Here is a 287345-nt window from a genome sequence, read left to right on the forward strand (position 1 = left end):
AGCATAAAATAAACACATAATTAGCTTGTATATGCAGTAATTAAAAGACACATTTATGTGAGTTTTAGTCGGTAATATATCTTCTCGAGAGGAGAGTTATGTGTAGTATTAGTTGGATAATATAAGATTATTGAATACGCTAGCCAATTGAGCGAGTTGACTTTCAGAGAGAGACTTAATTTCTTAGAATAAAATTAATTCAGATGGATATACTAAATTACATAATATTTGTACATTAAAGATTAAATTATAGCTAATTTTACGACTATATAAATTTCTTTCGGTAAAACTACTCTTATTCTATAAAAACTTGAAAACATAGACTCTATGTCATATTATATTTAAATTCTGCGATGCAAGGGCCATCCTGGACCCGCTTATTAGACTTTATGTGCTCGGAAACGCTACATACTTATTTCCTAATATTTGAACGCGCAGATAAGAGAGTTAACCACACTTCGAGTAGGATTACCACAAAGATTATGATATTCTTGCTTTATCTACTTGTCTTTTATACAATCCATGATTAGCAGTTCTTTTCCACAAAGAACGTCGGATAACAGGACGTGTAGTAAAACAGTACAACTGTATAAATCCAGCTATATTTTCTGAACTTACTTATAAGTAGCTATTATAGCACTATAATATCAACTGGCGCGACGTGCGCAAACAAGTGTATTCTTAATACTAAAAATGAGGGTTATATGAGGAGAAAACTCCTATGTCTTGTCTTTCGGACTCTAAATCTTCTGTAATAGAGCGGTTTTCAGACTATCAAGCTTAAGAGACATACACATCCACCTGACGCTAATTTCTCAGGAAACGGACACAAAAAAATGGAGAGAAGATTTTTAGTGCAACAAAAGTCACAGGACACGAGCCGATACTATTACCAGCCCTTGCACAGAAGACAGATTCGCTCAGTTATCTCCGTTGCCAAAACAAGTTAAATCTTGGGAAACATAGCCGGTAAGTTGATCTACTATCTCGCACTTCATATGTTGTCACAGATTCTTAGACACTTTTAGATACGAAGCACAATCACGCCAAACCGATTTACAAGTATAGAGTGTTACGGCCGCGAAACTTCTACTCAAGACGACGAAGTGCTTATCACATCTAATGCAACATTAACGCAGATCGTATGGCGCTGAGGACTTATGGCACTTTTCAAGTTACTGCACCGGCGCGCCACTGTGTCCGTTCGCCTTTTTCAATATCCGCTCAAATGCATAAGACCATCTTTCAAAATCACTCTCACGCTTAGTGATCTTCCGTAGCATTAACTGCACTCCAATCTCAGATTTGGTTTTTTATCTATTAGCAGAGGCCCACAACGAATGGACCAGCATTTCCTGCAACAGGCTCTCGGATGTATATATCTCGCAATTCAAACGAGACACCTAGTATAGGCGTCATGATCACTTGGACACAGACTAGTAGATACAAATTATGTGGAAGTCGGTGCATGTCTCAACTCACAAGCATAATTGTGTAGTAGGAGACAGAGTATGTTTCTAAAGCACGCCAGCAACTCACATTTATTGCCTCAAAGATGTTTTATTAAATGCTGGATAACAACTAATAAATTATAATAGAAAATCGCGTACAAATGGCTAAGTTGGGTCCATAGATGATAGTTGAATGCTGATTACATCTATTAATATCTGGAGATACTATTAACAGCATCTCCTTTATATTTAGCAACACACGCATAGCTGGGTCGCTAAGACACAATAAAGTATTCCTAGTCACGGAAATTCACAATACACCAGGGAAATCAAATGGGTATGTAAGAGTCAAGCAAGGACAAATGAGTTCAATATGGACGGCACCAGTACCAGTATAATGGACCAGATTCTTCGATGATTTAAACTTAATAATGCCTAGGCACGTAGAGAGAATCTTTCCTTAAAAGTACGTTGACGTCACTAGATTGGTATAATGAAATGAAATTGGCACACAAATCCTCGATGGTTAGTTTGTGCGGCGCCAGAAATGCTTCCTAACTCATTACGTGACAGAACTATTTAAGCTACGATGCGAATAGGAATACGCGCAACTAAGGTATCACTTGGTAATCTTCATACTTAAACGAGTTAGTAGAGCTACGTGGCAAAGGCGATAACGCGGATTATATACCGAGGAACTTTAGGACGCATGATTCGCGACTTGAGGATCGGTGTTATACTACCTTAGATCTTGATGCTGAGCAAAGCAGATTTAGACGGCTAGAGATCGATTAAAAGATAAAAGTATAAAATAAACATTTAAGACCAGCTACGAGACTGAAAAATTTCAGTTCATCTCGAGCAGGGTAGTACACATATTGACTTGTTTTTATTACATTCGCTAGTTCGAGAGAAGCCCTAACATAACAATGTGGGGACATTTATCGAGGAATTGTCGACTTAAGAGAAGAGGACATATGCGAGCAACAATAAGAAGATCTAGCAACACTAATGTCACAAGGTCCTACGCCCGAGATTTAAATTGTACTACGCGAAACACACAAAAAACTTAATCTGCAAATGGAATTAAGAGAAGCGTGGTTAAAAATTGGAGAAAGGACAACTATATAACGGGAGGAAATCGAGTAGAACGAGACTGAGGGCAGAGGGATAATACTGTCTCACAATTCAATGTGACTCATCAACCCCTTGGGGTGCCCACCATGGAGAGGAACAATAATATCCGTCAACGTAGAGAGTGACATAGCCATGATCAAGTTGCCCAATGAGGGTAAATCACTTATTCATCAATATATATGAACTCTGGAATTCCAGCGGTCATTTCTACACCTTCCGTCAGGCCTCCGCGACTGTGGATTCCGCGATTCCATGAACTTTTGACTTTAATTCACTCTACATCGCAATTTGTGTGGAGCCGCAAATTACTCAATTAAACTCTAAAGATTAAATTGTCTTTCAGACGAGTTGAGACAAAAATATTCTCGCCCCCTTAACTACTATATTCCATGAGGCCTCAGCGACGACATTATTAAGTTAGCCATTTAGAAGAGGATACACAATAAAACCTTCATTTTGAGTTAAAATCATCGGCATAACAAATCCCAGTAATATTGCACAAGTTAACACCATATCGAATAATAACAAAGACCGTGCGAATAGTAGTAACAGAGAACTCGTAATAATACAAAGACAATGGACTATACCTAACACGATCAATTTCAACCAACGTTATAGCGTGATTCGCTCAACGCGATGCTCATTAGAATCAAAAATCGCGAACTTTAAAATCTGTGACAAATTCCTAATTTATATGTGGAGCTGTAAGTATCCATCAACCGGCGAGAGAGAGGACAGTCCATCCTAAAAGCTCGGAAGGCTTCGCAAGAAGACGAAAATCACAAACCACCTTATTAAAAAGTTAAGGGTAGAGAAGGTAATAGTACTTTGGACAAAAATGTAGTAATTCAACACGCACGTGACTCGCACACCTTAGTTTACAGATAAGCCGCGCGACATGACAGAAGAAGAATGATAATCAGAAAATGAATACTCAACGCCACTCAAGGACAAAAATGCGATTCAACACAAAGAATGATCGCAAGCTCACGTCGGATCAACTCAAGACATTCGAAAGAATAAAAATTCACGGCAACCACTCTGAAGACGTAACAATGTTGATTAAGGAATCCATGAAAAGAGGCCCGAGCCACAGACATATGAGCGCAATATGTGTAAGAGAATCGTGTTATCCACATTACCAAATTCTATAACGAGACATATCTCGTGCGGGCATCCCCCTGGTACCAGTCTGAAAACATGGGTACATAGACCAAAAAAACGGGCGATTGGAGATTAATGTTATTGACTCACTCACGACCAAGCATAACGAATCAAGAGGTCACAGCATGAGTGAGCTGAGAACTCAAAATATCCTTTACCGATTATTTCAGAAATTACTACGATTTAGAGAGCGACGGGTTACGCTCTGAAGAAGACATATCTGTGTGACATTTAACTCTCCTATACTCTCAAGGAACATTATTACACGTTATGGTTACTAGTCAATTAGATCAGATAGGAAGCGGAACAAGACTTAAAAAAAACAACAATAAAAAAAAAATAATAAAAACGAACGCGATAGAAAAGAAACAGCTATAATTAATTAACGATAGTGGGCTTATGTATGATATCCGGTCATACAATTTATTCGTAACGTTTTTAGAAATACTAAAAAGACCACGACAGCCAACAGTGTCATAACTAAAATAAGGACACACAGCTCCAAAAGGAAGAAACAGGAGAAGTATTACCCAAAGACTCTCCAGGACACTTAACTTCTACTTAGCTCGACATTATCAATTTATATACAACTCATAATCTATCTTATTTACAGAATCACCATCCGGAACATTTGACAGCAAATGTTGCCACATACCGCATTGGCAGGATGCCAGGACTTAAACTCATTCTAAGGAAAGACTAAGAGTAACATCCTTGCCCGCCAATCTAGAAAACGTTCAAGCTATCTTGGATACATAAAGAGTCAGCACACTCAAAGCATGCGATCGGATTAGATCTCAGAAAAGATTAAGCGTGATCGATACTCGATCTAAAAGAGATGTTTCCGAGAGAACGCCTCCCACACAGAATATAACACGAAGGAATATCTTACACTTTTTTATGGAATGTGTCAGAACACTGGTACTGTAAATTCATAAGTTTAACATCATTTAAAAAAGAATTACCTGCATTATTCTTAGGTTGCCGAGCAGAAATGTATACCCATTACGTATCAATCTTACGTGCGAGAATAAGACGAGCGAAACGATGGGCAGTAATGGACCCCGGAAGAATTAGCCGGAAAGCTTTATGCAAAGCCTGAGAAAAAGTAAGAATTAATTAAATAACTGCACGCTATTTTGCAGACCATAAATTCCAATAAGGTCCTGTGATCGCACCCTCAATACAGATCCCCGACAACGTTATCACCGACCGTAAGCTAATACCACAGAATGCTGAGCAACAAGCAGGTAGGACACTGGCAGCGTGCGCGCTTCTCAGACAAGGAGAAAGACTAATAGAGAACAGACGAACCGCTAGCCCGTACGTATTAGAACACGCACACACGCCGAAAGGAACTATATGAAGAACCACCGGATGTCTTGGCAATGTCTAGACCTTGTCAGTGTGGCTAGCAGGAGAAATTATCATCACAATCTATCATAAGACGGAACCCAAATTCACCGTCAGTGAATCGTGATAAATTCCTCGCACTGTACTGATAGACGCTTAATTAGTCTATGAGTGAACATCCCTCATCTAGGATGAGACGATCTAAAATGGAGGATGGATGATACATTCGATCGCGCATCTAAATAAGTGTTTCCACAAGATACCACATAAGAGACGGTGAACAAGGGACAGATCAAAATTGGTAGCAGATCCGCCCGAAGGAAAAACTAATATCAGACGAACCATACCGTAGTGAAGATCCGACAACTAGAGTAACGCACTTCAGACAATACACAGACAAACCAATTGATATAGCCGTGACAAACAAATTTCGCAGCGACGAAGATAAAGACACACATGACATTGAATAAACAGACGACCACTCAATCAGCAACGAACACATGATTCACATTGGAGGAGACGGAATACTCGTAAGCGACAATATATTTATTTCTCTCTTCCCCATTTACTACTACGCGACTCGTGGAAGCCTTGAACAAAACATAATCGCCACCCCCACAGAACCAATCCGTCGAGTCACGCAAATAAGATAGGTTAAGGCCGGAACAACATTTCATGCACCGAATGTACGCGATTCTAGTAAATGATGTTTTATATTATAGCCGGAAAACAGATGACACTGGCGGTTACAGACCAGTAATTCCGTACAACTTACGGGAGGATGTATTACAAGAACTACACAATCATCCCACTGCTGGCCACTTAGGTGTACGAAAGACTACGAAAAAAATACAACAACGTTGCTATTGGCCTGGAATGAGAAAGGACATAAAAGAATATGTACTAGGATGCCATACATGCCAGATAACGAAGTTCGACCAGAAGAAAACGGCCGGACTAATGCAAGTCCCCGAGATAACGGAACCAGGGGAAAAGGTAGGCGTAGACATTATGGGACCCTATCCCAAGTCCAACAAAGGTAATCAGTATCTTCTTGTTATGGTGGATTATTTCAGTAAGTGGGTGGAGATTTTTCCCCTGCGGAAGATTACCGCGGAAAATGTGGTAAATTGTATGTATAAAGAATACTTTTGCAGGTATGGCATGCCAAAAATCTTAGTATCCGATAACGGACCCCAATTCATATCTCACCTCCTAGCGGAAGTTTGTAACCGCACCGGAATTAAGCATATCCTGACGACGCCATATCACCCTCAGTCGAATTTTACGGAAAGAACGAACCGCACCTTGGGTAGGATGATTGCGGCATACATCGAAAGGAACCACAAAGAATGGGACACCCACATATCGGAATTTGCGCTGGCCTTACGAACTTCAGAACAGGATTCGACGAAATATACGCCAGCTAAACTACATCTCGGGAGAGAGATTGCACTCCCGTGGGACCGTCTAACGGCTTATCCAAGTCGCCCTACGACTATTAGAGAAAAATGGGCAGAATTACAACAGATAAGAAAACAAGCCCGAGACAACGTGCGAACTGCACAACAGAAACAGAGAAGGGCTTACAATTCACGAAGACGGCCAGATACATTCAAGGTGGGTTCATTAGTTGTTTTAAAAGCTCACCCTATTTCTTCTTCTAGCCGACACTTCAGCGCTAAATTGGCACCTAAGTGGTCAGGACCTTACGAGATCGCTAAGATTATCTCACCAGTAGTTTACGAGATAAAAGATCCCCACACTGGGGCCAGCCACGGAAGTCAACACATCGCTAATCTGAAGCGATACACCCTTTTTCCAAAGAGGAAAACTACTACACCCCTACTCGCAACCAATAGGGGCAACGTTAGAGGATCACACTCCGTTACGGGATCGTCGATGGATCACGGAACCCGAGCGCCGTCCATCGCCAGAGCTAGACCGTCTGGAGTCATCCAGCGACGATTACGACCGATGCAACGAGTGGATTACAGACAACTCGCCGGTCTCACCAGGAAGCCGAGAGCCCAAAGATAGAGAAGGAAACCAGAGGTATATATTTTTCTTTACAGATGGTCCTTGACCAAATTAATTGTAATCCAAGGGTCCCTAGAAGGGAAAGGATTTTGGCTACGGGGGGGAAGAAAAAAAAAAAAACAAAAAATTTTTTTTTTTTTCTCACGATGACGGACTGGAGTAACTACATACTAAAACCATTAACAATGCTAAATTATAACCCGACAATCAGTCCGTAGCGTAAGAAAGATGATAATAATCGTTAGAACAAAATTTTGGGTTAACGTTTCACCCTGCTCACGCCAAATTAGAGCGTGAAAATGGCAACAAACCTTGGAACACGAAATGAGCACATGTCAACAGTTTCCCCTCTATTGTATCATTACGTTAGAATAAAGTTACTAAGCAACGAGTCACTCTCGCTTATGATAAATCATTGTAAGGGACGGATTCCTTTGTAACCTGGCAGCAATTGTAAATAAGGCGCACTACTTAAAAGAAAAAAAGAGTTGGAGGATTTTGGCAGTAAGTAAAAAGAGAAATAACTTTCTCTTTACTCTAAAGGGGAAGGGGTGTAAGGAACCAAGTCCGAGCGTTATTTTTATTTTACTTTTATTTTGCTTATTATTCTATTTTTGTTTGGGGCTTATGTTTTGTTAGGACGAAGGTTTCCTCACCATTCACCTTAAGTATTTAAAAAGAGAAGAAATAAAACCCAACTCACCGACGAAAGAAAAGCGCCATATGACTCACGCACATTTGCGCTCCCCGAGCGGCAGAAAATAGGTCCGCACCGAGAAGAGGGGGGGGAGAACCCACAAGCACGAAATAAACTCGCTAAACCTTAAGTAATAAAAACGTCCCGGAAAGAATTGTAAAAACTAATAATGTAAAAGGTTAGTGAGTAAACTGTCGGAAAAAGGGCTGCCAGACGATGAAAAACGTTATTGTTAGCATTTAAGTATGTAAATGAGGGGAGTGACCGCATTCAGAATTGTGACGTCACCTCACACTATAAATCCCGAGTCTCAAGTGAAGACGGAGAGGTGAATTCTGATAGCAACGAGCTTGGTGAGCTTCGCAGCAGTAATAGAGAGGTGTCCGATAGGATCTCGAATAGTTCCAAGGTGATTTGAAGTGATTCGAATTTGGATCGACAGTCTGAGAAAGTCTTGAGAGTTTGAGGAAATAGGTTCCGAGTATATTGAGGTGACGATTAGGATCTCTAGTTTATAAGAATTATTGTTATAAGTTAAGCTTTTTGGTTTTGTCGGATTCCCAAGGGGAATAGAGTTAAGTTAGACATAGATTTGAATCGAGAATTGTCGGGTTGACTTTGTTGAATTTCTTAGAATAAATTATTGTTTGATTTTTACTAAATATTGTACATAGTTATTGCTAAACGACTAATTAAATCTTTGGTTTTTTTCTATTGACAAATATTGTCTTTATTTAATTCGGTGCACGCTTAAAGTCCAGGCCTGGCACGCTAACGCGAATCCGAGTAAAGTACCCGGTAGGTTAACGGTTGTTTCCGACACGGTAGAGTCGATAATCGTTGTAAACTAAAATAGTACTTTACAATACAGCATCCTTGACAGCTGGTGTATACACAGAATGTACATTTTCATTGTTGACATTTGGCAGCGGTATGACCCTACCTGTTTCACACATTCAACAGTCAAGACATCAAACAACTTGGAAATCTTGGCAATATCATATCGGGTATTGCTGACTGTATAGCCTTGCACTCCCAATGCTGAGCCATGACTCTTTCCCAACAGGAAATACTGTACATGCTGCATACTCTTGCATCACTTCAGTTATGCCATACAGAGTACAACATAACTGAAAGAGCAAAAAAGAAGTATTGCCTACTACTGAAGTATAATATCATTCAACAAATGCAGTATGAGCTAAGCTGTTGGTTTGTTTCTTCTTTCAACCTTATGTACCGTATATACTATTGGAAATGTGTGTAAACTCAGTTTGATGCACACATTTGGAGTAGCATGTCCATCATATGCTTTCTTTTTGAACGTGTCTTGATTTATTCTGAGGTACTGGCAACCACAGGGATGCCTAAGAAATACTCTGTTTGATATTTTTACAGCTAAAACTCCAAATGGCAGGATATGATGTCATAAACCTTTCAATATGAATATTTCTGGAAGGTCACATCCAATCAAAAAATAGCTACCATTTTTTCAGGTTTTGGACAAGGAATCAGGTGGTATGAAAATTGTGCAGTTGCTGCTTCTGATACCCTGTGTATATATACACACACACATACATACATACACTGATCCCCATTGTTCATGAATAATTGAGACTGAGTAATCCTCCAAACTTTGAGTTTCATTTTCAATTTTAAATTTGTAATTTGTTCCAAGACTTCATGTACTACTACTGTTTTAAAAAAGTTTCTGAAAAATAAGTTGTTTTATTAAATAACTATATCATGCAATGGTTTATAGTGTCAAGTTAGGTCATTTTGTTTACACCAAAAAATAAATAAACAAATAAAACAGTAACAATTTATAATAGACACCATACAAGTGAGTGAAGTGATCTTTTAGCTTTCTAAATTGAAGAAAAGCACTGAGATCGGCGTTATACTTAGTATGTCCTTTTTCTGAAAGAACTTTCAATGCACTTTTGGATGTCCTCATCAGGAGAAAACGAAACTTAGTGAAAAAAACTGAATGGAAAATAATCTGACAAAAAACAGAACGCTTAATAATTTGAATTAAAACTTCTTTCCAAACTGTTAGGAACACACATCAAACCTTCAAAAATGTTTGAACTTGAACGAACTGTAAGCTCTGTGATGGGCAAAGCGGCGCATGCGTGGATCCAAGCTCACGCTACATGTATGCTGTGGGATGTTTATCATTGTTTAATTGCTTGTACAGTGTGACCCATACACTGGGTAGGTCAAGTGTGGGATCTTTTAGCATTGTGCTTGCACAAACATCCAGTTCATTCAGGCACTAACTCCAATTTTTATAGCAGTACATAATCTCCTGTTTTCTGAAAGGTTGAAACCTGTCATGAAGGTTGAAATTTTGATGCATAAATTTCTGATCATGAATGATCAAATTCTTGAACACTAACTTCCACAAACATCGAATGTGTGTATATCGTATATATTATATATGTTACCGGCAAAACCTGATTTTACGCCAAACTAGTTTTGCCTAGGCCAAACTAGTTTAGAATTATTATTCAAGTATCTTAATGGTTAAAATAAAATTAAAAGGCAATCAATTAGATGAACAATATTTATTCAAACATAGTCTACTTAATAATTATGGTAATATATTATAATAGGTTAGTGTGAATGTATGTCTCTTTAATCCGAATAAATAAATATCCGGTAGACTTATGTCCGATAATATCCGTAGACTTCCTCACAGCAATAGCTGTGAGGAAGTCTACCGGATATTTATAGCTACCACATCTGACATTGAGAAGAATGGGTTAGGTTAGGTTAGAACGTGCGTCCCCACTGTTCCCTGTCTTCTGATTGCTGGAATCGGAGACGAGCCCCCGGGGATGCACATTCTAACCTAACCTATTCTAATAATTTGGTTGCTAATAATTATGGTAATTTATTAGAATAGGTTAGGTTAGGTTAGAATGCATGTCCCCACTGTTCCCTGTCTTCTGACTGCTGCTTGGAGACAGCCGCCATCTTCAATACGTAGGGTAACATTAACCCCGTTTTTTATAATTAAGTAGACTATGTTTGAATAAATATTGTTCATCTAATTGATTGCCTTTTAATTTTATTTGAACCATTAATATACTTGAATAATAATTCTAAACTTGTTTGGCCTGACACGTTTATACCAAACTAGTTTGGTGTAAAATTGGGTTTTGCCGATAACATATATACACTGTATAAGCTTTTATGATAATATATTGCATTCGTTTTTTGTTAAAGAACACAGAATTACATTCTCTTTATATTTAACATTTAAGAAATAAATCAACTCTATATAGATATATAACACACATACATGCATGCATGTGTATGTGTACAAACAGACACACACACACACACACACACATTGTATGTATATATATACATACAATGATTTATAATGATAAATTAATAATAATAAATCATCAACTCACAACCAAAGTTCTTCTAACTTTCTTACACAAAATTTAAATTATAAGAAAAAAATTACAAAAGAATTTATTTTACATGCACTACAAATAATTAAACTGATAAATTTATGATAAAGTTCACAAATACTTTTCTCCCCTAAGTTCAAATTTGTAATTTTCAAATGCAAAGCAGTTTTATTCCATTTATTCTATTAGCTGAAGGTGGCCTAAATCAAGGTCAAAAATGTTTACAATTAAATACTTTTGGTAACCTCAACTTTAGCAATTTATCAAATACTATGTACAACATTAATTTAAGACCAGTTAAGAACTTTAATTAAATATGTTCAAGACAAATGTTTTTGATCTTCATCTTAGATCTGCTTCATGTTCATTTTGGTTCTCCATTTTATGACAATCCAGATTCAACACACACACAATAAAAATCTTAAATATTACGTATATTAATATATGATTTGTACCATTTTACATCTGCATCTACAGCTATTGTATAATTTTGCATGAAATGTAAATCTCCCCCAAACAATTTAAATTTCCAAATGTATTCTTAAATTCATAATTTCTCATCATTCACTTGGCTATTCCAATATAGAAAAGAAAACCAAAACAGACCCAAAGCAGATCTTAGGAGGTATAGGTCAAAAATCTTTGTCTTGAACATGTTTAATTAGAGTTCTTAACTGGTCTTAAGGTTATATATAGTGTTTGATTCATTTATAGATCTAGTTTCTGAAGAATTTTTGAACTTTAGCAATTTATTTGTTTTGTTATTATTACAATAACTTTATAAATTTAAATTCAAAACTTTTAATATATAAATTATAAATTACCTCAACAATAACATCAAATAAATATTTTTTTTGTTTAAAAAGCACATTTGTTGCTCCAACTACAAAACTTCTTGTATTAACATCACTTAATAAATCAAGAAATGGCAATGATAGATACGGATGACAAAGAGAACCCTAAAAAAAATTAAACAAACATTAGTTATTTGTAAAACATGGAAGTTAAAAAAATACATTGTACTCTGTAGAAAAATATGTTAAATGTTTTGAATACATAAGTAAATTTAAATTAATTTAAACTGCATTTTTCAGATTGTTCTTTAAAAGGAACCATTTTAAACAGAGTGAAATTACTTAACTCACAGATTCACTTCTATTTTGATGTTGTAATATATATAAACATTCTAAAATACACTCATTGTTACACACCCAGATAAAATTGCTGTATGTCAAGTTTTGCAGTAATCAGACATGTCTCATATGTATGTAAATGATTAGTTTTTGTCCAATTGTACATCAGGTAATGCCACCTTGCTGCTCTTGTGGAGTCTCACTGTGTTCAGAATTTTTAGTGAAATTATTGTTTGGAGGTCTTTGCCAGGCATGCCTGCACGATGCTGTGAATAGTTGATGGAATTTGAGAAAAACCACATCATCTGAGAGAAACAGAATGGTGGTTTTGCCAAATTATCTGCCATCTAGGTGGTTTGTCTGACTGTGAAGTGTTGGGGGCAATAGATACACCAAAGCACATATACACAGTAGTCATCATATCTTTACAGTGTTAAATCCCAGTTCTGTTTGGAAATGAGCAACCATTGTGTTTGAGTGTGAAGATCCACTGATACTAAGAGAGGAAGAACTACTGGTGTTAACACATTAACATCAATAAATATTGGTTCTCAGAAACATAAGGTGTTTGTGTCAAAACATTATCATCATTCAACCCTGCCTTTATTGTTGAGCAGCACACTGCCCCTACAGCCAATTCATATGACAATCAGTCTCCCCTAATAATGTTACAAGAAACATTGATGGGTCAGCAATACTTCAAGAAATTGTGTGTCTTCAAATGTTGCCTTCTACAGCAAAACTGCAAATAATAATTTTCCACAAGATAATGGCTCAGGTACACAGAGGTAAAGGTTTCCAAGAATATCTCCATCATATTACCATACAGAAATTGTCTGCACAATACCACACAAAATGCTAGATAGATTTGCCATCTGTTGAGTGTGTGTGCATGTGTGTATAGGACCAGTTGAGTTACTGGTTTCAGCCATCTACAAGTGTGAGGGATATGGAGTGGCATTTGCAACTTTATAGGGCAAATTTATTGTAGGATAGCAAATAGTGCCTTTATGCCTTCACACCCAACCATACCATCATATGTATTCAGGAAGTCAAGAACATAAGAATTCTTTGATATTGTACCATTGTTCCACATAAAACTGTTCCTTCACTTATTATGATATATCACTTATTACCATAATGATATTGTAATAATAAAGTTTCATTCAATTCCAATGCCTCTTGATGTGCAACTTTTTTGTCAATGAGTGTATAAAGATCTTTAAAATACATTTGTTATCTGATCACAAAATGCATTTTTAATTAACTAAATACATAATTCAACAGATATAATGAAATAAAAGATGCTTTAATAAAAGACTAATATTTTGATAGAGAAAACACTTTTCATTATATTTTCTTTCACAAATTATTTTATAAATCAGTTGTTATATAGTACATAAAGGTTTTATCATCATCTGAGAAAAACTGAATCCAATTGTTTCAATTTGCTAATATTTTCTAATAATAAAGAATAGGACAATGAATATAAATTATTACATTTCAAAAAAATATAAAAATAACTAGCAGATATGTTCAGCATTGCCAAGTGAAAAGTAATGAGGACAGATTAACTAAATAAAAACTATATTGGACGGCAGTTAACATGTTAAAAGTTCGGTTATTTTAGGCTAACTCAAATTAACCATTACAGTCAAACCTGTTTTTATGCGCTCTTTTTATGTGCGATTTTTATTTGTGCGATTTTTTTTAATGCGAATTTTTAATTTGTGCGGTATAGTTGGTGACTAGTCTCGTGCGATTCGTCATGTCTTACGTTGACTTATTATAGCTAAATAAACTTATTATAGCATAAATGCACTTATTATAGTAATATTATTGCATGAATATGCGAAAAATGAAATAATTTACTTTTTAAGTCAACAAAACACCACCTGGACAAAAATATGTAAAACAGACGATAGACCAGACGATGCAGTCAAGTGCTGACATCTGTTGTCAATAAATTCTATTTCGTACGGTTTTGAGTTATTTTCTATGTGAGACTTTTTTTTATGCGGTCCCTGTTGACCGCATAAAAAAAAAATATTTTTTTAATTGTGTCGCGAAAACTATTATTTACAGCCATTCGTGAAGTTTCGTGAGATTTTTTTAATGCGTTTTTTTTAATGCGGTCCCTATCCCCCGCATAAAAACAGGTTTGACTGTATTTCGGTAGCCTCCAAATCTAGATGATGTATGTCTTGAAATATCATCACTAAGAATATAAAGGAATACACACAAATATTTCAAAACCCAGTAAAAGGAATAAAAATATTTACTGATATTAATGTTTTTATCCATTTCTAATAATCATCAAGTATGGCATAACAAGTATGGAACAGAACAACATTATGCAATCAAACATTTAAATATAAAGATCTGAAATAGTTCCTACTTCAAATCTTTATATTTAAATGTGTTTGATTGCTTAATGGTGTTCTGTTCAATGATTTGCACAGTAATGAACTAACTAAGCATCAAGTACACAAATGGAAAGAGAGTACTACATATCCTGTCTGAACAGATCAAGTACAACCAAATTTCCGAGTGTGTTTCACTGTTGAATCACACTTGGAAATTTGCCTCTTCTTTAATCACTTTGTGACCTGTAACAAGAAGTGGATTTACTATGAGAATTGAACTATCCAAGATGTTTATGTGATGTCTGGCAAACATGCATCCACCAAATCTCAATGAGCTTTGAGCAACAAAAATGCTGCTATGTGTTCTGGAATTATTGTGGTATCACATTTACATCATTTACCATCACTGCATGCTGTTGGGCAAAACAATTGACAATGACAGATACTGTAATATACTTGATGACCTGGCTGCAAAGATTGCTATCATTAGCCAACTGAAAGGAAGTTTTGTTCCATCAAGATAACACTAAACCACATACTAATAAGAAGACAATATATCATATGCATCAGCTAAGCAGGAAACTCATTGATCACCTACCATATTTGCCAGACCTTGTCCCTATCTGATTTTTGTACCTGTTTGGTGTATGCAAAATCATCTTGATGGTCACAAGCTGCCAGGAAAAAGGTGGATGACTTCATTTCCAAGTAGCTATCCTTCTTTAAGCTGGCCATTCAAATGTTGATTAAAGGTTGGTTATAGCTAATGATAGAAAATAATATCTCAATTAATTCTTTGTATTATCTTTAAATAAAATCACTTTTTCTGCAACCTAATTTTCAGTAATAACTTTTCAATTTTCTCTGATATAAAGATATTATGTAATCTGAACTAGCTTAATCACCTACTTTAAACAATTAAGAAGACAGCCATGACAAAATTCATTTTCATTGTTAATATGGAAAAAATTGGTATTATGGAATTTTATTAATATAAAAATCCATGGAAATATTAGGAAGTCAACTATATTAAAAAAAAACCATTCAACAAGAGTATTGATTTTCATCTGGACTTGATTTTGAATAAATAGAAATTAGCAATAAAAATAATCTACTATTACTTCATTTTAACTTTATTATAAATTTAAGATTAGAATGATTATTTTAGACTGATTAGCTCTGAAGTAAGTAAGTTTTTTAATTTTTGAATGAAAATGGCACAAACCCTTGTAGTAGAATATATAATAATAACTCTTAAGAATTGTTATTATACATTGTGTAAAGGATGTCTACAAATAATTGTAGCAGTTTCAATAAATCACTGCAGGCTTTGTATTAAACATATGATCACAGTGTGTGTGTGGAAATAGATGGAAAACTCAGCATTTTTAAAAAATAAGTTCTCAATACATGTCCCCTTTGTAATTCTACATATATCATCTCTGTAATCTAGTTCATCTCATACTCCATGCAGCATGTCCCTATCACTTTGAGCAAAGGCATTACCAATACATGTCCATAGTTCTGGTAGAGGAGTCAGTAGTGGAGTACAGAGAATCCTTCATGCACCTCCACAGTTAAATTGGAAATGTGGAGACCACAACAGCAGCTAGTGATGATCATTACTGACACATTATATGACCAATCTACCAGTTTGGTAGTCTGGTATTCAAAAAGTCATTTGCTGAAATGTGGAAGAGTACAATCCTGTTAGTAAATAAAGTCCATCCTATCACTTTTCAGCTGTGGCATGAGCCAATTTTGAAGCATATCTATATAGATGCAGCCTGTCATGGTTTCTTCAATGAAGAAAAAATAAAACTAAACTTGAAAACAAATTTTGAAAATGCATGAAAAAGCCAAGCAATTCAAACAAAATTTTGAGCAATGTTTGTTTTATATTATTTGAATTCAATCACTACATCTGTAATAGTATGTTCACAAAACTGCTAAAATCATTTGTAGATACATTGTAATTTACCCATTAGAGTATTACATATGACATTTAACTGTTACACCTTGCCATTAATAAGTGCAACAAATTATATGAACTTCTGTATTAAAAAAATTATTCTCCAGCTTTAGCCATCATTAGTCAGACTATTTTATAATTCTACATTTAAACTTTCATTGTAATGCTTTAAAATAATGTATTTAATTTCTTTCCTAGATCTGAGAATAATATTTTTTTAATTATAATTCTAGCAAATTATTATTAGTGTGCTAAGAAAGCAAATAAAACAATGATGAAAACTTGGTGAAATACACAACAAATCTTTTCTGCCAATGAAGACTTGCCTCTGGATTGTATATCACTGCAGACTACATAATGATAATTTTATTGTCAATAAAAAGAGTTTTATTCACAAAGCCCAGGATAAGGTGATTGCCATGAGATGGGTTGCCACTACCATCACCATTAATCCAAAGTTCTGCCTGTTCAGTTGGTTGGCCTTAAGAATGGTAAATTGCCACCCTGGAACCAGATTCAAAATTTAAAGAAGCCAGCAAGAAACAGGACCCATGGCAGGAGCCTCTTGGTATGGAGAAAGGTAGATACAAATTACCTGCAGACATCCGGAAAACACTTTGTTTTGATGATTTTTATGAAGAACCCCAAATTTTAAATGAGCTCAAATGTATTTTAATTGAATAAAACCATCAATTTCAACAGATTCCTGTTAGTTTATACATATTTATCATCAATACAGGATTAGCAAGAAATAAGTTTTCCACTTCAGAGAGCTCTGGAATGTGTTCCACTGCTCAAAATAAGATAAAATTTAGACTACAGATAATTCAAATAATGTGCTTGACATTTCTTAAATAAAAAAAAATAGTACAACAATCTGTCGATAGGTGGTGCTGGAGCACACAGAAATATTGAATATGTGTGCGCATATAAATGTTGAATATGTAGCACTTAAACTGCTCAATATATCCTCCTTCATTTTGAACAATATGTTCTAATCGCAAAATCATACTAAGACAGCATTTCACAGATGCACGGGTAATCAGCTGTTATTTTCCTACAGTATGGCCTCCTCGCGCACCAGATATCATCCCTTGAGACTTTTGGTTATAGGGTTTCCTGAAGGACATCATCTACCGTAGAAGACCCGTGTCTGTGCTAGATCTGAAGGACAGCATTCAGCACCATGTTCTGGATATTCCAGTAGACTCACTGCATTCAACTGTGAAAAATATGGTTTTGCAATTAGAGCACATTGTTCAAAATGAAGGACATATTGAGCAGTTTTAGTGCTACATATTCAACATTTATACGTGCATGCATATTCAATATTTCTGTGTGCTCCAGCGCCAGCTATCGACAGATTGGTGTACTATTTTTTTTTATTTAAGAAATGTCAAGCACATAATTTGAATTATCTGTAATCCAAATTTTGTCTCATTTTGAGCAGTAGAATGCACTCGAGCTCTCTGAAGTGAAAAATTTATTTCTCGTTAATCCTGTATATGAAGACACTAAATACACCTTACACACTTTTCCAAAAACTAAATTTAATTGAAACAAATGTTTTCAGCTTGATTGATAAGCCTTTATCAGTACTGATCTGTAACCTGACATACTCAGTACTTGAACCCTGTTTTAAAAAGCAAACCTTTCCAGGCAACTTCTGGAAAGGGGCCGACCATAAATTACATAAGGGCAATTTCAGTCATTCTAGACCCCCACCCACCCGTGTAAGAAACTAATATTTTCTTTGATCCCCTCCCCTTTCCTATCTTACATAATATTTAGGCATGATTTTATAGAAAGATTTTAACAAAAAAAATTTTTTATGAAACCCTAGAAACCTTAGATCCAAAATATATAATTATTAATTAGTTAATTAATATGTACTATTATTTATAAAAGACTTTGTGTGAACAAATTTAAAAATATAAAAATTTAATGAATTCAAATGAACAATAACAATTCATTTTAAGAACTTTTTTAATTTTCACTTGTCCATGGATTTTTCATCCAATTTTCAAGTAATTCAATCACAGGCAAAGAGTCTGATTCAGAAACGTCATCGTTTTTTAATTTGAGATTCTGTACTCTCAACATCATCTTCAGACATCCATTCAGCATCTACTGGCTTTATTTGATCGTTAATTTTCATTATACTGTCAAATTCTTTCAGCTCCAATAAGCACTCAAAATCTGTGGCATGGCTAGCAGCAGTCGTGTTTTCCACTTCTTATGGCAATATAAGTTGGCCTTTAGTAACTCACTGCTTCAGGATCTCCCAGTCCTTGCGGTCTATTAATCACTATACCTGCTTAAACCTATGGGATCAATCTGTGTCTTTCCAATACAATAAAATTGTGATCAGGTAGCTTTACTCTGTACTCATTAGAATAGGTGATTGTTTGTGCCGCTTTTAGACCAATAGGCATCCGTGCCTTATCATCTTGTGAAATAAATGCAACTTGTTTGTTTGGTCCAAGAGCAGAAGCTAGCATTTCTAAAGCACATATCGAGGCTGTACAAAACCGACTATTGAGCTGAGCTTTATGGCTATCATTTTGAGCTTGGCATAATTTCACGGGAGTGGTTGTTACATGTCTTTTTCCTTTGATGGTATTAGAATTTCGCAGAAGATGTCACAAATATGTAGTGCTTCTAGATAAATTGAAACCTTCTTCCAAACACCTTGTATGCACTCGTCGAGAGTTTTACATGCTCTTATTTCATCTGTGCAGCGACAATCATGCATTGCACCTCCGAAATAAGCTATTTCCGTAATAGTTTGTAACAAAACCGGCTACTCCTCTTTGATGCGTGGTCTCCCAGCATTTTTTTTCTTTTTTAATTTTAAACTTGAAGTTGCAGCCACATTAGATTCACATATCAATGTCAGCTTTTTTTTCGAGCAGCTCTGAATTTTTGCTAGTAATTGGCATTTTTTTTGTTTTTTTATCAAATTCTGTTTGGTTATACCTAGTTCATTTTTGTCTCCTAGATCTAGTCTCCTCCTAGATTGGCATCTTGAGCTAAAAGCTGAATGTTCAATTTATTTTTTAAACTTGTAACTTTTTCAGTGGCCTCATCTTGAGGTGGCGCTTTGTATGTTTTTTACAAGCTTTTGGCGAAGATATACTATTTTCAACAGTAGACTCAACATCGATGCTTTTTGCAGTAGGAAGAGGAGTATACAACATCTTGGTTAGGGACCAAATTAGTTATTATTTTTGTAACGATTTCAGACTCTTTCTTTTGATTGACTAGGTTATAATGATTCTGTTTCATAAAAGAAAATAATAATTATATATACATAATTATTATTTTTGTTTATTTATTTTTGTTCATGTTTATAATTATTAACTGAAGTTCATAACACTTTATTGATAAGAAAGCAAAAAAGTATAAAAAGCAACTTAATATACAACACTCGATACGGCACTGATATGAAAGGGTTCACTACTTTACATAAAAATAAAAAAGTTGGCTTGTCGTCGTATTTTAGTAAGTATCTTACTAAAATATGTCAATAAGCCGACTTTTCATATCAGTGCCATATCGAGCTTTTGCTTTGGTCCATACAAGATTTGCATCTTTTTGAATGTTATCACTTCTTGTCGGCATGTGCTATTTTATATGACTTGGAGAATCTTTGATAAACATCATCTAAGCTTATTTTTTGCATTTTTATGTTTATTATTCTATCACATCACATGAGATGGCGTTAGTACAACGAGCGTTCTTAACAAAAACCGCCCAATTAAAACCAAATTCAAAACTCCACTACTCAACGAGATCAAAAAATAAAAATAAGAATATTATGTAAGACGAGATCTATTACCTCCTACCCTTGAGTAAGAAATTGTAAGCAATCCTTGACCTGCACCCACCCCAAAATACCTTACATAATTTATGGAGGGTCCAAAGGTTTAAAGGAAAAATTCTTAATGATTTCTTACATACTGAAATGAAATTTTATTTCTTGTTTATAAATTATTTTAAGACTATTCATACAGATTACAGTAGCTAAGCAAAGTTTGGGCAAACTCTTCACTCTGAATACAATATATAATTATATAATGATGGTGGTTATATGTATAAATATTCTTTTTATGACTTTATAATAAAAAATTTCCATATTAAAATAATGCTTTTTTGTAAAATATAATAAATGAATAATAATTTACAAACTGCTGAATTATGAATCATTATTAAAAATAAATATAGCAAAACATTTTAAATATAAAAAAAAAAAAATATATATATATATATATATATATACTAAAATATTTCAAAGAATGTATGTATTAATCATGTTAATATTACTTTCATCAAATATTAATGAAATGTATATAACTGTTTCAAAATTAATGACTGAATGTAACCATACATACAATAAAACCTGTATTTAGTGGATACCTGTACATGGCAGATAAAATGTCCAGTTTCAGAATAATAATAGGATTATTAATGTAATTTTATTTTAAGCAGATACTGCCTTTTGCAGACAGTAGAAAAAATATCCTATCCTTCCTATTCTTAAAAAAAACTAGATAGCATAATCAGTTAAGTCAATAAACTCACTCAAAAAACCAAGAACGGTGCGTTATCACACATAATTACGATTTTCACAAACGTTTTCGAACATAAAAGTTGTTCATCAGGTGAAAAAACGTTTTTTATAAGTTGTCCGTTTTTTTCACCTGATGAACAACTTTTATGTTCGAAAACGTTTGTGAAAATCGTAATTATATGTGATAACGCACCGTTCTTGGTTTTTTGAGTGAGTTTATTGTTTATTCAGCGCGGTGTGCGATTGATGAGTAAATCAGTTAAGTCACCTGCCTAGTTTGTAGTAGTAGTGTAATAAGAATGGAATTCAGAAATAACCAAAAGGTGCCACTTTAAGCTTTAAGCCAGACTTTTTCTAAATTTTCTTAATTAATTTAATCATTAATTTCTAATTATTAAATTTAGTACAAAATGGTGGTTAGCATTTCTAGTACCAAATTTGCTAGTTATTGCATAAAAATAGCCATATAACTTTGACAATTCTTTGGCTATTTCTGAATTCTATTCTTATTACACATTCTTTTACAAAACAAAACCATGCATGCATCAATTATTTAAAACTGCTGAATGTTATAAAATATATGGCATTTTTTAAAGAAATACCCATCTTCATTGGACAAAGTTTTGTTCCTGATTATATTCTACTGGTATGTATGTATGTATGTATGTATGTATGTATGTATGTATATATATACATATACACACATACCAGTAGAATCTTATCTGTAATATATGTATTAAGTATTATATTATGGTATTATGATAACGAATGTACAGGGTGGGTATAATTACATGACAGTACCTGGAATGTTGTGGAGTACAATCTGATGGATGGATTGCAGCAGGACTTTATGAATGTCTTAACGAGATAATGCTTAAACAAACAAATTCATTTTTTGACTGATATATGACAGCACCACATAAAAAGGCTTGCTGATAGAAAAAATATAAACATACACGTACCCTTGCATTCAAATTATGTTACTGCATGATGTGAGTTAACTGCAAATTTCATAACTGGACCCTTTTTTTATTAGAGGTAATGTTACAAGGCCCCATGAATTGGACACTAAATGGAAAATGCTATGCTATCTTCTTTGCAACAAAATTATCCAAGCTTTGCAAGAGATATTCTCTCTTGCAAAGTTATTTGGACACCAAAACTTTCATGCAAGATGGAACACCATCTCATGTTGCACAGATAATGATACAATTGCTATGCACCACATTTACAGATAATAAAGAGGTTTCACAAAACTTTCTAAATACTTAGAAACCTTGTTCTACAAAACTCAACTCTTATGACTTCTGGCTATGGGGTTATTTAAAACGCCGAGTTTACAAAGGTAGTGTTGCAAATATTACCGAACTGAAAAGAAAGATTAGTTGCATGTTTCAGCTATTTGACTATGTGACATTGTTCACAGGACATGCTTTCAATCTTTCATGGACCTTTCAACAGTGGGATACTCAGGTATGGTGCGATCCCAAAGTAGTGGAGAATAAACGTGGGAAATTTTTAAAGTATTTTTTCACGTGTTTTTTCTCATTACCGTTTCGGAAAAAGATTTTGTAAACAGTTATGTCTAGTAAAGAAAATTCTTTTTTTATTGTTACATAATTCATTTTTTATGTGAATTTTTTTTGCAGTAGTTTTTGGCTAGTTTTTGGCAATACCCCGAAAAAAATTTAATGGATATATCTGTCCCTCACCACTGCCACATGATCGCCTTTGACAGATATATCCGTTGCTCACTGCAGAGTGGTTAATGCAACTGTAAACCATATCATTTCAGCACTAGATACTTTTAGTATCTAGTGCTGAATTTATAAATTTATTGCTCTTCAATATGCATTTTTTTTTTTTTTTTGGTGTATCATCACCATCTGGTGGCACAAAATTTAATTATTTTTTATTTGCATTTCTTATTCCCCCATGATCTAGTTAAGATATTCAATTCATCAAATCCCACTGCAATCCATCCACTACACTGCCCTCCACAACATCCCAAGTACTGTCAGTTTAATTACATGCACTCTGTAGTTATTTACTATGAATATCTCAAAAACTGCATCTGACACATGGAATGACATAACTATATTCATCAAGTAAATCTAGATAATTTTATATATATATTTTATTTGTTTACATAGCATATCCAACATTCATCTATATTCAATAACAAAATTTAATTTAAAAAAAAAATTAGAATAATGTTATTAGATTATGTAAGTTGTTAAGTCAAAATAATTAATTCTTATTGATATTAAATAATACACAAATTAATACTTATTATGATTTATTTTTGAAGGAAAGAACCAATACAGGAAATTCCCTAATTCTGAATAATTTCTATAACGAAATTCTCATATCAAACAAAAGATGATCCCCAGCAAATATAATAAACAAACATACAGAGATTGGGATTATTATTATTGATCAAGTTTTGTTTCTTATTTTTTCAATAGACTTGTCACATAGTACACTAGTATATGACATAAGTTGTTTCCTTCAGCCAAAACTCCATTCACACGAGCCATTCTAAAGGTTAGCTCACACTCACAACAAATAGTAAAAACAAATGAGAAACTAGAAAGCAATTTTTATTCATTTAGTGAAATTGGTTCACACTACAAAATATGGAAAGTGAACATTTTTGTCTTTCAGAGCAATTCACTAAATGGGAAAATTTGTTGGAAATGTCAATATATTTTGTATTATTTACTCTGAATTTTGCACTTGCTGGAGATTCACTCTCAGCATAGACTAAGCTGAAATGAATACATAAATTGCTTTTTCATTTTTTATTTAATAATTACTTTAAATTTTTCCATTTCGAAGTAAATACTGCATAAGTGAGAAAAAAAGTGCTTTAGTATCCAAAAACTGTGATGTATAAGTACAAAATCATATAAATTCAAAATTTATAACTGAAGTATTTTATAATGAAGAAAGTACTGTGCAGAAAACATTTAACATATAATTTCAAATGACTTACAACTGAGAAATGTATATACATGGTTCAATATGGTATTCCAAACTTCAGTTATTCATGTTGTGACAGACAATAATGATAATATCTGGTACAGGATACTAACTTCCAACCATGAACATTACTATCTTCAACAACTATGGATAGTTTCAAATCAGGATTAACTTGCCAGATTCTGTGATTTCTTGCCAATTGGACTATTTTCAAAGAAACTTTACAGCCATTTTTATGTCAGTGCTGCAACTTTTTTGCTTGTTAAAAACATTTATTCCCCACTTTTATCCCATGTACAGATTTCTACTTATTAATTAAAAGCTAAGTTTTAGGCTTAGCTTTGCTTGTTCTACAACTTTTTGATAATCATTTATGTGAGCCTTGGCTAATTTCTGGTAATAGTTCCGTAAGAATGCAGACTGCAGCATCATTATAAAAAATTTACAACAGAAGTGTGAAGAAATTAAACAAGTATCACACCTTTTTAGTTTTGCTCAAACTATTAGCAAATTTATTTCTAAATGTATCTTATACTTGTGGAGTTGTAACTGATTATTTGTTGTCATCCGCTATATAAAAATCCTCCTTATATCAAACATTCAAAATATTGGTCTATTTAAATTCATTAGTTAGAAAATTTCCTGTATTTTACTGTAAATTAAAAAATTTTTTTATTGGTTTAATATGAAAGTTTACTCTTAACAAGTTTTACTTGCAGGATTATTAAATTATGAAGCTTTTAAAATTTTCATTCAATTTTGAATTAAAATTTGATATATAATTCAAAAGTCAAGCAGATATATTCAATTTATAGATACAATTTTATTACAGTATGAAAGTTTAAAGTAGAAATAAAACAGAGTTAACCACTTTGGAAAATACTTTTACCATAAGTTTCTGTGAATAATCTGAAGGTTGTGTGCTTAAAAGTCAATTTAAAAGTAAATGTAAGTTAATGACACAAGAAATAACCTTATCTTCATACCAGCAAATAATTTCTATGAATATACAAACGTTTTCAACCTGTTAATAAGCCTGTGCAAGGTCAACAACATTCATATATTTATTGAAACTATTTGTTGATGTGAAGATAAAATTAATCTTTATGTCATTCATCAAATCTAGCTTTTTTGCATAGTTAAATGTAGGTTATGTGACAATATAAATCTTCTGTCAATTTTAACTTGCAATTACAAATCAAACAACTTTTTTCTCTAAATTCACCAAAACTGTTTTCAGAAAATGTGATAGATCTGTTGTGTCACAGACATTCAACAATTGACATTGACATTGACAATTTTATGACATTGCAATTTTTCCCCAAACCATCAAAGAGACATACACACACAACAATACCTTTAGTTCTCATCTGTTCATTTTGTGTGTCACTTTAATTGATATTATATAGTCCTATTTAAATTTCTATCTTGTAAGTTGATAAGTTTACATAATTTCTATCTCTATAAATAGCACTCCAAGAAAATTATTTTAAAAATTATGTTTAAAAGCTGAGATGACTTTCAAATCTATATAATGGATGTAATTGTCATTAAAATATTTGTCTACATATAATTTTTTCAAATTTATTTTAGCAGTTATTAACTCTCTATGATTTTGGCAGATGTGTATCTTATTTGATTAATACCGGTGTCTAGTGCTATGCCAAACCAAGGTCAACCAACGGATAACTACAAAAAAAACTGCTAATGTGATTATGTGCTGTTTGTCTATGTATCTATAGTAAAACTCATCTATTAGAAAGTCCCATAATACCAAGAATTGCTTAAAAACAAAATACTCTAATACATCCACAAAATCCTATACATTTTATTAATGTAAAATAGTTTGGCAGCAAGTTGCATATTGGCAAGATTTTCGTGCACCACCAATGTAATTAGTTTACCTATTAGCAAGTTTTGTCAATGAATTCTTCCCTACCTGCCTCCCCTCATCTAACAAAATGGGTTATGTCATGCACTTGCTATGCTGTGTAGCAAGGACTAAATTTTTGATCTTTAGCTGAAAAGGTGAAAAATGACAAGCAAAAGGTCAACACATGATTTGAATTTAAAATAAAAATATGAAATTGTGTAGTTACTTAAAAGTGAATGAAAGCAAAAAAAAAAAAAAATATTGCTGAAAATTCAGTACTAATGAGTTGTTAATTTCATGCATAAAAAAAAAAGATAAAATTGCAAGAGAGTTTGAGCTTGGAAAGACAAAGCCAACAGCCATACAGCCCAAACATTTTGGTGTGGAGAAAGTAGGCCAAACCTTGCTTGAATGGTTTCACAACCTAGATGCTGGCCAAGCAGAAATATTGAGACCTTTGCTTCAAGATAAGGCAAAAGAATTTGCATGAAAAATGTAGTATAGTGAAAATAAGTTAAGTAAGATCGACACAAACTAGATTAACTGTTTCAAATCATGACATTCAATCAAGGCGAGGCATGCATCAGTTTTAAGCAATGTTGTTGTTGATTGGGAAACCAATATTCTGTTGGTAATATTGGTTTCCCAATATAATCTAGAAGACATTTTCAACATGGATGAGGTGAGGCTATTTTGGTAGCTGTTACCAAATAAAGCTCACAATTTCAAAGATGCTATGTGTGCTGGAGGCAAGTGGTCCAAAGAACATCAAAAATTCCTTTGTGGTGCCATTGCACTTGGTGAGAAACTGCCTTTGTTTGTAATAGGAAAGAGCAGGATGCTGCATTGTTTTTGTGGTGAGCTTATCAGTCAAATATGAAGCAAACAGACATTACTGGATGACTGAAGAATTTATTCTGAAAAACATTTGTTTATTAGCAAGGGTTTTCCTAAAGAGGGGAACTTTCTGATAGATGAGTTCTACTGTATGTTTAAGAATTTCCTGTGACATGAATTTAGTATAACTGCTTTTTGTAAACATGGTGTATGCACTAATGTTTTTAGACCTTCATACAGTATATGTGCAGAGTATGACTGATGTATTATGCATGTTTTTTCTTCCTCTATGATCCAGCTTGTTTCATTTTTGTGTATAATTGGATTTTACCAAAGTGCAGTTTGAGTTCTTTTTCTGTTGGCATGCCATTGTCTATGATTGTAACCTAGCTCATAGTATAAGCCAGATTACTGCCCACTATATATACCTGAGGACTTGTATGACCCATTCCAGTAGAAAATTGCAGCATTCAGAGCCCAGCATGCAGAGCATACATACATTGTACGAGAATCAAGGACACGAATGATGAACTAATATGCATTACTTCAATTGCTAAGATGCATGGTTTCCACAAAAAAGTCATTGAAGGCTTAGCTAAGAAATCCTTATTCCAACTTAATGAGCCCTCCACTGCTAGTAAGTTAAACACAAATGAAATGGAACAAACATATGTTAACCAAATAGTGGTAAGATATGAGCATCATTTAGATGCAATTTATAGACAAATAGCAACAGACAAGGGTACATGCATTATGTACAAATTGAACCCAACTGTATACACAATACTTAGAAATGGAAAAGATCCCCTAAACATACAGTAAGCCCCAGGGATACATATACCCCTAAGGGATAACAGGATTGGCAGTGACCTAGTATACATTGGATCTACCACTAAATCTTTGAAACAAAGGTTGAAGGAGCATCAATATGGTGTGGATAATGGAAAACTCTACTGACCTAGCCATATACACCTCTGATAAAGATAGAAGCTTTGTTCCATCAACAGACACTGATACACACAGCCCATGAAGATGAAGATATCTGGGAAATAAAGGCCCTTGAAATTTTTAAAGCCAACAGGAGAGGGACAAGCATTAATTATAAAGAAGAAAAACAAATCTCATATGCTTGGCAAGCAATATATGATCTGGAACCATCTATGGAAAGCCATCCAATCAACATAGCCTACTGAATTACGTAATGATGCACATTTTACTGCCTCATATGTCCATTGAACCACATAGTGTTTTAAATTTGAATTATAGCTTTGATTCATGTTCCATTTAAAAGAAAGCAGAAAACTTAAAGCAAACTCAGGAGGAGCCGAAAAAACGTTTGTTTACTTGTAAATTTTGTCACCAGGCACCCAGAGGTTTATGAGGTGTGTTAAAATGCCAAATGACTGTAAAGAATTTTTATCTTTAAAAATTCCTTCATTCTAAAACTATCTATGTATCATTTGTAAATTTCCAGAAAAACAAATGTATATCATTCTTAACTTTATGCAGAATATAAAAGTTTTCTTGATTTTTTTTTACTGTTAGAAAATTCCTAGTAAATTTCCTAACAGTAATATCACAGTTTTCAAATTTTCACAATCAGGACAATCATGTTTTGAATCTGGTTAAATCTATTTTATTTCTATTTTCAGTGCTACTACTGTAATAAAAAAAAAAATCTGAATTTAAGCTGTGTGCAAATTTAAAACTTGTTTCAATTTTTATTAGTAAAATTTGTAGTTTGATTTCATATGATCATTTTTATGATACCAGTAGACAACCAATAAAAATTTTCATTGATTCATTTTTCCATTAGAGACCAATGTAAAAGTATAACTAACAGAACCAATAGAACTAATAAAAGACAAAAATTCATACCTTAGTAAAAATAGATAATGGAAATCCACAGTCATCAGTTTCAATCATTAAAGTATTATCCGACAACTGTAAGTCATTAATTTTAATATCAGTATTATCCTTTTCCATATTTTCATATTTTACTGAAAAGCTAACCTTATCAAAACTTTCATTTTCATGCATTTCTTTAAAATCCTTCATTTTTAAATCATTATGGTTCTGAATTCCACTCAACTCTGGAACTTTATCAGATTCTTTTTTTCCCCTATTTTTAGAACAATTATCTACTTCATTTTCTTCTTTACTACAGTCACATAAAACTTCGTCAATTTCATCAAGCAATTTATCTTCTTCCTCAAATGTTATTTCAGAAACAGATAAATTACAATTTTTCTTTTCTAATTCTGAATTAATTTTAGTAATAGTAGAACTTTCTTTTGATTGGTAAGTATTTTGCACACTTTCAACAATTAAATTCTCATAATTTTCATTCACTTGTTGATTATTATCAATTCTAACCATTTCAGAATTTTCTGCTTCTATTAAATTAGAAGAAATGTTACCTAATTCATTATCATTATTGTTTTCCATAATATGAACTTCTAGATAATCATGTTCATTACTCATTCTTAGTTCAGATGAATAATGTTTATTTGTAATATTAGCTGCTGCTTCAATCAATCCTTTTTCAATCATACCTAAAATTTAAAAAATAAAATAATTTTTTAAATGCACAAGAATTTTAGCATAATTTAATGATAAAATTATCAATAATAAATATGAGGGGTTCTCAAATTATGTGTTTTAAATATCTAATTTTGCATAATCAGTACATACTGTTCAAAATGCATTCTCAATTCAAAATTATACACAAAGTACAGTAACATTCTTTGGCTGTTAATAGTAATATTTGTATCTAAACATCATTCAAACAATACTAACTGTTTGAAAATTTGTTACAATTAACACCTTGAAGAAGAGTTAAATTCATCAACCATTCTCTTGATGTACTAGCTTCAGAGAAAATCCACAGAATTACATAATTTTCTCAAACAAACTCATATATAATTAACAGCAACATTTCTATTTACCAACTATAATTTTTAAATGTAATTTAGCTTTAATTCAACAATTCAAAGTATAATAGTTGTCTTTTCATATGTTCAAATTGGCTTTTTGTTTACATCTACTCATTCTTTCTTCCTTTTTTCCAATTTACATCTTTCTTCATCTCATGTTTTCAAGAACCTTTTAAGAATTGAATTCTTTTTGGAAAAATCTTTGAAAATTTTTCATAACTTCAGCTCATCAGAACTGTTTTTGTTTTATCTATGTTAAACATTATATATTGACAGCATTTATTAACAATATTTATTATTTATATTATTAATTATATGTACTATACTACTTATAAATAGTTTCAATATACAGGGTGAGTCATAAATAACTATCCAATGCTGAGAAGTTAAAGCTGTATTTAAGCAGGAGCTGAGTTTTATTGCATGATAGAGAAAATGTATCAGTTAATTTGTTAATCCTAGAATTTAGTGTTGATGATTGAGAAAGTGAAACCAAGTTAAAGAGTAATTCACTTGGATAACATAAATGACAAAAATTTAATATGTAGAGTTAACCTTTACCATTAGTTTAAATAAAAAAATTTGGCTCAAATTATGATTCATTTGGATTTGTTCAAAGATTAAAAATATGCATAACCTATTTAGAATGTAACACTTGTATAATTTGAGAATCCCATGTAAAATTCACAACATACTGAAGAATTTAACACCAGAAAAATAAAATGCAAATAACTGAATAAACAACAGTGGTAGCTTGTGGAAGTAAAGTAATAGGGCCATATTGAAAAGAAAAGTAACTTAGGTTAATTATAAAATATCAGGATTTTAACAAATAATAAAGTAAGCCTATTTTATTATGATCTATTTATTTGCTTATACAGATTTACAATATTAATTATCAAAGATATGAAGAATGCCATAATGTTAAAATCAAAATACATAAGTGTAGTAAGCATAAGAATTGCTAACTTACTAAATAACAAAAACAGACAAAAATTTCTAAAAAACACTTAAAAATAAATTGACACAATAAATAATTCTGCAATTAAATGAGTAAAAAAAGTATATAAACAAATGGTTTAATATATCAAACTATTTGTATATTCTATAAGTGACTATGTAATATCAACAGTGCGGCTTCTTTATGTTGTTTAAAATTCAATTTCTTTAAAAAAGATCTTTCCTTCTCAAAAATAATTGATGTAACTTCACAGTTAAGAATGATAAGTTCAACCATTATTTTATCTGGACTGCATTACATCAGAGACAAAGACTACTGGGTTTTATCTATGTTATTCTTTATTCTACTATGCATTTCAGGTGCGATCTTTTGGTCTAACTTGCCCCCCTCATCAGGTGTTACATTTCTATAAGTGGTAGAAAACACATTTATTACATTAATTATTGTAGTGGAATTTTTTTTACAAATTACGAAGTTATTAAAATTTTTTTTTTCATGTTACAAGAAGTTATTACAAATTATATTATTATTAACATTATAGTGAACTAACCTTTTTTTACATTTAGACATTCAGTTACGAGGTGTTGGTGTTTTGTCCCCTAAGGCATTTCTAACAGCCTTTCTGTCGGTTTACTTGCTTTTTTTTTTAGTCCCTCCCATTTCCTCCCATACTTCATCAATCTCCATGCCATTGTTTAAGTTTATGGTGTTGCTTTTATTAACTACTGTGAAGTGTTCTTTGAATTTTCGTAAATAACTGTCCTTCTGTTTATGGATTATTTTTACACTTTTGATATTGATTGTACATCCAAATTTACTGCAGTGATTAGTCCATGGTGATTGGTTATATTTGAGTCTGTATTTGTATATTTATAAACCAATTATATATATTTAAGGGTCAAATGGTTATAAAAACAACAAACACTTCTCAAAAATTTATTATTGGTTACAAAACACACATGTAATGCTTTCATTTTTCTATGTAGTCATCAGCACTTTTCATATCGTGAAACAAATTTCTTTATGCCTCTTGCATTACATTCTACAGCCTACAAACAAGTGCAGAACTACTGTTTGAAACTCCTCAGTTTCTTTGAATTGTTGAGATGCAAACCACTGCAGGAAGAGGTGACATCAGCCAGGAATTTCTGTCAGGAAAATGTTATGAACTATTCTTCTGCACAATAATGCATGCTTGCACACTGCTGCCTCCACTGTTCAGCTACTTCAGAAATTTGAATAGGAACTGTTTGAACACTCCCTTACAGTCCCAACCTTACACCCAGTCACTATCACCTCTATCTGCACTTAAAGAAGTGGCTTGCATTTCAACAATTGAAACTGAGGAGTTGCAAACAGCAGTGCTGAACTGGTTGAACTTTCAGGTGACAGAATATTATGCAGAAGACAAAGAAGCTTGTTACACAATACTAAAAGTGCTTGAGAAAAAAATGACAACTACATAGTAAAGGGATTACCTATGCATTTTGTAACCAATAATAATTTTTGAAAAAGTGTGTTTATTTTATAACCATTCAGTCCATTTTTTGGAACATGCCTTGTAGTAATTATAAATTATTGAATCAGTGAAAAATATATAAATTGCAAAAAATTATAAAATGTGTAGTGACATGCACACACCCATACATAATTAAGAGTATATTGGACTTAGGACCTGATGAAGCTGGTCCTATGCCCTGTAAACTTGTGTATATTTCATCTTTGCAGCAACTAGATCATCATCCATTCCTATGTCTAATATCTCTTCATGCTTTTTCATTGATGAATATTGTACTTTTCATCAATATTATTTTTATAAATAAAACTTGTTAATCAAATAATCATACCAGATTTATTATAGCTAATTAAATATAAGAATAGCACATAATTTAAACTAAAAGCTGCCATTTTGGTTTAAATTTTTTATTAAGTATTAAATTAACTTTAGAATACTCTGGAAGAAAATATCACTTCAATGCAAGACTCAAATTAATTTAAATTATTAAATGTAATACAAGATGACAACTTAATTGCCTAACTTTAATCTAAATTATATAATATATATTTATTTAGCCAAATTTATAACATGATGAATCCAGCATTTTCATTTGGTTTTTAATGTATACTATAATTTTCGGTGGATAACCTTCAGAAGAAACATAATTTGAAAGGGGGTAAGGAATACCAAGCTGAAAGAAAGAAAAAAAATGTCAGAGAACAAAAGATGTTCATGTAATGGGCCTGCCTTTAACTAAACTCATCAAACTCCACTTAAAGGAGAAAATGAAAAAAGTACAGGATAGTGCATTAAGGGATTTGACTACTTTTGACAGAATGACAAATGATGAGGAGGACATGATATCAACAGAGTATGGTGTATTCCAGGGGTGGCCAACCCCACACCCGTGGGCACAAGTGTGCCCATAAGCAATTTATTGTGCGCCCATGACACAATTCCCGATGAATTAATTTCTTTATTTTATTTCCAATCAATTTCATGATCCAGCTTTTAAGCAGAATTTTCTTGAAATTACTTATTTATTAATTGAAATTTTCAAGTAATTATTTATTGAGATATTAAATAACTCTATATGAATGAAAATTTGAATGGTAGTTTAAGAGTAGCAGTATCAAATTACTCTGATTTTAAAAAATTGTCACAAAATACAGTCTCAACCTTCTCATTAATTTTTCATGTATTATGTAATAAATGTCATTCAATAAAATTGTTATTACACATTTTTATTATTATTTTAACCTATAAAATAAAATCAAAATTAAAAATGACAAAAATTAAATGAAAAAAAAATTTAAGAAAGTATAATTAAGAATTTAAAAAAATTAAAAATAACTAACAATAAACATATATGATGTTTTGGGTTCTAGATGAAATAAACACAGAATTTAACAGGTAAAACAAATTTATTTGGAGCTCTAGTACAGTGTGTGTCAGCAGTACCATGCACGTGGTCAGAATGGCTGACAAGGAGACATAGGGAAAAATCTTGGGGCACGGTAAGATGTTGCCAGGTTGGCCACAATGTCATTACATATTGTTGCATCCGCAACGTTCATGAAAATTTTTAATTGTGCCCTTGCTTTCAAAAACGTTGGCCACCGCTGGTGTATTCTATCCCTGTAAAATCCAATGAAAAAGATGACAAACTAGAATATGTTGGAGTATCTTAAGAACATTTAAGCAGAGTGTAAAAGAACAGAATAATCATCACTGTGCTGACAATATTTTTGTATATTAATAAAGATGTAGTATAACTGTAGGAGGACAACAGAATTACAATACCAATACATCAATTATTGTTTGATTTGATGTAATAAATGATATTATTTAAATTTATCACTGTTGACTAATAATCAAACAGAAATCCATAAATTAAACAAACTTTTATTTTTTACATGAAAGAAACCTAATTTTAGATACAAATGTAAATGTTGCAGTACACAGCCCCAGTACTTTCATAAATCTTGTCTAAAAATTATGATCAAGTAATTAAGTTAAAATATTAAAATTCATATTAATGAGAAATGTTTTGATTTCTAACCTGGAAACAGAGAACAGATGGATAAAATTACAGCACATAAATCCTTGACTGGAGATTTACTGAATAACACCTAAAAATATAAAAATATTCATATACATTAGTGAATAAAAATTTCAAGATCTTTTTTTATATTACTTGCAATATTGCATTTTTTAAAAATTTCCTTGTCCAATAAATATTTAAATATTTCTATTGCATTATAAATCATATATCTTAGATTCTTTACAACAGCTAAATTCATTTATTATTATTATTATTATTATTATAGTTAGATATACTCGGTTAACACCGGTGGCTGTGTACTATGCCGGACCAAAGTCAAGGCATAGTAACCAAAACAGAAATTAAAGAAGTGTATCAGTGTGTGTGTCTGTATTCAGGAACTTTCTCACAATATGACATGTATTCAATATAGTGGCCTTCTGTAGTGTGATGTATGTGTTTCTATTCAATTGTAATGTGCCCAGGCTTTTGTGTAGTGTGTGTGGTATGACACCTGTAGAGGAGAGAACAACAGGTACAATAAGCACCTTATCCATCCTCCACAGATGCCTTATTTCCTGGGCGAGTTCTGTGTACTTGCTAATTTTTTCAGTGCATGCGTTTTGTATATTGTGAGTGTTTGGAATGGATATGTCTTATTATTATTATTATTATTATTATTATTATGTTGGGTTAAGTGAGATATACTCGGTTAACACCAGTGGCTGTGCACTATGCCGGACCAAAGTCAAGGCATAGTAACCAAAACAGAAATTAAAGAAGTGTATCAGTGTGTGTGTCTGTATTCAGGAATTTTCTCACAATATGACATGTATTCAATATAGTGGCCTTCAGTAGTGTGATGTATGTGTTTCTATTCAATTCTAATGTGCCCAGGCTTTTGTGTAGTGTGTGTGGTATGACACCTGTAGAGGAGAGAACAACAAGTACAATAAGCACCCTATCCATCCTCCACAGATGCCTTATTTCCTGGGCGAGTTCTGTGTACTTGCTAATTTTTTCAGTGCATGCGATTTGTATATTGTGAGTGTTTGGAACGGATATGTCTATAATGTATGTGATTTTATTGTGTTTGTCAATGAGTGTGATGTCTGGTCTGTTGTTTTATCTGTGATTATGGCTCTGTCGTAGTACATTTTGTGCGTGTTGTTTTCCAATACTGTCTGTGGAATGTATTTGTAGTATGGTTCGTGGATGTCTACTAATTTGTGTTTCTTTGCAAGCTCTTGGTGTATTATATTTGCTACTTGATTATGTCTGTGTAAATAATCTGTCTGTGCCAAGAGCTTGCAACCAGAGGTGATGTGTTGTATAGTTTCTGGCATAATGTGACATTTTCTGCATGTGTCATTTGTGAGTGTTGCATCTTTGAGTATGTATTTTCTGTAGTTTTTAGTATTTATGGCCTGATCCTGTATGGCGATCATGAATCCTTCTGTCTCCCCAAAGAGGCATCCCCGAGCTAACCAGCTGTTTGACACAGTTTTGTCAACAAAATCCTGGGCCAGGTCGTAAGGATGCCTGCCATGGAGTGCCTCTGTGTACTATGCCTATGTGATTTTTATATAAAACTACCTCCTTTCCAAATTACTGGAGGTAATCACATGAAACAAAACCTAGGAAATTATAGGTTTTGTTTCATGTGATTTTTATATATAAACTAATTTTGAAATAATAAATTTATATAAAATTTCTGAACTTTAATATTTTGTATTACTATCTTCCTTCCATGATTACATAACCATCATCAGCTGGTAGAGAAATTTTTAGTCACTTTTAGGTGGTTAGATTATTCTTGTGATAATCCTAATAATGATCCTAATTTTTGAAAAAAAAATTGTTCACTTGAAACAGGATTTAAACTCACATCATCCATATACCAGATGCAGATATAGTCTATTGGTCCATAGTTATTTGTACAGTACATACAATGACTGTACAAATTTTTTCGTTCTTTGGATGATTAAATACTCACCGGTAACAGGTTTTTAGAGGTACGTAATTGTAAATATATGTATTTTAAAAATTGATGTGTATTAGTTAATACTGGTTTACTAAATGTCTTAAAGAAAAAGCCAACGGCTTTCGTTGGCTTTTTCTTTAAGGAGTGATGCCCAAAATGCATATCAGTGTGCAAGATATTCCTAAATAAAGAATGATGTTAGAGATACCCAGTGTCTACCTATCCACCCAGTTGTGAAGTAAAGAATATTTAGATAACATTAAATGAGAATACTTTAATTACAATCATCCAATACATTGGAAAATGGAAACACCTTTAGTCTAAATATCACGTAATACATGGCTATACAGGTAATACAAAAAGTCTACACAGAATGACAATATACTCATATCATCTGGTAAAAACAATCAAATAACTTGACTTTGTGAAAGAAAACAAAGCCAAATTTGTGTTGTCTATTTGGCTGTAATAATCACAGCATAAAAGCTTCATATAAAAAAATGAAATATTTGTTTTGTTTGTTTCCACATACAAATTTACCTGCCATGTATCCATTAATTTTAAAAACCATAAAACTTTAGATCTGAATACACGTGAATTTGTTTGGAAGCTACATTTCAAATAAGAGCATTTTAAGTATCAATTTTATGAAAGTTATTGAAGCCTTTTGCAGTTCCAACTAAATTTATATTTAATGAAAAAAAGAACAGTATATAGTTTACTGTAGTCACTGAAGTAACACACCATCATTAGAATAAAAAAATGACAGACAGACATACACACATTATAAGCATGTATGAAACACAAATAAGTAACATTAGACAACAATCAGATGGGTTGACACAATACACTAAAATCAACATAATAAACAGACATACAAGAATTCATTAATGTCCTCAAATAAACACTTGCAACCAAAGTTTAAGTGATATACAAAAGAATTACTTTACATGGAAGACATTGATCCAATTTCCCAATCAGAAACAATAATCATCATGTCTTTTTGAAATAACATTAATACATTTAGGAAATGGATGAGGAAGAACAATATGCTCCTAGTTGTGGCTGATAAGAGACAGTGTTGATGCTCAAGCTATAAAGATGCTATGTGAAACTACAATACAAAAACCAGTATATCATGAAAACAAACTATTCGCAAACAATAAAAACCTTTTCTACAGACAACTATATTCTAAGTCTACATTACAATGACAGGAAAAAACTCCACAATATCTGTCTGTTGGTGAATCCAATCACACATAAAAGATGAATCAAGAAGGTAAAACAACATGTACCACATACCAATGGTGAAAAATTGCATTGACAGATAAATATGCAGTGCATAAAGAATTTTTCAAATGTTTTAAACATGATTAGTTTAGACAAAGGAAAAACTATTGGCTGAATTCATAATTGCAATTTATAATCAAAATATAACCCACAGCAGCACATAATCCACACCAAATTGGTTGCTCAAGATCAATGAAAGTTTTCTTTGCAATCATTGTGTTATTTCTTATTTCCCCTTGAATGGCACAGATAATCTCTGCATTATTCATATTGAAATTATAGTATTTATGCAAGATTATTAAAAGAATTATATTAAAATTTGAATAATTTAAAAATTCTAAATGAATTAAATATCAAATTTTGTCCATTTAGATCTTAAAAAAAATCAAATTTTAGACTGTATTAAATATTAATTTACACTATTATTAAAAATATACTTCAGGTTATAACCTGAAATAATGAACAGTATAGGCTTATGATTATAAATGAGCAAGTTCAAAATTTAAAAATTAGATTTAATAGTAAAGTGAATTTTTTCATTCTTACCTTCCTTTCCAATAAAAATAATTTAAATAATAAGACTGCTTTATGTTTAAAATTCAAAACAACATCACGTATTGAAAGACCTGAAATAATAAATACATTTTAGTACTAGATCTAGTAAGAACTTGATTATAAACTAAAATTTAAAAAATCTCACACATTCAAACAAGTATTTGAAAACATTAATTTTAATTAAATATATTTTATAAGCCATTTGCAGAACAACATTTTGTGGAAAAACAAAGAAAAATACAATCATTTAAATTTTTAAAATGTTATACGAACGAAATAGAACAACAAGAAAAATTTATATTTTGACTATTTATGAGATGAAAAATGATGTTCAAAAATGCTGTAAACAATATATTTATGTGATGGCCATTATGTTCATCATGCATTAAGTTCTCTAAATATAGAGGATTCTCCACTTCTTACAGACCAATTGGCTATGATCTATGAGTCAATGTTTTGTGTTTCAATTCTGTTTTTGATCATATTTATATTGCTGTGTTGCATCATTTATAATGTATAAGTATTTGCTGCTAAATATCATCATGGCAGTTTGCCTTAGTGTGTCAGATATAGTAAATGCACTCCAGGACATCAATGACAAATCTAAACAGAGTGCCAACAAAGATACTGACAAAAATGAAACTTTTCAACTTCCACTGATGCACTCCACTGAGTGACCATAGCATAGAGTCAGTATTAAGCCAATCCCCACCACCCCATGAATCAACTACATATCCTAAGACTATTTCTAACAGTTCTTCTCAAGATAGAAGTGAAAGATGTGGTTGCGGATAATGGATGTGGACATAGTCATTTCACTGATAGTGATGACAGTAATACTACTGGAACAGCCACTCCAAGCAGGACAAATACACTCAAACCTGTTTTTGTGCAGTCTTTTTTTGGGCGATTTTTTATTTGTACGATTTGTTTTGTGCGGTATATGAATTTCAATCAAATTAGTATACTGCACAAAAAAAGACCACACAAAAACAGGTTTGAGTGTATAAGCATCAGAATATGCATGCAATGATACTTTGTGTATACCTGGATCCCACCAATCAGAACCAGGACACTTACTGCAATGGAACATTATTCATGAACCAGCCAGACTGACCACATTGGCCAAGCAGCCCATCATCAAAGGTAATTTTCTAAGTGCCTTCTGACTTTTGACTAATGAACCAATTCTGCAGAACATCCTGAAATGTACCAAAACAAAAGCACATTGCCAACTGGGAGATACATCTTGGAAGACATTGCTGAATGAAATTAGAGCATTTTTAACCATTCAATATGCTCCTACAGTGCTAAAAATGTGCTTCTATCTTCTTTGTGGTATATGATATGTTCTCTGCCTTTTTTTCTCCAATACAATACTAAGGAATAGATTCAAGAAAATATTAAATAGGATAAGATAAATGTTTATTTTCAATATAATAAACACTGAAAATCACATTGTTTTTATACATAGGTCAAAACAAGCCACAACAGTAAATTAATGAAGTAAACATACGAATACAGGTACTCCTCACTTTACGACCTATCTGCTTAATGACCACTCGCACTTACGACCAATCGAGTTTCCACCTGCAATTCGGGGAATCCCCTTTCTCAGCTTGAAAGTCGGTCAGTGGCGAATGGTGACATGCACACTAAACGTACTATAATAGTCTTATAGTACTATAATAGCCAAATAGCATAATAGTCTTTTTATGAATAAATTTGAAGTTTGTTGCATAATTTATATAATTTTACAACGATCCTATATTCCCGGTGCAAGTTCCTCGTTTATTGACCAATTCGCTTAACAACGTAGTCGTCAGAATAGAACTCAGTCGTAAAGTGAGGAGTACCTGTAATTGTAACGTAAAAAAAGATTTCCATATTAGAATAAGATTGTACAATATCTTCTACTTTTGTAGATCTCATACAGCTCAGCTAACTGAGCATAACTAAAACATTTAATGTTATGACCAAGTTCATATTTTCGAATCCAGCAGTATACTTTAAAAATTGACTAAAGTAGCTAGTGTTACATTGCTACAATGTTTGTAATATGCATGTAATCTTTAACTATTCAGATATTCATAAAACACCTCAGATGTACAGTATATTATATGCAGAATTATAATAATTAAGAAATAAAAATACAAAATGATTAAGACAATTAAAAAAATAGGATTTTAATGTAAAATTATTACTCATACACACTAATATACTTTAATAATATGGACCCATTAAAAATGTTAAAAGTCTAATAAGTAATGATATTGAAAATTTCCCAGCCCTTAAACATACCAACCCATCACTAGATGTCAGTGCTCACATGCTTCATAAATCATTATGCCAAGCAGTCTATAATGTGACCCAAGGTATATGCATTTTTGTGGCCATGTATTCCTGCTGTTCTACAATCCCATAATGGGAAAAAAAATTGCATCAAGTTTTGAATAAAATTCAAAAACCTAACAACCTATTGTGACTTAGCAATAACACAAAGGGTTGAGACTATAAACAATACTCTTTATTGTTCGTTCGGGATTGGATACACAGTTAAAAAAGGCAGGACAATGGTCCAACAACTCTCTAGTCGCATGATTGGCCACCAATTCCCCTTATTCCCTCGAGGGGTGTCCTAGTTGTCGCATCCCTCACATCCTCCCCAACTTGGTTCTCTGCTTCTAGTGGGAGGACCAATTGGATAGAGCTGCTGATGCGCTTCTGATCCAGGAGCCTCAGACGGCGTATCCAAATGCAACCATAGCGGCCAGCAATCAGCTCTTTGATTACAGCTATCATCCACATCTGTCTAGGTCAGTGATTCTCAATCACTGTGCTAAGTCACTTTAGTGTGCCACAAGATTTCTGAAGTGTGCCACCATTGCAAATACCCATACATACAGAAAGTGACATCAGACAAGTAGTTCAATCGGTTCTACCTTCCTAGGGCACGAGGCCCTGACGGTGGCCCGCATCGGAACGTTGGCCAGACAGCCGATATACCGAATGCGGGGTAACCCCATCAAACGGGTGAGCAAGCTAAAGTACCTCAGTGTCTTCATCGACCAGACTCTCACTTGGACGCCCCATCTGAGGTATGTTCGAGACAGAACGAACCTCGCGATAGCGGGACTATCGAGGCTGGCCAGAGAGGACTACGGGCTGCACGGTGAGGCAATCCGGACCATCTATAAAATGGCCCTGGAGCGCATGATCTGCTACGCCTGTGGTATCTGGTGGAAGGACTCAGCAAACGTAAAGCAAAGTAGGACCCTACTCAGCATTCAAAGACCCGCCGCCCTACAGGTCACACGTGCCTACAGAACTGTGTCCACGGATGCAGCCCTGGTCCTTGCAAGGCTGCTCCCCCTGCCTCTGGTGGTCAGCCAAGAGGCGGCTTTCTACCGGACCTCAGTAGAAGGAATGGAGGCGAAGCACTGCTCTCAGATGTTCCCAGCCACTAAACTCTCATGTCGATCAGACATCTGGAGAACCCATCCGAGCCTTAGGATTGGGATTGACTGGGATGTCGGTGAACCGACATTGAACGGTATTGAAATCTATACCGACGGTTCGAAAGACGGTAGTCAAGTAGGCGCCGCATATTGCGTGTATAATGACGGAGTCTTAGTGTACAGTTCGTCGGTCAGACTGAACGAGGAAGCGTCCGTGTTCCAGGCCGAACTGGTGGCTCTCTTGGGAGCATCCCAGTGGATCCTACAACACCCGGGTCCAGAGCCGGTCACGGTTTACTCAGATAGCCAGTCGTCGCTTCAGGCCCTGAGCGACGGGTACCATAGGGACGAGCTGGTACTGGAGATCAGAGGTAGAGTACTGAGGGCGAGGCACGAACGACACGTTGCCCTGTGTTGGGTCCGAGGCCACATCGGGATCCTGAGCAACGAACGTGCCGACCAACTGGCCAAGGCGGGGGCCAGGGGCCCATTTGTAACGGAGAAGGTAGCTCCTCCAGCAAGTTACTTAAAAAGTGCACTACTTCAGTTATCAATGACACACTGGCAAGAGAGCTGGAACCTCAGTACAGTAGGTAGGTCAACCTACGCCTTCGTGCCTGACTCCGATCAGTTGTAATTGGAAGCTGACCCAAATCCTTACGGGACACAGGAAGTTTCCCCGCTATATGTCCAGATTTGGACGTGGTAGCGGTTGCTGCTCCTGTGGGTGCCCGCGCGGCGACGCGAGGCACTTTGTACTTGAGTGCCCTCACACGGAGGAAGTCCGTCGGAGGGCTAGTCATATTGACTGGACTAAGCCTGCAGACCAAGTACTTAGAACGCTCGCAGGAAGTAAAGGAGACTTTGAAACTTTAAAGGATATGATGGAAGTTGTCTTAGGTCTTTTTGACCTCTAGTCCGGCGTCTCCGCTGGACAAGGGTTCCCCTGGGAAGGAACCCTACCGCCCGTTCTGTGAGTAGCCTTCTTTTTGGTAAGAGCACTCTTTTTGCAACCTAGGTTGCTTTAAAACGAATGTATGTCAGTTTGCCGTACCTGAGAGCGATGACGGCGAGGAAAGCAAAGACGGCCAGTATCTGGAACAATGGACTTAGAGCCATTCGTGCCCGGAGCTCGTGCCAGAGCTGGAGCCAGAGCACTTATTCTCAGGATGGCTGTCAATCGCCTAGGAGCTCGGTATCCACCGGGCGATGGACCGGCCTATGATTAGTACATTGTCTCTTGGTTCTCTGTAGTGCCATTTGGCGGAGCAGAGGTAAACTTCTGACGTGTTGCAATCGGTTCTACCTTCCTAGGGCACATTTGGAAATTGCAACCAGTGTTACCGGTAACTGCCAGTATGTGTCAAGGAGTTTAGAAAATGTGACCTAAATAACTAACCATGTCTAAAAATCACTGTTATGACGTCATCGGTTGTCCTGCAGTACTTACCGCAGTACTAAGGTGACAAAGCGGTTACAGAGGTTATATTAAAGTACAAGATGGTGGACCATTGTATTGTGTCAAATGTGGCCATGATTTTAAAAATTTATAGAAAATAAAACAACATTTTGTTTCCACGACACAAAGCGACCAAGATCAAAAACCATGTCTTCCCAAATTTCAGATGAGGCAAGACAGTATGGAAAATGGCCAGCAAGTGCTACGAAATTTTTGATTTCACAGTATAAACTAAACAAAGATAAATTTTTTCCCCAATACTTGTTAAAAAAATTCTACAAGTTCATTTTCTTCTTTTGATGAACTTGTCAAATCATCATTGTCATATGATTCTGAATGTTACCATGGTGTTACCAGTTAGAATTTCCAAATGCACCTTTAGCAGGGACTGGCTAAACCAATGCACATGACTATTACAGTTCTGGGTTAGGTTACAACTTATATATTCACTTTCACATGTGCAATACCACAATATTGTGTTGTCAAACTAAATGAAAACAGATTCAAAGGTAATATATGATATGTTCTTTTTAATAATTTTTTGACAAAATTATTTTTATTTTAAAAGAACCTCTTAACATGGATTAATGGATGAAAAAAAAAAAAAGTTTAACGACAATAATGATGATGTTAGCGATCAGGCTAACAAGCCCGAGCTCAGTCTAAGTAAAGATGTTTTCTCAACCAAAAAATATAATGTCCATTGTAAGTATAATGACGATTTCTTAAAATTTAGATTTACATCTACAATGGAAAATGGTCAAACTGTTTCCGAGTGTGTAGTATATGGGTGTAAATTGTCAAACAGTGCTATGGTTCTGAGCAAGCTCCAACGTCACTTGCTCACTAATCATCCTTCGCTTGCATCAAAAGACAAAAGCTATTTTCAAAAATCATTACCAGCAAGATCCAAACAAGTAAAGGTTTATGAAAAGCAATTTAGTGCATCTGAAAAAGCTCAGATAGCTTCTTATGAAGTGGCTAAATTAATTGCTTTTAAATTAAAACCTTATAATTTGGCTGAAGAAATTATATTACCTGCTTATTGCAAAATTGTAAAAAGAATGATTGGTGAATAAGCAGAAATTGATATTTGTAAAATACCTCTTTCAAATGACAAAATTTATCATAGAATTATAGACTTGTCCCAAAAAATTGAAGAAAATACTGCTAAAACTCTTGCAAATTCAAAGTCTGCTCTACAAATTGACAAAACAACTGATATTATGAGAAAAGCACACTTAATTGCATTTGTTCGATTCATTCACAAAAATGACATAATTAATCAATTTTTATGTTGTCATGAATTATCTGATTTTACAACAGGAAAACATATTTTCAATGAAATTAATTTGTATTTACAAGAAATTGAAGTTTCGTGGAATTTGAAATTTGTGTATTGGCATTTACACAGATGGTGCTCCAGCTGACTGGATCTATAAAAGGATATGTAGCACATGTAAGGGAACATAATGCAGATATGTTAGTTACCCATTGTTTTTTTGCATCAGGAAACACTCATTACAAAACAATTACCATCAGAATTAAAAATAGTGCTGGAACAATGTGTTAAAATGATTAATTATATAAAATCAAGACCATTAAAAAGTTGCCCATTTAGCCAACTATACTAGGCTATTGAGTCTAAATATGAATTGTTGTTACTAAATGGAAGTTAGATGGTTGTCCAGAGGAAAGGTTTTATCTCACGTGCTTGAATTAAAAGACGAGATAAAGTTATTTTTTGAACAAGATGATAATGATTTTGTTGATTTGTTGGATGACAAAATATGGTATGCTAAGCTAGCTTACTTATCTGATATTTTTGTATTTTTAATAACATAAATATAAGTATGCAAGGGCCAAAAGAAAATATTTTAAACCTCACCGATAAATTGTTGGGATTTCAAAAAAATTCTTTATGGAAGAATAAGGCACAAGAAGGTAGTTTGGAAAAATTTGAGTCAGTTCCAAAAGACTGTTATAAAATAATTCATAAAATAGTTATTGATCATTTGACAATACTAGAGCAAAGAATTGTTCATTACTTTCCAAATTTAAAAATAAAAAAATTTGATTGGATTCGAAATCCATGTGATAAACGGCACATCGATGTATGAGTTAACCTTGTAAGAAGGGAAGACCTGATTTTGGTGTGTAATAACCGAGATTTAATTTCAAAACCTTCAGATGAATCAACTAATTCATTCTGGATTAATCTTAGATACAATTATCCAATAATATCACAAAAAGCTTTAAGTGTGTTATTACAATTTTCCACATCTTATTTGTGCGAATTCAGATTTTCAGCTTTAACCGACACGAAAAAGAGATCCAAACTTAAATCTGGATCACAAAGTGAGAGTAGCATTATCATTTTTATGCCCAAATATAAATGAAGTTATCAAAAAACCACAAGCTCAAATTTTGTATTAAATATAATTTGTAATTTATCATTAAATAAACATTTTGTTTACTTTGTAATGCAATTTCATTTTATATTATATTGAAAATTATTATCGTATGCTATTTTTACCAAATATATATAAGTACAGCACATCCCTCAATTAACCAAGTATAATTTTTTTTAAATTTATCTTATTGTTAATGTGCAGCCAAATTTTTAAATTACTAAAAGTGTGCCATGACAAAAAGAAAATTGAGAATCACTGGTCTAGGTAGTGAGTCCTCCTTAAAAACAGCAAGAGCTCCTTCACGAGGTGGAGCCAGTTTCTTCCTAACCCTGCAAACATGACAAAAGCTTTGTAAGTCAAGAAGATATTCTTTCTGTCATCATCTCCAGAAGCTTTCGGTGATCGATGAAGTGGGGAATGGTTGTTAGGCTCTGGAAGGTCAGTAATTCTTTTCTACCAAGAAGTGAGAGGGTAAGAGGGCCTCTGGCTCTTCCGTGTCATGGTTGTGTACCAGAGGCCTGCTGTTGAGGGCAGCTTCTACCCCGATGAGTATGGTAGACATCTGTTCTGCATTTACTAGGCTTTTCCCCAGTATCTTGCAGAGGCATCTCTACACACTCCCCACCATTCTCTCCCACTGAACCATCTTCTCCACACTGAAGATCCAAATGATACCATGGTGGGTAGAGTAGTGGGTGATCTGTGCATCAGAGTGTGATTGCTATAGATCCTGTAGTTCTTTGTTTGCTGCGTGGAAGGATTTGGCATTGTCTCATTTCTACGACCCTCTCAATTTGTTCAGATTTGGTCATCTTTATGAATGTCAGAGTCAAAGCTCAATTTTCCTGATTGACATTTATTAGAATCCCAACCCATGAGTTTGCCTGAACTCTTGTTCTCATAAAGTCAATCATTTGTTATTTATGTTATACTTTCACAATGGATTTATTTTACACAGTCTTTTCTCATTACTAAAATATTTTTAAGTATGTCTAGTTAGGGATTCACACCTCGTCTGGGACTGTTAATTTTATGCTTAAAATTACATTGAAATGAATAATTTTTATTCAAAATGTTATCCAGAATAAAACAAAAGCTCAAAGTTATGGCAAATTAAAACTTTTTAGATGATTTTTACTAATGATGTATTGAAAGTGTTCAATTGTCAGTTTGGTCAGCTAAGTGCTGACCAAACTGTATATCATCATCTTATGTCTTGATGTAATAACACACTATACAAAATAAAAATACTTTCAAGCTTTCATTAACCAAAAAATACTGTATATCTCGGCAGATAAGACGACCTTCAGATAAGACGATGTATAAATATTTGTCAAAGTTTTATAGTTTTAGCATATATCTGTCCTATAAGACAAACCCCAAACTATCAACGGCCTATGAATTTAGTTTAGATCAGCAATCATTATCTGAATAATAATACCGTATAGCGTGTACGGAATTACGTCCTATTTGTAATTTTTCGAACGAACAAATTTTATTTTTTTGCATCTGGCAATTTTTGCAAACATTTGCACTAATTCGGGCATTTGGGTAATGACCTTGACTATTCACAAAAACATCCTATGGGCTATTCTATTTTGTGCACATATTCTACTCTCTTCTAGTAAATAATTACAGTTTGTCTGTCTTTTTATAATGGTTTTAATTTATATAAATTTCAATCTAAATTTTTGTATCTGTCCTATAAGACGACCCCAGATTTTCGGGGCCATTTTTTATGGTTCAACTATAGTCTTATCCACCGAGATATACAGTAATATCCAAACAAAAACATCCGAGATATAAAATCTTGTTAAAACAGTAGCATGAGTTGTGTTCAAGAATCATAGAAAAGTAAAAAACACGCTTTCAATAAATTGAGAACAAATGTTTTTTCTTTTGTAAAGATAAGCTTGGTGCTTCGAAGCAGTACCCACAAGTTTTTTATTATTGTTTTCCACATTTCACTTTAAAGCACTAAACTCATCTTTATCAAATTCTATTTTTGTTTTTTAAACAGTAAACAACAATTGATTTTACTACTTTTTTTGAATTCAGAAATGACTTATTTTAAATTGTATAAGAATGTTACTTTAACTACTTCAAACACAATTGGCACAATAGTGATGTAAATATTCAATTATTAAGAATGCTTACTTCAGGAAACCAAATAATTAATTGCTGAAAAAACATTTTCATCCTGAACTACGACATCAACTTAGAATTCACAACATATGAATAAAAAGATTATTCCTATTTTAAAACATAACATAAGATTGAACTTATTAGCATTTAATGGCTGACCAAACACATTTTTAAATACAAACAAAAGCAGTACACAACACAAAATGTGTAAAAATTTAAAACACATTAAGCAAAAATGCCATATTTTAAAATTTATGATGTATTATCATTAGCTACTGAAATGTAAAAACATGATGTGAAGAAATGGCTAATGTGATTGCTATTTTTGAAAAGAGTGTTCCAAATCTTCAACCTATTTTAGCAAGCAAGTGCTTAACTTCAACCTCCCAGGTTTTGAGCCAAGGGTGCCCAACTCCTCTGTTGTCTACGTTGATTGAATAATTTGAATTAACAACCTTCAGTTACTTTTCCAAAACATGGATAAAGCATTGTTCATCTATTCTAATTATATTTGTCAAACCAGTTTTTGAGTACTACAAGTTTATTCCATTGTACAGTGACATTCTTCTGTAATGTCCATTCAGTTAACACTATGCTGTGATGTTGACACAAAAGTACTTACAAAGCAAATGATAGTACAGCAGAGAGTCGTTTATCCGAAAACCGGTTATCCGAAAGAGTTCCAGTCGGACTGTGTTGTGCTGAATCAAACGTTTTTGATACTAGATTAACTTCTAAAGTATAATTTTTTTTGTTTTTATATTTTTTAATATATTTATTTTGGTTGTACAAAATAAAGAAATAATTTTTAACGATACAATAGCCTTGATTATTATTATAAAAATTTTCATTAGGCTTAAAATCGACAAAAATTCAACACAAAGCAACACACAACAAAGAAAAATTTCAACATTGGATAGGTTAATATATTTTTTCGTACATAATCGGTTATCCGAACAACCCCAGTCCCCAATTGATTCGGATAAATGATGCTCTACTGTTTTCCATGATGCAAAGGGTTATAAATCTATGGATTCAGAAAAAAAAATTTTCCCCCTCCTTGCTTAACTTGATCACAAATTTATGATTTTAGGCTTTCTTCAGTGAGTTCTTTGTCACCCTTTGGATCCATAATGCTTTGCATCAAAAACTCTATGACTCACTTTAATTACTCAAAAACTCTATGACAGCACTGTTATTATTAGCTAAACTTAGGTAATTTGAATTATTTTAAAAATAACATTAGTCTATTTTTAAGAAATTTATAAAAGTAAATAATCAAAATTAAATATAAATTTTCAATGATAAAAATTTAACTTTTCATAAAATCTTAAAGTTCATCATACCTAAAAATGCTTGTGTTCCACTAAGCATTTCCCTTGACAAAGATGCATTCAGGTTTTTGTATGTTTCTTCCAAAAGAGAAACTTTGCTAAAATCTCTTTCATCAAAGTAAGCATGAGTAATCAATTCTAATTTAGCTTGAATAAGTCCATATAATGGTAGAACACTTAATACACACACACTTTTCTGAACAGATCCTCTAGTAATGTCAGAGCTTTTATTTAGCAATTTCTGTAATATAAAAATTATAAATTAATATACAAATATAAAGAATATATGCATGCTTGTACTTATAAAATACCTCTGCATTCATCTGTCTATAACATGAAATTCCATAAACTGTATGTCTTGGGCAGCTTACAGAAGGTAAATGAAAATAAATTGTATCTGTAAAAGAATAATTAAATTAAAACTATTATAGAAATCTATATAAAATTTATCTTAACAAAAGTATCAAACAAATTTGTAATATGTAATAAGTAGATTTGTAATGTGTTATATCAATTTTGTCAAGAAGAAATTCTCTATTCCAAGCTATAAAACCATACAATAATAATTTAATATTCATAGAAGTGCAAGAAATCCAAAATCCAAAAATCTATATTACACAGTTTCATAACACAAATATAAAGAGGTGTGTTGAAATGCAGTGTAGAATGTAGGGAAAAATCCCTATGGCGGCCATCTTGCCACCAAGGGTAACATTAACCCAAATGTTTATACTGATGCTCAACAGATGGCACTAGCAGCTTGCAGAATTAAAAATGCAAAAATACAGGAAAAAGCACAGTTTAGATTGTGGTTAGTTGAAACAAAATTGCCTCTAACTATCCAAAGAAAACTCCATAGGAAGTATGGAAAGACATCAAGTGTCCCTTCAATTTATGCTTGGATGCAGAAATTTAAAGATACAGACAAGAAGAATTCATCACTCAAAAGATTACAGTCATCCACTGACATCAGATTAATCTGTGGAATGAATTAAGAAGTGTTTTGTAAGAGTCTGAAGAAATCAGAACTGCTATACGAAAACTTAACTTACCAAAGTCTACTATCCACAATGTGCTACATAAACAATTATGGTTGTGAGCCTACAAAGTGCAGTTAATTCAAGCTTTCGAACCTGATGAAGCCACTTCAGTTCTGTCCAAGGTGCACTTGTGTGCACTTTGTTGGACAGAACTGAAGCACACAACAATTAGTTAATTAAGAGGATAAGCAGAAATAAGAGAAACACATCCAAATTTATATATTTAGGAAACATTAAATAAAATGTAACAATAGACATAATCTTTATGGGATAATTAGATTTGGATATTAAAGGAAATGCATTAGTACAGTGATTTACAAGCTCAGATTGCATGTTATAATTTAATTTTAGAAAAAGAAAGGATGACGCATGTATGAAAATTGATGCGCAAACCGCATTATGGCAAGGATTGCGCATCCTGCTCTCTATTGGCCCGCTGTCACTACGCTTCGCCACTTGCGTTAATTCTTGACAGTTGTAGCAGACAGACATGAGCATCATGGCAGTATGTGATAAGTAATGATATCAAATGTGGATAACAATGAAATGACCTACACATGTAAATAACAAAAAAAAGAGCATAGAAAGACCACGAAGTGAAAATGTGAAAATAAATATGAAATTGAGTTGATAACATAATCAAACAAGTCAAGGTAGCTTATTGGCATGAAATTCGCAGCCATCAATGTCAAATAATTGTTCTCATAGGCTTCAGAAAGCTAAATGCTTGTAATGAAAGTCACAGCGTGCATGGGCAAAAGCTTGGGGCCATTCAAGATACCAAGCTGTCTCGAATCTGTGAAATCATAACTGTGACTTATACCGATGTCCTATCTCTCTCTTTTCTCCGTTATCACCAGGCTATGCGTCACATAATTGTACTTTTCCTTTAATCTTTTAGATAAATAAGCAAAAAATTACACTTTCTCAAACTTGAAATGTATGTTCAGCATTAATAAAAGTTACCAAAATTATTAATTTACTGTGTTTTTGTTATTTCTTACTCCTGGTTTTTAGGTATTCAGTATTCGGCTGAATAGCGAAAAATAGGCTGAATACCAAATATTCGTTGCATCACTAATACTAACTATAAAAGTATTTGGGTAAATGCTCCAGGCTCCTTTCAGAGTTCAGAGTAGGGTACCCCCATATGAGAGCTTGTGCCCCCCATAAAATGACTTGGTATTTAATTTTGCCGAAGTCGGAGTCAGCCTACTGAAATTATGAAGAGTTAGAGTCAAGTTTTTTTTACCAATTCTGCAGCCCTGATTAAAAGTATAGCATTTGATTTTATAGAATATCATTCAATCATACGTATGTAATATCTATATATATAATCGAGACGAGTTGATAATAATAATAATAATCAGTGCAGAGATGAAACAGTTAGGAATTGAAAGTTGAAATTTGGTACACTGTTAGGGTACGTCACGAGAACGCACACTAAGAAGGGATTTTTCAAAATTCTTCCCCACAGGGGAGAGGGACAGGATTAAAGCTTCTAAATACATTACGGAGACATGTTGATGATAATAATAATCAGTGCAGAACCGAAACGGTTAGGAGTTGAAAGTTGAAATTTGGTACACAGTTAGGGTACGCCACGAGAACACACACTAAGAAGAGATTTTTCGAAATACCTCCTCATGGGGGAGAGGGACAGGATTAAGGCTTAACACTTCCATCAACAATGGAAGTGTCAAGTAACAATGGAATTGTTAAGAGAAAGCGACTTGCAAGACGCAGATGCAGTTTTTTTCGTTTTGCGGAAAATTGAACATATTTTTAGACCCATCTAAAGATTCTGTAATTAGTCTGGAAACAGGGAGGACCCAATTCTTGCATTCTGCGAAAACGAGTAAGGTTGACTGTAACGTAATAATAATAACATAAAGTGTTAAGTAACAATGGAAGTGTTAAGTAACAATTGAGAACAAGAGAAAGCAACATGCAAGATTTATGAGCTCTGGAAAAAAAGAAAAAGAGTAATATGTTAGAACATATTCGATTTTCAAATTTAAACAGATTAGTTCAGTTTTTCTCGACCTTTCTTCTTTAGAACATGTCGTGAAAATAGAACAATATTAGAACATTCGATTTTCAAAATTCGACCTTTCTTTAGAAATACTTAGTTTGTTGATGAAATTACTCTTTTTCTTTTGTGACTATAACTTAATAATCTTAATTATCGCTATCGTTACTTTTGCCCGAGTAACGCCGGGCCTACCTGCTAGTTACAATACATTTGTGAAAATTTCATTTATGCAATGACTTTTCAGAATGAATCCTTCATATAATAATCAAAATATTACTACATCAGGGTTTAAGCTGTCGCTAGTTTTTTCACTAAAATGCTAAAAGAATTTAGATTTAATGACAACTTTCTTGGCAAATTTTGCTAAAAACTAACATTTTTCAAGTGATTAAAGCATCTTAAAAACATTAATTTTTAATATGCTTTAACTAGTGATAAGATGATACCAAAATTTCTCCCAATTCAGATTTTTTGAATACTTTCTAAAGTTTATTTTAGTTTAGAAAAATTAACAATTTAGTTTGACCATGGCATTTGGAAAGTCAGTGGAATCATGCTCGACATTCCAAACGCCATTGTCAAACTTCTAGGCTTACAGGAAAGTGGCGCCAAATGTCTGACATACGTTTTCGCATTTAAAACTTCAGCCTCAACCTCGCTAATATTGTAATTTAAAAAAATAATTTCTGATGGAGTTGGATTTGTTTAAAAGATTTGTTGCTTTCAGATTTAAGGATATGTCACTGGCTAAAGTTTATTATATGATATGTAAATCACTTTCTGTCAGATTACCGTCATATATCAACAGTTATTGAATTTGGACGGCGGACATGTAGCCTCAAATAAAAGGTCTGCTTCGCCGTGGATTTGTTATTGCCTCTACAAAGTGTGTAAAGGAGTCGGACTCATTTGTATGTATAGTCCAGAAAGAAAAATATATTTTTTCTTAATGTGAATTCGTCCTGGCAATTTTTTAATGTAGTTATTGAATTTGTTCTTTCACACCTAGTGGACACTGTTGAATGCAAAAGGTTTCAGTGACATTAACTCCATTTGGAAACTGTCTTGATGTAAAAAATGTCAGCAATTTGTTAAATATCTCCATAAATGGCCCCGCAAGATGGGAATTTGACTTTCATTTGCCATTTGTTGCCCAGTGTAAATCAAAATCAAAAAGAATTGTTCAATAATGTATGATACTTGTGGGTTGTAACAATAGATTTATGGTTACATTGGTATTGCAGTACACTATAATAATGTACAATATCTATGAGAATAAACAAACATTTAAACAATAATGTATTGTGTATTGTTATGAGAACACACAAATGAGAAATGATAGCTAAAAGTTTTTTAGTAAAATTAGCTAAAATACTACAGAAAATTTTTTCCTAGCTTAAACCCTGCTACATTATATTAAATATTAATATTATGATTATAACGTTATAAACACACTGTTATCAATATTAATTATAAAAACAGTTTTTAAGTAATTAAATAATAAAATTATTTGCCTTCTTCATAATTATGAGATCCATCCGGAAGAGCTAATGATGGCAAATGTTTCCACTGCTCAGGTAATTCAGTGCTATCTAAATTGTCTCCTTTTACTGTAGGAGGATAGGCATATTCCACCTGAAATACATATGTTAAATAAATATTTAAAAGATCATTGCATTTTCAACAAATTATTTACTTAAAAAATTTTCAAGTAAACATACACAAACAAATATTAAGCAATATTAAAAATTTATTCCATGTCGTAATGTGAAAGATTTCTCAAAGATGCTATCCAAGTAATAGTAAGCAGTTTTAAAATGCATTTAAAACTCATAGCACCAAATAAATAACCACAGTACCTTTACTAGTCCAGCAGCTTTACTGTGGGTATTTATTTGTTTCATTGGTCCAGTTTCGTGAAGTATTTGCTTTTAACTCATAGCACCATTTTATGCTTTAAGAAAAACTAAGATAACATTTAAAATTCATATTACTTTTATTTGTGCATGAAACTTTTTAACTATATGCAATTATATTACTTATTTAGAGTTAAAAAATATAGGTTATATTAGTTATCTTTAAAATCACACTTTGATAATATTCTGATAAATGTATCAACTTACCTGACATCCTTTTTTATGATGAAATCCAATAACTAAAACATGAAGAATTGGTTCTTCAACCATTCTAAATTACAATAACTGATTAAACTGAAAGCAAAAAAAAAAATATATAATAAAATAGAAGTTTTTCAAAAAAGCTTTATTCAACCAAAATAACAAATCTTAACTTACTACGACTAGTGAAATAATCATCTACAATCTCAAAATACAAACGGTTTTAATTTGAAAGTGAGTAAAATATTTATATATCAACACAAGTATTATTATTCTTAAATATATTTAAATATCGATATTTATAGAAAACAATCCTCATACCGTTACTCCAATATCCAATATCACTTCCTAAGCCTTTTAAATTTCCGGTACTGCATACGAAAATTAACAACTAACTAACGTTTTCGATCGCCTCCGCGATCTTCGTCAGGTTTTATCGACGGTTTTGAAAAAGAATGCAAAAGGAATTATTTCAAAATTCAAACGATCGAATCTCTCCCGCGTGCAATAATTGCGAATGATCTAACAAGCAATTAATCTCCCTGATACCATCATAAAAATGTCTCTGTCCATCCATACAGGAATACTACACTATCCTGAGATGCTACCATTGCGGGTGCATTTCGGATACATACCGCCACGCATATGATAATACGTTGCCATCCTTGAAATTAATACATTTCCCCGATTTTGACGCCTTGTAAATCTCAAGGGTCTCCAAGGCCCTGATGCGGTCCGTGTCGAATGACGTTTTAACGAGGCTGGTTTTATCAAAATCTGCCTTTATCTCGGGGTCGGTGGCGTACGTCGACAGGGCGGTGGTGTGTCTTTTTTTTGGCAACGTCATATTTGTGTTCCGAGATCCTTCTTTGAACGGACCTTTTCGTATGCAGTACCGGAAATTTAAAAGGCTTAGGAAGTGATATTGGATATCGATATTTAACGAAAGCTTCACTTACCGTGTTATTTTTAATTATAAAAGGAATGACTGGCTAAATATGTCTAAACAATGCAGCTAGAATTAGTGTGAAAAAACAAAACAAGAAAAAAAATTGATACTTTTTACAAGCCAAAACAGAAATATTTCAAATCAGGATAAACATTTTTGAATTTAGCATTTCAGCATTAATTCTCATAGATATAAAAATTCAAACAGATTAAGTGAACCAGACAGTTTTTAAATTTTAACACTTACAATACTGAACTTTTATATATAAAAAAAAATAAAGTAAAAATACTATCTTCTAGTGTTAAAATTTTAATATCAATTACAAATATATAATGAACAGTTATTAAAGTACAGGTATTCTTCATATAACACAGTAGTCACGTTCAAAAGTGTTGTGTTATGCAAAAGGACTAATGCAAAATATAGCTACATTCCAAAGGTTAAAAAATATATACTTTTGTTTTTAATTATTAATAGATATATGTTTATTAAAGAAATCAATAATTTATTTCCAACGAATAATTAACTAACAATCACAATTAAAAGTACTCTATTAGCTTTTAATAATAAATAGACACTCACAACTGCCATAACTAATTGGGCTATAATTTGAAAATAATAATTATGAATTACAAATGAATCTGACACTAGAGGGAGGCATTAGGTGCTATTATGTATTAAAATTAGTAATTATAATATTTAATTAAATAATTTAGATTAAACTGGAAGAAAAGAATCTGCTTGAAGCGGGACACAAATCCGCAACTCCCACTTACTGTGTGCACGATTACTTAATTAAATATTATAATTATTAATTTTAATATGAGATGTAGCTTAAAACCTCCCTCTAGTGTCAAATTCATTTGTAATTCATAATTATTATTTCCAAATTATAGCCTGATTATTTATGGCAGTTGTGGATGTCTATTTGCTATGCATCTGGTTTCGGTTGGTGTTTATATTTTTAATAATAATTTAAGTTAAACAAGGGTGTTTTGTTTTTACAAAGTATAGTCATCTTTTGAGCTTTTTTCATCTTGATCAGAACATCTTCACTTTCTTTATTTTTATCATAAAAAATCTTTACGGATGACAAAATAAAACTATGTTATTAATAAAAATTTGTTCTACTGAGTTGTGTTTGTTCAGTTGAATACTGAGCGATTTTTTCTCTCAGAATTTGTGTTCAAATACCAAACTGTTTGAGTACCAAGATTCAACTATACAGTGGTGCCTTGTATAACATACGCTGAGAACAACGGACTTTCTGTTTGGCAGTTACATGAGGCAAACAACAGACTTTCTGCAAACAAGTGCAAATGATGTTTCCACTCTTTTGCCGTTGACAATGACAATCTGCTATTTTTAGATGTTTTCCCCTTCTTGGCTTTCTAGAATAGCTTCTTGATGTAGGTATTTTGGGAACCTTTGAAAACAGTTGCTCTTTGGCTGCAGAAGAGTAAGCTGTTTTTTTTTTCTTCTTCATGAGCCCCGACAGTTGAGCTCCTTCACCGCCTGAAGTACAGAGCTCCCATTGAGATTCGGCTTGCTCCCTTGTTTATTACATACATCACCTCAGTGCAGGGTATTTACATTTATTCAAGTATTGTGCAAATCATGGCATCTAAAAAAAACAGAAAGGTGATTTCAATTGAAACAAAGCAAGGAATCATCAGGAGTGAAAGTGGGGTAAAACAGTGACCTTGTCAAAGAGTTTGGTCTCAGCAAGACCACCATCAACACCTATTTAAGCCATCCGTACTGTCCGTAAGTTCTGGAAATAGAAGTTTGATGTTCTTGTGGCAATCAGACTCATCCAGAAGGCCTGGGGAGAAGTCACGCAGAAGACCCTCAATTCAGCCTGGAAGAGGCTTGTTCCTGAATGGACCCAGGAAAAACCAGCTGAGGATACAGAAGCGGTGCAGGAGATCATCTCGATGGCCCGAGAGTTAGAATTGGAGGTGGAGGCGGAAGATGTGGAGGAGCTCATTGAAGAACACCAAGAAGAGTTGACAACTGAAGAGCTCCAAGAACTTCTGGCCCAGGAACATAATGAAGCTCAAAGGAAAGCTTCATCTGATGATAAGCAGGAGCAATCCAATCAACCAATTTCAACTGCTGCCATCAAGGACTTCCTTGTCAAATGAGGAGAGGTTCAGGAGCTTACCAACATTCACTATCCAAACACAACTGAGGCCAACAGGATCAATAATCTCTACAATGACATCTTTGCCCATCATTTTCAACAGGTGTTGAAGAAGAAAGAGAAACAGACCACCTTGGACATGTTTTTCAAGAAACCAGCTGCCAAAAAACAAAGGATGAAACAAGAGGAGTTGAATCTCTCCTGAATCTGACTTCAATTAAAAAACAATAAAAAGAGACCTGCTACAACGTGTAAAAAGTGTGTGTTTGTATGAATGTGTGAAGAGTGTTCCTCCACCTCCTCCTCACAACATCTGACTACCCAGCATAATTGATGACTGCTCCATTTTCATTTTTTTTTTATGGTACAGTATGGTTATTTTATGCTGTGGAATGAATTAGATGTTTTAACATGTATTTCTATGGGAAAATGCGTTTCATATAACGGACTTTTCCCTCAACAGACGTGCACCTGACATGGATTAAGTACGTCATATGAGGCACCACTGTATTTCGTTCGCCATTTTTACAAATGATTACTTACTTAGTTGAAAAACTTTCCTATACATGTTGAGATAAACTTTACTAAATATGAAAATTAAAAAAGCCTAGCTACAAATATAACAGGATATCTCCAACACTGCAACAGACTATGATTAAAATGGTAAACAGTATCAAGACTAAAAAAGTTAAATTAGTTAGACATTTAAAAACATTGATTCCCAAAGATGTTAAATTTTTCTATAACTCTTAATGAATGCAAAACTATCCAAAATGCAAGATACAGTCAAACCTGTTTTTATGCGATGGATAGGGACCGCATAAAAAAAAATCGCACGAAACTTCACGTGTTGAAGAAGAGAGAGGCTATAAAAAATAGTTTTTGCAACACAATTAAAAAAATATTTTTTTTTATGCAGTCAATAGGGACCGCATAAAAAAAGTCTCACATAGAAAATAACTCAAAACCGTACGAAATAGAATTTATTGACAACAGATGTCAGCACTTGACTGCATCGTCTTGTCTATCGTCTGTTTTACATATTTTTGTCCAGGTGGTGTTTTGTTGACTTAAAAAATAAATTATTTCATTTTTCGCATATTCATGCAATAATATTACTATAATAAGTTCATTTATGCTATAATAAGTTTATTCAGCTATAATAAGTCAACGTGAGACATGACAAATCGCATGAGACTAGTCACCAACTATACCGCACAAAAAAAAAATCACACAAAAAAAGACCGCATAAAAACAGGTTTGACTGTATATGAATATTAATTTGTACCAAAAAGACAACTATTGGTCCATGGAACTAATTAAAATATTTGGGAGTCTTAACAGTGTCAAAACCACTGAAATTGAAAAAAGAATTGAAGTAGGTAATTTTGGTCTTGATTTTAATAAACAATAGGATTCATAACTAATGGCACTTCAGTCATAATGAAACTTGAAAAAGAAATTTTACCCAAATATCAAAAACACTTAGCTCATGTAATATATCTTAATGTTTCTTCATTTTTATGCAAAACAAAATCACAAAGAAATAATATGTAAAGAATAACAGCAAAGAAACAAAAGAAGATACAAAAGAAAGCAAAGAGAAAAGAGATAAAGATGCTTCTTTATGCAATAAAATTTTGAGTAAGGAAACAGACAAAGCAAATGAAACCCTATAAAACCCTTTCTCTAATATTCTGCAACTAAGACTCAAGAGAAGATATACACAGAAGAGATAATGATAAGGAGATATAACCTCCTCAGAGAATTGATTTGTCTGAAGAATGTTATATGATCAAAATACTAGACTCAATGAAAGTTTCAACATTCCATCTCTACAAGATAATTTATTAAAAAGAAAAAAAAAAAAAATTAGAAAAATGTATTGTTTCATAAATTGCTTTAAAAAATTGAAAGCTCCAAAAATTTGTTAAAGACAAATTTAACAAAAAAAATTTAAAGTTTAACCTGGACTACAAAACTAGATGAAACAATTTCCTAACCATGATTTAAGCTTTCTTGAGTTAAAAATAATGCATCCTCAAAAGGTTTAGAAGTAATTTGTTCTACCAAAATTATCACTGTAAAAAAGTGGAAAATTTTGAAAGGAGTGATTAATATGCTTCATCTCATTGAAATAGCTCTTAAAGACTTGTACTCTATAGAGATGCAACACTTTTGACTGTAGTAATCTCCTCGCATTCACTTTAAAGAAATTTTCAAAGAGCATGACAATAACATATTGTCATGCTACACTGAAAGAAGGTGTTAATAATTATTATTCCTCAAAAAGACAAATGGAGATCTAGGCTTGCTTAAACATCTTCACCAACTTAAATTTTAAAATTTAAAGATGAATTATAATTTTTAGTTTCTCTACAGCAATATTCAAAGTTGCAAAGAAAATTTTTCTTTAAGACTTTTTCTGAAGATAAAGCACAATTGAGTGAAAACCCAAATAAAGATTAATCATCTGATTACTTTGAAAATTCAGCTAAAATCAATAATGAAATGAATAGCAGAGGCAAACAATCCACTGACTGCAGATAATGTATGTAAGAAATAGAACACTTAGAGCAGAATCAGATCCCTGTGAGAAAAAACATCATTCAATCTTTGATGTCAAGATAAAATTTAAGAGCATGAAATCTGTTTTAAAAGAACAAAAACCTTAAATAAACACTGCAATGCATTACTTTCTATTAGGGTTACAAGTTTAGAATCCAAAAGGGGATTCTCAGCTGCAAGGCTGTATTTTACAGCATTAAGACATCTTTCTAAAAATTTTCTGGATAGTCTTTGTTGATGATTTAAATTGGTATATTATTGACAAATATGATTATATTATGTATAAAATTGCTACATAATGATATAATTGTCTGTCTTTCTATGAAATGATAAAGATAATTTTAATTTGTCAAGTGTAAATGTATTATTTTATTGGAATGTCATCACTTGAATTTCAAGAAAATGTTCCTAAACATTAGAGCAAAAGTGCTTGTTTGTGATTAATGTGCTTTAAACGATTCATTGAGTTTAGGTTTGCACAGATATTAGAATTACCAACTGTCTGAAATTTTCCAAAAAAAATAGATAAGAAGTTGATTGTTTAATTGTATCTTTTTCCTCGTGAAAACCTACCATTAATTATAATTTGCATTATTTTCATTCCTATTAGTTTCCATTTTTTTAAATTCTATTTTTCTCTCTTTTTTGCCCTACGATCACTAAGAGGGCTTGTTTTAATCATATTTACTGTTGCCAAGCCCACAACAGCAGTGGCAGGGGTGACGAATAGTGCTAAAATATTCAGAACAGATCGTCAACAAAAATTTCTTAAGTAATAAGGTCACACTTTCCACCCATTTCCAGTAAAACATTTTAATAAAATTTAACAAAACAAGAATGTTTTTGGCTACATTGTGGCCTGCTTCGCTGTTAAAACCCGAAGCAGGCCACAATGTAGCCAAAAACATTCTTGTTTAGTTAAATTTTATTAAAATGTTGGTTAATGTTATCTTAGGTGTCAAGATGGCGGCTCGTCTCTGATTCCAGCAAGGAAACAGTGGGACACACGTTCTAACCTAACCTAACCTATTCTAATAAATTACCAAATTATTAGCAACCAAATTATATAATAGGTTAGGTTAGGTTAGAACGCGCGTCCCACTGTTTCCTTGCTGGAATCGGAGACAAGTCGCCACCTTCACACCTAAGGTAACATTAACCAAAATGTTTTACTGGAAATAGTGCAGAAGACATGACTTCTTATTAGTAGATTCTAGCTCACCACATACAGAATTGGAAAATTCTTGGAGTTTTTCAACCGTATGATAGTTCCCAGATACTGAGAGTGATTGGCCAACACATTAACTGCTTTAGTCATCAGGCCATCTCATCTTTATCATCAAAGGAAAGAGAAAATGTTCCCAAGTCTAGGCTCATTACTTTTTCACAACCAGTTTGAAATTTGTTACTCTGAAAGTTGGCAGTCCTAACAAATACCTAAACCTAATCCCATTCGCACAGCTGTCTCTAGCTCCAGAAACTGTCAAATCACAGGAGATAGCAGATGGGCCACGAACATCACCAGGAAGATACGAGTTTACCGCTGTACCCGACGACAAGGTATTTGCCGATCCGCAACCTGGCAAATTCCTCTTCTTCCATGCCGAACTATTCGCTAGGAAAACATTCACAGACAGCATTCCGAGAAAGAAGAAAAGGCCATCGGTTTTCCGTCTTGCATGGAAGACTCTCGCCGACGTGTTAAAGTGAGCAGAGGGAGAGAAGCTGTCGACCGAAGCATCCGTCCGTTACGGCGATTGCCAGTCATAGCCTCCCCGTAAAAATTGTACGCGGTTAAATCTATAATAAACTCGTAAATACAGAAAGACGATTTCGTTTTGTAGACAGGTACTCACTTTCAAGAATTAGGATCGAGTCGAAAAAGCGTAATGGCTTCGCGTGGAGAAAAGTACGAAAATATTTCATCTTCGGTACTTTCGACACCTTTAACGTCGTTTGTACATCGAACTTCGTTCCTTCGCTCGGTCTTCCGCCGCCATATTCCCCGGTATAGCAGCGCCTCCCCACTTTTTACTCCGTTACAACCATCTTGAAACCTATTCGGTTACTCTAATATTTTTCATTTCTTGATATTTTTTCGACCATATCACGGTACACTCGAATATTTATTTCGGGATTTAATAGTATACGATTCTACTAGACATTCACTCATTTTTTGAATGACGGTATCTATCAATAATATTAATCAATAATATTTTTTAAAATGAAATCATCATAATATATATATATATATACATACAGGGTGTCCCATAAGTTTGTAAATAGTTTAAAAATTCATAAAAGTTGAAAGAATTGGTATATTTGAATGCGGTTTGCGTAAAAGTTATTCTCACGAAGGAGTATTTTTTTGAGTAGAGAAAAAGAAAATAGTTTAAATGTTTGTCAATAGGGTCGCTGAATGCAAGAAAATAGCTGGAATTGTGCAAGTCTGAGTCTTATAAAATGCGGGGTGTACAATTAACATTTTTCTGAATTTTCCTGTTACTGGCACTGACATACGGTTTTCGTTATGATGTTGACATTGTGGATAAAGCACTGTTGGTGAAGTTCTTTTATCTCAGCCCACGAATCGCCGGCTGAAACTTTACAAAGGTTTAGGACACAGAAGAGAATAAAGAAAGGTTCATGTCCAATCACTCCTGTCGGATTAGTTTCCCTAGTACGACGTTTCGAAGAAACGGGAAGTTTGTGTAATCGCCCACGCAGTGGTGCACCACGTTTATCGGAGGTCCGGCAACTCACCAATAGAGAGGTTTCAAGGTCGCATGTCACGTGATAAAACACACGTTTGCTCCGCCCATTCGCCATTTTTGTGGTAGTTTTCGCTCGCTTAGCTTGCACATGGTTTGTTGTTCGACGTCTTTTTTTAGTTTAAACGTACAAAAATATTGCAGTTCTATTATCATGGATTAAGTTAAAAAAGACTTTTTTCTTGCGGGCTATTCTAGCAGTCTAACAGGACGAGATGCAGCTCTATACGAAGAGAAAATTTCGTTATGTCAAGGCAATCCATACGAAGCCAGTTTATCAGACTAAGTCGTAGATCAAGAGTTGTGGCCGAAAGTAGAATTTGGTGATATAAACTATTTGGTTTTGACAACAAATTTCTACATCCTGTCACAAATGAAAGCTTATAAATCTTTAGAGGCCCATAACTATTTAACAAGTGGCTGGGTTTCTCCTGATATAAAAGTAAAAGTAATGAATAACAGCGAAATAATATTGCTTGGAAAGATATGTTTTCTTTTGTTTGTACGTAAAACTCGTGTTTTTACGTATTTCTTAACTAAGAATTTATGTCTGAAAGTAAAAAAGTCTAATTAAAAACAGCTGTGGCAATTTTTTTAATTCAAATTGTTTCTTTATTTTCTAGTTGAAGTTAGCATATAATAAGCCTGCTTGTTTATAGTTTTAACGTGAAATGTTTATAAGTTTGCACTAGCTAAAGCTTGAAATTACATTAGTTATTTATTTATAAATGCACTATACCGAAATAAATTAATATAAGCAAATCAGTAAACTCTTTTAGGTTGTAAAATATAACTTAGTGTTTATTAATGTAAATATTGAAATAAAATGTTTCTGACAAACACTTGTATTGATATTCACTTTATTCGCATCAAAATTTTTCCGGTTAATTCTTGAGAGCCATGCAGTTTGCCTTTGTCCTGAAAGCTTCTCAGATTGGGATCCTTGATGACAAATAATGTCGGGAATTTTAAAAAATGATGTTCCTTTGTTCTTGAGTGAACTAGCATCACATCCAATTACACAACAAATCACCATAGTGATATACGCGACGAAAAAAAAACAACACAAAAACTCCAGTTAAAGCGCACGTGAACACACACAAAACGTAAACAAGTCACAAAGAGTCACAAAGATGGCGCTGGACAATTGCGCATGCTCACGACGTCACTCGTGATGTCGACATGAAACCTCTCTATAAGTGCTTTATCCACCAATGTCAACAGGAAAATTCAGAAATGAGCTGTTGTACGGAGACCGAGGCTAGTTGTCACAAGGGGCATGTTGTCACAGTGCAAATATCGCCTAGATAATCAAAACTGAACGGCCACGTCATCTGGGAGTAGATTCGTTTACCGCTCGCCTACTTCATCACAAAATTCGAATAATATCCGTCGCATTGTTTTCCGTTAATTAGCGCTTAAAAGGTTTACGGCACGTCGCCTAAATTTTGATGTGTCATGTTTCGTGCCGTTTGAAAGCTTGCAATTAGTTAAAAGTGAGTAACAACTATATTTCCTATTAGGTGGATCCTTAATGTATATATACCTAATGTATTCTCCGCGTAACGATCATCATAAACGCACAAAACTATAAGCCAAGACAACACTACTCATAATTACTTATGCCGAAGCTACATAGTCTAATAGCTCAAGCCCGATCGAATTATTACAAACCAACCGTCTACCAGAAACCGGATGGACGAGCAGTCAAGGTGGCAGCCTACCGCACTGGGGGATCCGGGATCGATCCGAACGAGTCGGGAAATCCCCAATAATTTTTCGGGGGTGGTCCGTAAGGATATGTCGTGCCCCGTCCCTCACCACCCAGCCGCCCATTGTCAGCCTGGCCGAACACATTATAGGCTTGCTAAAAGACAAGTTAGTGTCTAGTGTACAATAAGAAACTGTTTATATGGAAGTGTCGCTACTTGTTATACTTTCAAGACCTAGTATAACAAGGTGACGGCCGGATGTTTGAGCGGTTAAGACTTCGGTCTAGCGTTCTGACATCGATTCGGGCTGTTGAAGAACCCAGGGCGATCTGTCAAGTCCCGTTCCATACAGTTCGGCTGCCCACATCGTGGATCTTTTCTTACCACACGTGTTAAATTTAACAGAAAAATTGAATTTACAAGAAAAAATATTTTAGTCGTATTCACTATTACTAACAAAATAAGTTTTGTTTTTTGTTTTGTTTACCAAATTCCTAATTGGTTGTAAGCAATTTCTATATTTTATGTATTTAGTCCAGAATGAGAAATACTTGGAAAGCATTTTAAAATATGTCTTATTGTTTCTCCTCCGCGTTATTTTCTCTCTTCGCGACACATAACTGACAGATTAAAAAAACAACTTTTTCGATGAATTGAAGACTACAGAAAGTGGCATGTTTGTTACGTGATGTAAACTCAATATCGGATGCTGTTGCCAGAAAGTTTAATATAATTTTTTAATTTTTTTTTTCAAGCGTTTCCGCAACTTTCGCTTTGATCATATTGACCATCTCTCGAAAAATATTTCTTTATATTTGCCTTAATTGATCTAAAGCTCCAACTAATTATTAATTTTATTATTTTTTCTTCGTCTTCTGTGAACACGATCATTTTATTTTATTATTCTCTTAAATGAACATTTCTCTTTTATGTTACCTTGTTTTCATATATTTTACTTTGTATTTCATTCACTCTTGTGTCTCCCTTAATCGATGCGAGTTGTGATTACCAAAGCCCTTTCGGCCGCCAATTTAAAAATAAATAAAAAAAATACAGCTTTTTTTGTAGATTTTTGCACTTTTCGATTGCTTATATTTCGGCAACCGCTTTATACAAAATCTTGAAATTTTGCACACTACCTAAGAGAACAATTTTCCTTCGAACGACAAAATTACTATAAGTGTTTGAGGGACGGAGAAATCGACCCCCCGAAAATCGGCAACTCTGATTCCTGTATATGTAGTTTATTTGCCGGATAGTCACTAGTCACTACCATGACTCCTGATATAAGACACTAGATTATTGGATCAAATTTCATCCGTTATTATTAAATACAGAACGTCCTCAATATACGTCATACTTAAGTTCCTAAAACGCGTTGTGAATGAAATGGTGTACATCGAATATCAATTTCTCACCGAAATAATATATTATGGTACATTGCTGACCAACTAAAAGCAATTTATTTGTCTAGTGTACAATAAGAAACTTTTTATATGGATTTGTCGCTACTTGTTATACCTAGTATAATAAGGTGACAGCTGGATGTTTGAGCGGTTAAGACTTCGGTCTAGCGTTCTGACATCGATTCGGGCTGTTGAAGAACCCAGGGCGGTCTGTCAAGTCCCATTCCATACAGTTCGGCTGCCCACATCGTGGATCTTTTCTTACCACACTAAATTTAACAGAAAAATTCATCACAAAACGATTATTGATTGCTAATGTGTAAAATTCTGTTTAATCCATGCAAGATGTGTAATTACCAGAGCCCCTTTGGCCGCCAATGTAAAATCTTTTAATCTTTAAAATTGGCGTTCCCACTTCCCGGGACGAGGACCCAGAGGTTGGATTTGTGGGAAGCGAGTGTTCGGGTTGTTTCATTGTGTGGAATTACACAAAACGAAGCGCTTGGCGTATAAGTGCGTGAGTGCGAGAATTCGAGTAAAGGTTAAACGGTGTATATCTTCATGTACAGTGATGTTATGTCCGTGCGCGCGCGCGTGTGTGTGTGTGTGTAATCGAAGAACATCTTCGGCATGTCTATAAACAGAAAAACAGTAAATTACAATACGAGAATAAGATGTGTTAAAAAATGAAACGAAAGAGTTCTTACCATCGGAGATTTCGGAAAATATTCACTTGTCCACTTGGTCCTCTTCGTGGTAAAGTTGGGGAGGGAGATTCTTCTCCCTCCCAAATGTTCCTAGAAAACACAAAGGCAGTGAGAAAACGAGAAGTTCATTCATTTATTACCTAAGGTTAATATTATTACCTTTATCAGACAGCCTTTCTTCCCGAACAGTGTTATGAGAAGAGCGAAGGACCTGACCTAGCCTAGCCTAGCCTAATCTAACCTACCCTGACCGGAAGCTCAATCCTCATAACAGCTGTTTGGGAAGAAAGGTCGGCCGAATGTCGCGTCCGGTGAGTAGAAGTGTCACGTCCGGGTGGTCACAATCGGGAGTCAAATTCGTTGTCGTCGGACTCGAGTGTCACGTTCGGGAGACAAGTCCGTGGGTCACGATCGAGTAAGAGAAGTCACGTCCGGGAAAAGGTGTCGAGTCCGGGTGAAAAGTGTCGAATCCGGTAAGAAAGTCGCATCCAGGTGAAGAAGAGGAAATCGAAGAGGATCACCGTCTAGGCCAAGGAAACCGCAGCCGTCCGCAGTAACGAAACCACGGACAGCACGGTCCCTCAACTTCGACGGCTCTCTCCTCCGATTCCTCCCCGTTCTGACTTCGGCAAGATGGTGGCGTCGCCGTCGCGGACGAACGGGCAGAACGCGACCAACCAGAAAATGTCAACTCGGACGAGCTGTCATTTTCTACATCCGTCACAGCAAGGTCTGTGGCCGGATGACCCCCGAAGACCTTGGCCAAGTGCACTGGACCCAGGGTGTAACGTCGCATGATCCCGACTCCGGGAGGATGCCACGCCACGCGCACTTGGGGAAGGTCTTCTTCACCCGCTGCCTCTCGCTCGTCGAGCCCCCGCTCCTCCAACGGCACGGAACGACAGACTCGTTCCGCGTCGTCCGAGGAACCCCCTCCCTCCGGCGCCACCGTCTGCCTCCGCCGGAACCGCCTCCAAAGCCGCACCAACGTCGTCATTCTGTAAAAAAAAAAAATTTGCAATTAGTCCGGTGAAAACAAAAGCTTAAATTCTTTCGAAAAAAGCAAAATGCTGACCGCAGCTGCCTTTTTAAATCTAAAAGATTCGAATCCGAAGCGCAAACCGCCGACCATCGAACGATGTGCCGAGATGTCTTCTGGGACCGATTCTCTAAGTAATATTAAATAAATTCTTACGTCTAGGGTCAATATGGACTAAGACTTACCTGAAAAATCTTTAATCTTCTCTGCAAAAGTCTTCAAACAGCAAAAAAAACCAACGCAATCGAAGAGCACAACAAAAGCACGTCCGACCACAACAAGAAACACAATCGAACTGCGAATCGTCATGCGTGACGAATTTCGAACAAACGTTAAAAGACGCGTCAACAATGTTCGAATTACGTAAAAATTCGAATTAAAAAAATCATTTTATTTTTTTTAAATAAATTTATAAGTTTTTTCTTTTTTTAAATTTGCTTTAATCATTTTCTTGTGTTCGCAATTTGATAAATGAATTATTTTCTGCATTTACGTGATGCAGAATGTCCAGCGTGGAGAGATAAAAGACGATCTTTTTAAATTTTACGTCTCGAGGCTCGACCATCTCCGAAAATTGCCCGAAATTCGTTTGAATAAATATCTTTTTCGGCCATCGAATGAAATAAATCAAATTCTTAGGATTTCGATTTATTTCGCTTTTCGGAAAGATTCCTCGGTCGCGGGTTTCGCGTATTAATGCAAAATCAAACTGGATAAAGTTAATGTGAAAAATACCTTTAAGATAAATTCAACAGCTTCTTGTAAGGATACTGGAAATTATATACAAACTAGCTGACCCGGCCACGCGTTGTTGTGGCTCAAAATGTATCTATTATAAATGTATAACACTTCCCCCGTGGGGGGAATTTCAAAAAATCCCTTCTTAGTGTACATTCTCTTGATGTACCCTATTAAAACGCAATCAAAAACGCATCTAAAATAGTATAATAAAAGCCGAGTTCTTCACAGTAAGCCTTAATCCCGTCACTTTTCCCGCTGGGGAATATCGAAAAATCTCTTTTTAGTGTATATTCTGTTGACGTAACCTATTAAAACGCAATTAAAAACGCAAAAAACCGCATGTAAAATAGTATAATAGAAGCCGAGTTCTTCACGGTAAGCCTTTATCCCGTCCATCTCCTCCCACTAGCTGGCACGCACACACTACATACCTAGCTGGACCGTCTCTGATTCCATCCATTAGCTACTCGTATCGAGCTATTTGACGAAGTGGATTGTTTTAAAATTTAAAAAGTAAAGAATATTTTGTTATTTTTATGTACGTTTCTTTACAAAGCTATATTTTAATTATAATTTTCTTTAAAAGTATATTAATACAATTGAACAATATATTGTACCAGGTATGTATATCCATCGCAATTTTATTTCACCGAGTAAGTTTTTATAATTTATCTTTAATTTTAGCCCTTATATCGTGGCTAGCAATTCAGAATGTAATTGTGATATTAAAATACTTTTAGAGAAGTCTACAGTTTTTACTGGCTTATCGAACAAATGAATACGAATGGACCCTAGACCAGTGATTCTCAACAGGGGGCCGCGGCCCCCTGGGGGTCCATAAGAAGTTTGCCGGAGGCCGCCAAATTATGCAAAATTTCCTTCGGAAGATAATAAAAAGAAAATTGATGTATAGCCGAATATCGTATTGAAAAGTGAAATAAGAAAGATAAAGTTTTCCTATTTAATTTTCTGAAGACAAAGTCCTTTCCGGAACATGGGACCACCATTTTTAAGTTCCAAACATTACACTTTTGGCGACTGACCTTTCCTTTTAGGCTACTGGCCGCCATTCCTATTTAGCCCCATTCCTATCGGCATTTTCCTATTTAGTTTATTTTATTTGTTTTTTATTTCTTCCTACATACAACTTTGCTAGTACGGAAGAAATAAATGCAAATATGCTACTTACACTGGAGTATTTGCTTCTTTTATTCCAAAGTAATTCTAAGAAACTATTAATGCTTGGAATTCTAAAAATAATTAAACAAAAATAGTAGGCTTAGTAGTAGGGATAGAAAATTTAAATATTTTTGCAAAAGTTAGGCAAAATCTTTACGACAAGTTGTGGGTGTTTTAGTTTAGTTTTAGCATCGGCTTTGGATCTAATAATAGTGCATTTCTTTCTTATATTGTGTGTTTAGTTTTAATTATTTATAATTAACCCACAAAAATGAGCAAAAAACAGAAAGGAACATTAGAAAATTTTTTTAATGTAAGTAATCACGGACCGGGACCTTCAAAAAGAAAATATACTGAAGAAAATACTAGTGAAAGTTCCGACGATGATACAGTGAAAAACGCAACGGAAAAAAAACCACAAGTCCTAAACTAAAGGTATAAAATTAAGTAACATTAAAATTAGAAAATACGATCGTGATTATATCAAATATGGGTTCGTAAGAATAGAAGTTCAAGGAATTACAAAATCACAAGAAATCTCGTTAAATTATTTTCGAATATTTTTTTGTTTTTTCTATGAATTTTTAATTGTTTATTTTATTTTTTGTTAAAAATAAATGAGTTTTTATGTTTAATTGTGAAGTTTGAATGTTATTTAAATAGAAAATGAAATAATAAAGTTATGATTTACATTTATTTTATAAAAAAATAAAGCAATAATAAAAAAAATCAATTTATTATAGATAAATTATCAAATATAAATTATTATTTAAAAAAATGATGGTCACAAAAAATTATGAAATATTTGGTGGGCTGCGAGTATAAAAAAGGTTAAGAACCTCTGCCCTAGACCATCAGGCCGGATGGCCGAGCGGTAAAGGTGGCAGCCAATCGCTCTGGGGGACCTGGGATCGAATCCGAACGGGTCGAATAATCGTCAGGAATTTTTTCGGGGGGTGGTCCGTTCGGATATGTCGGGCCCCGTCCCTCACCACCCGGTCGCCCCATTGTGGGCCTGGCCCTAGACCATCACTGACGCGCAATTAACTGATTGCCCCTGGAAGTCGGCTTCTTACAGAAACACAGCTTCCCTATCATCAAATGTCATGGCACGCCACTGCTTTCTTGTATTTGCTTGATAACCATGAGTCTCACCTCTCAATTCCCGGATTAAATTTCTCAAAAGACAACGGTGTCGTTATTTTATCTTTTCTCCCACACTGCAGCCTCTAAACCGGAGTGTTTTCACCACGACATCGTTTGACGCAGTATTATGGAGGAATCAGAAACTATTGTCTATCGTACTCACATCTTGTAATCATGTTTAGAATGTATATTATGTATATGAATTCATTTTTGTTTTCTGTTTACATTTTATTCAATTTATTTCATAAATAAATAACAGATATTTTTCAATTGCCAAGTTTACTTTTAAATAAACATATATATAATCAATAAAAATAAAAATATTGGATACAAGTAAACGAAATGTAGTTAGAGAAGTTCTATTCTGAAAATTTTGAACTAAATTATATGTATACAACGGAAGACGACAAAGAAAAATTGTAAGAAGAAATTATTAAAAACTAGCAGGTAGGCCCGGCGTTGCTCGGGCAAAAGTAACGACAGCGAAGATTAAGATCATTGCATTATAGTCACAAAAGAAAAAGAGTAATTTCATCAACAAACTAAGTATTTCTAAAAAAAAGGTCGAATTTGAAAATCGAATGTTCTAATATTGTTCGATTTTCACGACGTGTTCTGATTATATTGTTCGATTTTCATTGAATGTTCTAAAAAGGAAAAATCGAGAAAAACCGAACTAATCTGTTTAAATTTGAAAATCGAATACGTTCTAACATATTACTCTTTTTTTCTTTTTCCTCCAGCGCCCGTAAATCTTGCACGTCGCTTTCTTTTGTTCTCCATTGTTACTTAACACTATCATTGTTACTTAACACTTTGGTATTTCAGGTTTCAACTCCTTGCCGTTTTAGCGAAAATTAAGATTATTACGTTATAATCACCCTTACCCAGCGATCGGATGGCCGAGCGATCAAGGTTAGCAGCCTGCCGCTCTGGGGACCCGGGATCGAATCCGGATGGGTCGAAAAAACCCCAGGAATAATTCGGGGGGTGGTCCGTCCAGATATGTCGGTCCCCGTCCCTCACCACCCGGTTGCTCCATCGTGGGCCTGGCCGAACCCATAATGGGACCTTCTAAAAGAGGCCCTCTTAGTGTCCACAGGGCGGAAAGAGTTTAAAAAAGGAAGACACTTCCATTGTTACCTAACACTCCCATTGTTGATGGAAGTGTTAAGCCTTAATCCTGTCCCTCTCCCCCGTGGGGAAGAATTTCGAAAAATTCTTTCTTAGTGTGCGTTCTCGTGACGTACCCTAACTGTGTACCAAATTTCAACTTTCAACTCCTAACCGTTTGGGCTCTGCGCTGATTATTATTATTATCGACTCGTCTCAATTATGTATATAGATAAACAAAAAAACTCGTCTATTTTTGTACATTATAAAATCAAAATTTTGTCCTTATTACATAATAAAATTCTTGTATATTTGCGTATTCGGACAGTAGATTGTATTTGCGAGTCCGTAAATCGCTACAGGAACGATAACAGTATTTTCGCCGCGATTTTTAATGTATTTTAAATGCATTGTAACCTTTTCTGGCCACCAAGAAATAACGGCCAGATAGCCGATAAGATAAGATAGCGGCCTACCGCTCTGGAAACCAGGATGGAATCCGGGAATCGAAAAAAACCCAGAAATTTTTCGGGGAGGAATTCATCCGAATATATGAGGTCGCCCGTTCCCCAGAACGGTATGTTGGCACCTTAATCGATCGGCCATCAGGAATATCAGTAACTCTCGATAATTACTAAATTGGCAATACGCTTTTCAGCTACTCTCGCTCCGAATCTTTCTTCTTTCTTTCAGGTTTATACTTTGTTAATATTTTATTGGGAATTTTTTTCCTCTCGTTATCATGGGGGTGGAATCCAATCGTCTCGGACGTTTCCAAACGTAGTAAATAAATAAATATTGAGATCCCAGCGGATGCGCTCGCTCCGAATCGACGCTGTTTAGCGAAAATAAGAAAGTGGAAGAAATAACTTCTTACAAATGATATATTTATTTTTGAATTAAATAAATGTAAAAAAAAAAAAAATATGAATAAAACATTAACATTGGAAAATCGATACGTTCATGGACTAATAAATGTAACGGGTTAGGTTCGAACGGAGAAGGGGGCGGGGCATTCGGAGACGAAACGGTGCGAAGTGTACTTAGGATACTTTTATGTAAGGCTAAAGTTTTAGTCGAATATTCTAAATAATGCTCGATAATTGTCCGCTTAAGATAGAGACGTCGGTTCGGGATATCGATTGTAGTTCGATATGGTTAAAGTACACGCCAGTTATCTTCCTTCGTTGTTTATCTTCCTCGTAAACCGACTAAACGGTACTGGTGCAATCGTATAAATGGTCGGAAAACAAATCAAAACTTCCTATTTGACTCTAGGCAATAATTTAGAAAAACGGTTAACATATCTATAGTCTCGTTACGAAGCTGTGATAAGAGAATAAAGATCAAAAAGAAACTGCAAAATCACGTTTTGACTTTTTGCTCACCAAATGTTGAAGTCATTATCAGTCGGAATTTCGAAACTACGCTATCAGAAATTCGATGCTTTTCGCAATCAGATAGTGGGTGTCGGATAAATATGTTTTGAGTCTTTTTCTTTTATATTTTTTTCTTTTGTTTTGCGCCATTTCTATTTGGTTGTAGTTTTATAATTTAATGTTTAGATACGTATTCTGTTGTTTTTCGATTTTGTATGCGCTGGCCGTAAGTTTTAGTTTGGTTGGAATTGTAAAGGCGTCTTCGGGTGATCGCTCCGATATTTATCAAAGTTGTTTGAAATGGTGCACGGCGGAAAACTGTTCGGATGCCGACAACATTGCTCATTTTGCCACACACCAGTCCTGGCATCTGACGGTTCTTGGATGGAACTGCGACGACGAATGCGAGTATCAGTGCATGTGGGATGCGGTATATGATTTTAGGAAAAGAAAACAGCCCATTCCTCAGTTTCACGGAAAGGTAATTTTTAACGTTATGTAAATTTATCATAACTTTTTGCAGTTATTCTGAAGGTATATGTGTGTGTATGTTGTATGAAAATTAAAAATAATGCTTGGAATATTTTTATGTGGAATGTGTGTCGGATACCGCTACCGGATCTGGGTGTCGAATCTGGATCTTGTGGCCGTCGCCTGTGTTTTGAAATGCAAATGAGTACGCGAAGAACAAGACGTAGTGTTTTGACGACCGTGACGTGCGTTCGGAGTCATTGCCCCCGAATAAGATGGATTGTCTGGCAAATTCTTTTTTTTTTTTAAGTAATTTTTGATAAATTCGTGGTGGGCGTTATTGCCATTGATTTTTTTCTATTTAATAAATCGTCACGTAAACTTTTGACCTGTATAAAGGATTTGTTTTTTTTTTAACATTTTATTTTAATTATTTGCTTTTATTTCTAAATGTTAAATTTTGTTTTAAAACGAGAGTGACTAAGGAATACTTCTGTACTTCCCGAAAGCCTACATGTGTTGTTTGGTTATTTTTCTTCACGGAAAGCAAATTCAGAAAAATTTGATATATCTCGAGATTAATTTTTGTTGTACGAGGAAATGCTTTTGGCAGTTTTAGTCTTTTTTCGGTTATAAAACTTGAAGAAAGCAGTTGAAATTGATAATTGATCTTTCATATAACAACAACTTCTTTTAGGCTGGTCGGCTGAATTTATTTTTTTAATTGTTTATTTGTCATGAATTTTTTTTATTAAGTTTAATGTGATAAACACTTTTTTATACATGTTCATTTGTTAAACTAGGTTATTATTATTTATTATTTAAGTGTTCATTTTGATATTTAATTCTTTTTAAAAAGTCTTAAGTTTTGAAATTAAATTTACTTATTTTAGAAATATCATATTAGAATAGACTGTCAAAAATAGAATAATGAAAACTATGAACTTTGCATTAAAAAATGATGTTTAAGCCTGGACTATACTATAGTTAAATTCAGGTTTATGTTGTTCTTATCAATTAAAAAATGATTGATTTTGAAACTTAAATTCAGAATGTTGGAAATCATTACAGAAATTCTTGAGATTTGTGAAATAATTTATACTGACTGTGTTAGAGTTTAATGTATGTTTAATACTTATCTTAATTTTAAACAATACATTCTAGGAAAACATAAAATTCTAAAAATGTAATATTGGTTTTTTGTATTGCTTTTTTCTGGTGACAGATCACTTGAAAAATTTCTGCGGGTTGTTTTGATCCAACTGAATTTGTTCCTGGTTCCCAGAGTGGTGGCTGATGTATTAACTCTTGGCCATTCAGCTCTCCTTTGTATTACTTAACAACATTGTCATGTAACAGTTTCAGACAAGTTTAAAATGTGCTGATAGTAAACAAAAAACATCAAGAACAATGTAAAACAAATCATAGAAATGTAAAAATATTAACTAGCTAGCTACAAGTAAAAAACATGTTAATACATTTAATCAAAAAGACACATAGCTGTCCTTTCAAGTGTCAAAAGTTTCAAAATTTCCATTGATTTAAAACCATTTGAAATTACAAATTTGAATTTCTCAATGGAATTTGAATGGTTTTGAATCAATGAAATTTTGTATTGTTTGATGTTTGAAAGGAGAAGTTTTTTATTTAAATTTTATTTTACTCTGGTTATGAGTCTCAGAAACTCAAAAGTACTTGGGACTGCAATATTATTTTCAGTACTTATTAATTTAAGTTTGAATTTTTGCACACTTCAAATTTTCTTATTTAAATTTATAATTCAACAGTTATGTGTGTTGGTCCATAAGCAACATGGTAGCTTGCAGTCAAACATAGCATGGCACAATGTCAATATGTGATATGCAAAGCAACATCTTGCAATATGTTGCTCTTTAATAAGTATGTTAATTTTCTGCATTAAACTATTAATAGTTTTTAAATGTGTGAATTATTTAGAGAGAGAGTATAATAACAAAGTTCAAAAAGTAAACTGGAATGATAAATCAAAACTTACACTAAACCTTTCAGTTTGGAGCCAAGAATACAGTGGAACCTCGGTATACGACCTTAATCCATTCCTGATGTTTGGACTTATACTGAATAGGACATATACCAAACCAACCTTTCCCATAAGAAGTAATGTAAAAATGATTAATCAGTTTTCATATTAAAAAAAACCCTCTTGATATGATATATTAATGGGGTTGTAAAATAATTTAAATAGTGTTTGAACACATTAATAAAAAAAAAAATTTTTATTATAGATTTTTAAAGTTATTACAGTATATTGTATTATATTATTTAAATGATTAAATCAAAAGCAAATAAAATCAAATCAAATTCTCCTTAATACTAATAATCTGTTTAGAAATTGATTAAACCCCTTTTGCAATGTTAGCAGATTTAATAATGTCTTTATTTTTCACGATTGTGGATATCGTCGTTCTCGGAATACGGTATGCAACAGTTAAATCTCGAACACCCATGCCACCTTCATATTTCTCAACAATCTCTTTTTTCAGTTCCATTGTGATTCTAGTCATTTTTTTAGTTTTCTGTTGCTTTTTATTTGCCTTTTTGCAATTCATGATTAATAAAAATAATAAAATTTTGCTTACAAATTAAAATCAGAAGAAATTTAACAAAGTTATAAACCATGGGACCACGAACGTCTAGTCTGGTCTAGTACACCGATAGTGCTACTTGTTCATAGATGGATAGATGGCGCATATAATTGAATTATGTCGTATACCGAACAAAAGTCGTATACCGAGCAAAATTTGTTTCGTCCAAACAGGATGTATTCCGAATTGGACGTATTCTAAAGCAGATGTATACCGAGGTTCCACTGTATTTTAATTTGAAATTTTAATCTGCTATAATTGAAAAGTTTAGTATGTATTTTGGATAAAATAAATTATTTATTTAGAAAATAAAAGAATTGATGCAAAATTTATAGAAAAATTAAAAACTAATTTGTATAAATGAGACCAGTCTAATATCAATAGAAACTTTAGTAAACTATTCCATAAATTTACTAGATAATTATTGCTGCATTTGATTGGGCCCACATGTTTAAATTACATTACAGGCTCAAATAAACTTGTATATCAGTTGCATTTAAAAAAATAAACCCATGTGTGGGTTTATTCAAATTACATTTTCTAAGCATGGATTATTATAAAAACCTATTCAAAATTGTAATTTTGAAAATTATTGCATTTCTTGTCTGTGTTACTTTTTTAAAATTATTTTGTTTTTGTTTAATGATCCCCTGTAACCACTTGCACCAACACATACAAAAACTAATTTTACAAAATAAACTACAGATTTGAATAGCTCCACAAGTTTGAATAAATCCATACCTCAGATTTAATGCTCTCGAGGCATATAGAATGTATTTGAGAACGGACAGAACATAGTAATACACATATAGAATTTATTTGAGAGTATGGTAGCTTTTATTTTATTTTTTCCACTAATACCTTCAAACTATACCAGCAAATATCAGCTTTGGAAGATTCAGAATGGTAGCTTTTATTCCATCAGACAGGTTTCTAGAAATTTTTAGCTATAACATCTCTATAAAAAATTTGAGATTGGGTATAAATTTATTGACAAAATCAGTAAATTCTTTGTATTTCTCCATTATTACTTAATATAAAGTTCAACTTCCCTAAACAGTTCTTCATAAGATATCACCTGAAGAAGAGCTGTTCAAAAGTTCGAAAGCATTTGTGATAAGTCTGTATTTTCGTGAAGCACACCAATAACAGGGGGTTCCAGAAAAAGTGCTAATAATGGAGAATTTCTATCATTAGCAATGTTCCCTCTAAGCTGCGCAACCGCGCACTGCTCAAATTTTTGCCACACACAAGAATTTGTGCGCCGTGCAGGCGAACATGTACACTGATTTGAATTGTTTACTTATTTCTCACTCTGTCTGCAACATGATTATTGCTACGTATATTTCGATTAAATACATTAAATCATTGACAAAAGATATTTGTATGGAAGTATGTTTTAAAATGAATTTTAATCTCTACTTTATAATTAATTAATTTAATTTTTATAGGAAAAAATAAGATTTTATATATATGTTACTGTGAAAGACTGAAATTAGAGAATGTTGATATTCTCCGGTGATTGTCGACATGTACAAAATACGTCTGTGAATGATCGAATATTTGGTTATATTATTATACATTCGAACAAACGCCGGTGTATGTCGACAAGCACAGATAAGCTTTGGTGAAGGTTGAAACGACCCCCGAGAAGCCAATATCAACAGAAAGGCGACAGTCTGTCGCCAAATCCTTTGTGGGTAGCTGGAGGTAGGACAAGATCGTACCTTTTTTCCCGGCAACGGTTTGGTGAAAACTGTCCACTTTGTCACTGGATGGCGTTTTTATTCTTTTGATCCCGTGAGGTGGGGATCACTTTGTCAGCTTTATACCCGTAATCAGTTCGTAATTTATAAAAAAAAAAATACTTTCCATAGATGATATTTCTTGAAAAGAAATATCGCTGAGAGAAGCAGCTGCAGCTAATCCAAAAAGTGGAGGACAAGGCTATACACACTGTCATTGCAAAAAGGAGTGTTCCAGGAATAAATGCAGTTGTAAAAGCAAGGGACTTTTGTGCAATTCAAAGTCCATAATAGTTTATGTTGTTGCAATAAATAAGATTGTATAATGTTAATCACATAATTTATGTGTAAGTTTATTATTGTATTATTTTCTTTAATAATTTAGAATTTACTGTTTGTTTTAGGTTCAACAGTTTATTCACATGTGCTGTTACTTAAGCTTTCTCCTATTTTGACATATTAAAAAGTTGCATTTTTGTCTTAACGTAATAAAAATATTTTTATTCAACATTTGCCATCAGTGCATGCTGAATGTCGACATTTGCTGGTGTAAGTGAGAAATAATGATATTTAGCAAATATTTCGTACATACACGAAACAACTGTATGAATGCTGACATTCACCAGAGAATGTCAATGTTTGCCAGATATCGGTCATTCACAGTAACATATATATATGCTCGGCAAAAATCTTTTTGCTCAGAGAAGTACATGTTCCACTCAGCTACAAAAAAATTAGAGGGAACATTGATCATTAGCTGATTTGTTTATTTCAGTTTTTTTCAGTTTAATTTCAGTATCTAATAATGACTTGCACTGATTTTGAATAAGAACTGAATTTGTCACAAAATGAGTTTACATTTCTCTAGGTTAAAAAGCATATAATAGTAAAATATTAGATATGCTTTAAAACTGCTATAATCTTCTTGAAATCTCAAATTTGTTACAAAAATGTCGGTATAATTTTCTTTTATTATTTTTTTTTAATACATTATTTGATGATTTGTTTACATTTAAAAAATTTTTATTCTGTTCTATTTTATTTAATTTTGTATATAAGTTTATTGCTTGGTTACAGTGGCAATGATACATATTCAAGATTAATCATATCAGCTTCATTCTTATTCTCAGAAATACTATATATTTAAAATTTTTAGAAAATTATCATCAGTATAGAAAGAATAATTGTTTTATTAAAGTTTCTGTATATTTCTATAACAATTTAAAAAATTATGATCAAACCTTCATTATTATTAAAACATTGTTATTTATTGGATGTTTCAATTTTGAGGATAAAAGTGATGTTAAAGACAATTGAGAAATACAGTAGGAGGAATCCTATTGTATTTCTACTGTAATAGAGGAATGGATAAATTTTCATGCACTCTTTAGCTAACATCAGTTTTAAAATTTTAACCAAACCATTCTGCTAGAACTTTTAAAAGGTTTTGAAATTTTGAACTCTCTAGTATGGATTGATTTGTAAGAAACTAAAAGTTCATATAGACTAAAGTGACCAGATTTTCTGAACTTCAACTCAGGACACACTAAAACAGTGTTTCCCAACGTGGGGCCCACGCCCCACAGGAGGGCAATTCGATTTTTAAGGGGGCAATTTGAAATTGGACTTGTCCAGGGTTTAAGTTAACCGTATAGCCGCTGTACACTATATTTATTGTAAATATTGTTTTAAGTTAGTTTTAGTTTTCTTTGTTCTTTGTTTCCCTTTCCTTCTAAAACTTTCCTTTATAACCCTTCCTTTTGGGTTTTCCTTTGGGGTGGGATTAACAATTCTGGGAACCACTGAGAACAAAGAGATGAACGAAGCCCTGATGCTGGTGAAAGAGGAGAAAGGACATTCTTTGCCCAGACCTTGAGGTGGACAGACGTGAATTGTGGTGTTCCAGGTCGTGTTTGGCAATGACTGGAAAGTGCAAGAGACTTTGATGAAAGGATCAGGTTTTATCGTGGTTACAACAAAACAGTGTGGCAATTAAGTGTATATGTTAGGGGAGCATAAGAATTTTAGAAAGGCTTAGGTGGGGCATAGCACAAAAAAGGTTGGGAAACACTGCACTAAAAATTAAAGATAGGAAATATAAGGTGTGAGGTTGTTTTGAATGATGATGTTGCTTAATAATGTTGTCTATATCAATAACTAATATTGCAGAACATTTTCTTTTTGACAGTGCCACTTCTGTTTTTTTTAATGAAAATTTAATATAAAAAAATGAATTAAAATTTGTTTATTTCACTGGCCTTTAAAATAATACATAAATTCACAAAGGTAAACAAAAATTAATAAAAAAATTAATTTAGGCAAAGTTATTTAGGCAAAATTTTTAAAATTTGGTGAGATATCACAAACTCATCCATGGATGAGTTTGCAATATACAATTTTGTTTATATTATGAAAATGATTTTATAGCATTTAATACATACTAATTTTCATTGTATGATATATGAAAACATGTCAAAAGTGGGTTAATGTTACCTATGGTAGCAAACATGGTGGCTCGTCTCTGAAACAGTGGGGACGCACGTTCTAAGCTAACCTAACCTATTCTAATAAATTGGATGGCAATAATTATGGTAATTTATTAGAATAGGTTAGGTTAGAATGTGCATCCCCACTGTTTCAGAGATGAGCTGCCATGTTCGCTACCATAGGTAACATTAACCCAAAAGTGTTTATACTTATTAGTAGTAAGTCCTAATTCCAGGTCAACCAATATAATAACCTTATTGGTCTGGAATCAGGACAGTTAGTTCTTAGTGTAGGATTTAGGTAATAGCACCATGATGATGATGATAAGCCATAAGTAATGCAATTACCTTATCTAGTAGGGCATTATTTCTTCTAAGACCTACACACATCACTTTTCCATCCTAAATTCTATGAAATTTAAATATATTTAAACTTTTTGGAATTTAGGGTGGCAATGTATTTAAATAGCAATTTAAAATTACTTGCTTAGTTCGCAATGTTTGGAAATTAATATATTTATAATGTATTTACAAGTCTTAATGCTTGAATTATTTTAAATTTCATATTGTTAATAGGCTAAACTGGATCAGAAAGCTTTTATTTGTTGCACCTCTTTTGATTCTTCAAATTTATTGTAATTTGACAACAACAATGATTTCTGATGATTTAATTCTGAATTATCATAAAGAAAAATATAAAACTGTTTTGGAAAATTAGTGAAGGAAAATTGAATTATAAAGAAAATTTTCATTGATTCTGTTTTTGGTTTCAATATAATTTCAATTGCAAATAATTTCACTGAGTCTCTTCTAGGCAATTTTATCTTTAATTTACATCTTTCGTAATAAAAATGTTTTGGATTCTACAAAGATGAACAATTATTTATTTTAATTATTATTCTACAGAAAATAGACTTGTAGATTTAGTGTGTGTATACTTATCATTATATTAAATCTCTTATTCATGACTGACAACTGATGAGACATTTTCATTTTATTACTTCATACCATCACAAAAAATAAAAACTATTAAAGTATCTCAAATTTAATTACATAAAAAATAGCAAATATTTTATATCAAATAAAACCATAATATCAAATATTCTGATGAGCTTATTTTAACATCATATTTGTTGACATTTTATTAGTAAACATATATAACGTGTTTACTACATATATATAATTTCAAAAATTATTAATTTACATGATAATTACAAGATTGACTTTTATTTACTTTTAACATATTTAAACATTTTTTTTTTTTTTTTTTATGCCAGTGGCCCTTTATTAGGATTTTGGGCATTCAGGAACCAGCTTCAGCATTATTTTCAGTTTTAAATGGATATAGTCATTATTACATGTGGCAAAAGTTTACACAGGCTGTTCCAATATCTTCGCCTAATTATGTGATATGGAATATTCAAGCAATAGTGAGTATCTTAAACAGTCTCTATATATGTATTTAAAACTTATAAATTGCAAAAATTATTTTTAAATATTAATAATTTTAAAATAAAATTGACATGATTTAATACAGAAATCATTACCAGAGAGATGTAAACTTTAGTCCAGATTATTGCTTTAATATCATGCTTTTAACTTTTTTGCTATTATAATTAAATTATAAGTAATTTTAAAAACTACAGACAAAATTTTGCTTACTGTTTAGTATTAAATTCAATTATTAATAATAGGGTTTCTCAAACGGGGATCCCATTTGAGAAACCCTACTATTAATAATTGATCTCGGTTGTTTTTTAACCTGGGAAATATCCCAGGAAATCCTACAAATTTCTTAAAAGGTCACTTTTTTTTATTTTGTGTTAAGGTTGTGGAAATTTTGCAAATAGAAAGTATAATTAACTCATAAACTGTCAGAATACATTTTTATTTATTAATTTTAACCTACTTATTAGTTTTTTTAATTTTTTTTTTTTGTTATGACATGTTACAAATAGTCAATAATCAATATGTAGCCTATTTGTGACAGGACTCTGAAATTATTTACTTGTCAGAACCTGTAATATCTGGAATAATTGTGCTTATGCTGTCTTAATTTTTAACCATGCCCAGTTGCTTCAATAACTGCATAACACCAGGTTGTGCAAATTGGGCAAGGATACAAACAAGTATGAAGTCTGCAAGTATGAAGTTTTTTTCATAAACCTGATTATTAAAGCCAAACAAATTGCTGAATTATTGGGCTATAAGCTTGATGCTGCTATTAAAGCAGCAGAAGTAGACAAATCAAGAATACTAGAGAGCAAAAGAAGTACTACAATCTTGAAAATGAACTAGAAATCTGCCAGGCTACAGGCGAAAAAACACATCTGTCTTCTTTTAAATGCATTAAACTCGATTCCACTCACATCAATTGAATCAGAAAGGGCATTCTCGGTAGCAGGACTTTTCATTACTAAAGTAAGAATCAGATTGAGTGATCAAAGAATTGACCATCTTTGCTTTTTAAAATCTTAATACAGAATATTATTGTAAATTTTTATATATTTTTATTTAAAAAACAAAAATTACCTTTTAACTTAGAAGTTTGATCTAAGTTTTTTTTTTTTTAAATTTTCAACTCAATTCAAAGCATGTTTTTTTTTTGTTGTTGTTGTTGTATGCAGTTTCCAGCAAACTAATAAATTTTTTCTATTTGTGAAAATTTCTACAAAATTCAATGGTAATTTTTAATATATATCTTACACAGCATTATTAATATGATTTTGGAGGTTGCAGAACGTATTAAATTACTTTAAAAAATGAAAAATAATTATATTATTTGATTTCAAGATATTATTGCATATCTTAAAAATAATTAATTCTATCCCAGGATCCTGGAAAACAGTTCACTTTTATCCTAGAATCCCGGGATAATCAAAAGACTGGGAAATGAGAAACCCTAATTAATAGTTATGTTTTCTAGAAATGTATCTTAAAATTTTGTTGTTATAAAATGTCTGTTGTTGTTATTATACAGTCATTTACTTAAAGTATTGTAATTAAATATTTTTGTTTTTCTAATAAAAATTAGAAATATGATAAACTAGCAGATGAGCCTGGTGTTGGTCGGGAAAAAAGTGACGATAACGAAAATTAAGATTATTAGATTATAGCCAATCTTATTTCACTGGGTGCAAGAATTAGGTCACCCCCTTCCAAGGCTAAATTAAAGTTTTTAGTGGGGTTTGTTAGATGGGTCTAAAAATATGTTAATTTCCTGCAAAAATGCAAAAAAACCACATCTATATATATATAATTGAGATGAGTTGATAATAATAATAATCAGTGCAGAGCCCAAACGGTTAGGAGTTGATTGTTGAAATTTGGTACACAGTTAGGGTACGTCACGAGAACGCACACTACGAAGGGATTTTTCGAAATTCCTCCCCACGGGGGAGAGGGACAAGATTAAGGCTTAACACTTCTATCAACAATGGAAGTGTCAAGTAACAATGAAAATGTCAACAATGGAAGTGTTACATAACAATGGAATCGTCAAGAGAAAGCGACGTGCAAGACGCAGATGCAGTTTTTTTCATTTTTGCGGGAAATCGAACATATTTTTAGACCCATCTAAAAATTCTCTAATTAGTCCGGAAACAGGGGGATCCAATTCTTGCATTCTGTGAAAATGGGTAAGGTTGACTGTAATGTAATAATCATAATTTTTGCTAAATACTGTTAATACAAGATAATACTGTTTTTTTCACAAGTGCATCAAAGGCTGCATACAATTCTTTGTTCTGAAGAAAGTCTTTATGGTGACATGGCCAAGGGATATTATTTTTGGAGGCTATTAGCTTGATGTTCGAACGTTCAGATTCCAGGCACACACAGCTGAAAATGTGATGATCAGCATCGTCAACTTCATCACAAATGGCACACAGTGGGGTGTCCTTGATGGTAAACCTGTGAAGATAACTGGAGAACTTTCCATGATTTGTTAGAAACTGACATAAGTGGGTATTGAGCTGTATCCAGTCATATTTGAAGTAATCCTTAATGTCCGGAATGTGACTAAAAGTAGTCAGAAAAAACCAAACACCTTATGTTGCTGAGAAAAAATTTAATAAATAACGTTGCAAACGTCTTCAGCCAAACCTGTTGGCCATCATCAGGCTAAACATGTTCGAATTTTTCGCCTTTAATGGCCGTCAATACAAACAAAAAAGAGGAGTCCCAATGGGAAGTCCTATGTCAGGAATGTCCAATGGGAAGTCCTATTGTTGTGTGAACTTGTATTGAGAAGGTTGGAAAAAAGTGTTCTTTGTGGCTTCATGAATGACATTGTATATTTTAAAAGGTACATGGACGATGTTCTGGTAATATGGAAGAATGACCAAAAGGTTGAGGAATTTATTAATAAGATCAACAACAACGATGACGGCCTCAAGCTAAAGATTGAACAGACGTGTTCCTCACGGATACATTTTTTAGACATTGACATTGAATTCAAAGAAGGACATTTCGTCACTAAGTGTACGTAAAACCGACGCATAGCCCTCTGTACATCCGTCACGTTCTAATGATCCTTACCAATACAAAATGGCTGCTTTCCGTGCCCTCATTCACAGGGCTTTTCTCTATTGTAGTAGTGTGGTTGATAGACAAAAAGAAATCTACAGAATATCACATATCGCTAAAACTCTAGGGTACAGGGCGGATATGGTAACAGCACTAATCAAAAACTACAAGATTAACAAAACAAAAGCTCAGAGAGGGGATTTCGGCAAATTCACAAAGTTTACGTATGACAGAAAGAAAGAAGCTATCATGAAGGACATCTCAGCCTGCAAAAATTCAAAATTAATTTTCAAGAGGGCTCCCAACCTGTACAAGTTATTAAGAAACGACAAAGACAACATTGATAAAGAATGGCTGGAGTGTACAAAATTCCTTATGAAAACCAAGAACTAGGCATTTATAAAAATTACATTGGGGTCACTAATAGAAACCTAGGGATTAGATTAAGGGAACACAGGTACAACATCAGCAAAAGATCTAATGCCACAGTTCTATCTCAGATGGCGCAGGTTGAAGGCTCAGATAGTCAAATGGGGTGAAGCAGGCATTATTAAACCTGTACATTCCCCGACTTTAGCGTTTAGCGCCGAGAAAATTGAAATATTTAAGAGCAGATTGCATAATACCTGCATTAATGCCAGGGATGCTGAAGGGTTGCCCTCAGCCTGGAAGTATTTAATTAAAAGATTTGAGAGCTCTTAATTTAATGCCTTGATTTTGTTATCATTGCATATCTTGCATTTATTAGAATTTCATGTAATTTATTATTATGTAATGGCTTAATATTTATTTATTTAACCTATACATATTTTTATATTTCTTTGTTATTTATTATTATTTTTTTATTATATGTATATTTCATCCGTTATTTTATTTGTATTTAAATTTTTGTTCCATTTTGTTTGCATTCGAATATGTTTAGCCTGATGATGGCCAACAGGTTTGGCTGAAAACGTTTGCAACGTTATTTATTAAATTTTTTCTCAGCAACATAAGGTGTTTGGTTTTTTCTGATTTACATATTGCTGAGTGAGTTCATTGTAATACTAAAAAGTAGTGATATTGTGGTTATCTCTCCAGTTGCACTGCCAAGAGTAAAGTAGATCTTCAAAAAGCAAGTTTTTAATGGCAGAGTGACTAATCCTGTCATAGGCTATGTCCAAGGAGTCATTGTCGGCTGCTGCCTTTACCAGTTGGTCGGCCCTCTCATTTCTGGCAGTACCCTGATGTCCACGAGTCCAATTAATGTAGAGGTGGTTTGTTGAGTTGCTGAGGTGCTTTCTGATGTTAGTTGTAATGGGGTGGTTTCTTGCTGTTAATGATAGAAAGAGCAGAAAGACAGTCTGTGAGTATGACTATAGTTGCATGTTTGTAGTGTGCTGAAACCCAGTTGGTGGCCTTGTCAATAGCAGTTAGCTCTGTCTGAAATGCAGTACAGTGGTCTGATACTGTTCACTGTGAATTTCATGGTTGTCCTGGTAAGCCACAAAGGTGCAGCCAACCTTACCATCAAGTTTTGAGCCATCTGTACAGGGTGTGAGATGATTTAATTGTTGCCTTCCTGGATCAAATTGACACGTCCCCGATCATAGATCATGGAAGCTGGGTGAGTGATCGACCGCCGAGGAGAGTTCGGTGGTCATCTTACTAGAGTTCAAAGCAGGAATTTGCACATCCTCTTTTGGAGGAGGAGGTGGTTGGGTATCGATTGGACCCAGCTGCACCTTCTCTGAGTCAGAAAAACACATTAGATCAAAATTTACAGGACTGTCACTTGGGGAAAGGCGCAACTCGACTTCGGAGGGGAGCAGCCCAGATGAGGAGGTTTGACAAACCCCGCAGCCTGAATCGTGTCCCTGGCAACAGACCAGGGACCAATAGAGTTACAGGGAACCACTGTTCAGACCAACCAAAAAGTGGGATTTTGGGTAAAATCATATAAAAGCCTGAGGTTCCAAGGACACGAGGAGGTTGTGAAGTTGTGAACGTGAATGTCAGTCCAGGAGATGCAAACTAGGAATATAAGATAGGACACCAATATCCGAAACCTAAGACGGACTTCCCTGTGACGACTCTCCATCCCTCCAACTTCCCAGGATCACCGGAGACAAACCTTCTTCAGAATCTGGCACCGGATCGACTGAGATGAACTTTCTCCACATGGAACTCTGAATCTTGGAAATGACCTCTCTCCACTTTGTGGATTGTGTAACTCATTTGTAAGCATGTTTTTTACTTAAATAAATGCGTAAATTTTGTCAGTATGGTCTCTGTGAGTCTCTTTGCATCCAGCAAACCACTACCCCCATACATCAAGACTTCTCATGTCATCCTGACAGATCACGAGAAAAGCAAGGGTCACACAACCTTTCACCTAAGATATAGACCTGGGTGAGTAATGTCTGACTAAAATTCCTGAAAACCTTACACTTTTATAGAAAAATCTTGAAATTTTGCACATTACCTAAGAAAACAATTATGTTTTAAATGAGATATTCAGAATTACTTCAGACATTTGAGGGGTGGAGAAAGCAACCTCAAAAATTTCCAATTTTGATTCCTGTATATGTGACATTTTCACTTGGCAAAGAGTCACTGCTGTGACTCTTGATTTCTGGAAGCTGAAAATTTGTTTCAATATTGTATAAGAAATGATGTAAAAAGTGTTGTTCTTTTATATGATTAAATTTGCTAACATAAAGAGAAATTTAAAAGTGCTACTATGTAAATTGTTTTATATTCTTAATTTTAACATGAAATGTCTATGATAATCTGTTTTATTAAAGCCGGGCTGCAATTTTTCATCACAATGTTCTCAAATTTTTTAGTGATGTCTTGCCCCTGTACATTGTACTTTTCCTGTTGGTGTAGTCATGCCAGTCATCTATCTATCTATCTCCATTTGGGAAAATTTTGAAGTAATATGTCTTTTAGCCCAACCCAGAGGTTCGTATATAGCTAATCTGGGCCTCCTACCCTTAAGCTTCCTATATCTGGCCTGGACTTTCATCTATCTAACTCCTTTCTTAAGATTAAGGAAGAGCAGACAAACGGAATTTATAGACTACAATTTTTTTCAAATTGCAACCCAATAATTTTTCTATAAATGCGATATTTATGAGAACATACTTCCCACATAGTTTATTCAATTTGTTGCAAAAAATATAAACACTTTATCATCACATAAAAGCAATTATTCTTGCATTTTTATAAGATTTTTTTTTCTATAAACAAGTTGTATGAAGTCTTTTAGATGTTAAGGTTAGCAACTTTGATCACATGCAGGACCATCACTACCTATCCAACAGGGATCACTTTTTGAAATATTAACAGTAGACCAGTATTAATGAATAGTTGTTGACCATCCTCTCTTCCAGAAGAGGAGGTCAATGACTACTTTTGGTCAAATTACTTCAACCCTCTCTTCAAAAGTTCCTTCTATTGGACTTGGACCAGTGGTATAGTGGCATTTAAATAGGAAAATTACATAATACAAGGTTACCAGTCTGCAAAAATATGTTTGAAATGATTTTTGAGGGTAGAGTTTAAATATTTGGTCTGTTTTTTGCAAAATTTGATTTGTTGATGGATTACTATTTGATATTCAACTGTGAATGGTACAGTTTTAGAGTTAACATTAGGAAAAATAAATCTTTCAGCAAAAATATTTTCAATTCCTATCTACTTGATCAATGAAATTGTGCTATTTCATACCATCTGAGTGTCACAATAAACATGACAATGGTAGACTAAAATGACCAGACTAAAAAAGATGCAGAGGGATATTTTAACTGTTTTACATTTAGAGGCAGACGAGTAGCCTATAAAGAAAGGTTGACTCTGCCATGAAATTGTTAATTCCTTAAAGTACATTTGAAAGGACTGGATTGGAATAAAGACACATTTGTATGTATTGTCTTAGAAGAATCTTTTTAAGGATTTTTGTAATAAAACAACCAGACTCATTATTTGATTTTTGTTTTAATGTTTCTTATATTATGGTATTTGATTTATAACTACAAAGATTATTTTACATAAGGGTTTATCACACTATGTGACCAATCTAACATATTTTAAAAATTCTTTAAATTATTTACAGTAGAGGAATAAAGAATTTTTAAAGTGTGTTAGGTTGGACACGTGGTGTGATAAATCTTTACTGTAAGATAACCTTTGTACTTATATAAATCAATTACTATAATGGAATATAATAGAAAGGTTAGAAGTAAGAAATAATCTAATAGATTATTTCTTATTGATATCCCTTATAGATCCCCTATCCTTCTTACAGATCTAATAGATTATTTTGTACTTCTAATCTTAATATTTGGTGTTATTTTTTGCCCTGGCAACACTGAGCTCATCTGATAGTTATTTTAATAATTATTATGAATTAGAGAAGTGTTAAAAGTAAAAACATTTGAAAAGTATTAAAGTTGAATGTGAAATTTTAATTTTTTAATTATTTTATAACAAAATTTGAATTTTGTTAATTAAGAATGAATATTATTTTCAATTTCAGCTATCTATAAATGCATGGATATGGTCTACAGCCTTCCACACTAGGGATACTCCGGCAACTGAAGTAATTTTGTTTTTAATTATACAAATAATGTATTTAAATACATATTTGCACTTAAATAATATCTGTAATGTAAAATTTAAATATTTAATTTGAAACTAGAATATCAGTGTAATTAATAGTAGTACTATATCCATTAATATATACCTTAAATATATTAAAGGTAATTATTTAAATAGGGAGCTTTTTATAAAATTACCAATTACATTTTGTTTAAAAAAAATGGAAAAAGTTATTATTTGTATTTATAATTAGTTCTATTCAAAGTTTTAATATAATAAAATGCCACAACATTTGAGCATACAGAAGCCCATCATCTGTAGCAGAAAATGAAGCATTCATTGGCACTAGCATAAAGAAAACAATAATCTTTGAAATAATAAATTGTTCTCCAATTTTTGTGGATTCAATAATTTTAAAGATTTCTTATAAATTGTATTATGTATAATAATATCTGCAAGAACTGTTATAATTATTTGCAGATAATTATTGTAGTGTTTTAGAAAAATTTTTCAAGTGGGAATATGTCGATTATTTACATATTTTACAGAAATATAGATGAACTAATTATAAAATTTTGGATTTCTCGGTTTTAAAGATTTTTTTGACAATTTAGCTTGTGAAAAGGTAACTATACTAACTATAGGAACAAGATTTGATGTGTCAACAAAAACTATTAGTCCAATTATTCTTTCTATAACCTTATGTATTGTTTACTGCATACAAGAAGTTAGATTTTGCATTGGGAAAACTGTTGTCATCAAACAAAGTAATAGAATAAACAAATTATAAATCTGTAATTTAATACTAGACAAACAACACTTTTTAATTCTGTAATGACTTTCTAAATACAGTGGTTTTTAACCACGGTGCAAGACATCTTTTCTGAGTGAGCAAGATAGAAGTCTTGCCCACCCAGAAAAAAGTCTTGTGCCTTCTACAAGACGCTTTTATGAGTAAAGGAAGAATTTTGTCTGTACTGAAGAACAATGCCTTCCCTGGCAAGTGAGAATAATACAGACTCTTGACAATTAGCTGGAAAAACCCTTTCAAACAAGAATCCTTTCACATATTTAGTGCATAGCTGAATATTTCAAAATTATACATTTTGAAATAATCAGCTAAGCACCAAATATCTGAAATCAATGAAACAAAGAAATAAATGTAGCTGAAAAACAAAGCTATATTTAAAGATTTCTTTAAATAATGTAATGCCTAAAAGGCATTGTATTGTTTGTTACTAGTTTTAACATTTAAAAAAAATATAATTTATTAATTTTTGGTGTTTATGATCTTGATTATTTTATATCTGATTATTAAATTTATAAAATCTGAAATGCATTCTGTAATATTTGTTGTTTGACAACTATTCAGGATTTACTAAATAGAAAGCTTGAAATGTTTTGGCATTTTTTCTTTTCTCATATATATATATATTATATATATATATATATATACATACAGGGTGTATCAGTACAGCGGTTACAAACTTTCAGGAGAGATAGAGTACACCTAGACGATGGGAAATCACATAGCAATGCATGATCGGAAATGCTTTCCTGGCGCGGTAGCAATGACACAAAACACAAGAAAGGAAGGAGACGAACAGGATGAGAAAACATGTTTATTATTCTTAGTACAGCAAAAATGCTGGGACGTCTTTGGCTGGTATACACGATAGATGTCGCTACACCAGCCAAAGACGTCCAGCATTTTTGCTGTACTAAGAATAATAAACATGTTTTCTCATCCTGTTCGTGTCCTTCTTTTCTTGTGTTTTGTGTCATTGCTACCACACCAGGAAAGCGTTTCCGACCATGCATTGCTATGTGATTTCCCATTGTCTAGGTGTACTCTATCTCTCCTGAAAGTTTGTAACCACTGTACTGATACACCCTGTGTATGTATGTATATATATATTCATTTGTGTGTACTAAAATACTATCTTTTGTGGTTTTGCCATATTAAACTTTTAATATGGCAAAACCACAAAAGGGCTACTTTACTGCTACTATTAATAATTAAATACTGAGTAATTTGGTACTGGGAGGTAGGCATTAGGTGCCATCTTTATTAAATTAATAATTATAATATATATAATTAATAATAAAATTATACATGTTTATATATAATTTTTATATAAACATATATAAATATGCTTTATAATATATTATATATAATTATATATTTTACATAATTAATAATTATATAGATATTTATATATTACATTTTGATTTTCAATTTTAGAATTAAATTTAAAGAAATTTTTAATTAATTAAAAATTATACTAATTTTTACTCAAGTATTAAGAATATTTATTTAAGGCTTTTTTTTTAATTAGAAGTTAGATTATTTTTGTGCTTTCTCAATAGTATTGTATGCATTTTACTGCCTTGTAATTAGGTAAGTCAATTTTTTACATATAAAATATTTAGTTAATTTTATTATTGGAAAGATTTTTATACATAATAAGTAAAACCTCGTTAGATCAAAACTCAAGGGACCAAAAAAACATGAATTTGAATTATCTGGGTTCAAATTATCCAAACTTTTCTGAATAGAATTTTTTTGTAACACTTAAATAAAATTATGACATTATCTTGTATAATTTCATCTGTTCTGTTACAAATGTGTTGATATTATGAGTTATTACTCAGTAATTTAAGTTATTTTGGAAAATCATCACTTGGTGTGTGATGAAAACAATGAAAATGTATATAAATAAACAACAACTAACCCATTATATATAAAGACCAACAACTGCCGAATTATCGGGCTAGCAAATGGCTATAGTAATATTAATAATTTAAGTTAATTTGGTACTAGAGTTAGGCGTTAGGCGCCATCTCTTGCTAAATTTAATAATTAGAATTTTAATTAAATAATTTAAATAAATTTAGGCTTAACTGGAAGAAAAGTAATTGGCCCGAAGCGGGATTCGAACCCGCAACTTCTGCTATCCGTGCAGACACGTTACCAGTTACGCTACCCGGACCTTCGGTCCGATCCTCCCCTTCCAGTTGATATAAGATTACCGTACGACCATCGACGGCTAGATCTTTGCCCACGACCTTTGGGAGGACATGGGCAATTAATGTGTCCCCAGCCGGCATTGTAATAGCCGTCGATGGTCGTACGGTAATCTTATATCAACTGGAAGGGAGGATCGGACCGAAGGTCCGGGTAGCGTAACTGGTAACGTGTCTGCACGGATAGCAGAAGTTGCGGGTTCGAATCCTGCTTCGGGCCGATTCTTTTCTTCCAGTTAAGCCTAAATTTATTTAAATTATTAATTAAAATTCTAATTATTAAATTTAGCAAGAGATGGCGCCTAACCCTAACTCTAGTACCAAATTAACTTAAATTATTAATATTACTATAGCCATTTGCTAGCCCGATAATTCGGCAGTTGTTGGTCTTTAATGAAAATATAACCAAACTACATTCAAACCAAGACCTGAAAATAACATACAAAACAAGTTTAAGTATTTCAATAAAATTAACTAAGAATTACCCATGAATTTTGTCTAAAGGACCAATGGCTAGTTCTATGAAGAATTCATTGTCTTAAGTGTGATTACAAAAATCCTGTGATTGATGAAAACCAACTCTGTTAATGGCTGAAACTATAAGTATGCAGATAATGACTTCAAATTTTATTGTATGTATACTTTGAAATATCTAAACTAAAATATATGCAAAATTCTATTTTTTTTTTTTGGCAGGGACTAGACTTGACTTTGACTTGAATTATGTGCTACTCCGAATTATCCAATATTGAAATAATGAGGTTTTACTGTAATTTGATATAAGAATTGTGTTTTAAATGTTTGTGAGTGGGGTGTGTTTCTTTTTATATTCATTATATTAACATGTTGATAATACTGAAAAAAGTACTACATTATTTTTGCAGTAACTGTTCAGTATAAATTAATATATTCACCTGTAATATTGTTATAACAATATTACATGTGAAAATATTAGATTAACAACAACAAGCAATGTTAGTGTATTATGTTACATTTTTACAGACAAAATAATTTATTTAATACAGAATGCATTTTTCATAAGATCAATAGGATAAGTTTTCTAGTTACTTTATTGATAGCGATGTAAATTTAAGTCTCACTACTTCATGTGAAATGGGTTATTGCTGAATAAATAGGTTTAATTATGACATCAGATGTTAAAGTATCTGATTGTAGTTGATGTAGATATAGCTAAGTTTTGAATACAAATGTAATAGTAATGATCATCTTTTCTTTAATGCAAAAATGTTGTACAGTGATTTGCTGTAATCAAAATATGATAAAAGAATAAAAATGAAAGTTTTCATAATTTTATATGTAATGAAGAAGGGAAAAGTGAATGAATTAATGCCGTGAAAAGGAAGATGATAGTTCAAAGTAGTTGTCTGTAAAATATACAGTAAAGTTCAAATCGGGTCCTCTGAATTCTGGTCCATCAAAAAGAACATCTTACAACTTCTTGAACACAAATTAAGTCTATTTATTTAACACTATTTACAGAGATACACAGCAATATTCTTGATTACTTCTAATTACAAGGTCTTAGTCCAGACTTGTTTCTCCTTACAGTCTTAGGCAAAGCTCCCCGTTCCAATGGTCGTGTCGCCTTATATCTAACTTCTAGATTAGTTGGCCGACCAATCACAAGCTGAGCTTTCTATCAGGTTTGCCCCAGTTGGCATACCTGTCTTGACTTGTTCAGGTGACTTGCTAACCATCTGTTTCCAGAAAATGCATGCACTGAAAAAATTAGCAAGTACACAGAACTTGCCCAGGAAATAAGGCATCTGTGGAGGATGGATAGGGTGCTTATTGTACCTGTTGTTCTCTCCTCTACAGGTGTCATACCACACACACTACACAAAAGCCTGGGCACATTAGAATTAAATAGAAACACATACATCACACTACAGAAGGCCACTATATTGAATACATGTCATATTGTGAGAAAATTCCTGAATACAGGCACACACACTGATACACTTCTTTAACTTCTGTTTTGGTTACTATGCCTTGACTTTGGTCTGGCATAGTACACAGCCACCGGTGTTAACCGAGTATCTCTCACTTAACCCAACATAATAATTGTGTGAGTAAGTCTTGATATGAACCTTTCAAAAGCAAACCAAAAGGATGCTTTTGAAATGTTTTCAAGAAAACCAAGCAATTATTTATTGTGACATGGTCACAATGCCAGGCTGCAATTTTTAATCATATTTTAAATTTATTTAATTTAAAATATATGCTCCTCACTTCAAATTAATAGTGTCTTGCCCCTGTACATCATACTTTTCCTGTTAGCAATATTGTCATGCCAGTCATCTATCTAACTCTTTTCAGAGGAAAATTTTTGAATTGAAATAATTCAACTTCTTGTTTGCATCAGAAATTTTTATATAGTTAATCAGGACTTCCTGCCCCTAATATTTCAATATCTGGTCTCAGCTTACACCTATGTAATTCTGTTCTCAAGATTAAGGAAGGATGGATGGACAACATTGGAAATTTATAGGTCTATGATTTTCTCAAATTGCAGTCCAAATATTCTGTTACTAAATTTTGTAAGAACCTTCCATTGAAGACCTTATACTTAGATGGCAGTGTGCCTTGCAAGATCATTGGTTCACATCTCAATGAGTAGATTTTTTTCAAATTAATGTGATTATTACATAAAATAAATTTTATGAATTTATGCATTTTTCCTATTTATTTTCTGTTAAAAATCAGCATTATCTCTTCCTCAAAATTTTGTTTTCAGAATTGCATGTCAAAAAGTTTTGATTCCTGTCTATTAAATTGAAAATATTAGAATTTTGAATAAAGAATCACCGTTTTGGTGTTGACTATAATGCATTATAAATTTTGTTAAAATATTTATAAAATGTGGTTAAATGTTGAAAATTGCAGAGATATTCACATACTTTTTCCATACGTTATTTGCAAAAAATATTCCTTTCATCAGTCATGAAACATTTGCTATGCAGCTCTTCAAATATTTTTTCTATTCATTTCTTTAAAAATGCTTTTAATGAAGCTTTTTTCTCTTTCCATAGTCTCAATACATGAAACTAGCAATCAAGTGGAATTGCTAGTTCTTTGTGTTTAACAATTATCTGTATAGCTTGTATGAAAATTTTGAGTACATGAGATTGTGATAATAATTAGGGTTGCCTTTTAATTTTTTTCCAGTTAATGTGATACCAGACCTATTGGCAGATATGATTATTTCTGTATTCCAGTATAATTTATATTTTCCATTTTCAATGACATCAGAAATGCCATGCTGGAATAGTAGGAGAATGTTTGTAGTTTTTTTCGTCGAGAAGATTAGTCTGTAAAGTAATACTTTGGTTTATTATTAGTATTTCATAAATAAAATTAAAATAAAAGAAGTAATACAGTAAAAAAAAAATCTATGTTAAGTAGTCATTTGTATCTTTGGCATATGAAGTTTAAGAGGTTTCTTCTGGTTTTTCAAAAATATAAAAACATTAAAAATCTACATACATCAAGGAACACCGGGGATGTAAACAACACTTTCTGGAACCTTTTACCGGTGTTAGACGCAAAACGAAAAATTTCCGTTAACGTTTTCGAACTTTGTAGTTCTTCTTCAGACGGTAAAAAACGAGGAACGCAGATCGAATAAAAGAACGAGTTATTTTTAAACCGAAATCGAATGCTTCATGATGCAGCTGGTCAGACATGCGCATACGGTGCAAGTAGATGGCGATTAATGGTCCGTGTCGATGAGGGTCTGCCAGGCGGTGGACAAATTGAGTTCCTCTGACGTCTGAAGAAGAACTACAAAGTTCGAAAACGTTAACGGAAATTTTTCGTTTTGCGTCTAACACCGGTAAAAGGTTCCAGAAAGTGTTATAAAAACATTGTGAAGTTAGAGATTGATTCTTCTTAAATTGCACATATCCTAATTACCATTTTTTAAAGGATACTTTGGAGAGAGAACAAATACAATGGAGCACATTACACAGAGATTTTACTTTTGTTCTAGCAATTTTTTTGTGGGTTATCTGCATGAAATTATGGTACTATGATTATAGTTGTGTGTGGTTTGTTAACATAAGACACAGAACTGAAGAAGGTAAAATTTAACGAAAAAAGCTATACTAATCTGAATAATAATACAGTATTTCAAAATAATTCTTGATTATTTTCTTTTCTGTATTAAACAAAGGGTGGTTTTTTTTATTAAATAAATGTAAATTATAATTAGCTATATTAAACCAATGCAGACTGTTAACTGGAAAATAATGAAGTATTTCTAAATTAATGTGTGTAATAATGAAGAGGTTGTATTATTACTTCATATGTTACTTTTTCAAAAAATCCTCATGTTAATGAGTTTTTCAGTATTCCTTACAGAATAAATTGAATATTTAAGAAAATAAAATTGCTGTGTACGATTAACAATAAAACTTTGTTTACATGTGATTTGTAATAACGTATCAAGTATCTTTTAATTGTCATATTTTGAAAACATTAAATTTTTTCAGAACATTTAGAAACAACTATGAATGGTTGTCCATCGTGGTCTCGGTGCCATTTCTAGGATACTTTTTCTACCATATCTACTATTTAACTTTCATACATTTTGATTATGGTTATAATATGAAAGCCAACATATTTATTGGTAAGTAATTTTGTAAATAAGAAATATTTTAAAAAAATAATGTACACACACACACAAAACAAACAAACATGCATAGCCAACTCCACACAAACACTTATAAAAATGCACATTCCACTGATAATAACCATGTTTCAAATTTTTTTTAATGAAAATCCATTAATCACATCATTTTTTACTGAATGATGTGATTAATGGGTTGAATTTCAAAGACTGATTTTACTATCAGTCTTTGAAATTCTATATACAGAATGACCCAGCAAAAATATTCAAATACAATAGCATAGTTATTGGACAAAAGTCATGTTTTTTAATGTAGTTTTGGTGAGTGCTAACTCTGATTAGACCAGATAGACTGTGATCCCGTCCACAGGTAAGTATTTCTTATTGTAACCATGAAGTTTCAACAACTTCTCACATCTTGCATTTTAGTCTGTATAGCGGTTTAGACCCATGCTTTAAAACACTTTAGGAAATACTGTATTTACTTGCATATAGAACAAGGTTTTTATTCATTTATCACAGCTTCAAATTCCTAGGTTATCCTATACGCATGAGTGAAAGATTCTTTGCATTTTTGCAATAATTTTTGTGAATCATGTATTTGCATTTTTTACCAGATGCTTAGCCTCTTGTATTTAAAAACATAAGTATTTTATTTGAGTCATTTAAATCCTTCTTGTGTATTGTCAGGAGTAAAGATGAATAGCAATATTCCTATTGCTATTCAAGCAAAGCTTTTGAATTCAATTCCAGATTGAAATTCCAAAATCACACGGGAGCACGATATAAGTTTTAATCCATTCCACATGAAAATATATGATTATTTGGAAATTAGAATTCGAAGAAACTTGTAAATGTAATTGTTGAGAGTGGATTCAACTATTAAGAATTGGCAAAAAAAAAAGATTCCTGATTGTCCAGCTTTACATGAACAAATTGATGTTAATTTTACAAGATTCTTCCTTAAAGTTTAAAATGCCAGAAATTTCTGTGGGACAATGTGTGCATTTATGTTCATTTGATATTTTACTTGTGATTAAACAAAATAAAATTAGAATTGTATTAATAAATCTAATTTTCTTTATTTTGATCTTTAAAGTCGCATCTCATTTTATATGTGATGTTGTCTTATATGTGAGTAAATACGGTAATTGTATGGGTTTAATTCTGGGGAGGAAGGAGGCCATGCATGCTGGAAATCCATAATACTGGTATTAGTTGCTGTGTGAAGCATTTCACCATCTTGTATAATCTATTCTGCAAATGTATTCCCAATGCAATTAAAAACAATCTGATTATTAACATGTCATAATAATTTTGTTGATCAGCAGTCTCATTGAATAGGAAAGGTCTGATTTAATCTGTGAGGTGATATTGTGCACCAAAGAGAATCAGGCTCTTTGGATGTAAAGGGAAAACAACAAATGATAGGTTTTCACTTCCTGAAAACTACAGTTTTTCTTGCTTATGTAGCCTGACAAGTTAATGTGAGGTTTGTTACCACAAATGAGAGGGGCTATGAGTGTTTTGTTCAAAAAAATCACTTGCCCGATATGCAAAGTTTAGGCATTTGTTAATCATATTATCACTGATTTCCCAGAACCTGGATTTTGTATGGGTACAAATTTAGCTCCTTCCTAATAATCCTTTGTATGCTAGACCTCAAAGTACCTGTTTCAGTTGATAGGAGGCAAATTACTTTTGTGGACTTTGCATGATTTTTTTGCAGAAACTTCAGTATTCTTTGATGTGGTGAGAACATCCTTAGTCCTAACACATTTTTTATTCATTATGGAACTTAGTTTCCAAAACTTCTTGTAAAGAACAATTATTGTCCCATTTTCAGGTGCCTACTATTCTCCATATTTCTTATAAAATTTTCTATATTCCAATAAAACTTCTCATTTCAATTTACAGTACTATGTGAGAACATTTTTATATTGCTCAACATTAACACTTTTGGTAGTGTTTGTTGGTCATCTAGTGTTGCAAAATCTAAGGAAAATCATATTACTCATTTAGTGTGTAATTTTTATTTTTTATGTTGTTTCATTTTTGAACGATGCAAAATTGAAATGAAAAGTGCATGTATGTGTGTGATCATTAATGATATACTGTGAAGGATTTTTCTGAAAGCTACAAAGAATGGTGTTGGTCTTTTGAAAAGTATATTAAGTTTGTTAATTTTATTGCAGTGTTAGTATAGAATTGTGTTAAATTCATGATAACTTGGATATATTCCAAGAAATTGGAAGCTATATCAATTGTTGAATAATTAATTGTGTTTCTTACAGGTGTTACAAATTCGATAGGTTGGTTGTTCTGGTGTTATAAGAATAGATACAAAAGATATGTTTGGAAATGTGCCATTTCAGTTGTAATGGTTAATATATTGTTGTTGTTGGAGCTTGGAGATTTTCCTCCTTGGAATTTTCTGCTTGATGCTCATGCCCTATGGCATCTTGGAACAATACCTCTGCCTTTTTTTTGGTATTGGTAAGTTTAATTTCTCTTCTTAATACAATAAAATTTGCTTATTTTAATTACTTTAGGATTTGCATATATCAATTATAACTGATTAGTAACATAAAATGAGTTAAGTAAATAAGATTGTAGTTAGTAAAACTTTTAGTTTTATCAATTAAAACATTAAAACAATTTAAAATATATATATATAAAGTTACACATTTAAAAAAAAAACAAATTTATTCAGCTTATAATTGAAGAAATACCAGAAATTTAAATTAATGTACTGAGAATAACAATTAAAAACTGCACTCATAAAACATGATTGAGTGCACAGTTACTGAACTTGATCAGTTACAATCTGAAGACATTATTTCTTTATGCATAAAAAATTTGACATTCATTGTCATCTTAAGTTCAGTTTCCTCTATGATAATTTTAACACTGAACTTAGATTATGATGTGGTCCTGAGCAGTTGGAGAGTGGAATAGGTGGTGGTTTTCAGGTGGTTTATATGGAGAAAATTTCAGCTGACTTACCTAGCTTTTGATCAACAAAAGCTTATTACTACATGTCAGAATTAATATGATCATAACTTTGTCAGAGTTTATAAGTTAAATAATTCAAACAAAATTATTTTTGACCATATCATATACATTGTTGTTGTGTATTATAAGGGAGCATGGCACAATGATATAAATTGTTTTAAACTGCATAAATTGAATTATGTGAGTGGCCAGTGAGTACAAGAGTAATATCTTTGCTAACTCTCAGTTGAATTGAAAGTTACTTAATATTTTAAATTTTATATGAATGTTAGCTTAATGTAAAAATCCACTTGACATTAATTAGAGCTTAAAAAATGAAGCAAAATGTAATGTAATTTTTAGTTTAGATTTCGTTAATTATTGAATTTTATTTAATTCAAAAATTATTATAATTATTAGTTGATGTTAGTATAAGATACAGTAGAGAACCAAAAATCGGGATCAATTGGGGACTGGGGTTGTTCAGATTAGTGATTTGTTCCAATTACCGATTATGTACGAATAAATATATTAACCTGTCCGATGTTCAAATTTTTCTCCGTTCCGTGTCACTTCGTGTTGAATTTTTCTCCGTTGTGTGTCGCTTCTTGTTGAATTTTCATCGATTTTAAGCCTAATGAAAATTTTTATAATAATAATCGAGGCTATCGTATCGTTAAAAATTATTTTTGCATTTTGTACAAACAAAATAAATATGTTGAAGAATATAAAAAACATGAAAATTATACTTTAGAAGTAAATTTAGTATCAAAAACGTTCGATTCAGCACGAACACAGTCCGACTGAAAATTGTTCAGATTACCGGAGATTCCGATTACCGGGGTTCCGATTACCGGGGTTCCGATTAACGAGTCTCTACTGTAGTGGTCTAATGGAATTGTACATTTCAGTGTAACCATTTGATGTCAGAATGTTTCCACACACGAAAAACTTTCTCTGTTAATATATTGTTATTGTTTGATATTAATGTTACTTAATTAATATTAGTATTGTCATGAAACACAACAAAGTAGATCAACTGAGCCTGGTTACAATGTCATTTGGAATTTTGTGACCTTAAAAATACTGTTAATTAGGAGTTCTCTCAAATTTATTTTGTCTAACAATCTAACATCAATAAAATTAGTTTTTAAAATAATTTAATTTTTTCAAACACCTCATGATTATCCTTTACATCCTCAGGTTGAAGGTAGGTGTTAATGAACTAGTCTAAAAATGAAGTGCAAAAAAATGTAAATTATTGTTGTTTAAATGGTACTCTGTATCATCATTCGATTTTCATTTTAATAATTTTTATTGTGTAACAAAATAGTTAATTTCAATTAAAGTTTCTTCCAGTTTATTAATGTAAAATTTAGAAATTTATTTTAAGGAATTAATTTAATAAATTATGTTTTTGTGACAGTTCACATTATTAATGAATTTATTATAAAAAATAACTGTTTTTTTTCCTCCTTATGGAATTCATAAAGTTTTATTGTTGCAGATTAATATCAGGATAAATTATTTTTATATTAATAAGACATCTTATTTTAAATCTTAATAATTTAGTGATTCTAAAAAGATATATTTTTTCTAATTAACAAGTGTAACTAATCAAATATTTTAGTTTTCAAAATTTATCAGATAATCATTAATAAATATGATATGGTCAATCATAGAGATGCTGTAAATAAATAAAACTTGATTTGCAAAGTTAAACAGTTGTTAATTATAATATAAAAGATACTTGTATTGTTTTTTATCCAGTGAGGTTTTATACATATTGGTTTTTGTTCATATGAGATTTTATGAATTGGTTTTGTCTTGTTGACCTATGGTCTTCTATCCTTCTAGTTTGTCTGGCCACATATTCAAAAGAATGGGCAGACCTGCTAGTTTAGATTAGCCCTACCTTAGATTCCTGAGCAGCAAATAAACTATTATTTCTTATTCATTTGATTAGTATTCAAAAGAGGCTATTGCAACATATAGCATGTAACCATGGGGAAAGTAGTCTATTGAATTTGGTGTTTGAAGTTAGCATAAATGATACTTTTGCATTGGTCAATACTTGTTTTCCTCTTGCTGTGGTTTTGAAAGTTTTGTGCTCAAACTCAACTTCTATCACAGTCTTCTATCCTCAACTAATAGTAATTACTATTCCAGATGATCAAACAGTTAAGGTGTCACCCTACTGCTCTGGGAGATTCAGGAACAAATCTGATTAAATTGAAAAACCCCAGGAATTTTTTGGAGATGAATAGTTCTGGCTATGTTGAGGCCTATCCCATTGTGAGCTTAGTCCAGGGCTGGTAAACTTATGGCATGCATGCCCAAAGTGGCACATAAGAAAAAATCATCTAGCATGTAACATTTCATTCGATTTCTGTTTATCACCTGTCATTCTCAATCATCCTTTTGGTTTATAACTTGATTATCCTTTTTTCCAATCAGCTTTTTTACAATTAGTCTAATTAAAGTATGTTTGTTTAATTTCTTTAAATATCATTATTTGAAGTCTAAAACTTTGGCACTCATAAACATGTTTAAAGCTAGTATACTCACTTTATGGCATGTGGCCTCGAATAGGTTTGCCATCCCTGGCCTAGTCGAACACACAATGAGTTTGATAAAACAGCTCCCTTAGTTAGATGAGCTGAAGAGAGTCAGAAAAGAAGAATATATGTAACGGCTTTGCCATTCATTGCTGCAGATATCATTGAAGTGAGTGAAAACCAACCTTAAAGGCCAATTCAGGTTATCTTGGTTTAGGTGCAGAATTTAAAGGTCATGCCAATTTGAGCAGTGGAAGAACAGAATAAATGGCAGTTTTCTACATTGAGAAAATTTTTATTCTGGTGTTTGATCTGCATACTGTTCTGGCTTCCATTAGTGAGACCATATATATATAGTTTTTTGAGTATCAAAAACAGTATATGTGATGTCTAAATGGTAAACTTCAGGCCAGAAACTGTAACAGTTTACGTAATTGGCTGATATATTAGCATTTCTAATTGGTTTTGTTGGGTAGCAACCATATTACTGTTTTGGATTGTGTAGCTCTGTCTTTGTAGTTGCTGGTGAATTTTTTAAGTGGTGTCAAATCTTAAGTCCTGTAAACCTCTTGGAAAATGTTGCCTGACATTCCTTTCAATTCCTGGTCGGGTTTTGATTTTTTTCTCTCTCTCTCCTCATTTTATAGACTAGGCAGTTGGATGGAATGGAAGGTGTTTCTCTCCCAGGTGGCATTCGATTATTCTGGCGACTTTGTTATATTTTCTGTAGTTGAACATTACCTTAGTCCGATATTATATTATCTAAAAAATAAATTTTGATATCCGTTCGATTATTTTTCCATTAATTTCGAACTTTGTTCTGAGGACAATAGTGTCCAAATTCTTAATAATTTTGTTTTGTCATTAGATTATAAAATATTGGAATCTTATCTCCAGTATTTCAGTTCCGTTCTTTAATTATTTTGTTAACGATATGATTTAGACTCTTGCTTAATGTCTGGCGTAGTCTCGGAGATTTGGATGTCCATATTGATAGTAGAGTATATTAGAATTTTCATGTAAATTGCATATTATTTAAGCAATTTTATAATACTGTAATTCAAATATATTCTGTTGCATAAATATGCAGTGGGGTATATTTTCCAAATTGTTTGGAGTAGTAATTGCAATAGAGGTGGCATTTCATAAGGAAAACTATTAACAGGCTTCATAGTAATTGTGTTTAAAATTATTCCTTTGTTTTGGCTGGGGTTTAACAGTGCTTAGGGGGGCATTTAGGGATAAATTATGGAACAAAAAATTTCAACTTTTTTTCCTTTCACTAAAGAAGGCTGACAAAGTTTAAAAAGTTTTTTTCTGTCTGAATATCGGATTTTCTACATGGTAACTGTTAAATTTAATGAAAAATTGTCATTTTCGATGTATGGACCATTTTTCTCTGTTGGTAGAGGAACGGCTAAAAGTCAAATTAACTTTGTTAATATTATGCTAATTTCGTCGGCGTAGACCAGGAAAGGGTTTACCGGGAACAGGAACTTTGCCAAGTTGATAACCACGGATTACCGATCGGTACATACTGATGTAAGTTTTGAAGAGAGATGAACATTATATTCTGGCGCTACAGAAAATTGCACCAGTGATCAAGACGAATGGATTTCTTTTCCGGTGAACTCTTTCCTTACGTCGTCGATATTTGTAATTATTGGTCCAAAACTAATAAAGGATTTTGTGATCTTCACAGGTTCTTGATCGATGACTGCCTTTACGAGTTGGCGGACAAATCAAAGAAGAAATGAAGGTGAGCAGGCGTCGGAGGTCGAATTGTGATAAAGTGGATGCAATCTTCTAATAATTATTTACATTATTATTAATATTTGGAATCTTGTTAGCGGAATTTACGGACGCGTGTTTATCGTTGTTGTTTCGTCCCAAATTTCCAAACGATTTTCAACTTTATAAGATTTTTGTCATCTTGTTATTTACATTGTTAAATATTCAGATTTCCAATTAAAGAATATTCTAAAACATCTCTCCTTTTATTCTGAAAAAGGTCCAAAACAACCCACGTTACGGTAGGTTTCCCCACGCCAAATTTGTCTTCCCGGAGGAGGAAAAATAGTTCCCAATGTCTTTTTCAGACCGAAAATAGGTGCTCCTCTAACTTCGGTTTCAGTAATTAAATTTCGGGCATAGAGACGAATGGCTAACTCTTCCTTTTCACTTTTCTCCTTTCTTCCATAGTACTGGTTTTTCGGTTTCTGGGGCACAAGAGGCAAAAATTTATCGAAGGAGGAAAGTGATTGCCTGACAAAAAATGACACTTACCATTGCCGAAGAGAGGAATTGAGGACATTGTTCTATTTTCTTCCACCCTTTCTCTTCCCCTTCTCTCAGTCGTGATTCGTGATAAGTGTGTTTGGTGTATCGATCTGGAAGATAACGCAGACGCTCAGCCATTTTTCTCTTTTCGGTTTCTTTGATCTGAAAAGATTCAGTCCCATTAGTTGCCACCTTTTCCAAAGAGTGCATGATAATCAAACAGGAGGTCGTCCACCATGTCCAGAAAAACGCACCAAAATTCCGCAGAAATGTTCAAAATCTTCCTGTTTGGAATAAAAGGTCAGTGGTATAGGACAAACGGAGAGAGTTACACTTTTTAGCAGCTGGCCTAGAACCGGATTTAATAAAGTCTCATAAGACACGACATAGTATCTCTCCAACATCGTAAGTTATGAGAAACGATATTTTATACTTCGTATTCACAAAACACGTAGCGCTTACGAGAAAACAAACTAGTAACCAGTGTGTTTCTTATGACATCACTAACGACCGCTTCCGTTTTTAATACAGGCAATAGGAAAACGTTTCTTTAAGAATTTTCTTGCTGTACGTTGTACTTGAAGGTAGCATTTTATTTCTTTAGAATTAATAGGATTAATGGGTTAATAGAATTAATGGATAGGAATTAGTTGCTTTTCGATTAATTATTCATAAGTATAATAGATGATACCTAAAAATGTAATCGATCTAGCTGTGAAATTACCCAAAATTGATACTAAAGTTATATTAATAGAAATGTTGGAGTTAAAAAATTAACAAATTTAATCAAAAAATTATAACATTTAAATTATAATGAAGATTATTTTTCCGACGGCATTCTGTAACAGTTTTAATTCCACCGTGAAGAATTCTATTAATTTTTTTCATCATTTGATAACATCTTAGAAGTTTCGAATCAGAAAAAAATGATCGACTCGATTATCTATCTATCCATAGAACCAAATACTCGACCATCAATACATAGACTTACGCGAGAGCTCTTATTGTAGTCTCGTAACTACTACGATATCTATCGTAGCTTACGGTATGCTTTGTGAATACGAGACTTTTTTTTCATCTGGCAACTTACGAGGAATATCGTCGTAACTTACGATACGAGGTGTTTGTGAACCCGGGCCCTGGCCATTAAGGAAAATTCCCAGATATGGAATATTCACTGTTCCACTAAGACTATCTGCTTTTACATGTACAGATACAGATAATCAACTTACGATGGAGTTATATTCTAATGAACACATTCAATAAGTCGAAAATGATATTCAATGACACTAGTTATAGTAATTTTTTGGTTATTTATGATAACTGAATACCAGTAATTCAAAAATAGGATAAACTTGTATTCATTTATTTATTAATAAATGTACAGTACAAAAAGATTTACGGTACATTAACTTCATTGTCTAAGGATGTTACAGATACAGTACAATATTCCTCAGTGAAATTTGATCAGTGTGTATGAAATAGGAATGAAATTATTAACGACATTCTCCTGATCACTTTCCAACTTCGTCTATCACTTGTTAGTCATCTTTAAAAAATTGTTACAGCTTTGCTGTTTTCGTTTAATGAGTTTGCAGAACCATGGAAATGATGTCTGTTTAGTTAAAATCAAAACAGTAAAACTAATGCAATTCGTCAGATAGTTCGTAACGTAGTTCAAAAATGTAATGTAAATCATTTCCTACAAACTTATCAAATTTACTGTAGTATATTGTAAATGTAAGTACTGCTAAATTGTATAGGCATTTACCATTAACCTAGTCAGCTGAAACATGTAGGGCCCGAAGAATGTTGCGAAGCTTACAAACAACAATGCTTGATGATGATGGAAAGTGTAGAGCGCCGCTTTTCCACATTATCTGGCACTGAGATTATTTTACAGACAGACTATTACAAAAATATAATGATTTATAAGTCAATTTTTAAATTTCTTATAAAATCTCTTCTATACTGTCATGAAAATACGATACAGATGATTCAATTTTTTCTAAAAAAAGGTTGTGTCCACAGGGTAGGAAGTTAAAAATAAAAAAATGTTTTAAAGATTGGCAAAATTCGCTGAAGGTTGAAATAATGGTTATTAATACAGAAAATCTGATACATATCTTTATTAATAAGCATTAGCAAAATTTAAAGATTATTAATTTTTTATTTCGTAGTCAGTAATGTGTGTAAGCCAGCCCCTTGGTTATTTTATTTAGGTCGAATGATGACTTGAAAAGAAATCATTTATGGTATTTAGCTTTAGTTACACAAACTCTGAATAGTTTTTTTTTACCATTCTAGCCATCCAATATTAAGGGAATTTATTTCAGCTGAGTGGAGAGAGACAAAACACAATCTATCTGGGGCAGACTTCCCCATGAAAAATGGGTTCCTGATTTGAATTCAAGCATGGGTCATTGGAGTGACTGGCTAACCATAGTTCACAGGCTGTCCAGCCATCCAACCAAGCTTTAGTAAAGTTTGCCTGATGGCAGTTAAGGTTTAGGAGACCCGGGATCGAATCTGGGTGATCAACCCCAGGAATTTTTCACGGGGGGGTCTGTTTCAGATATGCCTGTCTTTTCCGCACCAATCAATCGGCCCATGAATAAGTAATTGGTGCCAAAAGTCAAAAATGAAAAAATAAAATTTACCTGTTTTTTACGAATATGTTCTTCAAGTAGCACTGCCTCCCGTCGTCGTCGCTCAACCTCTGAGTATCGTAGGGTCATCTCATCATCCTTTTGCCGGACGTCTTTTAGATGCTTCTTTTCGTCTTTTCGTCTCTTTCCCTTCTCCTCCTCTGTTGCCCGATAGACGGCTTGCGCCCGCCTTTCCTCTCCTTCCCTATAGAGAAAAGGTTCGGAAATCCATAGTGGCAGAACTACTTTAAATACCTTTTTTAGTGAAAGAAAGTGCACTTACTGACGAATTTGTAACATTCTTTGTTCTACAAGATGCCGACGACGGGTTAGACTCTGAAGGATAACATCTCCTCTCTCCTGGATTTCCTGAAACGATTTTGCTTTACATTTCTCATTATTGAGTTTTAGCCTTATACCCCGTTCCCACCGAGTATTTCAATCTAGATTGTGACCAAGTCGGCGACTATACTGTGGTGCGACCTCTCTCGACTGAAACGAGGTTCAATTGCGATCGACTCGAGAGTTCTCGAAACTAGATCCAGTCATAAGAGAGTTCTCACAATCCCACGCGCGCGAGAAAATACAAGACGGCTGCGGAACACGTGTCGGGCTATCAACAGAGAAACAAAAAAGATATTTGGAGACACGATGACATCTGTCTATTATTAGATATATGGCAAGAAAAAGTATTTATTTCTAACCAAAACTTCCATTTTGTTTGTTGGTGTTCGTGACTTACCGCGTAGTTATGCCAGTTTTATCATCGCTTGTAATAGCTGGGCTTTTCTCAAGCGGACTGCCTGTGCGAACAGCTCGACGTTCGACTGACGACAGTTACAATCGAGATCGAAGTGAGTCGTGGATTGTGTGCGAACGTAATATTATGGGCACTAGACGGCTCTCTTTCCAGGGTCATCGAAGGTTCTGCAAGACTCAACGGGGAGCGAGGTGGTAGAGGATGGTGCTTGACATATCCAGAATAGATCACCCTTGAAAAATTCTTTTGGTAGCTACTAAAACTATCTTGAGTTTCCCATAATCGCAGGCTGATGCTTTTACTGCACATAGAAGTTGTCCTAACAAATTTTCGGATCCGAGGTGCAGTTTAATTTTAGACGGGCTCAATAAAATGCGCTTGCATCGAATTGAGCTTTTGTAAGACCGTTTTTTTTTTTTTTTTTTGTAATGTTTGTTACAATTAATCAATGCGCACCGGTGGAAACTTCAGGATTTCATCTGAATGATGGACAGAAATAATGGCTTAAGCCAATTGTTTTAATTTTGATGCATGTGTATAGGCCACCGTACTACGACGTCCTAAAATTGAAAAGCTCTTTTTAATTAACCAAGGTATACATTAAACCTATACACGACCCATTGTACGTTCCTTCCTCATCTAATGATCCGCCTGCTTACAAACGGTCGGCATTTAGGGTTCTTATTAGAAGGGAATTTAATTACTGCTCTAACATATACGACAGGTGGCAAGAGTTAAATAGGATCAGAACCATTGCTGGATCTTTAGGATTTAAAACAGAAATCGTTGAAAAGTTAATAAGATCGTACTCGGTACCTAATAAAAAGAAGGCAAAAGAGAATACAAACAAAGAAATTACTAAATTCACATATAGCGGAGGAATGTCCAATATCATGAAGGAAGTAGCCAACTACAAGAGTACAAGATTAATATATAAACAGGCTCCTACGATTTATAGTCTACTTAGAAACGACAATGACAGGATAAAGAAGGAGGAGCAGTCTGGAGTGTACAGAATACCATACAAAAATTATCAACTAGGGCATACAAAAATTATCAACTGAAGAAAACTTAGTGATGAAATTTGCCATGTGTCCGAGAAAATACACCATATAGTTTGTGTTCAAGTTGCAGAATAAGCACCGGCACGGTTTCATAAACACTAGGGCTAAATAAAGAATATGTTGGTAAAAGGCTTAAGGAACATGTGTATGATATAAGTAAAGGGCACTACAATACAGCACTATCCAAAGTAGCACAAACTGAAGGTTCGGTGATTGATTGGAATGAAGCTAGGATTATTAGACAGGTGTGCTCACCATCTTTAGCAATCACTTTGGAAAAATTTGAAATACAGTATATAGATCCGGCAATATGGGTTAATGAACTATAAAGACGCCACAAATTTATCAACAGCATGGAAGTATATGATTGATCATAACCCAGTATAATATGTTATACAGCACGCACTCGGTCCATATAATTAGGTTTATTGTGTTGATATATTTTATTATGTTAATTTACCTTAGTTTACTTTGTTATTTTAATTTACTTGGATCCATGTATTTATTTATTTTCTATTTATCTTTTATATATTTATATTTAAATGAATTGTTCGAACGGATATAGAAATTTGAATTTTGTTTCGCATAAACGTTCGAACTGGAACCGATACAAAGAAACGTTCCAAAAAATTTCAAAAATACCTGAGGATGACCTGTGAAGCAGGTAGAAAACGTTAGTAGGATAATAAATATTAGTTCTGGGATACATAAGGTGGTTGTGTCAATATAGTTAAATTATTGTATTTTTAAGATCGTGAAGTCGAGAAGGGTTTTATAAGCTTGGCCATTGGTGGGTGCAATCAAAAGGAAAAATGGACTCACCTTTTCTTTTCGACGGCGGTCGTCATCTCGAAGATCCACGGAAGGACGCTCTTCTTGGCGCCTCCCCTCGCCTTTTCTTTCGAGAATAAGGAATGGGTCGTTTCCGGACGTCCACCTAGTGTATCGGAGATGGTCCAGACGATCCACGAGCCTTTGTCTCTCCTTCTCCTCTATGCTGTCGATCAAGAATGAGAAAACTTCGTTATTTTTTGTGCTTTCAGCACGATCACGGCAGCCATCTTCTACTGAGAGAGAATTTCCATTTCTCGATTATGGTAAAGACGCATGTCTATATAAATATAAAGTAAGGCAGAAACAGAAAAGTGACATCTTCCTATCTAGAAATTTATGCTGTTCAGAATCCATAGGGAACCTAGATCAGAAAATAAATCAACTTTTTTCATTTCTATGGAGATTTTCTGTTGTGTTTGGACTAGGGTTGGCTTAAGTTCAAAATCAAAAATCGAACATTGGGAGGTAACATTATGATAAAAGTTGATGGATATCCAGCATTAAGTAGGTAGAAGCTACTCTGGAAAATAAGTGAATAACTCAAATTAATTTGAATGATCAATTATTGAATATTTTTACTTGTTATTATGTTACATATTTCAACTAAGTTTTTCTCGGGAGACTCGGCTGCCTCATTGTAGAACTGGCCGAATCCATGATGGATATGATTAAATAAATGTAAAGGACCTCTTAGTGCTCAGGGACAAAAAGAACAAAAAACTAGACTATGGGCAGATGTAATCATTAAGGCCGGATGGCCGAGCGGTCAAGGTTAGCAGCCTGCCGCCCTGGGGGACCCGGGATCGAATCCGGACGAGACGAAAAATCCTCGGGAATTTTTCGGGGGTTGGTCCGTTCGGATATGTCGGTTCCCGTCCCTCACCACCCGGCCGCCCCATTGTGGGCCTGGCCGAACCCATAATGGGCTTGCTATAAGAGGCCCTGTTAGTGCCCACAGGGCAGAAAGAGTTACAAAAAAAAAGATGTAATCATTAATTGATCTATCGTCAATGATTGCATGGAACTATCGCATAGCAATCCCTTTACTTCATCGTGTTGCAGTTCTGTTACATTAATTTTTTGTTGAATATATCTACAGATAATTATTTTTTGTAATTTTATTCTGTTTAATGGAATTAGCAACATTTATACATATGTGTAGTAAAACGTCAGTGAGCATTGTATTTATACATTATTTGATTTTGATAAAGGGGTCACGTACTTCTTGTATTGTACTTTGTTTCTAATTTTTATCGTATATTTAAAAAATTAATATTCCTCATTTTAAAATAAGTTATATTATGGAAAGGTAAGCATAGGCTAAGTATTTATGTAATAATTGCCTTGTAATGATAATATGCTTATCTAAATTTTTGTAATTTATATATGTTGCATAACTACTTAATTGTATAAAGTTGCATTTCTGAAACATGTATATATATATTTTTTTTTAAATAATGATGTCACATAAACTGAAATTAATGTTTTGTGAATTTTATGACAAGTTTAGCTGTATTCAAAAAGAAAAAAATTTATAAATTTATTTTTAAAAATTCATGCAGTAAAGGGTTAATCTTTTCAAATGAGTGAAGAAACATTCGACCAGACCGTAAACAGTAGAATCGACATGTCTATAAACTCCTTTTATTGGTCGAATATAAATAACAATTCCTTCGCACGTAAAAACTCTTCTTTTGGGTTTGAGCAGAAATTTCAGAAAATATTTTTAAGTTTTCCGTTTCCGCCTACCTTTTGTTCACACTTTCCGATCCTAATTCTCGGCTAGAAAGAAACACTCACCTCCGGATTAACGACCATCGATAAATCGACTTTCGGAGTCGATCCGCCCATTTTTTCTCCTCCTCCTCTTCTCGAAACCTAGATGCCTCTTCCAAAAGCATTTGGGTTCGTTGGTTTTCGGCTTCGTCTCCCAAACTATTTAGTTTCTTTCGGATCTCTATTTGTCGTTGTCTATTGCAGAACGCTTCTCCGGCCAAGAAGGCGCTCTAATTATAAAAAGGATAGTGTTTAAATGCAGGGGACTCCTCATCTTACTTTATTCTAGGAATCTGGCATATGCAGGTTAATTTATTCGTTTTCCGAATTACCCGGTTGGTCTCTGTTTGCTGTAGAAATAAGAATATTGGAATAGGAGAGTGAATCTATCCTGCCGGGGTGGTAAAGTATCTGTCAGCCCTGATGGGAATTTCGATGCGAGCCTTTCTATTGAGATTATAGCCACCATGAGAGGTGGAATCGACCGCGATGAGAACAATGGTCGTAGTGCTTATTGTCCATCTGTTCCCGGCCTTAAGAACGGATCACACTATGGCGGTGATGGTTTTACCCAACTATACCTATCAGAGTCACAAGTAAACAGAATTTTTGACCTTGTCTATCCACAGCCTGTAATTACGAGCATGTTCGGACATTTTCTTAGACATGCTAATACTTATTTGACACTCAGTAAAGCCCTTTATCGGATGAGTTATAGAATTTCCCTGAATACGAATTTTCGTTGTTTGGATACGCAGCGATACCGCTTTATCCTATTCTATTTTATACAACTAAATTGAATAAAACGGAAGTGATTAAAAAGTTTGAAAATTCAAACATTGCATTACATGACGTCGTATGATGATTTTGATTTTTAAAATCCCAAATTTCAAATTAGGCTATAATCTCAAAATATATATTATATTCTACTGTTCTATTTCATAATGAACACAGAATATTTTCTATCTCGTTTGTGTACACATCGGCTCCATGGTCGGCTTCCGTAATGAATATGGGCTCCATTCTTCGAGATACCAAGGGATTTTTTGATGCATGAGTGAAATCACTGATTTAATGGAAATATGGCTCAAGTCAGACATCAATAAATTACAATCGCTAAAGTACAATTTCACAGGTTGCAGTTTATTGCTGGTTTCTTAGTTTTAATAGATGGACGGGATTAAGAATGAGACGTAGAGAAAGAACAGGCCTGTGTTCTATCGGAAATCGGATTATTTGGTTAATTTATCAATGAAGTGCCATATTTTTTAATCGGGAATAAGAAACGAGTATTTCGTGAGCTTTCGATACTATTCACCTCACCTTAAAACTATGTTTAGAATATTTAAAACGAGAGTAATTACGTTTAGCGATTTGATTGGATCTTTCTGGAAAAACAGCAATTTCTTGGCTCGGGACAGACGTCTTCTCCGCTCTTCCTCTCGGTACTCCGTTTCTTCCGCTTCTAACTTTATTAAATCTGTTTCTTTCCGGATAGCCTTTTCTCTTAATTTCAACAGTCTAGTTCTTCTGTGGCCCTGAAACAACGACGTTAATTATATGTTAGAAGTATAGGGCAAGAAGAACCGGATAGCCCATCCATCAACCGCATTTATATAGAAGAAAAAGGATATGTTGCCATCGGTCGTTAACAAAAAACTTTTTTCATATAATTATTTCTCTCCTTTTTTTTTTTTTTTTTTGTTTTAAAAGAGAGATTGCGTTCCCCATCTATTATGTTGCGTCCGAAAGGGCCCGAAAACCGCGCCAGTCTCGATTTGTTGGACGTAACGTAGATCATTTTTTAATGATCCGGACGATTCCGATGTGTCCACTATACAGACTGCAAATTTACGCGTCCAGTATCGAAACTTGCCAATAATTTCGTTTTTATTAATAGAGATCGGTTCTCATCAACAGATCTTTAACACTTAAAGCACTGACTAAAAGTAATCTGTTTACAGAAAAGTAACGATAACTATAATTATAACCAAACTCTGAAGACAATAAACGAAGTTTTACAAATCTATTTTAACGTACTATATTGTACTATACATGCTAATTTTGATGACATTAAATGACTGACGGCTGGATGACCTGAGTAATCAAGTTTATCAGTCTGAGGACCCGAGATCGAATGCGGAAGGTGCAACCCCAAGAATTTTTCAGGAGCGGTCTGTCCCGAATATGTGGGTCCTCGTCTTCACCACCCGTTCGTCCCCATTGTGGCCTGGCAGAACTCATAATGGGTATGGGAAAATGCCCCATTAGTGCCCTCGGATAGAGACACAAAAATAAAAAACAAGCCATTAATGACAGATAACATTATCATCTATGATTACAATAAGCTAATGAACGGAATCTACTCTATATCTAAATAAACTAATACTGTATATATATACAGGGTGGGCCAGCGAAAACGAAACGGCAGAGTGTTCGTGTTCGTCCAAGCAAAGCGCTCGGACAGGTCGATTTTACTCTCGAGGGGACATCTTTTGCAATAAAGTTTTTGCGATTCTGAATATTAACTAAACAAACATTTTTTTCGAAATAAATGTTTGTTTAGTTAATACAAAATAAATGAGTTTTTAAAATTTTTTGTTGTCTTTTGTATTCAGAATCGCAAAAACTTTATTGCAAAAGATGTCCCCTCGAGCAAAAGATCGACCTGTCCGAGCGCTTTGCTTGGACGAACACGAACACTCTGCCGTTTCGTTTTCGCTGGCCCACCCTGTATATATGTTACAGTAAAAACCCGTTTTTAGTGAAAACGCGTTTTAACTAGTTGAAACTAGTTTTTACTGGATGTCATTGTTAAAACTAGAATTTACTGCTAGTCAAAAATGAATTTGAGTTAAAACTAGTTTTAACTAGACAAAACGGGTTTTAACAAAATGGCTTAGTAAAAACTGTTTCGACTAAGGTCATTCAGCTAACACGTTCCTATAGTGTATGATGAATTTCGTATCACTTTAACCCTTTTCCCCCGACATCTTGTTTACGTTTATTTTGCGATCCCTCCTAAGGCAATATAGGTCAGTCAGGCGATATTATTTTAAAAGTTCACCAAAAATCAAATTATCATTATATCTATATGAAAAAAATCACTTACATTTATTAATATCTTTAGTTTTAAATACGATATTTTTCAATGCATTTTATTAGAAAAATTTATAAGAAAAAATATATATATATATATATATATATATCAGAACTGACACATGAACTTGATAATTTGTAACATTTTGTGAAAATTAACATTGTCTAGTTACATAGTTGTTTGCTGGCACTGAGCCAGAAAGACGTAGAATATTGTTTTGTACAATTCGATATAACACTTATGCATGTATGTTTATTCGTTGTGAAATTATCGCACATTATATCAAACATTTGTTTGAAATCAAAATTTTATACTGCTATCAACTAATATAATGAATTATTATACTTTATTCACTTCATATCGAACGAGATTATATCTGTTGTTAATAAATTTTACAAAAATCGATATTTACCAAAGTAACGATGAATCGGTACCCTCGAAGTTTTGCTTAAAAAGCGAGAGTACCGATCGATCGGTGCCTTCAGGGACAAAGGGTTAATTAATGTTAATAACACAGATGTGTGACCAATATTTTCAATAAATATCGTATTAAATAATACAAATGTTTTAATCCCAATCATCGCTTTATTTATTTCCCCCAAACATATTTATGTAGCTAAAATTAGTTTTAACTGATCTTAAAAGTTAAAAAGTTAATGTTTGATTTTAGTTTTATCTAAAATTAAAACATGTACAGCAGTAAATTCTAGTTTTAACTAGACAAAACGGGTTATAACAATGAAATCCAGTAAAAACGAGTTTCAACTAGTTAAAACGCGTTTTCACTAAAAACGGGTTTTTACTGTAACATATATATATATATATATATATATATATATATATATACATACATACATTACACTTTCTCGATTAAACCTCGGAATTGAAATAAACTCCGATTAATAAAGGTGCTGTTAAAAATAACTTGGGATGAAAAGCATGGGAAAACATGTTGAAATACTATAAAGTACAGGATAATGTACTTTATAGTATTTCAACATTTGTAGTTTAGAGTGACAAATAAGAAATTTAACTAAAATTCTATATTGTCAAGTTGTATAGAGTCAGACAGGTTTACGGGAACATTTTTGAGATAAAATTATAAATATTATCAAATATTGAGTGTGAAAAGGCAAGTTTGTAAGTCGAGAGCTTACCAACCGAAGGATAATTACAAGAACTCGAATTTTTTAAACTTTGCCTTATGGACACTAAGAGGACCTTTTTTAGTAAGTCCATTATGGGTTCGGCCAAGCTCATAATGAGATGGCCAGGTGATAAGGGACGGGGCCCGACATACCCGAATGGTCCATCCCTCGGAAAATTCCTAGAGTTTTTCGACCCGTCCGGATTCGATCACGAACTGTCATAGTACATAGTGTCATAACCTATTGGACTAAATAAACCGTTTTAATCGACCCTTTGGGACCCTAATATAATGATTTGATACCAACTTTTTTCTAACTTCCAACGGAATAATCATACCCTAAACGGTGAAGTTTTTAAAATGAAATGCTTTCAGTTTATTTGATAGACCAATGCTAAATCAATCAATGCTAAAAAGTACCGTACCTAAAAAATCAATAAAAAATTTATCATCAGTTTTCATATATTTAGAATAATTATATATCCTGAAGATGTTTTATGAAATAGACTAAAAACGTTTGATTTTTAAAAAATTCATGTCAAATTGTCTTGATCACGTGCCAAGAAAAACGCTAGACACGTTTGCGCCTTGGCTTCAGGCCCTGGTGTGACTCATTTGTACCATTGTAGTTCTACCACAGTATCCAAGGCAACGGAAAGGTCGTGTATTGTATACAATGTAATATCATATGTAAACACATTAGATCAGGCATGTCAAAGATACTGCCCGCGGGCCCTAACTGGCCCGCGAGACAATTACTTGCGGCCCACGACATGAATTCAGTAATGCTATTTGTTTATATTTTATTATCTTGATACCAAAGAAAATGTGATATTTTGTACTTAAACAAATAATACTTAATAAACAAAATTATTGAACTCAATAATTATTATTATTTTTATTTATTCATATTACTTAGAGTTATTTATTTTATTTGATTTGTTTTTATGTTTAATTTTTTGTTTACATTATGTTTTCTCTATTTCATTTTTTATATTTCAAATTAATGTCCGTCTTCGCAAGATCATTTATTACATAATTCGCACTATTTTTCACATAAAATGAATGTTTTCGAAATATTAGTAAATTACAGTTTATCCTTGTACTTTGAGTTTTGCAATCCTTATTTTCGGATCAGTTTACAGACCTGCTTCAGGCCTGTAAATTGGCCGAAAATGTTTGTTCTGTGATTAAAGTTATTGTGGAAAAGTACTGTACAAATGGTGTTTTTTTTTAATTTATTGTCAAATCTCGGGTTATTAAAAAAGAGTTTTTTGAGTCGGCTACTTTTTAGAAAATGTTTGGCTACAAAAGCTAAAAACATCTGACCCGCTGTCATATTCCAGACAAAAAATTGGCGCTTAAGTAGTTTGAGTTTGACATCCCTGCATTAGATATTAGTCTTTCACGCCATTACATGAGAGATGATGAACAAATTGTGTCGTGTAAGTTTTCTTTTGCCGTTGGATCCCAAAACGTCCGTCTGCATTACCAAAAGAAGTTAAAACTATTCTCCCCGGGAACGTTAATTTCTTACGATATAAAAAAATATTGGAACCACGTCTGATTATAATAAATTCTTACTTAAAGACAAACGAACGGTCGAATTGTTGGGCTATAAGCTTGATGTTTCTATTAAAGCAGTCGAGGTAGACAAATCAAGAATACTAGAGAGCAAAAGAAGTACTACAATCTCGAAAACTAAAATTACCAAAAGAAGTTAAAACTATTCTCCCCGGGAACGTTAATTTCTTACGATATAAAAAAATATTGGAACCACGTCTGATTATAATAAATTCTTACTTAAAGACAAACGAACGGTCGAATTGTTGGGCTATAAGCTTGATGTTTCTATTAAAGCAGTCGAGGTAGACAAATCAAGAATACTAGAGAGCAAAAGAAGTACTACAATCTCGAAAACGAACTAGAAATCTGCCAAGCTACGGGTGAAAAAACACGTAACATCTGTCTTCTCTTAAATGCATTAAAGACGATTCCACCCACATGAATTGAATCGGAAAGGGCATTCTTGATAACAGGCTTTTCATTTAGTTAAATAAGAATCAGATTGAGTGATCCGAGTATTGACCATCTTTGCTTTTTAAAATCTTAATACAAAATATTATTGTAAATTTTTTGTCGTCGTCGTTATCGTTGTATGCAGTTTCCAGCAAACTTTAATAATTCTTTTTCTATTTGTGAAAATTTCTACGAAATTCAATAGTAATTTTTAATATATATCTTACACAACCTTATTAGTATGATTTTGGAGGTTGCGGGACGTATTAAATTACTTTAAAAAATGAAAAATAATTATATTATTTGATTTCAAGATATTTTGCATATCTTAAAAATAATTAATTCTATCCCGGGATTTTCCGGGATCCCGGAAAACAGTTCACTTTTATGCCGGAATCCCGGAACAATCAAAAGACCGGGAAATGAGAAACACTATGCAGCACCCAATCTTTTGAAATGTCCCTACGGACTTGCCTGACCCGTTTTCGAAGTCCTTCCAAGATATCTTTGTAGTAGGCTTGATTAACTGTTTGTCCTGAAGGAAAAAATTCTTTGTGCACAATTCCACAGCTATCAGAAAAACGATAAGCATCGTCTTTACCCTGGATCTTTGTGCCATCTAAACAACATGTTTTTCGATAAGGTGGCATCTCCATAAGCTTGGTTAAATCTGCAAATGTCTTGAGTTTCACACAAAGCTTTGATAGCGTAAGGCCGCGACTCCACTAGCCGTAAAAGGGCCGTAAAACCCCTCACCGTAAAAGCTTTTACGCCTGAGCAGGTCGTAAAATATCATGGTCACGTGATTAAAAGCTTTTACGGTGAGGGGTTTTACGGCCCTTTTACGGCTAGTGGAGTCGCGGCCTAACGTTGTTTGAGATTTTTCTCCATTTCAAATGTAACGATGTGTTAAAACACTATCTTACACAAACAGAGATTGTGCACGTTTGACTTAACCGATCAACTTGAAACAGGTCTACATATGCTGCTAAGAAATCTAGCAACGCAAAAATGCCAATTATTGATATGTTAAGCTGCATCAGTCATTAAATAAAAAATCAGTACACTTACTTTTGGAACAGACCATGTATGGCTGATGAGGATCTTTTGGACCAAATTGCTTACCAGTAATAAAGTTCCATTCTGATGACAGAAGTGTCATTTTGATGCTCTCAGTAAAAGTGTGATAAATCTGTGTTATCTCTACTATAGTGTTTGGGATTCATTCATCAAGGAAGGTCATGCTATATCTCGAGTGGGGTCAGACATAATGAAGATTATACACGTTATTACAATTTTTTAAATAGAACTCATCTGTATCCTCAAAAAATTAAGCTTTTCACCATTTTATAATAATTAATAATATAAAGTTTTCAAAAAGTAAAATATCATAAAATTGTTTGTGGAGCCATCTATTATTTATTATGATTATGTAAAAGTTATTTTTTGAATAAAATCTCATAACAGCGGGGAAAGTTATGAAACTCATCATTAGTTTTTTTTTCTTTTAATTTCCTGATGTATTGTAATAATTCAATTGTGCAATATGATGGAAGAAAGTCAGTTCTTCTGATATAGCCTTAATCCTTCCAGTTAATTTCTTTTACGTTTGTTCTAACGTTTTCGGCCCACCCTGGGCCATCTTCAGGAATATAATGAATGAACGTGTAGAATTAGAACGTATACATCGAATGCCTTCCGATTCAAATTACTGTGAAACGGTTAAATTTGTTGAAGGAACATTCTCTCGTGCTATGACGATAAGGCACGTGAGAAAATCTCGGTGAAAATTTACTACATAATCGTTAAAATGAATGCTTTACGACTCAAATATCTTGTGATTTCCCTTCATAGCAGTATTTCCACGCTTGTGAAATGCTAGCCGCATCTTTATAGTTAACGCATGTGTTTTTCAATCCAGCCTTGTAAATTTCTAGTGTTTCCATTATTCTAAGCTGGTCTGTGCGGTGGGTGAGTCTTATGATACGAGCATTTCCTAGATCCGCAGTGATACCAGGTTCCGTAGTTGCCCGCGCCAGGGCGGTGGTATATTTGCGTTTCTCTATGTCGTACCGGTGTTCCTTCAACCGTTGTTGCAGGGAGCGTTTGGTAGAGCCTACATAGACCATGTTATTATTAAATCTGCTGTCCCACATAGGGATCTCATACACTCCTGGAGCGTGATTTAAGTCTATTGGGTCCTTTCCATTGCGGAGTAGGTCATATACCGATGGTGGCCTACAATATGCCATCTTGGTTTTTGTGATGTTTGAAATTTGTCTATATATTCCATCAAGGTGGCTGTTATAAGTTACAACTTTCCTCCTTATGTTGTTATCCTCCGGCCCCACCACTTCTGCGTGCCTGTTGTTTTTGTTCCCCTGCGCGCACGTGCGTGCGATGTTATATATTAGGTTCTTGCTGTACCCATGCATAGTTGCCATTTGTTGTATGTGTCTGAGTTCCGTTAAGGTATCCTCATACTTCGAATTGTGCGTGAATGCACGTTTTGTTAAGGCTCGGAAGGCCGCGATTTTGTATGTATACGGATCTTCCGAGTTGGAGGGGATGAATAATGGTACGTAACAATCTTTGTAGAAGACCTTAAACAAGATTTCATTGTTATGTATTTGTAGTTGTAAGTCGAGGAAATGTGCCGATGAGTCGCTTTTTTGGTCTAGTTTGAGGGATAAGCCATATGGGTTATTGTTTATTGTGTTTAGGAACCTATTAATGTCAGGTTCATCCTTCCATATGATGATGATATCATCGACATATCGCTTATAAAGTAGGATGTTGGAACCGAAGGCCGGAATGACTTTATGTTCAAGTTTCCTTATTACCAGTTCACATAGGTCTCCGGATAGGGGGCTGCCCATTGGAACCCCTCGTTTTTGTAGGTAAGTCTTATTACCAAAACGGAAGAATGATGAATAGCAGAGTATGTCCGTGAGTTCTAAGATTTGTTTGCGGTGTGCTGAGGTACCTGCCTGGTTAAGCAAAATGTCCCTTAACTCGCAGAAGCAAGGTTGTATTTTTATAGAAGGGTATAGGGCTTTGAAATCTAGGATAGTGATGCATGTAGTGCCCGTGGGGTTGATTGCCCTCAATGCGTCGATTAGTTCTAAAGAGTTCTTAATGGTCCAGGGGTACGCGTTCATGCGCTCATGTATGATTTTGTGTACCGCCATTTCTAATGGTTTGGTAGGCGAATTCGCTTTATCTAATATCGGTCTAAGGGAAGGGGTCTCCTTGTGGGTTTTGGCAAAGGCAAAGAGCCTAGGGATGGCCGGAGAAGCAACTACCGCGTTACGCAATCCCCATTCCTTAGCAAAATTGGTTTGTGTGAGACGCTTCACCCTTGCTTGCAGTCTTTGTAGGAATCCGTCATCAATATTTTCACATTCCGTGTCATTAATGTATTTTTGCATCATGGAGTTATATGTGGGTCTCTTCATTAGAACAATAGATTTGCTTTTGTCCGCTTTGAGGACTACAATATTCTTATCCTTTAACCATTTTCTTGATTTATGTATTAATTTCCAGAAACCATTATCTGGGTTTCTATTGTTGGTTTTACTTATCTGGATTGCAGTTTTCCATCTGTAATACTCTTTGTGGACGTCCGGCAGTCCCGTTATGAGGTATTCTACTTCTGGCATCACCCTCTCAGGTTGTATAAGCCGATCCTTAGGAGCGTACATGGGCCCATGTTCTAGCGCATTGATGAGGTAATGTGGTGGGGAGATGTTGTCCCAGCATATCAGTGCGATGTTATGTAACGGTTCTTTATGAGTTTGTTGACTAGTTATCCACTCTATCTTCTTTCGATACTTCTCGGACAGTTTCTTTTGTAGGATTTCTTGGTATCTGGTCACTCTCTGGTTGAGATCTTGTAGTAATGTGGGATATATCATTCCAGTACGTTTGATTGATGTGAGTTGGGAAAGTCAGTTCTGTGTTTATTGAGGAATAACGGGATTTGGGTATACGTTTTTTGACGGATCTGGTAAACAAAACGAAAAGGATAAAGTTATTGCTTTGAAGAAATACATCAGCTCCATCTCGGAACGCAAAGAATAACTTAAGTTGAAATAGAAAAAAAAAACTATAATGTGATTTTCAAAGCGCCACCAATGACCCCATCCGATACAGATTAAATAGTTTGTAGTCAGAGCGGAAAACAAAAAAAACCGAAGAAAAAAATGTTGAACGTAGTCATCAATAATAGTTGCAAAGAGATTCTGTCGGCTGGGAGCGGTGGCGCGTTCCTGTAATCCAGCTACTGGGAGGTCGGAACTAGAGGACAACTAGAGGATAGAACAATGCCTTCGCGATGTACTACGATGACCAGATGTCCGCACGAGAACGATGTTGTTTCCATAGTTTTAGGTGGTCGAAACGAACATTCGGGGCCACCACGAAAAAGTGCTTAAGCACATAAAAAAGAACCGTTTAACTTACACGAGGCAAAAGCCTCCGCGTCGTTGAGTAGTGAGGTGATCTGTAAGTAGGTCCGTGCCGGCATTCTTCCAATACAGTTGGACCTAGTTCTGCATTTTCAATTAGAAAATTTTACTATTTTCGTACTGTTTATTTTACGTGGACGTTAATTATTTTACTTTTGCTTATCTCGATAGATGGCATCATCGACGACTCGATTCTATACGGTACTCTATCTGAACTAAGGTGTAACAAAGGAAAGGTGAGGGAGATGTAACAAAGGAAAGGTGAGGGAGGTGTGACAAAGGAAAGGTGAGGGAGGTGTAACAAAGGAAAGGTGAGGGAGGTGTAACAAAGGAAAGGTGAGGGAGGTGTAACAAAGGAAAGGTGAGGGAAGTGTAACAAAGGAAAGGTGAGGGAGCTGTAATATCACAATGTTGATAATTCCATTAATATCACAATGCTGTCATCCATTTATAGCCAGGTATAGCTATCTAAGTAGTAGTTTTGTTTGATATACTATAGACATAATTATAAAGTAAATGCAAATGTTGCATGGTGAGATAGAGTAATTAAAGTTTAGACATTTTCCGTTTTCAGTCATTTATTCGTTTATTTATTATTAAAATACAGCAAAAATTTACTACGAAAGCAGATTTGAGAGTTTTTCTTTTCTTTGCTTTCCAACACAAGCAAATAACTTTCTGTTTCGCGTATTGGCGCATTCTCAATATAATATAATAATGAATTTTGTAAGCTAGTATCTGTTCTGCCTGTTCTTTATATGGAAATTGCAATGCTTTGTTTCATAAAATATGTTCTAATAGCGAATTGCATCTGTCTGAACTGTTCTCGAGATTAAGGAAAAACAGACAGCGGGAATTTTTAGGTCTACAATTTTTTCAAATTGTAACCCAGTTATTTCTTTTAGTTCTTACAGACAGTTTCCCATCGACATGTTGCTGGTAAACAAATCTTTTGTCGTTTCTGTTTGTTCCTTGTTTTTCTGTTTCTCATAAATATGAGGAACCAGTTTCGGCGTTTACGAAACGGTTGGAATTCTAATTAAAACTATTTGTAAACGCTGTATCCTACTGGGTCAGAGATAATCTCTTTAAAGCTCATACATGGCAGCCAATGACAAACCTGCCCAAGATATTGTGACGTAAACTGTATCTTCTATAGAAGAAAATGATGAAATATTTTTTGGCAGTCTTTCGGATAGAATGACCCGCAAAATTGCCTCAATTTATTCAACATTTGCATTTAGAAGTATTTTTGTAAATATTTCGTACTTCGTGACTTATTGTTGGGTTGCACCAATTTAATATTTCAGGATGGGGCAATGATTAAGAGAATTATTGTCTGCTGCTGTATTAAGTTACGTCACCCTAATGAATTTACGAACATCGGAACAAACACGGACTATTATTTAACGTAATAAGCAGTTTAAAATTCTTGTTTATTTGTTTTGTCGAAACCGTGTCTTCTTTTTCTTGTTTTGTTTGGTGTCACGACTTGGTGAATTTATAGACACTTGGCAAATTCATCTATTTAATCCATAACGTTTACAGAGACGCGTTTCGGGCTTTCGCCCCTCTTCAGTCTGTTACGTAATATACATATGTTGTATCTGGTGGGCATGTGTGAAGCACTCTGGGAGGGAGAAGTTACACGCTGTGAGACATGCAGGGAAGCAGTCAAGTTAGCAGGGAGGGGAAAGTAAGTGGGAAGACGTAGTGCGGAAGGTGCCGGACAGATGCCCACCAGATACAACATAAGTATATTATGTAACAGACTGAAGAGGGGCGAAAGCCCGAAACGCGTCTCTGTAAAGATTATGGATTAAATAGATGAATTTGCCGAGTGTCAATAAATTCACCAAGTCGTGACACCAAACAAAATAATTTTTTAAAAATTTTAAAATTCGTTACGTGTTTTATATTATACTCAGAATATTTCCCCACAAAATAAGACTTATTTTACGAATCGATTCTAAGCGTCTATGAATTAATGCCAACTTTGAAGTTCCGTTGCCCCATTGTGTCCCCCTTCTTTACTTAATATTAATAATCGAAAAGTTAATAAAAAATTTTAAAAAATTACTCACGGCGGGAGTATTGCCCCAATGTTTCCAAAGACTCTTCGAAAATTCGTATCTAGTTTTCTGCTTTTCCTTCCATTTTTTCGCTTCGGTCTCAATTGTCTCCACTGCTCTCTCCGTTATTCCTTTCCATCTGTTGCCGCCCAACACCAGGCATGGCGAATGAATGGCGTGGCTCGCGTTCTTTATGGTCATCTATGAAATAAGTGGTTGAATTTTAGTTCAATATCTCTCTTCTGACCGATTTTTTCGTAAACGCCGGACTGTTGAAACGTTTCTATTCCAGAAGTCTGTAAAGGAATTCTGCAAACGTTAGAAAAACATTTAAACCCCTTCCTCTTAACGACCGAATCGCTCCAAGGCCAAATGAACGTGGCGGAAAAGACATCAGATTGCTACTCTGGAAGACCGAGAACTCAATCCAGGACAGCAACTATAGAAACATTTTTATTGATATTTTTCCTGAAACCGGTCTTTTAAAGAAAACTGCACATCCCTCATATGTTGCTTGTTGCATCTAGCATGTCGCATTTGATCATTAAGTAAACGAAATCACCATCTAGATTTAATTTAGTACGGTTATCTTATTTTCCTACTTTTAATAATATTTACTCTGAATTCTCATCTTTTAAGTTATTTGTTTTTATTTTAAATATTCTGTTCTATATACTTTCGGGAGATGATTCGAATAGCAGATGAACGGCGGACACCAGTTCGCTAGACTACAATTTATTTTCCATTCCTTCCTTCGTTCAAGATCTTTCGTAAATAAGAAAAGCCTTTGTTAGAACTTTGACAATCAATTTCCGAACGGCCATCCGAATGAAGGAGATAGATTTAGAAGAATATATTAAAAATGAGCGCTTAACACAATAAAAACTTGTGGTAAAGGTAATTTTGATCGAAAATGGCGGATGCGTCAATTTAGAAACCTTAAAACTCTGCTACTTCCAGTCAATCTGATCTAATTTTCCGTCGCGGAAAAATTCGCAAGTGGAGATTTGACGAATCATTTGGGTTTATAATGTTCGTATTTTAATGTAGATATTAACAATATGATAAACGGCAAGTGCTGGAACCCTATTTCGAAGGTCATGGCGACGCGCTAAAAGACTTCTGGGAAAAATTTACGAACCGAAACCGTGTTGATGGATATCACTGAACAAATTTTTTAAGCTGTGGTTATCTGGGATGGTTTTAATCGCTTTTGTTTCTGCATAATAAGGCGGGATTCAGCCTTAAGGCCCGGGAAATAGGGAACGGGAGAAACTGGTCATTCAATTCAGTTCCGAAGAAAAAGCGAAGAAGCTTCCGTTTTTGAAGTTAAAAAAGAAACGGTCAAAATTAACCTTTCTATTGTAAGTTGATTTTCGATTAAAAATGTTACCTAAAAGAATAAACTCCAATTCGAAGATATACAAATTTAAAACTTTCAGAAAACGAAGTGGGTAATAATCTTCTAGCACTTCGTTTACTTCTATTGTTTTCCAGTAAACGTTTGTTAACGTAGCTGAGGCGCTTTAAGTTATTTTAATCCTTAAGTTTGGTGTCAGTTCGTCCTCCAAGGAAATCGAAATATTCTCATCTTTTTCATTCTGGTAATGCACCAATGGACTTCGAAAAAAAGAGGGCTAGAAAAAATATGAAAAGGGAAAGCTAATTTTTTGTTTCAATGGGAAGAAATGTGGAAATCGGCATTAATTAAAAATCTCAAATGAATGCAATTAGTAACTCGCTGATTTTCTGTCGCGTTGGCGTGGTTAAGAAAGGAATCATTCACGAAATCACAAATACTTTCACTTACTCTTTCAGTTACTGACGTTCGTACGGAACTCCTTCAAAAAATGTATTAGAACATCAATCGAATCCAACGTAGCTTGGTTTCCATGCCAACTACTCTCGTCCGATTTTTTTTTTTTTTTTTTTTTTATAATTCTCAATCGATCGTCGATCGGGACGAGATTTTAACATAACTGCTTTATAATCTTTTATTCTGGAATATTAATCTTTTCCAGAATACAAATGGAGTTGATGTTTATTAACGTAAAGGAAAAAAAAAGTTTGGTTTTCATTACGAAGTATAAAAACATACAAGTATAAGAAAGAAAAATAGAGGAAAATATACATGTACTGTACATTTCCATTCAAACAACATAAGTGTGAATATATTTGATTTATATTGCCATTACTGTCTCTAATTAATCAAATATATTTAAAGAATGTATATTTATATCGAGAAATTATTTATCGACGTCGTGCTAAGTTGAAATTTTTCGTCACATGCACCTAATTTTAGTAGTGACTTCCTCTGTACATCATAGATTTCCTGTTAACAATACCAGTCATCTATGAACTAACTATTCGACGGGCAAAAAACCGATATGGGCATAAATTCCCACTAACAGAGGGCCCCAAACCAATCTTTATAAGAAAATATTTCCCCAAAAAATTACCCCAATGAAAAATGTCTGAAGTCAACACTATATGCGGAGCCCCTAATTTAAATTCGCCCAGACCTTATAAAGTTATAACGCGCCACTGTTGCAGTAAGGCGTTTGTTTAGGTTTGTTTGTTTAGTTATGGCAACGCAACACTTGGGCGATCTGCCTGGAGGGGTGCCTTCCGGGAGGTCTTTTTAAGGGAAACTGGCCCCTATTTAGGCGTTACAGACGTGGAGAAAACCCGGTAAACTCCACGTGGGTTCGCGCCAGCCCTTCCGAACGAGGCGCGAATCCACGACCGAACTCCCGGTGTTCAGGGAACGAAGACAACTTGGTCTCTGGTAGGCCATTTGTTTAGGTTACCGAAGTAACCGAACCATAAATGTTTATGAAAAACTGAAACAGAGTTTGACAAAGAATCAAACAAAAAAAAGAAAATTCGTATTTATTTAAAAATTCTTTTAGATACTATTTAATGAGTGAAATTTCGTGTAGGGTTGAATTAAAACGAAAGATTTAGTCGTTCCCTGACGGACAATTAATAAACTGCGTTTAAAAAGTTTTTCTGAATTGTCTCGATTAAATAGCTAAATAGGATTTGCTAAATTGTATCATCAATTTATTTATTTTCCTTTATATTTTTCTTCTTTTTTTTTCGTAGATTATAAAATAAAAAATATTAACGTCGAAATACGAGGTGCATACCAGAATTATGTACTGTTTACTTCTATTGGAGGCACAGCAAACTATGAAAACATGCCCTCCGGGACAAATTTGAACAAGCCTTCGCCTATTAACTTGTGAAGTTCCATTAGTGTGCCAGCAGCAGGTATTGAGTGATTCACGTTTTTCGCGAACTTGTTTCTGAGCGTGCCCGAAAGCATGGAGTTTACCCGGTTCGGGTGCAGCGTGCTGTCATTATATTTTTGTTCGCTCGTATTGAAAAAGTGACCGGTAATCACAAGCAGTTAATGGACGTCTGCTGAGAATTTACTCTTGCTGACTCCACAGTTTGCAAGTGGAATCGAGAATTTGCAGGTGGAAGAAACTCCACCAACGATGAGCCACATTCTGGTCGCCCTGCCGTTGCAACTTCTGAAAATTTGTGCCACAATTATTAGTCAGTATGCAAAAGATATGCTGAATAAGCCTTTGGTGCCTACGATTTGCGAATAACTTCCCAATTTTGCCAGCACAAATTTTGCCTTGCACTGCTACGCTGCACAGAGCTCAAGTTGTCCGAGATTTTCTGATAGAAAAGACCACCGAAATCTAATCGCATTCTCGTACTCACCGGATCTGGGTCCGATCGACTTCTGGCTGTTTGCAAATCTGAAGGATTCACTCCGCAGTACGCATTATTCGTCACGATTTACTCTTATTAGTGTAGTTTTCCAGTGGTTCCGAAGAACTCCAGAAAACGAGTTCTCACAGTGTTTGACAAGTGGTTAAAGAGAAGCCAAGTGCATCTTGACAAAGACGGAGATTATGTTGAAAACATCAAAAGTTTTCTTCTGAACTGACTGGTTTAGAAATTATGGCTAGACGGTACGTAATTCTGGTATGCACCTCGTATATTTTAAAACATCATAAAATTATGGTCGCGTTTTCAAAATAATAATGAAAGTCGTCAAAAATTCTAAAAAACAGATTTTTTTGCAGAAAAAAAAAATCTGTTGCATTTCTCAAGTACTTATTTTTCAGGGGGAAAAATCGTATGACCGTTGTCGTAAATAAATTTTGCGTTTTAATCAATACATTACTTCCAAGTTTAAAACTGTATATGATATCGTATGATGACACTTGTTTAAATGAAAGCCTTCTTTTAATTTAAAAAATGTTTACGTTATCAGTTTACTGTTGTGTAACAAATTATACGGTAGATCTTGATTATTTGTATGATTTAATTTGAATTTTTCAAACTACATAAGAATTATTTAATAATTATTACTAAATTTTTTTATTTTGTGCGCTAGTGTGGAATAATTTTCAAAAAAATTGTTTTGAAGTCAGATTAGCGTGAATTAATAAATTTCGTGATTTTAACGTAAGATGATGTTCTTGTAAAATAACTTTTCAAATAATTTGTAATTAAAGCTACATTTTAATGATAGGCATGAAAGTTTTCAATTAAAACGGACTTCTTATCTGTAACAAAGCTATTACGAAATGGAACGGCTAAAATGGAAAACAATGTGGGTCGTAGATTCAAACATTCTTGTGATATAACTTAGATAAAAGATTTTTAAAAATTATATTTAATTTTTGATTGAATCACATGACTATTATTTAAGGTTTAAAACTGTTTTGATTGCAGCGAGCTAGAATATACTACATGGAGTGACTGTGACCTTAGATACAGCGCTCTTGGTTGCAACAACGGGTACTAGATGAAACTTGTGAAAATATTTACAATGAAAAACTATATTTTGACCTATATCATGCACATTGCTGAATTTAAAACCCTTCTAAGAGGTAATAATTTAAAAGATGGAAAAAGTGTTGCATTTGCCCATCAAAAATAACAAATAAACCATACCAGTAAGTGCATATGACAAACTGCACCATTAGGATGTGTACAAATTGTGCACGATATGAATCATCCTGGATAACAAAAGTATAACAACATGAACTAACCAACCTTTTGTTCGTTGTCACTTACACAAATGCCTAGAACTAATTTCATTATCTATCTTACGGGTATGAATTATTAACATAGCAGTGGCGTGACGTCATTGGAAGCGGTGGAAGCGCCGCATCCACCTTCCAATGACCTCCCCTTGTATTTTCTAAAATATAAATTTTCGTATTTTAACGTACTTTTAATTAATTAAAATTAATATTTTATTATAACTGCATTATGTATCTTATTAAAAAATTCTATACTATATGTCAAAAAAAACGATAAGATCGCTATTGTATATTCGAATGTCAGTGGCGGAATGGAAGCGCTTCCGAGACAGCTTTCACGGCGAGAATAACTAAATGGTGTAAAGCAGCCAGAGGGCATTGGCGCATGCACTTTACAGAGCACCAATTTCATTCGGTTTAGCTGGTGGAAGTTACACACGTATAACGCTTCCAACAGTTTTATCTTTTAGCCACTGGTAGGGAGCTATCTGACTAAGTGAATTGTTTAAGATTTAAAAAGTAAAGAGTATATAATGTTATTTTAATGTACGTTTTTTCGCGAAGTTATATTTAATTACAGTATAATTAAAAGAAAATTATAATTATATTGACAGATTTTCAGACATAAAATCTTTAAAATTTTTATCACTTTTAGATGTTTTTCATAATATTAAAATTATTAACAATTTTTCCAAGCGTGTTTTAATTCTTTAAATGAAGTAAATTTTATGGGGAATTTTTTGATTTATCCAAATTACGTAGCGAATCGCAATATTTATATTCGTGTCCGGACTATATTGACAAGTAACTCTTAGACATAAAACACATTATAATTAATGTCGATCCGAACAAAGACGTACTAAAAGAATTATATAATTTAATATCATTAATATTTACGGTACCATCTACCAGTGGGTCTGTTGAGCGCAGTTTTTCGACCACGGAGAGAATTCATACATTGGCCAGGAACACTGGGTCGGAGGAAAAATTGTCGTCGCTAACGTTGCTTTCGATAGAAAAAGAGCTTTTAAATACGTTGATGGAGTCACGACCAGCGACTTTTATGATAAAGTAATTAACAACTTTGCGGAAAAAATCGCCGAATAGAATTAGTTTATAAAAAATTTTTAAAAAAAAAGCAAGTTTTTCGATCATTCAATCATATCATATCAATTTGTATTATATATGTATTATTTGTATTTTACAACCAAAATACATAAATTGTTTATTTTTGTCATTTCCAGTATTTGTTTAAAACTTTTATGGAAATGTCATGCACCGGACAGGTCTGACCCGTTACGAAAAGAGGCGAGAAAACGGTTAATTTAGAGAAGAATTTATTAGTTTAAAAAGACATAGGTAAAAGACGTTTGTAGTCGGACACCCATTGTTTATATCAAACTGCCAGGCAGAAACTATAAACCGCGGAAGGAAGTCGTCCTATGATCGATGGAAGATCGAATCCATCTTCTATTTTGACTTTTCTCCGGCTCCAGGTAAGAGTCTCGTTACGCTTAGTAACCAGAGACCACCACTCCGTAAGCGTGATTGAGGGAGAGTGACCAATCAAATGGACGAAAGAAAGAACGGAGATTGATATAATCTTCGACAATCCCACCACGCACGTACGAATGGACCCTAGATCATTACTGACGCGCAATTAACTGGTTGCCCCTGGAAGTCGGCTTCTTACAGAAACACAGCTTCCCTATCGTCAAACGTCACGGCACGCCACTGCCGTGTTATATACACAAGAAGCCGACAAAGTAAGTTGGAAGATTGGTTCAAGTTGTTTACAAACCAATAAAAATGAAAAGTTAAACCAATTAATAGAAGGGTTCCTAATCTTTTTTGTGTATTGTCCCTATTTAAAAAAGTATTTTTTCTGTCCACTCATTCAATGTTAAGTACTATATATATATTATACAATATTACTGTATATTATATATAATATAACTTCTTATATAATTTTTTAAAAAACATTTATTTAAGAGCAAGAAGAAAAATGTGTAAAATTGTAATTATTTGCAAAGTCTTAGTTATCCTCGCAAACTTTCATTGACCCCTGAAGGGTCAATACCGACCCATCAAGAAAGCCGGATTTAATATAATAAAATGTATTTAACAAAATATTTCAGTTTTAGAATTAATAAATCACAGGAGGAGCAATCGTAAATTACTTATCAGCAGTTTATAATAAATTTAAATTTGATTTTGTACTCGACTATTTCAACCAAACACCAAAACACTTAGGGTTTTCAACGTCAATCGGCATAAGAAAGCTGCGCAGCAGCGCCGAATGGAAAAAATGGAACAAGCAGCTCTTCGCCTGCCGTTCGTCATTACCAGACGAACGACAACCCAGAACTCACCACGTGGAGGTGGCTGCTTCAGAGTTCCACCAAGAGTTGGAAAGAATCCAACTCCACAAGTGACCAACATCACTTGTCGAGCCGAGTTCTTCCTAACTCGCATGAAAATATTCATAATTACCTCTGAATTCAGCTATTCGAAACTCACCATATTATTACTATCTGAACTAAGAAATGCAATATTACAAAAACTAGTAATAAAAAAAGACGGAAATCTATAAATACACAAGGTCGTAATAAAATGCACGTTAGGGTCACAAAATTTAGTTTAATCTCATACCGAACCTCATTAACCGAAAACAATTTAAAAAAATACTCGCCCTGCGCGCGATTTAATAAACCGGGACACAGAAAGCCCTCTCCATTTCCGGTCGGCCTCTTCACTCGAACGGGCCTTAAAGAAACGAAACACAGAAAGCCTCACCGTCTTTTGCCTTCGACCCGTTCTTGTATCTTCGTTCTTCGCCCTAGGAAGGCCTCTTCGCCCTACGCGGGCCTGTTCGCCCTACGCGGGCCTGTTCGCCCTACGCGGGCCTGTTCGCCTTACGGGACTTTATTAGAACGGTGTCGACGGCGGCCTTCGACTCCGTTCTTGTATCTTCTTTCTTCGCCCTAGGAAGGCCTCTTCGCCCTACGCGGGCCTGTTCGCCCTACGCGGGCCTGTTCGCCTTACGGGACTTTATTAGAACGGTGTCGACGGCGGCCTTCGACCCGTTCTTGTATCTTCTTTCTTCGCCCTAGGAAGGCCTCTTCGCCCTACGCGGGCCTGTTCGCCCTACGCGGGCCTGTTCGCCCTACGCGGGCCTGTTCGCCTTACGGGACTTTATTAGAACGGTGTCGACGGCCGCCTTCGATCCCCGTTCTTGTATCTTCTTTCTTCGCCCTAGGAAGGCCTCTTCGCCCTACGCGGGCCTGTTCGCCCTACGCGGGCCTGTTCGCCTTACGGGACTTTATTAGAACGGTGTCGACGGCCGCCTTCGACCTCCCCGTTCTTGTATCTTCTTTCTTCTCCCTAGGAAGGCCTCTTCGCCCTACGCGGGCCTGTTCGCCCTACGCGGGCCTTTTCGCCCTACGCGGGCCTGTTCGCCTTCCGCGGGCTTTTCTAGAACGGGTGCTGTCTTCGTCTTCATCCGAGCGAGCCTTAATGATGCAGAACACAAAGAGTTAGTTTGAGTAAAGAGTAAAGAGTAACTCGAATAAAAAGGCCGACGGGAAATTTCATCTCTTTACTCGAGCGGGCCTAAGAGAAAGGCGACACAGAGAGCCCTTTCTGCCTCCCGTACATTACTTAATCACAATTTGTTCTCAAATCTCAATGAAACGCGGAACTTCGAACAAATTTACCCTTAACAATAGCCACCTACAATAGAAAAAGTCAACAATACATTTTAACAATTCGTTACGTATTGTTAGAATGTATTGTTTAGAACGCGTGACGTATTATGATCCCGTCATATTTTTACGTCACGCGTTACGTAAAAGCATTAATCGGTTTGAAATATTTCAGAAAGGATTATTTTATTATAATAATGTTCATTAGAAACAGGATTACTTTATGATTTTTAAGTTAAAATAATGCTTTCTGTTTTCTAATAAATAAAATTATAGAAATGTCGAATCATTCATTTATTCTAAAGTAATGTTATCTGTATTTTTGAAAATCCAAAGAGGAATTTGTAATGATTGTGGCCTTTTGCACGCCAAGTAATGCTATCAGAATGTCTTACAGTCAGAGCCGGCCCCACCGTAAAACGAACAGAGCAGTCGCTCCAGGCGCTAAATCCTAGGTAGCGCCTTAGTAGTAAAGAAAATTATAGAAAAAAATTTTGTTTTTACTTTTCGATATTTAGATTGCGAGCGTGTGGCCAGTATTTGAATGGCCTTATCTGTTGAGATGCGCGCGGGAAAAGAGCATGGGCGGAGTTCCACCCCCGCCTCAGTTACATCACCAGTGTTGCCGCCACGAGCGCTGCCGTTTTAGTTGGCTAGTCCATTTCGAAGCGCCAGCACTGCCGAGCGTGTTCCTGCGCTTTCTACGTAAATTTCACTTGTCAGCTGACGTGTGAATAAGTATTTTTTTATTCGTTAAGATATACGTGTCCATCCCATAAAACTTATAGACAGCGACAAAAATCAAATGTTTGGAGGGCCGACGCGGCTCTATTGCCCGTTGGCGGGTCAGAAAAGGGTTACACAAACGTGACATCTTCCCAAATTCGTTTGCGACGCGTTCATTTTCTAAACCTAGAGTACCTAGATATGAAAGTAGCGACACACGGCTCATCGCTGCTGTGTTCTGTCGACTGTCATCACGTGTTCTATGCGTTTATATTAAAAAATGACGATTTTTTTAGTTCAATAAAGCACTTTTAGGAATAAAATGCTTTATTAAACTAAAAAAAGTCGTCATTTCTTAATGTAAACCCTTAGACCACATGATGACAGTCGACAGAACATGGCGGCGATGACTCGTGTGTCGCTACTCTGAGATCTAGGGGTGCATATACTTTTGGAATCAAACTGATTCAAGATCACTTCGATCGTTCAAATTGTGTATACAAAGGAACTACTGCGATCCGATCAATCTCTATTTGCGTATACAAACGCCATCTAGGATCAACTGGATCGCGATCAAACTAATCCGAGCGGAGGGTAGGATCGTTTAAATCGGATAAGAGATTAAAGATGGCGGCTTCCATGGTTGAAGTTAAGCTTACAGTACAGCTTAAGCTTACAGAAGAAGCACGTTCAATTGTTGACAAGGAAACTTATTTAAAACTTATAAATGACAAGTAAAAACATCATTATTAAAATGTCCGATAAACTGAGATGAAAAAATAAGTATTTAGAAACAATTTTGCTAGATTGTACAGCAAGAATGTATGGCGTGCACCAGTGGCGTGCCGTCATTGGAAGCGATGGAAGCGCCGATTCCACCTTCCAATGACCTTCCCTTGAATTTTATAAAATATAAATTTTCATATTTTAACGTACTTTGAATTAATTAAAATTAATATTTTATTATAACTGCATTATGTATCTTTTACAAATTTCTATACTACATGTGAAAAAAAAACGATAAGATTGCTATTGTATATTCGAATAATTCGGTGGCGGAAGGAATGTCGAAACCGGGTCAGTCTCCAATCAGCCAGATTATATAGGCATTAGCACATGCGGTTTACAGAGCACCAACCTCACCCGGTTTAGCTGGTAGAAGCGACACACTCATAAAGAGTCCAGCTTTATATCCCGGAGCGGTTGTAGGCTGTTAGCCGCCTGCCTTTCCTTTCGCTTGTTTGATATGGAGTAGCCGCCTGCCTGTCAACTTCCAAGCAGCCAGATTATAGGCATTGGCGCATGCGCTTTACAGAGCACCAACCTCACCCGGTTTAGCTGGTAGAAGCGACACACGCGTAAAGAGTCCGACTTTATATCCCGGAGCGGTTGTGGGCTGTTAGCCGCCTGCTAGATATTCCGCCACCCTTGCCCGATTATGTGAATCACGAGCAGACTAGATCAACGGCGGGCAACCCGCGGGCCAGCTACGGCTCGCGAAAAGTTTCTATCCGGCCCGCGAGATCTTTAATAGATAATTAGTTATTTTTCCAATTTAATAAATAGTTATTTTTCCAATTCTTTGTAATTTTCGAAAACGATAAGAGAAATAAATGTAGTAATTAACTTTTTATTTATTTATTTCATATTTGCAGACTAAAAAAATTACGAGTCACAAGAAGGCGTCAATTAACTACTACGGCGCGGAAAAAAACGTAAAATTTATTCTGGCCCATGTTATAGAAAAGCAGTGGCGTGCCGTGACATTTGATGATAGGGAAGCTGTGTTTCTGTAAGAAGCCGACTTCCAGGAGCAATCAGTTAATTGCGCGTCAGTGATGGCCTAGGGTCCATTCGTACGTGCGTGGTGGCGGAAGAAAAAGACAACAAGTATCTGATAAAAACCGTTTATTTTAACATAAAATAAACATGCACTATGTACAAAATAGTTTCCTTTAGAACAATCAGCCGTTCGGACATTCTGGGCGTCGATGTGATTCTTCGATGGTCGATCGAAGGTGGCTTCGGGACAGTGGCGTTGACAAGTCTGTAGGGCACGGGGAGACTTCCTCTGTTGGAGTCGGGAACACGGTCTAAATCCGAAGTGGCACGGGTTACAGGTTGGCACAATAGACGAGAAACTTTTTTCTTTTTTTTTTGCGCGCGTTGACACACGGCGTTATGGTTATTCGGAACGTTAACCGAGTGCCAGGTGTCCTCGATTGGTCGGAGATTATATCAATCTCCGTTCTTTCTTTCGTCCATTTTGATTGATCGTTCTCCCTCAATCACGCTTCCCGAGTGGTTGGTCCCTGGTTATTAAACGTAACGAGACTCTTACCTGGAGCGCGAGAAAAGTCAAAATCGAAGACGAATTCGATCTTCCACCGATCATAGGACGACTTCCTTCCGCGATTTACGGTTTCTGCCTGGCAGTTTGATAAACAATGGGTGTCCGACTACAAACGACTTTTACCTATGTTTTTTTAAACTAATAAATTTGTCGGGCTCGCGACGAAAGAAAATCCAATCGCGGACCACCATAAACAATCGCGAAACTTGCCGGTCGACTACTGGGTAAACAGTCCGTGATTAAATTTTTTTTTATAATGTAAAAAAGATCTAATAAAAACTGTTGTTTTTTTCATGACAAGTATAGAACAAACTTTGTTTTCATATATGAATTTTGTTTTTCATGTTACTCGTACTACAATCATAATAAAAAATATCAAAGACCAAAACAGCTTTAAATTCTCAACTACCGATGCCATTACCCTATAATATAAATTTAAAAAATCAAAAACACATTATTTGAATTTTAATATTTACTTAATATTCCACTCCAGCATTTATTTTAGATGACACGTATTGACTAGTGTGAAAATATTGAAATAATTATTAGTTTATTAATAAATATGTCAGTTCATTAAAGACATATAAAATTAAAAAACCATTTGATTATATATATATAAATAATTAAGATGAATATTTTGTATAAAGTATTTCTTGTATAATTATGAAATTATAAAGACGTAAGCTGTTGGTTAAGAATGAATAACCTCCAAAATAACAGCCAATGTTTTGCTTTCCATAGCACCACGTGGATCTGGTTTTATTAATCTCGAACCGGAAAATAATGACGGAGATGAATGAACATTTAATCGAATACAAACCAATAATAATTTAATATAGAAAACTGTAATTATTTCGCAATCAGATATTCATTTTATAATTAATCATTAGAGATCCTCCAGTTTTATCCTCGTAACACTTGATTAATATAGGAAATAATGCAATAAATTATTCTAATTATGAAAAGCGTGAAAATTAAAATTCAAACCTTCGTAACAATCCCGTTGACCACAATATAAACCTTCTATAAAACCTTCTGCTAAAGAGAAACAACTACACATTCCGATCAGCAAAACATTCAACCACATTTTTAAACTGCCTTCGGATGACCACAATCGCCACCTGAAGGATGTTTATTTTTACTCAATTTTTTTGAATTCTTTTTAAATTAAAAATCATATATAAAAATTATTTTAATTTATTAATTTTATATAATGATAACATTAAATAAAAATGATAATATTTTAATGTTTTCCCTACTCGTGTTAAATAAAATGAAAAAGCAACCTATGGTGACGCGTTATTAATCGTTCGATACTCGATTAATCGATTAATTTTTTTTGGTCGATTAACAATTAATCGGTTAAATTGTTTTTCGATTACTCATCAACTGATCAATTAGTTTTCAATTGTAAATTTGAATCGGCATATCGCTTAAAAATTCTTTCTAGTTAATTTAAAAGCGCGTGGTAATCGATATCTCGGAAACTATAGATTTAGCATTGGATGGGAATAAAATGGCGATGGCGGCAAAGCGTAGTAAAACAAATGAAAAACTTAAGAATTCGATCCAATTGTTAGTATGACTTTTTTTACTGGAAATGAATAAATAAATAAATACAGCCGAATTATGTAAACTGTGCTCAAGATTAGTAAAAGTTTGCGGAAATACGTCAAATTTATTAATCATCTAATCGCCACGTAGAATTCGTGCAATGATTACGGATAAAAAAAAATTTACAGCTCATTTTACGAATCTCGGTCGGGTTGTAAAATTGCAGTAGCAGGATCAACGGGTTGGCCGTGTGGGATTTTCTTAATTCTTTTTCAGATATCGAACACCTAGATAAGGCAGGCTAGTTTTCCATAGAAAACCTACCTAGAACGGTATCCCTCTCTGGCAGGTGGATCTTGTGTTGTGTCGCCTTATCCCATCAAAGAAAACACGACCAAAAAGCATTTTTTAATGGAACGAATTCTCTAATAGTTAATCTGATACTGTGTAATTTAAAAAATACACATTAATATATTACACATTTTTAAAAAATTATATTAAAGACGTTTACAGACTTTCTCACTGTAATTCATATATTACAGACTTTCCTCACCCATTCTTTTGTTTTAATCTGCATTCTACTATCAAATTCTAAATACAATACTGTATTAGTGTGAGGTTGCCGATCCGCGCGTAATAACAGGATATCCGAGCAGTTCTGAATCGTATGTGGGAGAGTTAGGCACAGAGACAACTCTCCATTTACATAAATTTCTTCCCGATTTCTTGTAACTTAAAAATATAGCTTACAATAACAATATTCTTCGATCTGACAGCGGAGACTAGACCTTCAGATTTCCTTTTCTAACTGAGAACGAAAGTCCTAAGAGAAAGGTCCTTCGATGTTCCTTTCGGAGTCGACGGCCCCGGGGCGTAGTTGTAGGAAGTCCGAAGTGGGGATGTTTGGTCCTGTTTTTAGTTGAGGATGAAGATAATTTTTCCAAGGAAGGCGTGGCACAATAGGAAGCAATAAAGAGAAACTCCCAGTGTCCTTGAAATTCTGATTTTTATAACTTATTTGGGTTCCAGATCGACCATTCCGATTGGTTGTTTCTACTCACCCCGTTTTCTAATTGGTCGTCATTCGTTACTAAATGTAGGGTTACTCATTTCCCGGTGTTTTGCTTGTCCCGGGATTCCGGGAAAAAAGTGAACTGTTTCCCGGAATATAATTAATTATTTTTAAAATATAAAAATTGTCTTGAAATCGAGTGATGTTAAAAATGAAATATAATTATAAGTAATTTAATACGTTCTGCAACCTCCAAAATCATAATATTAATAGTGCTGTGTAAAATATATATTAAAATTACCTTTAAATTACGTAGAAATTTTCACAAATAGAAAAAATTTATTAAAGTTTGTTGGAAACTGCTTACAAAAAAAATGCCTTTGAATTGTTGAGTTTAAAATTTAAACAAAAAATTAACTTAGAAGGTAATTTTCGTTTATTAATTAAACATAATACAAAATATTATTGTAAATTTTTATAATATTTTTGAAAACCAAAGGTGGTCAATACTCTGTTCACTCAACCTGGTTATTATTTTAATAGTGAAAAGTCCCGGTACCGAGAATGCCCTTTCCGATTCAATGGATGTGAATGGAATCGTCTTTAATGCATTTAAGAGAAGACAAATGTTACGTGTTTTTTTCACCCGTAGCCTGGAAGATTTCTAGTTTCGTTTTCGTTGCAGTGCTACTTTTGCTCTGAACTATTCTTGATTTGTCTACTCTCGGCTGCTTTAATAGCGGTATCGAGCTTACAGCCCGATAATTCGGCAGTTCGTTTGGCTTTAATAATCAGGTTTATGAAGAAAAACTTCATACTTGCATACTTCGTACTCGTTTGTACCCTTGCCCAATTTGCACATCCTGGCGTTACGCAGTTATTAAAGCTACTGGGCATGGTTAAAAATCAAGAAAGCATAAGCACGATTATTCCAGATATTACAGGCTCTGACAAGTAAAAAATTTTCAGAGTCCTGCCACAAATACATATTGATTATTGACAATATGTGAGATATCATAACAAGCAAAAATTTAAAAAACGAATAAGCGAGCTTAAAATTATTAAATACAAATGTATTCTGACAGTTTATGAGTTAATTATACTTTCTATTTGCAAAATTTTCGTATAGACTTATTACAATTAAATATGTAATCCTTATTGATTGACGTATTTCAGTTTAGCACACCCTTGATTTAATACTAATTCCATAAACGAATGGCAACGTTAAATCGAGGTTCGACTGTATATTTTGTATATTGTATATATTTATATTCCCGAGAGCCACAAATGCACCATACTTCCCTGATTTAATTTTTTAAGATTCACTATACAGCAAATCTGTGGCACTTAAAAAGTACACTGTAAAGGTATTTTAAATTGAAATAATATCCAATTCTTAAAAGTATACAATTAATAAATTAATTAATAAAAACTTAAATTGTTTCGGATCGTACAAATTGAAATCTGTAATACTTCAATAAGCAAAATTCATGTTTAATTTTTTTTTTTAATTTTGTTTCTAAAATTTTAAAACTCACCATTCCATTATTAACGATTACACTTGACTAATGAGAACCAGTGGCGTGCCGTGACATTTGATGACAGGGAAGCTGTGTTTCTGTAAGAAGCCGACTTCCAGGGGCAATCAGTTAATTGCGTGTCAGTGATGGTCTAGGGCAGTGGTTCTTAACCTTTTTATACTCGCCGCTCACCAAATATTTCATAATTTTTTTGTGACCCCCATTTTTAATAATAATTTATATTTGATAATTTGATAATTTATCTATAATAAATTGATTTTTTTATTATTGCTTTATTTTTATATAATAAATGTAAATCATAATTTTATTATTTCATTATCTATTTAAATAACATTCAAACTTCACAATTAAACATGAAAACTCATTAATTTTTAACAGAAAATAAAATAAGAAACATGTCGATAAATCGATCCAATGTCGATGCTAAAACTAAACTAAAACTAAAACGCCCACTTGTGGTAAGGATTTTGCATAACTTTTGCAAAAATATTTAAATTTTCAAAGCCTACTATTTTTCCTAATTATTTTTAAAATTCCAAGCATTAATAGTTTCTTAAAATTGCTTTGGAATAAAAGAAGTAAATACTGCGGTGTAAGTAGCATATTTACATTTATTTCTTCCGTACTAGCAAAGTTGTATGTAGGAAGAAATACAAAATAAATAAATAAAAACTAAATAGGAAAACTTTATCTTTCTTATTTCACTTTTTAATACGATATTCGGATTATACATCAATTTTCTTTTTATTATATTCTGAAGGAAATTTTGCATAATTTGGCGGCCCCCGGCAAACTTCTTATGGACCCCCAGGGGCCGCGGCTCCCTGTTAAGAATCACTGGGGTAGGGTCCATTCGTATTCATTTGTTCGATAAGCCAGTAAAAACTGTAGACTTCTCTAAATGTATTTTTAATATCACAATTACATTCTGAATCGCTAGCCACGATATAAGGGCTAAAATTAAAAATAAATTATAAAAACTTACTCGGTGAAATAAAATGTGCGGTGGATATACATACCTGGTACAATGTATTGTTCGATTGTATTAATATACTTTTAAAGAAAATTATAATTAAAATATAGCTTTGTAAAGAAACGTACATAAAAATAACATAAAATATTCTTTACTTTTTAAATCTTAAAACAATCCACTTAGTCAAATATCTTGATACGAGTAGCTAATGGATGGAACTAATGACGGTCCAGGTAGGTGTGTAGTGAGTGTGTGCGTGCCAAATCCCGAGGGTGCCGATACCGGTCAATGTCAAATGCCTCTTTTGTCGCATCACTAGTATATCTCAAAGGACGCCACAGGGCTGTTGTAAATTTTAAACGTTTCTCACCGTAGCTGTAAAAATCTAACTATGTTAAACTTAATAGTCATTCGTTTTCTAACTAATTCGTTTTAATACCAGGTGTACACGGAAATCAGTTTCCCACTGTACTGAGCGAGTGATTGGTTCTGTTAAGCTTTTGTTGAAGTAAAATTCTGGCTCTTTCAACAGGATTTTATTTGTCCCCATTCCCTAATCTCTTAATTATTTAGTCACTTCTTAAGTAGAAATAAGTCGAAACCAGTTACTTTGTACCTGAATATCTGTAGTCTTGGGAAAACAGTGGAAAGACAAATTTTTATGACAACGGATGTATAAATCGTAAATTTAAGGAAAATAAATTCTAGAGCTTTTTTTTGTACCATTGTATGTACTGTACGTCTCATTCATTAAATTTGGTTGTAAATGATGCTGCCAAAGTAACAGTTAATTTTTAACACTGTACTAGAATTGTACACGTTTTTTCTGCATCCCCTTACAGATGGGACATACTAAATCGTAATATCACCGGTTTAACATTGAAATCCGTAAGTAATATAAGACGGGAGAGCGGAATAAACGCAGAATAAATATATCAAATATTTTAATGGAGTTTTTTTAAACTCCTGTCAACTATACAGAACTATCATAAAAACGTGCCAGTAAACTCCTATCGGTTGGGTTGTTATAAATCTAGTCTAGGGTGGGCAACCCTTTTTATAACATGGGTAACGTGACCATTTATTTTTTGACTCAAAACGGGACATTAGGTTTATTTAGGTTAATTAACAGGTAGTCAATAAAAAAACCACTTTTTTAAAGTTATTTATTCAGAAAAAGTCAGTTAGCTTAAAAGTTACGAATTAAAAATATATATATACCCGAAACGTTTAGTTATATTTATATTTATCAGAGGAACAAATTTGCTTTAATATAGCTGGTGATGATTTTAAGTAAGAATGAAACTCTTGGCGCGTTTTTTTTTATATTCACCTTAATTATCAACATCGCCTTTAGAACTGAAATTTGTAACTGGGTCTTCTCAGATGGCCACAATTTGTTCATCATAGAAAATACTCTTTCTACTGGAGCATTTGTAGCAGGCAAACATAAAATATATTCAATTAAAATAGAAAAGTTTTCATGCTGAAGATTGTTGGCTCGAAAGTGTTTGAATACTTCCACCCAACGAGTTTCCGTGGAAACATTTAGATTATTCCATTCGGTTACTTTATCCGATGTAATGTAGTTACAAATTAACGAAAATTCGTCAAAAACTTCTGCATCTTTATTACAGTCAATATATTCCTTTTCAATTAATACATCCAGAGATTTTTGAACGTCTTCCCATGCGGGGACCTTTTTTAAATCTGCCCAATAAAATACCTCCATTTCTTTGGTAAGAAAGCAAGTCCACTGCTCCAGATATTCACGGCTTGTTTGATAAAATTCTGTAGCCGCCCTTTTCACAAACTCTTCATCTATGTCAGTAACATTATCTTTCGATTTCACTATTAATTGACGGACCATAAATGGAAGAAACTGATTGGTCTGTTTCTGAGTCAAATTGTCTTTTAGTTGATTGATTTCTTTTGCAGCTTCAATTGCCGATACAGTCTGACCTTCCAGTTTCAATACAGCTTGATGAAAACTTGCTGACAGAGCGTGTAAAAAATAAAGCCACAATTCGGATGTGGGATCTTCAAAAAAGTTTTTTAGTAACAGGGGACATTTTTCAATACTCAAAAAGTAGTTTTTTAATGGCTGATACATTTTTAAAACCCTTTCCAAGGCAGGCATAAGAGCAAGCCATCTAGTTTTGCTATAGCCGAGCATTTGTTGATATTTCGTTTCAGTTTCGACGCAAAACTCCTTTAGAGCTTCAACTCGAATCGTGTAAATATAAAAAAATGAATATATCTTCACAATAATACTTTCGTAATCTAAGGGTAGCCTGTCTGCAGCAGATTTTATTGCATTGTGAATTACATGGGCTCCACATCCAATACCTATCAATGGCTTTTTCAGTGATGATTGCAATTTCGTTAACACATTGTTAGTTCCTCGCCTAGCCGCACCTCCGAAATTGACGTTGGCATTGTCTCTCGCAAAATGCCACGACTTTTGCTGTCAAATTATTATCTGTCAACACTTGGTTTAAATAATCAACAATGATGTCAGAAGTCTCACCTGGTTGGTCTTGGAGATCTAAAATTTTTACTTGCACACCTACGTAAGGTTGAAAAAAGCGCACTAGAATAGGGTATATTTTCTTGTTACCGTGGTTTGAAGTGTCGTTTAGTATTGTAATACAATTGGACTTATCAAGATTATCTTTTAATTCTTTCATTGCTGTAGGCGTCAAAACATTTACTACAATAGCTTCTGATTTCGTACGCGCGCATGTAAATTTGGGATCAAAACATGATTGAATTAATTTCGACGCACAATCATTAGAGCGAAAACTGTGGTTTTCTTGTATCGTGTGATAAGCCCAGACGCCTTCTGCCGCGGCGATATCCAAATCCTTTAAAGTTGGTGCGTCCGATTTCTTGAAAAAGGTTAACATCGAAGAACTCGAAGCGGCGGTACCATCGGCATTTTTATGTTTTTCAGACTTTAAATGCTGTTCAATATCACTGGCACCACCATGGGAAACGCTAAATTCTGTACGACACTTTTCACATCTGACATCTGAGGGAGTATTTATTTGCTTGATAAACGGATATTTTGCTTGTAAGTTAACATTGAACGTACACTTGCGTTTCGGCATTTTAACTTATGATTCCAAAACAAAAGAAGTTTAAGTTATTTACTATGTACACGAGCATCAAACAAAAACAAAACAAATATCGAGAAGTTGGTGAACGAAAAATCTGCCAAACAATTTGTCAACAAAGCGCGAGCGATGACGTCTTCGCCACTCTTGACTATCGTCGCATCAACCGACGACGCGGTTTGCTCTCGCACACCAATCGCGTCCGGCCGGCTCGACTACTCAAATTTTCACGCGGTTTCAGAAAACGGGACAATTTTGCGTCCCAGAGTTCATTTCGGGGACACCGGGACTCGTAACTCTAAAAAGGGACAGTCTCGTTCAAAACGGGACGTCTGGTCACGTTAAACATGGGCCAGAATAAATTTTACGTTTTTTTCCGCGCCGTAGTAGTTAATTGACGCCTTCTTGTGACTCGTAATTTTTTTAGTCTGCAAATATGAAATAAATAAATAAAAAGTTAATTACTACATTTATTTTTTTTATCGTTTTCGAAAATTACAAAGAATTGGAAAAATACCTAATTAATAGTTATTTTTCCAATTTAATAATCTATTAAAGATCTCGCGGGCCGGATAGAAACTTTTCGCCAGCCGTAGCTGGCCCGCGGGTTGCCCGCCGTTGATCTAGTCTGCTCATGATTCACATAATCGGGTGAGGGTGGTCGAATATCTAGCAGGCGGCTAACAGCCCACAACCGCTCCGGGATATAAAGTCGCGTACTCTTTACGCGTGTGTCGCTTCTACCAGCTAAACCGTGACGTTGGTGCTCTGTAAAGCGCATGCGCCAATGCCTATAATCTGGCTGCTTGAAAGTTGACAGGCAGTCGGCTAACAGCTCAGAACCGGTCCGGGTTATAACGTTGGACTCCGTACGCGTGTGTCGCTTCTACCAGCTAAACCGGGTGAGGTTGGTGCTCTGTAAACCGCATGTGCTAATGCCTATATAATCTGGCTGATTGGAGACTGACCCGGTTTCGACATTCCTTCCGCCACCGAATTATTCGAATATACAATAGCAATCTTATCGTTTTTTTTTCACATGTAGTATAGAAATTTGTAAAAGATACATAATGCAGTTATAATAAAATATTAATTTTAATTAATTCAAAGTACGTTAAACTTCTTTCTAATATGAAAATTTATATTTTATAAAATACAAGGGAAGGTCATTGGAAGGTGGAATCGGCGCTTCCATCGCTTCCAATGACGGCACGCCACTGTAGAAAAGGTTGTCCACTATAAACTAGATTTATAACTTAACCGATAGGAATTTACTGGCACGTTTTTATGATAGTTCTGTATAGTTGACAGGAGTTTTAAAAAAAATCCATTAAAATATTTGATATATTTATTCTGCGTTTATTCTGCTCTACCATCTTATATTACTTACGGATTTCAATGTTAAACCGGTGATATTACGATTTAGTATGCCCCATCTGTAAGGGAATACAGAAAAAACGTGTACAATTCTAGTAGTGTTAAAAAATTAACTGTTACTTTTACAACTAAATTTAATGAATGAGACGTACAGTACAATGGTACAAAAAACCTCTAGAATTTATTTTCCTTAAATTTACGATTTATGTATCGGTTGTCATAAAAATTTCTTTCCACTTCTTTCCCAAGACTACAGATATTCAAGTAGAAAGTAACCGGTTTCGACTTATTTCTAGACTTATTTTAAGAAGTAGTTAAATAATTAAGCGATTAGAGAATTAGAAACATAAATAAAACCCTGATGAAAGAGCCGAAGTTTTACTTAAACAGAAGCTTAACCGAACCAATCTCTTGCCGAGTACAGTGGGGTCTGATCTCTTCATAATATTAGATGTAATAAAGACAGAAATTTTTCCAGTTCAATGAGAGTGACCGAAAAGTTGTAAATTTTGGAAATTTCCGTGGACACTTGGTCCTAAAACGAATTAGTTAGAAAACGAACGACGGACAATCTGTTAAATTTAACACATTTAGATTTTTACAGCTATGGTGAGAAACGTTTAAAATCTACAACAGCCCTGTCGCGTCCTTTGACGTATACTAGTGATGCCACAAAAGAGGCATTTGACATTGACCGGTATCGGCATCCTCGGGATTTGGCAACCTGAGTGCATGCACGAGCCGCACACCTACCAGGACGTCTCTGTTTCCATTCATTAGCCACTCGTAGGGAGCTATTTCACTAAGTGGATTGTTTTAAGATTTAAAAAGTAAAAAATATTTTGTTATTTTTATGTACGTTTCTTCACAAAGTTATATTTAATTATAAGTTTCTTTAAAAGTATATTCGTACAATTGAAGAACTTTTTGTACTAGGTATGTATATTCATCACACATTTTGTTTTACCAAGTAAGTTTTTCTGATAATTTTAATTTTAGCCCTTATATCGTGGCTAGTGATTCAAAAATTTATTTTAAAAAAGTTTTGGTTCAAGACAATATAATGAAAAAGAAAACATTATTAAAAGGGAAAGACCAATGCCTAAATTAAATATAAATATGTCGACAAAAAAATTTCGACATTTTGACGATAAAATTTATGACGAATGACGATTCTTTCGTAAAATTGAAGCAATTTGGAAATCAACGCGGAATAGAATTTAACATTGGTAGACAATATAAAATAAATATTGAAAATTATAACGAGATAATTACGATTAATAGATATATCTAAATTAATAGACGTTATATGTTTTTTCTCAAAGCAAGAATTGGCATTTAGAGGGCATAGGGAATTTATTGAATCTAATAACGGAGGTAATTATATTGAACTTTCTTATTTATTAAGTACGTCAGATAATCTATTAAAAATACATTTAAAGAAGTGTACGGTTTTTACTAGCTTATTGAACGAATACAAACGGGCCCTGACGCGCAATTAATTGATTGCCCCTGTAAGTCGGCTTCTTACAGAAACACAGCTTCCCTATCATCAAATGTCACGGCACGCCACTGTAACATAGCTTTCTTAAGAAAAAAATAAACTTAAAACATTATCATACTTTAAACCTAGCAGCTTGTGAAAAAATCCATTTACGAGTTGTGTCTGTTATGAGATTTTATTTAAAAAACAACTTTATATTTTTAATTATTATCGAATGGCAAAAGCCTTAAATTTGAGGATAGTGATAAATTTTATAAAAAAATTGTAAATGTTAATAACGAATAAAATCATTAAATCTGACCTCTCTCGAGATACAAAACATATACCGCTCTATTTGTACTCTCAACCTTTAACTACCAAAATTCAATAGCATCAAATGCTCTTTATACACAAGTTACCATGCCAAATTTCGTTTCTAATAGACGCCAACACACACACATACACGTAATATTTTTTCCTTTTTTTTTTGAGTTCAGATCTCAAAACGTAGAGATTTGCAAAAAAAACCTCTGAGGGTCAAATTTGACATTGTTATGTATATGTTACTGTCAAAACCCATTTTTAGTTAGAACGCGTTTTAACTTGTTGAAACTAGTTTATACTGGATGTCTTTGTTAAAACCCGTTTTGTCTAGTTAAAACTAGAATTTACTGCTAGTCAAAAATGAATTTGAGTTAAAACTAGTTTTAACAAAGACGTCCAGTATAAACTAGTTTCAACTAGTTAAAACGCGTTCTAACTAAAAACGGGTTTTGACTGTAACATATATATAGCAGGCGAGAAAGTAAAGTAAAGAATGTTTAGAAATGCATTTAACTTATCGCAACAGAATATTTTGTATGGTTTAGAAACGTTTAAATAAAGGGTTAAAGAAAGAAATATCTTTTTTTTTTTTTTTTTTAATTTTGAAAGTAAATAACAAAACTAAGTAGGATCATTTTGACTCGCAACATCTCAGTTAAGGGTTAAAACTCTTCCTCTCCTTTGCACACTTTGATATCGTTTATTATAAATTTTGGCTGTTTTAATCTGCTCTCAAATTACGATAATAAATTTTCTGGTAAGAACTCTTGGTGTTTTAATCATATCGGAATTATTAGTCGTTTAACTGTAAGGGTATAACTGTTATAAAAATAGAAGTATATCATACCTTTTGTATTAGGGTCTAATAATTAATTGAAAGATTTTAAGTTCCCAAAAAATTATGAGCTATAGATTAAATGATTTTGCATGGTAAACTTCCGATTATTCAAGTGCTAAAAGGAAAACATCTTTTAATTAGGTAAATTATGTATATGATAAACGTAGTGCGATAAGATGTAAAGTATGAGCTACAGATAACACAATTTTCTGTGGTACAAGGATCAAATTAAATCCCAACTTATACTTTTAAACGTTTAAACTTTCGGCATTTAAAATTAATTTCGTGGGTAAATACTTACTTTTTAACGGAGTTATTATGCATTATCTACCATTAAAAATTATCTCCGAAAATAAATAAATAACTTACATGAAATCCATATCGGATAACATATATTTAAAAATCATCGCATGAATTTAAAAAAAAAGTAAATTATTATTCATCTGTAAAAAATAATTCCTAGGCATCTGTATAAAGCTATTAAGGCACGTTTGGGATATGTGGAAGGCTTGATTTTTTTTCCACTCAACTTTGAAGCTTAAGAAATTCATATTTCCCAGCCTTTAACTCTAGCGCCTGGGCAAAATTATATAAAAATATTTTTATGAAATTCTTTGAGATATTTTTTGTGTTATTAAACATAATATTCACCGAAATCAGACCCAAAGATCTTTGTGCGGAAGAAGTGGGAGAGAGTATTTTAAAAATAATTAAATGACCCCCATTTTACGAGTAATCATTCATATTTACAAATTTCATGTAAATATTAAAGATAATGGTAACATTAAGGATTAAAATATATAAAGAATGCACGGAAAATCCAGCGACAATGATGCTAGTTTTTTAAAATCCATTTAGTAGCTCGATTTCTATATTACTGGTCGCAACGTTTCTAGTTTAACAGAATTTAGCTACATCCTTTACAAAAAGTAACGTTTTTGAAAAGTTCAGACAATTATTTTCCAAAAAATAATTTAATTATAATTTAAGTACAACGGTGTTTAATGTGTCTCAACTGTCCATACCATAACAATTCGATTAAGGTCTCGTTGTAATAACTAAGAGGTTGCTGGACAAAGCACATTTAATATGTCGAATCCGGTTTCCCAGGGATGAACGGAAGAAACGATTTTTTCCTCTTTCAATTTCTTCCACAAAGAGTAACCTATCCGTGGGAAAGCACAGTCGTTCCGAGAAAGACATAAGAGAGGACAAAAGTCGTTTTGTCCGTCTCCCACGTAGGATATTCTGGAAAAGCTAATGTCTTCCTGTTTTCTTTTTGCCACATATGATTGGAGAATGGAACCCTTGCACAGGTTCTTCGAACTCTTATCGCACCAATCCTGCAAATGGTATTCTTTTAAATGAAGGCAACCTTCCGAATCGAAATAAGCCGGGTTCGTAAACACCTCGTCGACGACGAAATCCAATTCGGCATTTTTTAAGATGTAATTAATGAAAACAGTGTTGGAGTCCGATATTACAATTATTTCGAATCTTTTGGTGGCGTGTAAATTAGTTAATAACTCCTTCATACCTGTTACCAACGAGATTTTGTCCAAGCATCCGAAGAAATCCGCGGGTCGAATGTTATTCTGATAAAGATACAGAAAGACTGTTTTCATGTAGAGAGTCCAACCATCCGGTTTGTATAATTCTTTTATGCGTGGCGGTAGTCGACCTTCGGGAGCTAATCTGATCACAAACACGTCGCTATTTTCATTTATTATCGTATGATCGAAATCCAAAACCAATAATTCTTTCTCGTTCGTCATCTGTAAATACAAACAGGAGACGTTTACCAGACTGCCAACTCATCTCATCAAATCGAATTCTACGTCACTCCAAATTCTGCTAAACTTTAACCTACGATCCAAATTCAGGAAATCCTTGTTAATTCGAACTCCGGTAGTTCGAAATTCGAAGTGAAGATTCTGAGATATGTGTATATAAACTCGTTCGTTTAGATCAGCGGTTCCCAACGTTTTTTTGAGCACGGACCATTTTGATTTCATTGTTGTTAGCAGGGACCACAAGGTTTAAAAAAAAATAAACTGTGTCAATCTAAAAATAAACTTTAATCAAAACTTTAACATAAGTAATCGTTAAACTCAAGAGTAACATGCTTTAACAGTACTATTATAATAGAAAACATAACATTTTTAGTAAAAATTAAATTCAGTTTGTATCAATGTGGGAATAATAATTTAAAATAAATGAAAGTTTTAAATCTTTCGCGAACCATATTTTAGCTCTTGCGGACCACTGGTTGGGAACCACTGGTTTAGATCGAAGGCCTCCATGCTGCAAGAACAACTCTAATCTGGCTTTACTTTTACAGTAATGCCCTATTCACACTGTACATTTTAAGCGGGATTAAGATTTAAGCAGAATTAAGTTAAGTCGCATTGTCGAAAACAAGATTAACTACTCGTTCACACTAGGTAATTAAAGCGAATTATTCGCTTAGCCCTCAAGTGGGTGTACTCAATATTGCATTTTAAATAAAATCAAACTTTTGCTTATTTTTCGTAAATCATCATAAATTAATTTATATTTAGTAATTTAAATTATAAATAACTTATTTAAAGAGCATAAGATGTAAGTTAGGAATTATTAACATTTATTATCAGTGATGTCGTTGTCGTTGGCAGCACGATTCTCTCAATGTTTATATCACTTTAGCGATAGAACTGTGATAAGAATGGATTTTTGACAGAAATTTATATATATATTTTTTTTTTCGTAAACAAGAAATTTATATTATCATTTAAACTTCTTGTACCGAAGCAGCATATGCATACTAACAGAGAAGAGTATCGTTTGTTCGAACATTTGTACCTGTACATCAGCTTCCGCCATTATTTTTGAACTTGTGGCGGATCTCGTGGAAAGCTTGAAGCGACTTAACCTTCTTTGAGAAAGCGATTTAAGCTGAGCCGGTTGTTGGTAGTTAACCCGGTTTAAAATTAAGTCAGTTCCGTTCATACTTCATACCTTAAGCTGGCTTAAAATGTACAGTGTGAATAGGGTATTACACATTTTCGGCAGTCACCTTACCCACGGACTACTTTTTTCCCCTATCGCATAAAATACGGCTGGGGTTCGGGATTGTAAGATTGGGCTACAAGTAACAGACTGAGATAATTGTAGGGCTCAAGGCTACATTTGGGCTATTTTAAAAATAATTTTGGCTATATTTCGAGAAATTCTGCTTTACTCTTTATAAACCTATCTGGCAACCTGTGAGATTTTCACCGGACATGCGCGGTTTACCTGCAGTTTATTTATATGATTATTATTATTAATTAACGAAAATAGCGTTCTGTATACATACCCGTATTCCGTTTGCTTAATGAATTAACTCAGTTACGTAACATTTTGGCATATTGTACAGATAGGCCTATATGTACTGTACAATCGCGGATAATTCGAAACTCGATATTTAGAAGTCGCGATTATTTTTTCCCTTGAATTTCGAACTAACGAGAATTTCCTGTAATACTTTCGCCAGATACGCTTTCAAATCTTTCTGCCCCGTGGGCATTAAAATGGCCTCTTAGCAAGCCCATTATGGGTTCAGTCAGACCCACAATGGGGTGGCCGGGTGGTGAGGGACGGGGCCCGACATATCCAAGTGAACCACCACATGAAAAGTTCCTGGGGCTTTTTCGACCGTCCGAATTCGATCCCGGGTCCCCAGGGCGGTCGGCTGCCATAATGACCGCGGCCATCCGGCTATCAATATTTTCTCGATTAAACCTCACAGGGTTTATTTTTAAAACAAACAGTTCTTATATCTGCGATTTATTTGAAAACCTGGGGTTTTTCGAGGTCTATATCTCGCGAAGGCTCGCTCGTACAGCCATGGTTCATTAGACTTTTTTTTTTCCTATCAGTATGCTCTACAGCAGTGATTCTCAAAGTGGGGGTCGTGAAAAATATTTGGGGGGTCGCTGAAAAAGTGATTCTAGATCAATTTTTTTCAAATATTTTATAAATTTACTATGGATTCATGTTTAGAAATAATAGAAATAAAAACTATATAAAATAATTTTTACTTAAATAAATTGCACATATAAATAATAAAAAGAATATAAATATTTAAATACGAGCTTAACCCCCTCCCTCCGGGATGTTTTTCGACACATACTCATTCTTCGAGGGTCCTTTGAAATTTTTAAGTGCAGATCGGGGATCGCGGTCCAAAAAGTTTGAGAAACACTACTCTACAGCTCTGTTAAAGTCCCCCAACCGCGTCATTCGATCATTGAATTGTACCGATAAGCTCTCCACTTTTGAACTCAATCACGATTTTCTCACCCTCAATATTTGTAATTTTACAAGGTAGAATTTTAAACTTACCTGTCACTCTAAACAACATTAACCCATACAATGCAAACTCAACATGATGCATTTCCACGCTTTTCAACCTGAGACTTATTTTAACAGTATCTTTATTCTCTGGGTTTAATAGAAAAACTACGGTAAATGTATAATCAGATGATCAAGAATAAAATCACACATCAGATTAGTGTCTCGAATAATCAAATGGTAAAAGTAGCGTAACTTCAAAAGTTCTAACCAATTTCGTCTCTACATTACTCTAAAACTCTTGTTTGTCCGCTAGACGGCTACCGATAGTTCGTGTCGATCGCCATATTTTGCTTTCGAAAGCATGCAATCGTTTCCCGAAGGATATTTGATTATTTTTATAATCTCAAATTCATATTCACATTATTTATACTCTAATAGACATAACTGGCGTTTATCAATAGTCGCCTGCATTATACATGACTTAATATTTACGAAAATGTAACCTGGGCCTTAAATAACGTTTACCGTTATGTTAAGTATAAATTATTGTATACTTACGTTAATTAAATTATTATTCTTTGGTTAAAAAACTTCTCAATGATCTTGATTATATAAACAAAGATTTGAATGCCTGCACGGAAGACGCAAATGTCGAGATTACTTCACTTAGAATTAAGTGTTGCCACATTTTACGCTCCATACATTTTCCATAATTTAAACAAACATTTATTAGACGTATAATTTTTTTTTATATGGTCGGAGATTATTTTTTTCTAGAATTTGCTGAAAAAATATTAACCGAACCGGTTTTCGTTCTAACATTTTTAAAATAAATGTCTGAGAAGGACTGATCAAATCTGTGACGTGCCGCTAGCAGCCGCCCGCTAGATCCGTATACGGGATTATTTTTTATTTTTTTAACTACGTTATTTTTTTATAACGTAGTTGATTAATGTTTAATAGCATTAATATTGGGAGAAGCGAAAAATAAGTTATATACAATATACTGTTTAATTCTAATTTTATTCATACGTACGCACATTTTAAATTCTTTTCGAATCCCTTTTTTTTTTTATTTTTGTCTTTTACTAGCGAGGTTGAGGCCGAAACTTTAAACGCGAAAACCTGTACATCGGACGTTCTTTTTTTTTTTTTTTTTAAACTCTTTCCGCCCTGTGGGCACTAAGAAGGCCTCTTTTAGCAATCCTATTATGCGTTTGGCCGGGCCCACAATGGGGCTGCCGGGTAGTGAGGGACAAGGGCCGACATATCCGGTCAGACCACCCCGAAAATTTCCGGGGATCTTTCGACCCGTTCTGGATCTCCAGAGAGGTAGGCTGCTATAATAACCGCTCGCCATCCGGCCGTTCTCAAATCCCCGTTGGCATGTTCTTGTCACCCGCTATAAATATTCGAGATGACGCGCGTCTTTTCACTATAATATTTCTTATTTATACGATACAACGCAATTTTTATTGGTGGAATCTGCCTAAGGTCCACGAATATTAAAAACAAAAACACGAAATTCGTTTCCGCAGAATCCTGCGCGGAGAAAGTCGCGCCACTCGCCGGACAATTTTCGAAACTGTCGCGCCGAAAATTGAACGGCAGACGGCGGCTATAGGATCGATCTATTCGATCGGTTAACGGAGAAAAAAAGGGTGAACGGGTTTTCTCCGCGAAACGGCGACTGGAACCTTTCTAAGGGTTCGGCCGTTTATTATACGTGGAAAAAAAATTAATTAAAATTTTTCTCGCGTGGAGGAATGCGGTAGAACGCGTTGGCCGGTCGATCCGCCGCCGTCCGTCCGGAGGACGGCGCTGATGACGTAGTCATTCGCTTATCCGTCCGAGTGAACTTCGAACGCGATAAATATCTTATTATCCGTCCTTCTCGTCCCTTTCGATCGCCGCTGCAACTCACGAGAAACAGGAGTCATATCCTAAAATGTCCTTCACCATAGGAAACGTATTAATCTCCGAGTCGGTGGATCCCACCTGCGCCAAAATATTGCAGGATAACGGAATCAAAACCGATACCAAAATAGGATTGTCGCGGGATCAGCTGATAGCGGAATTAAAGGTAATCCGGATTATTACGTAACGATTACGCCCGCATGGAACTTTTCCTTTCTGGATCTTTAACCAAGGCCGATAGTTAGCCAGGCGTCGCTTCACCGCTTACATTTTACTTAAGTATTGTAGAATATTTGTCGGCCTTGTGTTTATCAACGTGGCGTTACGGGTTCTCGAATTACGCGTAGAAACGTGCCCATTAAAAAATATTAAGCTGGTTTAATGAGATTGGGCAACGCAACACATGGCCGATCTGCAAAGGTGAATGTTTCCTGGGAGAACTTTCTGTGGGAAACGCCTCCTATTTATTTTAAGTTGTTAGAAACGAGGAAAACCGGAAGTTTCACATGAGCAGTCTGTTGGTCCAGCACAAACCTGGTGCCCAACTACCTGTATTATTTGTGCAGCCATTTGCAGGTGCAGTTTAAGTGAACGTGACGATAATTAAGATTTTTTTGAGAGAAAATGTTGTTGATAGAAACTGTTCCGTAAAGTGAGGCCCTGACAATCTTTGTCTAATAAGGATCTGTGGGGAAAAAAAAGCTAGATCCTGTCTCTAGGAAACTGTCATTGAGAGCTTGAAAGTGGAAAAAAGGTTCTGCTTTACCCCTAGGCAGAGCAGAACCCTCTTGCCACATTTTTGTTTTTTTAACAAATGGAATAAGTAGAATGTTTCTTTATTAATAAAAAATAGTCTTAAAGATTTTTTTTTGTTAATAAAAGATAACATTAATTTATAGAGGTAGTTTTTCCCCCTAAGTTTTCTCTGGGTCCAAGGAAATACTAAGCTTCTTATTCTTAATTATAGATCTATAAATAACTGGAGAGGCAATAGAAGAAAAATTTCTATTGACGGTTTGGAATCCAATTGAGCATTTTATCATACTGTGCTGAGAATGTTAGCAACCAAACGAAAAGGACCTGAATATTATTCCTTTATGTTTTTCATACTTAAAAATATTTTGGCTGCTTGGCCAAATTAAAATGTATTTTATACTTTGAACGTTTAAGTAATTTTGATATAGACCTGTACAGCAAAGAAAACGGCTTTAAAAATAAAATTTAAAAAGTGCATTTGTTTTGAAGTTTAAAATGTTACCAATTTTGTCTCCCTATGCTTTCTTGAAATGCACATAGGAAATTAAAGAGAGAGTATTTTTAAAAGTACTTATTAAGGACTCATTATATATGTAGCCTTTCTTTTAATTGTTGATTACAGAGCATTAATAATAATAATTATTATTATTAATTCTCTGTAATCAGGAATTAATTTATTATTATTATTATTATGTTGGGTTAGTGGGTTATACTTAGTTGATACTGGTTGCTTTGTACTATGCTGGACCAGAACCAAGGCATGGCAACCAAAAACAAGACAAAAATTAGTGTGTCAGTGTGTATGTCTGTATTCAGGAATTTCCTAACAATGTGGTATGTATTCAATATAGTGGCCTTCTGTAGTGTGATGTATGTATTTCTATTTAATTGTAATGTTCCCAGGCTTTTGTGTAGTGTGTGGTATCACACCTGTAGAGGAGAGAACAACAGGTACAATAAGCACTTTATCCATCCTCCACAGATGCCTTATTCCCTGGACAAGTTCTGTGTACTTACTAATTTTTTCAGTGCAAGCGTTTTGTATATTGTGTGTTTGGAATGGATATGTCTATAATGTATGATTTTATTGTGTTTGTCAATGAGTGTGATGTCTGGTCTGTTGTGGTAAATTGTTTTATCTGTGATTTTGGCTCTGTCGTAGTACATTTTGTGTGTGTTGTTTTCCAAAACTGTCTGTGGAATGTATTTGTACTATGGTTCGTGGATATCTACTAATTTGTGTTTCTTTGCAAGCTCTTGATGTATTATATTTGCTACTTGATTATGTCTGTAAATAATCAGTCTGTGCCAAGAGCTTGCAACCAGAAGTGATGTGTTGTATAGTTTCTGGCATGATGTGACATTTTCTGCATGTGTCATTTGGGAGTGTTGTATCTCTGAGTATGTTTTCTGTAGTATTTATGACCTGATCCTGTATGGCAATCATGAATCCTTCCATCTCCTCAAAGAGGCATCCCTGAGCTAACCAGCTGTTTGACGCAGTTTTCTCAAATTATTATAATTATTGGAATGGCTTAAAAATATTTTAATATTCCCTATTCTCTACTACATTTTTTTTTTTTTTTCATTGACAATGGTGTATTAACCCCACTTCTGTTTTTAACAATCTGAAACAAATAATAATAAAATAATAATTGGTTAGCTTAAAAACCAGAATTTTTAAGATATGTCTCAATCTTTTACTACTGTAAGTGTTTTAAGAGGAAGGAAAGTATGTCATAGGCTTAATTTTTTTTGTTTTTGTGAATTTATTGAAAAGTCAATATATAGATTAGATTAGGTAGATACAGATATAGATATCAATGCCATGAGTAGGGAACACAAAAGTTGGATTTATCAATAAACAGTTCCTACTATATTTCAAAAGATGAATAGGATTAAATATATATGTTGTTATCTCTATCTGACAAACTCTCAGTTACTTGGTTGATACTGAAGGTATTCTAAGATGTTTATAAATATTACTTATAGATCTTTGTTGCAAAATGTTATAACTTGTTTAATCAGTCTGTTTTCTTTGGAGGGTGCCAACCCTCCAAAGAAAAAGGAAAACAAAGACTAGAAAATTTTCCAAAAATCTTTTCTGAATTAAAATTTAGTTTTTTTATTTATATTGTGTCATGTTTTCTATTTTTGTGCTACTTATGAATTAGCAGTCACATAAGGTGGGAATTATATTGAATTTGCATTAAAATTTTTTTTTTGTTCAACTCAGCTCTCCCAAAATAAAATTGTGATTGCCCCACTGAATCTGTATTATTAAGCATTAAAATAAATACGGGTCATATAAACCCAACACAGTAAACATAACACACAGAAATAACAAAAATAAAAGATAATGGATTCTCTTTTTTGTGTTGAAACTGTGCCCTTTGTAGATTTTTTTTAAACAAGTATATTGGATATTAAAAGTAAAACTTGTATAGCAGGTTATTTAAAACATCAAAAAGTTTACAAAATTTTAAAAATTAAGAAAACACTTATAAACAAAAGAAAAGTTAAGTAAATATTTGAACATTAGTAGTCAATAGATATAGCTTTTATATGGACTTTCTAGTATTTTAAAATTGCAGAACAACTTTACTGTTATATCACACAAATTTTTCATCTTTTATATTCCATCTTGACATTATTCACTGCTATACTTTACATTCTGCTATTTCCCAATTACTTAAATTTTCCCATTATTTCCTATCCTTCCCTCAAAAGAATTAACAGAAGACTTAAGTTATTTTACTTGTAGACCTCTGAGGCAGCCTGAATGTGTGTTGATAGTTTGTCAAATGCTCATCTGTTTACAAATGCATAAAAATGAAATTAATGACAATATATATATATATATATTGCATATTGCGATAAAATTAAACTGTTTATTGCATATATATATATATGCAATAAACAGTTTAATTTTATCGATTTATATGTTATTATCAGCTATTCTTCAAATTATATTCAGTTTAAACAAAATTAACTCAGAATGCAATTCTTTGACAAATATACACAAAATGTTTGTTCTTCCCCACACAATATGGCAACTACCAGACTGCGCACGCATGTATTAGCTTCAGTGGTTAACTAGTCTTTGTCCATCCACTTAATTATAGCACCATGTTCTCGATGGCCCTGGTCAGAATGTCTTAACTACAGTTAAAGCCAAAAGAAAAATAATTAAATTCAAAAATGAACTGATGTTCTATTTTTTATTCATTTACTTTATGCCAGGTAGGAGGTTTCAAAGCAGTAAAATAGATGAATAAAGATTTTTTGGCATGATATAAATGGTCTCCAGTTGGATGGCCATTTGTTATGGTATCTAACTATGGAAGGAAATCTACTCTGACACATTTATGGCAGGAAAAGAGGGAGTCCAATTCTTTGTTACTGAGTCTGAAGACTTAATCACCAGAACAAAAGAAAGATGAGCTCTATCAATGTTACATTGATACTGCTTCTACTCTTGGCTGTTGAGGACTTTTGAAGAAATTGCCCAGCATCTTTTTCAACTTAATAACTTGTCTTCTAATTGATTTAATTCTTGTTTGAATTACATCTTTGTTGTCTGTAAATCTTGCTCAAATGAAGTTATTTTTGGAAGTAGATGTTGACAATAATCTTCATTTTGTAATTACTGATACTATTATAAAACAGAAAATGTGAAAAGCAGAGTATGTAATTTAGATTTTGAGGAAAAAATAGTCTAGAAAAACTTGGATTGCTAGACCTGAATACAAAGAACATTTTGACTGGATTGAATATGATTTTGGAAACAGATTTACTGGAAAATATTTTTTGATATGCTCATTCAAACTGTTGAGAGTCAAGTACATTGTATACTCGACTTTCAGCCAGCAAAAGGTATGCCTCCTGTTGTTTGTCTGTCAACCAGTAGATTGTTGTTTATGCTGCTATGTGGAAGTGTTCACAGCTGAATATTTGCTGTCCCAATGCATATGTTGCTCCGCTCGCACTTTCCGTGCGATGAGCGGTCTGAGGACACTGAAGAACAGCGGCGGCTTCGTAGCGATGCGGAGTTGCCCGTTCTTGAGGCCGTGTCGACAGAGCTGGTAACTGACTCTGAGGTTGCCCATACCATCGGTAACCTAAGGAAGAGAAAGGCACCCGGCGATGACGGAATCACGGCCGAGATGGTACAAGTTCTGCAACATGAACATCCTAACCTGCTCCGTGCTCTGTAACAGAAGTGTCTGCTCCTGGGTCATTTCCCAGTACAGTGGAAGCGGGCGCGACTTGTGTTCATTCGCAAGGGAAGGCGCCCGAAGAACGAACCAAAATCGTATAGGCCTATAAGCCTATTACCAGTCCTAGGGAAGGTTCATGATAGAATCCTTAGTGACAGGGTGTACTACCACCTTAAGTGGAAAGGGCTGTTGTACCCACAACAATATGGGTTCCGGCCGGACTTGTCTACCTGCAGGGCATTACATCGGGCGGTTAATCTGGTCTACCAGAACCGCCAGCAGGGCCTTCACACGTCGCTCGTTTCGATGGACATTGTGGGGGCTTTCGACAATGTCTGGTGGCCATCCATCGTGGGTGAACTGTGGAAGGCGAACCTGCCGACCAACCTTTTATCGCTTTCCAGGAGTTTCCTGAGTGACCGCACGGTAGTTTATCACACACCCAGTATGAGTTTCGAGAAGGTACTGGAGAGGGGCTGTCCCAAGGATCCTGTATCAGACCATTACTCTGGAACGTTCTAGCGGACACGGTGCTGCGGCAAGTCCTACCGGACGAAGTCCAGCTGCAGGCTTATGCTGACAATCTGTTGTTAGTAGTTGCTGGTCACAGTCGTAAAGAGATGGAGACCCGTGGCAACGAAGCTATAGAACAACTCGTTCGCTGGGGAGAGCTGCATAAGCTATCCTTCAGCCCTGAGAAATCGGAGGCCCTGACAGTGGCCCAGACTGGTGTGTTGGCTCGCCGACCAATATACCGGATTCGGGGCAACCCCATCCGAAGGGTGAGCGAGCTTAAAGTACCTCGGTGTAATCATCGACCAGACACTATGTTGGACGCCACATCTGAGGAGTGTTCGAGAAAGAACAAACCTCACGATAGCGGCACTATCGAGACTAGCTAGGCAGGACTACGGCCTTAGCGGGCACACGCTTCGATCCATCTATAAGATGAGTGTAGAGCACATTGTCTGCTACGCCTGTGGTATTTGGTGGAAAGATTCTGCCAACGTCAATCAGAGCAGGACACTGCTCACGATTCAGAGACCCGCTGCCCTGCGGATCACCAGAGCATACAGAACTGTGTCTTGGTCTTGGCCGGGCTGCTCCCATTGCCGCTGGTCATCAGCCAAGAGGCGGCCTTCTACAGGACAACTGTGGAGGGCATAGAGGCAAAGCATTGTAATTAGATGTACCCAGCCAGACCAAGACGTTTGGCAGACGTTTTGAAAGTCCATCCGGCCTACAGGATCGGACTAGACTGGGATGTCAGTGAACCGACAGGAATCGGTGTTGAAATATACATCGATGGCTCTAAAGACAGCAGCTTAGTAGGTGCCGCGTTTTGTGTCTATTCCGATGGGGTACATGTGTACTCTCAGTCAGTCAGATTGAATGAGGAGGCGTTTGTGTTTCAGGCAGAACTGGTGGCTCTGGCGGGGGCGTCCCAGTGGATCTTACTACATCCGGGTCCAGAGCCTGTCACGGTTTACTCTGACAGCCAATCGTCGCTTCAGGCATTCAGCGATGGGTACCATAGAGACGAACTGGTACGAGAGATCAGAGGTAGGGTACTGAGGGCGAGGCACGAGCGACACGTTGCCCTGAGGTGGGTCCGAGGCCACATCGGGATCCCGGGCAACGAACGTGCCGACCAACTGGCCAAGGCGGGGGCTAGGGGCCCATTTGTAACGAGGATGGTGGAACCCTCGGCAACATACATAAAAGGTACTCTACTGCAGCGATCAATGATGAGTTGGCAAGAGAGCTGGACTCTAAGTATGGTGGGTAGGTTGACCCACACCTTCGTGCCTGATGTTGGCCTTACCCCAGTGAGTTGTTGTAGGTTGCTTACGCAGATACTGACCGGACACGGGAGGTTTCCCCACTTCAAGTCCATTCTTGGACAAGGAGATGGTTGCTGCTCCTGTGGGTGTCCTCGCGGCGACGCGAGACACTACGTACTTGACTGTCCTCTTACAGAGGATTTCCGCCGAGGGGCCAGCCAAGTCGACTGGTCCAAGCCGCCTGAACAAGTACTTCAAACGCTAGCAGCAAGTAAAGGAAACTTATTGAAACTAAAGGATTTGATGGTTAAAGTCTCAGATCTATTTGATCTATGAGCCCAATGGACGCATTGAGCAGGGTGCCTCCTTCTTGTAGGGAGGGGTACCCTATGTAGTGCTTGGATTTATCCTAAATTGGCTGTGCAAACCCATAAGTGCGGCGTAGGCCGCATAATTACACATACGACAGAGCAAATTTCTAAATGCGGTGTAAACTGCACAAACATAAAAGTTATGCCAAGTTAGTGAGTTGGGGCTAAGAGGACAGATGGCAGCCCAGGAGATGTCTTCGACACCCCAACTAAAAAGAAAAGAGTCAGTGACTACCTTTGGGTAAGAGACCAAGGCCCATGATTAAGGCATAGTCTCTAGAACCCTGTAGTGCCTTGTGGCGGAGCAGGGGAAAAGAGTTTCCTTATGAGGCATATGTTGCTAAATGAGCTACTCGTCTACTTTTTACACTTCTGTTGAGCAATAGATTCTTCCAACTGCACTCCTATTGTGGGAATCTGAGACAGTGGAAGTTTCTACTAGAGTGGTATATTATTGCATTATTATTTTTTGGATGTGTCTGGCTTAACCAGAATGGAAATAAAGAAAACTTTGGATCAGAATATCTTGCCATATGTTGTTTGAGGACTTGAGTCATTTCAATCTTTTGGTCATACAAACCAAATGTGCTGCTAAGTAGTAACAAAAAAATGTTAATACACCCCTGTTCTGTAACTCTGGTTATCTTGAGAATAAAATTCTCAAGATAACCAGAGTTACAGAAAAAAGCTTTATTTCAAATCATTTGTAGTTTTAAGTCGAGTTACTGAAAACAACAAAACAAATAAATTGGGTGCTGTCACATTGTTTGGAAAGATGTTAGTATGGCTGTTGGCCATATAATTGTATAGTTAAATTAATATTTTTATTTTATTTTAGATTTTCTTTGTCCCTTTGTCTTTACTATTTGAGGAATTCCTTCTTTAATCCCTTTTTTCCCTCGGGTGGGATTGCCATTTTGGGAAAGTAACGTCCTGAAACAAAAGAAGTAAGGAGACCAAAGGGATTAGCAAGCACGGGAGAAGGGGTTGGAAGGCAAATTTTGGCGAGAGAGGTTGATCTGAAGTGAGTTCCGAGTTGCAAACAAAAAGATTGGAGGCTAGACATTCTTGTGGATGAAATCAATGTTCCCGTGTTAAAGAATAAAAAGTGAGAAGTTGAGAAGATAAAAATCCCAGAGATGCATAATAAGCTGAAGCAGAGGATAAGCTTAAGATGGTAGAACTTGGACAATTAACGAAAAGCCTCAACCTATCCAAGACCATGTGGCAAGCATTCCTGGTTATTTCCATCTTCCTCTTGTTCTGTTCCTAATTATCTATCTATCTTTTCTTCTTATAGTTTGTAAGTAGGTTAAGTCTTATATCTAAGTCTCCTCACGTACAACTTTGTCGCGACTCAAATACCTGATTTTTATCCATTCGAGAAGTCCAATTATTGTATGTGTAAAAGAACCTTATATCGCCTGTAGGTTGGGATCTATGTAACAAGAACCAGTTCGACAAGCAAAATAAAATCAATCTGTATTATACATGTATAATTGATTGGTATTTTGTGTTTTCTGTTCGCGGAATGACATATCAACTTGCTACGAACTTCACTTTAGTTTTGTCAAACAGTATCATAACATATATGCTTCTATTATCTGTAGATGTAAAGCTTGTACAGAAGTGAGGGCAATCACTTTGAGCATCTCTCATAAATTAAATTTTTTTTAAAGTGTTAGTTAACTAAATGTAGTCTGTTTCTAAACTAATAATGAATTATGGTGATTTATACTAGTTAATGTTGAAATAATAAATTGATATGAAATAAAGACTATTCTCTGTAGCACTGATAACTTTGAAAACCAGATAGGAATATATTAAAATTTTTTACTATAAATTGAATAATTGATCAATAAAGTTTCATCCATCACTTTTGAATCATCCTATATTTATGGATTATATATATATTGTTTTATGTCAAAAGCATGGTAAAGTAAGAAATTCATTTTATATCAATATTTCATTGAAAAATGAATTAAATCTCTTTTTCTGTCACCTGTTTGAAAATATTTAAGATTTGAAAAATTTTATATGAAAAATTGAATAATATTCTCAAAGAAATTAAAATATTCCTGATCTGATGTTTTGAAGTTTATTGAAATATTAATAAGCATCGGACAAGCTGTTTATTAATATCTGTTCGACAAGTGTAAGATAAATTGATCCAAAATAACTTTTTTTCAGAAACTCCTAGGGCATATTGTCTGCTTTTCACATACTGTCAAATGGAACCAGTATTTTATCCTTCATATTAAGGTGACCAGATTTTAACATTGGTGAACAGCGTTAAAATCTGGTCACCTTAATATATAAGGAATGCTATTTGCCTAAATTAGACCAATATCATCTTGTAGATATGAATATTGAAAAAATGTAACATTGCAAACTTATTATGAATTCAATAACAATATTTTAATTATAAATTAACAAATATAAATTTGATAAACAGTACTTACATTTAAATCAAGAGAGATGATAATACTTTTAATATGACCAATGAAATTAAAGTATGCAAAAACCATTAAAATTAGTTTATAAATTGTACAAAATGTAATTATATAATGTATTTTAAAATGAATAAAATATATTTAGAAATACCTGCATGTAATTAATAATTTTATTAATGTTTCAATCATAACTTTTGAATTATTTATATCTGCTGTTTCTTTTACAGTTTATTAAGTATTTCTCAAACATAAAATTGCATTATTAAATTTATATATTGTAAATTATTTACAGAATTATGATGGTTTAGTTGTTCGTTCTGCCACAAAAGTAACTGCTGAAGTGATCGAAGGCACCGACCGATTGAAAGTTGTTGGAAGAGCTGGAACTGGAGTTGATAATATTGACTGTAATGCAGCTACCAGAAATGGGGTTTTAGTGATTAAGTAAGTTAATTTTAATAATTCCATAAATAAAATAAATTGAGAAAAACAAAATAATATAATAATTTAAAAATTAAATGTACTTTTAAAGTAGTAATTTTATTTTATATGATTTGAGTAAACAAATTCTTATGATTAGAATAATATTGACACAAATAAGGAGTAAAATTACCTTAAAAAAAGAAATGAAATTACAATAATTAGAGATTCAGAAAATTAAAGAAGATTGGAAAGGAAAAGTATATAGATATGTCTGCTTTTATTTCTTTAACTAATCACTGTTTACACAACTACAAGTATGTCCAATATTCAATCTATTAAAATATTGTAATAATTCTCCTTCACAAACTATCAAGAGTTATCTAAATTTTTAAGATATATATTTTTTTCAGTTATGTTTTGCTTTGTCAGAATGATACAATCAAGAAAAACTTTTCTATAAAATAACAAGTTTGATTAATTAACACAAAATTAGATGATTCATTTGAATTACATTATATATATTGACATCTCAAAGCCTGATGTTTTAATAATAAGCCAAATAATTAAATTAGCTCAATTTAAAATATGGAAATCGTTTGGTGAATTACATTAAATTAAAAAGTAAGATTAAAAATGGATTAACAAGATTTAATCTTACTTTTTATTAAATATTTTGTCTATTATGCAATATGTATTAAATTAAAATTTTTTTAAAAAATAATATATTAAAAAATTATACATTTATTATAATATTTTTTCTTTGATATTTATTTAATAGTGCTCCTGGAGGAAATGCTATAAGTGCTGCTGAATTAACTTGTGCAATGATAATTACATTATCTAGGTGAGTTGCACAAAATTAATGATGTAAGAACACTTTTTAGTTCATATTTACATTCTCTTGACCTTGCCTTGGTGATAATTATCTGATGTTTTGATAACTCCAAGAAATTTTTCCATATTTATTTAATACGTAATTAACTAGGTTTTATTTGCTTAAATCTCAGTTTAGCTCCATTCCACATAACAAATATTTTTAATATTTATTGAACTTCATTTGTAAAAGATAATATTCATTGTAAAATATTCTACAAATGGATAAAACTAGAAAACTGCCTTTTAGTGTTATTTTGTTTGGACAATAAATAAAACATAATAATTCTCATTATGTTTTACATATTGCCTGATGATGATAAATTTATTTTACTGAAAGTTCATGCAATTTATTAGTTATATTGTATTTTTCTTTATTATCCAAACATTAAAGTAATATTAAAAAACATCTTTCTTGCTTTATCTATTGAAATTTTGGTGCACTCATTCTTTTCCTCTTATACAAATATAACATTTTAAAGTCTTCTGCATATCTAACCACAACTGTTGGAACACAACACCAGTGAACTGTTGCAACACAACTTTTCTTTAGATGCTGTTCTCCTTAAACAGGTACATGTGTGTTTACATAGAAGAGCCTTTAAAGAAAGATTGGATTCATTACTGTTAATTGTGTTTCAATGGTTGTGAATGACCTTACAAAAGACTTTAAAATGTTTTTGTATTTATTCATCAGTTTTGTAATTTTTCTATTATACACATTAGTTTATTCTTATGTAGTCATTATAATAATGTATCAAGGCCTTAAAGTACAATTACAACAGATTAACACCAGTCCTGTAGCCAGGAATAAATCATCGGGAGATACAGGGGTAAGCTGAAAAAATTCTGACTGGTGAAATAAAAATTTATATTTAATAGTGTTTTTCAGTTTATCCTCTTGTAGTTTTTATGAAATGTATGACTCCATTATTAAGTCAGTTCTAATTATTTTTTTATGTAAAATCTTCCTTTACAAATAAATCATTATTTTTCGTACTAAATATATTTCCCAATTAGTATGGATTTAGTGTTATAATTTTCTGAAGTGAATTAACTGTACTATTAATTCTCTGGTTGATTCACATTTTTAGATGTTTTAAAAAATTTATTTTATTCTCCTAGACATCTTCCTCAAGCATGTGCATCTTTAAAGAATGGAAAATGGGATAGAAAATTATATATGGGACAAGAATTACTTAATAAAACATTAGCAATTGTAGGTCTTGGTAGAATAGGAAGAGAAGTTGCAACTAGAATGCAAGCTTTTGGAATGAAGGTAATTATTTCTAAAATTACATTTCAAAGTGAGAAAAATAAGTTATATTTATTTAGTAATTGAATTTTTTAACAATTTTTTTTTTTTTTTTTTGTTAACTTTTATTTTTAATTTGTTAATTTTTATATAGAATTATTTACTATAATAGGTAATTGACTATGGTTGATTTAATTTGAATTTAACTAAATACTAAATTCTAAAAGCTAAATCTGAAAATTAATTATAAATTTAAGTAGTAGCCCACAGCCTGTTTTACATGAGGAAAACAACCTAAGGAATGTGATATCAAATGGACAAAACTCATTTTCAAATAGGTGTGTTCAAGACACAAAACAGAGTACAGTTTAATATTGCTTAATTATTTCATTTTAATTAAAACTGTTATTAATTCAATTTCTGAATTTAAATTTTTGTTATGTACTCAAATAAACAAACATGTCATTTAGATTAAAGAAAAATATTTTTAATGTCAACAGTGTTTAATATTAAAGGAACAGTGCTGAAAATATTATTTATTACATAAAAACTAGCTATTATTTATATATCTAGTGGAGCACTATTTCTATATCTATTATTTAAACCTTGTATTATGTTGATTCAAAAACCATTCTTGTTTCTTTCAATGATAAACTATTTCATTTACATGTCTAAATTTATTATGGAATTTAATTTATATATAGTTTCCTTTCTGTTAACAGTAATAGATATTGCAAAATTCTTTTTAGAAAACATTCTTAGAATACCATATTTTATGGACTATAAGACACACCTGAATTTTGGAGGCAATTTTTCGAAGAAAAAAGTGCATCTTGTAGTCTGTAAAATACAGTATACTTTAACTAGCCATTATACTTAATTTAATGAAGTAATATTCTTTTAACAGTGCGTGAAGTTGGCAAAATGCTAATATCTATGATGTGGTTAGCAGTCTATCTTCAGGCATTAGAACATCAGTGGTGTAGCGAACACAACTGGTGCCAGACACTATTGGCATCCCCTCCCCCTCCAAAACACACACAGTTTGTCTTGAAGACCATTTGGGTGCCCCTCTGAGAGTGGCTCCCGGTGCATGACACACCACCTTGCACCCCCCTCACTATGCCACTGTAGAGCATTCCTCTTATATCTGTTCACTTTTAAAGATGCCAGGAAAAAAATGTTAATATTTCTCCAATTTTCATTTTCACTGTTAAAAATGTATTACATATTACTTACTTAATACTTAGAACAAAAAATATATCTAGAATAGAAATTCTATTCTAGATAGAACAAGAATAGAACAAAAAATATCTAATTACATTCCGTAATGTAATTGGATATTTTTTGTTCCATGGGTCAAAAAACTATTACTAAACCTACTCCTCTAAGAGAGAATACAGTTAGTAGGATCAATTTTAAACGTTTACTCTATGGAGATGAAGTTATCATAAGATAGGAGAAGTTGCATGTTTGTAGTATCTTATAATTGTAAAAGAGTCCAAAACAAAGAATGTTTCTTTCACAAAACAAATTTATTTTAGGAATTGTTTTAATGCACGATTTATAATGATTCTAACATAGAGCTCACAAAATTTCTTAATAGATATTCTAAAACTGAAAAACATTTTATATAAGACAGTATGGTATATCACATTTAATATTCTCCACCATAGGACAAAAGCATTTAAATCTTGAATAGGCAAAACATCATTTTGAAATTTTGCTATTAATTAGATATGTGGACTGTTCATTTGACCATCAACTATTGCAACTTCAAAGAAAGTTGTGCAATAAAAAGTATTATGTATTGTTAATCATAGTTTTGTTAAAATTAGTAGCAGCCCAGTTAATGGCATTAATTAGTTCCTCAGAATTTTGTTCTGTTTATGTTGGTACTCTGTACTTCTAAAAGATGCCAGATATTTTCTATGATTCAGTAAAATCTCCTCAGATGACTACCTCTTTATCCAATCCATGACACCCCTTGAAATGTAGTGATACCAATCACTCGTAATCCCTAACTCATAATCCCTGTGTGTGAAACTTCCTCTTTGAGGCAACCAGTTTCATTTCATATGGAATAAATAAAATCAAAACTATAAGTATGTAGAAGGTATATAAAGTTAGGTATGTTGCACTTTTCATTCCACATAAAAATTTGTTTCAATCTTTTTTCTAATTTATTTTCTTCTATTTTGTCCTATGATGGAGAATATAAATTCTTTGCTGTTAATATCCTCTACAAAAAGTTAGCTTATATGCTTTATCCTTATATTCTATTATTTATTTATTTATTTGTAACAAGTAATGTAATAAGCCATTGATGTAAAGCCAATGAATTCAATATTTTTATTAATAGAGATAGATAAAATGGTAATCAATAACAACAAATTTGGGTGGTTTTTCATATAAGAGAAAATTATCTGAAAAAACTACTAAACTAAAGTTGTATTCTCAGAAAAATGATGATAAGCAGGTTCCAGATACTCTGTCATGTGCCTTGTAGGCAGTTACTTCAATATTTCACAGTAACTAAAACCCTCCTTTTGCTGAATCTAACAGACAATATGTTGAAAACATTTAGATACAATGATTCCTAGAGGAAAGAAATCTTAATGAACTGATTTTTGTCTAATCTTTCATTGCCTTCACTTTCCATAATATACTTCTCTTATTCCAATTTTGTAGAGTATGTGGTTGTCGAAGTTTCTCTCCTGTTTTACTGTTGTGTTGATAGATGATATTGATGATAGCCTTTCTAGAAATACCTGTCCTGTTACTTCCTCCATCTTTTGCAGACTATGGTAATTCTCATTTAAGATCTTCATATGGAGCATTTCAGCAAAGTCACTTTTCCTATTGGTAGAGAACTTCTGGCCAAGCTTTTGATAAGAATTTTATTGAAAGATGCAAACATTTCAAGAAATTTTTTGAAATGCCTTGATCAATCCATTTGTTAATTGTATTTGAATCATTTCTGCTTTGTTTAATAGCTAAATATTATCAACTCTCATTTCTAATAATATATCTAACAGTTTATTTCAAAAAAAATTTTTAAAGTAATAGTAATTTCTTATTCATAATATAAATTATAATTTAAAATATTTGGGAAAAATTGTGATTAAATTTTTGTCTCTACATTTGTAAAATATTATCTCAAAATTGATTATGCAAATGAAATACTCATCATTTTTTATAGACTGTTGGATTTGATCCATTAGTACCTCCTGAAGAAAGTATAAAATTTGGAGTTAAAAGCTATGATCTGAATGATTTGTGGACAATGGCTGATTACATCACAGTTCATACACCATTAATTCCACAAACAAAAAGTAAGTAAATTTAAAATTTATTTTAATTATTCTTTATTTTTAAGAACTTATTAAAAGTTTTTATTTTGAAACCTTCTGTAGAAAGCTGATAAATATCCTAGTATTGTTTTCTATTGCCATAATACAGTGTTTCCCAAAATGTTCCTCTAAGACTTCATGAGGATTGTGATAGTTTCAATGAGATTGCAGGTTTGGGAATTTAAAAGCCACATTATTGGATTTTCTTTTTCTCTTTTATGTTGTAGCTGTGAAACAACACTGATGTGTAAAGAAAGAAAAGCATCCCCATGGTGGGTTATGGAGTAATGTACTGAATTGATGGTCAGTCATTCTCATGACTGTCAGTGACCTTGTGTGTATTTTTAATGTAAAGATTTTTTGTGTTTCTACCAATAAATAGTAAAAGTGAAGCCTTGGTTCAAGAGACTACATTGTCATTTGTAAGCATAATATGCCATTACATAATTTGGTCCAGCGAGGCAGATAGTGTTGTTATGGAAATTGCAATCTTGTGACATAAAATGAATTAACTTCACCAGAAATTATTGGTAAACATGTTAAAGAAAAATATTTAATTTTTTGTTATGTCGGGTTCCACCACCAGGGTGCGCTATGTAGTCTACACACCGGCAACACTGCCACGTGTTTCTTACCCTTTCTCTTTTGTTACTGCTTTCACGCTGTATAGTCTGTTAAATAAAACCTCTCTTTGTCTTCCAGTTTGGAGTGTCTTTTATCAGGTTATGGGCCCAGGCTACGTCAGAACAAGTCATTTTTAATTGAAGAATTAAGTATCTGAACTATATTGATCAAGCTGTCTTACTGAAAATGGAATCTGTAAGTAATAATTTTACTACTGCTAAACTGAACGGTGCTGAAAACTGGAACTTATGGAAGTTTAGAGTAGAAGTTCACATGCGGTCCAAAGGATGGATAGACGTGTTGCGTGAAACACCGACAGACAAAGAAAGATTGAGACTAGACGAAAGAGTGCAAGATGTTATTGTATCTCTTGTAGAAGACAGAGTTTTGTCCCATCTAATAAGTTGTAAAACAGCATCTGAAATGTGGAAGAAATTGACTAGTCTATTTGAACCCAAATCATCTATCGGAAAGTATCTTTTACAAAAGGAATTCTTTGACTACGAATTTCAAGCCAAAGGACTAGGAACGCATATCTCTGATTTAGAGAACATTGTAGCAAAATTGAAGGCACAAGATGATGAGATCTCTGAAACCATGCTTATGACTAAAATAATTTCTTCCCTGCCACCTGAATATGCACACTTTGTAACTGCCTGGGAATCTGTCGTTGAAAAAGAATGTACTTTGCACAATCTAACATCCAGACTGCTTCTTGAAGAGAGTAGACTCACAGAGAATAACTCCAACAAAGAAAAACTGGACAATGTTGCACTTCCATCTCATAAAATCTACAATACCAAAGCCAGGTCGAGCAATAAGAGATTTCCATGCCATTTTTGTGATAAAATTGGTCATTTCATAGCTCAGTGTCCAGCTAGACTACAAAAAGAAAAAGAAAAGAGGACAACAAGAAAGAATGATAGAAGGAAAAACACCATATGAAGTATGGTATAACAAAAGTATAGATATAAGTCAATTACATGTGTTTGGAGAGACTGCACATGTCCATGTACCTAAGGAAAAGCGTTTAAAGTGGGACGCTAAGAGTAAAAAAGGTTTGTTTGTGGGCTATGGATATAACACCAAAGGCTTCAGAATCTACTTTCCCGAAGATGATGATGTCCAGATCGTTCGTGATGTGGAATTTAATGATGAAAAACAAACTGGAAATTCACAGTCAGATAAAATACCAACTGAAGAGAGCATAACTCTAGATCTTAATGAAGAAAACTCAATCTTTGTTAAAAGCGATACTGAAGAAGAAGAATCTGAATCAGCTTTAGAAGAAGCATGTGAAGAAACGGAACAGGAAAATAGAGAAAGTCAAACAAAAAACAAAACGTACAACTTAAGAAGTAAGAATGAAATTAAACTGCCATCAAGGTACGATCATCATGCAATGATTGCAGATTGTGAACAGATATCTGCTTCAGAAGCCTTAACTCAACCAAAGTGGAAGAAGGCAATGGAAGAGGAAATAAATGCCTTAAATAAAAATAATACTTGGATCTTAGTAGACCTCCCTGAAGGTCAAAGATCTCTAACAACCAAATGGGTATTTCGCACTAAATACAGGAAAGATGGCTCAGTCGAGAAGTACAAAGCTCGCTTAGTAGTGCGTGGATTTCAACAAAAACAAGGAATCGATTACACAGAAACTTACTCCCCTGTAGCGCAATATGATTCAATCAGATTTTTATTGGCCTTTGCAGCAAAAGAAAAACGACAGCTACTTCAATTTGATGTGAAAACCGCCTTTCTGCATGGTGACCTAGAGGAGGAAATCTACATAACACAGCCTGAAGGATTTATTAAGTCAAGTCAAGCAAACAAAGTATACTTGCTAAAGAAAAGTCTATATGGCTTGAAACAAGCCCCCAGAAAATGGAATGAAAAATTCTCGGAATTCCTTAAATCTAAGAAGTTTATAGCTACAGAATCAGATCCATGTGTATTTGTGAATATGAAACCTGAAGTAGTAGTAGTCCTATATGTTGATGATGGATTAGTGATTGGTGACACCCTTAAAACAATGAAAGAATTGATGGAAGAATTAAATAGAAAATTTGAGATAACATGGGGAAAAGTCAACAGATATCTTGGAATGGAAATAGAACAACACACCAACGGTTCTATCTTTATCTGCCAGTCCCAATACATTGAAAAACTACTTAGTTTGTTCAATATGGATGAATCAAACCCTACCTTTACTCCAATTGAACAATCAAAGGATGAAACAGCTGACACAAAGGAAGCTAAAGGTATGCCATACAGAGAACTAATAGGTGGCCTCCTATATTTGTCCACTATTAGTAGACCGGATATAACGTTTGCTGTAAATTACCTAAGTAGACATGTAGAAAATCCAAAACACCATCACTGGATTCAAGCTAAGAGAATTTTAAGATACTTAAGAGGAACTACTGATTATGGAATCTTATACAATGGCAATGAAAAACTAGCTCTTTATAGTGATGCAGACTTTGCTGGAAACTTGGAGGATAGACATTCCACATCAGGATACTTACTAATGTATTCAGGAGGAGCAGTATCGTGGCACTCCAGAAAACAGAGAACTGTTGCATTATCCACTGCTGAAGCAGAGTACGTTTCTGCCAGCGAAGCTATTAGAGAAATGCTGTTTATGAGAAAATTCGGATTAGAACTAAAAATGCTAAGTAAGGAACCTACAATAATGTATGTTGACAACAACAGTGCAATTCACATGATTACTAAAGATGATAAGAAAGCTTCTAAACGAACCAAACATATTGACGTTAAATACCATTTTGTGAAGGAAAAGATAGGAACAGAAATAACGGTAGAGCACATAGACAGCAACGAACAGTTGGGTGATATATTTACAAAACCACTATCTCGGATTAAATTTGAGTACTTTAGAAATTGCATAGGAGTCTGCAAATTTAAATGAAATCGCTCCTATGCACTCTGGACCTGTCTCCTAGTTTTTTTTCTTTGTGTCTTGTTTGTACTGAGTGTAACAAAAATGTAAAAATTTAGGAGGAGTGTTAAAGAAAAATATTTAATTTTTTGTTATGTCGGGTTCCACCACCAGGGTGCGCTATGTAGTCTACACACCGGCAACACTGCCACGTGTTTCTTACCCTTTCTCTTTTGTTACTGCTTTCACGCTGTATAGTCTGTTAAATAAAACCTCTCTTTGTCTTCCAGTTTGGAGTGTCTTTTATCAAAACACCCAGATAAATGGAAGTACTCAAAAAGAAGTGGTGTCTTAAAAGGTAGGACCACTCAATTATCAAATATCTTGAGTTTGAAAAGTGATGACAATGAACATGATATTGAGGAACTGGAAATTTACTGCAAGCAAGTTAACGCATTATGGAATGAACTAAATGAATTAAATACAGATATATTGTACTGTGTCAAACTGATGCCAAGACAGAAGCCAGTGAAAATGAGTATGATAAAATATCCACAAAGATAAAAATTTTGATTTTCAAAATTTCCAAAGTGGTAAAGACCAAACTAACGATGAACCTAACTGTAACACATCAACTTATTCAAATGCAGAATCATCATCTGTAAGACTGTCCAGAATTGACTTACCTTCATTCTCAGGCAATTTTTGCAATTGGTTGTATTTCAGAGAGTTATTTCTCATGACAATCCATAACAACGAGTCTCTAATGCTCAAAGGCTACAGAATCCTCAAATTATCTTGGAAGGGTCAAGTGGCCGTTTTAATCCAGGCTATTCAAATTACTGATGGCAACTATAAGAAGGCATGGAGGTTAATCTGCAATAGATTTGAGAATGACAGTGGTGTGTCGTTACATTTGGTGATAGGGAAGCTGTGTTTCTGTAAGAAGCTGACTTCCGGGGGCAATCAGTTAATTGCGCGTCAGTGATGGTCTAGGGTCCATTCGTACGTGCATGGTGGCGGAAGAGACAAAGACGACTAGTATCTGACAAAACTGTTTATTTTAACATAAAATAAACATACACTATGTACAAAATAGTTTGCTTTAGGACAATCAGCTGTTCCGACATCCTGGGCGTCGATGTGGTTCTTTGATGGTCAATTGAAGATGGCCCCAAGACAGTGGTGTTGACAAGTCTGTAAGGCACAGGGAGACTTTATCTGTTGGCGTCGGGGACACAGTCTAAGTCTGAAGTGGGATGGATTACAGGTTGACACAATAGACAAGAAACTGCTTTTCTTTTTGCGCATTGACATACGGGTTTCGGTTATTCGGAACATTAACCGAGTGCGAAGTGTCCTTGATTGTCGGGGATTATATCAATCTCTGTTCTTTCTTTCATCCATTTTGATTGGTCATTCTCCCTCAATCACTCTTTCTGAGTGAATGGTCCCTCATTACTAAGCATAACGAGACTCCTATCTGGAGCCAGCGTAGCTAGGGGGTGCGGTAGGTGCTGTTTGCACTGGGCCCCTGGAAAGTGATAAGCCCATGGGGGCCACAAAATCACAAGAAAAAAGACCCAAAAAATTTTTCACAGCAATCAGAACAAAGCAAAATTTGGCATTTGGCTGCTCAAGCTGCTGGGGTCCCTATTACACAGGAAAACCAGCAACTCAACCCTAATTTAGTTATACACTATATAAACCACTACACAAACATATTTTAGTTCGTTTACGTAAACAAAACAAAAAATACCTAATTTGTTTTACCTCACACAAAACGGAATAAATAAATTCAAAAGCTGAAATTTACAGAAACAATTACTTGTTTTTGTTTGTACGTTTCCAATTACCATTATGGAATAAGAACACCCCTGCCAAAAAATGTTTTTTCAGGAGCCCACAAGTCTGGTTCTGCACTGGGCCCAGAGAACTCTAGCTACACCACTGCCCGGAGCACGAGAAAGGTCAAAATTGAAAATGAATTTGATCTTCCACCAATCATAAGATGACTTCCTTCTGCAATCTATAATTTCTGCATCACAGTGTGATATAAACAATGGGTGTCCAACTACAAATGATTTTTTCCTATGTTTTTCTAAACTAATAAATTTTTCTCTAAATTAACAATTTTTTTGCGTCTTTTGTGATGGTTCAGACCTATCTGGAACTTCGCATTTCCATAAAACTTTTAAACAAATACTTAGACAAAAATAAACAATTTATGTATTTTAGTTCTAAAATACAAATAATACATACATAATACAAATTGATATGATACAAACAATGATAGAAAAACTTGTTTTTTTAATTTTAATTTTTTATAAACTATCTCTATTCAGCAATTTTTTTTCTGCAAAGTTGTTAATTACTTTATCGTAGAAGTCGCTGGTCATTGACTCCATCAAAGTATTTGAAAGCTCTTTTTCTATCGAAAGCAATGCTAGCAACGACAGTTTTTCCTCCGACCGAGTGTTCCTGCCCAATGTATGAATTTGATTCGTGGTTGAAAAACTGAGCTCAATAACCACGAATCAAATTCGTACATTGGCCAGGAACACTCGGTCGGAGGAAAAATTGTCATCACTAGCTCACTGGTACTGTAAAAATTAACGATATTAAATCATATAATTCTTTTAGTACATCTTTGTTCGGATCGTCATTAATTATAATACTTTTTATGTCTAAGAGTTACTTGTCGATACAATCTGGACACGAATATAAATATTGCGATTCACTACATAATTTAGATAAATCAAAACATTTTTCATAAAATTTACTTAATTTAAATAATTAAAACAAGCTTGGGAAAATTGTTTTTCATAATATTTAAAATTATTAACATCTAAAAGTGATAAAAATTCTAAAGATTTTATGTCTGAAAATCTGTCAATAGAATTATAATTAAATATAACTTTGCAAAGAAATGTACATAAAAATAACATTGAATATTTTTTTACTTTTTAAGTCTTAAAACAATTCACTTAGTCAAATAGCTCCCTACCAGTGGCTAAGGGATAGAATCGTTGGAAGCGTTATGGTGTGTAGCATCCACCAGCTAAACCGCCAGAGGTTGGTGCTCTGTAAAGTGCGTGTGCCAATACCTATAAATGGCTGCTTTACACCATTCAAATATTTTCACCCTGGAAGCTGACAATACAGTGCTTCTATTGGGAATATGCATACGTGAATTTAGATTCAAATATACAATAGCAATCTTATTGTTGTTTTCACATATATTTTATTACAGGTATGAGAATGAGGCAAAAATAATTATAGTAGCATTGGACAAATGATTTGTTTAGCCTTATTTGAGTCAAGAGTCAGCAAATGGTTTAAGAAAATTACTGGCTGTTACAACTCAATGTCTTGACACAGAAATTATACTATTTTTGTATACTTGTGAAGGAAACTCAATTCAGAAACAGTTTGACAGTTTACACTAAGTTTGGAAATGGAAGTTACTAACTTTCAAAATGTTTCACTCATTTGTTGAGAAACATGTGGCAACATTGGCAAATTTGAGCCACAGCAGACAAAACACATGCTCCATAGCAAGGCCAGTGGTGCCAAGCAAATCCAACTACTTTTGCTCAAAACTAAAGAATTGAAGCACCTGGCTTCAAGTCATTATTCAATATCTATTGCATTTATATTTTGCAAATCATAGTCACATTCATTATATCAGTGTGACAAATTCAAGGATGATGATCCAAGTGGCTAAATTCAAGAAACAAAATTAATCATACTTTAACTGCCTGCATGCAGGACATCATGCAAATAAATGTAAGGATATGAAATGCAATAAATGCAGAGAGAATTATAATACATTACTATATGAAACAGAAATCCTTAGAAAGGAATCAGTCAAATTTGATAATCGTCCATTTGCCTGGATATTTATCAAATCATTGTTTACCTTAAAAATTCAAAATTGCTTCCCACAGCCATCATAAGGACACTTGAATCAAATAGTCCAGTCACTTTAGACAAAAAAGGTCATTTCTGCAGAAAAATTTTAAGTAAGCTGAATTTTTATATTGCTTTATTCAGTTATACTATATCAAAAGTTTCCAGAATTCTGCTGTACACCTATGTTTTACAGTACTTAAAAGGTGCATGTTTTATGGGGGTTTAAAATTGTTTTTTTTTTTTTTTTTGTTAATATCTCAATTTCTATTTATTTCATGGCAACGAAGGTGATATACAAACTTGAAAATGAGAAAATTCTCTACAAAAATGGTCCTGATCAATTTTTTGATGATCATTTTTGTAGAGAATGTAGAGTGATAGTTTCTGCAGAAATTCAACATGAATATTTTTTTACCTGACTCTAATATTTCTAGGTTAAATATTCACATTGAGATTTGGAAAGTGAAAAGAACAATTCCTGCTTAGTAAGAATGCAAGAATTGTTTATATCTGTCTGTTTCACTCTAAAAGCTCTCAAGTTCACAATGTGACAGTGTTCATTGATCCATTGTTGTTTCAAAAGATCGGTGTCATAAAAAGATCTAGAGAAGAGCTTCACAACTTTTTAAAATATGAGTTAGCTCCATATCTTGTATTGCTGTCTGATGAAGTGGAAATGCAAAAAACAAAGATGACTTCTTTGTTTTTTGCAGAAGAAAGCCATTAGCAGTCCAACCTGATTTTGAAGGTGCATTTGAACTGCTAAATATTTTTCTAGACAGTGTTGAAAAGGGATATTTTAATTATGATCACATGGTATATTTTATGTGATATTGAAATTTGATTATTTTCAATATCACTTTTAATGGTTTTCAAATTAATTATTTAATTAATTTTTTTTCATTTACAGATTTAATTAATGATAATGTATTTGCAAAATGCAAGAAAGGTGTACGCATTGTTAATTGTGCCAGAGGTGGAATAATAGATGAAAATGCCTTATTAAGAGCATTAGAATCTGGCCAGTGTGGAGGTGCAGGTTTAGATGTCTATACAGAGGTTAGTCTGAACATTATAGATTTTAATTTTTCTGAAATTATTTTTCTTATATTTGTCATATTTTAAGTAATTAAAATTATTTATACAGAAAGGTACAAATATCTGCTTTTTTGGAGATCTAAAGAAAAACCAGTGAATTATACATGTACTCTGTAAGCCAAATGATCACTTTAATTAATCAGGCTATTTTTTGCTACTATTAATAATTATATATTAAGTAATTTGGTATTAAAGGTAGATGTTAGGCATCATCTCTTATTAAAATTAATAATTTAATATTTATTAAATGATTTTAGAAATGGTCAGGAAGAAAAGAATTAGCCCAGAGCAGGATTCGAAACTGCAACTTCCACTTACCATGTGGTCATGTTGCCAGTTACACCACCCAGACCTCTGAGCTATTTCTTGCTTCCAGACATATTTAATTCTTGATATAATCATCTACAGTAACTTATATTATTAATAGTAGCAAAAAATAGCCAATTAATTATGGCAATTGTTTGGTTTGTTATTAATTGGGTATTTTTTGAATATTTTCATTTTTGTGACGAATAATTAAAGTCAAACATAAAAAACTGGCACACTTAAACTGGAACAATATAAGTATAGAACTGGACTTAAGCTTGAAAAATATAGTTAGAAATTTTTAAATGATAGAACTGTTTTCTGTGTTTCTCTTGTATTTATTCCTGATCAGGGCCTCTGAAAGCCGAAAACGTTTGAACATTAAATATTCTTTGTTCATGCTGGAATTTGCATTTAAGTGTCAAGTGATTGAATAATTAAAGGACTTCAGACCTCCAAATGATGCTCCTTATCTTTCTCGCTGAGTTCATGTGGTACCCATTTGTCAAGCTTCTTGACCAATGCTTTTCAACCAGTGTGCCACAAAAATTTTTGAAGGTTATTAAACAAATTATTTTCAAAAGAAGCCCAAAGAACAATAAGTATACATGTCAAAATTAAAACCTCTTTAAATTGATTTTACAAGATTTTCTTTGTTATAATAAATAAATGTACATAATTTAAGCAAAATTACATGTTCATACACTGGATTTCATTTAAAATGAAATTTTCTTTTAATCAAAAACATATCTATAATTGCCCTATATTTAGATCAAATTATTTTAACTTATAAATAGTGAGATGTTGGGCAGGTTTATAAAAGCAATTATCATGCCACTTTTAAATGCAAATTAAGATGTAATGTTAATTACTTTTCTTATCTAAATGAAAATTATTAATTTAAATAACTATTGTTGTAATCTGCTGCTATTTTAAGGAAGAACAATACTGTTTTATTTAATTCACAAAAATATAGACAGAAAGAATTAGGTTAATTGGCAAGTAATGTGATGAGAGAATGTTTATAAGCACAACTTGAAATTGTGTGATTTATTCCAAAGAAATTTTTGCTGCGGAAATTTAATTATAGGTTCAAGTGTGCCGTATGATAAAGAAAGGTTGAAAAACACTGCTCTTGGTTCTCCCTAACATGTTTAGATGTTGAGAAATAGTTGAATAATGTCCAGTAAGTTCAACTTTGCCATAATCAGGGGTTGTTTTGATTCAATGACGATCTTCAATTCTGAATTTTGAGAGTTGTATTCCCAGAATGAAAGTTTTTCTTATAAATAAATGTATTTTAGGTTTATATTTAATAGTTATTACTTTGTTATATATATTTTACAAATTTATATTATTATTAGTAAATTAATAAAACTAATTTATACTACATTTTGTATTGCACATCATTGTAATTACAATGTTTTGCAATCTGTAATTAGCAAAATCCATATTAGATCATATATGGATTAGTTTTATTAAAATGTTATAATTGTGATTTTGCCAGTCTATAATTAATTTAAGCTTTTTTATTAATATACATAATATTGAAAAATTGTATGATAAAAACACACCTGTAAAAATCCAGCAAAGAAAATTTACTAAATAAAAACATTTTAGATCGGTTTAACCAATCTTCATCAGTTATGATAAAATAAAACGTAAACATAGAACATAAATTTAAAAATAAACGATAATCAGAATTCTAAAATAAGTACATAAATAAATAACTGAAATTGTAGTTGCAAATAATAAATAAATAAATCATAACTGATGAAGATCGGTTAAACCAATCAAAAACATTTTTATTTAGTAAATTTTTGTTGCTGGATTTTTAAAGGTGTGTTTTTATCATATTCTATTTATCCAGTAGATACAAAATATATGAATTGAAAAATTTAAATTTAAGAAATATTTTTCTTTTTTAAATTTATGTAGGAACCTCCTAAAAATACAGCACTAATTCAGCATCCAAAGGTTATTTGCACTCCACATTTAGGTGCGAGTACAGTTGAAGCCCAGAATCGTGTTGCAGTTGAAATTGCAGAACAATTTGTTGATCTTCTACATGGAAAAAATATAATGGGAGTGGTAAGAATGTCATTTATTACAATATTATATTTATCAAATGTATTAGTTTTGAAATTTCATTTGTGTAGATATCTATATATATAATCGAGACGAGTTGATGATAATGATAATAATAATAATAATAATAATCAGCACAGAGCCCAAACGGTTAGGAGTTGAAAGTTGAAATTTGGTACACAGTTAGGGTACGTCACGAGAACGCATACTAAGAAGGGATTTTTTGAAATTCCTCCTCACGGGGTAGAGGGACAGAACTAATGCTTCTAAAGACATTATGGAAACAAGTTCATAATAATAAAAATCAATGCAGAGCCCAAACGTTACACCCATTTGCCCATTGTTACCTAACACTTCCATTGTTACGAATCAATGGAATTGTTAAGAGAAAGCGACGTACAAGACGCAGATGCAGTTTTTTCGTTTTTCGGGAAATCGAACATATTTTTAGACTTATTTAAAAATTCTCTAATTAGTGTAGAAACGGGGACCCAATTCTTGCATTCTGTGAAAATGCGTAAGGCTGACTATAACATAATAATCTTAATCTTCACTATCGTTACTTTTGCCCGAGCTACGCCGGGCCTACCTGCTATCTATATATATAATCGAGACGAGTTGATGATGATAATAATAATAATAATAATTGTGTTTCTAACGGAACAGCAAAAAGGTTGCCGTAGAAATTACAGGGGATGCAAAGAACAGTTACTCATAGATTCAGTCATTCTATGGCAAGCACACAAACAACACAGAAACATACACATGGCATATATAGACTACAGAAAAGCATTTGACAGCGTTCCACACAGTTGGCTGCTACATATTCTACACATGTACAAAATACATCCATCACTCATTGCATTCTTTCAAAACACTATGCAGCACTGGAGAACAACACTACATCTCAGGGTTAGTAACACTTCCATACAAACAAAGCAAATTTTTATTAGGCGAGGAATTTTTCAAGGAGATTCCTTGAGTCCTCTCTGGTTCTGCTTAGCCCTGAACCCATTATCCAACATGTTAAACAACACGCAATATGGTTACAATATCAGACATGAAAAAACAACACAGTATACACTGTCACATCTCATGTACATGGATGACATAAAACTTTATGCATCCACACAAAAACAACTTCATCAACTCCTACAAATCACACATTCATACACCAAGGACATACAAATGGAATTTGGCTTAGATAAATGCAAAACACTTCACATAGAAAAGGAATCCTGAAGAAAGAAGATTTTGCACTTGGAAATGGAGACGTTATTGAATCCATGGAAGAGGGCAAGTTCTACAAGTATTTAGGATTCCAACAGGCCAAACTAACAGAACATGCACAAATAAAGCAAAGATTAATTAAAGAATACCAAAGTAGGTTAAATGCTATTCTCAGAACAGAGTTAAATGCAAAACACACAGTTAAAGCAATAAACACATATGTCATCCCAGTACTCACATATTCTTTTGGAGTTATACATTGGACTCACACAGATCTTGAGCAACTCCAAAGGAAAACAAGAACTACACTTACTAAGCATAAACAACATCATCCTAAATCCGCCACAGAAAGATTAACCCTTCCACGTAAAGATGGCGGACGTGGCCTGATTGACATAGTTAACCTTCACTACAAACAAATACAGTCACTGCGAGAGTTTTTCTACAAAAAACAAGAAACATCACAATTACATAAAGCAGTAACTCTAGCAGACTCGAATAACACACCATTAAACTTACACTCACACCATATGGACACAACACAACATATAAAAAGCATAGACACCATTAAGCAATCGTGGGCTCGAAAGGCACTCCATGGCAGGCATCCTTATGATCTGGCCCATGATTTTGTTGACAAAACTGCGTCAAACAGCTGGTTAGCTCGGGGATGCCTCTTTGGGGAGACGGAAGGATTCATGATTGCCATACAGGATCAGGTTATAAATAGTAAAAACTACAGAAAACACATACTCAAAGATGCAACACTCACAAATGACACATGCAGAAAATGGCAGAAAATGGAATAGGAGCTGAAAGTTGAAATTTGGCACACAGGGTACATCACGAGAACGCACACTAAGAAGAGATTTTTCGAAATTCTTCCCCACAGGGGAGAGGGACAGGTTTAAGGCTTAACAGTTCCATCAACAATGGAAGTGTTAGCAATGGACGTGTCAACAATGGAAATGTTAAGAGAAAGCGATGTGCAAGACACAGATGCAGTTTTTTTCGTTTTTGTGGGAAATTGAACATATTTTTAGACCCATCTAAAAATTCTGTAATTAGTCTGGAAACAGGGGGGACCCAACTCTTGCATTTTGTGAAAATGGGTAAGGTTGACTATAACGTAATAATCTTAATTTTCGCTAAAACGGCAAGGAGCTGAAAGCTGAAATTTGGTACACAGAGTACTAAATTTAAGTACCAAAGTGTTAAGTAACAATGGAGAACAAAAGAAAGCAACATGCAAGATTTACGGGCGCTGGAGGAAAAAGAAAAGAAGAGTAATATGTTAGAACATATTCGATTTTCAAATTTAAACAGATTAGTTCAGTTTTTCTCGACTCTTTAGAACATTTAATGAAAATTGAACAATATAATCAGAACACGTCACGAAAATTGAACAATATTAGAACATTCGATTTTCAAATTCGACCTTTCTTTAGAAATACTTAGTTTGTTGATGAAATTACTCTTTTTCATAAAGCAGATACTTGCTCAGCAAATAATTAGTCTAATTCACAACACAACACCTTTACTTGTTGCTGAGAACGCCAATGGAACAGCAATGTTTCGTTTTCAAAAGTTAAGCTTGATGATGGCCTATTGAGTAGGCCAAAAACGTTAGTTCTTTCAATAAAACTATCTCAGCAACAAGTAAAGGTGTTGTGTTGTGAATTAGATTTTACTCTTTTTCTTTTGTGACTATAATGCAATGATCTTAATCTTTGCTGTCGTTACTTTTGCCCGAGCAACGCCGGGCCTACCTGCTAGTGTAATAATAATATAGTAAATTCAAATCAATTTTTAACAATGTTTATATGCAAATAATTAGCAGTTTACAGCTAATATTCAAATTACCATTAGATATCATTTATCTGTGTAAACAAATAAATATTAGAATAGAATTTTATTCAACATTATTTCTCATGGATTTAAATCTGTATAAGTCTTCAGTTATTTTCTATTGTTTAATACTATTCAATACTGTTTGTAGTATTATATACCAAGGCATTGTTTTGTGTTTGTACATAAATGTGTTTATACAAAATATTATGCAATTTGAAACAATTCAAACTGACATAAAATTTTCCATTGGAAACATATTGAAGGGTTTTTTTGAAACTAGAATTTTCAAGAAGGAAACTTTTTAAGAAAATGTAATTCATTGTGGAAGTAAGAATGTGTCAAAATAAATTGAAAAATAGCTTTTTCCACATATAAATATAACTATTACTTTCACAAACACAATTATTTTAAGTATTTAACTGTGAAGAATTGTCTCCTAGACAAAATGCTTTCATTAACAGTTTCCTCTATGAATTCTTTAATATAAATTTATCCTCTCACTTTATTTATCAATCAGAGACTTCAATCTTATCTTATCCTAGTGTGTACATTATTAGAAAAAGGCTTTTTAGCCCTTTTTCTAATAGTGACACCTCCAACTTGATAATTTTTTCTTGCAGCATCCCTACTTCTTTATCAATATAGAGTTATGCTTTTTGTATTTTTAGTAATGCATATAGGAAATGTTACAATACTGCTCAGCACTATTTAGTGGAATCCTGAAATGTTGTTACAGTAATAGTTTTCAACCAGCATGCTAGTGTATTGGTTGAAAATTATTGCCTTACAGTGACATGTTATCCTATGGGCAAAAAGGACAATTATCGGGGCCCCTGCCAAAGGGGTCCCAGGCAATTGCAAACCAATCTTTTATAAACTTATTACTGTAGTAAGAATATAAAAGTTTAAATTTAATGACACTATATTGCTGGTGTGGCACAAGCACAGCACAGAACAGAACTTAACCCTCCAGAGGTTGTGTTTAAAAAATGAATGAGGATACTGGTAATTCCTCCAAAAACTCCCCCCAAATAAAAATATCTTAAGTCACACTGTACATGGGACATCCTAATTCAAATTTGTCTGGGCCCCACAAAGCAATATCATGCCACTGTTGCCTTACCTTCTCCACTAGTTTTTTTTTTTGTAATGGTGAGTGATACCATAATAGGTCTAGTTTGTGCTTTATAAAATTTCCCTACATTATGTTTAGAATTTAACTTCCTAACAAGTATAAAATTGATTATTTTTTGTCATTAATTTTTCTGCTTTTTTTCTGAATTAACGTTTTAAATAAAAATAGTGTTTCATGCAATATCTGTTCATATCCTTCATATTCAGGAACATTACTAACTGGGTTTCCAGTAGTAGTAAAGAGGACTGCATGTCAAAAATTAAGTCAAAATACTTCATTTTGACTTAATTTTTAACATTCAGTCTTTCTTTACTAAATAGACAATCCAAACTAAATGTAAAAGAAGTAAAAACATACAAATGAAAAATAAGATTGAGTCTTTTGGTTTTTAATACCTAAATTTCATAGAATGTACACATCTTTCATTACAGTGACTTTTGGCTAATGTTTATATAAGAAAAATTCATATTTACATCCCAAAAATTCAATATAGCATCTTATATACAGGAAATGTGTTGATAGTAGCCTACAGATTGTACTGTACAGTACATGTTACTATATATAAAGAAACTGTTTGTAACAACAATATTAACTTTTAGTGATCAAAAAGCAACTTATTGAGCACTTTTATATCCTAATTTGATAATTTTTAACTTATATATAGATGTTATATTGTGTTTTAAATTTTTGGAAATTAGGTGAGAGTTTTGGATTGGAATTATTATATATTATAATTTTCCCATTTAAGATAATGGAATTACACTCCCAATTAGCATTTTCTCATAGAATATTCTGATTCCTAATTCATTCCTAAAAGTCAGAATGCTAATTCTGACTTTTAGGAATGAATTACTGATATTAAGCACAATATGCCTATATTTATGTTAAATCAGTTTTGAAATAAATTCTGACAATAATAATACAAATTGAAAAGTTAAAATGAAACTAAGTAGCTGAAAAATAATGAACACTTTATTTGAAATAAACATTTATGATTATGAATATAAAATCAGTTCTACAGATTATTTTATTAAAAATTTTAAGTTATTATATGTTAAAAGTTAATTTAGAGCAAAAATGCATTCATCTGAAAAACAGTTTTTCAATATTTTTATTTAATAAAACACTCTAATGTTTAAACATTTATTATTTTATCTTCAGCATGTTTAAGAATTACATTAAAAAAAATTATATAAGTGAAATTTTTGCTTTTTTTATTTACAAAATTGTCACAGTGTGTGTCTATTTTTTTATGCATTTAATGAATAAATACAGTAAAGGAATATGTGTTAAATTTTAACTCCAATCAGATTAGAATTATTGCTAAATGAGAATATCATTATTTATCTTTCATTATTAATATCACTATTATGTTTTTGTCTTCTATTGTTAAGTTTTTTATGTAAAGATGAACAGTTATGTCAATATTTTGATTTCACGTATTTCATAATAATTATATCTTTTACGTACGAGGGCTATTTTTTAAATAAGGTCCGTTTGTGAATGAAAGTGAGAATAATGCGCAATCACGGCAGTATGCATGCGCTTCTGCTCCGAGCAAGCTTGGCGTGCGTTTTGACGCCTTTTGCAGCCATATCGTCTGTCTGTATGCTGAGCTGTAGAAGTTTAAAATGTTTAAGAAAATTGAGTCTCCCGCCGACTGTGAGATATGATCTGTTATTCGATTCTTGAGTGCAAGAAACTTGGCAGCAGCGAAAATTCACCGTCAGATTTGTGAAGTTTACGGTGATAATGCTATGAGTGAAAATTCGAAAATGGGTAAGAATGTTCAAGGATGGGCGAGTTAATGTATATGATGAGCCACACCCTGGCCGACCTTCTCTGATTTCTTAAGATTTGATTCGTGATGTGGATAACAAAATTCGAGAGGACTGACGATTTACGATTTCAACATTATCAATTGAATTTCCACAGATTTCAAGATCAGTTTTGTATACTATTGTTTCGGAGAAACTGAATTATCGAAAATTGTTTTTTCGGTGCGTTCCAAGACTGCTTTCTGACGATCACAAAACAAAAAGATTAAACAGTGCTTTATCGTTTTGACTCAATACGATCATCCACACAGTCCAGACCTTGCACCCAGTGATTTTCACTTGTTTCGATACTTAAAGGAGTTCCTTGGTGGTCAACATTTCAACGACGAAGAAGAAGTGAAAACTGCAGTCGTGGATTGGGCTTCTTGACAGGTGGCAGATTTCTTTGAAGTCGGAATTCAAAAAATTGTTGAGTGGTATGACAAATGTTTAAACAAAATGGAAATTATGTAGAAAAGTAGATAAAAGTATGTAGAATATGGAAAAAAATATATTTTAATGATATTTACAGTATTTTTCTTCTTATTAAAAAATGGACCTTATTTAAAAAATAGCCTTCGTATGTAGGGTTTACTCTAATGACTTAATACATCATTTTCTGTTAAGCTAAGTTTACATGTAATGAAATAAAATAATTACTAAATGTTATATAAAAAGAATATCACTTCAATTAGTAACCATTGATTGCTGCTGATGTTAATTGTATATTATTATTTTAACCATGTAATAAAAGATTTCTTTTTATAGGTAAATTCTGCTTCATTTTGTCAGTTATTGTCACCAGAAAATAAACCATGGGCAGATTTGTCTACTTCTCTTGGAAAAATTTCTTCTTCTCTCATTCCTTCTGGGAGTGGAGATATCAAAGTAACAATAACAACTCAAGGTAAATTTGAATAATGTCTCCCACAATTACATTTAAAATATATTTTATTATGTATAGAATTGAATACTGTCTTTATTATACTCTTATTAGTATTTTTTGTTTATTACATTTATTTGAGAATTTTGTTCTAGGCAATAAATTTTAATTCCTACTTTCATATTTCAAAATTCTTACATAAATGGCTTCTTTCTCTACTATCATCACTCTTATAATAATTATCATGCATTGAGACAATCTCAAATTGGATTAAATAGTATCTTCTTTTGACGCACTTGAAACCGTGTCGGTAATTGTTGTTGTCTCCTGAACACTATAAAGTGCAGACACACTAACACTTGGCAATCTTCATCTTAAGTTTATTTCAGTTGACTATCAATTTATTCAATATCGTATATACCTGAGGATGTCTATTTCACATAGATGAAAACACACAGTAAATGTATTCTTTCATTTAACAGTAATGTAACTCACCAGATCATATTACAAGAATAAAACATTCAATCTTTTAAATTTTTATAATGTGATACATTTTTAAAGAATAAATAAAACTTGTAATATTTATATCATTTTAGGAATGCAGTTGAATAAGAAAGTTACTTTTTTAAGTACAGCAGTCATAGTTGGTTTGTTGCAGCACAGAATTAAATTAGGAGTTAACTGTATTAATGCACCTGTTTTGGCAAAAGAAGCTGGTATTGAGGTAAAAACATGTAACATTTTGAAAACTTATTTCATTAATTGCAAGTTAATTAATTATTAGTAGAAAAGTTTTTAAAATATAAATAAATATAATAAAATATAATGTTTAATGTATAGCTACAACAGAAACATGAAGATGTCTGTTTGAGAAGAAATGTTGATTCAGCTCTAGTAGTAAATATAGCTGCTGGAGAAAACAAGCATGAAATTGTTGGATTAATTGCTGGTGACAAGGCATTTCTAGGTAGTCTTGATGGGGCTGATTTCTTTCCCCATGTGGAATTAAGTGGAAAGCTTCTGTTATGTAGAAGTGACAACAGTTCTGTAACATTCCCCAAACTGATAGGTGAGATATTAGTCATATAGTTAAATTCCATGTAATTTTGAACATTTAGGATTTATTAATTTTATAAATATTTTAAAACTTAAACCAAGTAATAAAATAACATTAACTAATAATTTAATCTTCTCAGTAACATTCCAATTGCAATTACTATGTTTTCAACAGGTTTATTTAATCCACAAGACATTCAGTCAATATGGTGTTCCAGTATGGTTAACAACAGAGTTTGGTATGTGTTTAATGTGAATAAGGATGATTCATATCAAAAAGCAATTAGTTCTCTAGTTGATTTCTGTGCATTTATTACATTATAAATAAAGGCACTGACAACATAATGGGACCAATTTCTATTCATTCCATGTAAGAATATTCTTCTCTGATAAAACTGTATTACTGACAAGAAAATAAAATTTTTGTTTAATATTGCTTACTCTAATAATTAAATGTATTTTGAAACAATGTATTAACTGTAATTCAACACTGCATTATTATTCTATCATTGTAAATGATTAATAATTTAAAGATACTTTTACAACTATAACAAGTGATGAACATATTTGCCATTAATTCTCTGTTTTAATTTAAAAAAAATTGTGCAACAGCAACATGTTCATGATTGTATAATTCATCAGTGGCATAAAGTTGAAAATCATGAACATATGCTGTTGTGCAGTCTTTTTTCTTCTTTTTTTACTTTTCAACCCTGTGTGAACTAAGAGTTGCAGTTGCAAAGGCTATCCAGTTGAATGAACTAGGAGAGAAAATCAGAAAATCTTTGCCAACTACAATTTTTCTTGAAAAATAATTATAATTTCAAAATATACTTATGAGAAGGCAGTTTCTTATGTGTCACCTCAACAGTTTCCAACACTCTGTTAAGATGCAGTGGAAATATGACATTCAAAAATGGTAGGCCACCAGTGTTCATCCAGTATTTTTTTCTACACAAGTAGATTCAATTTTTATTAGCATCTGGCATGAATACAAGCAAAATTCATCAAGAAAGGAGTGCATTGTAAGGGACAATTGTCTATTGCTCAAGATGTGGGTTGTTGGAGTGAGAAGGTCAGAAACAGAATGACAAACATCATCCAATACCCAGATCAGGCCATTTTTCATCCTCTGCAATACTGTATTCAGCGACAAATTTCTCAGCAGATGGTGCATTTGAGAAATTGGAAGTGTTAGTAAGTCTCTAACTTCCTCTTGTTGCTAATCGATGCTGTTGTGAGTGTGAAAATATTTCTAGAAGTATTGTTTGTGGTGTTTTGTGATAACGAGTGCAAATTTATATCCTAAACATAAATGCAAAACAGCATATTGCATAATATATTGTGTTAATAGATCAACCATCCAATAATCCCAACAGTGTTTTCTTGAGATTTGTGAGGAAAAATCTCAAGAAAATTTAAAAGATAAAATGGAATGAAACAATTGCTGTAAAAGATGAAATCCAGATAACACTTTCAAAAATCTTCTCCAAATTTGAAACCATGTCTTATTTATTTTATTTATTCAGTACAATGGAGTGCAATTGATAGGACACAAGGCATATCCTATCAATTGCACTCTATTGTGCTGAATAAATAAAATCTTTCAAAAATGTTAAAAAAACAGAAGATAGATGAACCATCTTCTAATCTTTCCACAGAGGAAAGAAGCACCAAGGAACCAGCATATCATTTGCAAAATAATGCAGTTGAAACATCACTCCACATTAATAATAGTAGAAGAAACTATAAATTTAAAAAAAGAAAAAATGGTTGTTACATCCAAACAATAGTGAATAGAAAAAGCATGAATAATGTTAGAACAGAATATTACAGCTAATATTTACTAAAGAATACAATTAAACTGTCACAGAGGATACAGTTAAAAAAAAACACTTGTCAGATATTTTCAAAGACCCAAAATTTGAAAATGTTAGATACACGATTGACTTATTAAACCCTTCCAAATTTTTATATGCTTTAAAAACTTCTTTTGTGTAGATATGTAGTTTGATTTTGGGACATTTGGATTTATCTTACACAATGTGTGGTCCAATTTTTAACTGTTTAAAAACATTATTTTTGACATATTTTTGTTTTTCTTAATATCTTAAATTTGTTTCAATATCCCATGAGTTAAAGTTATTTTCAGGCATCATTCAGTCATTTAACTACAACTAACTGAAGATACGAAATGGAAGTTCGAGCAAGTCTTATACAGAGCATGCACATGTTTTTGTTTATTCAAGGATACACTGTATACAGTCTGAATCTGGCATCTTGTGATTATCATTATTCTTAATCTCCTCAAGGAGGAGTTAGTAGATCACTGCTTTGAAAGTGACAACAATGTGAAGACAGCAGTTCAAATGTGGCTGCATAAGCAACTGGACATGTTCTGTGATAGTGGTATCCAAAAACTTTTGCCACAATGGGAGAAATAGTTGACCTGTCTTGGAAACTACATAGAAAAATAGGGTATGAACTGGATTTTTTTGAAATTCTGAAATAACAGTCAGATTTTGAGAAACACACAATTAGCAAAGACTTTTCGATTTCCCTTGATACTAAGACTATTTTTATCTGTTAAATTTTAGTTTGATCTTATATAATTTTCATATATTTTGTTAAATTTTTACTAAGCATTTATCAAAATGCTACTTGCAATTGAAAATCAAAATCACTTGCATTTAGGTTATCTTTAAGCATTAATTTTGTCCTTATATATCTTTATTTTTTATATTGAATGTTGTTTAGATCTTATTTTGTAAAAGTGATTTTTTAAAAAATTTTTTGATATAATAATCATTTAAAGTTGACTTTTTGCATTATTATTATCTTTTCATTAACACCTTCTTTTTGGCAATGTCATGTCCTATTATTTTTAATTTGTACACTATTTCATTTATTGTATTACATAATTTCTAACAATTTTCAGCAGAAAACCTTGTATATAGGGTTAATATCTCAATAACTTTTAATTCAGAGTAAAGATAGTGAAAGCTAAACAAAAAAAAATCTTTTATTTTTTTCCTTGTTTTAGAATCAGTTAACTGATAGAATATATGAAATTAAAGTAACTATTATTATACATGTCCAAAACTTAAGGACAGACAACATTTGTACATGAATAGAGAGAACTGTAGATGAATGTAGACAAATATGGCAATAACAATATTACTTTTCATCTGACACAGGGTAGGATTTTACAAATTAAAGCAATAAAAGTAGGTCTTTGAAGGAAAAGATACACAAAGCACTTGGACACAGATGAACGGATGGAAAGTGTTTCCCAATACCCAGGCAGACAGACAGACCTGTCCGGATGAAATATGTCCAACTCAAACTGCAATGGAGCACTCACAACACTGGTAGGTTCATCACCAAAACTTTTCTAGCTATTGCCGCTAGTAACTATGTTTATCCCTAAGTTTTGGACATGTGTAGAATGGGTTAATGTACCATTACATATACAGGTTTTTGAAAATCACAATATTCTTATCAAAAAATTTTAATATTTCCTTTAACATTTGCATTATACATTGCATAATCTAGTAAGACTCAACAAAGTAAAACATTTTGAACATTATTTTTTTTTAGAATATAATATAAAACATAATAAATAAATTTAATCTAAATTTGTTATATACAACAATCTTAGTTTAAAGTAGTTTATATTAAAGTTTTATAAATAAATTGATATTTTGAGATTTTCTCCCCTTACAGAAATCTTAGAAATGAATAAAAAATATTTTATAACCCTGAGTACAGATTGCAAAAGACAGTATACTGTAAATTGTTCTTTAAATCCAACTATTAAGATATCAAATGCAATATCAATAAGCATGAAAATTACAAACTTCACACTTAAAATACTGATTGTGGACTAGATGGGATTCATGAACTTTTAATTAGTTAAGGTTGTTATTTTCTTTTGTTTCTTAACGTTCTTTATTCTGTTTGAGCTGTTAGTATTCAATACCAAATAATTCAATCTTCCATTATTGATAATGGAAGATTAAGGTCCAAATATTTTGTTCAATGCAATCATATTCTGACACATTTTCATTTTAAATTGCAATGTTTTAGAACTTTTTCATTTTCCAAATCCAAATTATAAAAAGAATTTAGAACTCTTGCAGTTTAAAATTTTGGAAACCAAAGGCAAAAAACAATTTGTCAAAATGTTTATTTCACATAATAGCATCTTTTGGAAAGATTATTATTAATTATTTATAATCTCTATGGAAAAAAAATGAATAAAAATACTTCAGAAATACTCATCTCAAAGTTACAAATGTTAATGAGAATTTGTGAGAAAAGATGATAAGATTTATTCTAGAATTGAAATTGAGAGAATTTATTCAAATGGAACTCAGATTCGTAATGAGATCTAATACTCTTTTGCTCTTTGGTTCCAGAAAGTTGACCAGAATAAAATTTGGTTGGATAAATTCATTCTGTTCAAGATTTTGACCTCTCCTAAAAATGCACTGTCTTAGACTGCCAACTGTTACATTTTTATACCTGTCATTGATAATATGGAGTAAGTTTCCTTTATGCAAACTCTCTTGCTTTAAATCAAATGGACTTCTGTAGTTTGCCTACATTTAATATGAAAAAGAAAAAAACCAAACGCTAATATATTTTCTAGGTTTGGTGCATATTGGTATTTAATTAGTCAAATATTAACTAAATGGCAATGCAAATTACACCTAGATATATATATAATACTGAAATAAAATATTGAATGCTAAGTTAATAAATTCATTTCAATTAATTATTCATTCTATCAATTGAAAGCTGATCATCATTTGGCCATTCTTTTAAAAATGTCAAGTAAAAAATTATTTGTCATGCTGCAAAATGCCACATTTGGAATTTTTACAAAAAAATATAGCAAAGTTCTACTTATTAGATTTCTTTTTCTTCTTTGAAAGAATGCATCATAGGAATTGCCATTATCAAACAACAAAATAGAAATAGCAAAACTATTTTTACCAGAACTTTTTGTATAAATGTTGAAAATATACACAAAATCAAAAACAACAGATTTGGAATAAGGATGCTGTTAATGAAAGCTGAATGAATCTTAGGGAATCTAACTCATTAACATATTGCAAAATTTAAAAAAAGCTAACACAAATTTTTGAATATTCATTTTCTTGTAATGAGAAATAATTGCATTCAAAATTTTTTTAAATCTTCAGACCTAGACGCCCCCTTTCATTTTTAAGTAATTAACTCCATTTTCTTGACTGAGATCCAGTTCTATAATTTTTGTTCTATTTACATAGAAAAATGACTGGACCAGAGTAAACTTTATCTGTGCAGACAAAGTATCTGTCATAAAATATTTTTTACAATAAATTAAAAAAAATGCTTTAAATATATGAGATCATGTAGTTCAGCTTTTCATAGTTTACAATCTAAATTATAGGATATAATGGAAATAGTATTTATAATACAAGTAAAATTTGGATTGAAAGTAAATTATATAATATTTTACACACGAAAGTTGTAATTTATATGAATAAAGTTGTCATGGTTTTAAAATATTTAAATAGGTAATAAATTATCTCCTAAGTGTTGCATAATTAACATTATCTTTTGGAACAACATTGAATTGCCAATAGAATGTGTGTGCACATTATAAAAAGGAAGCATCTGTAGCTCCAAGCAAAGAGATGCTTTCCATATATAATTGTAAATGCTTTCTGGAATCATTCCATTAAAGAAAGCATCTAGTTATATTATTAATTTGGTCATGGTGAAAGATGAATCTCTATTATATACAATATATGCCAAAAATTTTTTACAGATGTGACACCATGCGTTAATTATTTACATATTTTTAGTCACCAAAACAGTTGGTGAGATAAAACAAGTATGACTAGTATGGACGATAAAGTTCTCGAATCTGTTCCGTCCGTAACTAAGCTCTCTACAATGACGGACGTTAAGAAAGAAGAGAGTGGAACTTTGGTGAGTAGCGTTGGGCTTTTCTGTCGAAAAAGAGAATGTAATTTTTCGGCTTCTTTGGTGCACGCTTCGACCTGAAGCGCGGTGGCGTTTTGCACGGTGGGAGAAACCAGGACGACGATGTTTGCTTCCTGCGTGGAATAAACGAAAACACCACATTCCGCCACATTGACATGCTCCAGGAGTGTTTTTGCCACGGCGCTCAACCTGGACTGTTGTTCGTCTTTTATTGCACCAATTATTTCGTCGTAGATATTGTGGCTGAATAATAGTTGAAATGCCCCACCTACAAAATTATAATTAATATAAAATATATTCATTTATTAGCTCGCTTAAGATAACAGATCAAAATTTTTACAATTATTTTTGACCGATGTTATATTGGATATTATAGCGTATCCTCTATTTAAAAGTACTAAATATACAAGAATTCGATATTTTCTTTTACCCTCTTGTTCCCATTTAAAATATTAAATATTCAATGCAAAGTATATTTAGGCTATAAGAACAAAATATTCTAATAAAATTTTGTCCACTTGTCTTATAATTAGCATCATTGCAGCGCTACATTTTCTCCTGATGGTGAAAACTTTAATTAATTTTTCCCCTCGTAAATCTTTCCCGTGATCTGCGTTGCATACAGATTACAGGGAAGAGATTTATTAGGTGTTAAGTATAAGTGTTTTATGAAATACAGTCAAACCTGTTTTTATGCGCTCTTTTTATGTGCGATTTTTATTTGTGCGATTTTTTTAATGCGAATTTTTAATTTGTGCGGTATAGTTGGCGACTAGTCTCGTGCGATTCGTCATGTCTCACGTTGACTTATTATAGCTAAATAAACTTATTATAGCATAAATGCACTTATTATAGTAATATTATTGCATGAATATGCGAAAAATGAAATAATTTACTTTTTAAGTCGTCAAAACACCACCTGGACAAAAATATGTAAAACAGACGATAGACCAGACGATGCAGTCAAGTGCTGACATCTGTTGTCAATAAATTCTATTTCGTACGGTTTTGAGTTATTTTCTATGTGAGACTTTTTTTATGCGGTCCCTGTTGACCGCATAAAAAAATTATTTTTTAATTGTGTTGCGAAAACTATTATTTACAGCCATTCGTGAAGTTTCGTGAGATTTTTTTTAATGCGGTCCCTATCCCCCGCATAAAAACAGGTTTGACTGTATATGTAAAATTCAATGTGTCCTTTAAAAAAATAGCATTTCTTAAGATAAAGAAATTTTCAATCGCATTAGATTAAGGAAGATATATTTAAATTTTATCAGTTTTTTAAAATTATTATTTAAATAATAAACCTACCACAAACAGGACAGCATGATTCTGGAAGATATAAGGGATTGCAATGTCTGGAAGATAGTGGCTGACAACTCACATTACAACTGGTTTTTACTAAAAGAATAAAAATATATTAATATATTTTCTCAGAGAGGCTATCCATAAATGATGTCACACCTCGTGAGAGGAGGAAGAGTTCAGAATGTGACAAGGAGGGGAGTGATATTGTGACGTCACGTTTCACATTTACCATTAACTTAATCAGTAACATGCATGCTTTTTTAACATAATTTGTCACATTTAAAACATATTCCTTAAAAATTTAATTTTGCACTTAAATAAATTATTAACTTTTATGTAAAAGCAAAAATTAAATGTACTGCACTGTACTGTACATCATACTTATAATCTGTTTTGGCCATACTAAAATGATGGTAGAATTTCTGAAGCATCAGCAAAGTGATCGTTTTCGAAGTTATAATAGACCAAGAACTATCTCTTATGAATAATTTCTCATTTTAGATTTAGTCCATTGAAGGATTGTTGCAGAACTGAACGTTTTTTCTGTAATTTATGAATTCAGTGCTGCTAAAAGCAGGAGAGTGGTTTGTGGGTGAATTTCTATACACTAAGTTTTCCAATTTATTGTACAGTGCGTATTTTTATTAGTTTATTGTGTATTTTACTGTCTGTTTCTACACTTAAACGTTTCATATTATTGTAGATCAAAATAAATCTACTATATACTTATCTACTTTCATCGCTCTTCTAAAGGGCCTCAAAAATAAATTTTTTTCTAAGGTCCCACAAATCTCTGTCGTCGGAGTATGGAACCTGAGACCAAACAGAATATTTACAAGTCAAACAGTTATTTATATGTTAGACTTATTTACTGAAATCTTTCAAAAATTTAGTTTATTTTCAGACTACTACCAAAGAAAAGGAAATATAAAGAAGCAACACTCAATGATGATATCTTGATTTCTTGGTGTGATGCTAAACTGTCAAATGTTTTAGACAAAACCTTTTGACTAAGGCTGTCTTGCTCTAGTGTGATGCCGGACTTACTCGTCCCATTGTGTCGATAATGAACACCTAACAAATCCATGGGAATAAAGTAGTCGTGTAGTGTTTTATTTTGATAAAAGTGTGAATAAATCATTTTATATTAATACCCATTACGAAATTGACTCAGTGTATTTATGTGGCGATAATGCAAACACTGTCGCCAGGGATGACGACCAATGTAACATCATTTGCGAGGAGGAGCTTTGTCATAATGTGACAATAGATGTCATGGGAGGGAGAAGGTTAAAATGTAGAATTTTAGTATGATATCATTTATGGATGACTCCAAATATTTTCAAAATACATTATAATATTTTACCATTAAGTCCTAATATGTTTCGATTAAAATTGAATTTGAGCGCACAATTGGCACTGAGTAACCATTTATTATATTATATTTTTATCAACTTGGAATAAATAGTAAATGGTTTTTGCAAACATTTCAAACACTCAATGAATTCATTAGCAGGGGTCTGTATTATTTATTTTTATCGCCAATGCTTTTGTATTTCTCGTCATTTTTCGCATTTTTTCACCATGGTTATTATCGTTACATGTTGACATAACTTACTTGTTTTCTTTTAAATTCTAGCAAAGTTCTGACCAGTCATGCTGCAGCCCGCAAATTACGTGCTGGAATTAAGTATTTGACACTTTTGTAAATAATCGATTAATCACCTGTTCAAAGCAATCGACTAAATCCACATTTTTCAAACTTTTTGGGCCATGGTTCCCTCAAGTTGAATATAATTCTCCGCGGTTCCTTTGTTTAAAAAATTGCAACAAACAAAAACAAATTTTTTAATGGATTTTGAACGGGCATATTTTACGTTGGTCTACGCTATCCGACACGAGATGTGTTTTTAAAAAACAAAATAAACATAAATTAATGTTTCATTTGTAAATAAAATTATAAAACACATTTTAATCAATTTGCAATTTTATGACATTGTGTTTTTGCCACAAAGTCAGTGGGAAGGATGAGTTTGCTTTTTATTCGTTAATTATTCAATATGAGCAAAAGTTTTGAAACTGATTCGCATCTCTTTCTCAGTGTTCGATCGCAGTCTGTATTTGGTTTTAATGTTGAAAAACCTGCTTCACATTAGTACGTCGCAAAAGAAATGAAAACCTAGAGCTCGTAGAGTTCGTAAAGCTTTGTTATCTACTTCTAAATACTTTGGCTACATCAAGTTTCAAAACTTGGATAGTGATGAAGAAGCGAACTTCAATTTCAATGTGGAGTTTGTTGAAATGTCAATAAATTGCTGGTTCTCCAAAAGTGTTGATGAAAGTTCTGTACTGAAATAATCGTTGATCCAGTTATACTGGTAAACCTTTTCTGAAATCCAGTTGTACCGTAAACCTATTTTTCAAACTAAACACCGTTCTACAAACACAGACTCAGTTCTTCACTCAACTCCAAATCATTGAATCATTGTCTTCTAAACAAGTATGTAGAGCAGGAAAGTAGTAATTTACGTCTTTATCATTCAAATTTTTCTCCACATTAGTCATTTCTTTTTGAATGTCGGTCATCGGTATTTGTTGCCAACGATAATATTTATCGTTGGCAACAAATATTTAACTCTTTAATTCTCTCACATGCAGTCTTCTAACAGCTGGAAAAATTCGAATGCAGAATAATATACAACACAACACACGTAACTTTATGAGCCCTCACAATTGGACTAGGTTTTCTTATGGGCCCATCTTGTGACACCTACTAACCAACAATACACACATATCCTTTAGTACTCTCTGAGTGGAAAAGGACCTACAACAAAACAAAAAAAAAAAAAAAAAAAAACGCTGGGAAAATTGCTATGTTAAAAGAAGTAGAGTTGATTGTTAACAACTTGAACAAAGGAGAGGATGATGCACTATTGAAGAAAGCTGAGAAGCATGATGACAATGAAACTTTTGATGAAGCATTGGTTCAAACGACTTTCCAAATTTTTTGTGTGCAAATTAAATGAATAATAAAAGGTCAACTTATATTCGGGTCTTAATATTTTTCAAAAGTAAGAAATTCAAAATTAGAGTCTATCTATATTCGGGCCAATACGGTATGCACATACATATACGATATTCCTGAACGTTTGATGTTATGATTTAATCAAATGACGAATTAACGAGGCCTATATTATCATTTTTTAATGGTAACAAGCAAAAGCTACTTACGTGAAAGAAACTGTGTTGCAGTACAGGAACCTTTGTAATCTACAGTTACATAATTTGCCAGAGCAGCACATTCGCTATTATAAGTCTCTCCGTCGTGACCACAAACCATACCTTTACTTTCACAATTTTTCTATTGCAAATAAGACATTAAAATAGAGAGTATTTTTGTGAAAATAATTTAGTATATGTATGAATATTTACATGTTTATTTATTCTAGTATTTTAATCTGATTGGATTTAAACAATGTAATTTAGTAATTACCTTGCAGTGTCCTAAATATTCTAACGTTTTTCCTGCATTCAACATAAAGCATAAATTTGAGTGTTCGTTTCCTTCTGTATCGCACACAGTCAAATTTGCTTGCTTCGAACAATTTCTTATATTCACTGTAAAATATAAGTGAAATATTAATTGAAGGACTTTTAAATTATTGAATTTTCAATTAATTTAATAGGTGAAATGAGATCAAAATACATCACATTAAATATCATTAAAAAGATAAATTTAACAATTTAATAGTTACGAAATTGCTTGGACTAATAGAAATTTTGCTATTGCCATGTATAGACTATGTTTTTAATCCTATAAATTCTGGATTTTTCAGATTAGATATTTACCTAAACATAAACATAAATAAACTAATTTCACTTTCAGACTGAATTGAGTTGTACCTTACCACATAGATACTGTTTGCATCCTGTATGCTTAATGCTAAGACAAAACTGTTTATGGGGAATACACCTAATAAGGAAATTAAACGATTGATTATAAAAGAATTTTTAACATTATTTTATTTTCTATTATAATCAAATACCTTTGATATTTCTGACAAGGATTAGACTCACAGGGATCCATACTGGAACATGTACCAAATTCGTACTGGTCGTCTTTTAAGCCAATGCATCTGTTTTGAAATAATTTGAAATTAATTCATCTAGGTCTATACATCTTAATTATTTAATTTCACAAAATAATAACCGAAATATTATTTATCTAACATTGTCTGAAAATTTAAGAACTTGCAAAAATTCTTAAAAGATATTTAATATTTAGTAATTACAAAGTACAAAGTTGAAATTTTCCACTCTCCAACATTTATCCTTGTACTGTACACTATGTTCAACGATGCAACAGTGTGCAAGGGCCAATCTAGTGATTTTGGCACTAAATTTTGTGACTGTGGTTACTTGTTTAGAATCCTGTTTGTTAAAATTTAGTTGTGTCTGAACTTACATTTTAATACTTATTATGTATATTATAATACACTATTACTCTGTACTCTACTTTTTCTCTATTAGTAGTCTGTTCAATAGGAAAAGCCAATATTGTGATAAAGAAAAGGAGGATTGAGTAAATACTTAAAAGTGTTCCAAGATTCTACAAATTGTTTTTATGATAATTTCTCAGGTTTTGCATTCCAAAATCAGTCTTGTTTAGACCCGCTCTACCCCAGCGCCCGTTTTGCCATATTTTTTATTTTTTTTATTTTTTTTGTTTGTTTGTTTTTTGAGCAAAATAAATACGTAGAATGTTTCTTTATTCACAAAAAGCAATCTTAAAGATTTTATTTTCCTTTAGTAAAAGTAATATTAATTTTATAGGGGTAGGTATCATTACAGGTCCCTAAGTTTTCTCCGATCCCAGAAAAAATTCCCAGTTCTTCCTTTCGATGGCCCCTCTTCTAAATGAACAATGTCATTTATAAACTTAGTTTTAATTAAATTATTTAAATATTATATTAAAATGTAATGTTACAATTAGAATTTTATAAGTAAAACCAATTTACTATTAATTGCATAAAAATTATTGATTCGCAAGATTTCCTAAATTATTACTTAATTTATACTATTATGAAAATGTTTAAAAAGTTATTACTATCATTATTGTTATAAGCTTACCTAGCAATACAAGGACTGATGTAGGTTTTCCCATTAATACCACAAACTGGAATATAATGATATGGACACTTGCATGGAAGAACTAAATAAAGAATTTATATGCAAACCAAAATTTATATAGAAATTATCGTCCTAGCATTTAGATATTTAGATAATGGATTTTAAAAACTAACCATTTTCAATTCTTTTATTCATTACTTTAAATTGTCTTAAGCATTTTATTTCTCCAGAAAAACACACACATACTTTATCATCGTCGTAAAATTCTGTGTTGTGAGCTGCAAAATACATTCATTAAATTAAAATGATTCATAATATCATATTAAATATATTTAGGGTTGAAAAATTACCTATTTTCTCATCCACGTAGTAATTATTTTTCTTCTCGGGATTAATGCAATCCTTTTCAGTAATACAATTAACAGAAATGCAACTGTCAATAATTCTATAAGGTTTACATTTACATACTACACGGCATTCTTGATTCTGTATAATATTAGGGATTTGGATGTATGTATTTTGCGGTACAATTATTTGAGCCATTTCTCCAACTCTGCAACCTAAAGCAAGAGTGTAATAATTATAATATAAATATACAAGTGCACTTAATATCAGAATAATCATTAATTACTGGTGTAATGATTAAAATGGGATTATACTATACTATTATTTTAAAAAATTTTCCTACTCTATAACTAGATTATTTGTATACGGTTTTAATATAATTATTGGCAATTAAAAAAAAAACAATCTTTAATTATGCTATTGTTTTAAGGTTTTAAACGTGACATTTCTTGAATTATTTTTTCGCTTTTCACCTGATTTAACTGACACAAATTACTGTTTGGATAGCCAAGATGGTCAAGCCATCAGCTTACCACTCTGGGGCACAAAACAATAAAATGATTCTGTCTAAACTCACCAGGAGTGCATTTATATGGAATACAAATTTGTCCAAATTTGCAATCGTGATTAACTAAACAAACTTCTGTAGAATTACAGGGATTTGGCTTGCATGGATGAGATACTTCTGTAGCGCTTCCATCGTGCTTACTGTCGACTGAAACAATAAATTTGAATTATTCATAAAGTACGATAATTACAAATTAAATTTAAGAAAAATGTTGGAATATTAATTAAGCATATTTGTTTATTAATAATACCAGATACTTAGTTATAGATTAACAACAGTAAAATATTTAATAGCTAAGGAATAGCTATTCAGATGCCATTTCATCAAAAACAAATGACAAAAAGCATTATAGTTCATAAAACAGAGAAAACTATAAAATTAGACAAAACTTCTATATAAATATTAATAAAGAACTTGAATAGAATACTGTGCATCATCGTATTATTTGTTCACAAATTACAAGATAAAGTTATGAAGGTTTATTTTAAATACAAAAATTTGTATTAATTTTAAATAAATAGCAAATGTTTGAATTCTATCAATATTCTAATAGAAGTCCAAAACATATTTGCTATAAAATCATGTTATATTCATCAGTTCTTTGACATTTTCTTAAAGATAAAACTGGATTAGGCTGATCAGATAAAATGATGCAACAAAGGGAATGTCTCCAGGGAGAACTTTGTATAGAAAACTGGTCCCTACTTAAATATTATCCAAATGAATAAACTCGAAAAAAATCTGTGCCACCCCTCCAGTCTTCAGAGGTTTTTATCCACCAGAAGTAAATTAAAAGAGTTACAAAAAGAAATTAGTTAACGACAATTCAAAATACGATATTTTAAAATAGTTTCCAACAATAAAAAATAAAATTTTTTCATATTGTGTTTTAAAAAATTTAATACAAAAAATAAAAATATTTTTATCCTTCCAACAAAAGAAGAGAAGGATGAGATATACGAAGTTCCTGTGCAGGATGCCGAAGGAAATTGTCCCTATGTGTTTTTCTTAAGGAAGAAAGAGGACGTTAAGAGGAGATGAAAGACGACGGCCTTAGCTGAATAGAGCAAGAAAACTGGTAAAAAGATCCTGTGAAATGATGCGCACGGTTTGCAAGAAATCGGGGAACAAGAGAATATCTCGCAAGCAGAGAAATTAGAGATAAACAAACGATGCTTAGAAGACAATTAACGTCATTATTAGGACTCAGATTTACTCCCTAATTCATGGAAATGTTACCCGGAGAGAAGGGTAGAAGGAAGGAAGAAATAAAGGGAAAAAAATGAATTGTTAAGCAGAAGTATTGACAGTTAAGTTTGTTTTAATTAAGCTTAAATAACAGAGTCGTAACTTGTACTTAACGATATAATTTTGAAGTTTGAAAGTAGTATTTTAATTTAATAATGTTAGACTGTTCTGTTTGAAAACTGTCGAAATCAGATATGTTATACCGTATGTTCCAATTTTGTCAAATACTGTATGTTGAAGCTTGATAATGGGTTTGAAGCCCGAAAGTACTTAGGATGAAAATTTGTGTAGCTAGTATACTCCTGGAAAGCAATACAAATTTGGTTTGAAAAATAATCTGTTTCAAAAGTATATAAAATTCAGTAAAAAAGGTTTACATTTTTGTTTCTTTTTTACAGAAACTAAAAGTCCTGCTGTTTTATTAGAGTGGTTTATATATATAACTTCAATAAAACAGTGGGACTCTTAGTTATATGTTGTATATCTTACTTCTAATATTTTTTCTGGCATTTTTGAGAAAAAGTTTAAAAAGATTAGTTAATAAGTTATATCTAAATTATATTATAGTATAAATTATATCTAGTTATATCTAAAATTTCTATAAATTCTATTCCAAATTACAAAAGGAACAAAGAAATTCTTTGTTCCTTATGGATAACTGTTTCTAAAAATTTTATATAATCTGTTTTATTGAACAATTCTCGAAAGTAGTTCCGAATATTCAAAATTGCTCTAATATATCATTTTTTTCCTATTAAGAATTCCAATAAAGTAACTAGCATTCGTTTTAAAAGTTGTCATTTTAAATAAGTAATCTATATTACTTTTAATACGTTTTTTACATCGAATTTTATTCATATTCCACAGTAAATTATAATAACTATTTAAAAAATCAATAATTACGTAATATAATTGTTCCCAAAATTTTTTAACTCGCTACTCCCTTAAGTTACTGCACCTAGTTGCGGCTTGCGGGCCATAATATATGAGAAAGACTGGAGCAATCCGGATAAAGCCGGGTTTTAGCAAGTATATCGCAAGTTAGATAGTAACGTATATTAAAATTTAGTAACGTCTCTCTTTCCAAAGATTAGATCAAACATGGCGATTTGGGGCACCACGGACATATTCTTGAGGTAATCACGAACAGCTTTATAGTACCCAGAATTGTCTCGGGTCACTTTACAATACATTTACTCATTTTTTCTCATAATATTTTACTCATTAATAGTTTAGGTTAGGAGCAGATCCTTATCAGGTAGTTTAAAATTGTGCTGTTTCAATATCTGAGATGTTCATTTTTCTTTTATATAAATTGACGAATCTATTCTACTTCAATTTCTAATGAATATGTGTAAATAAATAATTTATTTATTTCTTTTGTATGCAAAATTCTGTCCACTTTATTAGGCTGCTCCGTCCAATAGAAAACTATTATTACTTCGCATCACAGGAGAAGACCGAACAACGCATAGTTGTCTAGTCTTTCATTTTTAGGAAAAAAAAAGGTTAGATTTTTTAATGTCCTGTGCTACATGATAGCCAACGGATTGAGGTTCAATTGATATAAAAAGATCTAAGTGTTTTCTAACGGGTCTCGAGATACAGACTAAAAAATATCTTTCCGAGATTCTCCCAGTCTGTCCTATATATTAGTTTTGAAAGGAGAACCCATGCTAGGTAGTATGGCTCTTTGTACCTAACAGTAATTGAAGTGTTGATATCATATTTAAACGATATAAACAAATAAAGAAAGTGATAGTCTTTAGACAAAGAATAAATAATATAATTATATAAAATGTATTTAATATAATTACTGTATTTTCGTATGCTACACATTCATTGACTACAAATTACCACAAAACAGAAGTAAAAATGTACAAAACTTCTCTTTGTCATTCTTTTCTATTAACATAGAAAGGCATTCTAAATTCTGAAAAAAAATAGAAAAAGGTTTGTATTTATGTAAAAAGTTGTAATGAGACGGCTCTTTCTCTCTCCTCTCTACTCAAGATGCATGTTTTAGATCGGCATCCAAAAAAATCTCTGCACAAACGGTGTTAACGCATCAGTAATAATTAAAATAATGGCTAACCTGGCCCAAGTGCTCCCAAATACAGTAGTTTTGGTGGAGTGCCTCTAGGAGCAGGGCACACAGTTTGGGAATTACTGATGTAATCAATTAGCCTAATAAGAATCTGAAGCCACTTCATTAACTGAATCTGAATGTAATTCTAAAATAAAATTTATATGAAAATTACTTAATGCAACACTGGCATAAACATAACATTAATTGCAATTAAGCATGCAGAAAATCAATATAATTCAGAGAAATTAAAAATACAAAAATAAAAATGTTCAATAAAATTTTGTTGATATAAATTATTTGATTCAAATTTAAATATGTACTGCTAAATTTTGCTTAATATTTCATAAAAATTAATTTACTTAACATTGCACTGAAAGTATAAATTTTTACATTAATATATATCCAGCTGGAACATACAAAAATAAACTATAAATGTGTAAACTAAAAATCTGCACAATTTTGACAGCCATATTTGATGTTTTTTTTAAAAGTAAATTTGAGAACGTGGTATAGTAGATTGTTGCTCACACGCCATAGATTTACATTCATGCTCTCATGGTAACAAAATTCCAAACGTAAACAAAATGGAGCAGCATAATGAAGAGCAAAGAAGAACTGTATTTGGCAACTTTCATAAACAGCATGAGGAAAGCGGAGAAACTTCACAGTTAACCATTTTGTTGATATTGAGATGGCAAGAACAGTTTACAACGTCTTAGAAAGGCTGGAAAGTGGTAAGTCTTTTGCTATATGTCCAGAGAGTGAGGGAAAGAGAATTAAAATGATAGACAGCCCCCAAAATATACAAAAAGCAACTCAAATTGCAAAGGACTTTTCTGCGAGAGATTTCAAAGCTCAAACGGACTGGACGTTATTGTGGAAGATAAATTGCATTTTACCTTTGATAAAAGTGACTATGTTGGAAACAACACACGCTATTGTAAGGATAAGAATTGAGATTGATCCACAGGTGAAATTTAAACGCCATGCAAAATTTCTTCAGAAAGTATTTGCTTTGGTAGCAATCAGTCCGAAAAGAAGATATGAAGCATTCATAGCACTCTCTCACCTCTGCATCAACAAAGAAATATACATAAATGGATGTATTAAGACGTTGACCCATTCCTGAAGAAACACCGTTCGGAGGACCTGTATGTCTTCTCATCGGATCTCGCAGATGCATATTATGCGTGATCTGCCGAAAATGAAACGGAGCTGAAACAGCACATCAAGTTCAAACTTTGCTAATTTAATTGAATTTTGTGTTCTTGGCTATATTTTAAAAATAAAGACGTTTGATTTTTGTGCAGATTTTTCTTACACATCTGTAAACGGATGAATTCTGTTTCAGAATTTTCCTATTTTTTCAGTTTTGTAATAAAATAAAAAAACCAATTAACATAAAGTTAAAAAAATTAAATAAAATATATTAACCAAGATAAGGTCCTAAAGATATGCAAGCCGAATTCTCCCATTGTGGTGATAAGATTTCACAAAATGTAGATGGTGTCTGTCCTTCTTCAAGCTGACTGTAATCAATACATTGGCTCAAAATATTTATGCAATCAGATCTATGTTGAAAAAGAAAGTAATAAATGCATTGTTATAAAAATTATAATTTTATTACTAAAGCTAATCGTAACCTCTTTGGTTATGCACACGATCTCCATCAGATGACATTAAAAATGTAATACTGTTTCTATCGGAAAATCCGTTTTAAAAATTTCTAGAAAATTAATGAATTCGAATTTCAAAATTCTGAACCGTACAGTAATAAAAGAATTAAATAGGATTCTAACACAAAAAACTGTTAGGTTCTATCTGCTTTCATTCTCTAGAATTTTTAAACGGATTTTCCCAAAGAAAAAGCATTACATTTTTAATACCGTCTGCTGGAGATCGGATAAATAACCAAAGAGGTTATAATTAGCCTTAATACAAATTATTGTATTTCCCGCCATGTAAGATGCACTTATAATTTTGAGCCTTGAGATAGCCTAATGATGAGTCTTTCATATATCTTTCATTTAAGAATTGTTACGATTTGTAGTGTTTGATTTGTAGTATAGTTTCCAGTAAGCGTTCTACTTTCTAGTATATTTTATTATTATTATTATTAAGTATTGGAAAACAAACGAGGCGAATAGGTAAACATAGCTTTAGATATAGGTGATGTATGTATTGTTTTCGTTCGTTTTTGTTTTTATAATCGTGTATTTATTTCTTATTGGTACAAAGATAATTGCATCAAAATCATAGCATTTGTTTTTTCCTCATATCAAGTGTCTAACTGACATCCCTACTCAAACCTGACTGCTGTCTTTATTTGTCTAAAACACATCATCCCGTGTCTAATGTTTGGTAAAGTGCATCTTGTATGTTGGGAATTACAGCAATTACAAAATAAATATCTAATTTCTAACAACTTAATTTGCAATAAGGAGTATTTTAACAAATAAAACACAAAATATATCATAATAAACTTTTTAAATGTTTAGATATATTCTATTGTGTTATAATATTCAAATATAAAATAAAATAAAAGTTCAAAAATATAGTATAAGTGAATACTAAAGCTTTTCTTATAAGTTAATTCAGTATCATTGCCATAATACTGAATTTTATGAAATGTTGTGCATACAAAATAAATGAAACGAGCAATTATTTATTGTGGCATCGTCATAATGCCGGGCTGCAATTTTATTTAATTTAAAATATATGCTCTCCAGCTCAAATTAATAGTGTCTTGCCCCTGTACATCATACTTTTCTTTTAAGAATAGAGTCTTCACCTTCTAACACTTTTCAGTATCTAATACCTTTCAGGGAATAATTTATGAATTGAAATAACATGACTTCCGCTTTGCGTCAGACGTTCCTATATAGTTATTCGGAGTCTCCTGCCTCTAAGGTTTCTGTATCTGGTCTCGTCTTTCATCTAACTCCGTTCTCGAGATTAAGGAAAGACGATGGACGGACAACAGTGGGAATTTATAGGCCTACAATTTTTTTCAAATTACAGCCCAAAACTTTGATATATTTCTCGTTACAAAAAGCACAGTGAAAAGCACAGTGAAAAGCACGTGCAGATACCAAACGAGAAACACCAGGAAAAGAAACATGCTCTTTGTGTCGATGTTCGTATTTAGGTTACATCGTTGTTTAAAAAAAAAAAAAATGTTTTATTGTGCTCTAAACAATTTCAGTTATGCGCAAACGAATGTGCCAAAGAGAAGAGAAACATATGACCCGTACAATGAACGAAAATAATTTCTTTTTTTGTGTGGTGAATGATAAATGATGCTGTTTAGTTTATGGATTAGTGTCTTTACTAAGTCTAGGCCACTGAAACGTCAATTACCGTGATATTAATAAATATAGTCATGTTTTATGCAGCATAATATAATAAGAGTGGGTTAATAAACTTTTATAAAAGAATAAAAAATATGGTGGTAAATTATTGATACTTTTAACTCATGAAATTCGATCACTACCAACTATAAGTTGGCCGAGGCCTGTTGTAAAATATCATAATTATATAGTGATAAACTATCTTAATTAAGACATTTAAATTATTAAACGATAGAAATAAAACTTTTAAGAGAAATAAAATCTTACTTGCATATCATATTCGGATACGGTTGATTTCTACACGGTTTAATTTGCAACATGCAAGCTATGGCTTTCCATTTATCCGGTTGACATTCGGATATATCCAGAACTGGGATTTTTATCTGAGGCATTCGGGGTATTTGAATAATCCCTCCCTTCCACAATTCCACGTCATGATAGGCTGCTTGATCGGCTCGCACGTCGCAGCTCCGAAACAGTTCTGTCGGACGATAATTAAATTTGCTGCAATAATTTAATCCTTCGCAACCTAATTCGCAAGGTTCGTCGACTGTAAAATCAAAAGTCAATCAATAAAACTAGATACTATATAATAAATCAATACTAAAAATAAGTCACTAAAAATAAATAAAAAATCCAGAAATCCATCTTAACACTCAGTTCAGAAAACTGATTTAGAAACAATTATCGTGATGTAACTTCGGCCGAATGTCTTATGATTCTTTCGGCCACGGTTAAAAGCCGCTCCAGGTTCAATTAATGGGGGGAGTATGAGATCAGAGACAATTTCATTATCGGATAATTTTAATTTTAGGATTAAAAAAAAGCAGACTTTGTAAATGAAAAATAATCCTTCGTTAAAGTTATGTAGGTTTTCTATAATGTCTGGCTAATGATTAATTGGAAAACTATGTGTAAAAACTAAATGTGGATAGAATTTCGCATACCTTTCATTAAAAGGAAAAATGTAATTGTATCACGCTAAGACACTACTTTCCCCACGTTTTAATAAGTCATTATTCCTGTTTTATTATCTTGTTTCTTTCGCGTGCGGTGCCGAACTTTTCAATTGTTCTCTCCTCTTCTCTTCGAGGTTTTTGATGCACGCTTTCGTGTTCATTAAAGTAAAACAACGAAAGCAGGCGAAGATAATTTTTTATTTTCTTTATCAATCAAAACTTTATATTCCAGAAAGTATGCTGATTGATATTTCGAGAATTGCTAGTCTGCCGAATTTATATATAAATATACGAAGTAGAGTCAAACATAAATGGAAAATTTACGGTTTCGTGAGATCGTCATAGACTGGAGTATCAGTTTTTTTAAGCCAAGTCATAAATATGCCCAATTGTCATTCGTATTTCCTGTTTCAATTATTAGTAACGTGATAAAGCCGAGTTTGCATAGAGAAAGAGAAAGTTGGTGTCTAAGAAATGACTCATCTGGAGCAGCGAGCAAATATCAAATTTTGTGTGAAAGTTGTGAAACCTTTGTGGAAACTTTTAACGTTCTCCGTTAAGGGAACGGCGAAAAATCTGTGTTGTGTGTTGAACACAGATTTACAAACAGCGTAAGGATTTAAAAGATCATCTGGAATCGAATCAAAATAAACGTCATCTCGAAGAATCAGTTACTACAAGAAATGATGAGATGATGAGAAGAGTAAGAGAAGAGATCAGAGAAAATTACAGGCAGACTATCGACAAATCTGAAAAACTTTTCGGAAATTTCTCGCGGTTCAGTGCATTTAATATTGAGCAAAGAAATCTCAAGAAAATCTCATCTCTTCTGTAAATATCTTATTTTAAGAGATTTAACGAACGAACAATGTAAAACGCACTCTGATGAGTAAAGTTATTCATTGACGAAATCGACAAGAATCCTTACCTAATGAGCAGAGTGATCACCTACAACGAAACACGGTGTTTCCTCTACGATTTCAGGCCGAAGACCAATGTAGAAATCACTTAGACATGACAGATCATGACAAAAAAGTTTAGGTTTGACAAATCATAGAAGAATTTGACGTTAGTGATGCGTTTTTATAACCGCATCTACCGCAGATTTATTCTTGGAAGTCATAAAGAAGTGTATTTTGAAATTCTCAGCTGTCTGCGTAAAGCTGCCCAACTTGTGAAAGGGACAGATCTAAATCCTTCACCTAAAAATGTCCCTGGGCATCGGTTGTTCCTGGTCATTGAATATCTGATCAAGAAGGGCATAAGTGTTTTTCCAATCACTTACTTCTTTAATCTTGTCCAGTAACATTTTTTCTGTTTCCTAAAATGAAATCCAAATCAACAGCAGAGATGTAAAGCACAGTATGGTATAAAGACATGACAAAAATGGCTTTAAAGACCGTTTTAACCCGTATTTGCGTTGACAAAAATGAACACAAAAAGAAAATCTGGATAAGATAAAAAGAAAGCCAGCTCAATAAATCTCAGAGAACAAATCTAATAAATCTAAAAGATTACAAAGAAACGAGCCCCTCAAAGGGAATCGAGTAGCGAAGATACATCAGCTTCTTTCAACAATGCTGATTACTGTTGAGTCTGTCGTAGCTACTACTACGCTAAACGTGGCAAGTCCTGCTACTAAATAGAATGTGTAAGGTGCAGAAGGTGGATACATGAGATCTGCATTAAGTTCTGCCCCAAAGTGCGACGAGATTAAACTTGGTGACGACAGCATATCAGATGGAGATGATCCAGATGAGTCTTCCGAGTTGTACAATAATGAGTTAATTCGCTTGTTTATGTGTTTAATACAAATAAGGTACGTATTTGTAACCTATTGTAATTTTATTTTTGGTAAGTTAACTTACATTAAAAAGCTGTGTATAATCATCTTTACCCATTGAGTTTTTCTTTGGTCCATCTTCCCCCATATGTTGGAGGAAGATGGTAATTCGCGTAGTACCTGTATTTGGATAAGTTTTTTTCCAATATATTAATGTAATATCCACCTTTAAAGCACTGAAGGTCCAAGGCATTCTATGTGCCTAGTCATCGTATGTAAACTATAAATCTGAAAGAGATAATCATAGGCAAACAAAAGTATAACCATCTTCCCCCCAGTTACTATACACAAAATCGCTTTATTATTCTGTTCAGATATTAGAAATTTATTAATTTTTTTAGAAAGAAAAATTAAAAATTGTAAAATGCAAACGTAAATAAAATAATAACGATACTAAAATTTCGTGATTTTGCGACAACGGATCAAAATTATTACTTAGGTATATGTTGACTAAATGTTTAGAATATAAAATTTCCTTTACGTATATCCAAACGTACTGTACTGTACATCCATAAAATGTATCTCTTCCCTAAATCAAATTTTGCCATAGGCCAACGAACGTTGGCGCGGAAACAATAAGCAATATAAAAATATAACGAGATCACCGACAAAATTAGGTGGAAACGAAATTGAGCGTGTTCGAAATCGTTATTTTTATTTAAATTTACAGATATAAGACTTACCTTCGGCCAGACAATGCAACATTTTCCATTCGGCCAGATTATACTGGCAACGTCGGTCGAATTCTTCCCAATGCCTTTCCCATTCGTTGTTATACATCTGCAAGGGGTCAAAAAGCATGGCGTTAACTACTCATCGCAAGCTCAAAACTATATAAAACTATGAAATTTTACCTTGAGACACAGATCTTTGCAGCGAAGAGTGACGGCTCGATGGCAACATTGAAGTTTTACGTTGTCCATACCCAGACGATCGATTCCTACCACGGTGTCGTATTCAGATCGAGCGGTGTTGGCCAGAAAACACTGCCACAGTCTGTCCTGCGTCCATCAAACACATTGAGCTTAACCAACAACTTTAATAATTAACCTAAGCGATCTACCTATTCGCGTTACAGATATACGCGCGCATCCAAGCGCACTTTTAACCCAAGACCGTGTCTGCCCTAACCGGTTTTAGATTTTTAGTTATAGGGGATTACCTGGGGAAGAGGAGGTCCGCATCCTCCACCTATCAGACGCTCCATCACCGCTTCTTGAGTGCTTCCACCAGTGCCCAGGATCCTTCTGCACAGCGAGCGACAACGATAATAAGACGACTTTTCGCAGCAATGAACGACTGGAAAAACACACAACATGTAATTATTAACATTGACCCGAAAGCAACAGACTGCGTTCATATTTATAGGGAGCGGAATCGGTAAGGACGACCGAGAAAAATTCATTTACGCCGTCCCCTAACAATTGTTTGTAACAAAATCCTGTCTATTTCGCAAGTATTCGGCGGGAAGGAAGCGATCGGAAGTCGACTTCCGCCACGTGCGGTCTGGGTTTTCAGCGAGACGATTTTATCAACAAAAAGCGAGACGTAAACGATCCCGGAAAGAGCAAACCGCTCTTCTTTTTTATACAGATGACGGCATGAAGCGTCGACCGAGTATCCTTTACTACAAGAATTACTCGCTTAACCTTACATTCCGGAACTTCTCGAGTTTTATTTCGAAATTTTATTTATTTATTTCTAAAAAGAAATATTTAAAAAAATTATTAAAAAATTAGTGGTGTCAACTTATTCGAGAGATGCTATTAAAAACGTCGACATGTGTACAATTTGCTTTCGATGAGGAAGTTTAGAATTTAGAACGGAAATTTGATTAAATTTCGGATATCGGAAGAAGATTTTGCCTTAAAAAAGGATTGGATTTGGACGATTTGCCGAGGGGATGCGCCCGGAAAGACTTTCTAAGGGAAATTGACCCCTATTTAGCTGTTACAAACATGAAGAAAACCCGGAAAATTCCACATGGCCAGCAGCCCGTTGGCCAGGCTCAAACTCGTGATGAACTGACAGTGTTCAGCGATTTTCTCTTTCTTGTACCGGAGTTAATATGGAGGTTATTGTGTAGTCGCTTATCCTCCGAAGTCTTTTGCTCGACAATACGAAATTACTCGCGAAAAGCCGGGGAGAGTTCAGTGGTTTTATCCACTTGGCTGTCTTAAAAAAGACCCTTACATTAAGACATCTTAGCGTTTAGCGCGCCCTTTTCACACTATATTAAATTAATAAGGGAGAGAAGGTTTGTCGTTTTACGAAACAAGAAATTATATCGCTGTCGCTGCTTGGAGCTAAGCCAAATCTATTATCTAGTCCAGTGTTTCTCAAACTTTTTGGTCCGCGACCCCCTTTTGCACTTAAAAATTTAAAAGGATGCCTACAGACGCAGCGCTGCTAGCGAACACCGTTCCAAATGACAACGTGGTTCTATCATAGTTTAGGCGGAGAATGGAAGCTCGGGGATTCCCCAATAGCGCATAAATTTTTGAATGTTATATTCAGGCTCGTATTAAAATATTTATATTGTTTTTATTATTTATATGTACAATTTATTTAAGTAAAAATTATTTCATATATTTTTTATTTCTACTATTTCTAAACATGAGTCCGTAGTAAATTTATAAAATATTTGAAAAAAAAAAATTGATCTGTCATCAGTTTTTCTGCGACCCTCACTTTGAGAATCACTAATCTAGTTGAAAGTCGCCTTATACCAAGACAGAAAGAGAAACCGAATACATGCTTTTGGTTCTGTTTCGTTTTACGCTTTAAGCTCTCGGTCTTACCTGGCTATAGAATGTATATACTGTAGATAAACTACTGGTATAACCAGTACCTTCCTATCCATGTTCATTCTCCACATACACTTTATTTCGTAGGGTAACTTCCGAGTATTTACTACTTTTTTCAGTGTAGGTATTTTGTATGTCGTGAACGTTTGGGTACAACTACGTCTATAAGATAAGTGATTTTGTTTTGTTTGTCACTGAGCGTGATGTCTGGTCTGATGTGATGGATTGTTTTATATATGCTTATGAATAGGTCCTATATTTTGTATGTGTCGTTTTGTAAGACCGTTCCTGCGTGTATTGTAGTATGATAAGTAATAGTTTGTTTGTTACAAATGTGTAATGTATTATGTTTTTACTCGGTTATGTCTATGCAAATAGTCTTTATGTATTAAAATCTTGAAATCTGATATGATGTGTTTATAATGTAGCATTTCTTACAAGGCCGTCTTTGATCTTGGGTCATATGTCTTTATTAAGATGTGCTTTCTGGGGGTTTTGTATTTATGACCAGGTATCGTATAAATATCATGAACTTTTACATCACACTAAACTGGCACCCGATCTAGGTAGTTTGATGTAGTTTTCTGAATGTGATCCTGGCTAAGATCGTTAGGATGCCTGCTGTGGAGCTTCTTTTAGATCCAAAACTGCTTTATGGTGTCTGTGTCTGCTATGTATTGTGCCTAAGTAAATCCATAGTTACTGTCTAGAGCAGTGGTTCCCAACCGGTGTTCCGCGGAACACTGGTGTTCCGTAAGCATCTCCCAAGTGTTCCGCAGATTTAGTCTCAAATCGGAAAGTGTACAATCGTATTCGAGCCGCCGAATATCAAAAAATTAAAATCATAAAATTTTCATAAACTTAAATATATATGTACGACTCGTACTTATGGAGTATACTACTGTTTCGAATAAGATAAAGGCAATAATAAAAACTGAATGAAATATGTAAAAAACATCAGGCACAAGTTTCCCATTAAAGTTATTTAGGTATATTTTTTCCTGTCTTAGAATTGGCGTTAATAATATGAGTAGAGATTTTGAATTATAACTGCTCAATTCTAATAAAATAACTGATGACAAGCTTATGTATTTTATATTAACTTAAGTAAATGTTCCGCTAAAGAAAATTGCTCACAAAAGTGTTCCGCATCCTAGAAAAGGTTGGGAACCACTGGTCTAGAGCTTAATTACAAAATTTCCTCCGTGACTGAAAGTACCTCTAAATTTTGGAGGAAAACTCCAAAACGGCAACGGATACGTCTTCGATAGAAGTGCATTTTAAGAGACAGCACTAACGTACTGTATGCTAACGGCTTACGATCCTTCTAGTATTTACACGTATAACGTAAATTGTGGAAGGCGGAAAGAAACCTTTCTATGTTAAACCTAAGATTAAGACACAAAAGTTGGATATTTCAATAAAGAAGAAAGCGCCCATGGCCTAAATAGAGAGGAGAAGAGTACAGTTGTTCCCATTTATTCTTATTGTTAAGATGTTAGAATTTTGTGTTAAGATGTCAAAGTTTTGTGAATGTGGTTTGTTATTTATTCAACTGCGTTCGAAATTGCACATGTGGCTGTCACTTTACTTTACTGAATCCGGACGTCACCGTCCTGCTGTGACCTTTGACATTTAACTGTGACATTCCGATCATGTGTTTGGAAGGGAGGTTAAAATTGGTGGTCAGTCCTTTATGTATCGTGAATGGCTCTACATCATCGTATTCAATTCATTTCTTTGTTCTCATATTCGCGTGTGACCAACATAATTAAGTGCAATAACGTCAGTTGAGTTGTCAACAGATTCACCCAACAGTTGCTCTACGAAAATTTAGCGATGGTTATTAAATTTTGAGACGGAAAAGCCTGTCTTATATTTAATTTTCGATTTTCGAGCGACATTAAAGAGATTTACGATAGAAGAAAGAAAGAACTTACTTCGCCGAGGATCTCGGGCCGGAGTCCTTCGAGTGTACTCTCGCACGCATCTCAGCACCTCGGGAGAGTCGGAAGAACAACTTTCCAGGACGGCATCTCGGGCCGGAGGCTCGGGCCTCCCCCGATGAGCCAAGGCCCGTCGACAGGCTAGACGACAGGCTGCGCTTTGGGCTCGACCGCAACATCTGTCTCCGGCTGGAACGAAAGAAAAAGAGAGTCGGATGGTTTCTTAGAGGACGAAGAAGTTAGACGAAAGAAGCTCACCTTCCAGTCTCTCGACGCACGAGTAGAAGGACAATTCGTCACTACGACGACAATGCTGCAGCAGTTCTTCGCCGTTCCGAGCCTAATGAGGAACAGAGAGACAAAGAAGTCCGATTAACGGCCATATTCAAAACCGAGGATCAAGAGTTAGATTTAGAAGTTAATCAATCACCATTCACTTTAGTTTTAGTACGCGGACGCTTATTGGTTAATTTCTAACTCTGACTCTTTAGTGCGAATATAAGAGTGAGAGACAGAGTGAAGAAGAAAGAGGTACTCACGCTCAGACAAGCGAGACGACATTTGCGAGACTGGGGAAGACGACAACAGGATCTTCCGTTCCACTCTCTGCCTCCGTCGATCTCTGGAGAAGAAAGTAGAGAAGAAAGTGGAGAGTAGTGTTTAAGCACGGTATATGATACAGTGCGTGAATATGCTATGTTAAGATTGATTGAAAAACCTACAGTAAAGTTATAATAAAAACGTTGTTGCACAAAATTAATATTCACGATGATTCGTTTGTAGTAGAAAGGATGCATTCTCTCTTCCGGAAGGTGGCCACAGACCCCTGTGATTTTGACAAAAAAGTGAGTAAGACCTAGAATCGGGTCGATCGTTTCCAACTGCATATGGAGTAACGGAGATTGCCTAATGTGAGGATTTGAAGTGAAACGACTTGAGTTGCGTTGGGAGGAAAAGGGAGAGAAGAAAAACACATGGAACGACAAATCTTCTCTGTACGTTTACCTCAGTTATTATTCCGAAAGTTTCTTTTTGAAGAAGAAACTCTCTTTAAATTTGCTACGTATAGCTGAATATACAAAGAACAGACCATATACTGTGTTGAAATATATCGTAACGAATACCACCAACTTCGAGAAATTACAGAAAAATTCCGAGAGTAAAATTCGTTGCCCCTTACGAACCAATTTATTTAAACGGAAGGCAGTAATGGTTTATCTATATTTCTTATTTAACACTTAATACCATAGACATATACTACATTTAAATAATTTATAATAATGTCTGACGGCGATCAAAAATTACCACTTTTTTAACATTTCCGAACTTTTACAAAATCATTTATGTTATTAGAGGGCTATAAAAATGTTTTTTAACAGCTCTTCGGACGTCTACGAATTTATGACAAGAAAGGAAGAGCGGGCAACTTTTCTGTTTGTTGAGAAATTCCATTTCGTGAAACAGATTCCAACAGAAGGCGATGAGGTTTTCCTAAAATTCTTTCATAAAGAAATTTAAAAAGCAACGAAAGGATTGAAAAAATTCCAGTATGAAATTATTGTTCTTTGCTAGAAATCGATATCCTAACCAAAGACTAACCAAGTTAACGGACGAAACACTGTCATCCACCGCCTTCCAATTTTAAATGACATGTATTTCTTCTCCGCCCCATTTTCTTTTAGACTGAAAATAGCAGTCTTTCTGGACAGCTCGTAGACATTGTCTCAGTATCACGCATTTGTTCGCAATTGTTTCCGTCACGCGCTTTCTCCGCCTTTCACTCTAATCTTTCCGGTGACACCCACAAGTGGCCGCGTGAATAAAATCGTTAAATACGGCTTATTGGTCCCTGGTTAGTTCCTGACAGCCGGCTAGCCGGGTAGAATTTTCTGGTTTTCTTCACGTGTCTAATACGTAAACAAGGGCCAGTTTCCTGTAGAAGAGTCCTCCTGGGAGGCATTCCTCATGACAGATCGTCGTCGTGTTGCGTTGACTTATCCCATACAACAACAACCTTCCGTAGAAGCACCGGGGTGGCATTTCCTGGAACGGACTTTTACAGCCGCCGACTCTTTCTTTACGGGTAGAAATCGTATCGATCGGAGACGACATTCGTGTGCTTCGTCCGAAGGAGAGGTCATACGTCACGCCGCGGGACACCACCTCCCAGTCCTTCCCAGCTCACGATAACGCCAAGACCCGACTCGTCAGCAGGAAGTCGTCTACTTCTCTCGTCTCCCGTCGTTCGTGTCATACAGGAAGGAGCGCCTTTCTCCACCGTCGTCGGAGGGAGCGCCAACCATTCCGCCCGGAAAAAAAAAAACTTAGAAATCGAACAATTTCCAACCCCCGTCCGTCGACTGCCGAAAGACACCCCGATACTACCTAATGACCACCGGGTTAATGCACAACGCGTGAGCAAATACAGGTCGGAAATGCATTAAGCCAACCACGTGTGGATTCGGTTCCTCCTGGATCGCTGTTTTTCAATTCGGTCTCTGAATGAAATGGTTTATTGATTTGGTGACTAATACTGACTCGTATCATTCTGAAATCGAAAAAAATTTTCAAAAGAATGGCAAATTTGTAAATAAATGGATGATTTAATGAACGATTTTGACTTCGAAATCGATTCGTCGATCAAACGATTCGAAAGAATAGAGTAATTCTGTAGGTTTTGATGGTCAATAAATTATTTGCTCGTATAGTAGTCGTTGTATATTGTCCAGAAATAATATAATTTATATATAAAATAACGAAGTTCAAACTTGGGAAAACCCACCAGTAGTCGAGTGGATAAAACCACCGAATAACTGGTAGATCGGTCGGTTGGCGAGGTCGCGGGTTTGCGCGCTCACTAACGACCGAATGCGTGAAGTTTTCCAGGCCTTCTTCACGTGTCTAACACCTGAATAGGGGCCAATTTCCCATAAAAGTCCTCCCGGGTGGTACTTTCCCCTTGGCATATCGCCATGTGTTGTGTTGACTTATGCCATCAATCTAATCAAAGATGGGAAAAAAATAAAGATAAACTTTTAGATCTGAGATGTATATCTAGAGTTGTTTTTTTTTTCATTCTCACTTTTGTCAGATATAGAAACTAGACTGAGGGAAAACATTCTGTAGTATAGAGAGTAATTCTTTTGGATAAATTCCTGTAAAACTCGAAATACGACGGAATCTGCCTATTTGATCACTTTGTAACTTAAAGTACTTTGTAACCTTCAATTATGATGATAACCGGCCACTAACATTAAGCAGGTAAAGAAAGCTACAAACACATAATTATGATTTTATTGATCCTGCCATTAGAAGTCATATTAAAACAATTTAAAAATGTATAATTTGATGCTTTATTAATTAATGTACAATTCATTCGATATTGTTTCCCAGCTATCATTTATCAGAACAACTAGAGCATAATTGAAATAAGAAATGCCAACGTACTGTACTACTATCCTGCGAACAAATGATTTATTAACGTGCACTGGTTAGGGCAAATAACAATTGCACATTATCAGTCACATATTTACGTTGATAGCGCGAAAAGTGCATTTTTATCTATTTATCCTAAGATTACGATAACAATAACCATTGATGTAACTAAGAAGTCTGGCGAATAGTAAATCCAACGACTAAATAAATCCAAGCAACACCTAATATTACATTAGCAATAGGAAAATTCGAGTTGAAATTTCAAAATAGCTTTCATTAATGAACTATATTTTAAATATATATTGTATTGATGCCTTTACAAATTCCGTTAATAATCAAAATAAATCCTTTATTAAGTAAAAGTCAAACTACAATAAACAAAGAGCACTCTTAATAGTGTCGTCCCTTATCGTTTTAAACAATAAGTACAAAATTATGAAATGAAATACTGTATAGACAATATATAAGAAAACTCGAAATCAAAATCAACATTCGATTAAATAGAGAAAATAATGGTAGTACTGTACATTCGGTTCCGTTCCGGATTACCATCCTACATCAAAAGTTCAAAAACTTTACCATTTAAAACTGTTATATTTGCTCTAACCGAAGCAATCGTGATGGATGATTCGTGATCGATTCGATCGATCCACGAATCATCCATCACTACTTTGAACCCAAGGAGGTCCTAATACCAAGGACGTAACGGATAGGGAGAGAGGACTCCGGTTTCCTCCTTTCTTCTCTGTTACTAAAGGTTTCGGCACTGAACCAGTAATGTTAGAATAGAGCTTTGTTTTTTATTAATATCGATATTGTATAATTGTAAAACAACGTCATAACAATAAAACGTATGTTACGAATGTAACTTATAATTTTAAAAGTTTTAAACATTGAAAATCCCGATGGATGCTGTGTATGACGTTCCGGTATAGATACGCTCAGGTAGATAGTACTGGTCACTAAGTTCTGGTACAAATACCGTGATCCTGGTACTTTTAACATCACTGCTTCGGATACCAATAGACCTTCGGTGGGTCAAACGCGGATGCGAGAAATTGGAGATCCGAAAAGGAACCGAGGCGCATCCGCGAAAAGGAGAAAGGAAAGGAAAAGTGCAAAGAAAGCACTTACCTTGAAAAGTCTGGCGGATGCAGTCCCAAAAAGCCACCTGAAAATGAAAAACTGCTTGGATAGTCGCTCGAAAACCAGACGAAATCCTCCTGCGCCTCCTTCCCCAGACCAAAGTCCTTTGGCGAGGGTGGAAAAGCGTGTAAAAGAGAAGGAACCGGTTTCTTTCGTTTTAAAATCCATCTTCCATCGACGGATCAGCAGATTAAATTTCTGAACGAAACGTCAGATAAAACATCACTTCCGAATTTTTGTGGATGGTTGAGTTGTTATGAACAAAAATTCGATACTTGAACTCTGCCACTTACAGTCCCGACAAATCGTCAAACCGGGTGGTTTGAATAGATGGCTCGACAGATCAATTAAAATTAAATTTAAAAATTCTTAAAAATTTATGATAACGCATACTCGTATGAGCTATGGATTTGGGTACAAATCCATCTGTTCCAGATGCGTCTGTAAGCAAAGGTAACATACGGAGACAAAAACCTTTTCACGATTAGTATCGAAATCATACACGGAACGATTTCGAGTCCAATTGTTCTTGGTGGAGGCATTGATTTTTCATTCATTCAGGTTTAGGGTGCTAAAATCGAAAACTCAAGTTATGGCAACTATCTCTTTCCGTGTAATTTAACCTAAATAATGTTAAACTAGATACTAATGTTTAGAATGGAAAATTTCAAAATAAAATGTGACATTTTTCCTTGGCCAGACAACGCTCCATCCAAGAACATAAATTGTATCGTACACCGAAGGAATTCTGTGTTATAATGCATTGAAACTCGGATCTCGATCAATTTCTACTAAAATTCTATTAAAGTATGTAAAACACTAATCAGTTTGTTTACGATGTTCATTATCAAACAGTTTTGTTTGCGCAAAATACTTGAGATAAATATTTAATACATATTACTATAACAATTTTTTTACAAATAAAACTATCCATAAAATAATTTTTAGTGTTGTTATTACTCTGAGTGATTTGTATTCTAGCGTCTTTCTGATATTGATAAATTTGTCGCTAGCTTCGTACGCGTGATTTATTTTTCAAACTTTAAATAGATTCGGACACATTAAGGTACAGTACTTAAAAGTGTTGGTCTGGACATTTTGGAGTATGGATGCAGTGAGGTGTAACACCGGCCCATCATAGGCTGTCGTTCGTCCGCTCGCTCCTAGATGGCGTTTCCGTCAGATACCGGTTCCTTTTAAACGGGGGTTCACTTTTCCTCCCTCGCAGTAAGTGCCGAACGGAGCGGAATGGGAAAGAGGCGTCATCCCTCACCAGTAACTTGGAGCAGAGAAGATCGAGTCGGTCGTCTGTCCTGGATCTCTCCTCGTCGTCCAACGCCACCTCCACCAGAGACACCTGCGGAACACATTAAGTCACCATTACCGTTCTCCTTGTCCCACGTCTATCGCCGGTTTCTAAATAAACCCAAATCTATCCTCTCTCCGCGCCTTTACTGCCTCTCGTCTTGTCCTTTCTTTCCTACGCATCCTCCGAGTTCGACCATCCTAAGCCGCTACGCGCACAAAAATAAGGACCGCGGCAACTATCGCCCAATTCCCGCGCCAAAAGGCCGAAAGAAACCAAGGAAAGTGCGCTCTCCGCCGCGCGGCACCCTAAACGTCGTCTCGGGCGTCCGACCGCGACCGACCCCGTCTCGTGGAAATTGGGCGGAACGAACCTCCCCTCCGCTTCTCTCCCTCCGTCCACCGCAAATCTTCTCGTCACGTGGGGAAAGAAGTCGCGGAGTTTCTCCGGATACCTTTCGTCACGCTTCGATAAATATGCGAAGTTAGACCGGGAATTTCCAGGAGGAAAGTAACGCCGGGGGGGAGTGGGACGAAGAGGGCGACCAGGGAGAGAAAGGCGGCCATTTTAGACATGAGACACGTCTAGCTAGCCCGGCCGACGAACTCTAGCAAACAAAATTAGCAAAATCTGCGCGGTTTAATGTAATTAAAGGCTGGAAACATTGGAAGAATCGCGGACAGACAGAAGGACGAACTGGAAAAGTTTCACGACGCGTATTTGTTGCATGCAAAATAAAATTTCGGTAACCAAATCCTTCTCTTCCCCGGAGATTTCTTTATATTCGATCGGAGGCGAACGCGTCTGTCTCTTAACAATAGAAAACCACCACCTCCCTCTCTAATGGTCGACTGATCACCGCCAAAAACTCCATTACTCGTTTCTCTATAGAAATCTGCAGCCAAAGTTATCCGAGATATAAAGAGGCGAAAATCCTTTGAAAACAAAGAAAATTACTTAGGGAAAGTGTAGTTTAATGGCGAGCTACGTCTACGGATGGAACACAACCTATAACCGGGGCCATCAGCAGTTTGTATGGAGCTTAGAATACCTTTAGCCATTGTTCTTTCTGAACGTAAAATGATCTTTATTACTTAAAAGCAGTCTTACAAATTTTGTTTTCTATTAGCAAGAATATAATTAATTTTAAAGGAGTAGGAATTACTAATGAACCCAAAATTTTCTTTAAATCTGTAGACAATCCTGTCTATAATTTCTGTGTTAACTGAGCTTAAAGCTGTCGTCGGTTTTTCTTTGCTTTTTGGACTACAGCAGACGTGCCCTTTCATCGGCTGATCGTAGATGGCTGCAGATCGGAGTGTCCGAAGAGAAAGTCCCCCGCGCCTCCTCGGGGAGGGAGAGTCGGGGCGAGAAAAACGGAATTCGCGGGAGGGGCACTTCCAGGAAGGCGAAGAAACTCAACACCTCGGCCTTCCGCCGGAGAAGAGGGGAATGTAGGTGAGGCGCCCACCCGTTCCTTCCTTCCCCGTTTTTCTCCCGTCCACTGCCGTAAATCTCCGCCTCCCGCGGTCGTTTCTACCCTTTCTCCACGGACGCTTCCTGCTCCTTTCCCGGAAGAAACTTCTGGAGGAACCGATGCCAGTCCTCCGCGGATTGGTCGCTTCCTTCTTCCGGCCGACCCGTGACACTCTCCACATCCGTAACCGAGAAAGGCGCGACGCGACGCGACGCGAAAGCGGCATTCTTTGCGTTTAAGACGATCTAAACGAAGAGGTAGTTTTTCGTTTGGTGCAGTCTTCCGAACGCGACACCTCTCTTCACGTTCTGTCGACGGTCGACTGCCAACAAAGGGCCCGGTCTTAACTACTTTCGATATCCGAGGAAGCTTACGTGATACGTTCGAAGTCAAACTACGAGTGAGCGCTTTGGACGTAATTATCTGAAGTCCGATTTAACCTAAAGGGAATATTTAATATAATTGAAACAAACTGATCGTTTATACCCTATTTTCAACATATTTGCATTACCTTTAAAGTAATTTACTAATTGCTCCACGATTACCGGTAAGCACTTGTCTCTTAATATTTTGTTAATAATTCGAACGTATCCAATCAATTCGATCAAGCAACCGTCAATCTTATAGTTCACACGTCAATAGACTCGTATTGTATACGACAAATAATGCTTTAAACCGATCGGTCTCTCCGGTTTCCGGCCGTAAATATTCAATTTTTGGTTTTTCTTTTTGATTTTTTAGAGGCGATCGCGCGTAGGTATGTGCACGCGTGTCGCTACATGCAAGCTCCATCGTTCAAACGAAACGGAGTGAGGCGTTTTTCAGTAGTGAGCGACAGTTCAGTCAACATTTCAGTCGCTTACACTTCGTGTAAATCAGGATTTATTCACTCGCACGAGTTCGACGTGGGCCTCCCTCGTCCTCGGAAACGTCACGAATGTCACCGAAAGTCATTAAGATTGGCTTCGATAAATCGAGACCACTAAATGACTGTATATATACATATTTTTTTATACGGTCATTTTGCAGGTGTTATTATTGTATAGATTATTGGTTTGGACGCGTTAGGGCTTCGAGGCGAGGCGTGGGATCTTCGACCGGAAATAGGGGTGCCAAATCCTCACGTCCGTCGGTCTGTTCGACTGTCAACGAAAGGGAAGAGGAGAGAGAGTGGGGGATTGGTTTCGTGTCCGAACTTGGCGGAGAAGCGGGCGACCGTACGTAGATTTTAGGAAGGAAAGTGTCTTACTTGTTCGCAGGCCGATCTGCAAGATCCCGTGGTCAGGGTACAACATCTCGGAACTGAAAAATAAAAGAACCGAATGAGGAATTACTGAAAGGTAGAGTTAGACACGATTCCCATTCGTCTCTTTCCACAAAGCATCTGGGGTGGAGAGAGATCCGACGCGAATCATTAGCTTCGGCGACGGGCGACGGAAAAGTCGGGCGGCGGCGTGATGTACCGGAAAGCCAGACGACCTGGGCCAAGAAGGGTCGACGGACGTCCGGCGCGACGACGCGACCCATCAGTCCATGCGTGTCCCTTTCCGCTCGAGACTTGTGGTAAAGACGGGCGACGAACGGGAACCGATTCGTGAGAAACGAAAATATCCTTCCCTTCTACCTCTACTTCGTTCCGACCCATTATTCACCCTCGTCTCTCCCCGGACCACTTCGACCTTTCTCGAATCTCTAGAACGGCACATTTCTTTTGCTATTTTCTTATACCTAATTTTCACGGAAAAACGAGAGCCTTTGTTTATCCGGATAAACGAAGGCGAAAGAGCGGGTTCTTCCCACTCGATTGCGTCGGTTTTTGGTCGCGAGACGTATGTTCCGGTTTCCGGTCCGCGGCTTTTTCCCCCGCCGACACGTGTTCGTAATTAAACGCGCGTTTTGTGGCGACTAATTCGTCGTGGGACGCGGGAGGAGTCATCCTCCCCTCCACGACGCCCACACGCGCCCATCGTCCCGGCGGACGATTACCCAAAATCGGTCCGAGGAGAAGGATTTCGACGAAAGCCCGAAAAGAAAGAATGGAAGAAACGAATCCACCCTTATTGTCGCGGTCGGACCTGTCGGAAAAGCGGCCCTGAACCGTTCTCTCTGACGTAATACGATGCGCACACTGTGACCCGCAAAAATATTACAACTGTCAATGATAATAGAACAGAAATTTTAATAAATGATGCATTTTGCTAACGTTCTTACCTGTTCTGCATTATTTCGAGAACAGAGATGGAGTGTTTTTAACAGAGACAGTTTGTGTCTCTGTTAAAAACGCGTGTCAGTATATGTGTATTCTTCCAAAAGTATTCTTTGAATACTCGAAATACAATATATTAAAATGATTATGGCTCGAACATCGACAACTAAGGGATGGTTATCAGGAACAAGAGATTAGAAAGGTGTGGGGTTTGCGCTCGAACCATCAAGAGTACTGTACAGTATATTGACGAAAGGAGTCTTTGGGATACGAAAGACTGAAATTAAAGGTCGTCTCTGCCTTCCCCGATATTCCATCGGAAGTATTTTTCCACGCCTACGAAAGGAACCGATGCAGCACGGATTAGACTATGGATATAAGTTCTTGCGTGTAACGTCTAGCGTGCAGCAAAACATCGTCAATTTAGGTCGTATCCACGTTACGCAAAGCTTTGAACAGCTTGGATATGACGTCAAATCGAAGTCGTTTCTCTGTACACTACACGCTACACGCAACAGTTTAAATCCAACTTTAAACAGGATTTAGCGCGAATAACGACAGAAATGAGAAGAGCAGAAAATAGACCTATTAACTATTACGACACCCGGCTAAAACAAAATATTTGATGGATTCGCGATATTAGTTTATTTATCAAACAATTTACTAATAATATCGAAGCGGTTTATCCAAATCTAGTTAGGTACGGTACCTACGTTAGATTTTTTTCTATAGGTTCATACGTAGCCATTATATGGGCGGTTGTGATAAAACGCTTGCACACCATCGCAGTGTAACAATAGAAAGAATTGGGTCTAATAAAAATTCGCCAGTTTATAATAGAAAACAGTTTTAGATTTACGAAGGTAATTACTGTAATCAAATCTAAGTAATTGATCGATTAATTTAGTAACAAATAGTGTTAATGGTAATACTATGTAAAAGATGCTGTTGTTTCTCTCTTTACGTAATTATGCCTCTGGATTTCTTTGTATTATTACTATTATTATGGACGGAAGTGTAAAAGTGTTCTTCTGTCCCGTCCTATATTGTGAAATATTACTTTTATAGCACTGTACTTTCAAATTACCATCTGATGTTTGTAGAAAAGCACAAGGGAAATTACAGAAAAAATAAAATAACCAAACGCCGATGGGAGGAGACGTTGCCACGGGCGACCGAACAAAGCAACTAAATGAATCGTCGGCCGGGACGTATCCGGCTACAATCATCCACCAATATTTCCCAGCCGACTCGAACCCGAACCCGACCAGTCTGCACCTACTCGAGGGTTCTCGAGTACGTACTTTACAGTATCTCCCGAGCCAGTCTAAAGAACGCCTATGGGGAAAAGTCGGACAAACAAAACTATTTACTTAATTTATAAAAGGATATTCCGACTGGGAACGGAATAATTTCTAATAAACAGAAATCTGGAGTTCGATGCAGAACCAATAAGAAAAGACTACAGTAACCTGACACAAAACCATATGCTTAGTACTGTGTTGCCAAACAGAACGAATGGTTGTACAGTATATATATCAACGTAGAAGTAAATAGTTAAACGCCTACTTTTCTTGTAGCGGAAACTTCCCAAAGAACAATATTTGTGAAATTAAATTTTTTTATGGACCGCAAAACCAGTAAAACGGTTCGGGCTACAGAATACAAACCGGATGACCGCCGATTGCATCTTCCCGGTTTACATGAGAGAATTCGTTACTCGACGAGAGCCAGACAAGGAAAAAGCGAGTTGAGCGAGTCAAACAGAAGGGATCGATGGTTAATTTAGGAAAAAAACAGCGCATGAAAAAAAGAAGACGGGCGAAGGAAAGCCGAGCATTAGAACTAAAAAATTAACTACTAGGAGTATTAAGAGAATTATTTACGGAGCCAGAGGTGAAATATTAATGGTAAACATAAAGGTCGACTAAAGCCAAACTACGAGAGAACGAAGGGAGAGAAAAGTAGCGTGGTTGGAAGGAGGAGGACAAAGAACGAAATTGGCGAGGACACTTAACACGGGCCACCCGAGGTTCCCGGGCCAAAGCGGTCTTCCGTGACTTTTTCTACGGTCCTCATACTGTCAAAATCCTTAAACATATTTACGTTATAAGTCATTTATAAACCCGTGTGTTCTGAAAACAAGACTATAAGCAGTAAATTTCAAGAACAGTTATTCATATTATTCGTGTTTCATTTACAAATTAGCTAACTTTGTTGATATGTGAGAACAGAATTATAATGTCACTACGAAAATCTACATTCACCAGCGCATTTCTCCAGTAGATATAAAGGCCCGAAAATCCCCGAATGGAAAGGATGAAGGAACATGAAGATGTCTGTAAGATTCAATTTTAACTTTATAATTTTACCAGTTCCAATTTTAACTTTATAATTTTCATTGGATATTTTTTCTGTGTTTTTAAAGGAATGCTTTTAAACTTGACGGCCAAGCAGCATAAAAAGAAAGGTCCGGTCGCCAAGGATTTATATTCTGGAACACGTGAAGTTAATAAATGGTGGTTACCAAAGAATTACCATTCGACGAAATTATACAATTAAGAATTATAACAGTTTAATAAAGCGAGTTGTAACGTGTAAAACTCCTTTAAATATTAAAAAAATGCTTAAGTATTTATAGACTAAAATGTGATGTTTCTAGTGTTTCGGTCCGATTCCACGTCAAATGAGTGTCTCGCGACCTTTTGCCAGAGAAAGGGCGCTCACTCCTGGCTTAAAAAGGGGGGAGGACAGAGGATAAAGCAATATTTCGGAAGGGAGGAAAACCCGGAGAGACGTATTAAAGTCGGGAAGAAAAGAAAGGAAAGGAGAGACAGCAACAGAGGCAAAGAAAAACGAAGGACGGAGGGGAGCCGTCGATTCAAACAGTCCTTACGGACGTGGAAGAATGTCGACCCACCGTAAAACGGGTAAAAAGTCCGAGTCCGGTCGACTCTACCCCACTTCTTTCGAAACACGAGAAAGAAGCGGAGCCAAACGCCGGGACCCGAGTAAACAAAACCCTACGGCGACTCTACAGAAAATTTCGTAATTAATTAATTACCGGTTGACGCCGTCTCCAGACCGAAACGCGTCCTCGGCATTTAAAGGAATTACGGACAATTTCCGTCCGAGGCAGAGTGGAAGGGGCTGAACCCATAAAGAACTTTCTGCGCAAAAAATGAAAGTAAAGGAAGAAGGAAACGCTTCTCTCGCCGTTGTCTCCAGATCGACAGAAATGCCCAATGACGCAGGAATGAGAAAGGAAGGAATTCGTAACTCGCCAAGGAACGGAAGAGGAATTATGGGAAGCCGATTCCGTCGTCCAGTTAAAATCTTCGATCGTCTATTAATCGACGGAATGTTGTTTCGGATGAAGCGACTACGGGTGAAGTTACTAACCGACGGCCATGGGATTTGCCGGAACACCTGGTAACTATTCCTACTGTTGGAAGCTGCGCCCGCCGGAAGAGTTACGCAACGTGCTGTTACTTCCTCTAGCGTTAAAAGCCTTAAATGTGACGTAGGAACTTCTACAGCCCAATTCTGGCTCACCTTCCCACGTTTTCTGGGGGACCGAGCTGTCCATCGTTCGTTCTTCGACCGTAATGCTAGACCCAAACGCTTTCTTCCCACTCTTTGTCAATTTTATTTACTTTAGAAGAGAACCGAGCGGCGTCTTTCCGGTAAGAAAGAAGCTTGGCTAAGCCTAAGAGGACCCCGACCACCGAAATTGGCAAATTCGAGCGAAAATAAACGTCGTAAATGTCGTCTTAAGAGAAAAATGGAGGCTCGTTTTCACTTTCTCCCGGAAACGCTCTCTTTTGGAGGAAGTAAATTAACCCGTCCGGGACGAGGGAGACAAAATGTCCCGGACGACGCACTTCTCGGAAAGAAAGAAAAAGGAAACTTCCTTTGGCCCGGATTCCCGGATAAGAAGCGGTCGGGGGTGGAAGATTCCGCCCGTCGGAAGAAACGCTGTCTATCCCTCGCGCCGCTTTTTCCACTTAAAGTTTCTCTCCTCCGCTTCCCACTTCAACTTCTTCGCTTCTCCCGAACGGGAATTCGTCCGGGACATTCCGGACAGAAGATCGACCGAAGAGAGAAAGAGAGAGAGAAATCGCGGTTCAAAGGTCCCGGGGTGGGGGAGAGGGGCGTTTGCCCGTTTACGCGGACGCGGCGGAGGAGACGCCGGCTTTCTATTTCGGGACTAACTATTTGTGCGTTGGTCTGGAGGAAGAGGGTCGACGAACCGTCGGAAGAAAGAAAGAAGGAAACGGGCGAAGAGGTGGAAGATCGTACTCACCTTGAGCGCCAACGGGACGGAAGAGGGTCGCCGCTAAGCACACCATCACCACCGTCGCTTCCATCTTCGCGCGCCTGGCGTGACCGGCCGCGCCACAAGAAAGTTAGTGGAGTCGTGCGTCGACGACCGCGACCGCCGTCTCTCTTCCCATTGGTCCGTCCCTCCGGTCGCGCCGCGTGACGTGCCGGCGGAGGGGGAGGTCTAATCGGCGCGACTCCCGGCGGCCGGCGGCAGAGTTAACCCAAGATGGGACTCTCCTCCCTCCCTGCCGCCCGACCGCGGCGTCGTCGCGGATCCGTCGACCGTCGGCACCGAGCTTCGAGCAAGCGCTCACTGAAAAGGGGAGACGTTGGGTAATAAGGGGAAAAGTAGTTCGAGGGTTTGGGCCGCCATCCCCGAAAGTTTCGGAGGGGGCGATTCTTTTCTCACCAGTTTCCAGTCAATGTAATGAGTCGGCCGAAGGAGACGGATGGCGCCTTATCTTTATTGTTGGTCCTCCCCTGGCGCTGACAGACGGGAAGAAAGGGGTGCCGTTTAAATCTGCCTGTCTTTAGCAAACTTACGAAAGCGCAAGACGTAACCGAAATTTCTCCGTATATTCTTCGACGGAAGGGCAGAAAATAATTGGTCCAAAACAGAAATAGGTTTTCTATTTTTAGTCGAAGGTAGAGGAGGTTTTTAGTCGTCGTCGCCCGAAACGCACTCTAAATCAGGAAACTCTTCCACCAATCAGAAGCTTTTCTCTCTTCGCCCGATCGCTGCAGAATTTCGAAGGTGTTTAAAAGAACTGATGAGAGAAAGTCTCCGTTCTTCTGCCGGTTAACTATCTTCCCGATATCCCGTCTCGAACCAAACACACTTTTGAGTTTGGTCGGTCCCCTCCTTCCGTTTACCGGGACGCGTGCGCCGTGGCCATCTCCGGATACTAACGACTCGGGTGGAGAGATGTCGTTCTATGTAAGTCCCTTAGGAATTTCCTAAATTCCTTTCCGGTTTCGTTTTATTTTGATCCCTGTAAATTATCTCCGGAGAAACTCTCCTCTTCCTCTTCGTTCGACCCTTCTTTTACGGATAAACGAAGAAGAAGGCAGGATTTACTCTTGGGTACAGCCTCGGTGTTCCTATTCCACATAAAAAGGCCCTTTTAACGCCTATAAGACGGAAAAAAGTTTTAAGAAATCTTTTATGTTGCACAAGACTAGTCGAAATTTCATTAAATTACTAACATACGTACAGTACATATTGAGGCCTATTTTCTGCATTTTATACTTTTATTTTTGTATCTAAATTGCATAATAATAAGATTAGACGAAAAGAAAATACTAATGTAATTTCTGGCTCTTGCGGTTTCGAAACTTGTTATTAATTTTATCAAATCAAAGACATTTAGAAACTTCCGTTCAATTGGCAACGTCGAAAATACATTTAATCTATTCTAAGTCACGGATGTCCTCAAATGTGTTATTTATTTATTTTAATTTTTAAAAAGTCCTTTCCTCGCTGGCCACAGAAACAGGCAACGTCAGAAAACACGCATGATGGCTACGAATAAAGAAAACATTAATCTTTTTCATAAATGAATTTTTATTGGTGTCATTTTCTTCGAAGAAAACGTAAAAATATTTTATTTCGTAAATTAAATCTGTTCCTGAAATGTTATTTTCTTCTTTATCTGTTAACAAAACTTCTAACTTAAACCCGTGTAATGTATATGAACGGAAAGTTCTTCCTTCCCCTAATCGTTCGAATTCAGATACAGGCGGACTAACGAGATAAAGAGCAATAGACGTCAAACTAACACAAGATTTGGGAGCGAGTGGTGGACAGATTTTGTGTTTAAACAGCCATAGTCCGGAGAAGTCCAATCTCTATTTTTAGCATCCCGTAGCCACTGGCTATAGAGGCAAGCTGAAAAGTTCTATTTTTCTCCTTTCTAGTCAGCAGTAGGCATATTAATTACAGTCCAGGTGTAAAATACGTAACAAAGTTTAAGTCACGAAACGAAAGCATGTAGCCTATACCTATTACTATAACTTGCATACGGGTCTAGTAACTGGCAACTGGCATATGAGCGAGTAAACTGAGAAACCACATTGCCAAACCTTCCTAGCTACTGCTCTGATTTTAAGTCGAAGAATCTTTCTTCGTGTACAAATTTTCTTTTTTAATGAATAACTTTCTACATCATATTAATGAAATAGAGTTAAACTCTTTAAAGTACGCCTTTTATGCTTTTTCTATCATGAGAACTGCTCTCTTTGGATTTTCGATAAAAGTTATTTTACTCGAAAATCACCAAATTCGTTCAAAAGGGCACTTCTACTCGATCCTTCGAAATTCAAATCGATTCGAAAGGCAAATCGTGCGCTCGATTGTGCAGGTAAGAAGAATCAGTGCGGTCGGCCGTATATAAACTGTATAATTGAAAACGTACTGTACAGTACAATAGTTTGTCGCTAGCTACAAACGAACCGCCGATCGGTTTGACCCTACTCTTAAATCGCTGACGATGGAAATGAAAGATCGTGCCTTTCCCATCGAAGAAGCTTCAGACAATGTTTTGAGTTTTGCAAATAAAGTAAGAAAAAAGCTTCCAAGTCTGCAAAAGCCCCAAACTAGATAATTATTTGGTTATAAAACGTGGAAATTGTAATTAATAGAAATGTAACATAAATCGTGGTACGTAAAATCTACGTAAATTATTTCATCCCGAAATATGTGGTGAGCATGACGCAATTAACGCTTCATGAACAATTAACGCTTCTACAGGGTCTAAGCAGTAATAGTTTTCGCGCATGTCGCACCTTCAGTTAATTAATATTTATAAAATCGATGGGATGCGCAGTTATTTGTATCTCTCCCCATTAACTCGAAAGCTCCAATCGGCGTTCCCTTCACTTACCTCATACGTTAATCGTCCAAAATAAAAATTAAATAATTTTTGTTCCGAAGCGCGACAAACGAACCCCTTTTATTTTGTGCTCAGTTCGATGGATAGAAAATTTTTCAAGGAGGGAAAATCATTACTGGAAACCCAGTCGACTCTACGTTAATTATCTTAGACAAAAAACGATTTATAAATTACAATCTGCCACGAAAAAAATTAAATATCTAATTTCTTTCGGCCATAAATCAAACGGAGAAGCGTTTAACTCTTTCCACTCGTCCACAAAATGTTTTCCCAGAATTACTTTCTTTTTCTTTTGACTAGTCAAAAACAAACATGTCGACGATTGGAAGGACGAATGCCATCATACTATCTGCCGTGGTTCTTATCATCGCGGCATTTCCGAATTACTAATCGTTGTTAAACAATATTTAGTGATTACCAGAAGCAGTGGCGCGTTATCTAATGGGCAAAAAGGGCAATTGCTCGGGCTCCCACCTAAAGGAACCCCAAACAAATCATTTATAAGAAAATATTTCCTCTCAAGCATTCCCCAGAAGAAAAATGTCTGAAGTCAACACTATACAATACGTGGGACCTCATAATTCATATTCGTCTGGGCCCCATGAAGCTATAACGCGCCACTGAGCAGAAGTCCTTTTACTCGTATCTAAAAACCGATTAATCGAAGAAACAAAACGGTAAGTAAGGACGTTCCTTTCGTCAAATAGGAAACGGTAAGGCATTTCGTTTAATGAACAAAATGTTCATTCCAATTAGACAAAACTTTAATTTCATATTAAATTTAGCACCTGAAAAAATAATTAGGACTGGATTTTCCGAACAAAACTTACTTCTTTCATCCAACTTATTCAATTTTTCTAAATTGCCTAACATATTTTAAGCGGAAGTCTATTCACTATCCACAATAATATTAATACTTTAATTAATTTATTCGTTTTTAAACGTTAATTATTAAACCAGGAGGGACTCGAGAGGTTGGTTAAGGAGAGGGAAATTACCCGCCTAACAGGATAATCGTCGGTGGGGAAAGAGGCGACGATTAATCGCATTTACCTTCGACCATCCCCGCGCCCTCTCTTTCTCTCCCGGTGGCCACCTTTACCGACTTTAAACCACGGTCCCTATCGCCGCCGTTGACCGATAATTGTCCCTTTTCCGCCTCCGGAGCCGGTTTTCTACTCAACCGACGCGTTTTTTTCTACTCCATCCATTACGCCATTAACTTAATTAACCTTAATCCGAAAATATTCATAAGAAAAAACGCGCGATTATCTTTGCTTCCGTTCTCACGTGCAGTCTGCTCGTCGTCTTCCGTCTCTTCTCTATCCCACTGCGCGCGCTTCCGAATACGTAACTCTATCTTATTCATTGACGCAGTAATGAGTACGCGCGTTTCCAACCGAATAAATTATCTCCAAATTTCGCTCCAACCCGTCCCTTTCGGAAGGGGCGCAAGATTCGATGAGTAATTTCAAATAACGAAAATACAATAAAATTCCAATTTTACTCGTCAGATGGCAGCACCGATGCGTATACGAACAATAAAAAATCACGTGACAGGTAGAAATGGACTTTTGTACAATAAAAACTAATAATAATAGTAATTATGATTAGTCAATCGCCTTATATACTTCATCTACTTTCAACAGGATTCGAACTTTTTCAAAGCTTAAATCGTGAAGATGAAGGTTTATGGACTTTTTTTTAAGTTTCTCGCATGTGTGATGTGTGAATATATAGTAAATAATAATAGTAATCGGGATCGTTCGGACAAAAAGCTCTTATTTAAATGCTAGATTTTTCCTGCGGAAACCGGATAGATTTCCGGTAGGGAGAGAATAGAATTGAACAAATTCTGGCTCACGCACGGAGGTGGGAAGAAAGAAGGGACGAAGTGTTGCAATATTCTGGTTTAGGGACACTGATAGAGTCTTTAAAAAAAAAAACCGGCTTTCAGTTGTCTCCTTTGATAGTATCTCCGGCATTGTTTAGCTTTCCCGATAAATTAAAGGTTTTTTTCCAACTTCATTATTTCTATTTTCAATGGTTCGATAATATCCTCTAGATTAAATCTAAATCCATTTTTTTTCTATTTTAATAAAGTTTCTTTATGCCATTCCCATTATCCTTTTTTCTCTTTACTTTTAAAAAGTAAAATCTGCCATAGGAAACCTAGCTTTTAGACGTCAGTATCTATGTTAGTGCATAATTTATGCGCCAATCGGTGATTTTTATATTTAAACTAATTCGAGCTGTTTGGAGAGCTGCTGCAGATAGTGCAACAGCTCTAATGCAAAACTCTAATGGAAAAACAACCTTTAAGTGGTTGTTTTTCCATTAATTCCATTAAGTGGTTGTTTTTCCATATTAATCTCTACAGTTAATTCTTTTAATCTTTAGTCGTGTGATGTGTTTACGTAATCAGGAAGAAACGTCCCGACGTGTCTCCTGATTAGATAAAGAACACCACTTTTTGTATATTTCAGGTGAATCAAGTCATGAATCATATAAACATGTTTAAGATGCTCGATGTTAGATAAGTATGATCATTATCAATTTATCATTACGTATTAGAGGAATGAGTCATCTGACTTGCACTGTGTAAAGCTGCACGCTTGAATACGACTTCAAAATTTCGATTTGAAAAGGATAATTTCATCAATTTGACTTATAGAAAACTGTCTGAAAAATCTAATGAAATTCGTTTTAAATATTTTAATTCAATCTTAAGTTATCGCGTGTTAAATGTCCCATGGGATGATTTCATTTTCAACACTATTAAAGGCGTCATTTTCTTGTTTTTTGCAACGCTATTTTTGTCATTCCCACAGTAATGGTGTTCCCACAGGAAAGAATTTGCACCATTCTTCACGCTAAAATGCTATGTGCTTCACAAGTAATTTGGACCGTTCGAAAAAACGCATTATCGATGCTTGTGCTATCTTTATACCAAAGATGTTCCAGCATATTTCAATCTAACCGGGAAAGATGTCTGGGCCTGTGCTTATGAAATTGACCGTATTATTTGGTATGTTTACAATTGTTATATGGTTTTTACCGTGTGATAACTTAGAAATGAATACAGGTATCTCAAAACGGATTTCAGATAATTAGATAAATTATATTATCATCCTTTTTCGCTGAAATTTTAAGTCGTATTCAAGATAGATGCTTTCGAGATGGCGCCGGAAACAAACAAATGGATTTTCCTAATCCTGTCTTTTTAAATCCTTAACGTCTTGGTACATAAATCCTAGTTGCCACAACGTCTGTTTTAAAAGTTTTGCTTTCAGCTTCATTGTAAGGTTGCCAGGTATAGTACTTAGATATAAAATGAGCTCAAAAGATACCAGGATGCTTCAATTCCAGGAATAGTCTTTAGAATAAAGTTCTTCTGATGGCGGTCGAAAAAATCCGGGACACCTGTCTTTTGTAATTTGAATTTGTTATGTGTAAGCACATATCCCCATTTTCTTATATAATTGATCCTAAGTATCTAAATTTGTCAATTATTTTAAAATTGTTATCTTCTAACTTAACGGCTTTTAACTTTCACAATCAGTTAAATATATATATTGTTTTCTTTTTTTTAATATTCACTCCTGTACTCAGGGCCGGATTTACATAAGGGCATTTGGAGCCTGTGCCCAGGGCCCCCACAAAATAGGGGCCCCCACAAAACTAAAAAAAAATTATGTTTAAACATAACTTTTTTTTCTATTACCGCGACAGCCTAGTGTGGCCTAATCTTGAGGGCAACAGGCAGAGAAAACCAAACCCGGGAAAAAACCTATGAAACATCGGAAAATTTCGGGAAAAACTTTCACATGGATATTTTTCAGTTAAATTAAAATAATTAGTTTTACACAATAAAATATATGTATGTTTACAATAACCTTATTTTAAAATGAAATTTACAACTTCCTAGTTCAAATCTAATTGAAAGTACAGTATTTTGTGTAAATTTTCTAAATTATCAAATTTGCCTACTCTTAAAGGGAGGACCCCCACTGAATTTGTGCCCAGGGCCCCTGGATTGGTAAATCCGGCCCTGCCTGTACTCTGTAACACGCATCTAATAGCTTCTAACCTGGCATCAACTTGTTTTAGTTTTAAGACTTAAATTTATATCATCCGCAAATAACTTACAGGACGTTTTCTAACTATTTCGTCTAATATTCGAATAGATATAATTAAGGAAACGAACGAAAAATGCGCGATGCACAGTATAGTTTTGTATGGTTTTATTCGTTTACGGCAACGCTACACTGCCAAAGGGAATGCCTCCCGGGTGGTCTTTTATGGGGTAACTGGCCCCTATTTAGATGTGTTACAAACGTGAAGAAAACCCGGAAACTCCACATGTTCAGCCCGTTGGCCAGGCGCGAACCCACGGCCAACTACCAGTATTCAGTGCTTCTATCCTCTCGGCCACTGGTGGGCCTACTCGGTTGCAACTCTGAAAATGTATTACACAGAGGATCAAGGATTCATCAAGCACTCCGTTTCCTTCACTAAGTAAATATTCTGGTCCCTGCTACTATGCATTTTGTACAGATTCATGAAACGAGCTGTACAATCCCGAATCAACTGTAAAGATTTTGAAAGGCCTTTCATAACTCTGGTTTCCGACTCGTAATACGCAGTGCCGTAACTAGGACTGTGCCAGCGGTGTCCAGGCACAGGGCGCAGTCCCTGGGGGGGCGTATAAATGACCTGGACCAAGTTTTATATTATAGTTTTGGGGCGTAGATACAGAAGCTTGCACCGGGCGCATAAAAGACTAGTTACGACTCTGGTAATACGTATCTTGAATTATTATATGTATAATATGTTTCGCTTTCTCGTGACTTTTCATATGCGCTTTCTTTAATAATCTTTCATAATCATGTCTTCTCTAAGTGTATAAATATTGTATAAAGTGAATGTACACCAGATGGCCTATCGAAGCTTCAGAAATTTTTAAAAAATTAATGTGGTTATTAACGATAATTTGATTTGAAGGTAAAAAAAATTGAAACACAAAATAAAGATTTTAGACAAATAAAAAATGTTTGGAAAAGTCACAGTGACAGGTTTTCGAAAAGTTTGTTTTGGAGGTATTCTGTGTAATCAATATAATTTGTTAAGCTTTTCCTTAAATAAGAAAAAAAGATTTGAATAAATGAAAAAAAAATGAATTGCTTTAACAATTGATACTGATACCATAAAATTTTAAATTTTAACTGTCACAGTTCGAGCAGACAAAAGCATCCTTGTTTTCCGTCAATTCCACACATCCTCATTGTCAATCTCTTGTCGATTGTATCTGAAGATTTTTTAAAGGCTTCTTCTTTCAATTGGGCTATTTTTTCTGATTCGGAAGTTGCAATCTGAAACAAAAAGAAAGATATGAAAAAGCCCATCAATATCATATTTATATTCAATATGAGAGACCTCATTTATTCCTTCTTATAAGAAAAAGTTTTTCCTGGAAAATAGAGAGAAAATGACCATTGCCACAATAACAAGCGTTTACACGAATTAATATTAGATAAAATATATTAATAAGTTCAATGTTAAATATAAGATTGAATAAGGCAAGAAACATTTGGAGGATCTGCAAAGGGGAGTTTGCCTCCGAGAAAGATTTCTGAGAAACTAGAACCTATTTAGATTAGATACGTGAAGAATACCCGGAAACTTTACTCGATCAGCCTGTTGGCCAGGCTTGAACCCGCGACCAACTATCTGCGTTTATGGTTTTATCAACTCCGCCACTGATGGGAACTTTACCATAAAGTTCTGTGTAATATTTTTTTAAGGTTGTCACGTGCAAGCTTTCGTTTCGGTCAACCATTCTTCAAATAATTCACCATTTATTAATGCTCTCATTCCAAGACTCGCAAATATATCTTCTTAGATTTTAGCACCACTCGGCTTCGGAAATTTATTTTACGAGTACATAGCTGAAAGTTTGATCCATTGCATCAACAAAATTTTTCACCAGAAAAAACTTGATTTGTGATTAGATAAAGTTTTTTGAGATTAATCAATGGCTCATGATTATCATTTTTCTTTCCGAGAGACATTTTTTTAGTTACATTTATGTGCGTAGCAACTTTTCCGTTTTTCCAAATCGCCGACGAATGATGTCGCGATTTTTGAATTTGTGGCCTAACTATAGAGAACTAGCCATTTTTTATATTGAATCCTAAGTCATACAAGATACATCTAACTGATAAAATACTTTTAACTTTCCCATACGTCTTTAAGATATCGGATAATAAAAACTGGTTCTACCTTTGATCTACTTCATATAAACCCAAATTCTTTACGCTAGTGAGCTTTGTATTATTACTTATCTTTTAAATTATATTCGTCGAGTGACTCATTACTGTAGTTTTATTCCTTATCGTACATCCTAATTTCATCTGTTTCCTAACAGAATGGCATTATCCAGCATTATCTAACTATTCTTCCATTTGTTCAATACTCTGGTTGCTTCCAGTTAAGCGGCTAAGTAAGCAGATCTCATTGGTCACCACTAACGGAAATGACGTTGTCATTCCTGACTTTTCTACTAGGCGAAGTTAACAACCTTCACTCTAGCTGTTTTGTATCATTCAATATGGCGGCGCCCAGTTTACAGATTCGCGTAGTATTAAAAAATAAAAATACTGAAAAAATAATAATAAATTATTTGTACTGCATACCAAAGAATATCAAATTATGTAATGTATTTTATAATGAATTAGCTTACTAATTAAATGTAACTTAAATCTTGTCGTTTAATTCGAATCTATGGTGAAAAACTTCAAATTGATTAATAGCGTAAACTAAGATGTGATATAAATATAAAGATTATGTAATGTCAGTATCAGTGGTATATTTAACTCCACTTTCCAACTATTATTTATCTCCGCTTTCAAAAAATTAGTCACACACAAACACAAAAAAAATGCTTGATAATATTACTCGTAACTGTCGACTACTCACAAACTGTCATTTTATTAAAGAGAAAATTTCCGTCGTCTTTTACATCTCGATTTTATCGAATTAAAAATAAATATTAAATCTCATCAATCAGAGATATTATGTGGTAGAAAAGTGCGCCAAACGAATCTCCGTTCCGTGTAAACCTGCTATTTTTATATGATATACATTTACTTGTATATTCCTTTTTTCCGAGAAATTAGCCAAAGATAATTTAGATTTTATTGGTAGATCTTATCATCCATCACTGTCACTTTCCGACCAATAGGGTGCCAGTTTAGTGCCGCTCTCTTTTGCTAACTCGACTCGGCACAAAATTATTCTTCCCCGGTTTATTCTTATTATCCACAAACGTCTCTTCCGTTTTACATTTATTTTCGGATTTTTGTCGTACGATTTGTTCCATTTTCTTAATTATCGAAGACGTTTTAATCTCAAAAATTATTTTTTTAAAGTGGAGAAACGACCAACCGATTAATACGTAATCGGGTAGAGGCTTCGCCTAAACTCATTCCTCCATCCCGTACTCTGAATTCTCTTCGATTTTAATTTCGCCGTCTTAACCTTCCAGTGAGAGTGACGTTAGAAAATTCTTACAGGATGAAAATCGACGTCATCGTCGCTCCGGCAAAAAACCAGATGTCAAAAATTACCGTAACGAGCAGAGCAGGGTGCTGTTATCCCGCTTATCTGTAAAATAAAAAAATAGAATAAAATAAAAAGACAAACGTTGTCTTAACGAATAAAGAAGCGAAATAAGAGAATTTGCTTTTTATTTATGAGGAATTTATTTATTTTCTCTTAACTCTAATGTGATTTACTTCGTATTTTACTATTTAAGAACCTTATTAGTCCGTACCTACAGATACAAATCGACGACATTAAATGCCTGTTGTTAATGTCGTCGTTTCACAAATTTGACGGAGAATCGCCTCCGTATTTTTTTCTAGCTGGTAAAGTAATTCGAGGAATTTCCGGTCGGCGGTCGTCTTTACAAAAGTTTACAAATTAGAGACATAAACTTAGATATCTCGGTGATTACAAAATCTTGTTCTGGTTAAACGCGATTCGTCAACGTCAGACTCCACTTTCTACTTGTTTAATTATTATAAGAGCTTTCGGCCGATGGGGATTATTTTCGCTTTATTACGTGCAAACGTCACCGATCTAACGTTCCTCCACCTGTTACACAATCGCGTTTAAACGAATTCTACTGTTTTTTCTGAAGGTTTTCAAACAAACATTGGCTTTGGTAATAAGATGGCGACAGAACAATTGTTAGTTGTGATTTTTTTATTGCCAAAATCGGCTTAAAACACTTCCCAACCGGAATGAGTGGCCGAAGATGTATTTAAACTATGTGCAAAAAACAAAAGTACTGCACTGTACTGTACGTTCCGGTAACAGTTTGACCTTCCATTCAAATACTTTTTCCAGCTTGATTATTAAAAGAATAGAAAGTCCGGCTTTTCTAAATGTAAATTACTAACTTTTCCGGAAACTCCGGATATCCAAAATGAAATCTTGCAGTAGTTCTGTCCGTGCTGCTGGTTCTAGTGTCAATCTATTGCGGATTGAAAATGAACTTGTTCTTTTCAATTTCCTGGTTCTCCAATACGTCTTCTGTTCTCTTTCGGTTATTCGAAGTGCTACTAACAGACAATTATTGAATTGTTATACGGTAAAGTTACTGGGTGATTTCTTTCGGCCTAGTACAGTACATCATACATGATATCAGTAGCATTTGTCTTCGGTAACAGAGATACATGCATCTGAAATGCGTTTACTGCAGGAGAGTATACGATGCAGGAAGAGGTTTTCCTTCGGTTAGAGCGTTATACGGATTCCTTAAGCCGATGACACACTTGCTTTTTCTTGTACGATTTAGTTGTATGATGAAAGCCTGAAAATGTGTCGGCATGAAATTGGAAATTACTGGCATGATAATTGTACGACTTTTCTGCCGTACAATTTTTAAGTAGGTAGCGTTTCTATTCTCAGATGAAAATCGTGCGACTGTTTCTTTGCAGCCAATGAAAAGTTGTATAGGAAATCTGATCGTTATTCAAGGATAAACATGTCAGCCTGCAAGTGTGTTTGGGACGACGAGAAAGCTATACACTTGATTCATGAAATTGAAAATAAAATTATCCACGTTTATATGAAATTGATCTTCAAGAATATCATGATAAAATAAACATGAATATATACAGCTATCGCCATTCCTTTGGGGGGAAATGATAAGATAACTGGACTTTTACATATAAGCTTATAGCGTTTGTACCGTATACACTATACAGTATAATTTATATGTTACTGTAAAAGAAGTACCGAAGTCCGGTAATTCTTAGAAATTACCCGTAAATCCGGACATTTACCGGTATTGAGTGGTAAAAGTCCACACTTCGTGCTTTTACCAACAGATAACGATAAATGTCCGGGTTTACCGACGGCTCGGGTGAGAAAGTATTCATATGTTCTAACTTGGTTCAAACTCTCTACCATTGTTAGAATGAAGGATATTAAATGCGTTGTGAAAATATCCAAATGACGATATGCAATTTCCTCGACCCTTTTCGATTTTAATGCTCGCAGGATAACAAATTTTGTTAAATGATCTTGATATATCAATATGATCTTGGACATATATCATCATCACGAAAACCGACGTTTGTAAGATCGATAGGCCTATAATAATTACAGTGGAAACTCGATTGTTCGAAACTCCGGATTATCCAAAAAAGAGAAAACACAGAGTGTGTAGCCTTGTACTATACAGTACTGTACATATCAGAGACCAAACTCTCCATGTAACTGAAAATAATTGTTATCTGTCGATTGTGACGCCGCAAAACTAGGCCATATCGTGGCCCTCGCCTTATCCTAGTATTACAGTCCTGTGCATCTGTTCGCTCTTAGTTTCGGACTTTCTTTGACAGAAGTCACTTTTACAAACATTTTTTTAACTCTGCCCCGTGGACACTAACAGGGACTTTTTTTTAGCAAGCCCATTATGAGTTCGGCCGGATTTATTTGGCTCAGTCCCTCACCACCTGGTCCGACATATCCAGACGGATTACCTAATGAAAAATTCCTGGGGATTTTTCCACCCGTCCGATTTAATCCCGGGTCACCCAGAGCGGTAGGCTTGACCGCTCGGCCATCCGACTTTCTTTTACCGACATTTGAGTATAGCACTGAGCATTTTCGATGGAAAAACTAATACTTTTAGAAAATAAAACAGCATAAGTTTTAAATTAAAATAGTCAATTTGAGTAAATTGTGATTATTATTACATTAAAAAATTGCCAGGACGAATTCACATTAAGAAAAAAATATATATTTCTTTCTGGACTATACATACAAATGAGTCCGACTCCTTCTGTCCTTTCACATGCTTTGTAGAGGCAATAACAAATCCACGGCGAAACAGACCTTTTATTTGAGGCTACATGTCCGCCGTCCAATGTAAATAAGTTAAAAAACCCTCTAGCGGCGGCTAACACAATTATAAAATTAATTATTACATTTCCGTGTTAGAGTGAATCCGTGCACTTCTATAGCACGGATTCACTCTAACACGGTTTGAGAATTGGGACCATCCCGTATAACACGGTACTTTTATAGCACGGATTCACTCTGACACGGTTCGAGTATTGGGTAAAACCCTCGTACAACATGAAATGCAATAAAAACTATTAAAAGCGAACTTTATCTAATTTGAAAATAGGGAAATCCCCGTTCAATAAACGTGATAAAGCTTTTAAGTGGGAAAGATACCTCATTTGACATTTTTCGTACTATCAGATTTTCATGCATAATTTTCGTGAACTATTAGTACTTAAGTACAGTATGTAAATTTTCTTTTCTCGCCTTCTGTCGATACTCGTGGTCCTTATAGAAACTTCTCTCAGTGTTGCCAGATTTCAACGCTTCTGCTTTTAGTGTTCCCAGATGTTTTTCCCTTATTCCATACTTGCTTTATTCCATCACCGCGTTTTTAAACATTGAACCGTGGGGACCGTTACGTAGATTAAAAATTTTCGGTTAATAGTGCCTAAGTGATGACGACGAAAACATTGTTTAATTTATATTAATATGTATCACTTCTTCAGAAAATTTTAATAAAGATATTTATCTTAATTATGAAAATATAATAGCATGTTTTTTTTAATTTTTGGAACCTAACCCCCCTTTTTGTACTAGTTCTTTGTTTCGTATAACACGGACTCGCATAACACGGCAATTTTTTGGAACGTAACTCCCGTGTTATACGGGGTTTACCTGTACTCCTAACATTTCATTATATTATATATAAAGGGTTTTAACTGTAAAAAAATTTTATAGGCTATATTTTTTATAATAATGATTAGTTTATAGACTTCATTTTAACGTAAAAGCTTTTTTCAATATGTTATTTCTTCGAATCTTTATGTACAGTTTGTTAATCGGCACTGCACTATTATTAAAATATTTTATTTGTATTTATTCTATGAATATAACAGATCTACATACAAATATAAATCACGATTTATATTTCAATTCGTTTGATTCTTATGTGGCATATGTTTGACTTATCGTCACGTGTTTGGCTTATGGTCAAAAACGTTGTGTATTTAAAATTTTCGTTTTTCGAATTTAGCAGTTTTATTCTTAGATAATTTACTGAAATAAATTAAGAAACAAATGAACATTTCATTAATGTTCATTTAAAATACTAAATAAATAGAACTTACTTTAAATACTACACAAACAAAACATTTAACACAGTAAATATCAACATTATCTAGACAAATTGAAAATTAAACAGCCACTTAAAAATATACAAATATTTAAGGCCTTTGAATTTTATGTATTATGCTTATTGGAATTAATAATATTAAACTTTACTATCACATAGTAGGGCATAGACTTATTACAAAATGGGGTTTTTCGGACTTTCTTCACTCATCTAACACCTAAATAGGGTCAGTTTCTCATACATGTAGGGTGTAGTCTTTTAGAAAACAGGCAGATAACCAAATGATCCTCCACGAGAGATCCATCTATCATCTGTGTATCCCACAAAAACCAAACAAACCATTTATTTAATCTTCGACTCGTGGGGCTAGCAAAAGAAACGAATTAAGGTTTGACTGCTTACAGGGTCGAGAAAAGTAAATCAAAATGGCGCCCCGAAAATCGATGAATCATAACAAAACTTTTTAACAAGTGGGCGAAGACTCCAGTATTAAAATATAAATGTATCATTTGAAAAAGCAATAAAGCTTATCACGGAGAACAATCGTCCATCTCGCCTTTATTGATTTATTCCTATTTCTTCGGCAAGAGATTCGTAAATTTCAGTCCTAGAGAAAACCCGTATCAATACCATTGGGAAGTGTCGATTTTCATCGAGATACCGCCGTCACTCACATATCGTTTTAGTTTATTTCCCTTATAAAAAGAACAGAAGTTTTATCTCCTGCAGAGACCAAAGATCTTTATCAAAACGCAATCCAATCAAATCTACAAAATAAAGTAAGAGACGTTGCAACTCTCACCCAAATTGTGAGAAAATATTTGGCTATCCGATCCCCATTTGAAAAATACGTTATACTGGACTCAACCAAATGGGATGGTCCATGCGGCAAGGGAATCTACTTGTTGCATAGAAGACCCGAGTGGATCCACAAATTTTTATAAGAGAATCGATTCGCATTGGTCAAACACGGTCGTCTCCATCGAGGGTAGAAGAGAAGTCTTTTTAATGCCAGCGGGACGGAAAATATTAAAATATAAGTTTTTATTTTTTTTTTTTTAGTGTTAAACACGTAAAGAAAACCCGGAGGACTCTACGTGGGCAATCCGTTGATGAGGTGCGAACTACCAGTATTCAATGTTAGTTTTAACGTGGAATTCACAGAATATTTGCTGCTCTTTTTTTTTTTTTTTTTTTTTTTTTTTTTTTTTTAATTTACGGCCAATAATAATTTAGATATCGAGAATTTCCGTACGAAGATACAAAAGAGTTTCATTATAGATATTCTCACTCCTCCATCGACTTTTTATCGATAATAGTTAACTTAATATTTGAGGGAGTTTGCCAAAATTCGTTGATGAGTTCATCGATACAATAATGCTCTTCCAAAATTCATCAATGTATTTTAAAAGGGTTTCAAGAAAGTTTGAATAATTACCTGTCGTTTCGTTGTCAAATAATTCTAACGTCAGTTCTCATATTATACTCGTAGGGTACAAAGTTACTTATTTTTGAGTCATAATCGCGACTTTATGATATAAAACGCATCACATGAATCATCAGGCCCACGTGTACAAAATTTCAAAAACTAAGAATGTTCTGCAGAAAAGTAATTGTTTTTGTTAGCTGATTTTCAGTAAGATATATAAGCGGAAAAAGTTTAGTGAGAACGTGCGATTATTTGAAGAGACTCCCTAATAATTGTCAGTAAGTCAGGTGGGCTAGAAATAAATTATTTCAGGGCGGGCGGTTGAGTGGATGAGAAAATTTTAGGGTAGGTTGGCACAAATATTACAATACATTTTCAACTTTTGTTTGAACTTTGATTTTATTCTAATAGAAGCTTCCAAATAGTCATACGAGACACGCACAATGTTTGTTGTAATGCCTCTTTTAACTTAACAAAATTTGCTTTTATTATTTTTAAGATTTAATTTTATGTTTAAGCTACTTAATCCTAAATCACAACAAATATCACTGATAATTCCAATCAAGTTTGAACTTGTAGCGAATTTTTTTTTGGCAAGTACCGTGTAACATTTCATAATTTTTATGAAGATAGAAGAGTTGTAAAGTGGTATTGTCTTTTCCAAAATATCGATACTTTGATATTAGATATCTTCATTATTTGTTCCAATATTTTATACATGATGATTCTAAATATAAGCAAAAAACTTCAGGAGTTGATTCTTCGAATAATTTCAACTATAAAAATGCCTAACAATATATGTCCAAAACGGCATAGTTGTGATAACTGTTGAAAATGAACTCCGCTGACTGTAATACAGGGTTCTACCCTCCCCGTCATTGATTGGCGCGCACGTAAGCAAATACCAAGAGTATGTCGAACTATTTCACAAGATGCGAAATAGACTACTTGTTGCATTTCGAACAATAAAATTCCGGAATTCGTCAACATTTCCAATAGTACCACATATTAAACATCCTGTAACCTTAAAACTATGCTGTTTCGAACTTATGTTCATATGCACTGTTATGGGGAATTATTCGAAGAATTAGTCCCTGAAATTTTTTGCATATAGAATCGTCCTAACATATTTGAGAAAATCGTGAAAATCGTGCTCGTTTGCTTAAGTTATTATAATGTAAAAGTTTCTATAAGCTTTTTGTCCTTATATACTTATTCTTGTTTAAGCTCAACGTCTTGCTTAATTTAAAATACAGTAGAGAGTCGTTAATCGGAATCAATTGGGGACTGGGGTTGTTCAGATTAGTGATTTGTTCCGATTACCGATTATGTACGAAAAAATACATTAACCTGTCCGATGTTCAAATTTTTCTCCGTTGCGTGTCGCTTCGTGTTGAATTTTCGTCGATTTTAAGCCTAACGAAAATTTTTATAATAATAATCGAGGCTATCGTATCGTTAAAAATTATTTATTCATTTTGTACAAACAAAATAAATATATTGAAGAATATAAAAACATGAAAATTATACTTTAGAAGTAAATCTAGTATCAAAAACGTTCGATTCAGCACGACACAGTCCGACTGAAAATCGTGCCGATTACCGGCGATTCCGATTACCGGGGTTCCGATTAACGACTCTCTACTGTATTCCTCTTTCAATATTAAATAACTAAATTTAAAAACCAATATGGACAGTTCATGTTTTAAGGAATCATTAATTTTATTATGTTTTAATGGTACATATTCTTTTTGTCTAATGGCATTAGTCTAATATTTTTATGAATTTTTATTATCTTCGATTTCTGACACAATACATTTGTTCTGTTTATAGTATTTTTAGAATTATCATATAAATTCAATTTCTTTTCAATGAATAATTCTAAATTATTCAAGACATAATACTTTATACCAATTAAGGGTCTATATTTAATGGTATTATTATGGGTTTTAGCCCTCCAAAATTTGGATCTCGTTCAGAAAAGTTAGTTAAAAGTTTCTATTTATCAATATTTATTATATTATTTAGATTTAACTTTTTTAATTTCAGAGCTAACCTTACTTTTAACTTTTTACTTTCCCGGACAGACTAATATATAATATATATAACAATATTTATATAATTATGTAAACAGAGGAGAAGTATGGCAATCGGTGAAAAAATGAATACCCAAGATTTTTAAATTTTTTGACTCGAAACGTCGAGAAACGAAAAATTTTACATTTTTCTGTATGCATGGATGTTAGTGTATAGGGGGCATAGCGGTTTTATTCGCTCAATGCGAAGCTTAATAACTCCTGTGTCTTTTGTCGAAAATTTCTGAAATTTTGCATGGAAATTTATTAGAGAAATTTATTAGAGAATTGATGCTATTAAATTTTGGTAGTTAAAGGTGAAGTGTGGATCGTGTGTCATATCTCGAGTAGGGTCGAACATAATGAAGATTTTACTCATTATTAGCATTTATAATTTTATTGTTTTCCTTCATTTAGCTTCTTGTTTAATAAATTCTACTAAAGTGTTATTTCAGCAACCTGTTAGTACCGGCCGGATGGCCGAGCGGTCAAGATAGCAGCCTACCGCTCTGGGGACCCGAGATTGAATCCGGACGGGTCGAAAAAGCCGGTAGTCCGTCTAAATGTGTCAGGTTCCGTACCTCACCACCTAGCTGCTTCATTGTTTAACAATTTAAAAGCCTTGTCATTAGTGTTTGACAAATCCGAAATATTTAAGCAAGGTGAGCTTAAAGAAGAACAAAATTTTTCTATTGACTTAACTTTGGGATGATATTTGATCCTCGGTATAGTTCTAGGTCAAATGTTAGAATTCTGCCTCTGTCACGACACACCATTTTATCACTTTTATTAATGTACAAAATTTCGTACAAATCAGTCGCGTCATTACTTCACAAAACGTGTTTCAGCGATTTGTCAATTTGAATCACTGCCAAGGAAACTTACTCGCTGCGCTCCAACGGAGGATTCGTTCAAAATTATTCAATTTTCTAACTCTGATTTAGTTTTATTTCATCTCGAGCTAATGTTTAACTGCATTTTATTTCATTCATTAAATTTGGAAAATAAATCTACGTCATATTTTTGATGCAATTTGAACAAACGTGAAAAGTCTTGCGAAGCGTGATTTAATACACGCTTGTACTTGCACAACACTTATTTAATTAATATTTTGTAACTCTGTCTATTTAAATAATAAATTAAATGTATGAAAAAAGTTAGCTAAAAGTTATCAGCACTTAAAAACTTTTTCAAATAATTTAATTACATTAAAAGTTCTCAGGTCTATATTATAATAGTTCGTTATCATTTGTTTTTGTGTGTGTGTTACATTTATATATCTACTCTATGTAGCTTAAATAAAATACTTTGCTTAAAATCGTTACACAAAAATATAGAAAAGGTGGCATCAGAAAACAATAAATCGTCACGAAATTTTTATTGTGAATAATTTATATCGGGAATAAAGGGGCGAAAGTCCGTGGGCCACCGATGCGAGCAGGGACCTCATATACAAACTCTTAGTATGTTGTCTCTGCTCCGCAAAGTGGCACTACAGAGTACAAAGAGACTATGTCTTAATCATCGGTCGTGGTCGGACATCCAGCAACAACGGGATGTCTTGGACTCTTTTAAGTCGAAACTTGAGAAAAATGCTCGGACTCGGCTACGTTGAGACTCCAGAAGAGGCCAATCCGCCTTGCCTTCCTTGCTTTCATCGTTCACAAGTTTGACCCTCTTACAGGGACATACGTTTTGTTAGTGCAGTGCGCCCTGCACTTTGAGGTCCTCTACCAAGCAGAAGCCACCTCATGCTTAATCATTTAAGGCGATGGGGTTGGAAGCCTCGATTCATCCAATCGGCTGATCGTCCACTCGGAACGTCGCCTTAAAACGGTCAGCGGGACCCCCTTTTCCAGAAATGGGGCCCAACCCAGTAAAACACTTGGATTCATAGGTCAAAAAGACTTATTACGATTCCCATCAAATCCTTTAGTTTCAATAGGTTTCCTTTACTTGATGGTAGCGTTCGAAGTACTGTACTTGTTCGGGTTGCTGGACCAGTCGATGTCCTCGACCATCCTGCGGAAGTCCTCTATAAGAGGACAATCAGGTATATAGTGCTTCGCGTCTCCACGAGAACACCCACAGGAGCAGCAACCATCTCCTTGTCCAAACTTGGACTTGAAGTGGGGAAACATCCCACGTCTGGTTAGAAGTTGGGTCACTAAACAATCACAACTTACTGGAGTTGGGCCAACTTCAGGCACGAAGGCTTAGGTCGACCTACTCTACCGTACTTTGAGTTCAGCTTTCCTGCCAGTTTGTTATCGATCGCTGCAATAGAGGAGGGAAGGAAAGCTTCCTAATTTAAAATATAATTTGTAATAAATGGCACACAATTTTTACAAAACTGTTTTTATGAATTTAAATGAAATTCACGCATTTTGCAAAACTTAATATTTCTATTTTAAACGTTTTACGTTGCTTTATATCATATCCTCAGATCTTGCACTCAAATTTCCCTAATTAAGATAGAAGACTTGAAACTTTAAAGTCCGATGATAATGCATTTGAATGATGTTTTAGGAAGTGACTATATCTCCTTTATCCTTCCACCCCAAATCTGATAATCATAACAAAATGTAGAATTTAATCAGTGATATCAATTGGGCATGGCTGTTTTAGATATGTGTACCTGTAAATGCATTATAGTGATGTACAGTACACTGTGTATATGGTGAGAATGGCTCAATCTTAACATTTTCAAACGAGAAAATACTTTATTCAGTATCTTTCTATTTCCAAATGTTTGATAACAGTAATTAGCCGAAAGTAATGTATATGTAGTCGACTTTATTTCACACGCAATAATAATACTGTAATTGGAAAACTCTTAATAAATACTAAATTCCTAATTTATGACAAATAATTTAAAATTGTGTTTATAAAGAAAAAATGTTCTCTTGTGCTTAAATTTATCTCTCTATTCTGAGTTTTTCTTAATACGTAAAACGCGAAAATCTTTTATTATAAATACCACAAGATTACCATTATTTTCTATGAGTAAACTATTATTAAGTAATTAATACTTTCAATATGGGTCCATAAATATTTTTTTTATAAAATACCGAGACAGTATAATATTCGTCTCATCGTTTCTAATGACAAAATGTCAAAGACAAAGCCGTTACTTGATGTAAAAAATGTTAAAGATATGCTGAAAACGAGTAGGATTTTTGAATTGAAACAGTTATAGAAACAAATTACGGTCATTTTGGAGGTTATTTGAATAAATTTTTGTTTCAAAAAAGTTCCTAAAAATAATCGCCGTTTAGGGATGACTTTTGTAGGGATGACCTAGACATTCGACTTTAATTGATTGGACAATCTAATTGTATGTGGAAAACATCATATTAATAATATTCGAAAAGTTATTCAAACGTGAACGTCATAACGTCAATAATTTACTAAAACAGACTTTATTGTTCTTAGTAATCTGTTATTATTTGTAGAATATCATTATTTTGTTACATTTTCGAATTCATTTCTATAAAAATAGTCATTTTGGAGAATTGTAGTTATCTATTAGGAGTTCCTCAGTTTTAAACAAAACGATACGTTTTTCCAAAAATTGGGGAAACAATTTTATTTCCTTATTCGTTCTAAAAATTTAAGACACAACTTTTCCATTTCGTATTGCAGACTTTTCAATTATCAAAGCGAGTTTTAATATACTCATATATATGTTCAAATATTTGAAATTTGAAGAAGATGCCATATTTAAAATTTATTATATCTTAATTCTCTTATAAAATGAGATATCATTACATGTTGGAATTTTAGCGTAACGTTTTTCCTCCGTAAGAAAATATTGATTTACTTATATAGTTTGATAAATTTTTAACGTTAAGTATCTGATAGCAATGTGTTAGTATGCAGAGTTATTTTCTTACATACGGTGGTACCATATTAGGGGGTTTTATTCATTGTTCTATTTTATTGTTATTGTTATCATAATAATTGTTTTTTATTTATTTTTCTATAATACTTTATTGAGAAAACGAGATTATGGTATATTTAAAAGATTAACTCTGCACCAATTAGCCAATTTATTTATAAAATACTTCACGTCCTTTTGCGCTATATTATTCGATTTTGCACCAATTAGTAAAGTTACGCTTGGATCCGTTTTTAATTTGACTAATCGTCAAATTAAAAGGCATAAATTTTTTTGTTTTTATAAGTGATGACAATATAATTTAAAATTAATATTTTAAATTACTTATTATTTCATTAAAAAAGTACAATACAGAGTTTCATCGATGAAATTTAAATTACCTGCAACCCTACGTAGTGACAGTTGATAATTAATCAAAATTTTATATTATAAAGGCCGATAAAACTGTTAAAATATAGTGTTATTAACTGAAAACAAGATTCTAGAATTTCATAATTTAGCAATAATACTTCTTGTCGATTATTTAAGTATAAATTTTTAATTTTTAAAAACTATATTTCTATCTTTTTTAATTAGATTTAAAGCGATCACTTCGTTTAATTTATAAGCACAGTTAATATAGATTAAATTCAGATAATTATATATAATAGTGTAACTCAATCTAACTTCATTCATTCATTAAAAAAAAAAAAAAAAAATGAACCCGTCGAATCTACTTCATTTTAATCGTGTTATAAATCACCCATCGTCGATAATTTCCAAATAAATCTCCCGTTAACGACCCTCGAGGGATTCCTTTTTATATGAACTGATTTCCGTTCTGTTTTTCCTCTAATTGATCCAAAAGTAGTTTGAGATTTTTAATATCGTTCAATGCCATTCACACGGCCACATTCGCATATTACACTTTATTACTAAACGGCCGTTGTAATTACCTAAGAAAATTTTTCTACTTTCTAGTCTTAAGAAAACTCTGATTAGAATTGTGGATCCTGTTACATCCATTGATCGGAGCGCAATTCACGTGTCTCCAATATTTGTAAGGTCCGATTACGACTTAAAAAAATCCAGCAACGAGTTGCTTAACTTTCCCAACAACATTGAAAATTGCGTGTTTGGCGCCAGCTGTCATAATAGTTTATTAATTTAAAAAAACTTTTTATGTTTTTAATTATTATAAAATGGATAGGGATTATTTTGAGGGTATGGATGAGTTGTATTTAAAAAAAACTGAAATACTAATAACGCGTAAAATCGTCAATAGGCTAAGTCCGACCCTAGTCGAGATATCCTTTTATCTCCCACCCTCTCAATCTTTAACTACAAAAATTTAATAGTATAAATTTCTCTGATACACAAATCTGCATGCAAAATATCAGAAAGTTTTGACAAAAAGAATAAGAGTTTAAGCTTCAAAGGGGATAAAAAAATGTCGTGCCCCCAAACGCACAAATAGGAAATATACATATAGGAAAAATACGGAATGTTTGCATTTCTCGACGTTTTAAGATCCCCAGAATCCAAAAATGTAAAAATTTTTGGGAATAATTTTTTGACCGATTGCTATACTTTTCCTCTGTTATGTAGAACAGAGCCGGAAAAGTATAAATAATAGCTTTTCATGTACGTTTCTGAATAGCGTACAGTATTCAGGATGCTTTCATAGTAAAGAGTTTAATACAATTGGATAAGCAAATAAAATGGGCCATGTCTTTGGCTTGTTTATCCAGCTGTATTAAAAATGCTTTATCAGGGGTATCATAAGAATTTTAATAGTATGTACAGTACAGTACATCGTATTTCTTTATATCTAATGCTTAATATTTATTAACTATGGTATACCTATTTGTAAAAACTGATAGTTTGACATTTAAAGTTGTTTTCTCGTGTTTTTCTATATACTTACTTTTCACGTAATAATAAACAACTTTTTTTAAAAGTAACTTATAGTGTAGTCACTTTATACAATGTACGCGAAATCAATTATTAACAAAAGAAACTATGTAGTTAATGGTCAGGACTTTTGTCCCGGTAAGGTTAGTTATAGCCCCCTTGTTACTATGTTACTGTAATGTGGGGAAAAAAATGAAATGTATTTATCCCACTCCCTTCCCCTAGTTGATATATTATGTTTCCATCTCATTTGTGAAACTGACCCAGTTGGGTCAACATGGCAGACCATGACAGCAGGGACGTCCGTACTTGGGGAACTTGGGATACGTATCCACCTTCTTTGTCGTCGGGTTGCCCTTTTCTTAATCCCCAACGGAGTTTTAAGGTTTCATTTTATTTTTAAACTAGCTTGTTAAGCCCGGCTTCGCCCGAGTTTATAAAGTACCCTTCGAAGTAATTGTTATACCCGGAGTTATTAATCATAAATTTCAAAAATATATGTAGTAAAACCAATTTTAAGAACATTATCAAAATGCCTATAACTATGTGAGAAGTTTTTTCTCGTAAATAGCAAGAATAGAATTATAATTATAGAAATTTATATAGATTATAGAATTATACAAAAATTATTAAAATTAGTTTGGTTTATTTAGTTACGGTTACGCAGACGATACGCAGAGGAGATGCCTCCCGGAAGGAGTTTTATGGAAAACTGGCCCCTATTTAGGTGTTACTAACTTGAAGAAACTTGGAAACCACATGACCAGTCTGTTGGCGATGCTCAAACCCACGACCAACCACTAGTGTAACCGAACTCCATGCAGGTTAGTTCAGGTGCTATCCATCGAAGTAATAATATAGTGAGTCTACTTCGCGTTATATCATTTTTGCACTAATTAAGTGAATATAATATTTGTTTTATTTTTTAAAATTATAATTTTTTGCATGAATTATATTTAGTATATTATTTTTAAAAATTTTGCCAATAGCTGGCGCTACAGGTAAATCCAGCAAATCCAATGTAGACAAAAATTAATTAATATATATATAGAAATACAATAAATATTTTAGAATGGTATATACGACGTTATCTAAGCTAGCAGTATACTAGCAGAACCGCTGAGTTTCGTAGCAATTGGTCAAACAGCCTATGAGTATATAGCGAACAAACAAACATTCTCATTTATAGCTATAGAAGATTAGTTATTCATTTTTATCACAGAAAACTTTTTATCGATGACAAAATTAAAATAAAAATATTTGTTATCAATCGAAAATTTGTTCTAGCAGGTCGTGATTGTTCGATCGAGTATCGAAGTACTGGTACCACTGTATTTGATTATCGCGATTTCGATGTACGCGGTAGTATCGAGAGAATATTTAATAGCATTAATCAAGGCATATTTGTGTATATATATATATATGTATATATGTACAGGTGCATGACGGAATAGATGCTTCCACCATTTCCGACCCAGATACGGAACCGTACCAAAAATTCTACAGTCATGAAAAAGATTTCCTTGCTGTCTTCTCTGAGTGAGAGAGATCGTGATATTTTGGTTTCTTGAGATAAGGTAAATTCTAAATAAAAAATGGCGATGCCGAATACCGAATGATATGAAGTAGCGCCATCTAGTCAACAATCAGAGTTTGGATATTATAATAATAAAATCAATAACATTAATAAATAATGCTGTATAAGAATATTACTATTAATATATAATAATAACATAATAATAAAAGATAATCATAAATAATAAATATTACAATGTGTTATGAAGTACTCCATGTGAAGCCATAAACAAACAGACTTTAGTTATTTTAAAATAATTATAAAAATAGTTAAAATTAAAAATAAAATTTTTGTTTTTTCAATGCTGTTTAGTTGTTTCGATACATGAGAAGTAAAAAAGAAATGTAATAAATTGTTTAGAACTTTAACAAACGAGCGACGTCAATAGAAAACGATCCTCTGTACTGGACTTAAGCAAGCGTAAAGAATAACGAAGATTTTGTTCAATATTTTCAAGAAGACAATTCATAAATATCCGATTATTGTATTTATAAGTAAAATTACCTTGAGATACTGTAAAGTCGAATAGATGAACGTAATAAAATTCCAAAATCGTTGATTCGAAAATGCTGCGCGAATCACCCTTGCTGAAAATGTTTTATTAATTTTGTTATCGAGATATTTCGGTAAAATCTATAACTTCGACAAAAACAACTTTCGATTTGTATCAAGAACTCTTCGTGCAAGTTTTACATTTTATTGCTTGTACAATTTCTTAATATAAAATACAGTCGAATAACCTGTAAAGCGCATAAACTCTAAAAGCGAAAAATATTGATAAGTTCCTATTTGTTAATTCATCGGATGTGGTTAATAAATAAAGAATTGTTTATAGAACGTAACGAATAGATTACAATCTAGAAAATTAACGAAGTAAATAGATGTGGCACACCTATTAATAGAAAGCGTTTGAAAGAAATCGGAAAAATACAAGACAAAATTATATAATCAATATAAATTTAGGAAAGAGAAATCTCATCTAACTTTAAATTGGAATTTCATAAAAATTCAATTTAATTAATAATCACACACGCAAAAAAATTAAACAGACAATAAAATGTTTATTTGTTAATCCAAGTAGACATTTTAAACTACTATATTTTATGTAGATTAGCTGCATAAAATATAGTAGTTTCTAAACCAGATATTGTTTTTATTGTTAGCTACAAAGTTAACAATGAAAAAATCTGAGATTCGAAGCAGTAGTCCAAAGCCTATAAATTTGATACAGTCGTTGCTTTATTCGTCGCAAGTGTAATTTACAATTTAAAAAAGTAACAATATGTAAATTAAATGCAAACGATAAAGTAAATACGCAGTACAGTACGTAGCATGTCTAAGATATTAAAATATTTCAAATATTAAATGGATCCTCAAATATTTCCGATGTTTAATTCTGGATTTGTTTTTAGGAAAAAAAAACATTTTAATAAAACTTATTCATTCGTATTTTTAATTGTTTTTTTAAACAAATACGTCCATTTATATTATACTATAACAAATTTAATATTAACGTTTTATTGTGTTAAATTTAGTAAATAATTTTTAAGTGTAGATCGATTTTTAATAAAAATATTAATGATAGAGAAATTAAGCCAATATCTATCAATCAGTTTTTTCAGTATGACATTCTCAGCTGCATTCAGAAACCGTATCTTGAGTTATCTGTCAGTTCTTTTTTTTGAATTCTGTCAGAATTGCTTTAACAATATCTCTCCGTCGTTTGCTAAGGTACTCCTGGACGATTCTCTCTGACTGGTTTGCATTAAAAATATTATGCTGATCACTCCTCATTTATGCAACCGAACTGATCTATTAACCATCCTATTCTGTTTCGCCTTATACCTTAAAGGTATCGGCAGCTTTAGAAAACTCAGGATTTAAACCTGTACAAATGGACGATCTGTACTAGATATGTCGGCCTTTGTTTCTCATACCCAACCAACTCCATTGTGAACTTAGAAAGGCTTGTGGTGGGCTTCTGTCCAAAATTTAAAAAGAATAGGTCTTAAAATTCGAGAAAATTTTATCTCGACAATGTTGTGATTTAATTAAATCGGGGGAAAAGCTGGTTAAAGATGATAGTGTTTTATCACAATTAAATAAACATTTCTAATAGCAAAATTAAGTTTCATTTCTCATACGCTTATTAATTCTAATAGTGTATATGTAGAATTTGTCGGCACTAACGTTACTTTTGTCGTTATTACGTTTGCATCTTTTAACTATTTAATATTCATAATTTTTTAATTTACAGTGAGTTGATGCAATTTTGATGCAGCAAGATAACGATAGACATTAATCAAATGAATGATTATCCAGAAAACGTTAAAAATTGAAAATAATTAACCAACTTCAATCGTTTTATTATACTAAAAGACAAATTTAATGTTTATTAAAAATTTTATTTCTTTGTTTAATTGAAATATTCAGTTATGTAAATATAATTTAAAAAATTCCAAAAAATAGGATTAAAATTTTTTTGAATTCCATAAAGAAAACAAATTATTGCTATTTACATTTTTATAGCTTTTACGCATCGCTTATTACATCGTTTTTCTTAAAATTTGCTTGAAATTTATTACACAGTAAAATAACGAAATGTTTTACATCCGAATGATTTCAAACATTAACGAAAATATTAAATTATATTTTCTGAAACTGTTGAAAGAAAATGAAATTACAGAAATCAACCAACAATCAAATAATTTTATATTATTAATTATAAAACGTTTTCATATACAATAAGAATATTTTCTTTGGGAATTTTTCTTTGAAATTTTGATCATCTGTAACTAATATAAGCAGCTACCATCGACAGGAGTATGCCAATAGACGTCTCCATTTTCTGGACATTGAAATCGCTTATTGAAACGTGTACGAATTTTCTTTAGAAATCGCTATATATCTTACACGTCGATTTTAGATTTTATCGTCAGAATTTACCTTTATTACAAAAGCTATATTTTAATTTTATAGTAACATTAAGAAATATTTCATGTTTGAAACACAATAAACATCGAATATCTTATGATTAGCTAGAGGATACCCACGAAACTTTTCAGCTAAGTATTAGATTGCATTTTAATATTAGGAATGTTGTATTCTATATGTATGGATAAATCATTTTATATTACTGCATTTACGAGGTTTCGTGTTAAAGTTATCTTAATGGAAAGACAAATATTATCCATTGTAGATAAAATATGTCAGTGTGAGTACCACAGTAACACTTACTTGACTTTATTTATATGTGCTTATATTAAAGAAAAGATGTTGCCTTTATCACGAAACATTTAACTATATAAATTGTATTATAGTGTAATATCTACAGATCAGCAATTCTAAAATCCTTTCTAGACTATGCGTCTCTTAAGATGAAAAAAGTTCCATTTATCTCTTAACGGCGTAACATGGGTTTATTTCAGTTTACGATACACGGGAAGATGTTCAATTAAATCACTAAATTATTATTACGAATGCAACTTTTGAACAATGATCTTAATTATTAATTTGTGATTGAAAGATTGAAAGGATTGGTGGAATAGGGCAATAAGCGGGCGATCTGCCAATGAAAAATTCATTCCGGGAAGACTTTCTATTGGAAGTTGGTCTCTATTTAAATGTTAGACACTTAACAATTGCGGAAAACTTGACTTGGCCGGTCCATTGATATAAATCAAGATATCAATAACTTTTAAACAGAAAAAGGAAATTCAACTGCTAGAAAAGAAGGAAAATTTGAGAGAAGAAATGGAAAATTTTTAAGTTTATTTACACGTAAGAAATGTGGAAATTATGTCCATATCTACTTTAGAAACTTTTGAACTTTTTTACATATTCAAAAATAATAATACAACTTTTGTAATGAAGGTAAATCTTGACAATAAAATCTTTACGTGTAAGACAAACAGGGACTTCTACGAAAAAACGATAATAAATAAATAAACAAATAAATACGCGTATACCTTTTAATAACTTAAATCTATCACATAAAATAGAAATGTCTATTGACATACTCGGCTGATGGCCACCGCATTTAGTTAAAAGATGATGTTGCTGTCATTAACACGAATTACAACATTTCTTCCAAATTTGACGTTATAATTTTGAATAGGATCGAACATTTCCAATTACAGGACTTTAAAAGAAAAAGTTTTCGTAATTTAAAATTAACCTTATTTGGAAAAAAATCGGAATTAGCATTATAAGACTTATCCGAAAGCGAATTCTTAATCGGAGTATTTGGAAAGAAAAAATAAAGAGTTTGAACGGCAAATCGTCGTAACAACAACACTTACGGGTCAGTTTATTTCTAATACTCGAATACATTAAATGATACTTTAAAGATGGCGACACAAATCTCCATATTAGTTATAAAACATTAAAACGAATCTCGTGCAGTTAGGCATTTAATAAATAAATAAATAAATAAAACACAATAGACTGGAGTGGGATTATTAAAATTTAATTTAAATAAAAAGTCATCAATAAGAAGAATTTTAACGACAAATGGTAATCTTCATTTTCGGAAAATCTTTGTTTGTTTTAGGAAAAAAATATGTATTTTACGCTTAAGAGATTTTTGGATAAATTGTCCATATTTTCAAAACAAAAATTAATCTATGCTAATAGAATTTAAACGTATTTTCTCTATATAAATCCTTAACTTCGAACGATTCTTTATATTGATTTATAATATTTGTATGCAGTTAAAAGAAGTTTAGATAAAAATAAACTATTGAATATAAAAGAAAAGGTAAGTTATGAGGACTTCCTACACTACACGATCAATTTTAAAAATATTTTAGTAATTATATTTATATTTTTATTTTATTGTTTTCGATTTATTACTTTCGTACCTAAAACCAAAGAAAAACTTTATATTTTTAAAATAATCTGTAAGAGAATAATCATTTAAACTTTTGATTAAAATAATTGAATTGAAATAATTTTTCCTCTAATGATTTTACTGATATTATTAATTAATCTTGCAATATTCTGCACGAAAGTTTGGAAGATACACAATGAAAGCGTTTTGAAATCGTACGTGCCGTTTCGAAGATATTAAAACTAACGGCACGAAGAAAAATAGTCTCGAACCTAAATATTTATAAAGTATAAAAGGATTTATTTGTTTATTAATGTAATATAAAGATCTAATGCTAAAATGAAATCATTTTCAACTATTTAAATGAAATTTATTGATTAGCTGTACACTTGTGTTACTTTATTTTTTATATTTTAAATCAATTATTCTGTGCTGTTTTGTTGATTACATTAAATTTATAATATATATTAAACTTTCAAACTCTTGAAGCAATTATTTTTTTATTTAATTTTCGTCGAAACATTATTTTTCTCGTAAAAATCTGTCATTTATTACATTTTTCGTAAATGAACAAACGAAAATAATATATTTGTATTTATATAACCTTGAAAATGTTGTTTCGTATATTAACATATTGTTAAAATTCTAGAAAAAAATTATATATTTTAATTTATTAATATTTAATATACATAATAAATTGTAGACCTACACAATTCCTTTATTGCCCTTCTCTCTGTCTGTCTTGATGAGATACAACAACATCTTAGCCATCTTCCACTCGGAAGAACTTTCTAGACGAAACTGGCCCCTACTTAATATTAAAAATGTACTGTTTTCACATTTCTTCATTTGTTTTCATAATAATTGAGATTTTTATGAGAAAAATATTTTTTAGACGAGAATTAAATAAAGAAATAATTGCTTTAACAGTTTGAAAGTTCAATATAGTTCAACAGTCTAATTATATTATACATTTAATTTAATGAACAAAGCAGCACAGAGGTTCTTTGCTCAGCAGCCTTTTGGTAAAGCCTGAACACAAGACCAGTGGTTAGTGGTTATATCCGCTCGGCCAGTGATAGGTGATAAAATTATATATGAAATTTCTTTCCAAAGATATCGTGGATACTAACAATGTTAAGTTTTTGATGCTAAAATTCTTTACTTATCGGTGTATTATTAGCATTTAAGTCATGATTATCAATTAACTAACTGAATTTAAAACACACGTAACATTTTTTATAACTAATAATCGTTAACAAAAGGAAATGATGTAAAAATTATTTAGAATAAATGATTGATATATCAATATGCATTATTATATTAATACTGTCCGGGTGACAATGTGAATATTTCCGTCTATCGCCATATTACAGCAACAATGAGTCACAACACCAAAGAAATTCTTTCATGCTTTAAGCAGTATTTGTCATTATAAAATGGTAACGAAATAATTGTACAACTCTGATTAATTAAACGTTGCCTACTTAAATTTTATTATTACTTTTTCGCTAGAATTCATCGATAAAGTGTATAAACCTAATTCAACCTGTAAAAATGATTAAGTGTTATTAAATTCTATAAATATATATATTTTTTCTTTACTGATTCTTCTCATATAAAACATTTTAGGATCTCTAACTAAAATACTCGTGAGTATTTTAGTTACTCGTGAGTTAAGTAGTTTCATACCACTGGAAGCTGATGGAATAAATTAATTAGACGATAAGCCTATGATATTCTATGAAACTTTTTTATAAATTCAAAATATTATCAGTTTCAAGAAAATCTTTTTCAAAAAAACACTTAACTTGTAATCGATAGATTGCAAAATGAAAACAAATAATCTATTAATAAACTCTTTTAACAATGGAAGCAATAATATAGTGTAAGTTAATTTTCATTCTCATTTCTATCAAGTTATAAGCAAAGTATTTTAACGTTTAGATCCTTATACAATTATTGAATTATCTGAATTTCTCCTGAGAGAAATTTTGACTTTCTTGTACTTTCGTTTATTAAATAACTATATTAAGATATCTCGTGAAAATGTACATTGATCGCGAGAAAAATCAATTTATCATGTAGTAAATATCGAATTAAATAATGTATCTTTTGTCTTAAGTGTGAAGTCTTTGAAAAAAATACAAGTACAATTTTTTTCTTAGATCTTAAAATGGAGTAAGTAAGGCGCCAAAAATATCTGAATAGCTACGTAACAAGCGTTATAATATTAATCGTTATTCTATACTCGTAGGCAAATAAATTTTATATAATCATTAAAGAATATTTAGTAAAAAATAAAAAATACTATTACATTAAGATATAGCGGAAATAGATTCAAAATCACATACTTGAGTAAAACAATATATCATGTAGTTTCCCGAATAAATGATAGTGGGTGCAATTGTCACTACATCATAAATTCGTGGGCTTTCCTTACATGTATCGCCTGCCGACCTACTTATCTCCGAAAGGCAGTAAACATTGTTTTTATGAAAAGTATGTGCAGAATAATATTTCACCAAGACTTAAAAATACACAAAACACTAAATTAATTGATTCTGTCACTCACCTGTTCAGAAAGGTGCTGCAAGCTAGTAAAAACATAAAGCGTGTGGCTTTAGGTATTTGGCTTTCTTTAATACTGTCAACGTTTTATACAGCATTCTCTACGGGCAAGTTTACACTAGATTAATCTCAGATTTTTAAAAAGTCTTTGATGTTTTAAGATACTTTTATAATTATGATCAACAAACTAGTCTAAGATAATCATAAATCAATAAAGAATTAATCTATCTATGAATTACTCTAATATTTTCTAACAGAAACTCCTTTAAAAATAAGCAATACTTTCCACACTGATGAAGGATAGAATCTATCCGAATCCGGACTTCTCTAATGAAAATATGAAATATTTTTACAAACGGTAAGAGATTGTGAAAAAATATCATCGAACTAAATTAAAGACCCAAGGCTGATTGTTTTTCTTGAAAAATCCATCCAAAAATAATGCATTGCGATAACAATAAATAGCCAAAATAATTAAATGTCTATTCAACAGGATCACGTAACCGTGATTGAAGTATTCGTGCCGCCATGTTGCTGGAGATAATTCTGCACTGCCGTGATATGAAAATATAAGCATTTTGTTTTATCGGAGATCATTTACGGTGATATAGAATGAAACTAAAGCAAACACGTGGTCAAAGTAGAATAAGAACTTCGTATTTAAACCGTAATATCAGGAGAGAGATGATTATATAATAACATCTAAATTACTATTTCTTGATAAAAATTTTATATAAGTAAAAAAGAGTGAGATACAGTACGCATTATACGGTGGATCTGATGAATTACATCCTCCAAATGACTATTTAGTTGGAAGTTTCAATATTAAACTGATACCTAATCTGACCAGGAAAGCCCTTTAAAATTCTTTTAGTCCTTTCACGATTTTTTCTGTTTAATTTTATTAAAATTTTTTTTAACTAATCAGCTGCATATTTGTGAAATTGAAACACCGTTTAACGGGGGAGCTTCTGGTAGATCTTGATTTCCAGAAGTATTTGAATTTAGAACTATTAATACTGTTATGCTAAGTGGAAACTCTCACACTCAGACTCTCCATAGGATTCATCAAGTTTACTGGATGATTGAGGAAAAGTAAATATCTGTCACTATTGTATAATTTAGGCCTATTTAAAACACTGAAACAGTCTTCAAAAGTCATTATTATATTTACAATTGTTTAGAGATTTAAAAAAATCTACAGATGTGTTAATAAAGAACTTAATTCTACATATTTACAAAAATATAAATGAATGAATCCTTCACATTATCTGCAGACGGTTAACAAATTTCAGAAACATACATACTAAAATATGTACAATACGTCACAATAGTTCTGCAGAACATCTACAGATAATCTAAAAAGTTTTGTGACATTTTTGTGGAATACGGAATATTGATGTTATTATATTAAAAATATTTGAAATGATTTGTTAATGGTAATGCTTTTAAATGAAGCGAGTTAATGTCAATTGTCAGGAAATAATATTAATTGAGAACAAATGACAAGTTATCTTCTATCATTTACTTTTTCTAAGAGCCATTCACTAATGGAAATGGTTTGAAATAACATCAAATAGTTTTAAAATATTTTTCGTTCAAATTATTGTCGTCAAGTTTCCTTGGTTATATCATGTAAAACTTGACATAAATTAATGTGACTTATTAGTGTTCCATACCAGTTACTATACGATATCATGTATATTTGATACAATTTTATTAATTCTCGTAAATAGTAATTTCAACTGATATCAATTGATATCATTGATGATGAAATGATATTTCTACTAGAATTAATGCAGATGTCATTTTATTCCCACTAATTACAGATGTATTCCGTTTTCCTTAAGAAAAAAAAGTTTAAACAACATATAAAACATTCATTTCCGTATAAAATTTACGTATCCATTTTTCTGCTACATTATTAATTAATATGTTTTAAACGTCATTACACCGACGAAACAATTAACTTTAACGTAGATGACTTATTTTAGAATGTTTAAAAATTAATTCTTACAATTTCTGTTAAATTTTCAGTAAAAATAATGATGTTTAATTACACAGATAGCAGTATTCGATATTATCATCATCCAGCTTCTCATAAAATGTACGCCATTGCTGAACAATGTTAACAGTAATATAAATAGAATTTGATGAAAAAATTATTATCATTGCGTATTTCTCGTTAATCTTCTCGATATAACAATCGGCTTTCTTTTGACTTTTCGAAATCTAACGTTATTTCAAATTACTGCAACTGGGACAATCTTATCGCTCCCTTTTAGGAACGCCTATCGAGAGATTTGATAGTTCAGAAACGGAAGTGACTCTTATTTTCCCCCCGGCCTGGAGCGAAGAGGTAAGACTTTGCAGAGAAAGAAATAAAAAGAACAGTTAGATACTCTATAATGTCAAATTCCACTTTACTCTCTCTGGAATGGAAAAGGATTAAAGAAAAAATAAATATACTGTATACCTATATGTTTGTTTATTCCTCTGGTAGGAAACTTAACGTGGAAAACTGTACTTTATACGTCTCTATAAAATAACACAAATCATTTACTTTTGATTGAAAAGGTCGTTGTAAATATCTGTTTACAAAAAGAACTTGTATGGTACAATTTATAGCAAAATTTTTCTCTATTCTATATATTATAATTTGTAATTTATGAACGGTAAATAACTTTCAGTATTAAACGAAATATATTTAATACAAGCAGTGGCGTAACTACCATTAGTGGAACCCGTGCACGAAAGGCCAAAGTAGCTAGGCTCATGGTCTCTCTAGCCGCAATAGTCGAAAGAATTCTACCAGTTTAACTGGTAGGATTCTTTCAAATATGCTATTTAAGGGCATTGCGAAACTTTAATAATGATTCATAAAATGTTTCTATTAAAGTATAACGCATATATAATATAATGCAACTAATCAACGCAAAATGAAATAATAAACATTTAAAATTTTGGGAATGTTTTGATTCTCCGGCTTGTGAGCACTAAGATTGGCCATTTTTTAGCCATAACCCACGATAGAGCGACTGAATGGTGAAGGACGGGACCCACCATCCAGTCGTCATTTAGCTGGGATGGTTTACCGTTAGAAAAATTTCTAGTGTTTTTCAAACTCCCGCGTTTCCAAAAAATGATTAGCTGACACTTTAAACGTCTCGGCCATCCGGCCAGCTAGAAAGTTTTCATTGTAAATTATTAAAAATAAATCTGAAGAAAAAGTTTATCATTCTATATCTCTAAGCTTAATTAATGATTTTTTTGAAGTTTAGACTATTCACAAAAAATAAAATATTTTTGAGTCTGTCTTAAAATCCTTTAATCCAACCACAGAAGTAACAGCAATAATGATTTAGAAGAATAAACTTCTTAAAACAAGGTTAGAGTAGGTAAAAAATTCACAAAGTTAAAAACGATCCAGTGTCAGCCTTTTATTGGAGGATCTGACAATTTTCTATTAAAAACCACAAAGAATTCTTCTTACACATACTGTCCTTATCCCATTTTTAACTGCTTCTAGCCCTCTGGTGGTAGGTACGAGTCAGTCACTTTATTTGCATATGGTTACAATTCTCACGTTGACTCAGGATATTTTCTTCCTAATTTTGAAGTTTAGACTATTCGCAAAAAATAAAATATTTTTGTGTCTATCTTAAAATCCTTTAATCCAACCACCATTTATTGTAATCCAATTTATTGTAACCATATGCAACTAAAGTGACTGACTCGTACCTACCACCAGAGGGCTAGAAGCAGTTAAAAATGGGATAAGGACAGTATTTGTAAGAATTCTTTGTGGTTTTTAATAGAAAAGTGTCAGATCCTCCAATAAAAGGCTGACACTGGATCGTTTTTAACTTTGTGAATTTTTACCTACTTTAACCTTGTTTTAAGAAGTTTATTCTTCTAAACCATTATTGCTGTTACTTCTGTGGTTGGATTAAAGGATTTAAAGATAGACTCAAAAATATTTTATTTTTTGTGAATAGTCTAAACTTCAAAATTAAGAAAATATCCTGAGTCAACATGAGAACTTAATTAATGATGTTCAAATTGGATAGCTTTTTGTTCACAACAGGAAACTAGATTGAAATTTCGAGTTTTATAATAAGAATTATTCCTGATGATTATTTTAAATAAGAATTTAAGTTTAAAAATTGGCCGACAATATTACTTTCGGAGACATACTTTTATGTAAAGTTATGCCTCCGCAAAAAGATGTAAAATGGATTTTAAAAAAATCGTCCTCTGGCAACGATGCTTGTGCTATAATTCACAATAGTTGATTACAATTAGAAATTGGTCGACGGTAAAATTTTTCTTGGAAGGTGCAGCCTCAAATAAACGGTAAACGATAGAAGATTTATATGATTTGTACTATTCTTAAATTCTTATAATATTGATATATATATATATATATTATTGAAGTCAATACTCTGACAAACCCAGTAAGGAATTATTTAGCCTATAGAGTTCTGTTCTTTATACAAACTCTTCAATTTAATCCGAAATTTCAACATTGTAATTATGTTAGTTTAAAATTATTATGAAGGATTACATCATTTCCCTTGTTATAGTCGATTACTGTCAACTTTGACAGAGACGAAAGAATGTTGCGGAAGTGAAATATAAAAACTTGAGTGAATTATAACAACAGAATTACGAGTTACACGTGACTTTTTTAATTTTCTTAAACTAATGGTTAAATAGAATGTATTATATATATACTAGGAGCCCGGGACGCCCCTAGTGGGCGTTCTTTACAAATTTCATGATAATTAAAAATCATTATTTAGTGTTATTAAACATTCTATAAATACTTCAAAATAGTTTAATTTGTTTATTTACCTTCGCTGGTAACATTCGCTAGGGCGTTCCTAGTGGGTGTTAATTTAAATAATAATTTATATTGTTAATTTAAATGTTTGAAATATGACAAACGATAGGGGCGCCTCTAGTTCCCGTTTTAGGCATACCGTTACACGGACGGAGACGCGTTCAATAGGTTATATATATAGATTACCTTCCGAGAATTTCTATTATTAAAATATTACCTTTCGGGAGTCCACTATATAATTTTCAAAACTATTCAAAACTATTTCAAACCTATCCGTTTTTTCACTATTTGTCCCCTAGTGCACATTACAGGCATTCCGTGACAATAATAAATTCCTATTACAAATATACTGAATTATTTATATTGTTATTGTTATATTGACCAAATAATAATTTATTGACCAAATGAATAATAATAATTTATATTGTTAATTAAAATGTTTGGAATATGACACACGATAGGGGCGCCTCTAGTGCTCGTTTTTGGCATACCGTTACGCCGATGGAAGACGGACAGGCACGCGTTCAATGGGTTATATATATAGATATGGAATAGTCAATTAACGTATCTACATACATAATCGAGATGAGTTGATAATAATAATAAGTGCAGAGCCCAAACGGTTAGGAGTTGAAAGTTGAAATTTGGTACATTGTTAGGGTACGTCATGGGAACGTACACTAAGAAGAAATTTTTCAAAATTTCTCCCGCGGGGGAGAGGTTGTTAACACTTCCCCCCGCGGGAAAAGTGTTAACAATGGAAGAGTTAAGAGAAAGCGGCGTGCAAGATTTACAGGCGCAGATGCGGCTTTTTGCGTTTTTGCAGGAAATCGAACATATTTATAGACCCATCTAAAAATTCTCTAATTATGTGAGGCCCGGAAATAGCCCCCCAAAAGGGATATGTACAAGTTTGTTAAGTCAAACCCCAAGATTATAACTTTTATAAGTGTCGAGTCGGAGACACCGGACTTTGATGTCGACGCTCATAAAGAGTAACGGAAAAAACAAAATTTTAGGTAAAGAAAATTTAGAAAGAAAAATATTAAAAATTAAAGACGCAGTTTAGAAAGCAAAACGAATCTAGAAAGAAAAAATTATCAAAATGAGCGTAGGTGTCATAGTAAACGATTAAACGCGGTCATAGTCTAAAAGACGGTGTCGTATAAACCTTTTCTTGCCGACCTTTCCCGCGACCTATACAGAGCTCCATTTACACCTGGAGACAAGTGGGATACCAATTGGGAAGCGAGGAGGAAAAGAGTTAGCCAATTAGCAATGATTCGATTCCGAGAAAATTATAAAACTTCCGATGTCAAGGACAACGGGCTCTCTCTGTAATATACATCTGTTGTGATCGTCGCTCTCTTCCATTTTTTTTTTTTTTTTTTTTTTTTTTTTTGTACTTCAGCTTGCAGTTATTTTGTGCTTCTTCTTTATATCGAACATTGAGTCGCCGTCGCCCGGGCCCCGCCTGCGTTGGACAAGAAAAGAGAAAAGAACCCGTGAAGACTAGAAAACTAAACTTCGGACTTGCGAACATCGACTTAATTGTGTAAGCATTGTCTCCTAAATAAACGGTTTCTTTGTGAAACACGTGTTTTTCTGCCTCCAAAAACCACCACCCACATGCGTATAGTCCTTAGCCATCCCGACGGTTGGGAATAAAAACTCCCCCCCCCATTTCGGCGAACCTACAATTAGTCTGGAAACAGGGGACCTAATTCTTGTATTCTGTAAAAACGAGTAAGATTGGCTATAATGTAATAATCTTAATCTTCGTTATCGTTACTTTTTGCCCAAGCAACGCCGGGCTTATCTGCTAGTGTAATATAATAGAAGGGAAAATAACTAGCAGATGAGCCCGGCGTTGCCCGGACAAAAAATAACAACACCAAAAATTAAGATTAGAAGAACAAAATAGATTTTTTCGTACTTCTTAATTTTTGGAGTTGTTATTTTTTGTCCGGGCAACGCCGGGCTCATCTGCTAGTTTTAAATATGGTAACATTGTGAGTGTCCTTTTACTAAAAGAAGGTTGGTTCGCGGCTCTTGCAAAGATTCTTTCTCTATCTTCCGATAGCCTTCTTACCGTAAAAACAGAAAGAGAGCGAATAACAAGAATAGGAGTATATTCATCATTATTTAGATGGCAAAATATACTTCGGCACATAAAATGTTATGAGAAATACTATCAAATGCATATCTTCCACACATCTTGAAAACGAGAAATTATGATGTGGCCTTTACACTGAAACTAAAACTAAAACTAAAATTTAAAATGACATTAATTAATTTTAATTAATTTAAAATTGAAATTGAAATTAAATCAATCGAAACAATATTTCGGTAAGTGTCGATAAAGTACTTGTCCCTCTTGATTGATTTCTTTATATTCGTATTTCATGCAGGTAATCAGTTAGATAAAATAATATTATATGTAACATTATATTGCTTTTACAGGCAATTTTATGCATGAAATACAGCTAAAAATGTGAAAAAGAGGGGTTTTGTTTTGGGAGTTGGAAATGGATTAAACCATTGTATATTGTTTCTTATGGAAAAATTTGTTTCGATTGTAGAACAAATCGATTTACGAACGACTTTTAGAAACGAATTATGTTCGAAACTTGAGGTTTGACTGTACAGACGCGATTGCTTTAATATTTCAAGAAATTTAAATATTTTTATTATCATCGTTTTAAATAAAGAAACTATTTTCCCGGCGTAATAACAATAGATTGAAATCATCGATGCAACTTTCACGCCGTCTCTCTCTCCCTTTTCTTACGAAGAATTTTCGTTCAGTGATCACATTTAAGAATGTTCCAAATTTGAAAAGAGACTTTTCTTCTTTCAATTGTCTTGATTCTTACCAATTGTATGTGTCATCGATATGTGTCATTAAAATATCGATGCATGGAAGTATCACACCTTTTAACGGATATTTCTGGTAGACTTACTTTTCGAGTTTTGCTCGATTTAATAGAATTAAAAGTCTAAAATAAATTATATACAATATGAAAATATTTTGGAACCCCGCATATACTTGAAAAATAAAGAAATGTATAATTTAATTTCAACTATTTACTGTACTGCAAGAGATGTTTCTAAATTTTGATAGCAATTTATGCTATCAAAATGTAGTCTCTGAGCTCTGAATTTATAATTAACACTTTAGTCCATAATTTCAGATATAGAGATTTTGTGAAAAACTATTTAAAATAAATATGGAAAATATATAGCATTTAGGTTAAAAATGCAGAGGGGAAAAATAATTTTCGAGATAAACATATTGGAGAAAGACAGGTTCAACCGTATATATGTTATTTTCACTTTTTAAAAATTTGCTATATTTTCAGACATTTTAATACAGATTACTTCACCTCCAACGTGCAATATGCACGTAGAATAACGTGTAACTGTAATAACACATTTACAGAAATTAGTACAACTACTTTCGATCAAATACGTAAAAACAATCATGATATTTGAATTGCACATTATTGTGAAGTGGGAAGAAGTATAAATTATTCTTATCGACATAGTTGAAGTATAGATATTAAATATTGAATTTTCAAGTGTATTCCCTCTATCCGATTATTCGATTTTCTAAGCAGATTTTCTAAACAGCCGCGTTTTCCATTCGAGAGTTTTGCTGTCGCTTATCAGTTTAAGGAAACTCGTTATTTATAATTCACTGTGAATAATCTCATTAAGACTTGCCAATATTCACTAAATTAAACAATTTTTACAAATACTTCGGTTCGACAATACTTATGACACGTAATACAGTTATAGTTTTATTGGAAACTGCTTGATGAAAATTGTTCAGTGATACGGAAGAACAGACTACTTTATCCAGATTTCAATCTCCAGAATTTGTTAATACACATATTAATGAATGAATGTATAAAATTAAGATTACAGAATGTATTTATACTAAATTGATTTCTCTTTTCTGTTTGTAATAACATCAAAATAGATACTTTTTGTATGGTCGTAGTCATAAAGTCATTTAAGTTGATACAGTGTTGAAAATATTTCCTTGTTTATTCAAATTTTGGGTTTGCTGTCATATATAACGATAAATTATAAAAAATAAATAACAGATGAATTTTGGTCCAAATGAATCAATAATAAATTATAAAAAAAATTTTTTGTATAGACTATACAAAAAAAAGTACAATCTGAAAAGTACATTTTTAAAAAAAATTCATTAAGTTTATAAATAAAAACATGTAATATTTTTTAAAGTAAAATAAGTTCCTGAATTATTCTGAAATAATCTGTTTTATTTATAATCCTTAATCTTACATTTTTTAATAGTTAAATTTCTATAACGAAAACTAAAATTTTGTTTTGTTACCAACAGAAATTGGACTAAACCGCTCTTTAAAAATGTACAAAATGTTACATTTCACATGTACAGTACAAGTTATTATCAATAATGCAGAATTTTATTTCGTTGCAAAATATAGAGTGACTCCAGTTTACCAAGTTTTTAAAAATTTTATATTATAAACATTTGGGTCGAGGAACCGTTATGTTCTATCATGTTTCTTTGTTTATTTATACTGTTAAAAATGCTTCTAGTTTCTCTTAAATCTACTCATTGGACAATTTTTCAGTCCAAGCTACTTTCTGCATTCTCCTCCAGCACCAAATTTCAGAGGTTTGTAGTTTTGTTCTCTCTTTTATCGTCAATGTTCATGTTTCAGAACTATGCAATGTCACTCCCAAAACATAACTTTTGATGAGACTTCTCTTCACATCCGCAGAGATGTTTAGTGATATTAGCATTTCTTTCATTTTGTACAACGATTCCTTTCTGTGTGCAATTTATTAGATTGTTTACTTTAATGGACAAATATTTTTCATTTTCTAACATATTACCAAGAAACAAACTCATGAGGTAAAATTGTAAATCATCGTACCGAAGAAAACAGATAAACACAAGAATATTATTTCGATAGGTAATACGTTAGTTGAAAATAAAATTGGACAATCGACAAGAGAATAAATATTACAGTTTAGATCTACACAGATAAAAAAACATTGGGTAAATCAGATGAAATATTAATCCAGAATATGATTGAAAAAGTACTAAGAAGCGAGCGCAATGTTTTGGTAAAAATAATCTGTCAAAGTATTGAAAATATGTCATGGATTTCTTCAACTATTACTATTAAATATATATTTATGTACTATTTATTATTATATTTAATATTTATTGAACATTACACGAAATAGCGTATAAATAAATATATAAATAAATTCTTTTTATATAGAAATGTATACCTTTATATTTTAAAATAAGTCTATTGGTATGGTTCGCTAGTCACACACTTCAGAAACTACAATGAATCAGTCTGTTATCCGAGAGTTGAGACTGGCATTACGTAACGTTTTTGTAAACACCTCACCTCCTTGTAACACGTCGTAACGATTACCTACAAACCCAGTCACACAAATTACATAATTTGTCGATAATCTCCATAAACTGAGTCATGTGAAAAAAAGGAAAAATATTCCTGTAGGAATAGCGTAAGAGCTGTATGTATATTGGCAAACTCTTTTATCTCGCCGACTTCTTGCCGTCTTTAGGGTTGCACCAATCCTTTTAAGAAAAAGATTTTGTGCAGAAATGGCATTTCTTTTTGTTATTTTCTGCGCAATAACTCTACATTTAGTGAGATAATTACTTATTAAGATTTTTAAAAAAAGAACTTAAACCTACCGAAAATTTTATTTAGGCGAAACCTGTTCAGAAGTACACAAAATAAAATTTAGACCTACCAAATAGAATTTAGAATTTAATTTACTGGACTCAAAAAATAATGATTCTTCACTATACTTAATGTTCAGACACTTCGAAAAACACAAACAAATAAATAATTATAAATGAAAAATATGATTAAGTATATTTTCCGCTTTTAAATTTTTTTAACGGTATTATAGGAAAATAAATATTAATTTTTAATAAAAATTTTAAACACTGATTACATATAAATGAAGAAAAACAGATTGCCACACTTCAGTTTGTTGTATAAATCTAAATTACAAGTGACATGTGCATTCTTTGAGAAGAATTTATCGAAGATGTTAATGGTCTCGTCTGAATAAAATCTGATGTAAATGGATATGTTTTTTTTATTTCAATTTAATTGTTTATAATTTTCTGATATCTAGAAAGCTCGATTTCAAGAAATTATCGATGAATGCTCTAGAATAGCTGCTCTAGAGACGGCCAGATGGCCCGAGCAGTCAAGGTGGAAGTCTACCGCTCTGAAGGGCCCAAAATGAAATCCTGACGGGTTGAAAAATCCCCAGGAATTTTTCGGGTGGATATGTCGGGCCCCGTCCCTCATACGCTCGGGCCAACTGTGTATTAGGCTTGCTAAAAGAGGCCCTTTTAGTACCCACAGGGGGAACACAGTTAAAAAAGTAGCTGCTCTAGAAAGAGAATAGCTTCATTTACAATTCTTCAGACACTTAGACATTTGAAATGTACGAATGAATAATTTATATTATATATTCAATTTATATTGTTTATCAATCGTATGCATTTTATAATTTTTTGAGTCCAGTAATTGTTAATTTGCATCGATAAATCTGTACGAACAAATAAATTTTCAATAAATCCGAGTTAAAAAACAAAGAAATAATTTACTTGTGTCTTTAATTATTAATTTTAATAACATTAATGCTAATAGATAAAAATTTAATTAACAACATTGATTTAATTATATTTTATTATTAATTTAATTAATATTATTTATATTTTAATGGTGATTAAGAAATAAATTATTAATCTGTGTTCACGGAAGGAAAATTTTTTACGGAAAATAAAAATAAAAGAACTATTTAATATAACATTATATTTCTCAAAATAAAATATCTCTTCTGTCGAGAATATCAAAAAATAGATTCGGTTGCATTTTTTCTCATCGAGATAACAAAAGAGAGCATTTATTTTATCTCGTAGTGTATTCAAAATAACGACAAAATATATTCTTGAAACTTGTTAAAATTCGTCGAACAAATCATTCTCTGATAATTTATCAGTGTTATCTGTCAAGTGTCCGAAATAATGTAAGATGTGTAACACTATTTGGGTCTTTGTATGAACTTTATGTTTATTTTAATTCTTAGAATAAACCCATTCAGATGTATCAAAATGAAGAATATCAAGTAAACAAAGCGTACCAGTATACACGATTGTAACGAAAACTTTTAAAAGTATTCAGAACGGCTCAGGATTTTTCGGGCCTCAGACATAAGCCCCGAGCTCAGAGGCCTTCATTTTTCAATGTTTTTTTTTCAAATATTTTAAAGTCCACTAACTTTATTCCAAGGCCTCGTAATACTTTCATCCGGTCCTGAAAATATTTAATTTAAAAATAAATTCAACGCGATTTTTGACATTGCCTTTCATTTATAATATTGTCGATGTCTGTTTTTATGGCACTAGCCTTAATTCCAAGAACGTTAGTTAAATAGGAATTACTCAATCTATATCTTTCAGCAGTTTTGATGTTTTTCATGCAAAAAAAGAATTGTTCACAACAGTATGTACACATGCACAAGCACATGCATAAGTTTTCTAGCTAAATTGACAATTTCATCAATATTCATTGAAAGAATGAACTTTTTTATAATATTCAAGAAGAGAATGTTTTCTGTGATAAGTTTTCAAAGATTCCTTTCTTTGAAGTTCGTGAGTTCTAGCTGGTATTCGGCTGGTGCTTCCACATAATTAAATGAAAATGAATCAATAAACAATTTTAATTCAGTTTCTATTTTTCTGAAGTTAGAAAATCTTGTTGTTAATAAAACTTTGCATAATTTACTATATTTTTGAAAGTTTACAAGAAATTTGAGCTTTCAATTGTGTTATCAAAAGTTGTAACTTCTTAGTAAAGCCTATTATTCGCTGAAACATAACTGGTCTTTTTCTTGTAAATGCAAATTAAGTTTAGAGAACATTTTAGTAATATATACTAAGAGGGCAAGAGGGCATTCAACCATTCTTCGTTTTCAAAAAAAATCTACATTTTGCTTCTTGCTTTGCATGAACTCTTTTATTTCAGGTAACAATAATCGAAATCTTTTCAAAGTTGCTGCACTACTGATAAAATTCACAAAAGATCTGTCATCAACTGATGCATGTTTAGCTTTTGAACACACAATTGCTGTTGATCAATCAAGTAGTGGTAGTTGAGTATATCATGATGAACCGATTCTTTGAATAAAGTAATAAATCCGTTATTTTTACCAATTAATGCAGAAGCATCATCAGTTGTAATCGAATAATTTTTTTATTTCTATCAATATTCAACTTCTTAACAGCTAAATTAAAGTGCCCAAGTATGTCCCTGCCAGTGTTGTACCATTCATATAGCATAAGTTCAACGTTTCTTCAATAATATTAAAATTGACATCAATTTCTCTGATGAAAATAATCAATCGTACAGTGTCACTTTGATCGGTAATTTCGTCTAATGCTAAACTGTAATAAACACGTTTAGATAATTGGGTCTGCAATGCACTCACAATACCGTCAGCTATGTCATCAATTCTTCTAATTGTCTGATGTGACAGACTCGTTTTATTGAATAAGTTCACTTTCTCGGGACAATATTCATGAAAAGTAATTATAATACATTCTTTTATTAATTTACCAACTATCAGTGGCTCATCCTTTTGAGCCAATTTTTCAGCTATTAAATAGCTACTTTTGTACATGTATCAGTTCTAACAATAGATTTTTTGAGAATGCTTTGTTGAGAACTAAACTGCTTTTTTAATACCTCTGTTTCATTTTTCTTTTTTTCGTTTATTATATTTTGAATCGTGTTTGGCAGCATGGTAACGCTTAATACTACGCTGAGTGGCCAAAAAATCAGATACACCCCTTATTTGAAAGTAAGTCAGTCTGACAGTGATATAGAGTGACGTAACAACGCAGAGTTGTTTATATAAGGTATGCTCAGCTTCGGACGACATAGTTATCATGGAAGTTAATGTCAAAATGGGTAAGACGAAAAATTTAAGTGACTTTGAACGAAGGATGATCGTCGGTGCAAGAAGAGCTGGTGTCAGTATCTTTGAAACGAAGACTCTTTTAGGATTTTCTCACCCAACAGTATCTCGGGTGTTTAGCGAGTGGCAATTGAGAAAAAAAACTTTAAGCGATAAGGACAATTCTGGTTGAAAAACGCTGGTGAACGAGAGAGGTGAAAGAAGATTAGCACGCATAGTCTACAGCAACAAAAGTGCAACAGCACGACAAATTACAGCTGAATTCAATGCAGGTGCATCTCTAAGCATATCCCAATGCACAACAAAACACACTTTGCAAAGGATAAGCGTTAGCATCAGGAGACCATCAAGAGTGCCTTTGGTATCACAGAAAAATAGGAAAAGGTGCATGTTGTGGGCCAACGAACAACGAAATTGGTCACTTGAGGACTGAAAAAGTAGCCTGGTCCGATAAATCTCGTTTCTTGCTCCGTCATGCAGATAGCAGGATCAGAATATGGTGCAAACAGCACGAATTCATGAACCCTCTTGCCAAATGACAACTCTTCAGGCTGGTAGCGGTGAAATTATTGTGTGGGGAATGTTTTCCTGGAGTACCCTGGGTTCCTTGATATTTGTGGACACACCTCTGAATAGAACAGCTTACCTCAACATCGTTGCCGGTCACATACACTCGTTTATGGCTGTAATGTTCCCTGATGGAGATGGTCACTTTCAGGACAATGCACCTTGTCACCATGCTCAGTTGGTCTCAAATTGGTTTGAGTAACATCAATCATAGTTTAACCTGCTTCCATGGCCAGCTCAGTTCCCTCATCTCAATCCAACGGAACATTTGTGGGACGAAGTCGAAAGATCATTTCGAAGCTTGGAAACGCCACATTCCAATCTGACCCAACTTAGAGCTGCCACTATGTTAGCATAGGCCAACATTCCTCAGCAATGGTATCAGAAACTTTTTGAGTCTATACCAAGAAGAATATCGGCTGTGATCAGAACTGAAGGTTGACCAACTCGTTATTAGAGGGTGTCTCTAATTTCTTGGCCACTCAGTGTATAATCCTTACACACGGCGATTTTATCATGACAAATAAGGCAGATAATATTATTGTATGTTTCAATTACGAAATATTTTTCTGTTCAAAAGATATTGAATTTTCTCTTTTCTTCTGTTATTTTTCTTTTCTTAGTATTAGATGCCATTACCAAATACTGAGTTATTAAAAATATAAATTTAAAGTTGATGAAATAATTATGAATATAATTAGAGGTTGAAAATATTTACGTTAGCAAAAGAAATAATATAGATAGACCTATGTCTGTATTATATATCTGTAATTAGAAAGAAATAAAGAATAAATTAGCTCCGTCCACTTTGGCAATAGATTTAGCCTTGAGTCGCTAAAAATGGCTGACACTCTTGAAAAGAGTGATTATGTATCTTTTTCATCCGCCTCATGAAAGGTATTATTTTTTTTTTTTTTTTTTGTAACTCTTTCCGCCCTATGGGCATTAAGAGAGCCTCTTATAGAAAGCCCATTATGGGTTCGGCCAAACCTACAATGGGGCGGCCGGGTGGTGAGGGACATAACCGGACGGACCACCCCCGAAAAATTCCTTGGGATTTTTCTACCCGTCCGGATCCCTGAGGGCGGCAGGCTACTAACCTTGACCGCTCGGCCATCCGGCCGTCCTCATGAAAGGTACTGTACTGTACCCATTCTTTAACACTAACAACATTATTTCATTACAAAAATCCTTGAAACTGAAACAATCAAAATGACAGACCACGCTATCAACTTTTTAATTCGTCGGTTACAAATCATGTCACCAATTACGTCATTACAACATCAAAGTGTATCCAGTGAAACAAGAATAATTTTTACGATATATTTTATCAAAATAAATGAAAATGTACCTAAAAAATTTAGGGTATAGTGAGCCGCGGATTGGACATCCCTGTTCTAGTCACTACTAATACATATCTTGATTTCTAATGGAAGTATAGCTTAAAATTGTTTTGGTTTAGTTCAAAAATCAAATTTTTAACGTAAACAAGACGAACATTTTGATTTATAAATATAAAAAGTATTAGACTTACTGTACGTAGGCGTCATAACAAGAAATCCTAATATATTACAGTCCGTAGAGTAAGTACAACCGACATTAGGTGACCCGAATTAGAAAGTGCAAACCCACATTCAACCAGTACTACTACGGTACTAGACGTTATTACTGTATCTAGTGGTACAGGGTTCATCCGTGTACAGTACATACATAAACATCGATAAAAGTATTGGTTCTTGGTAAAGACTCTTGAGTATTGTATATACAGTATATGTATATTTCTCACATTTAAATCTTTTTCCTGTACTTATTTTTTTCTTTACTTATTTACAAAACCTTTATTTCGTGTTTTCTATAACTTTTAGTCTATTTGTTAGTAATAATATGTTTAAACTGTATTTTTTTGTTTTTTTAGTTTTTGAATTTAATCTATCAATAATATAGAATTCCGAAAATTCTGTCTAAACTTCAAAACAAAATTGGGCAATTACACGTTCGAACCGATATTTATTATTTATTTTAAAATGAAAATAAAAGAACATTTTATTGCAACATTTTAAAATATAAATATATAATTTTTGTTCAACGATTTTATTTTCCTTAAGTGCTACTTTACTTTGTAAATAAAAAATACCTTTGTTCACAGTTCAGTGTTTATCTTTAATTCTTTAATCTTTACTTTCCGTTTTCATCTATTGAAGTTTCTCAGAAACTTCAATAATCAACGATTAAAAAGATAAAAATTTGTTTAAAAGTTGACGGTAAAACATTAAATTTTCCTCTTTAAAGATCATGAAATTTTTAATTTTTTATACGCGGTTCGATGAAAATCGCAAAACCTTTCATTTATTTATATTTAAAAAGACAATATTTTTGTACGTTAAAAATTTAATGCCGTTTTCTATATTTTCATAAAAAAGTTCTTTTTACGATTATAACTTTCTGATATAGAAGTTCTTTTTAATCATTTATTTAAATTTCACTTTCATTTAGTGCATTCGAATGACTATTTTCTGTTTGCTCCATTTACCTAAAAATTTAGGTGTTTCGTTATTGTTTATCACAAAACTGCTTAAAAGAAATTATTTTCGCTGCTGTTTTTTTAATTCTTTATTTATTGTATTTGAATCTCAAATATTACTACTTTGATTTTGAACACAAATATAAAAAGATAAAAAGTATTGTACATTATATAAAAGAAATTAAAAAAAAACATTGAAATTATTAAATTCTTGTTCTTATTTTTATTACGATTCTTATTGAACAGCTTGTATCTGTAATATAACAAATACTTTGTTTAATAGATATAGAATTATTTTTAAATTTTACATAATTTTGATGCCCATATACTTTCCTTGATAATTTTTATGACCACAAAACCTTAACGTGTAACCTTTTTTGTTTGCTTACATATTAACATTAGGGAAAGTACTAATTATAAGTAATTTCTATATTTTCGAGAATTAGAATGTTGCTGATGTACATGATCTTCAATGTGTATCATAGCAGCAGTAGATAAACAACGAAGCTACGGAGGAGGAAGTATTGAGATGGAATAAAAATTTAGAATGTGTAATACTGCTATATATAGAGATGGCTAGTCACTCCCAAACTCCCTGTGATAATTAAATGAGGCACGGTAATTCAAATGGCTTTTCTATGCCGAAATTTCTCATCCTCGGAAGCATTTATTGATAAACTATACGAAAAGTCTTCAGTGGGCGAAATGAAATTCAAGCAAGAACAAAGTGTAGAGTTTCTTTAACACGTCTTCTTTTGAAACAGAAGCCGTGTTAAAGAAACCCTACACTGTTTGTTTCTGTACAATTCATTTCGTACAAGCTTGACGAAAGCGGTCTGTTCACTGAGAAGCTGTGAAAGATTTTTAAACACGTCAAAACCAGATGGATTTGCTTTAGAGAAACTGGAATACTCTGAGCAAAAATCCATATATTTAAAATATAATTTCTGAGTATCTTCAATCACAAAACCTAAATATGTTAGTAAAAATCAAATACGTTTCTCTCTCATCTCTTGAGGTTGAGATTTTCTCAGTTCGAATATTTACTTTCCTCGCGCCGTTTGCCATGGAAAATGTAGTACAGCTGTGTGTTTGCAAATGCAATGCTTTTCTGTTTGTAAGCTATAAAGCAGATGGGTCAGGTTCTCAAAATGACTAAACGATTCGCATTTTCCATCATTTTCACGAGTGTTACGTGTTGTATATATGCATTTATGCGCAATAAAATAAAAGATTTTACTTTTATATGTTTTAAGAGAACTTTTTACCATTTTTAAAAGAAAATTTGTACTTTAATTTTCAAAGTTTATTCATTATTCCCATGTCATAATGGAGGTTTCTAATTAGTCTGATAAATTCAGCAATATTAATCGCCTTAATCGGTTATTTATCTAACCACCTAAAAGGGGTTTGTGGACTAATAAACAAAAATTGTTATCCGACTGTTCACCAGTGTTCAAGAATTACCCAGAAACAATTTTAATTTCCATATATTTTATTTAAATGCATTTCGGATCCAACGTTTTCGTCGATTTCTCCTCATTAATGTTTCAAAGTATTTTACAGCGGGTACTGTATACGACAAAGACCACGCCAAGTATTCACAACCATCTTTGTGTTGAGTGTGAATGTTTTGTGTAGAATTGTAGAGTGGATTTAGATGGCTGTTCGTTTATTAGTCCACAAACCCCTTTAGGTGATTAGATAAATAAAATAGAGGATTCTAATATTTTATCATATTTGAAACTTCGTCGAAATAACGTAATTAATAATTTTAATAATTTCTGAAAAGAACCCGAAGACCTTCTGACTTAAAATTAACAAATTTTATTATATTTTTGTCAAAATCATTGAAAATTTTTAAATTGAAGCGCTAACATTCAATGGAGTTATCGTATTATAAAAAGTCCTAAATAAGCCAATTTAACAATGGATCAATAGATATTTTCACCATGTTTTTCGAATATCCCATAGTAATGATGATATGAAAAGTAAATGTACAATTTAAAACAAAATCGAGCTGTTTCAACTCTTAGAGTATTTCTATAGAAGTTTTACGAATCAAATCCTAAAGCTGAATTTGATATTTTCCAGTTGCTCTGTTGTTAACATTTTTGGATAAAGAAGCACTTAAAAATTTCTTTAGTGTGGAATAGGTGCCGACAAATATTTACAAAATTGTTTAGCTGGAAGCAAAAAATATTTATATACTTTTAAAACGTCTTATGCCTATTTATTTGACAGCCGACGAAGCCTTCGGTCAAGGCGTCAGTTTAGCATTTTAAAGAAATCGGAATCATATCCAGGCGGACAATTCCAAAAAAATTTTTTGTGGGCAGGCTGTCCGAAATATGTCGGACCACATTCTTCACTACCGGTTGTCTCCATTGTGGTCTTAAGATGAGATGTGATTCATAGAAGATCTATGAATCACACCTCAATGTGGGTTTCGCCTTGAGGTGTGATTCATAGGTCCTCTACTGCCCATAGAGTGAAAAGAGTAAAAATAATATTTTTCTGTTTCTAAAGTGAACAGATTTATTCAGAATCTTCTTGGATCCAGTAACCAATTGGCTTACCAGTGACCGAGTGAATAAAACCACTGATCGCGGGTTCGCGCCTGATCACAGGCTGGCGTGAATCCGTGTTCAACTGTTTAACAACCAGTGTTCATTAGCACAAGGCTGGATTTTACCAGATTTTCTTTACGCGTCTAACACTTAAATAGGGGCCAGTTTCCCATAGAAAGTCTCCCGGTATGCATTTCTCTCTGGTACGTTGTCCAAGTGTTCAGTTTCTTTATCCTATCATTCCATTCCAATAAATTTTCGAATTTTCTTCGTTTTTGCAATTGAAAATCTACAAAGGCGCATCTATCGAATTCTGAAAATCTTCAAAAAATCATAATTCATATTTGTATAGCTTAATTGATTCAAATCCGAATAGATATTATGTTTACGTGGGCTATATATTTGAAACTTACCAAAAATAACGAGAATATACTCAGGTTCCTATTCTTTAATTTCTTTTATATTTGAGAAGAGAAAACGGAGAAGCGAACCCAGGTCTTTGTCGTTTTCTATCGGTGTAGTTAGAATTTCTTTGTTATTTCTCGGTTGATTGTAAATTTTCGTTGTATTATTATTAGCAAATTTAAAAAATCTTCGCCCATGGTCACAGATTCAATGTGTTTAATTTCCCGACATTGTTATCTTGGCGTCATTTCATAGTAGAAACTAATTCTTGCTCGTGAAGAATCCTTTTTTGATCTTTCATTACAAATTATTTATAAAAAGTAACAATAATTTCGAAATTGCTTTTGATTATTCTTTGCTCAATTATTCTATAATGCTGTTATGAAATTGGGCAGATATTCATATTTATTACGCCGCTTTTTCTTCCCTTCTCCTGTAATAACATACAATGCAATATTTTGTTTTCGTGTCAATAACAACAAAGTAGATATGGAAATGCGTCAAAGAAAAAAATATACTGCAGAAGATTAGTTTTCGATGTCTCCTTCAACTAAGAAATATATATTAAAAAACAAAAAATGGAAGATTATAGAAAAATGAATTAAATTATAAAATAATACAATACAATTTTTTTAAATAAATTGATTCTTTTAATATTTTATTGCTATTTTTCAAAACAAGTTGATTTTTTTCGTTCATAGTAACAGGGATGGAAATGAAAATTTCACGGAAGATGATTTATTCAATGGTTTGCTGCTGTTGTTGTTATTTCTTGATAAACAAAAAATACAATCACGCTGTACTAAATATTTTAATGTTTTGAATAAATTTAATAAAACGAATCATTTCTTTTATTGTTTTCTTCAAAGTCTACATGCAGATAATTCGAAATAAACAATTCAAAAAAATGAAATAAAGTATTTTCGTTGCGGATGTACACAAAGCAGATACTGGATAATATAAATTATAAAACAGTCGGTTCTTATTGTACACGAATAGAAAAGTACATTATAAATTACAGAAATTCGGCGAAACACTTTCGAAATTAATGCTACTTATTGTTTTTAATGAATCATAAAATCTCGTATACTCTGGCAGGAAACGAAAAATCCAAATTTAAAAATGTGTAAAAGTCATACGAAACGTAGTAGCACTTTTTACTCAGTGGAGTAATCTTTTAATGAATTAGAATGTTCACAATAAATAAGTATTAATACGTAATCCTATATCAGAAGGTGGTTTAATGATTTTTTAGTTACCTTTGAATATTTTGTGCTTCCAGTAAAAATAAAAATAAACTGAGAATAAAAAGCCAACCGAAAGCATCCCTTCAATTATTTTATAAATAATTTATTTAACAATATTCAAAAAATCACTCAACCTCGGCGTGGCTCACAACGAGCCCTACGATCGGCCTTAATTTCATCCAAAAGAAGTAATCCAACTGCGGCACGCTGATCGAGCAGTTAAAATGCCAGCCTTTCAAGAAACCCCAGGAAATTTTCGGAAAATGGTTCGTCCCGGATATGTCGGGTTCCGTTTTTTACCATCCGCTCCCCTGAATAGAGGCCTGGCCGTACCCACGATGACATTCATTAAAAGGTCGTCTTAGTTCTCACTGGGTAAAAGGAATTCTTAAAATATTGCCACAAAATAAGGTCGATTCGAATCGAATTCGTATCTGGATCCATACGACGGCAGAACTCTTGGCAGATAACGAATCCTGCACGTATTTTTCTCTAATATTAATCTCGAGAACGGAGATTGATAGATGAAATTCTTTAGAAACCGGACTTTAGATAGATGAAATTCAAAACTAAATATGAAAAGATTAATTTAAACATTTTTCCTGCAAGGAGTTAGATAGATGACTGGCATGATTCTATCGTTAACAGAAAAAGTATGATGTCCAGAGGCAAGACACTACTAATTTGAAGTGGGGAGCATATATTTTAAATTAAATAAGTTTAAAAAATATCATTAAAAATTGCAGCCCGGCATTGTCACGATGTCACAATAAATAATTGCTCGTTTTATTTTATATATTAATTTTTATATATTATTTTATATATTAATTTAACTTGCTTATGTGTTTTAAAAACAAAAATTTTATGATTTTTTAAAAGATACATTTAGTAGTCTTATTCGACGTGTAAAGATTGTAATGAAGCTTAATAAATATCTTTAAATTTACTTTTCCTTTTTAAACTTTTATTTTATTTAATTAAACCTGATTAATCTACTCTAATAGTTGATTAAATTTTTACATTGTTAATTAACTATTTCCTATACTATATTATTTTGTTTAATTCCTCATTTAAGATCATTATTTTCTCATTAATTACAATTGTTTACTTGTAGATAACTCGAAAGTTTTACGAATAACAGTTTGTAGAAGTTTTAACATCAGTTATTGAAATTCTTCCTTTAATGAAATCAGTTTTCGAATTTAGCTTGTATAGATGCATGGTTTAGAATTAATTTCCAAAGAACAAGTTGGCCTTAACTTGGCTATTCCACAGAAGTGTACTATTTAGATGGTTTACCAGTGTCCGATAGAACCACTGAACACTGGTAGTTGTTCATGGTTTCGCGTCTCACTAACGGGCTTTCAACTGCTGAAAGCCCGTTGTTTTTACGTGTCTAACACCTGTTTCCCATAGAAAGTCCTACCGGGAGGCACTCTCTGGAAGATCCTCTATGTGTTATATTGTCTTATCTCATCAATTCTGCAATCCTACACTTTTAACGTTCCAATAAAATCTAAGGAATCTTTACCATTTCTTCCGACAATTCACTGAATATAAAAAAATGTTCTAACAATGTTAATAAAATTTTCTTATTGGAATTAGAAGAAATGATGGTCTCTCTGTATTATTTATCATGATATAACAGCTTTAAATAAGTATTATTAACGATCTTTGTTTATTTAACTAAAATACAATTCATATCTCACTCGCCAGTGGCCGAATGGATAAAACCACCGAACACTAGTCGTGTGTTCGCACCTCGTGGAGTTTTCCAAATTTTCATCACCTAAATAGGATCCAGTTTTTCATAGAAAATTCTCCCGGAAAGCTTTCTCTCGGCAGATCTCCCATGTGTTACGTTGCAGTAAACTATCCAAACTGTACCATTACTTACAATATATTTTAATCAAGTATAAAATCTATTAATATATATCGAATACATCATCAGTTCTACATACTTGCGATGTATTGTACTGTACATACATAGCAGATTCTATGGCAACCGACTTAAAATTCAATTTTTTTCCTATAACAAACTTAATCTCATCGTTTTAGTTTGTGTCGTTGTTATTCGGCAAAATCGGTA

General features: G+C 33.5%; 7 protein-coding genes across 10 annotated transcripts; 2 read left to right on the forward strand and 5 right to left on the reverse strand.

Moving 5' to 3' along the window:
* Positions 1–12022: 12022 nt before the first annotated feature.
* Positions 12023–61960, reverse strand: LOC136985841 (late secretory pathway protein AVL9 homolog). 2 transcript variants are annotated; one of them, XM_067283209.1, is made up of 10 exons: positions 61799–61960; positions 54286–54372; positions 53677–53797; positions 49399–49484; positions 49100–49328; positions 38269–38348; positions 34467–34536; positions 29023–29564; positions 28888–28953; positions 12023–12229 (listed from the first exon to the last, which is right to left on the reverse strand). In XM_067283209.1, the coding sequence occupies exons 2-10, from the start codon at positions 54346–54348 to the stop codon at positions 12038–12040; spliced, it is 1449 nt and encodes a 482-aa protein (XP_067139310.1). In that variant the 5' UTR covers positions 54349–54372; positions 61799–61960; the 3' UTR covers positions 12023–12037. The 2 variants fall into 2 exon arrangements, with proteins under 2 accessions (XP_067139310.1, XP_067139311.1); XM_067283210.1 differs by lacking the exon at positions 28888–28953 and having other exon boundaries at positions 12087–12229; positions 29430–29564.
* Positions 61961–72758: 10798 nt separating this feature from the next.
* On the forward strand, positions 72759–104792 carry PGAP3 (Per1-like protein PGAP3). 2 transcript variants are annotated; one of them, XM_067283152.1, is made up of 7 exons: positions 72759–73616; positions 81739–81891; positions 89511–89573; positions 91912–91973; positions 97114–97250; positions 99545–99746; positions 104505–104792. In XM_067283152.1, exons 1-7 carry the CDS (start codon positions 73314–73316, stop codon positions 104557–104559), a joined length of 975 nt encoding a protein of 324 aa, XP_067139253.1. In that variant the 5' UTR covers positions 72759–73313; the 3' UTR covers positions 104560–104792. The 2 variants fall into 2 exon arrangements, with proteins under 2 accessions (XP_067139253.1, XP_067139254.1); XM_067283153.1 differs by lacking the exon at positions 81739–81891.
* On the reverse strand, positions 104504–126895 carry LOC136985796 (cilia- and flagella- associated protein 210-like). Of its 2 annotated transcripts, XM_067283150.1 has the most exons (9): positions 126782–126895; positions 124984–125172; positions 113529–113702; positions 112189–112394; positions 110377–110551; positions 108014–108099; positions 107743–107935; positions 105089–105244; positions 104504–105021 (listed from the first exon to the last, which is right to left on the reverse strand). In XM_067283150.1, the coding sequence occupies exons 2-9, from the start codon at positions 125170–125172 to the stop codon at positions 104800–104802; spliced, it is 1401 nt and encodes a 466-aa protein (XP_067139251.1). In that variant the 5' UTR covers positions 126782–126895; the 3' UTR covers positions 104504–104799. The 2 variants fall into 2 exon arrangements, with proteins under 2 accessions (XP_067139251.1, XP_067139252.1); XM_067283151.1 differs by lacking the exons at positions 107743–107935; positions 108014–108099.
* A 23113-nt stretch (positions 126896–150008) lies between these two features.
* Positions 150009–154052, reverse strand: LOC136985836 (pyridoxal phosphate phosphatase PHOSPHO2-like). Its single transcript, XM_067283205.1, has 2 exons — positions 153929–154052; positions 150009–150828 (listed from the first exon to the last, which is right to left on the reverse strand). The coding sequence occupies exon 2, from the start codon at positions 150826–150828 to the stop codon at positions 150112–150114; it is 717 nt and encodes a 238-aa protein (XP_067139306.1). The 5' UTR covers positions 153929–154052; the 3' UTR covers positions 150009–150111.
* A 1087-nt stretch (positions 154053–155139) lies between these two features.
* Positions 155140–190123, forward strand: LOC136985819 (D-3-phosphoglycerate dehydrogenase-like). The gene is made up of 11 exons (XM_067283180.1): positions 155140–155453; positions 165164–165315; positions 166073–166138; positions 167293–167446; positions 170625–170757; positions 179130–179278; positions 181562–181714; positions 188513–188651; positions 189224–189351; positions 189468–189696; positions 189859–190123. Exons 1-11 carry the CDS (start codon positions 155319–155321, stop codon positions 190005–190007), a joined length of 1587 nt encoding a protein of 528 aa, XP_067139281.1. The 5' UTR covers positions 155140–155318; the 3' UTR covers positions 190008–190123.
* A 4587-nt stretch (positions 190124–194710) lies between these two features.
* On the reverse strand, positions 194711–231438 carry LOC136985795 (reversion-inducing cysteine-rich protein with Kazal motifs-like). The gene is made up of 22 exons (XM_067283149.1): positions 231153–231438; positions 225890–225942; positions 223131–223214; positions 221846–221882; positions 217816–217898; positions 217535–217616; positions 217271–217465; positions 213686–213822; positions 213378–213524; positions 213207–213303; positions 209989–210271; positions 207806–207942; positions 203044–203181; positions 202472–202681; positions 202295–202399; positions 202122–202203; positions 201038–201127; positions 200900–200964; positions 200485–200609; positions 200223–200352; positions 196995–197084; positions 194711–195951 (listed from the first exon to the last, which is right to left on the reverse strand). Exons 1-22 carry the CDS (start codon positions 231214–231216, stop codon positions 195542–195544), a joined length of 2844 nt encoding a protein of 947 aa, XP_067139250.1. The 5' UTR covers positions 231217–231438; the 3' UTR covers positions 194711–195541.
* A 45815-nt stretch (positions 231439–277253) lies between these two features.
* Positions 277254–277649, reverse strand: LOC136985810 (general transcription factor II-I repeat domain-containing protein 2-like). The gene has a single exon (XM_067283171.1). It carries the CDS (start codon positions 277647–277649, stop codon positions 277254–277256), a length of 396 nt encoding a protein of 131 aa, XP_067139272.1.
* Positions 277650–287345: the final 9696 nt, after the last annotated feature.

The sequence above is a fragment of the Centruroides vittatus genome, unplaced genomic scaffold (assembly GCF_030686945.1).
Source record: "Centruroides vittatus isolate TY-2023 unplaced genomic scaffold, ASM3068694v2 contig_979, whole genome shotgun sequence".
Classification (NCBI taxonomy): domain Eukaryota; kingdom Metazoa; phylum Arthropoda; class Arachnida; order Scorpiones; family Buthidae; genus Centruroides; species Centruroides vittatus.

Coding starts and splice junctions, on each gene's coding strand:
- LOC136985841 (XM_067283209.1), bottom strand. CDS start 54,348: ATGGTTGAAGAACCAATTCTTCATGTTTTAGTTATTGGATTTCATCAT. Junction 53,798..54,285: donor ATCATAAAAAAGGATGTCAG/GTAAGTTGATAC, acceptor TATGTATTTCAG/GTGGAATATGCCTATCCTCC. Junction 34,537..38,268: donor TATTTTTATTGGAAAGGAAG/GTAAGAATGAAA, acceptor TTATATTTTTAG/GTGTTATTCAGTAAATCTCC.
- PGAP3 (XM_067283152.1), top strand. CDS start 73,314: ATGTTTAGATACGTATTCTGTTGTTTTTCGATTTTGTATGCGCTGGCC. Junction 73,617..81,738: donor TTCCTCAGTTTCACGGAAAG/GTAATTTTTAAC, acceptor TTTTTATGCCAG/TGGCCCTTTATTAGGATTTT. Junction 97,251..99,544: donor GAAAGCCAACATATTTATTG/GTAAGTAATTTT, acceptor TGTTTCTTACAG/GTGTTACAAATTCGATAGGT.
- LOC136985796 (XM_067283150.1), bottom strand. CDS start 125,172: ATGACCATAAAGAACGCGAGCCACGCCATTCATTCGCCATGCCTGGTG. Junction 107,936..108,013: donor AGAATGTTACAAATTCGTCA/GTAAGTGCACTT, acceptor TTTTCTCTATAG/GGAAGGAGAGGAAAGGCGGG. Junction 105,245..107,742: donor AACATATTCGTAAAAAACAG/GTAAATTTTATT, acceptor GAATCTTTTCAG/ATCAAAGAAACCGAAAAGAG.
- LOC136985836 (XM_067283205.1), bottom strand. CDS start 150,828: ATGACGAACGAGAAAGAATTATTGGTTTTGGATTTCGATCATACGATA.
- LOC136985819 (XM_067283180.1), top strand. CDS start 155,319: ATGTCCTTCACCATAGGAAACGTATTAATCTCCGAGTCGGTGGATCCC. Junction 166,139..167,292: donor ATGATAATTACATTATCTAG/GTGAGTTGCACA, acceptor TTATTCTCCTAG/ACATCTTCCTCAAGCATGTG. Junction 167,447..170,624: donor TGCAAGCTTTTGGAATGAAG/GTAATTATTTCT, acceptor CATTTTTTATAG/ACTGTTGGATTTGATCCATT.
- LOC136985795 (XM_067283149.1), bottom strand. CDS start 231,216: ATGGAAGCGACGGTGGTGATGGTGTGCTTAGCGGCGACCCTCTTCCGT. Junction 217,617..217,815: donor GTCGTCTCGCTTGTCTGAGC/GTGAGTACCTCT, acceptor GTTCCTCATTAG/GCTCGGAACGGCGAAGAACT. Junction 213,525..213,685: donor GCGGACCTCCTCTTCCCCAG/GTAATCCCCTAT, acceptor TGATGGACGCAG/GACAGACTGTGGCAGTGTTT.
- LOC136985810 (XM_067283171.1), bottom strand. CDS start 277,649: ATGTACAAAAGTAGCTATTTAATAGCTGAAAAATTGGCTCAAAAGGAT.